The sequence below is a fragment of the Xiphophorus hellerii genome, chromosome 2 (assembly GCF_003331165.1).
Source record: "Xiphophorus hellerii strain 12219 chromosome 2, Xiphophorus_hellerii-4.1, whole genome shotgun sequence".
In the NCBI taxonomy this organism is placed as follows: Eukaryota; Metazoa; Chordata; class Actinopteri; order Cyprinodontiformes; family Poeciliidae; genus Xiphophorus; species Xiphophorus hellerii.
Window position 1 is genome coordinate 15,917,247 of NC_045673.1, and position 209,564 is coordinate 16,126,810.

At 38.3% G+C, this 209,564-nt stretch overlaps 9 protein-coding genes across 12 annotated transcripts; 4 read left to right on the forward strand and 5 right to left on the reverse strand.

Moving 5' to 3' along the window:
• Positions 1-57,943: 57,943 nt before the first annotated feature.
• Positions 57,944-61,708, reverse strand: ascl1b (achaete-scute family bHLH transcription factor 1b). The gene is given in 2 exon segments (XM_032577534.1): positions 57,944-59,214; positions 59,216-61,708. Coding segments are annotated over 2 exon segments (603 nt in total). The 5' UTR covers positions 59,309-61,708; the 3' UTR covers positions 57,944-58,704.
• A 6,772-nt stretch (positions 61,709-68,480) lies between these two features.
• Positions 68,481-71,995, forward strand: irf7 (interferon regulatory factor 7). Of its 2 annotated transcripts, none has more exons than XM_032551460.1 (10): positions 68,481-68,589; positions 68,839-68,992; positions 69,229-69,400; positions 69,484-69,584; positions 69,687-69,738; positions 69,835-69,939; positions 70,031-70,236; positions 70,778-70,979; positions 71,091-71,206; positions 71,285-71,995. In XM_032551460.1, exons 1-10 carry the CDS (start codon positions 68,582-68,584, stop codon positions 71,489-71,491), a joined length of 1,323 nt encoding a protein of 440 aa, XP_032407351.1. In that variant the 5' UTR covers positions 68,481-68,581; the 3' UTR covers positions 71,492-71,995. The 2 variants fall into 2 exon arrangements, with proteins under 2 accessions (XP_032407351.1, XP_032407360.1); XM_032551469.1 differs by having other exon boundaries at positions 70,034-70,236; positions 71,285-71,491.
• A 1,372-nt stretch (positions 71,996-73,367) lies between these two features.
• On the reverse strand, positions 73,368-89,670 carry phrf1 (PHD and ring finger domains 1). Its single transcript, XM_032585123.1, is given in 21 exon segments — positions 73,368-75,107; positions 75,223-75,351; positions 76,614-76,754; positions 78,547-78,623; positions 78,743-79,010; positions 79,012-79,915; positions 80,435-82,316; positions 83,890-84,047; positions 84,620-84,742; positions 84,917-85,110; positions 85,237-85,358; positions 85,502-85,634; positions 85,887-86,065; positions 86,898-86,989; positions 87,093-87,184; positions 87,186-87,227; positions 87,324-87,407; positions 87,503-87,699; positions 87,881-88,000; positions 88,103-88,192; positions 89,595-89,670. Coding segments are annotated over 20 exon segments (5,190 nt in total). The 5' UTR covers positions 88,191-88,192; positions 89,595-89,670; the 3' UTR covers positions 73,368-74,942.
• Positions 89,671-95,158: 5,488 nt separating this feature from the next.
• rassf7a (Ras association domain family member 7a) lies at positions 95,159-130,671 on the reverse strand. 3 transcript variants are annotated; one of them, XM_032588772.1, is made up of 7 exons: positions 130,533-130,667; positions 121,246-121,392; positions 102,967-103,161; positions 100,801-101,711; positions 97,961-98,108; positions 97,773-97,880; positions 95,159-95,463 (listed from the first exon to the last, which is right to left on the reverse strand). In XM_032588772.1, exons 3-7 carry the CDS (start codon positions 103,067-103,069, stop codon positions 95,432-95,434), a joined length of 1,302 nt encoding a protein of 433 aa, XP_032444663.1. In that variant the 5' UTR covers positions 103,070-103,161; positions 121,246-121,392; positions 130,533-130,667; the 3' UTR covers positions 95,159-95,431. The 3 variants fall into 3 exon arrangements, with proteins under 3 accessions (XP_032444663.1, XP_032444669.1, XP_032444677.1); XM_032588778.1 differs by lacking the exon at positions 121,246-121,392 and having other exon boundaries at positions 130,533-130,671; XM_032588786.1 differs by lacking the exons at positions 121,246-121,392; positions 130,533-130,667 and adding an exon at positions 108,011-108,157.
• A 7,796-nt stretch (positions 130,672-138,467) lies between these two features.
• lrrc56 (leucine rich repeat containing 56) lies at positions 138,468-150,378 on the reverse strand. The gene is given in 15 exon segments (XM_032578228.1): positions 138,468-139,350; positions 140,167-140,338; positions 140,340-140,497; positions 140,608-140,819; positions 141,850-141,956; positions 141,958-141,993; positions 142,151-142,218; positions 144,612-144,803; positions 144,905-145,073; positions 146,730-146,927; positions 147,734-147,830; positions 148,830-148,902; positions 149,300-149,387; positions 149,994-150,171; positions 150,299-150,378. Coding segments are annotated over 14 exon segments (1,887 nt in total). The 5' UTR covers positions 150,159-150,171; positions 150,299-150,378; the 3' UTR covers positions 138,468-139,198.
• Positions 150,379-150,851: 473 nt separating this feature from the next.
• Positions 150,852-171,533, forward strand: hrasb (HRas proto-oncogene, GTPase b). Its single transcript, XM_032585137.1, has 6 exons — positions 150,852-151,154; positions 162,786-162,924; positions 165,701-165,879; positions 167,269-167,428; positions 168,084-168,208; positions 168,898-171,533. Exons 2-5 carry the CDS (start codon positions 162,814-162,816, stop codon positions 168,201-168,203), a joined length of 570 nt encoding a protein of 189 aa, XP_032441028.1. The 5' UTR covers positions 150,852-151,154; positions 162,786-162,813; the 3' UTR covers positions 168,204-168,208; positions 168,898-171,533.
• Positions 171,534-174,267: 2,734 nt separating this feature from the next.
• Positions 174,268-175,622, forward strand: LOC116734032 (tumor susceptibility gene 101 protein). Its single transcript, XM_032585150.1, has 6 exons — positions 174,268-174,437; positions 174,530-174,614; positions 174,725-174,790; positions 174,930-175,093; positions 175,231-175,333; positions 175,488-175,622. Exons 1-6 carry the CDS (start codon positions 174,396-174,398, stop codon positions 175,586-175,588), a joined length of 561 nt encoding a protein of 186 aa, XP_032441041.1. The 5' UTR covers positions 174,268-174,395; the 3' UTR covers positions 175,589-175,622.
• A 1,775-nt stretch (positions 175,623-177,397) lies between these two features.
• On the forward strand, positions 177,398-183,985 carry tsg101a (tumor susceptibility 101a). The gene is made up of 10 exons (XM_032585161.1): positions 177,398-177,801; positions 178,588-178,675; positions 178,772-178,837; positions 179,034-179,197; positions 179,861-179,987; positions 180,561-180,618; positions 181,650-181,744; positions 183,025-183,227; positions 183,312-183,551; positions 183,640-183,985. The coding sequence occupies exons 1-10, from the start codon at positions 177,760-177,762 to the stop codon at positions 183,727-183,729; spliced, it is 1,173 nt and encodes a 390-aa protein (XP_032441052.1). The 5' UTR covers positions 177,398-177,759; the 3' UTR covers positions 183,730-183,985.
• A 1,303-nt stretch (positions 183,986-185,288) lies between these two features.
• ldha (lactate dehydrogenase A4) lies at positions 185,289-190,967 on the reverse strand. Its single transcript, XM_032585171.1, has 8 exons — positions 190,817-190,967; positions 189,417-189,542; positions 188,661-188,778; positions 188,412-188,585; positions 188,151-188,324; positions 187,182-187,299; positions 186,472-186,595; positions 185,289-186,381 (listed from the first exon to the last, which is right to left on the reverse strand). The coding sequence occupies exons 2-8, from the start codon at positions 189,540-189,542 to the stop codon at positions 186,217-186,219; spliced, it is 999 nt and encodes a 332-aa protein (XP_032441062.1). The 5' UTR covers positions 190,817-190,967; the 3' UTR covers positions 185,289-186,216.
• Positions 190,968-209,564: the final 18,597 nt, after the last annotated feature.

The following is a 209,564-nucleotide window of genomic DNA, read 5'->3' on the forward strand; positions in this document are numbered from 1 at the left end:
GCCTGTCTTGGATGTTTTTGGATGTTTAGCACATGTGTTTTTGAACATTTTATCCATTGTTTGCTTTGCTTTTAAATTGACAGTATCTATTCAGCTGTTTTTTCAACCATTTGACTTTAAATTTGTCTTCTGATGTATAACATTGAGGGTAAACATCTACTCCATGTGTCACGTTCAGTTTAGAATCAAACAGCGCTTAGCAGCCGCCTCAAATTTGCATTGTAATGATCCCTTATAACCTTCCATCTCATTTTGTCATTCCCACCCTAATATCCGCACCACATTGTGACACATCAGATAACATGATACCATCTTTGACTTCCCTGCCTGTTCCCTTTGCTTGGGTTTCCCATCACTTTATCTGAACATCACTTTATTCAAATCCTTTATTTCAGCCTGCTCATCCTTTTTCCCCCCTTCATCCAAGCACATAACTCATTTTCATCCCCTTAATACCCCCACCTCCATTTTCTAAAATTAACCAGTCTTCTCTGGACACTGCACTCTTCTTTACCTCATCTTAAACTCTGATGCTGGAGGCCCATGTTTGCTTAGCCTGAGCCCTTAACTACACAGACTTTAATTAAAAGCCTGCACACTTCTTGCTCTGCCTGTTGCACACTTTTTCTGTATGACAGCTGGTGCACAAGCAGGATGGGAATTGTGCTATAGTGCAAAGTATAGCCTATTGGTCAGCCATGCTTTATGAATGTCATGTTAAGTTACATTAGCGCAAAGAGCACTAAGCAACAATAAACCAAGATAAGGTCAGAATCACCAAGATAAAGACTATTTCTATCCTTCAAACTGCAGTAGGTAATTTTCATTAAAAAAAATGTTTTTTTGTTTTTTTCCCATATTTGTTAAAACTGTCACTATGCCATGACAGAATAATATGAAACAGATGATCTGTAAAAACTGACCTCCTCTGCCTTTTCCCTTTGGTCCTACTGTCATCTGCAGAAATATACCACTTAGACAGACAACCAATCAGAGCCAGAGGGAGAAAAGGAGATAATATAAAAGGTACAATAACCTGGTTGCAAAAGTGTGCACATTGATAGTTAAATTGATCTCCTTTTGGGTCTCTTCCAGCATTCAGTCTTTTTGACTTCCCACCTGCCATCAATTATAGTCCTGCCAATAAGGCTCAACTTTCCTAATTGGACTTTCCTGACATTAGCTCATTTTCACCTTTTATCTTAAAGCCACAGTTTTCAGATTGTTTAGAAAGGATTAAAATGATTTGGTTGTACAAATGGTATTAGATATCAGTTGGAAAAATTATTCCAAAAACCCACTCCACTATATATGCACCATATAGAACAGTCATGCATAATTAGAGAAGCTAATGAGCAACAGTGGTGTTACAGTACGTTTATTGAAGTAGATGTATAATGTTGTCTTGAACTTCAACTCCATGGCCATAAATAAACTGCAGCAGGTCCTGAAAGGTATTTATTTGCTTACTCAGGTGGGTCAATACTAGCCTCTCCGAGACGGTCACAATGTAGTAAGTCTGGGGGACAGGTTTAAAGGAGTTGAAGACTGATGCACAAACATTCCAAGGTACGGGATCAAGACAGCTCAAGATGTCTTCCACAGAACGGGAACCTTCTATTGGGTCAGGCTAAGGTTGAAAAGGTGCTGCAGAATGCCACATAGCTGGTTAACAGTTCTTCAGGACTCTGGGGCTGACACCATCCACATTTTATAGTCTAACCCTGACCTACTGACCATAATTTAAAGGTAAATTTGAAAACTATAGATCACCAAAACACCACCATTCCCACATTAGATGATAATGCATCTTTAGGTATGACTGAGGTTTTTACCATGGTACATGAAGTTATGAATATTTCTAGATACTAGTTGGTTTTGATTCTAAACCATTTGGTGACTTCTAGAAAACTGAAGATCAAGACTAATTGTATTCAGTAGCATATACATGCCTCCAAGAACACATTCAGATCAACAAACCAATGACTTCATGAGAGGAAGCTTAAAGTACAAGAACTGATGGCCAGAGTCCATAGCTAAATTCTGCAGAAAATGTTTGGGCCACCTGAAAAGGGACTGTGGACAAGAGATGACCTCACAACCTCATGGATGTGGAGAACAAATATTACAGTCAAGATACCGGATGCTGAACAGTTCCCTTCCTAGACTGAAAGCTAAATCAGAAGGGGTTTCCACAAAGTGCTATAGTTTAAGAGTCAGCAAACTTACTGCACTTATGTTACTGCACTTTTCTCTTTCATTTAACAGACTTGTTTGCTGCCAGATGAATTTTTACAGGATGAATGTCTCACTATATGTTGAAAACAAATTGAAATTATTTATTACGGTTCTGAAAACTTTTGAGAGCCACTTTATTAAATAAATTATTAATATGAATGTTGTTAATAGTCTGCATGGAGATATTCCAAAAAGATACAGTAAGGAGACAAATTTTTATCTCTTGAGAGGCTTCTGTTTTCTATCGTCAATGTCTTTAGCCTTCAGATGTGGTTCTAGTTTGATAAAGCTGTCCAATGTCCCATTAGGTTCTTGAAGTGACTGTGAAATTAATTTTTTCATGTGTTTTCTATTTAGAGTCTAGTTTAAAAAAGTAACTAAACTCAGCAAAGGCTGAAAATACATATAGTTCTGGGCACAGGACTGTTCTCCATTCACTTTCCTTATACTCACTCAGCTCTTTCAAGGCCCCTCTCTCATACATATACCAACACACACTCTAACTAGGCTGTCGAGCCATTGCTCCAGCGAGCTGGAGATAAGACCCAGGGTTTTCTCATGTAAATTGTGTGAGGTTGGAGAGGAAGGAGGGTGCATTGTAAGCATGGAGCAGCTCTAAGCGGCTCTGAGGAGCTCTGCTGAGGGTTTGGCCAGTACGACCCTTATCAGATGAAGAGCAGGCCTCCGAGGGAAGGAGGGGGTCGGCGAGGGACGAGGGCCGGGTAGAGTTGAGGGGGCCAACTGGAGAATAGAACAGCTGGCGGAGTCACGCGTGCAACCCCAAAAACACACAGAACCCAGACATGCTGAGCACGGTGGGAATCTCCTCGACTAAGAGATTCACGAAATACGGCCTCTTGTGTTATTATCAGCCGCCAGCCAGCAGGGCTGAGCACATAATCACACACAGCAGTGGCAGGAAGAGATGGACGTTTCACACAATCACAGTTACACATGCTCACAACAACACAAATGAAATTTCAGGTTTCATGCATGCTTTTCACATAATTGGGCTAACACATGGAAAAAGAAGAACTATGGTTACCTTGGGGCACTGATAACTTACATCAACTTTCAGAAACACACTATAAGCATCTTCTTCCTCCATCTGCTTTCAAATTCTTTTTTTTAATCTTTAAGCAGAAATCCAGGAATGAAACATCAACTTTTAACCTGTTAATCTGTTTTTGTTTCTACAAATATGTGTCCCTCTAAATTATCAGCATGCTATAGTAATTGTAAGTTAACATAAAAAAAAATACTTTTAACCTGATATCTGGTGGTATATTTTTTTACACTATCAATGAAGCAAAGTTGGAGAATGAAGTATGGATTTCCACCATCAGTAAGCAAAATCTAAGCTTTTTATCAAACAGACTAAAGAAAGAAGTTAATTCTGCTACATGTGAGTAGATGACATCTCAAGAAGCAAGAATGGAGATGTTCAGATGGCATGAATATAGAGGATGAGTAAATGTTATTGTACTTCAACATAGGTTCTGAAGATTTATAGTTGCAAGAGATTTGACCTTTATTTGCATGAGTTTTGACTTTTTCTCTCTCTGTATGCATACTATTTATACATTTATAGTTAGACAGACAAATACAACACCTAGTTGTATTTGTCTTTGTAACATTCCATCAAAATGATCATGTCATTAGATCAAGGGAATTATAATTTCTTTATATACATGTATTTATGCATATATATGCATAAGTCAGAGAAGCATTAGCAGCTGTAACAGTAACACTTCCCTGGCTAAGAATAGGCCAGGGTGTTGGCTCTTGTCCTCTCCATTCAGGCCAGTGTTAAACACACAAACTAGAATGCTAATGGGTAATCCCTGAGGACCAGCCACCTTTGTTCCAGCCTTAAGAGGATGTCTCTCTCTGGGCACTGGGTGACAGCCACCAGCCTGCCTGCTTTGGACAAACAGCATGCTGCTAGACACTGATCCCCAGGCCTCCATAGGGATGCCAGCAGGTTGCCAGCTCATGATAGGGATGATGGGCTGAAGATTGACGTCTGGGCTGGTTTTCTCTTTATGTTTTCTAATTTTGATGGAGCAGGAGGAGGTTTGGTATCTTTCTTAGAGGGAAAAAATGTGAAAGACTGACATTGGAGAGTTTTGTCATGCCGCAGGTGGTTGGTATGGGTCAGCAAAGGGCTCCAGTTAATATAATGGACTAACGCAGGAATGGGCAGAGGTTTCTACATTTGCAGCTGGACCTGCAGTTTTTTCAGTGACCTTAACAATAAGCAAAAGAAAACCAAACAAGATTTTAAAATACTGGATTACAAAATAAAAGAGTTGCAAATGCTTATTTTGCTGGCAACAGAAAGGGGTACACTTGACACTAAAATGTATTAGTGCAATAGCCTCTTAAGTAGCAAGACGTTCCCAAATAAAACCATGTCAGAAAAAGGAGAAGGAGGCTTTTTCATGCAAATTGATGAAATGTCAGAGCAGCATTAGCTCTGACATTTCCTAGAGTTATGTGAACCTTTCTCTGTTTCTCTATGGATTAGGACATTCCACACTGCAAGGTGGACAGTGGGAGAAGGAAGTGACACGGGCTTTCATTGATTTCCTGAGATGACATTCCAGAGTGCAAGGTGCAGTAAAAAGGCCAGTGAAGGAGTTGATTCTTCTGGGTATACTATTAAAACACAACAGCATATCTTTATATTTGTGATAAAAGAACACCTCATATGACAAGAATTCGGGAGACCATAGTTAGCTTTCAGAATTGATGACAACATCATCTGCCACATGTGTGGCATCACATGTTCTTGAGAAGAGAAAGCTACGTGATAAATATTTTAAAGAATTTATCCAGCTCTGGTCCTATACTGTCCGTGATGAAATATTGTGACTTCCTCCCAACTCTGCACCCTCATCTGTCTTTCTCACCCCCAGAGAACTGGGCTCGCCATACAGCAGCACCCACTTCTTTTACACACATCGTTTCATTAGTAGGGTAGCAGGCAATGCAACACGCAAGTATCCTTTCACTTCTATGATAAAACATCTTCCATATTACATATTTGGATGTAATTGCTAGATGTGTGCAGGTCTATATATCTATATTAAAGTGGAACTATGTGATCGACTACTTCATTGTTGTTTTCTTTTGTATCCTAAGCAGGTATGAGGATGTGGTAAATAATACCAACCAGAAGTAATTAATAATAAATCACCTCAGGCTCCTTCACTGCTACTTTTTTTTGTTGGACCCCTTTTACCCAATGTAACTGTCAGAAACAGAGCAGTATAAAAGCTATTGTAATTATTTGTTTTCAACTTACATTGTGTCATTTTATTGCATAATCAAGTAACTGTGCTAACTGCAGTTAATATTAAAATGCTAGATATAGCAAATATGACTTAAAATAAATTTTACTTCCCAATTTAATGGCTTCATATTGGGCCTCTGTCTCTTTAAAAATCTCTCCTTTTTACTCTGTGTTGCACATTGGTCAAATATAATCAGCGTGAATACAACATACTATTTTCAAACAACCACATTTTAGCAACAAATATAACTTACCACTTTTTAGACCTGCACCACAAGGGCTATTAAGATATGATTATCTCATTTAGTGTAAAGGTGTTTTGGCCTTTTGGAAAGCTTCTTTTTCTGTTATATCACTAACTGCTTGCAAAAAAGTTGGCTTAAAAACTATTTATTCAAACAGAAACGCAAACCAACTTCAATGTGGCTCCCATCATTCTCTGAATGATTTACCCCTAACCTGAGCCTCGAGGCCCACCCCACGCCTCGCACGTTCCTCTCAAACAGGCAGCACGACACTGGGCCCCTCTATACGGATCTACCCTGTGGGTCCCTCCCCGCTCAGCTCATACATGCCCTCTAGTAACATCCATCATATTTGCCCCCCCCAACCGTTCATCATGCTTCCACAAAGACAGCTAAACCAAAGAATAGAGAAGGGCAGAAAAAAGGGGAGAAGAATACAGCCGCTACCATGCAGAACAGTGCTGGCCACAAGGATCGCCTTTTGTTTTCAGCCATGCCGGTCTTTGCCTGGTTTCTTTTGCTAACACACCCTTTTCTACAAGGGAACAACAGCCTTGAGGCTGGGGGGGTGGAACTGGGGTGTGGTACTATCCAAAGCAGTATAGTGAAGGCCCCCTAGATGGCCCCTTGGTCACCAGCAGACCTTGTGTGTTGAGCTGTCAAACGGGGCCACCCTGTCCCTCCCCTTACGTCCAGCGGAACTCCCTCCACAGGGCAGTAAGAGCCCTGAACTGGTGACTTAGGGTCCAAGGCTCACAATGCTCTGCTAACCTGACCACTGAGACTCTGTGAAGTGGAACCATGTAACTCAGGTGAAGCAGGACCGAGAGCACATCTGCATTGGAAAGATGAATAAAACATGGGATTTATATAAGCTGACTTTAAGGACAATTGAAGTTTGAATTTTGGCCTGGCTATTTCCAAATGTACAGAAGGAAACAAAGGACCATTTTAGTAACGACAGAAGCTTTCTTTGCATTCATATCCCAGGAACTTTTTCCACATTTTCTGACATTACAACCATAAACATGTATTTTATTGGGATGTTAGTCAAACACAAAGTGGTGCATTATTGTGAAACTGAAGAAATATGAGACGGTGTCTTACATTGGGTTACCTTGTGTTTTTATTCAGCCCCTGCTAGGTTATAAAATTAATTCCAACCTTGTGATAACTTATGAAGCACTGTTAAATCTTTTATGAATGACAAAATAGCACGGTACATCCACCTAATTTAGTAACCCAGGCAAAGAGAGAATTTACAAAACTAACAGAAAAGATGCTCATAGTAATTCTGGAAGTGTTGCAGCGAGCCATAGCTCAGGTGGGAGAATCTGTTAAAAATGCATCTAATTGTGATGGACTTTACTTTATGGAAGAAAATAAAAGAAAGTAACTGTTGGGGGTGGAGGGAAACAAGACAAGTTCCACAAGCTTCCACAGTAAGCTTGTGGAAAAAGCTGCTCTGATCAATTCTTGCAAGACAACAAACAGAAAATTAGACATAGTTACCCAAACACAAACAAGAGCTGGACCTCCAGCTAGCAGCATCCTAAAGGAACCGTGACTGACCATGCTTCAGCTCCTTTCACTCCTGGGACAATAGTGTGCTGAGGCTGCATAAAGCCAGTTCAGTGTGTGCTTTTACTTTTACTTTTGTGTGTGTGAGAGAGTGTGTCTGTTTCAGACCCGAGCCTCGTCAGTCAAGTGCACAGATTGTGATTTTCCCAGGTGATCTGCACCATACGGAGCGCTGCAACTTCAAGCTCATTAAAGGCGATTCTGAGCCATTAGAATGCATTCAGCAGGGGTGTGCATTCCCCCAGACTGCTCTGTCAGGGCACAGAGCCATACCCAAAGGCCCCAGGGTGGAGACCTACTCTTAATGGGCCAAGGGAACACACCAGAAGGAGCTGATCCCTTTTCTTCAGACATCACTGGTTGCTGCGTTGATGGATAGGAAGGTGGGGTGGGTGGTGCTGAGTTTAGCGATATTTGGGATAACAGCTTGTTGCGTTCCCTTACTGGAGGAATTCAAAACTGCTGAATACAAACAAATGTCTGAATTGATTATATAGTTTATGTAACTTCAGGCATGGAAGTTGAACGTTATGAGAGCTGTAAAAATGTCCTAAGGCGAAAATTAAAAACATAATTTTTTTTATTATTGTTATCTAAATCTAAAACTTTAGGACAAAATAAGACTGTGGTAAAGACAGAGAAATAATTTTGTGAAGTTGCTAGACTTCAACTTTCTTGAAGTTTGGCAAGAAAATTTCAACTACTGAAGTATATGATAGTAAAGTCGTCTACATGCTTTCTAGTAAAATGAAATTTAATGTATACATGTTGGTTCATGTGTGCATACGAGAAAAAAGAAAAGAGAACCGACAGGACCAAGAAGTAATGGGAGCCACCTCCACCCCTGATGGTTATAAATGATTCATGTCAGGAAAGGGACCTCAGGCCATCTGTGATACTCACACAATTTTAAATGTGTTGGACAACCAAAATTCCCTATGATTGAGACTTTTTCAAAAGCAAGGATTTTAAAGAAGTGTCTGTCAGTGAAATCAGCCACTTTGACAAATCAGATATACTCTGTAAATGCATAAAAAAACCCTGAAGATTAGATATCTGATTTGTGACCATAATACTTTAAGAGGTAATACTACATTTGTAGTAATTACTACATTTGTACGGGATTGTATTCCAAGTGAAACAATTACATTATCTTGGTATTATTGGTTTAGTTATCATTATTATTTAACCAAAGCAGCCACACAAATTAAATCATGTGCATTTTTAAAGCTCATGTTTGTTAACATAAAGAGAACTTTGAACATAAAAGAGGATTGAGCAAAAATTTACAGATGAGAGAAAGTTTGAATTTAACCTTACCAGAATTAACTTTTGGGAAGGTTATATGAGTCTTGAATGATTTGGGACAAATCACATCATGAGACATTTTAAGAGCTCATTTTGCCAGATAACCAAAATAGCAAGGTAGTTGTTGAATTAGCTTATTTATTTTGCTGATATCTTACAAAACAAGACTCTTTGTACTTTATGCTTAAATAAGACCCACATTCAGTCTTATAGTGTTGATAAGAATACTGAACTGAACACAGAGGAAGACACTGTGACAGAACAGATTTCAAGCATGTAGTGAGTGAAATACACAACTGCACAGGAATTCTGCAAGAAGCAGGGTATGCAGTGCTGGTGCAATGCTTCACTGAAAAAAAAGGCACAGATTTACTGCTGAATAAGATGTTCTGCACGGTATGTAGGATGGGCCCAAACTTTTTCTAGGCCTCCTAAAAAACATGATGTATGTTCTCTTTAAGTCTATTAATCAGACGACTTGCCACCCTGTTCCCTCTGGTAAGGAGAGCAGGACTAGGCACAGCCTCCTCTCAGGGTGAGGACTAGAGGAAGGAGAGTCAAATATTTATAGAGCTGCACACCAGGATTCATTTCTCTTGCATGACATTCACCAATTCCTGCTTCATCGTATAGCACCTTGGGCAGCCATCTCCAGGTAGATGAATAGCTATGTGTCCGATCACATTTGAATTTATTTTAGCACTCTTAAAAGTCAAATGTAAACGTCAACAAGCTCCCACAGAAGATTGCATCATGAATCATGTTCATAGGAAGGAAATTAAAAGTCATAGTGACCTTTCGTGGAGCCACTAGAGACTACTACAATAAGGAGAAGCTCTGCTATTCCTCCAATAGTTTAATGTAGAGTGGTAGGAGTAGCCAGGTTAACTTGTGGCACGATGATGTGGTGCAGACTGAGATAAAACACAGCATGACAGGCTTGCCACCCCAGGCTCCGAACCAGAAGAGGAAGAAAGAAAGAAGGAGATGAGCTGTGCTATAATTGGAGAAGATGAAATGAGGGATAAGAACACATCAAAGTGCAACACTGTGGAAAAATAAACCAACGTCTCTGAAACAGCAGCCCTCTCCGTCCTATTCATTGCTGCATCTCCACAACGGGCAAACAAAAGGGCTGTAAAATACCACAGAGTTGTAAAATACAAAGAAAATAAAAGAAAAAAGGCCTGTAAAGGTGAAGGGTCAAAGTTGCTGCAGTTTGAACTTTTAACCTGCTGACCGGGATCTGCTACCCAATTAAAACAATACGCTCAGCACCTCCATAAGTGTAGCCCCGTGCACAGAGATACCTCCTGGTAGCTGTCTTTGAAAAACATCTCCTTCATCAATAATCATGTGTCTTATCCTCCCTCCTTCTGTATCTCTCCTCCCCCAAACCTCCTCCGTCGCGGGCGCTCTTTAGCTCAACTCAAGTGGGGCTGCCTCTTTGCCAACAAAAGACATCTTTCTCTCATCCTCCTTCTCCAAGGAGACACAGAAACAGATGAAGAGACAGAGGAGCAGCAGTTCATCTCTTTAATCCAGGGTAGACATGGACTCTTCAGCAGTGAGGTGGAGAAATCCACTGATTGGGAGCTTAAGATGCAAACCTTGCAAAACTTCTGTGGTCCCAGTTGGGCTTGTCTCATCAAGGTGGAACATCTTGCTTTATGAAACACACATACTAACAAAGAAAAAAAACACAAACCTCACAAAATGCCACAAATGCCAAGTTAAAATTTATCAATATAATATTTGTGGAAATAACTTCTTTGTAAAATGAAATCATCTAATTGTCCTGAGCAATAGTTAATGAGGTTTGCCCCATCACCCAGCTGAAAAAAGTTGACCAAATTTGTCCCTCTGTTATGAGAACAAAGATAAAAATATTCATGTTGAAAATTATGATGACCGTCATGGTGTAGAAACTAAAGTGGTGCTACCCATGAAAATTACAAACACTTCTGTTTGTCAATTTAGGGTAAGAAGATAGGTGTGAAGCTGCTTTGATACAACAGTTGAAAATAGAAAGTGTTGACTCTGTAAAGCAGCAGACTGCAGGCTACCACAAAGTAGCTCCAGCTCCAGCCTCAGCAGATAGCCCAACAATTGCTGCATTTTTTGTCTGAATGCTATTTTACTGTGAAATAGTGTAAGTTTTAATGAAGGCTATCACAACTAAATAATATCATAAGTCAGTTACTTAAATACACTAAAATGATAGCACATCTTTCATAAACCTAAACCTTAGTTCATGTATATAAACATATTTTTGTGTACTTACAGATGAGCAAATGCATTAGTGTGAGTCATAATGTGTGTCTGTGTCATTGTTTTTTTTTTTCGTTTTTTTTTTTTTGGCTTTCTTTTGCTGTGTGCGCCAAGTGCAGCGAGTGTGCGTCTGCATTCAGCCTCACCCTGTGGCTAATGAGTGGCGGACCACCTCTCCAGCAGGCCTCACGGTCCTTGGCTATGGCGCTAGAGCTGGCTGTTTTCTCATGGTAATCACACACTTTGTCCCAGGGTGGATAATCCTGCGCAGGCTTTGTCTGAGCCCCAGAGGAGAGCCCCACAAGGTCAACCTCGCCTCACAGACAGTCACAAAGACCCCGAAAGCAGCAGCAACAGCACCCTACTGCAGGCCTGTGCTCCTCAGCACACACCCCAACACGCGAACATGAACGGGACTGCATGCTTTCACACTAGCTGCTCATTAGTTAGCCTAGTTTCTGGTATCTTTGTAAGTACATTTTGATCACCTATGCAAAACCAAAGGACTATATTTTACTGATTTATAGTCAAATAATTTTCAGTCCTTTAGTTAAGAAAGTTAACTTAGACATTGCAAAGCAGCTAACATTCATTTTGCTTGTGATGTAACATCCAGGACAAAAAGGCATCAAATAAGATCAGCCTGTACATTATTACCTGTAATTTATGAGTTGTTTCCAGTTCAAAAAATGGATTATAAAATATATTGACTTTCTACATTAAAATTGACCCTTCAGCTATGACTGTTTTCCCACCTTTTCATAACATTTCACTTCAAAATGATTTGATCATGAATTTGTTGCCTCCAGCAACAAATTCATGACTTGGCGTGGCTTTAGAGAGAATCGGCTCAGGTTGAATATCTGGAGGGAGACAGTGAGATGATGGAGGATGTAGGGAAGGAGAGTAATAGACAGGCTCCCACAGGTATCCTTTACACTCCTCTCCCAGAATCACTAACCAGTGGACCTGGAAGAGTAGCAGCTACCCCTTCTGGAGCAATAAGATTGTTGATCCCTTTACACATAGTAAACATGACTGTCATAGTCAACGCTCAGAACAAACAGGCCTCTTTTAAATTCTTTTAAATTTCTGCAACTTTTTTTCTGGTTGCGAAACCAATGATTAACAAGGATGAGTGCAATGAGAATTAGAAAGAAGAGATTTCTGGGTTTCCTGGTAATCAGGGCCTGGTGTTTATTGTTCAGTACAGAGGAACTATCAGGGTCTGAGCCAAGATCTGATGTCTATTTGAAGGAATGAATGTGTCTCACTGGGTCATTAGCCAGGGGAATCGAGCACTGTGGAGCAGTGTGAAGAGGCAAAAGGAGGGTTTGTAATCCCCTACGACCAATGGGACACAGCCAAATGTCTGTCTGGGGACACACTAGGACATTTTTATTCCACAAACAAGTGAGATACACACATACACTCATGCACACACACCCCTGCATACATACATAAATACACAGACACAATTCTGGAGATCCAGTTCGGTAATCCTCATTGGGTATTCTGGTTGAGTTTTGCTGTGGACACCAAGTTGACAGACATAGCTGAGAAGTATAAGAGGAATGGAGGGAGAGGAGGAGGGAGAAAAGAGAGAGGAAAAGGCACAAAAAACGTCCCTCTCTTTTCCTCCCCCAGCAGTCATTGGTTGATGGCACAGGTTCTTTATTTCCTTTTTGCTAATTGGCCACCCAGGCGTCGCCTCTAGCATGTGCATGCCTCCATCCCTTGGTGCCCCACTTCCCCCATCCACCTTCCCACAGCAGCTATTCTTTGCTCACCTTGCCATTTAAATGGCACACAGGATGCGAGTGACCACAGCTGAAGGAAGTATTCCCTGGCGGTATGAATAAAATTGATAGTAAAATTGATGTCAATGTTGCAACTAAGGCTCATTTTGAATTCACAACCATCCAACAATTGGTAAACTGAGTCATGAATGCATCAAAGAATAATTAAGCTTATGTTTAAATAAATACATTGCTTGAATATTTATCTCCAGTCTTTATCCCATAAATAAATATATTAAAATGCAACCTTGCTGTCATTTTTCAAGATTTATTTGACATAAACATTGTTTGACATACACCAATCAGCTTATTACTGGCCAATACCAATGGCTTTTTGTTGTTATTGTCTTGTTTAGGATTAGGAATTTTCTACACATGTAAAAATTAAATTAATGAAATTTTAAAATAATAAATGCAAGAAACATCAACTGTAAAAGGAAAAGACTGCTCCTGGTCCCATAACAGAAACAGCCATTTTGAATCCAACAGAAATTGAAGGAAACAAGAAAGTTTTTTTGTTTTTAAAAGTAATTTGAAAAAACAATCATTCATTTAGTGATAGAAAAAGTGTGAGATTTTAGTACTGATGGATGGAACAATTAGATTGTGCCGTATTCAACTGACCAATCATGTGATTTGTGCATCACTAGTATTTTCTTTCTTAGAACTATTCAGTTCTTGATGGGCATTGAAAAATCACATTATTTCATTAACCCATTAGGAGTGTTGGAATCTGTTCACATCAATGACATGGCCTCACTGCCCTGGGCTGGTAAATGCAAAGGTCCTCACTAATTTCTTTAAGAAAAAAAAAGAAAAGACAAAGGGGGGAGAAGAAGATGACATGAGAGGAAAGTAATTTGATTGCTGCCAAGCTCCATATGGTTCAGTTGCTTTTAGGTTCACCCTTGCTGGCTGCTGGCAGACTGACCCCTTTCACTTTCAAAGCAATGACAAACTTCCCTATCCTCCCTTCATCCCACTTCTCAATATCATCCCTTCCCACCCCCCTCTAAAAACCACCCAAAATACCCTGAATCTGGTTAGAGGAATAATGGAAGAGGCAAACAATGAGGGCGAATGGGTGGGTGCTGGAAATAAGAAGGAGGGGGATGTCAAGTGACCCACAGAAAATATTATCAAACAAGACTGGAACTCTGAAGGGTTGACAATGAAGCGGCCTGCTCTTTTCTGTGCTACACCGCTGGTGAGGCAAGATAAGGGAATTCCTTAGTATAGCAGAAAGAGAAAAAAGGGGAGCCCTACGTTTGAAAGATTCAGTCCTCCAACCCAAACACTCCCCCCGTAGATTATAGCTTGCGTGTTTTAAAATAAAGCGGCACTTTGTTAGACAAGTTAGCCTTGTTGGTGTTGATCTGCACAGCCATTGTGAGCAACGGTTTTATGCAGTTCTGTGCAGATGACTGGAAGATTAGGAAAGCCTTGGTCTATGCAGGCCTTTAAAGTTGTGATACAGAGCTTTATCACAATTATTCAAATGGTAACACAATGGCCCCAACTGCTGCAGCTGTCTGAATTTATTGAGCTTTGAAATACAACAGAGTAAGCAACGGATTTAGCTGTTGGTCCCACATTTCTTATCAGAACCTCCGATGCACTCTGTTTGACTTACGCGCTCCAAACTAGGATGTCTGTGGTGTTTGAAAAGCCATTGCTATGGTAATCTGAAAGTCAAACAGTGGCCAAGATAGTAAAGTCGGCCTGGGGCCATATAAAGGGAAACTTTCAAGATGTGGAAAAGGCAGTATGTCAGAACCTTTCAATTTATTCTGACGTAGAGTAAAAACAGTCCACATGCAGCCCCAGGCTTTGCGGGAGCAGTTCTGCCCCGGTTTGAATAAGGTGAAGCAGTTCAGGTCCGACTGTGCCAGTTTAATGTCAAACTCACAGTGTCACCGTCACAACATTCAACGTGCCCTGAACACAGAAAACCTCAGTCTCTTCTTTTACATCACCAGGACTAAAAGTAAAAAAAGGCATAATTTCAACACCATAGCAAAAAGTTGTTCTCCTCTCCTCCAGAGATTGATTATGTGGACCTATCAAACCACCAGGAAACAACTAGCCAAATCTAACGCATAAATGTGCTTTGATCTAAACCATTCCTCCAGCTGTGGGTTTAGAGTTATTGTCCTGATGAAAGGGAACCTTCTGCTTCAGTCTCAAGTGTTTGTAGCTTGTAAGAGGGTTTCTTCCAGGATTGCTCTGTATTTACCTCCATCCATCTCCCCTTAAATACCCATCAGCTCTCTTGTCTCTGCTGTGAAGAAGCATCCCCACAGCATAACACTGCAACCAACATGTGGAAGGTGTGTTCAGGGGAAAGAGCACTATTGTTTGGCATATTGTTTTACATGAAGCTAGTTTTTTTTTGTTTGTTTGTTTTTGTCTGACCTTACAGGAGCATCATCTTCAATAAGCTTGGCACGTCACTAATATGGCTTATGGAAAATTGCAAAAGGGACAAGGGTTTTCTGCTCCACACTCCTTGATAAAGGCCAAAACTGTGAAGTGCATCATTATAAATTGTTCTGTCCACAGATAATCATATCTGAGTTGTGGGTTTCTAGAGCTCCTACAGAGTTGCCACCAGTCTCTGGTGGCAACCATGAAAAAAGTTGCAGAAAGCAGAATTTAAAAGAGGCCTGTTTGTTCTGAGCGTTGACAATTCTCATGGCCTGTCAGTTTGGGTAGCTAGCTGTATCTTGGTAGGTTTGCAGTTGTACCATACACTTTCCTTTTTTTTATTTTTATTTTTTATTATGGCTCAGAAGTTCAAAGGTATTGTTGAAAAAACTAACCCAGCTTGAAAGTTCTCAACTTTATCCCTGACCTGTATGGTGTGATCCTTGGCCATGAAGATTATTAGGTGACGTCCAGGTAAAATATGTGGATTTTTCTTTTATAATGAGAGTGTTAAAAAGTTCAAGGGACGTGAATACTTTATAAATAACTTCATAGAACATTTTAGCATCACTAATGACTGAACTTCTGCACCTTCATATTTAAGTCTTTAAAACACTAAGGTCAAATTCCAAAAGGTAGAGGGGAAATATTGAGAAAAAGCAACAGGGGAAGGGGGATAAAAAAAGAATAAAGAATTAAAATTTTTCTGATATTTTACATAATCTTTTACCTGCATCTCTACAGATACAAACTTATTAGCTGCACTGTCGCCAGATAAGAATAACATAATCCATCCATTCATTTTCTTACACACTTATCCCATTGGGGTTGGGAGGGATGCTGGCGCCTATCTCCAGCTGTCAACGGGCGAGAGGCGGGATATACCCTGGACAGGTCGCCAGTCCATCACAGGAATAACATAATTCCCTAAAAATATTAATCTATTACTATATCATTTTTTGTAGTTTTGCAGCAGCAATGAAACCTTTCATGCTCTTTACAACAGGCAGTTGAAACAGCACCTTATGAATAAAATCAGGCTTGCTTATCTCAGCGTTTGGGGCAGTAGGAGCTTTACATTGCCGCGGAGCTACTCAAACATGCACTATTTGCACAGTGTACAACTCCCCAGTTGCTGCGGATTAGGCAAACAATGCAGCTCCTCCATGGCAGCCCCCTCCACCAAAAAAAAGCCTCCACCCAAATTAGTCCTTCTTTGGCCAGTTATAAAGACCTGAGTATGAATGAGGGCCTGTGTTAGTCCAGGCAAGATAACAAACTCACAATCAGGGGGAGCTGCCAGAGTTGTATATTCCTCTCTGTCTTCTCTGATTTTCCTACAGAGAAAGTTTTTATGCCGATAAAAAATGAAGAGTCCTGATTGGTGGGTGAGCATAACTGATCCGGACAATTTGTACACCTGTCCAACAGTTAACGTTTATGATATGTGTCTATGTGTGCATGGAGCATGTCAAGACACAGTATATGTTTGAATACTTGAACATCTCTAACTGAGACAAACAGTCCTCTGGCCTCTTTAAGAAGCATCAGGGCTCCGAAGATTTTGAGATAATTTGTTTGTATAGTTTATAAACATTGACTCTGACTAAGCTGTACAAATAACGGACAGTTGGAGGGGGGAGTGGAGAGGGCGCTCTGTGGCATAACGCATGCACCGTTGGGGTGAGGTGCGGTTGAACCACAGTGACTTGATTTATGGAGTTCAGGTTGTATCTGCCATATGAGGGCGCAGATGCACCTGGAGCACATTCCTCACCGTCAAATAAAAGGCAAGACTGTCCTCCTTCAATCACTAAGTGGTGGAATAATATAACCATTTTACAACACCTGAATGTCAGAATGTTGTCACAAGAGAGCAACTTCAATGGCAGTCAACTTTTAAAAACAGCACATAGCTAAATTAGGACTCTAACAATTTTGTTTTTCTGTTTTGGTCCTTGTATGTTAGAAGAACCTAAAACATTAAAGTTAAGCAGATGGATGCCAAAATGCATTAGTTTAGCAGACTTCTATTAAACTCTGACAGATTAGAAGATAAATGGAATATGCAATCATTTCACCGCAGTACACAATAGAGTCAGCAAATAGGATTTGATGTACATGCTTTGCAATAGTATAATATCCTTTAACTTCTTCATAACTTTGTCTTATAACAGATATAAACTTTATTTATTTTATTGAGATGTTACTTTGATAGACCAAGATAAATTGACTGATTTATGATTTCCTGATTGTGTGTTGGATGGAAAATTATAAGTGGATACAAATCTGAAAAGTGTGCTGTGCATTCACCCTGTGCCTCCTTTGCTTAGATATCCCTAAAATAAATCCAGTCCAGCCAACTGCCTTGAAATGTTACCTAATAACATAATGTCAGTAGGGTTAATAAGCAAAATAATTGTGAACAAACAGCATGATCAAGACCAGGAATATACATGATAGGTAAGATATAAAGATTTGAAGCAGTTAAAAGCAGTGTTAGATTCTAAAACAATATCTGATGATTTGCCATTTCACAGACCCCTGTTCAATTCATAGTGCAATTATGGAAAGAGTTTGGGACAGCAAACCCACCAAGACATGGCCTGGCAAGGAGTCCATTCACTCAGAACCAGTCAAGAGATTCGTGCTAAATCTATAGGAGCTACGGGACAACCAGCATAGACACACTGCACAACTTGTCTTTACGAAAATGTGGAAAGGCTGCTGAATTGCTATTGCTAACCTTAAAGAAGGCCAGAAGAATTTGCCTCTGTAGTTTGCAACAAGCCACACAGGGGACTCAGCAAACTTAGAAGAAAGTGCTGAGATCAGATGAGACTACACTGGAACATTATGGCCTCAATGCAAAGTGGTATGTGTTGCATGAAGCCAGTCCTGAGCACACCATGCCCATCATGATAAATGGTGGTGGCAGCATCATGGTGTTACTTCAGCAGGACAAGCTGATTAGAGTTGACGAGATAGATAGAGAAGAAAGCTAGCAGTTCCTTGGAGAAACCCTGTAAAAAGACAGGGACATAGTGACATGGTTTTTACTGAAGCATGGTTTTATGCTAGAACTTCTAAGACCTACATCTAACTGAGAATGTTTGGCAAAACTCTGATGCTCTCCATCCAGTCTGATTGAACTTAAGCTATTTTTCATTGCAGAATTAAAAAATGTCAGTGAGCTGGTAGAGCCATACTACAAGACCCACAGTAAAAGTTTGCAGCAAAAGGTCTTGGTATAAAATAACTTGTTTTCCGATTTAGTCTAGTACTTAAAACGCTCACTGAAATAACCTTAACGCTTCTGGTTGTAATGTGACGAAATGTGAAAATGTTCTAGGGATGTTTAAACTTCTGCAAAGGAATGTATGTGTTGATCACAATCTCTCACTGGTATGAGTATGGATATCCAAGCACATAAGTGTATATCTCCATTTAAAGGAAACAAAGTGCAAAGAAAGACAGCAATACAAAAAAATTTTAATTAAAATCTGGAATGGGCTCTGAGTGTTTGTGATCTAAACAGCCCTCGAGCTGAAAGGAAGGATTAACATAGAGCATGGACAAGCCTGCAGCAACTGCACGCTCATTACTGCAGAATGGAAAGATAAGTTAGAGAAAGAAGGAGGAGGGAGAGGAGAAAAAAGAGCTGACAGGTGAAATGCAAAAGGTTGGTTTGAATAAAAACTCAAGATGTAGAAAACAAAAGTATGTGACAATACATTACATTAAACCAGAAATTGCAGTGATTTTTCAATAGCACTTAATTTTGATAAGAAAAAATAATATCTCTTAAAATGCAATATGATTCAAATATCACTTTATGTCTCAAGTTTGAAGTGCAAAAAAATATGAGAAATAAAGCATTGCAAACTAAATTAAAATTAAAAAACAAAGCTAAATTGAGGCATTAGTAAAACTGCCATTTATATTCCTATTCACTTTCAGTCTCAAGTTAGAAGTACGAAAAAGCTTCTTTTTTTTTTCAGGTCATTGATCACTCGGTACATGGAATGTTAGTTAAAATGTATTTTTGTGTAATGCATAATATGCCAGATTCTGTGCTGAAAATCACAGTCTTTTGCAAAGGGAACAAACACCTCACCTGTTAGCAACCACACACAAGTTTTCTGTACTGGTGAGGAAAGAAAAAAGTAAGATGAAGAGGTTAATCCAACTGCAAAATGCACAGCATGCTCTATGTCTACACAGCCACTTCCTGCTCCGCTTCTACCAATCACACATCCTAGAAGATTTGCAGAGTTTCAGTGAAAATTATTGAAGAAAACTTCTGTACAAAAGGAATTTTACTCTCATTGCTGTTTGTGGCATAATGTCCTTTGGTGTAAAATAGGAAATTGAGAAGAAATGTTAAGTAAATCAAGTCGTTGCAGGGATGAAATGAAACTCAGGGAACATGATCAAAAATAAATATATAAATATATATAAATAGACAAAAGTTTTTTATTAAGCAGGAAAGTCATTGGAGTAAAGTCATATCATACAAGCTAGTTTAAGGTCAAAGTTGTTCTGAACAAATAATGGAAAACCCAAAGGTTTGGTTAGAATAACCTTTTATCTCCAAAAAAGTTAATATTGACTCTCATTAGACAGACATGGTGGGCCAGAGACATCAATATGGCACGCCTCTTCCCAATCACTCCTGCTCAGTGATAGCTGTGAAGGCAAAGACATGCATGTGAAGCTCCTTATCTGTATTTATCTGGCGGCACATGAGCAGCTTCTGAATCCTACCACCGATAGTCTGGATGTGTGATTGTGAAAGCCCAGACAATCACCATGACAGAGGAGACAGATTCCCAGAGAACCTGTGAATCCAATTCAAACATGTGTATATGTGTGCGCTAGTCTTTATGTCTGTGTGTGTGCCAAAGCCTGTAGGATTTGGACCCAAATGAGTGCAGTGTTGGTGCATTAATGAGTTACAAACAACCCTCAAGTACAACAATAAGCCCACACATATTCACACTCCTAAAAAAAACACCTCGGCCCTAATGCACATCGTGGCACTGTCGCACCTCCTCCCTCCCCTCTGACATTTCAAGGCTGTGTTGGGAGCCAGAGGAGGAACTTCTTCATTTGGACTGTGAGACAATGTGGCAGGCTGGTTGGCTTTGTGCTCCTGACATCCCGCCAAGGCACAATATGGTCCCGTCAGGGATCAGTAGGAACACACAATGCCCATTACCCACGGGGCCAAGCGGACGGCCTTAGGGGCAGGGCCGGGATGGGCCAGTTTCCAGACTACAGGGTGTCTAGGCCACACTGGAAGAGAGAGATTGAAGCAGGGAAAAGGTCCAAAGAGAGATAGAGACAGAGAATTAAAGCTAAAAGACATGGGAAGAGATGAGATAAATGCAAAATATTTGTGATGAGAGACAAAAGAAAGGTTGAGGATGACGAATCCTGAAATGATAAGGTTATGAGAAAGAGTATCACTCAGAGTCTTGATAGCATATGAGACTAAAAGATTAAGAATACCAAAGAGAGGGCGATGAAGGGAAATAAAATGGAAGCAGGTTTTCTGCCAGTGATGGAGGCCGTTAAAAAAAAAAGACATTGTGCCTAGGGGGGTTTTCCAGGAGGAATGGAGGGGTGGGGGTTGTTTGGTTTATCTTGGAGCTGAACTTGGTTTCTTAATCACATCCAAAGTAATGACAGCCTTGAACAAACAGGCTTTGGGAATGGATGCGTTTTCTCCTTCACTGCTGCTCCTTTGACTGTTTGGCTCTTTGAGAGTATGGTGTGGGTGGACAGAAGCCAAAATAGGGGTGGACATCAGGGGGCAGAAGGCCAGAGGTGCTAACTAAGGGGGACAGAGGGCACCCACAAGGACAGACCGAAAGGGACGAGGAAGAGACATGGGTCAACGAGCCAGCTGAACTTAACCATCAGTCTCCCATGAGAATCTCTCCCGTCACTATTTTTCCACCTTTCAGAAACCACTAAACTGGTTAGCTGGACAAACAATCTGGAAGTCTAGAATCTTATCCTTAAATGTTCAGGAAGGGTGGGAAAGTGTAGCAAAAAGGCATGCCATGACCTTTCTGTTGAAACACTAGATTATCCTAAAGTCAACCAAACCTATTCAAATGCTACCTATGTTTTGCACATTGTTGCAATTCCACATAAAAGACCTGCAGGACACACAGGAGCTGAGCCATTCCTGCGGCTCCAGACCAAACGTTTGCTCTCACCTTAGTTAGGGGTCAGTACAAGTCTGATTAAATGGGTCAGTGCTCACCTATTTTCAGCCACTGCTGACAGGGAGATGCATTGGTAATCTGGGAGTACTTCCCTAGAAAGAAGTGGAGAAGATAAAACTGCTGTGCCTGTGAGTTTGCATGTGCCCATAGGAACTCTCTCTGCATATCTCCCAAAGGTACGTACTTCAGGTGTTAAAGGTTCCCTTATCTATATTGCATTCTAGCAGAAATGATGGGAATTTTAGTCCTACTGTGGTTTGTATTCCTTTAGAATTACCCTGGGCATATTGGGGGACTGTGCACCGAATCCCTTTTTTGACTTGGCCTGCTAAAATTGACAGATGGTTCTTCATCTTTCTTTTGCTGACTTGGATTAATTGTCTCTCAGTCTGCTTCCTGAAATGCCAACCCTTTTCTTCCCGTGTCTCTCTCGCACACACATAAATCTGGAACAAATAATCTCATGAAATTGGGATAGACAAAAGGGAACAAGGGCTTAGTTCACTGAGGGTCAGAGGGGAAAGGCACTTATGGAGAATTACGGAAATGTGGCGGTGCAAAATGTGCAAAATTTAACTAAGGATAAAATATTTTACAATACACACTGTGCAGGCAAAACAGCATCAGACTACTGTTGAATGTTTCCCATCAAACTCCCCTTGTTCCCAGGATGCTGCCACAGGTTTATTTAGATCTGGGGGACAAGTCCAAACTGCACAGCTTGCTTGAATGGAGGCTCACAACATGTGGCACACCCCACTCCCTCCTCACACACATAGACACACACATATTTACCATCTGGCCTGTTCCTCTCTGCAGTGTGAGTGTCCCACACAGCTCAAAGTGCACAGATGTGCAATCAAAATATTCCCATGGTCATGCACACATGGAGACTTTCCCTGTGTCATGGTAACAGTTCCAGTTTCTTCTGAGTAATTTGGATATGTAATTTCATTATAATGTACTAAGGCTGTTACACACAAAAAAATAAATAATAAAATTGTTCAATACAGGCTATGGCTTGCACGAGATATCAACAGTATGACAACCTTGAGTGTTACAAAGAACATAAGATAGTCGTTGTTGTTGCTGTGTTTATTTTTATTGCCGAGTGCTTTTACACGGACGTGCCGTCCGGTTAAACTGTAAATAAAGTAAAAAAACAAAACATCAATACTTAGTATTGCAGAATTCAATCAACACAAACTTAAACATAGATTTATTAGCTAGGCTTGACTAACCGGTTATAAGGCAGTTTATTCTTAGAACACTTCGTCATTTAATAAACATCGGCATTCAACTAGCAGTGCAGCAAACACAGCTAGCATCGGGCTAATTAGCACTAGCAAATTCAGCAAGCTCACGCTTAGAACAGATAACAAAAAACTCATCTCCCCACAGCTTACAGCATTAATAACTCACCACGTTGGGCAACACTCATGAACGCCAGTAGAATATGATTTTATTGTAGCTTCAGCTTGTTAGCTTCAGCTAACGGCAGACTCGGTGTATTACTGGCCCTGCCGTAAGTTTCTTCTCTTGTTTCACCTCCCCTCCACTACCAATGCAAAACAACTACAGAGCCCCCTAGCGGAATGGGAGGAGTGAATCCAACATTGAGTAAAAATAATGCTGTTTTGTGGCATCACATTTTACACACAATTATTTAAAACAAAAAAAAAATAGAGTATTTTAATTTTTCCAGTGTTTTTATTCAGTCTAAAATGTGGAAATTGTTATCAATGCAGTCAAAATATGATACAGCTAGTCTGGGAGAGGTCAAAACCAAAGTAGACTTTTACAACTACTCAAGTTTAAAAAAAAACTTGAGTAGTTGTAGAACTACTCAACCCTAACCCTAACCCTAACCCCAGCAGTTTATTCCAACACGATTTATGAACGTATAAACTAGTGTCATGTTTGTTTTGAGTTGTTATTTGCACAGATTATTTACACAGGAAGTGGGTGGGCAACCAATAGGTTTCTGAAACATGTACTTAGAACAGAACATGTACAGCTTTTTGGAAAAAAAAATGTCTGATGTGAAAATACAGTGGTATGAAAAACAGAGTATAGTCGTTTTTGTGTGCACTGTTTTATTTGTCTTTCTTTACACTACCTTGCCTTTTATTTACCCTTTGCTTACTTCTTTGCGTGTTTAGTTCTCAGTATATCTCTACTTTCTTGCTGTAACTATTCTCATCTGCTTCACTACTAATGCAAATATATTGAAAGTTTAAAAGTAAAAAAATAGCATTCCATATTTGCTAATGCCATTTGGGCGTTTGAGTTGTTTAAGATGTTAGAAGTCTGCTTTTGTCTTGACTGCTCTTGGACAAGCCATTAGCTTTGTCCTCAGATAGCAAACTAATCTGAATAATCATCAGATAATACCAAGAAACTTAGCTTCTGCAGGTTACTTATTGTCTTCTAAGAACTTTTTACAGAACGTCTCTTCAAAATCTCAGAGCTTGCTATGTCAGTGTTTTGTAATATTTTAAGCTCTTCAGTTCAGTTTGAACTGATGTTGACCTTATATACTATATGTAAGAAATTACACAAAAGTTTCCCACAATATACAAAACTTTTTCAACTACAGTGGGCAACAATTGTACCATTACTCAGAGGTATGGTTGTGAATTTGTCTTGGTCTTGGCAGCAATAACCTCAGCTAAAATTTCCTCACATCTCACTGTTCTCCAACAGGCGCTCAATGCCCATAAGCATGTTGACCTTTTGGGGTCAAAAATCATTGTTTCCTCTCCTTCCACTGTGTGGTCTCCGGTGTATAATTGACATTTAATAAAGGCCTCCGTTAGCACGGGGCCATAATGGCACTGAATAAAAGAATAGAGAGGGTGGAAAAGAATAAAACAGGGGGGAACAGGACAGATTTTGGGACACATGTTGACAATGAATGTTTGCGTGAAGAGTAAAATAAAAAGAAGACAGGGCAAGTGAGAGGGGGAAAGGCAGGGCAATCTTCAGAGATGGAGGACGCTAGGGGGGAGAGTAAGGGAATGAAGCCCAGAGGATGAGGGACTGTTGTCTAGCTGCCAAGCCCATCTGTCTACTTTCACATCATTTCAATCAACCACAGAGAGTGAGAGTACTTGCTGCAAGAGATAGAGAGAAAAACTGTATGGCCTTTCTTAGAAATAAAGGATGTGTTTAAAGGAGTGGCTCTTTTTTTCATATGTTTTAGACCAACTGAACTTGGCCCAGTTTCAAAGTCTGCACAAGGGGAAAACCAAGTTGAATCATAATGGTTCACAAAATGTGAAAAGTAAACAACTGTGTGGGCACAGTGCGGTTTGTGACTTAATGATGCTGCAGTAAAAAGAGTTTTGCCTCAGGCCATGACTGAAGTCTCAATGAAAAGCAAGTTTCAGAAGCCTGTTGTTTTCTGCAAGAGAACAACAAGCTTCAGACTACAACTTCAGAACAGAATTACAGTGTCCCTTATTCACCTATTATTTATTCGCTATACAAAAAAGTTACAAAGAAGAAGGTTGGCAATAAAAGGAGACAAGAGGTAGATCCACACTGTGTGTATGATGTTTTAAGGAATACAAGTGTAGACTTCTGATAATCTCTCACGGAAAGAGAAAACATTCCAATCTCATATGTGAACTACATGGTTTGACATCACTAGAGCCAATTAATCTTTTCTAAATTCTTATTTTTAAATTGGCTTCACAACTCCCCTATGAACAAATTTATTTTGTAACATTGTTTAAATTGCTATGCAGAAAAGAAGAAAACAGTCTTGATAATAAACTGTTTAGCATAATTCCAACAAACACTTCCTGTAACAGCTTCTGGGTCTGTCCCAAGATCTGTTCCACTGGGACGTTTATAAAAACCTGTCTGAAAAAGAGGGCAAGAGAACGCACACTTCCTAAACAGGACCTATGCTAAATATTGCTCTTTAATTGAAGAAACCTTTCTACTATAATTTAAAACAGTTTTTAGAAGTCTGCGAAGTCATAGGCTCTAGGCTTTAAAAGCATCACATAACAATAGCATTATTTATTATGTCTGCACCATATCACAACTGATTAAACCTCAAAGAAACAGCAGGAACGGGGCTGCCTTTGGGCAAAAGTAAATATAAGGGAGTCAACCTGGCATGTCATGAAATGCAACAAAACATAAGTAAGAATGCATGACAGGCAACATGTATCCCTGTGGTATAATTAGGCTACTTGATCACATCAGCCTGCAGGTTGGTTTCCCCTCACCGTAAAATATGCAAAGTGGCGCAGGAAGCCGCTTTCATAAAGAAAGCAGGTTCCCATATAATTAATTCAAGTCAGTTATTTCTTTTGTAATCTATAGCAATTAAAAAAGTCCCTCCTGAAGGAGGTTCCCAAAGTGGGTTCAGTAAACTACGGGAAGTCATAACTCAACAAGTGTGAGGTGCTGAGATCTTCTTCAGAAATGAAAGTGAAGAAAGAAAAAAAAATGATGAAAAAACATAAAACATAAAAAGTTAAAATGATAAAAACAGTAGTCACAAAATAATTTATTGGTTATTAAACCTGTGTGCATTGCTAGTATATTCTTGTTTTGTTGACACCTACGTATTACGATTTTTAGTTTCAAATCTCTCTTTCATTTAATATTTGGGTTGAAAGACAAAAAATTAGAATGCACTGACTGTAGTCTCACACCTGAAACTGATGAAAACTATTTTCAGCTTCCGCCATTTAATAGGTGCGTCTTCGTTTTTGCATTTTTGAAATTATGTTTATAGGCTTTGTTGAAATAACATATGAAAATGTTGATGTTTCAAATACCTATTTAGATCATTCTCAGAGACATTCCCAGAAATATTTAAATAATATGCTGGCTCTTTAACTGTTTTCAGCTTCTTGCATGTTTTTTTTTCTTTTTCTTTTCTTTTTTTTTTTTTTTGCTAATCTGTTTACACAAAATCTTTGATGCTGTCACAGACACAGTGCTGTACAAAAGTAGATTTCTATTGGACAGCAGTTTGCATAAATTAAGCTAAGATGTCCAGATCAAGAAATGGGGAAAGCAGCCCAAGACCATCAACCTACCACCTCTGTGTCTGATTGTTGGTATGGTGATTTTTCTAATAAGATCCTGTGTTAGTCTATGCAAAGTTTATTTCAAGAAAAAAAATATGTAAAATGTTTGAACAGAAAAATATTTTCATAATTCAATTCAGCAATTGCATGACTGAGACTGAGCAGACATTTTACTGAAGGTTTAGTCAAAAGCTCCTTTATGATTTCAGGATTTGAGATGTTCATTTTGTTTTATACAACAGCTGGATAGGGGTTTTATTATATTTCCTATTCATATGGTCAAACAGACATCTTGTCATTATTTTTGCCTCTTTCTTCTCTTCCTCCTTTAGTACCTGTAACCAGAGACTTGAAGCTGTTAACGGTCACAGTGTAGGGGTGTATGTGTGTGTGTAGGTGCGTGGGCGTGCGTGTGCATGTGTGAATGTTTGTTTGGAGACACGTGTTTCATATAAACAGACTTGGAGTGAAACGCCTGTCAACACCATCCCTTGTCCACAAAGAGAGGCAACCAGTGAATCATAACCACACTTTTTTTTTCAATTTGTGGTGTGAGAAAGAGAGAGAATTTGCATAATTTCTTGAAGACTAACAAGTACAATGTAAGGGTTTATTTCTGAGAATCAAGATTACAACAGCTACCAGCGGCTTTCACCTTTGCTAGATCCATCTGACAACATATTCTGCCTTTTCTGCTGTTTTTCTGTCTTTTGTGCTTCTCTTGGCGATTTGTTTCAAGAGAGATTTTTGGTGCTGCTGTGTTCATATACTTTGCAGAGTTGCATGTTAGGGCTTTGTGTATTCCTGACACAACTTTTAGGGTTTCATATGCGTAGTTAGAATGAAGGGTGGCAAACAAACATCTCCTTAACTAGAGGTTATCTGTCAGTCAGCAAGTCAAGGTTCAAAGATGCTACACTTAATGCTGTTTCATAAAATAGGAATAAGTTTTCAAAAGGTTTTAGTCAATATCAATATCAATATCAATGACTCTAATTCCTTGTAAAAGTAATCAGCATGCAGCATCATATTTTAAAGAAGTACATTATTTTAGCACTTTTAGGCTTTAATCATCTGACTACTGCCTTTGTGTGGGTCAGTTTTTGCTTCCACATAATAAAAACAATGCTAAATCAACTTAAGTAAACAGCTCATTTGAATCATTACATTGCCATTCAGTTTAGTAACACTGACAAAAATCCATATTTTCAAAAGATATCAACATAAACCACGTGATCACATGCATGAACACTGACTGCATATCAACTGTCTTCTTCCTGGGACTTTTAAACTTTTTAGCATACTGCTGAAATGACAGATAAAAATTCATCAACTCTATTAATAAGATGTTTTGATTTTTTGTTGTTTGGAATTTATTGTAACTAGTATTGTAATATAATCTATTCTTCAAAATATGACAGACATCCTTGATGTGATAAACATCATTGACTTTAAGCAGACATACAAAGGCATGGAGCTGTTTGACTCCTACCTTTTACTTTATATTTTGCACTGAATTCACAAAGCAGACTGCCCAAAATTGATGAAGCACTAACACAGCCTATCATGTCTCACATTGGGAGCTTATTTGAACTGTCAGGTCACAGTAGTTCTGTCTAAACACTAATTAACTAAGATCTCCAAAGTCCTGACAGGATATTGTTTAACACTTTGAAGACATCTCAATGGAAGAATTGCATTTCTAAATTATGGTTCTGAAAATGATAAAACTGAGTTATTAAAAGAATGAACAATCCTTTTAACCGTTTTATTTGTGAATAATAAACATTGAAATAATTAATGTTAATATGAATTACATATAGTGCACATGGATATACTGGTCTAATTTCTATTTGTCAATGTCAGTGTCATTTTATTCATAAAGGCATATTTAAAACTTAGAGTATTGGACTAAAGTGCCGTACTGTTTAAACTCAGAATTGACTTGCTTTAAAGCACACACCACTATTCCATCATGAAGCACTCAGGTTTTATTTTGAGCTGTTTTTTTTTTTTTTCCTTTACGTATCCCGAAAAGCTTTATTTCATGTTTTTGTTTCATACACGCTTTTAGTTGTCAGCGTTCTTTGCGTTTTAATTAGTCTTTACCTTCTTCTGCATTTTAACACCCTGATTTTCTACTCTCTTTGGTAGATCCTTCATATTCAGCAATGTAATTTGTTTGGTCACTCACAGAAATATTGTTTTTCTTGTCCAAATTTAGATTTGCTCAGAGTCTATTTGACTGAAAGCTTTGAATCTATTATGTTGCAATTGTATTTCAATACAAATACAACTTTCTAAGTGTAGCTAAGGAGTTATGGCTCCAACAATTTCTATTTTATTTGATATGATTCATATGACAAATGACGTGTCGCTCTAGTCAAAATATCCTCCTGACTACTTTCTGTTACACTTGGGTTGCGAGTCTTTGCATTTCAGTTAATGGCCGTAAGCTAAGAGGGAAGCGTTAGGTGTAGAAAGTTAAAAAGGTCAAAGATGTAAAGAAGACACCGTTGTTGCCAGTCACATTTTCACGCTGATACATGCTTCACCTTGGTGAAGGTTTAGTGAGATAATGGAGGAAAAAATGCCGGGGGGGCCAAAATATTTCCCTATAACTTCTCTTTTTCTTTTCCATATTTATCCTCCCACTCTTCTCATTTTACTTTTTAAGGTCAAGCTCAACCAAATTGCCATATTCTAATTAACTTGGAGAAAGCAAACTGAGTCCCATACCATCTTCACAAGGTCTTCTGCTTCTGCTGAAAATGTCATACACACCTTTCACACAAACACAGAACATGTCTCTTTCCTGAATGATTTGATGGGTCGACATTCCCATGGTATTTATATTTCCATTTTACTGTTTGAACAGATGAAAGTGACACCTTTTTTAAAACATTTCTTTCAGGGTGTTAAAGAAGGAAATAGCATCTTAAAATAGACCAACAGATGTACCTCACTTTAACTTAAACGGTAATAATAATCTTTTAGAAGCTTACTGCATGGATATATATCATATATACCGTATATACAAATACAAATATCAATGCATATACAAATATATACAGTATATACAGGGGTTGGACCAACCCCTGTATATAGTATATATGCATTGATATTTGTGCAGTTTTCACAGAAAACTGCACAAACAGCTACAAATTTCTAAGACTGTGAACAGGGTGGGGAGCCCAGTAGCATCAGAGACAGCCAGCAGCCATTTCTTGTGCTTGGTGGAGCTGTCAGAATGCATTGCATTGTCCCCTTTCTTTTTGGTAGAGTGGGGCATGTAGTTGTCCGTCAAAGAGCGGAAGGATGAAGCAAAGTAGGTGTCTTCATCCTTGAGGACAAATTTTCTCACATGTAGAAAAGGTAGACTTGCAAACACACAAACTCTGACAGGGTGGATCAGCAGAGTGGAATGCAAAGTGAGGCCTGGTGATGTGACCCATCTGCTGGTCCTGCTGATTCTTTCAAGAACCTGACACAAATAGAACAGATTAAACCGAATGGTATATGACATGTGACTTCACAGAGTAACTCCAGCCAAGGTAAAGTTATGAAGTTTGTTCTGAATTTAGTTTAGACACTGATAGTAAAAATTTAATGATTTTCCCAAGTTTGCCACCTTACTTTACTTTGACACTAATAAACATCCATACTTCCTTCGGGCTACTCTAACTCAGTGATGTGTGCAGAGACGAGAGCAGACCTGCCTGTCACATCCACAATTACAGCAGGAGAATGTAATTACTTGTCTATTTCAAATATTCAGAACTGTGCAAAAGCACACCAACTGTTTTGAATGAAACTTTACAGGAAGAGGACTTTCATGTAAAAATAGTTTCCCCTGACTTTTTGAAAGTTTTCATTTTCTTTGCACTTCAGCATAATTTTCACAATCCAACTAGATTATGAACCAATGTTATGTCTGCACAGAACCAATTTTAATGTGAGCCTTAAATCACTTTCTTAAGACTAGCTTGTCTTAAAGGCACAGTCCATTTCTTTAACTGAAGTTAAATAAAATACCAAAACTACCAGAATATGAGGAATAACAAGAAAGCCAAGTCCTGTATGCAATTTGACAAAAGCACAGACACTGTTGTTGATAGACAATGAGGGTACAGGCAACTCTTATAAATGTTTTTAAAAACTGGATTGTGGTTTTCTCGTAATATAATTAAATCTAGAATATGTATCTACAGAGCCGTTCAGGAACAGCCAGAAGAAAAAGACATTCAGAAGAATTGAACTGTTGAACTGAAATAGTTTTCAAGACTACCTGGCATAAAAGCAAATATAACTTTTATTATATTCATCAAAATCAAATCATCAAAATCAGTTTTATTTTTTCCTGGTTCTTTTTTTGGGTTGTTTTGAAATAATGCCAAGAAAAATAAGACATCAGCCATAGAAAACTGATTTGAATTTCACTCTATTCGGTTTAGATTTTCTGATATGGAAACTGGAAATGTTAAAGTCGTTGCTGAACTCTTGTTTAGTCATCAGTCTTAAATCATCAGTTATTGCGTGTCACAACAAAACAGGCTAGTGTCTGGCTGCTTTTTCGTGGTTGGTGAAAACATAAAACAATGGATGGCTGGCTTTGCAGTTGCAGCGTTGTGCGTGTGCTTGTGAGCTTCATTGGAAGAGACCAGGCGGTTGGCCCATACTTTGATCGTCTTCTGCCAACACCATGTCTGTTTGTTTACTGTACAACAAGATAAGAAAAAACCAAAACATAGTAAATGCCACTCATGCTCGGGTACTCATAAGTTTCATTGGAATGCTGCTGTGGTTCTCAGAAGGCAACTGGATCTCCATGGAGGAGGTGGATGTTGTTTGCTGCCATTGTAAACCATTAAACACAACCATTAACTAAAGCCTGAAAGATTTGTGCCATTCTGTTGTGTATACTACTACTTTTTTTAAAAGACAAAAATACAAAATTGTGAAGCATCAACCACACAAGCCAGTGTTGCATTATGAACAAGATTAAGTCAGTTATTTGATGAAACAAATCTACTTCTGACTTTGATGATTTTTGTCTCAGGAAAACTGGTGAGTGAAGCACACATTTGTACACTTCACAAATAAAGGCCTCTTGGTACCTTTAAAAAAGATGTGCAAAAAGCCTGAAAATAAATCCAACTTTTCTTGAAACAGCATAAAGTCACACTGAAAATTTTAGAAAAATTCAACGCCTGGTCTGCGTACATTTATTCAGACAGAGATATCGCTTAACTAAATGGTGTTGCTATATTGCTTTGTTGTACTGTAAGTTGTATAATTTGCAACTTAGTTGTATAGTTTGAATGAGTTTACTAAAACATCTTAATGCCCTCTTAAATCATTTCTTCTATAATAATCAACAAGAATCTGTGTGTAAACATGTTGCTGATATACAGAGCCTGAATGCAATGCACTTGCATAATTATCAAACATTCCTTGGGGTCAAACCAGTTTTCTGTGATACTGATACAGTTATATTCAAAAAATGAGAAGTCCCAATGTCAGATCAAATGTACCTTTTGAAAATAACCTATTTCATATACTTTTCTTTAAATTCACATTTCTGTAGTAAAAATTATTTTTGTCTGATGTAATAAGGAATAAAATGACATATTTCCACTAGCTGTAAAAAGAAATGCATCATAGTTAATAGAAACAAAAGGCTTTTAAAAATCAGTCTGTTTCAGTAATCTGTATGTGTGTTCACTTAGTCAATTGAGTTACTGAAATAAATTAACAATATTCTAATTGAATGAAAAGGACTGCCCAGTGATATTTTGTGCAAATTGAATTAGTTACAGACCAAGTACTGTGAAATAATCACACGTTTATGGCTGGAACCCTGGGTTTTGATCTCTGCTCCTTTCACCTGAATAGCAAAGTCACATCCAATTCTGCAATCAGCAGCTGCCTTTCACAGTTTGTGTGAAGCCACAAAAGCAGTAAAGTGTAGTCACTGAAACACAATCTAGGCTGTAGTTTTACTGCTGAAAATCACAGTTTTTAATCGCATTGTGGAAGTGCTTCTCCAACTTTTAACCCTACGGCATTGTGAAGGGTTATCTGCTCAGCCCTGTTTTACACAACAGTGGCTAATAGTAGAAAAGGAGCCTTAACAGGTGCATAAATTAAGAAATAATCTGTGTTAATTACACAGATTATTAAAGACAGGCTTAAACATAAATGTAAAGTACAAATTGCAAGAAAAAGTAATTTCTCACAACACACCCGTAGTTTTTATTTTTGATAGCATATTTCCTCATTTTCTCTGGTATATTTACAAAAAGTGTTGCAAGGCCACTGGAGCTTATACATATATATTAAATATATATTATATATATATGTGTGTGTGTGTGTGGGGGGGGGGGGGGGGGGGGGGGGGGGGGCGTGTGGGCGTGTGCGCGTGGGCGTGTGTATAAAAACTTTGTCAAAGTGGAGGAATCACAGAAATATTTATCCTGTTTAAAAGTTTAAGGAGGAGAAAAAGGGCCTTGGCACTAAACCCCTTAGTGAAGCAAGAGGAATGAAAAACTGCAATGTAAAAGGACCTATTAGTCTCAGAACATGGGCATTAGCATGATAGTAGACTTATCCTCAGGGCTGAAGGGGAGGGACGCTGTCTCCGTGCTTTCAGCTTCCAGAGAAAGCGGGGGTTCCTATACATAGACACACACATACACACAAGCTTGGGGAAATGCAAAGTGGGGGCCTACACAGGCACATGGGCAAACCCAGTAAACAAGGGGGAAAAGGAGGCGGGGAGGAGAAAGGGCGGGGCCCAGCAGTGAAGGAGAGCAATGTAGAGACTGAAGAATTAAACCTGTTCACAACAGACCAAGAAGAGGGAAACCATTAAAAGATGCAAGGAGCAATTTGTAATACTCCAAAGGATAACAATGCTCTGCAAGCTTACAAAAGAAGTTCATATCTTTTTTTTATATTTCTCTGTTTTCAGGCTTGTGAATTAACAAGTAAACAGTATGACTACTAAACTCTGTTTCAGCAAGAATTGGAAGCTTTGATTTTAAGAACTTTGAAAATTTGGAAGTTTTTTTCATGAGGTTATAGAAATAAAAAGAGAAAATTATGGAATCAAAGGATCCATAATCAGAAGGATTGTAAACAAGGGGCAGGGTTGACCTGTATAGAACAACTTGACCCACACTGGAAGTTTGCAATCCAGCATTCCTGTTCTAAATCCAAAAACTCAAAATTGAGCAACAGAAACACTTGTTCAATCATGTGTGGTCATACAAACATGCAAACACAAGAGTTGGGCATGTGGGTGGCAGATGAAGGGAGTTTTCTTAGTTTGGAGGCACTGTGGCCATTTATGCACAAAGCATTTGTTGATATAGTATAAAGATGGAAGTCACACAAGCAACTCATGCAGGGCGAGGGCAACAAATGTAGAGAATGAAGCTCATTGTATGGCGATTTGAAAGATGCTGAGCATGGTGCGGCGGTTGTGTAGGTGACGGGAGGGGGCTTCTAGAGCTGAACAACAGAGTTGAAAGTGCGCACTGGCATTGAAGTCTGCGGTGACTAAAACAATCAGCAGGCAGAGGCAGGAGGTTGAAGGCGCTACACTGGGGAAGACACCTCCAACGAGCCTCTGGAAATATGATAAATGGGCTGTTTAATGACAGCATTCAGAGGTTTTCGACATGGCAAGACATTGAAGGATTAGGCTATGGGAGTCAATATTAGTGTTGGTGGCATTAGGGAAAGCCTGTCTGGTTTAAACAGAGCCAGGAATAAAGCGCTTCCATCTGATGTCAATGTTTGAACAATGATTCTAATCATTTGCAAAGACATGAGGTCTGTGTTGGTTTGCCTAAGATCAGCCAACGCAGCATGACACTAGAAAGAAAGGGCTGCAGAAAGTCGAGGCAGAAGAGTTTTATGAATAGTGCCGTGAGCTAAAAATTGCTGTAAATATTATAACTGAACTAGATTTGAATTTAAAAACTGATTTACAAAAGCCAAAGAAAAATAGAATTTCTGGATTTCTTAAGCCTTTTATCATTTGTAATAAAAACACATTCTATTTTTTTTTTTTTGTTTGGAAGCTGGTCATCAGAAGTGACCCCTCCCAAACTGACCACTGTTCGCATGTTGAAAATCCAGCAGAGTTTCCACATTGACCAGACTTGATTGCACTGGGATGACCATACGGTGACTAGTTACTGGGGAAAGGTGATGCCAAGTGTTATCAATTAGATTAAGACTTAATATCCAGACTTTAAATCTGCTATTCTATGACAGCAATATACTTTGATATAAAATATTTCATTGTTTCTTTGATTGTATTTTAGTTTATGTATTTTCAGATAATGGATGGGACAGTGAAATATTCAAAGGTTGGCATATTATTCTAACAGTCTGCTTTGAACTTCTCCAACCTTATCCCTGACCCTTGTGGTGTGTGCTCCTTGTTCTTTTTGATTCAGCCGGACATTAAATTACACACAGGTAAACTGTATTAGTAGACTGTAACCAACACGGGAAGTTGATTACACTGGAATTCATCTAGAGGTGTCAGAATAAACGGGACTGTATAAAAAGACTCAAAATAGAAAAGTGTTTTCTTTCTATTTCACAGTTGTGCACAAGAATCTGTTAACCTGTCACAAAAAAATCCCATTAGGAATCCCTGAAGTTTGTGGTTGCAATGGGACAAGATGTGAAAAGATTCAAATAGAATTAAAACTTTGGCTTGTATTGTTTGACATTATTGTACATGCATCACACAGAAACTTATTCAATGGAACAAGTCAGAAGATTTTTATCCAAAAGTTAACACAAAATGTATTATATACTTCTAAACATTCCTGACCATCCTTAGTGGGGGTTTTTTTTGTTGTTGTTTTATTTATTTATTTTTTACATATAACATGTTTTCTTATCCTACAATGATGTTATTTTTTTCTGGAAATATCTGAGAAACATTGTTTATGTAACTGATGAGTCTACAAAGGCTGACATCAGCCATCAGAAGTAAATCAGAAACTAATAGAAAACAATAGAATCAAATTCAATAAAACACATGACTTAACACACACTGACAAGGACACGCAGTAACTTGTTTTGCAGGGGACTTTTCTTGCAAATAGTATATGTTTCAAATGTTTGTTTTAATCCATATTATTTTCAGGTGAGCTTGCCCAATTTTGTCACAGGAAATTCAAAACTTCCCCACTTCCAACTGGCACTAAAGTTTCCACTGCAGCTTGGCAAGGAAATGAGGCTAAATGGCACATTGTGACAGATAATAAGCAAATTTAAGTACAATCAAGATTTCACCAATACTAAATGGGAACTTCATGGAAAGTTCAACAGCTCTACAAGTGTTTGCATAAACTCAGACAATAGTGAGAAAGAACCATGGAACCTTACAGTTTTGTGAAGGGTTGTGGTATTGGTGTGTGTAGGCGTGTGTGTGGGGATGTGTGGGGGCGTGCGCAGGGTGTGTGTGTGTGTGTGTGTGTGCATGCATGTAGAGGTATCCCTATAAGACAGAGGGAATATGCTTGGCCCGCCTACAGCTGTGATGAATGGGTCTGAGGCTTTGTACCACAATGCCCCTCACTTCATTACTGTCACATGGAACAGATGGTGCCTTTCACCGTAGCATCACATGTACGTGCACGCACGCACACACACACATAAATACATCTCCTTTTTGGGGATGCCGTAGTTGCAGTGTGTGAGCACACACATACGGATGAAGGGTGGGGAGGGTTTCAAGCGGGCTTAATGAATTCTACACCACATGCAGCTTCTGTGCTCAGCTGAGGCCCAATTTACAGATCTGAAGAGCAACCAAATAAAAAATTAGATCACGGGAATGAAATGTTAAACAAACCAAAGAGGGGGTAATTGAATGAAGCCGGGAATAAACAGAGACCCGCGTTCCATCTTCCAAATGGAAAATTGTTTTTGTTTTTTGGGAGGCTTAATTTGCCTGTGCCACAAGACAGAGACGCCTAATGTTTGAGGAAAAACAATGATGTGTTTCTGTGTGAAGATTTGCGTGTGTGGGGGTGCGTGGGGGTGTGTATTTGTGCCTCAGGGACATACAGGGAAGATAAAAACAGGATGAAATTCAACTGGTGTTCAGAGCAAGATAAACACTCCCACTAAGATGGAAGAGTTGTCTATTTGTTTTTCTAATGACTAAAAACACAAATACTTAAACAATCACATAAAAAAAACAGCAAGGATATATTTTCTTTTCTCATTTTCAAAATCAAGGAGCTAAAATTTCTTTGGTTTGTTTTCCTCCTCCTCATTCAGACCCCAGTCTCCTGCTCATAGCCTCTGGTTGTGTGACATTTTTATGAAAGGGTATTGACTCTCTACCCACTATGGAGTTGCATGTTGTGTCAGAAAACTATTCATTCCTCTGGGACTTTTTCAAATGTATTCATGCTACAACTGAAAACTTCACTGGTATTTTATTTTTAGCACCAAATAGTAAATAATTTTAAAGCAAAAGAAAAATTACTTTCTCTCTTTGTATGCTTTATTTTCCTAATTCAAATGTGAAAAGTGTATTTTGTGCAGCATTCACAGAGATAATTTCTTTATATTAGTTTGTCCTTTTCAGAATTCTGCACAACTTTGTCTTAGTCTTTCCCAAAGGATGACACTAGATGCAGCATGATTACATGATTAAATGTGAACCAGTTTAAGAGGCATGAATGCATTTGCAAGCTACCATAAAAGATTTCTCTGTCACTTGTGACCGTTATTTTTCTTCCTCCACTCTGGTCACAAATTAACAAATCTCAACTCACTGAATTGCCCAGGAGTTTCCCGGGTAGAGATAATGGAGGCTGAGGCAAATCCCTTCAAGATCTTTTTTATCTTATTATCATGTCCGCTTTCCATTTTACTTCCAGTCTTCCTCGTGTGGCCTAAACAGTTTCACCTGTCTCAAAAAAGAGATGTCTGTGTGCAGGGGCAAAGTTCACAAAGAAACACACTAGGTTTTAAAGTCACACCTGCCTATAAAAATGGCCAATCCAAACACTATCTTAACTTTGCGATACACCCCCTCTCCACACACACACACACAAAAACTCAAACATTTTTATTCTGGTATCTAACTGAAAATCAGAACTGCTGATAGAGGAGCAGAGACCACACGCCATACACTGCCAGATCTGACCTCTATCTCCAAATAGAGTCCAGACAACATAGTATTATCTTGTTGGTTTAGCATTAAGCAAACTGTGGCAGCACACCGGGCCACTAGCTATTGGTTCCTCTTTTCCACTATCATATTTTTGTTTGCTATCTTGACCTTCTGCTATCTTTAAGGAGGCAATTAGGAAGGCATCTTTAAAATAAACGAATACATGAATATACTTAGATATATATATTTATATATAGGTATAAATAAATGTATACTTATGTTTATATGTATAAATATAAAGTAATATAGGAGGACAAGAGAGATAAATTGCTTTGGATTAATTATAGGAGAAGGGGCGGAATCAAATGTTTATTCTTTTTCAGAAACTAAATTGAATTCATGTTATTCTTTGCCTCTTAAATTTTTCTGCTTTATTTTTTTATTTGCATTATTATGACGACTTTTTTTTGTTTACAATGTTAAGAAAAAAACAATGCATAGTCAGACATTTATTACTGCTACCAGAATATCCAAATAAAGTAAGACAAGGAATGTGCATTGGGGTATTTTTGCAAGTGTCATAAGTTTCTGTACTCAAGTGAGGTCCATGAAAATAGCAGAGGAAGATAAAATTGGTTTTGAGAGAAGCTGAATTTTTGCATTAATATTCTCCCCTCTGGGAAGCAAAAAAGAAGTCAATTTAGATGGCTAATTTAATTTGGATTAGCAACATGCAGCAGTGTGAATTACTCAAACAATAGTTGGTAGGACAAGCATGTGCTTTCTTTATAATTAATGTTTTGTCTGGGTCCAGTTGGCGTCTTCCCACAAAATAACAAAAACCCCAAACCTGTGTTGTTCTTCCATCTGTAAGCAGTAAAGAATCTCTGCAAGAAAAGCAAACGCCATTCTTTTGTTGCCTATTGTGTTGAAATTGTCACAGGAACGGATCACCAGGAAGTTAATCAGACCTGATGTTCTGATGCCAAACCACAGAGACGCTCAGGATGGGAGTTTGATTGATCAGGAAACAAGTGGGGCAGATTCTCTCCTCCTGGCTTCCTCTGCAAAGACGAGCATCTGAATGGCAAACTTAGTTAATTTCCACACCCTGTGGCTTCATCCCTGTCAATCTTCGATAGAGTCTCTCTCTCCAATCTGTCAGAAAAGGGGGGGAGTAGGGTTGTGAGGATGCTACTGTTGTTATCGGTGTAGTTCTTAGTGTCTTTCACATCAGTGAACGTGGACCCCCCAGTAGGGGTGAAAGCACATCACACATTCCTGCGTCTACAAGGAGATTAGTTATCAATGCGGTCACACTGGATACCTCCAGGTCAAACAGAGACACGTGTGTGGTTCCACCACAACAGCACAGCAGCTTTTTCGCCAACTGGATTGGAGATAAAACATCTATCCCAGCAGTCAAAACCAGGCAATGCATCGTCTCAGCACATTACGTGATCATACCTGAAGGATCTTTAATAATGTCTGAGTTGGAGCCTGTTACAGCTTGAAGAGCAGAGTGTGCTTCTGGGCCACACTAGGGTGCAGAACATTCCCACTGCATTTACCCTCTCTGCAGGTTTAATGAGCCAACACAAAACATGGCCTCATACATACAATGCAAATGTCCTCATACTCCCCAGTTTGTTAGTTTTTTTCTTTCAATTTAGTAATGTGATAGCTGCAAAGTACAATGTGTTTCAAGGGGATTTTATGCAAAAGACTAATGCAAAGCAGTTTATAATATTGCAGATGAAAATAATTGCAGGGAAATTCTGGAAGAAACCCTGTTTTAGTTCTGCAGAAAACTTCAGACCGGAGCCTAGATTCACCTTCTACTAGTAGTTGGACATGCATGTCAGTTCACCAGGTAAAAACTAACTCCTTGTTTTATTCCTTGCTTTTCGGAGAGAGTCTGGACCTCAGCTATTGAAAAACAATTGCTTGTTGGAAGCATGGACTCAATTGGATGTGATTTTATCCAGTAACCAGTGTTTGACCATGACCTATGTAACGCACCAGTTCAAATGTGGAGGAAGCTACGTTATGAAGCTTACCAGAAATTGCCTGCGCTATAAACAACTGTCCACCACTGGAAAGTCAAACAAGATGGCTGTTAGTAAGACCTGCCGGCTTTAGGGCACAAATTTAAAAATCAGTAGAGTCAAGGAAACAGTAAATTGATATGTGACATATTTCTTTACTTCTTGCTCTGCCATTGCCAAACTACAACCATAAGCGGACAACAATTCAAATACAGTGCAGAAACTCAATGTCATCATTCACAATTCCTCCCTATGATTGCTGATTGGCCCGGATGAAATGCATCCTGGGAAATTGAGCTGAATGGGACAAATCCCAGAAGAAGCACTGAATAGATATGAGTGACCAGGATATGTGTCAGTACATGGCTGGTTCAGATAAAAGTAAATGTGCATGGTAGGATTAGGCCTGTCCCGATAAACAATAAATCAATTAATCACACGATAAATTGAAACTATCAACCTCATTTTAATTTTTGGCTTTATTGTTTCTTTGGGCCTTTTTCTCTTTCTGTTAATGACACTGAATGAAAAAGGCTCAACTCCGGTGCTCTCCACTGACCTCTCTCTTCCTCATTTCCTTAGTGTAATGCCCAGCACACACTAGTCAATCTTAGAGTTGTCGGCCGATTGTCGGCCCATTTTCAAAACCTGAGAGACCACACATTAGCCAACAGAAATCCTAGGTATAACGGTTCGATTGGGTTCGATCCTGCCATGTGGTGTCCAACAATGGGCACCAAATAATGGCTACAAGTCCAGTTAATTAATTTTAAAACCAGGCATTAATCAATGCTTTACTACAATCTACCTGCAATGCATGTGGCTAGTGTCAGTCCTGACTGAATGAAAATCATTATAACCTATTTATGTCACGTTAACGAAGAACAGCTGAAAAGTTACCAGGTTTATCAACTGCAGTAGCAATTTTGCTCCAACTCCTCCCCTTGTCATTTCTATGGATATTCCTCTCACAAAATGTTGAACAAACATTAATGTTGTTTCCACATATCATCTCCAATGTCCACCAGACTTCAGGTTGCGCCTTGTCAGCTGTTTGGGATTCCTCTCCGTGCTTTTCCCTCTGAAAGGACGGAGGGAATCCGCGCTTTCTGATTGGCTACCTGTCACATTCAACAGGCTGCGTTAACGCTCCCTGTCGGGGAAAACCCCTGATTTAGATTGGAGCGGCCACAACGATCTACCGTAACACACCACACACTACAGGATGATCGGTTACGAAATCTCAAGCGACAATCTTAGAATAGCCAATGTTCTGAAAATCGGGGCAAAAAATCATGTAGTGTGAACTATTGCATCAGGTAGTCGGATGTGCCCGTCTTCTCTATTTAAATCTAATTATTACTGAAGGGCAACATAATATACAGACTTCATAATCTGCACTCTTGGTTGAATGCAGTATTTATTTGCACTTTGGCTTTACTTTGTTTAGTTTTTATTCAAGTACATTTTTTGTTAATGGAGACTGAGAATCCATTTTGTTTTTGTTTTTGGTTGTTTTGTTTAATTTGTTTATCAGTTCCAGTGTTAAGTGTTCTTTTGAAAATAAAGTGTATCTATCTTTGGCAGGAAATCGCATGCATTATTACGTCATTTCCATTAAATAAGTGTAAAAAAGTCTTCAAACAATATTATCATTTATCGCAATAATTTTTGAGACAATTAATCGCTGAGCAAAATTTGTTATCGTGACAGGCCTAGGTAGGATACCCCAGTCCTATCCAGGACATACAACTAATGGAAAATATGTGCCACAACTTCAAGGTTGCTAGTTAAACACATTCTCCATCCAACCTCCCTGAGTTTGAGCTATTTTGCAAAGAAGAATGATCGAAATGTTCAGTTTTTATAAGTTCAAAGTTGCTTTCGGCTCTCTCCCGGCGCACCTGCAACCCGTTAGCTCATCAGCCCAGGTATTCTGTTCCAGTGTTCACCCTCATAGTACTGAAACCCCTCTTCTGCTCACACTCCTTGCTGGTTCCTTGCTGGTTTGTACGTATGCAGTACGTTTTCCAAGACATGTGGCGACACGTCTGCTTTTTTTCACGTGGTTCTGTCTCAGACTAAATGCTGATGATTAGGGCTACCAATAAAAACTACTTTGCTTCGCAGCTGTTTAATACAGATGTAACAGAAGAGAATTCATTTGATCATTACTTTATAATACAGCACCCTCCACATGTACTGGGACAAATACTATGGAAAAAATTCAAAGTTTATTCCCGTCATTGCCTATAATCCTTCGCCAAAATTGTTGTACACAACTTTTAATTTGTGTACAATTGGAAGGTAAAAAAAAAATCCACAGAAGAGGATACTACAATTATTGCTTATTGATTTAAGTAATATATATATATTTTTAATGGGTCATAAACCCTGTTATTTCCTCCATTCCCTCCCTGTTTTGCCTTCTGGCTTTTTCATTGTATTTATGGTTTTTGTTCTGCTCTGGCTCCCTGCTCTCCTTGTGGTTTTGTGTTGATCATTTTCATTAAATATTTTCATCACCTACTCCATGCCTCCGATGTTCTGCATTTGGGTCCACAGTCAACCTGCAACACATCATGCCACTGACCTAGAGAGTCAAATATATTAATCATGAAGAATTTTGAAAATCATGTACCTTTTCTTGTCTTCTGTATAGTTATGTTCTACTCTATGTTTGCATATCAGATAAAATCCCAGTAACATGAACTAACATTTATGGTTACGCTATGACAAAATGAGAAAAAAAATGAAAGGCACTGCATTTTAGAGTCTTTACCTCCAGCTAAGTTCCTTATTTTACAATAGGCTCCAGCATTAGCATATCAGTAAAATTTTCATTATCTGGGTCGATTTAAATATGTTGGTGTGCATGTGCTGTTAGGTAAATGCGTTGGCGTTCAGGCGCTGTTGGGTAGAGACACTGCCTGGCCTCTATCCAGGGAGCAGGAATGTGGGGTGATGGAGGAATAAAGAAAAATGCAGTTTCATCTTTTATTGCCCTGTGCAGACCCAGGAGTGGAATCACTTGTGTGCAGTAAAAACATGCTCGACACCTGCTGGCATGTTGACTTAAAACCTTTATCACTATCTGCTCTGTGAGCTTCTGCCTCTGATAAATGGGCTCATGTTGGAATTTCTCCCCTCCAACTAAAAGTCATGCAAAACGCAGGTGTGTTTGGGTGTGTGTTCTAGGTGGCAGGCATGCGTGTGTGTGTGTGTTTGACTTGTAGCAAGGATTGGGAAGAGCTTGTGCATTTAGTCACTCTGTGTTGACATGGTTAATGCTCCAGAAAGTGTAGGTGTTCAAAATTGATTCATGTGCATCGTCTACAACTGTGGAGACCATGAACCATGACAGGACATAAAGAGGTAAAGGCTGGAGTACAGTGGTTACCTAACAAGTAGTGATTAATGGTGAAAAAAAGCAGACGTGTCGCCACATGTCTTGGAAAACGTACTGCATACGTACAAAACAGTTTATGCTTACCACGGAGAATTATTTTAACTGAATGAAAGCGGTGAGTCACGTCTTTGTGTTCCTCTCTGCCTTTGTGACTTTCCGAGCAAAGACGGGCCATCCCCTTGCAGAGTAAAAGCCAGAAAAGAAAGAGCAATGTTCAAAGCTAAAAGAAGGCGGCCAGATATCTTTAGATCGATAACAATTGTGGATTTTTTTTAAGGGGTTCCTGGATGGGATGCTAATCTCTTACACACTTCAAAGTGTTAGGATTAGACTTTTTCTCTAAAGTTAATCCCAGGAATCAAATTACAAGATCTGCCTACAACCGAAGACCCTGAAGACAGCAGAGACAGCAACATTTTCACGTGGTTCTGTCTCAGACTAAATGCTGATGATGAGGGCTACCAATAAAAACTACTTTGCTTCGCAGCTGTTTAATACAGATGTAACAGAAGAGAATTCATTTGATCATTACTTTATAATACAGCACCCTCCACATGTACTGGGACAAATGCTATGGAAAAAATTCAAAGTTTATTCCCGTCATTGCCTATAATCCTTCGCCAAAATTGTTGTACACAACTTTTAATTTGTGTACAATTGGAAGGTAAAAAAAAAATCCACAGAAGAGGATACTACAATTATTGCTTATTGATTTAAGTAATATATATATATTTTTAATGGGTCATTTAACCATACTCAAATTATAGATTTTTTATTTTCAGCATGAGGTGGTACTACTGTACAAAATAAATATATTTTAAGAATGTTTACAATAAGTAAGTCAATAAGTGTGAAGACTGCTGTACATAAATATCTACTTGGCCTAATGTAAACCCATAAAGTGATTGTAAAGATGTACAACTGCAGATAACATTTCAACAACATTTGAGGAGTGAATGTGGTGGAGATGGGTTTTGCAGAGGACCCTGTGGTTCAAGGATGACTATGCAAAATCAGTTTGAATGGAAGCTATAAAGAGAGAGAGCTAAAACAAAATCTAATCTATTTTTTCTTCCCATGTTGACAGAACTATTGGCAAAAAAGAATTGTCTCAGGAATTATGCTATTGCTGTCCTTTGAGATAACTAAAGTTTGTCCATGCAAAAATCTTCAGTGCATTGTATTGTAGTTTTGTGATTGAGCAACATAAAGTGGTGCATAGTTGTTAACTGGAATTAAGAGTTATTTATGTTATTTAAACAAATAAAAATTTAGAAGAGCTGTGTGTATTTGCCCCATTTCCCCAGCTTTCACTCATTTCTATTGTCTCGCTCTGCCTTCTCCACACCTTAGTCCTACACCTAACCCTTAACCCCAAAGCAGCACTATCAAATACAAGGCCACACACACACATACACATATATATATAAAGTGGTCAGCAGATAGGAGCTGTCCCAGAACAATAGAGGTATGTCCCTTGTAGATGTTGCTGCTAGGATTTATAGAGGGCAGCAGCACAGCAGACCTACATGGACTGATAGTGGTTGACCTGTTAGAAGATATAAAATCAGATGAGGAGATACAGAGGATCATCTACAAACAAGGCCACACAGGATCAGACACATTTCGATCATGTTTGTGACCCCAAGTTAACCTATGTGTCTGTTTTACCCTTCTAGCTCAGTTCAAAGATCATTTCTGTTATTTTGAACACTGAGGACACAAACTGTTGAGTCGCTTCGTGTCAGTTAATAAGGATGAAATGGGATTACACAGACTTGCCTTTTTTTCTACAAGTCCTGTGCTGGACCTGGTCTTTGGGTCTCAGGTCTTTAAAGCCGTGCTGATGAGCTTGACTGGTCCTGTCACTTTATGGGCAGCAATAATCGCTCTTTAGGAGGCTGAGAGGCTGAAGTGAGCCCTAAGAACCCTCTCTGTCAGCTTTAACCTGCCAGTAGAAAGAAAAAGTCATAATTATGGTACTCGCAGGATTTAAATAAGGCTTTCTGTTCGGGCCCTGATAGGCACACACACACACATACACACACACTTCCACTTCAATAAAAAGGCACTAATCAATCAGGGGTTCCCTCTTCCACGGCTTCATTGAAGCCCTCGTCTGAAAGAAGGACTGACAGCCCTCAACCTCCCAGCATTGTCAGACTAGACTGATTAGGCTTCTGACTGGCTACCTCAGCCACCAGCCAGCAAAGCACCAAGGTTAAAGGGTCTCCATTTGAAATCGGCGAGCTCTGAAAAGTTGGGGACACCTGCTTTTTTAAAGTGATCCTTGTCTCTGAGGTTCTCTCCTCTTTTTTGTTATCTGCAATTTAAGGGCAGCACAGGGGAAAAGGAGGGGGGCAGTTGTTTGGGAGAGTGAAAAAAGGAGTGAGAGGGGTGCTCTCTGTGCATGTGTGATTTAGTGTAGGGGTGTCTGTGTGGTGTGTGTGGCTTAAGTTTTTGAAGGGGGAGCTTGGCTGTAGGCCCAAAACTGGAACAAAGAAGGGACACTCTTTACATGCATAGCCAGACAGGGTGAACTGGCCAGCAGAGTTGGTATCAAGGCAGGCAAAAAATAAATAAATAAATAAATAAAAAGTACCAAAACAGACTTTGTGATTGTAAAAACAGGGAACTGAGAGCAGCACTAAGATCAGCTACATCCACTCTGGAAAACATTTTTAGCTTTCTTGTTCGGTTGTAGTGAGAAACGCATTGGGTGGCATACTAGCACAAACTGCTAAGATTTTATTGTGCTTGCAATCAATATGGAGCTTGGAGGGGTGATGGGTAAACAGAAGCTATACCTTTGCAAACACTCCCAGGATGAACAAATATGGGCAATTTGAGTACCAAAGCAGCAGTGGAGCAGGTGGACAAAAAGGAGATAAGACTTGCAATTTTCTTTTTATATCAATTGGCTGAAGTAAAAATATATCCAGATGTTACAGAAATCTAAAGGCAATGCACAAAAGCTTTTAATTACTCATTTCTAGATAATTTGCTTTCAGTGAACCCTATTTGATTCAATTTTTTGAACAGTTCTTTAAGATTCCTGAAGATCTTTCATAGTTTTCTTTTGGACTCTTTATGCTCATTTTCTCTGTTTCTTCTACCAGATCCATTGCAGCATATTCAGCTGAATGTCTGTGCCCTAGGATAATTTACATATAACAACAAGACTTGGAAAATCGCCATCATCATAGTAAATGTACAAATGAAAGTCTGTTGCAAAATGAGAACTGTTTCCTTCACATTTGGAATACACCAAGATTTGCAAATCCTTAAGAAGATTATTACAGCTGGCAGGCTACAACCATATAACTTTTAGTGAAGTTGCACGGACAGTTACATCTCAGAAAATAGCAATAATAATAGCCCATTATTTCCTAATGATACAAATATATACCAACATATTCTGTCAGATTTTTTTAAATTTTAAAACAACCACAGAAGAGATAAGAGGGTTTGTTAGCTGCCTCTAGGGATTTATTCAGTATTGTGCAAAGTTATTGGGATATGGAATACGTCTACTAACAAGTTAGGTAAATGCTAATGAACGATGTCTCACAAAACCTCATTTAAACAAAATTGAGCCATCCGTTTAAAGAGGACAATTGGAAGTCAAGGAACAGATCTAGTAAAACTATCAACAAGACATGAACAGAATGTGAAAGCAATGTAAAAACATCGATGATCTGACTCAGGACTTTAGAGATGCATTGTCCTACTGTGAATTTTCAAATAAATCACATTTTTCAGCAACTAGCTTGTTGGCAATCTTTGTCTACAGGTTCAGAAACTGAAGGTTCATCATTTCAACTTTAATAAATAAAAGTTGAGAAGTTTTTTATATGAAAAAATCCTTCTAAAATAGTCACACGCAAGGCTGACAATTAGCAATAAAGAATTTCAAAGGAACGATTTCAAAGATTCCCTGGAAGTCTTAAGAAATGTTGCTGAAGACTACTTTGAAAGAGTTGGTGTTTTAAAAAATGAAAGGTGAGTGATTTTTCAAAAGTTTTCAGTAACATTGTATGTTGGAATGTTAACATAAAAAATAACATTTAAGTTTGTTTCACTGAAGCTGGCCACTGCAGCCAGGTGGCAGCTTTAACTTCCATGTGGGATTTTATAAAACAAGGCATCCTATTTTTATTCAACTTTCACCTCTAAAATCAGTTTACAAAACAACTCCGCAATGGTATTCCCCTTTAAAGACGAGGGCCTCTCCATCAATGAGGAACAATAGCATATTCTGACAAAACCTCAGAGGGCATTAAGCCACCCTGCCATCACCAGGTTGCCTTCCACACAGCCTCTGCTGGTGACTGGTAAATGCCACTTTCAATCTTTCTTTCTTTCTTTTCTTGCCTCCTTCCTTTTCACCACTGCTATTCCTTGCCTTCAATGGGTGTGTTAAGTATTGTGCATCTTAATGGGGGCGGTGAGTCAGTCAGGATAATCAAAAGCAGGCCAAGCCTTTGGCCAGATCAAAATAATTAACTGGAGAGGTCACAAGCTAATGAAATGAAACGAAGGGGTGAAAGGAATCCCTAAATGGTGCTCACTAATCCTCCATCTACCTTGTTTCAGGGAGGGGGCAGGACTCTATAGGCCTGACCATAACTGCTGATAATAGTGTGTGGGGAGCTGGGAGGCCTGGGGGGACCATGGATTTGTATGTCAATTCATAGCATCTTTGTGTGTGAATGTGCGTGTGTTAGACAGACTAAATATAATGTTGATCTACAGAAGGGTTTTGTTGTTTTGTTTTGTTTTCAAAGGATATAATATAAATACTATGTGCTTATGTGTTCATCTTGATGTATCTTTATTGTCAGTGATTTAATTTAATACAGGTATGTGTGTTTTATTTTAAAATCTGCTTTCTTTTTATTGTCTTTTTTTATTTTACTTTCAGTTTTCAGATTTTGGTCCACTAATATCAGATGTTCAGAAATGTAAACACAGAGCTGGGGAAACAGAGAGACAGAGAAGAGCAGCTCATGTTCCTAGCACTTACAAACATCTCCAAGGATACCAAGGGAGAGGTCAAATAACTCTTCAAATCAACAGCTCTCTTTCTTTTCTAATACATAAAATAAAGTTTGTATTTAGGGAAAATTAAGTTATTTGTAATATTTTTATCTTGCTATGTTGTTTGACTGTCCTTTAAACTGTTTTATGGTCATAAGGAGCCATTGTCTGAAATGTAAGCATTTTGGGGTGAAGGTTGTTTAAGCTGGGGACACACATTGCACATTAGCTAAGGCTATAAATGTTATAGTGTTTGGGATTTTCTTCTCGCATTTCACACTTGCCGTTGAGAAATAAAAAGCGGAAGAAAGAAAGACAAAAAAATAGAGAGAAAGAAAGAATCATTAAACCTTTAAATATTTGCAAAACTATATGATGATGATGAAAAAGTGACTGACATAATAACATTTGAGTGACATGGAGTCACACCTAGATTAATTTTAGGGTAAAACCTCAAACATACTCCTTTGTGAGACATCCTGGGGATATCATGTTACATCATTCCTTTGTTACATTTGTGGAAACATGGGAGCTTACAGAATACTGAAATAAACATATCTCAAAAGCAGACACTGCAGGAGCTAAAACACAAAATGGGCCATTCCTTTAATCTTGAATTGTATATATATATATATATATATATATATATATATATATATATATATATATATATATATATATATATATAATTATTTTATTTTTTTTGCTAAATTTGTTCTGTAAGGAAATTAGGATGTCCAGACCTCTCTTAATATACAAATATTAAAGGTTACTGATGTTTATTATAGATAAAATTAATTTTACAGTGACAAAGTAGACTTTCGTTTATGCTACATTGTGATTAGGGTCCAGTGCAGCTGTTGTCACCACATCTCTGGAATCAAACTGACCCATCAAAAGCTTTACGTAACAAACTTTAAACTTTGGCTTGCAGCTGCCTTACTTCCTCTGGTCCAATGCTATCAATTAACTGCTAGCGAATTGCACATGCAACAGTCTGCATACAGTTTCCAATTCACTATTTCAAGATATCATTCATTTTATTGATAGGGGTCCAAAATAATTTTTTTATATTAATGTTTAGGATTTTTGGAAGCTGAGGGAGTGGTCAGAGGGCCTTGGAATTCTCCTAAAACCTCTTGGCCCCTCAAATGGTGCCCCTGTAGTTAGATTAAAAAGAGTGCTAGAATATATCAAGGATTTAATAACAGCATAGTGCATCTATTAATCCAATATGACGAAAATCAAACAGTCAAAACATAATTGCATTTAGCAACAACCAACCACCTGTTCTTCATTACTTTTATCATCTTAATCCTCTGTGTGCTTTCATGTTTGTACTTAACGTCGTCACACACACAAGTCATTCATATCCAGGGGCAAGTGTACACTGTGCTTTTACACCATACAGAAGGTGAATCCATTGTGTCATGCTGAGATATTCAGAAGATGCATAAAGGAAAATATACAAGTGTCCTACTGTCTGTCTGAATCAGACAATAGCAGAGTGAGCCATGTGATCTAAAGCTGAGGGCAAGACGTGTCAGAGACTGATGAAGCCGTGTTTTGTCACTGCGAACAAGTTCTCCAGGGGCAGGCTGCAGCCTGTTGAGGACCCTGGGACATGACAGTGTGTTTGTCTGCACAGGGAGGGGACAGGACTTGTAAAGAAGAGAGTAAAAAAGTGTTTTACAAAGAAAGAGGTGCAACCTTTGACATCCAGACAATGATCGATTATGCACAGTAACCCACATGTACATAGAAACACTAAGACATGACCACAAATTGTTGAGTGAAGGAATGCACCTGATCTCAGGTGAGCCTATCGATGAAAGACTGTCCGGCATAAAGACAAAGATAGAACGTAAAAGTTGTGACACTGTAAGCACCCACATTTCGTGCTTCTAGTAAACAGAGGGATGCTATTTTTCTTTGATTTTTTTCAACACCTTATGTTTTCAATATGAACACAGAGCAGAACAGAGAGCTTATAGGAGAACTTCAAGGAGAAGATACTGACAGAGCTTCAGAAATCAACAAAATTACCACTAACTGGTGAAGTTTACATATCATAGTATTTATACACCAGGGACTTTTTCACATTTTGTAACATTACAATCGCAAACTTCAATGTATTTTCCTTGAAATTTCTTCTTCAACCTTTACTTAACCAAGATAAAACTCCTTCATATCAAAGATCTCTTTTACAAAGCGTCCTGATAACCAGGATATAGTTAAAACTTTTTGTGATATGCATTGCCTAAGCCTCCTGGAAGGACAGCACATATCCACAGCTGAAGGGGGAGAATTTGCAGCCAGAAAAACCTTATGTTGCATAAATACATTTCTCACTCATAAGGACAATCAAGTGCAACCAACCGCCTTTATAGTCCACTTCAATAGTGGACTCTGAGCATAATCTAATCTCATCGTACAGTGAAGGCCTCAGGTGTTTGTTGGAAAAGACTTGTGAACTAATAGCATAAAGTCAGACATAAAGTTATGAAGAAGTTTATAGAAGATTTAGAGAATAAAATAAGTCCTCAAACTTTGATCATCTCACAGACTACTGTTCAGTCCATTATGTGCAATGACACAACTGCATACCTTCCTAAACACGACTGTCCACTAAAACAAACAAGCCTGGATTAAGAGCATTAATCAGTGAAACACTAAAATGCTTTTCTACAAAGGTCTACAACCCGGGTACAAGAAACTGCATTCAGGAAAAAAAAAATACCTATATACTCCTAAAACCTGGCTTTCATGGAGGTGAGGCAACATTGCCGAACTATTAAGAGAAAGTTGTAATTTACAGAGTTGCATGTTACTGAATGCAAGGGACATAGCAAACATTCTTAGGAAGGTGATCTGGCCAGTTGAGAACAAGTGTCAACTTTTTAGCCTACATGCAAAACTTTTTCTGTGGTCCAGAACTGATTTACATACACACTCCTTATCTGATCTTTCCCAGGTCGAGGTATGTTGCAAAAGAAGAAAAAGAAGAACGAGCAAAATGTTCACCGTCAAGATGAATAAAGGTGGTTGAGATATAGCGCAGCTCTAATTACCACAAAGGTGGTCCTGCTGTTGACTCAGGGAGGCTGAAAGCAGAAACACACACACACACTTCTTTGCAGCTTTTTCTTTGGAAAAAAATTTGGGAAAACATTTGTGCATTTTCTTCCACTTTGTGATTATGCACTGCTTGCGCTATTGCATAAATTCCAATAAAATACATTATGTGACAAAATGTGGAAATGTTTATGGGGAGTGAAAATAAAAAGCATAACAATAAAAAGTGCTGAGGCAAAATCTAAGACTTTAACATGCAGTACCACTATCAACCACCAGAGGCCATAGACAACTTGCAGTACCAGGTCTTCTTTCCACAAATCTACACACTTGTCAGAACAAATTTGAATTTTATTCCTTTTTGTGTTCTCTGTACAGAAAATGCTGCACAATTCTGATGACCTATTTACCTCAGGTGTAAACTCGTACCTGCTTACAGGTGAAGTTTAATGACTTCAGAACATGTTTTACTCTTTCACAGAAGCTTGATGTTTGTCCTGCAGCGACAGAATTCAGATTGAGCCACTGTTAAATAATATTGCTTCTTTTATATGATGCACTATTCCTAACTAAATCCCCCCCATGAGGCCTTTCTTTACTCTATGTTCCCTAACAGCCTGAATGAGTCAAAAGGAGGGAAGAAAAAAAAAGCTCTACCTCTAAAAAGTTTTACACAAGTCACTGAGTCTGCAGGCTGCAGTCTCTCTGAACCATCATTACAGTCATTAGGCAAGAATAAGCTCTGTATCACAGGCGTCCACCAGCGTCCAGTTTAACCCAGCACAATTAGCACATCCGTTGGAGTAGAATTACCCTGTAAAATGAGAATGCTCTCGACAAAAGAGGCAGTGGAGTTGGAGCTGAAAAAAAGGGTAAGTGAGGAAAAGGGGGAGAGGAGAAATAAGGGAGCACAGGGAGAGATTAAAATTGTTTGAATTGAATCCACGCTCACCCCATTCATTTGGTATTCTGCTCAAATCAGGCCTTTTGTTCAGCCTGGCGTAAAGTAGTGTCAATCATCTCGACCCGGTTTTGTAGAATGGGGAAATTTATTATGAATTTGCTCCTGCAAATAATGAGGACTACCCCCTGCCTGCTCTCTCATTCTCCCCCAAGCTACCTCTCCTGACCCCCCTCCCAGCTCCTTGCCTCCACCCCCCATATCAATGCCACAGAATAGGCAATAGAAACTGAAGTTAGCAATCTCAGGGCCACTCGCACTCTGGACCCACATCAAAGTGACAGAGACGTCCAATCAGATTTGTCTTACAGGCATTACATGATGAATATGGTGCGGCCGTAGCACAAAAGCGCCTTTGTGTCTCCTCCAAGCAGAGACTATTCACAGCTCGCCACAGCCAGCCAGAGTGGAAGTAAATGGCCAAAAGGGCCCAAGCCAAAAAAAAGCACCCAAACTTGTGCAGCACAATAGGCCATGCAAATAACTGCCCCGCCACCTCCACCCAGCCACACATCCCCACCTCTTCCATCCTTCCATCCTTCAAGCCCAAGCTTGGTTCTTCTTCTACTGGGTCATCTGAAGTTTAAGGCCTATTCACTCACACAGAGAGGTGTCAGTTAAAAGTGCCTGGCTGCACGCATTTAGAATAGCTTTTTTCTTTCTTTCTTTCTTTTTTTGGTCTTCTGTTAAAAAGGAAAAGATTTCTTCTTTATGACAGACAGAAGAAAATCTCGAGTTGACTTTTTGTCAGAATGTTAAAGTGACTTGGCGGCTGTGTGCCGTGTACTGGTTTGCTAAAAGTCGGAGTTGGTGGAACGTTTCAGACACACTGGTGTGTGACCTGATTGCTTGCATTGCGGGAATTTCTGAAATAAAACCTCATGGAATAAATTTTGCTATGGAAAAGGTCTTTTGGAAAACAGATTCCACTTTTTCTTCTGACAGGTTGTGCACCAATTTAAATACCTATCCTAGAATTGTATAAAGGTACTCATATTTCATATTTGTGCAGTAGATGCACTGGTTAGAAGAATACACATATTTATTTATTTCATTTTGTCGTGATAACCACAAGCTTCAGTTTATTTTACCGTTTTTTATGTGATAAATCAGCACAATGTATCACATAGTTATTAAATGGAAGGGAATGATGCATGGTTTTCAAATGTATTCATAAATGATAATCTGAAAAGTGCGGCATGCATTTATTTTCAGGCACCTCAGTCACACCTTGCTCAGAATTCAGGAAGAGCATCTCTTGTGGTAAACTGCTAATAGCACTCACATGGATTTATTTCAACAACAGCTCACATCTGGCCCACCATTTGGTGCTCAGTGATCAACATGACTTGGTAGAGTCTGAGTTGTGTCTCCAGATGTTGTTTTATTCAGCTAGTCTTGCTCCAAATTTCTCCACATTTTTACTGCTGGGCTCCACTGTGTTCTTTCTTCTTCTGTTTGTTTCCCCACGTTTCTAACAAGCCTCTGAGGCCTTTACAAAACAGCTTATTTATACTGAAAATACACAACACATGGAATCTCAATTTACTACTTCTAAAAACAACTGGTTGGACAGGAATATTTTAGGGGTGTTAGATTAGAGTGTGCTGAATACTAAAGCAAAGCACAGTTTCCAATTTTTATTTGTAAAAATGATGTAAGACCATGTATCACTCTCCTTTGACTTCAGAATTATACTTGACCTTTGTTCAAGTAATATTGAATGCTTTTGAAAGGTATTCTATCTGCTTCACATCTCATCAAAATATATGAGTTTTATTAGAAAAGCTTCAAACATCAAACATAATCTATGTTTTCAAAACCCAGAAAGACCTGCAGACTCAAGCATACAACTATTATAAATTTTAATCATAAAAAAATATCATAGACAAATGAGGGAATGAGAGAGACAAGGCACAATCCTTGACTTCTTTATAAGAAGTTTCACGTAAGAGCAATTTACAGAGAGCAGATAGTCTAACAATTATGTTTTGGAACTTTGGGAGGAAGCCGGAGTACCTGGAGAGAACCCACGCTTGCAGAAGGAGAACAAGGACATTCTAACTTGTCTCTTATCCAGAGCTGCTGTGTATGTATGTGTTTTGAGAGGGGGCTCGGTGTAGAAGGTAAATGGGTGGTGGTGGGATAAATGAGACAGCTACATCAGTTCAGCATGCTCTCTGTCTGTGTTAAAGATAAACTCATGTGGAGATTCTGCTTAAACATTAACACTGCACTCAAGGCTGCACAGAACCTCATTTTTGCACAGAGTCTGGATCTGATTCACTTTCATGTTCCATCTTCAGTTTCTTTGTTTTAAAGTATAAACCAAAGACATTTATTATTTATCATATATGCTTGGATTGAAAATCTTTTTTTGCCCTGTCCTCCTAAAATAAAGAAAATGTATTTGTTCATTAGGGTTCATTTCTTCTGACCCCTCCACCCCCAATATGACAAAAAAAAGTGTTGTGTTTATATTTTTGTTCAATGCGGTTAAATCAGTTTCAAAGCCAATGATCAAAAATCATATTTTCAGATTTTTAATAAAAGAAAGTATGTTATCATTTATCACTATAACAAGTAAATATACTGGATACTGGAAGATTTGTCTCTCTATAAACAGAAGTTTTTAAAAAATTATTTTTAAAATGTCTAATCAAACTACGTACTGATTGAACATTACCAGTATATAGTTTTCTAAATTTATCACAAAGAAAAAATTCTGAAATGTGTGGGCATGAGTTTGTTTTCTGCTTCAACTCCATTCTAAATGTTTTGTTTTGTGGAAATTGCAGTTGATTGTTTTCTGAGATATGCCAAAAATCTTTTCTGTTTTTCATATTTCCAGAATCTAAACTTTGGCCAATGTTCTCTGTAAGATGCCCCAGAGCTCGGTCAGATTCGATAAAGTTTCTACAAACATTAATTTTCAAGTGTGAATGAGTGAATGGCCTTGTCAGTGCTTGGTGGCATTGCCCTTTATTTGACTCCCTCCACCACCTTGTCACCTCTGACTAGATTCAAAATCATTGCTGAAGAAAAACCTCCCACAGCATGATGCTGTCACCTCCATGTTTAGCTCTGGGGATGATGTGTTCAAGGTAATGTTCAGCTTTAGTTATCTTTTTGTGTGTGTGTGTGTCTTTTTTTTTTGTCTGTGATGGTGCCTGTAAAAATGTGGCTTTGTTTAAAGAAGAGCACCTACTGCAGGACTTCATCTTTTAATAATGGCTTGCTGTGCTACTTTGTGTTGGTCTAGCTCATGACTTAAACTGAAGTTTGTGCTTTTAATTTTGACTAAAGGAGAAAAACTTAAAGAAAAGAACACATTTACTTAAAGAAGGATTATTAAGTGAAGCACAACTCAATAAAAATGATCCAATATTTCAGAATATTTCAGGTCTTGGCAGAGATAAACAAATTTTGATGAAAAGGATATAGAAGAGGTTTTGGTAAGCATTTGTCACATGATTTTGCCTCAAACATTACCCCAAAGAACTCACAATGAAACCCATGGAAACCCATCTCACCATTCTGATAGCTGCAACAGATGACCAATCAGGACTCCTGTTTACTCATGCATCAGCCCTATTGCGCAAGAAAACAGTCATGAGCAGCTAGTGATTGATGTTGAGCTAAAATTAAAACGGCCCTTATATATTGTGGAGGTGAAAATGACCCATGCACAAGCTGACATGGATAAATCATTTCCCCCCTCAGCTCCTCAAGGGAAGAATAGAATATCCATCCAAACGGGACGAGGGACAAGCTCTTATTTTCGCTTGGTGCCGTGGCCTCTGCCTCACACTGGACCGCGTAAGAAACCGCATTTCGAGCCAACAATAGTGGACTAGCGGGGGTTCTTCTGCGCCTCGCATTGATTCGTCTTTTTGAGCCTCTCTGGCGTTAAAGGTTATAATGGAGAGGGTAATTAATGTCATCTATCACTTGTTTGATTCTGTCGCTGCTTCCACCTGACAGGCCTCACATGCGCGAGCCGTTAGCCAATAGGAGTGCGAGAGGCTTTGTCACTGAACGCAGGGCACGTGTCTCACACCTGCAGGCTGGCTGCGTTTGTCTTCCAGTCTGCTTAGGAGAGAAGAAGAAGAACCAGAGGAAACTTTTTTTTGTTTAAGTTTATAAAAAGTTTCATTGGACCCAAAACAGACACGATGTCTGGTTCCATCTTTTCCCTCAAAAAGATCTATATGGAAGCCCATTTCCGCCCCTTAAATAAAAATACAACTGGACGTGACGTTAAAGGTAATAAATATAAGATACATCATTATGATCTGATTTTCTTAAGTTATGTTTTCGAAATACAAATTTATATTTATAAGATACCAATTATTTTAGATTTCAAACTCACAAGACTCAAAGAAATAAATTTGACATTCAATGTTATAATTACGAGATGTAAAGTTACATTTAAAATTTGAACACATGATTTTGATTTTGAAATGAATCAGTATGAGTTGAAGTAAGAATTTTTAAATTAAAGGTCATCATTTTTACTTTTAAAATTATATATATAAGACTAGGAACTTGGAATTGGGAGATTTCAAGTCACAATTGTGACCCTTTACCTCACTAAATATGAGATTCAAAGTAAAATTAGTCACAATACGGGATTCAAAGTAACTATTCCGGGGTTGACTTGTGCACTCAATTACAACATTCAACTCATTTCAATTCCAAACTCATGTGTAAACTTTAGGAAACTTTTTACATTTAAAGTAACACTTTTGACTGCCACAATCATAATTATGACGTGCAAATTCCTAATTGTAGTTCCAGTCATATTTTGTCATTTCAAGGCTCATAACAGATATCCTCCATTATCATAACTCTGATTTTACAGTCTTCTGAGATTCTGAGTTAATGTTTTTCATAATCATGAGATTCATTTTAACATTGAAAGTTATTCCATCAGTTCCATCGTAATTTCACTTTGAGACCGAGATATTCAGTCAGAATTATAAGTCACAAATATTACACTATCAAAATTATGAGAAAGTTCAATTTATCTCAATTATCACTTTGAAAGTGGAGACTTGTCCATATCCAGGTGAAAGGAATCCTCTTTCATTCTATTTCTGCCTCCCCTGAATTAAGCTTCGGGTGTTTGTTTACCACAGAAGATCTTCCATAATTCGCATAATGAGGCGCAAAAGATACGCACAATGGCGCTCACAATGGGGTGTTGTGCTCCCCATTTTGGTAGGAGACGGGCTTCTTGATTGGCTTGTGTGCTCCATGAAAAACACAGTCGGGGATACAAGCAGCCTTACAACCCCAGGTTTTATTTAGATTGATCTCAATCGGGCAATAAGAATTTTGACCCGCCTTATTGTCTCGCTGACTTTCCCCGAGCTATATTTCAAAGTGTCTATATGCCCTTTGAGTGAAATGAATTGCAGCCCCCACCTTCGCCTCTCCATCCTCTCCCTCCGCCCCAGGCACTCTGAGCTATTATTGGTGTATGCAAAAGAAAACAATACGATGCATGAAACGTAATATTAATCTCCCCGCCTTGAATGCGGACAAAGCGCCGTGGAAGGTGCGCGTCAATAATGGTTATTGAGTGCTCACCCAGCTGCGCAATTTTCCCCGTGTGCACAACCAAGTCGGGAAAAGGTCACGCATGGGGCTTTGAATAGAGGAGAAGCTCCCTATAGTTTGCTCAATTACCGTCCAGCACACTTGTCTCCCCCTCTCTCTCCTTCACACACACACGCATACACACCCAAGATAAAGAGAATAACCAGCACACTGCAAAGACATAATATAAATAGGTTTAACTTTATTTTTTTTTTTTTTAAAAAACTTGTTTTACACAAAATATATCTGTTAAAATCGAATATTTACATTTTCGACTACGAGAAACAAGTGCACACATCAATAAAGGTTCTCTATCAAAAAGAAGAAAAACACTACAATCGGTCACAGGTAGTCATACGCGTCACACATGCCATACCTGACAGCTGCTTCTCAGGGCAACAACGCTGTCAGAAAAAGTGGCAGTAATAACATTTTTTTGTTTGGCTCATTGTACAAAAATAATGTCTCCGTGTTAAAACATTTTGTCCTATGTTACAGTGTTACCGAAATGTAAGCTACTACGTCATAACTGAAAAAAAGTCCGTTGACGCGTCATCTTCCAGGAGGGGGGAAAAAAAAGTGCAGCAGGTGAGGAAGGCAGTCCGTGTTTCCTGGAGGAATTTCAGCACCGTCTCTGCACTTATCCTGCTCCGTCGCAGCTTAATTGCACTTAATCAAACAGAGCGTCAACATTTTCACGCGTCAGTGTGAGTCCAGCTCCTCTCTTTCTTTCGGGGGAGGGAGAGAAGGGGAAGGTGGCCGCTATTTATCTGCGACAGGATGCTCCCTCTCTCACTTTCTCACTATTGCTTTGCTCCCTCAGAAGCTTCAAGGGATACAAATCACCTGCAAGCACAGCGCGCAGGCTGAAGAAAGCTGTGTCAGCACTTCTTGCGAGAAGTCCGATTCATGCCAAAAGAGTTTGATTGCGGCGCTGTCGGCGTCAGTATCTGTCAAACCAGGTTGTAAAGTCCAACAGTTCCTGCTCCTCTGAGCTCAGAGGCTCGTAGCCGCCTTCGTCTGACGAGTAGGTGGAGTGAGGCGACTCCGGGTCGGCGGAGTAGCTGTTGGAGAGCGTCGGGGACGGCAGCCCGCACTGGAACGCGGCTGAGACTGCGTCGTGCTCGTCGAGGAGCTGCTGCAGAGCCCTGATGTACTCCACCGCGGACCTGAGCGTCTCTACTTTGCTCATCTTCTTGTTAGCGGCGCCGTTCGGCACGTGCTGACGCAGCGTCTGGAAGCCCATGTTGACCTGCTTGACCCGGTTCCGCTCCCTCTCGTTCCGCCGGGCCACGGCCACGGGTTGCTGTTGTGGAATGGAGTAGCCGAGGCCGTTGAAGCTCAGGCGCCGCTTGCAGCGCAGAAGCTCCGGGGAGCTGGAGCGCTGTCTCTTCAGCACCTTGGTTTTGCTCTGGAAGGCGACTGTCGCGCTGGCGTTCGGGTGCGCTGCGGGTGCCCGCTGCGTCCTGGGCCGGTGCGTGCAGACTGATGGTGGCGCGTCCGAAGGTGAATGCTGTCTGCGTAGTGGTGATGGTCGCAGTTTCCATCTCGCTGACAGAGCTTCTAACGTGATGAATTCAGAGAGTAAGTGAGTGGGTTGGCAGTGTTCAGCTCTCGTGTCCTTCGCGTGGGGACCGTGTGGCTAACTCTCGTCCAACTCTCTCTTGACTGCTTACACTCCACGAGCCGATCTGACCCAAACTTTGGCAGCACTCCTCTTTTTCAACACGCGCCCCAGCACGCACCCCACCCACACCCCTCTTTTTGGGGAGACGCACGCTTTTCGTGGCGATGCCCCGCCCCCGCTGTGTGATTCTCCAGCAAGCCCGACTCCCCCTCGGGCCAGGCGCGTGGCTCAGGGAGCTCAATAAACAATCCCGAGCTTTCACTGCGCCGGGAGCACGCGCTGGGCTCATTTACATTCCAATGTCTTCAACTTGAAGGCCCATTGGTCGATTCAAACGGCCTGCAACCGTGCGAAAAGAAAGAAAGGGAGAAAAATAATACAGACAGAAAGAAGAAAAAGAGTGGGGAATAAAAGGAAAAAGTGCATAGTTCGGTTCTTTGAAATGCCTTTTGAATCCAACATTGTAACTCTGGCACGTCTTCAAATTATCAGTGCCTCCACCCCCACCACCTCCGCCGCCACCTCCTGAAGCTATTTACAATCGTAAATACCAAGGACGCTCACTGTCGTATCTAGGCGACAAATTTGCAAAGAGAAAATAAGTTGCAAGCGTGTCTCAAAAACGCAAAAAATAATAAGGTGACGAAGCTAGCATGAGGAGAAGCTCATCAAAACATCAAATTAACTGTATGTAGGTCAAATACAGCTGTGACCTCTCTACTCAAAGCAAGTCCAGCTGAATTCAAAAAAGCTGTAAAAAGGTTTTCGAAAAAACCCAGTTCTGAAGTCCGGTGATGTGGAATTTCAGCACCACATATCACTGGACAGTGGAAGGGCGAAAAAATCATCTGCAAGTTTTTCTCGCTTGACTTCAAAATGTGTCCATTCCCTAATTATTGTATGTTTTTGTTGTTGTTGTTGCTGTTGCTGTTGTTGGGTTTTTTTACTCTTCAAGCGTCGTCATACAACATCCAAGAAACCTGTTGTGTATGCTTAAAAGTCTCTGGCGCAAAAAATCACTGCAGGAAGTCAGCATGGAAGCGCAACAGCTCTACACTCAAAAAATAAAAATGTCTCTGACACCCTCTGGTGGATTGAAAGAGACATTACACATTATAACTCAATTCGAAGTGAAATGAATTCTAGACCCATGAATCTCAAAGGGTGGTGGTTTAACTGGACTAGAAACATATATACGAAATATTTCTACCTGTTGCTCGTTGTTATTTCGTCTCCCCAGGTCTATTAATGTCAGGTGTAAAAGTGAAACCAAGACAACAGTCACTGTTCAACTTCACAATCAACCACAATTTACTAAAACAACCAAATGGATAAAATCGGACCAACATCTCAATATGATCATCAGAACCCCCAAAGCCACAAAGAAGAAATTATCTTAGAAAAATGCAAAAATACAAAGCGCCAAGGTGGACAAGAAAAACAGTCACACACCAGCGATCTGACTAGTTGTTTTATCTCAATTATTTTTTTATCAAAGTACGTCAAGGCGGGTTTTTTGCTGTCTGATGCATTCTGGCGTACTGTGGTCTCTGCCTGTGTGCAAACAGCCCGTAATGACATGTTTGCACCCCAGAGACCATGCAGGTGCTACTAAGGTCAAGGGATGAATCTATCCGCTGTCCAAGCCATCCTCCCCATGTACTTTCCCAGGGTCTGAACAATAGATGTGCTTATTTCACATCTATTGTGACAACATGGAACATTTAGAACATTTCCCATATCTGAAGTTGATCAACTATCCATGTTTTTTTATCCTTTCAAACTGCTTCAAACTGGTTCCTGAGTCCACAACAAAGCTCCCCTGACCTCTCCTCTGACCCAGGACACTAAACAGCAGATTTTGATTGCAAAAATTACCACACGTTTCATATAAAATCTTCAAACTCATTTAAAACACACATGAGCAATTTCAATACTAAAACATTTATTACACTCAATATTTTCTGATTATTTTTTCTGCTTCTTTGGTTATAATGAACCAGAACGTTTTTCAGATGAATATATGACTTATACACTCTTCAGAATATAATCTAATATTAAAAACTCTACTACATAGACTAATTTTAATCAAAACGTGAGATTTTTATTTAAGAAAAAAATGTTCTACTGATTAAGTTATTTATTGATTAAACCATGAGTCTAAATCAAATTGAGGCCTATACTCAAAAAACTAATATTTCAATATGCGCTAAGTTAAATATCATTAAAACTAGCATAATTAAACTATTATTTCCAGCAACACACATATACATATACACACACATGTTTGCGTGGTTATCTTTGTGGGGACTTTCCATTGACTTCCATTCATTTCTACAGCCTAAACCTAGCCTTAGCTTTACCCTAATCATTATATATCTATCCCTAACCAAAACTCAATTCACACCTTAGTCCTAAATCTAACCCCTGAATGAAAAACAGTATCACCAGGCTTCGGTCCCCACAAGGAGCAGTGGGTCCCCACAACATAGTATGTGTCAGGAAAATGGTCCCCAGGAAGTATTACAAACAAACGCACATATACACAAAGGTATTAAAAAGCATTTTCAATGTTTCCTAGGAAAACATTAAGAAATCTCTGTGCTTTCAACTCTTTCAAAGCAATTGTAATAAAATGCTTGTTTGCCATATCTGTGGTATACCCTGTATATATCACGTGTTGAAGAAGTTTTCCCTTACCTTGTCACCACTAGGGGGCACTTAAGGAACTCTCTTGGTGTTGTTCTCTAAGATCGTATCTCTTCTGACATTTATTTGAATATTCTGATCATAAGAGAGACAAATGAAACTGAATACTGATATTCCTTTGCAAGTTAAATTTTAAATGACTATGACAAACCTTACAAATGTTATTAAGCTACCAGAAGGTGTGAATTTCTTAAGTTAAAATGTTAGTTTTACTTGTAATTGAATGTTTGCTTTTCACACCTGTTCTTCGCTGTGTCTTCTTGGAGCAACATTCCAGTGTCTTAAGAAATGGTTGATCCTACCTGTTTAAGCCGTAAACAGATAGGATCTGTGATGGTAAATATGCAACCATGTGACATATTTACAATAAGTACAGCTTAGTTTCACTTCTGTACAAAATAGACTCACGAAGCCTGCCAGGCTTGAAGGTACAGGTAAAGGTGTGTCTGTTTACAGGAATTAAGCGGGTTCTAAGAGGCAGTTATTGTTTTAGACTGAAGTCTTTGATGATTTGTGAAGAATGTGTTCACACACAGTTTCAGAGACTCACAGGCAGAGCGGAGATTGGCTGACTGAGATTGCGTGGCTCAGTGGGGAATCTGAACATGATAGATGAAGATAGAGCCAATATTAGAAGAGGAATGAATGAAGAATGAGTGTTTTAAAATTCCCTGCAAAAATCCCCTTAAAACTTACAACTGACTGCAGCTGCACAATGAAAGTTTGTCCTCTATGTACTAACTTCCGTGTTTGGTTTTGGCACCATGCAAGCCAGCTTATATCAACATACTTTTTAAAGGATTAGTTTATGGCACTAATTCACATCAAATGTTATCTAAGGGTACAAGCAGTTTCAGTTCATATTCAGATACAAAATCAAATCCTGTCAATAAATTCAAAATCATCAGCCCAATCCAAACATGGGCAGATTAAAATTGTGTTGCACAGATTACATTACACCCAAATTATAATATAATAAAGTTGGATTCAGTTGATCATTTAACACCAGCTGATATAAACTGTCTAATGAAGCTCAGCTAACTGTTCTGGATGAATCCATCATCCTGCGCAAGCATGTGGCCAGAGTGAAACCACTCTCACTGACTAGGAAGAGATGTCTAGGAAAATAAGGCTCAATATGAAGGACCATCTACCACGACTGGGATTACAGAAAGGGAGATAGAAAACCCCTCACAAAAGAACTGGTCCAATTGTACTTTCTATAGCAAAAGACAAAAAAATGGTGCAGAGTATGTTGCAAAAATAGCCTCGACCATTAAATGCACTCTAAACTCACTAGTTTTAGAACTAATTTTAAAATAAATGGCATCATAAAGGCCAAGGAACACAGCAGGGTGGTTAGGAATAAAGTTGTGGCGATATTTGAAGCTAATCTGGATTACAAAACAACTTGTATAGTTTTTATTCTCTCTTGAAGCAATGCTCAATCATCATCTAAAAATGGAGAGTAAGGCAGTTTGCCACAAGCCACACAGAGGACACAGAAAACTTGTAAAAGAATGTGCTCTGGTCAGATGAGCGCAAAGTTAAACTTTTTGACCTCCATCAGAAGGCAATGATGGTTTGATTGTACACACCATCATTGCCACAGTAAAACATAGTGGTGGTAGCATTATACTCTGGGATTCCTTTAATTCATCAGCACAAGAGAACCTGGTCAAACAGAATGGGACAATGGATGAAGTTAAAGAAAGAAAAACCCTGGAGGAAAACGTCTGTCCAGTCTCAAGTCTACAAAAGACTTGAGACTGGACAGATGTTAGACTTGAACATTAAAGTTCATGGTTTCCTTCCAAATGGAACCAGAGCTCTCTTTAAATAAAGTAAAACAGATATAATTTTCACAATTATGCTCAATCTGGCATTGGCATTTTTGGTTATAATGTGACAAAATGTAGACAAATTCAATACATTTGTATTCCACTGTGTTAACATTGTGTATGTAGGAAGAAATCTCCATGGAGAAATGCACAAACAGATCTGCAAGACAACTCTGCCGTAAGGTAGAACGAAAATGGCGTAAAACTCAACTTCACGTTCATTATGACATCTATAAAGAAAGACTACGTAACTATCACTTAACACTAAAACATGCAAGGGAGGCTTTCTTTGCAGATGTCATAAACAAAAACATTAACAATGCTTGAGCTTTATTTGCAACAGTTGACAGGCTCATAAACCCTCCTATGACGCTACCACCTGAATTTCAATCTAATGCCACCTACAACCAGTTTTCCAGCTTCTTTTCAGAGAAAATTCAAAAAAATCAGAGGATTAATCTGCACATCCACTGTAAAGCCAGTACCAATGCTGTGCCCTAACAAAACAAATACAGGAAAAATGACCCAATTTCAACTACTTAATTATAAAACCCTACAGGAAATTATAAGTCAACTAAGCTCAAGTTCCTGCCGTCTGGATGTTTTACCCACACATTTCTTTAAGAAAGTCCTGCCTGCTATTGCTACTGATCTGATCCAAATAGTAAACTCATCGCTCTAGTCAGGAGTTTTCCCCCAGGCTTTGAAAACAGCAGTAATCAAACCACTGATAAAAAAGAACAATCTGGACAAATCACTACTGCAGAATTACAGGCCGATCTCCAACCTCCCATTCATCAGCAAAGTTATTGAAAAAGCTGTGTGTAAACAATTAAATAGCTTCCTAATGATAACCAACCGCTTTGACTTCTTCCAGTCTGGTTTTCGTGCTCACCACAGCACAGAGACCGCCCTCGTAAAAGTGTTCAATGATATCCATATAAATACGGACTGTGGGAGAACCACAGTGCTGGTTCTGTTGGACCTCAGTGCAGCTTTTGACACTGTCGACCATGACATATTGCTGAATCGACTGGAGAGTTGGGTCGGACTCTCCGGTCCAGTGCTTAACTGGTTTGAATCTTACATAAAGAACAGGGATTTCTTTGTTTCAATTTATAAACTTCTCATCAAAAAGGTCAAAGGTCACATGTGGGGTACCCCAAGGTTAAATCCTAGGTCCCCTCTTATTCAATATTTATATTCTCCCACTAGCTCAGGTTATAACGGGAAATAATATTAGCTATCATAACTATGCAGATGATACTCAGCTCTACTTTACGATGTCACCAGGGGACTCTGAACCCATCCAATCACTGAACAGATGCTTAGAACAGATAAATGTGATGATGTGCCAAAACTTTCTCCAGCTGAACAGAAACAAAACTGAAGTTATTATTTTTGGACCTAAAGAGGAACAATCTAGAGTCAATGCACAGCTTCAGTTATTACTTCAGTTAAAACTAAAAACCAGCGATCAGGCCTGAAACCTGGGAGTAGTGATGGACTCTGACCTGAACCTCCAGAGCCACATAAAGACAGTTACAAAGTCGGCCTTCTATCACCTGAAGAACATTTCCAGGATTAAAGGACTAATGTCTCAGCCAGATCTAGAGAAACTCGTCCATGCGTTTATCTTCAGTCGCATTGATTATTGCAACAGCGTCTTCACAGGTCTGTCCAACAAATCAATCAAACAGCTGCAGCTGATCCAGAATGCTGCTGCTCGCGTTCTCACTAAAACCAGGAAGATAGAGCACATAACACCAGTTTTAAAGTCCCTACACTGGCTCCCTATAACTCAAAGAATAGACTTTAAAATACTGTTGTTAGTTTACAAATCACTGAACGGCTTTCACCACAATACATTAAAGACCTGCTGCTGTTGTATCAACCCTCCAGACCTCTCAGGTCTTCCGGTTCTGGTCTGCTCTGCATCCCCAGAACCAGAACCAAACGAGGAGAAGCAGCATTCAGCATCTATGCACCACAAATTTGGAGCAAACTTCCAGAAAACTGTAAAATAACTAAAACACTGACTTCCTTTAAATCTCGACTAAAAACCCACCTGTTTAGGATTGTATTTGAAACGTAATCAATTACAAATTTAATGATGGAACTTGACGTAATGTCATGTTTTGATTGTTGATTCTATCTTGCATTGTGTTTCTGTGTTTGATATGATGTAAAGCACTTTGAAATGCCTTGCTGCTGAAATGTGCTATGCAAATAAAATTTGATTTTGATTTTTTTTTTTAATGCATAATAAATTAGCATTATGTGGAAGCTGGATCTTATAACAATGCTCCACAACTCCACTGGGGGCTTTTCTCCGCTTGGAGGGGCTGTTTGAATAGCGTGCATATTATTTCCAGTGACCAGAAAAATGGAAGTGTTCCTTTATAGAGTTTGTATCGCTTCCCTATTCCTGACACATTTCTAGGCTATTTGTACGTCTGAGAACTCTAGTTCTTACACAGTGAGGTGGAAGTATCTTCTCTTAACGCGACTTGTGGTCGGGACGCAGTGATACATGATACATAGAGGAAGGTGTTTCCCCTCGGATGCAAAATAATAAGATGAAGTGGAGTCGCAGTGGTGACTTTCAGGACATAGGAACCTGACGTCTGACCTTTTCCTCATTTTTGTGCTTGAGTTGTGGAATATAGAGCAAAAAAGAAGCAGTACTATGCTGTGATGAAATTCTAATTCTAGAAAGAGGAAGTGGTGTCCAATTTGGATGAAGGAGCAAAACCAGTTGGTTTTTCATGCTGTTTGTCTAAAAACAACTCCCTCTCTCTGATTCAGTCCCATGACAAGTTCACACCTGCATGATTCAGATACTGAAAGTGTCAGGACCACATGAATGTTTAAATGAGTTGTCTGAATTCTGTAGAACTGGGTGGTTTCGTGGCACACCATTTAGCGAGGATTTAAAGGCACACCTGGTCTATAAAGGTAAAGTTTCTCCTTAAAGCTTTCACCTGAAACTTAATTTTTTTACTGAGGTGTCACAATCCTGCATCAAATCTGCCTTTAAATTAACATTACATAGTCCAGTTAAATGTTTTAACTTGGATTTTCACACGATTTTATTTAAGGAATCAAGTCTTATAGTTGAAACTCAAAACAAATACAGAACTCGGACCTCCAATCTTAAAAATTAAAACCCTGTAAAATCCTACTGTAATTCGAGATAAAGTAAATTCCAGTGGCGCTTTAATGGTTGAAAAAGACAAAGGACAAAGAGCATACACTGGGACGTGTGGTGATGAAAAAATAGATGACGCAAGGCAATCCCTTAACGTGACGAAACACGATCAGCAAGAAAACTTTCAGTTTCCTATGAAGCAGGGAGCTCGGGCTTTTCCGCATCCGGTGTGTACTGTCTCCACTTCTGAGCGGATGCCACTCCCTTAAAAGGGGGAGTTTATGGCAGGCCGTTTTAACATAAAATCGATTTCACCGCACTCACGTTCAAGATATGTGAAACTGGCTTATGAGTGACCATTAGTAAATTAAGATATCTCTAACTACATTCTGACTATTATAATTGACGTCAGATTTACTGTTGATTTGTATGGAGGCTTCAATTTACTTTTAGCTTTTCAAAGCCTTTGTAGTGGCGATTGTTTGTCAAACCAAACATCCAATAAAAAGTTTCATCAGCCACTATGAGGTACTGGGGTCCAGATTCTTCACGCAGGCACAAGAAGTTTAATGTCCAAAATTGTTGATTATCTTGGTTGCTTTTATTTTCCTTTTCAGAACGTTCAAACTTTCCTTTGTTCTCCTGTCTACTTCTGTTGCTCTGGTAAAAACCATGGGCCCCAAACCCAAATGCCTGCTGGTCCTTTACCAGACCCCTACACTTATAGAAAGTGGATTGATCCACCTCACTTCCTGTCTTTAGAAAACAAATAAATAAGAACAAATAATAAAAACAAAAGATAAATAGAATCGACAATTATTAACCTGCAAACAATACAAAAACTAGAAATGTAAGAATAAACTAACAAAATTCAAATGCATAAAGAAATAAAGAATAAATAGCTCCAACAGCCTTTTTAAGTGAATTGTGTTCTGTCGCAAGTGATTAAACAAGAAAATCTTTGCAAATTTCTGAAGCAGTCTTCAAGTGCATGAAGGCATTTTCTGACAACTTTATATGTAGGGCACCCAAAATTCTGCAGGCAACTGTTTGGACAGCTCAGTGGCAGCAAAGGGGTCGACCTTGCAATTGTTAAAAAAAATTATGTTGGAGATAAATTGTAATTAAAGATGTGTGACCGTGAAATGAGTGATGTCATTTGAGATATCGCGAAAGGAATTTTGACTTGTCAAAATGTAGTTGAAAATATTGTTAATCATTATACTCACTAGTCATAATATAAATGTAAATATCTTAACTTACTATTCAGGATAATCAAAATGTAGTTGTGTCTAGTCAAAATGCAGTTTTAGACATCTTGAATGTAATTATAGGCAGACAAAACCGATTTTATGTTAAAATGGCTTGCCATAGACAAACCCCCTGGTCCACATCACGTCACAGATGTGGGTGTATAAAACTTGCAAAACTACCGAGACAAACTAGTACAGCTGGTAGTACCGTACAGCAATATTAATATCTCTGCGGCACAATGCAAAGGTATGGTGAAACATCTGCTTTTCTGCTCTGGGCATTTGCTATTTTATATATTTTGAGCTGGTTTATTTATTGGGTATTTTGAACTTGTGATGTTTTCAGTGGAGTCGTTTGTTTTTTTTTTATGCACAGAGTTCATAATAAATGTACCTGCATTATTGCTTTCTCTGCATATTCTCTCACGTCTATGTGTTGGCGCCTTTTGTTAAGTTGCTTCTCTGAACAATACGGATCTGTCGTGTTTCCTCACAGTCCACCCAAGCCTCAGTTTGCCAGTTGGCTCATCGAGCAAGTGGAGACGGGCCAGTACATGGGGCTGTGCTACGTGGATCAAAACAAATTCAGAGTGCCGTGGAAGCACAACTCCAGGAAAGACTGCAACGATGAGGACAGTAAAATATTCCGGGTATGTTTCAGCAGCTTAAGTATTTTTGACAGACAGACAGACGTGTCTGTCTATATATATATATATATATATATATATACACAGACAGATCAGATAGGTATATGTATATAATTAATGTGTGTAAATTAACATATTTAGCCCAGCCTTTTAAGTCCAGACTTAAAAACCTGTTTTTATCTACAATGTCAAGAGTATTCCTGCTCTGTGTCTGATGCTTTGGATGTGTGTGTCCACAGGCCTGGGCAGTGGCGAGTGGGAAAATCAACGAGTTCCCCAATGACAAGGCCAGATGGAAAACCAACTTCCGCTGTGCTCTTAACAACCTGTCTCAGCGCTTCAAGATGATCACAGATAATTCCAAGAATCAAGACGACCCTCATAAAATCTATGAGATTATGAACACTGACAGTGAGTAGCCGTTTGACCTTAGCTGTGGAGAACCTTTGTTTAAGACAAAATTCAGCAGGATTGTCTTTTTTCTTTAACTGCAGGCAACTATGAAGGTATGCCAATGCAAGAATCCCAGGAGGAATCTGACATGACTCCAGATATATTCAGCCCAATCACGGAGTATTTTCCCACAGGAAATGAGGTGCAGGATTAACTGAAGTGAACTTTCACTTCAGTTAAGTTAAATATTCACAGACAGGCTGGTACTTAAATGGTAACCTTATATTTTCTTCTCCCCATTTAGCACAATCTGCATCAGGACTTCATGGCCCTGGATCTTGGCAACCAATCAGCAGGTAAAACTTATATGTAAAAGACAATATTACATTTGTCAGAGGTGTTTATGTTGAAGATTAAGTAAACAATCTTAAACGATCTTTCATTCTAAACAGAAGCGCAGTTGTGGACACGGCATAATAATCCTGTTCTCAGTTGTCTTACCGCAACTGAGAACCTTCCGCAATATTTACCAGCCGATCAGACGGCCTACAATCAAGGTATGCTTGATGAAAGAGACTAAAAAATGTTTATAATAGCATAAACATTTACAGTGTGACCCTTATTAATTTTATCTCTTCATATTCCAAGCAGTAAATGCTTCTCCGGTGATCAGTTCACCTCAGCCGTTCAGTCTGTGCGACCTGGAGATCTCCATCCATTACAGGAAGAAGGAAATGCTGAAGACGATGCTACACACTAACCGTCTTCAGCTCCACTACCACAGCGAGGACCCCAAGTTCAACGCCTCTTATCTCTGCTTTCCTTCCACTGAGGGCCTACTGGACCATAAACAGGTACATCTTTACATTCACTGACACAGCAGTCAATTTGCCATGATTTTATATCCACACTTTACTCTTTTATACCTACAAAGAAATAAGATTAGTCCAATGTTCTTCAAACCATTGTATAAGAGTTTTGATTTTGTTTTGCTAAGCATTGGTTTGAAATGAAGGCAGACTTTTTTTAAACAATCAAGACAAACTGAAAAGGAAATGTGTTCATTTGAAATTGGATGCCTCATTTGATGTGATTAGTTAAAAGAGAACATTTTCGTTGGCCAGCATCTGTAAATACTTTGTGTTGAGCTTATGCGTTTTAAAATGGTAAGAGACAAAGAAATCAAGGAAATTTCAAATACAAAAAAGATTCCTGGATTTGAAGGAACTCACAAAGAGCTCCAACTGCTGAAAAACCGCAAGAGCCAGGGTTTCTTTTTATCTGTGTTATGTGCATGGTTTTCTTCATTATCCATGAGGGAGGGCTAGAACATGCAGTGAGGTCAAACGTGATATAAAGAATTTGTTGTTCTGATTACGTCTTTTTGTGCCTCAGATTGAATACACCAACCGCATACTGAGCAGCATCCAGCGAGGCCTGCTCTTGGAGGTACATGAGACCGGTATCTATGCCAGGAGGCATGACAACTGCCACGTGTTTGTCAGCACCAGCGACCCCAACGTAGCTCATCCAAACCCCCAAAAATTGCCCAAAAACACAGTGGTGGAGCTCCTCAGTTTTGACAAATATGTTAATGGTTGGTCTGAACTTTCCATCCTTTTCGAATTTTGTAACGTTTCTCATTTCTGTTGGACTTCATTAAGTAAGCACTGACTTAAACCTGTCTTCTTCCCATGTGTGTTTTCAGAGCTTAAACATTTCAAGGAGAACAATGGCCGCTCTCCTGAATACACCATCAACATGTGCTTTGGAGAGAAGTTTCCAGAGGGAAAACCGCTGGAAAAGAAACTTGTCGTTGTGAAAGTAAGACTATACTGCTTATTCTGTTTGATCCTTCTCCAGTCAGTAAAGTGATTTAACATGCATCCTCTATGCCTACAGGTGGTGCCTCTAATTTGTCGATATTTTCATGACATGGCCCAGATGGATGGGGCTTCATCTCTTCACAGCGCCAACATCAGCCTGCAGATTTCACACAACAGCCTCTTTGACCTCATCAGCTCTGTGTTTTCTCTACCAGGAGCTGAAGAGCAACTAACCATTGGTGTGCCTTTCATCGATCAGACTGGAAACTTGATTTCTCACTGATTTCTAGTCAAAGTGATAACTGCTGAATAAGTTAAAGTGCAGTAAGTTAACTAGCTATTTATAATTAAGGCACGATTAAACACAGCTCATCTCCTTTTCATTTTTTGTTTGCACTATTGAAACACTGACACTTAAACCACTACAAAAGCAGAAAGTCTCCTTAGCTAGTGAACTGTTACAAAATAAACCTATACACAATTACTGTACATCTAAGATTCTCTTTTTACATATATGCTGATTTGTTTTTCAGTGTCCAATTTCAGAAAAATGTTGTATTGGTTTGTAGATAAGCTATAATCATGTCTGTTTTATTACCTCTGTAATAAATGTTTGTCTCTTAAGTGCTTGTAAATAGCAAATCATAAGCCTAACTCAATTCCAATACAGTTCTACTCCAAAGAGCATATAAACTATGTAAAATGTAAATATATTAGATTATTTTCTGTATTTAACTGAATATATTAACAGTTTTCAAATGGTAAAATAAAATAAACTGTCAAGAAACGTGGTTTTCTTTGTTACTGTACATAAAGTTCAGTCAAACTTTACAATAACGATTTTCAACTCTAAATGTCAAGTCTTGTCAATGCAACAAATTTTGAATCAAACATAAATGTGTGTATGTTTACAATGATTAAATGTTGAAATGGGCAATCTTAAAATAATCATAGAAATAACTTTCATGCCCAGAAAAAAACTGGGCAATGAAATGTGTACTTCACAAGGTGAAGTATGTGCAAGGTGTACTTGAAGTACACCTTCACCTTGTGAAGTACACACCTTCACCTTGTGTGTGAAGTACACACAAGGTACTTCACAAGTCATAAATTAAAATAAAAAAAACTAGTTGCATGCATTAAAAACTATAAAAGCCTTAAAGCACAATGAGTTGAACAGCCTGACAGCAGAAATAAAAGTTGATTTTCAAACCGTTAGTTGTTGCTTTCACACTTCTGTAATGCCTGCCAGAAGGCAGAAGTGAGAGCAAGTACTGTGAGTTCTGGTTCTGACTTTGTTTTTAGCTCTCTTTGTCTTTGTGACCCAGGTGACATAGACGTCCTGAAGTGAGGAGAGAGAAGTTCCAGAGAGTAATTGTTCAGTTAACTAATCAAGAATCATTCATCTTTGGGTGTCAAACATAATATCCCAGAATGAGTCTTTTACAAGGAGGCGAGATTGTGGACATAAAAAAAAGTTTATAGAAACTCTCAAAAAAACGACGTTCAAACTTTCAAAATTCAGTCAAGTGTTTTTTGTTTGTAGTGTAAGGTTCCTGCAGGATTTTGTGCCTCTGCTCCTGCATTTGGCAGGTCAGACACTTTTGTCTAGAGACTTGACCATCTCTGAAGTTGAGAGAGACTGAGGTGAGGAAAGCAACAGAGCAACAGGAAGACCTGTATCTGACCTAGTGAGGTCACTTTATTTTGTTCAGTTGTGATACTGGTTCAGTTCAGGTACTGATTCTGATAGATCAAAGGTGGCTCTGCGTCCCTGGTTCATATGCAATTTTTGGTCTTTTCCTTCATAGTTTAAATTGAATTTTAAGCTATCAAACTATATATATCACAGTAGTTGAATCTACACTTTACAATGGTGGTTGTGCCAGTAAATATGTGCAAACTGGATAAATATTAACCTTTATAAATTCATTTGCAAATGTAGATGTTTTTTAAGGGGCAGAAAGCCACTCTGCACCACAGAAGCATTTAGGATGCTCTACCTGTCGCTCTAAGAATGAGGAGCAAAATATGAAAAAAATATGAAGAAGTGTTGGCATCTTCTGATAGTACTGCTTCAGACCACAATAACATGACCAGCAGTATTAACATGGAATGCACTGTGAGCATAAACTTAACTTAAAATGACAAAAAATTGACAATTTTTTAAATTACACAGTTTTATTTGTGTCCCATTTGAAAATCACACAGCCTTTTCAATCTAGTTAACTGAACAGAAATCAAAAACATTCAGATAAGGAGGAGCACCTTTTCTTTTAGCATCTTCCATATTCCAGGTCCCTGGCTTTATGAAGCCTATATACACAGGTTGTAAAACCAAAGTCCAACAATCTAGCCAGTAAATCTTTACAGTAAGCAACTAATGAACAGTAGATCCAACAATTCAAAATGTGTTTTGCTGTGAATATTTTAAAAAGAAAAAGTAAAGTTAAGACTGAGACAAACTAAGTTTAGAACAAACACAGTAAGCCTGTATCTGCTGCAGAAGGGTTAAAACCTTAATGTTGCTAGCAAAAGGCATGTTTATTTCAGTTGCACCTCTAGTGACAAATATTTACAACATATGCGAAGGTGTATAAGCTGACCTCACCAACAAATACATCAATGCCAATAAACTTAGTCAATAATTAGTGAACACAGAGCATGAACAGCTACAAATGAAACAGCTATTAAAGAAAATACAAAACATGAAAGCAGTAGGCTTGGATAAAAAGTGGACAAACATTTAGAAAGAAATGGAAAGTTGAAATAGTTAAGCTGTTCTAACTATTACATCTATATTATGCCCTGTGAAAATGCTGTCAACTAGTTAAAAACTAAAATAAATAGACAAATTAAGTATTGTTTATTCAAAGAAATTGTTCAACTGATGACAAAAAAACTGACTCTAAGAGCTGATTTCCTATATTTCTGTTACGAACTGAAGCAAACCGTAGACCTGGTGTTACCCCCTTGGCCTCCAAACCCGCCAAAATAAAAAATGAACAAATGTTACAAACCTCGTATACAATTTTCCTTCATTCAACTACATTTAGTAGAGTTAGACATGGAAGACAACACCGGCTTCCAATTACAAAACTTAAATATCCTCTATTTTTTAAAAAAAAGCAAACATTCAAAGACTGGCAATTATTCACAACAGGTAAAACGGATGAAAGAATCCCTTAGGTATTTATATCAAAACTCAATTATTTACAACTGAATCTCAAATTCATTTGAGATTTAGGTAATCTTTTTTTTCTACAAAATTGCATATCAGTGTCTTTCCGTAATGTGACAAACGTCATGAATATGCATTAGCTGCATAATTTCACCACTTGAGGATAGACATTTAGTTTTGCCACTTATAAATAACTAATTTTCTTTATAGAAAACAATAACACCCATAGACAACATGAAGCCAAAAACACTCTGTATCCTCAGAGTGAAATGGCAGATAAAGGATAAGGTTACCTGATTTATATTTCTTGGGTTCCATTTTAATGTTTCTCAGCTGGACAACACAAAACAATCACTTTCGGTCAGAGACGACCCAAAATGAAGACACAAATGGGTAATTCAAGTCACTTTCAAAGAACGTAATACATACATTAAGCAAACATTTAAGAAACTATTCCATAACTGAGTGTTCATTTCAGTTTACTCTTTTGGGGTTGCTTGAGATATAGAACACAAAACTGGGGATGTGAGTGTCCATGAGTGTTTATGATTCCTTATGGACTGTCAGATAGTTTTGCTGGCTCACTCTGATCCTCAGGGACCTTTGCTGAATCGTCTCCTTTTTTATGTCTCCTTGCATGTTTGTATTTTTCCACATACGCCTTGATCAGATTTCCCACTTTCACTGGGTTGATTTCCCCACTTTTGCTGTGGCACACCTTGTGACCAGAAATAAAAGATCATCGTGTAAGAATCCCTTAAAAAACTAAAGTTAATTATATTGAATTACAAAGTATTTTTTCAAAAGGAGTTTTACATTTATTTTTGACTCACCTTTAGAACAGCTTTACGCAAAATCTCTTTGTACTCGTCTTTGTTGATGTCTCTCCTTTGGTAGAAAGGCTTGATGGCTAACTTCACTTCTTCAACAGCTCTCTCCTGCATGTGCAGCTTTTTGAGATACTGTTAGGAATAAATTATTGCTCATGTTACAATCTAATCCTCAGATGTTTTTATATTTATTTCAGTTTACTAGGCAGCTAATATCAGCTCCTTAAACTACTGATCACAATCTAGATCAGGGGTCTCAAACTCGCGGCCCGCGGGCCAACTGCGGCCCTCGGGACGATAGTTTGTGGCCCCCGCCTTAATATGAAAGTTTAATGTTAGTGCGGCCCGCTGAGTTTGATATAATTGGCACTTTTCAGTGTTGTGTGCGGAGCTGAACGAACTTACCAATCACGGTGGAGTATATTGCTCTCGGGGGCGGGACATCGGCCGGGCCTATTTGCATTTTCTATTTGTCATTATTTGCATGCGGTACATGCGCAATTTCCGCGGCCGCTCCCGCTTCACGTGCTTCAGCATCCAGTCTAGACCTGGAAGTCGCTGATCAGTGTAACGTAATTAAGGTGAGGCGCCATAACGCTTGGGTTGTGTTTAAGGGAGGAGAGGAGGCGGCAGATTCGTCAGGACGGTCAAAAACTCACAACCACACTGGTACTGGGAATTCCACAGTGTTGTCCTTTAATAAATACGCTCTTCACCAACCTTACAAAGCCCGGTTGAACGGCTGCTATATTATCAGACATGAAAATTGAGCAGCGTCCAAACAACCCGTAACATTACTAAAAAGTTAGGGAGCTAACATGTCCGTCTAGCATGTTTCTCCCACGCTCTCTACAGAGAAGCCGTGGCGCATACTTCTGACATCATTAGCAATACTAGAGTATCTTAAAGAGACACTACACAATTACGGCTGTTACAGCGCCTGACTACGGCCAAATATGGTAATAGGCAATCAGAAAGGTTCGGCTGAGGAGACCGTGTGTGTGAATGAGGCCGGGCCTCACCCAGACTCTACCTCCAGCGGCCCCCGGGTAAATTGAGTTTGAGACCCCTGATCTAGACGGTATTATTCAATTCTTTTACTCAGTGATGTGCCTGTTGTGCCAACGGGACACATCCAGCTCTGCAGTAACCCACATCAGGAAGTAGAAATTTCTTAACTTCCTTGTACAGTAAATTTTTTGCTCGTCTTTGCTAGCTGGGTCAGGTTGGTTTTTGCATTTTTTAATAGAAAACAAACTTAATAAAATTATGTTGAGAAAAAAAGTTACAAAGTAAATGTGCTTAACATGAACAAAAAATCTAAGTGAATAAAATAATGTATATCTCTTTAATAATCTTATTTGAGAGCTAAAATGAATAAATGTCATTTTCACCTTGTCTTTCCTTGACAAATCCCCTTCTTCTGCTTCTCTTTGCTCAGTGGTTGATAACTCCTCAGGGTTGAGGCCTTCCGAGCTGGAATTAGCAGTCAGTAAACCAGCAACACTTTTCTTTGAGGAGTCACACACAGTGCTCTGTAAAAGTATGAATTATTAATTTAACCTAATATGCAAAATCAAAAGGGAAAAGTCCTGCACAGTACCATTCAAAGTTATTCCCTCTTATGCATTCCTTCTGTGGGGTTTTTTGGCAGATCTAAATGTCTCAGACCAAATGTCTTTCAGCATCAGTCAATAATAATATGTACAAAATACAAAATGGCTTTCAACTATGATTTTATTTATAGAGACAAACTGCTTCCTAAACCCTCCTGCATTAGAGTGAAAAAGGATTCCTGCCAAACTAAACACAGGAACTCCTTATGTGGTTCAATTGCTTGGTGGAAATTAGTGCCATCAAGAGTTTCTTGTAGTATTGCTTTGCCCCATTGTTCTTTACACAACTGTTTGAATTCATCCAAAGGGGAGGATTTGAGCATGAATGGCCTGTTTACAGTCATCCCACAGGATGGGAGTTTAATCACAAGAAGCACCAGGAACACATGAATGAACTTTTGGAGGGAAATGACCGTGATCTCGTAGCTAGTTTGGGCCAACAATGAAATATTTGGGTTTATTTGAGTTAATCAAAATCATAACTTGGAGATTTTCCATTGCTGTAGCCGCAAACATCATTGGAGCAACGATGGCAGCCCACGGTCCTGTCAATATTCACGCCTACAATAGCGGGGAACAGACAGTAATGGAGACATTATGGTCATTACGGCTGCATTAGAACAATTCTGCAATGGGCCAAACTTCCTCCATAGCGCTGTAAAAGACTCATTGTCAGCTATCGCAAAATATTGATATCTGTTGTTGCTGCTAATGGTGGCTCAGCAAATTATTAGGTGTTGGTTCAAATCTCTCTCGCACAGAGAGAGATAAACCCACACATGTGGGTTTACTTTTTTTTTCCATTTAAAAACTGCATTAATCTTTACTTGTGTTGTCTTTCACTAATATTTAAATTGGTTTTATGTTCTGAAACAGTGTGTGACAGTGAAGTATGACAAATGTGCAAATAAATGGGAAATTAGAAAAGAGTCAAACATTTTTCACACCACTGTAGATGTTCTATAATCCATTTTGATATGATTGACACCCAAGACTATAGAAATTGTTTTAGAATCTTTTATAGACTGACAGATATTACTGACTTTGTTTCTTATCGCTGCTTGAATCTATTTACACTAGTGTGTATTGCTTGTGATGTTGGAAGTCATTTACGTCAAGTCAGACAGGTTCTATTTAAGGGATTTATGACTCTAAAGGTCTGGCAGTAATCATGTCTGAGTTTGGCTAAGGAGCATGAGTCAAACATGTTATTATTTACAGTTACTCCATGATTTAAGTAGTTTAACAACTTTATTATTATGGCCAGAAGGTTTGCAAGCAATTTTCACTTAATTGAACTTCACATTAATATTTGTTTTAAGATAATATACCTTTGCATTGCAGGATAATTTTTGCACATGTGGTCTGAATTTGCCGTTTCTATTATTATTTCCTAGTGTAAAGATATTGTGTATTTATACAAATTACTTATCATGCATGGGGACACAGTCTGATATACATTAACACACATCAAAACAAGATCACAACAGCAGTGTTTTCAATGAGTGGTGAAAGGTTTAGTGGAGACAAAGATCTAGTTTCGTTTCATCTGAAAATGCTTCAGAATCAGTTTCAATCATGTGACTTTTTCCAGAGACAGCCTTGAGGTACACACTGCCACCTGCATGTCAGAACTAAAATTACGTTGCACACACTTAAAGAAAATGCATGCTGAGAAGCAAACAAACACTATGAAACAGCTCTTTCTGACCTGAGTGGATGCCTGGACAGCCAAAGGGGGTTTGCGAGACCCTTCCTGCTTCAGCTTCAACTTATACAGCGCTAGCTCTGTGGAAGTAAAACAAACACAAGGCCAGAGATTGAAATGGAAAACAAATCTCTAAACTTTCACTCACATAAAAAATATGAATGAAAATGAAGTGAAACAATCTGATGACAAGACTTACTGCTTGGAGATTTCTCTGGCTGAGGTCCTTCTGGCTCCTGTATGTTCCAGGTGACACGCTTCACTTGAGTCTTGGACTTTGATCCCGCTGCAGCTGATGTCGGCTCCCCCTCTTCCTTCTCCTCCACGGCTTCTTTCTCCTCTTCAGCGCTTGCACCACTACCCTCTGCAGGCTCCGATTTGATGTGATCGAGATTGTCCAGCATTACATCCACATTAAAATCATCATCAGACTCTGAAGGTTCCGGTTTTGTAGGGTCCGCCACCCCCAGCTGTGTTTTGTTGTTTGTCAGACTCTAATGAGCTTAGCTGAAACTGACATACTGAGTCATGGAGAGGGTCTTCAGTGGACAGGGTAGGAGGTGAGGAGACAGGCGGAGAAGGGCAGTCCTGTGTGGGACTTGCCTCAGATTTGATTATGGTTGTTTCATACAACTCTGTCTTGTTCTGATCCTCCATTATCTCATCATCGCTCTGGGACACTGACAAGGAAGGTTTATCCTTTTCTTCACTTTTAATTTCTTTACCAATGGGACAATCTTCAAACATATCCACAGGTTGCGGTTTTTCTTTTTTGATTTCCTTTCTATTTTTTAATTCTACTGGGATTTCTTTAGCCTGGATATCTCTTCTTTCAAAGTTTTTGTCTTCATCTTTTACCTGAGAAACAAAAGAACAGGAAGGCAACTCTTGTTTTTTCACTCCAGCACATTTGTTCTTCTCTATGCTTCTTTGTGTAATTTCCTTCTCCTTTTTTCTTTCCTGTGGAAGATTTGTTCCTTTCGAGGATGAAACATGTGAAGCTGAAGTTTTGTCTGTACTTCTGGTCGATCCTTCCTCTTTCCTTCGGTCTCTTGAGCTGGTATTAGTCCTTTGTCTCCCATCTTTAGCTCTTGAATCCACTTTATCTCTGGATGAGACTGTTGCATGTTGCCTGGCACAATCTTTCCTCCTTTCCCTAGATCTAGACCGAGATCTTGAACGAGATAAGCAACGCTTACGATCCTTAGACCTCGATCTGGATCTAGACCGTGACTTGGACCTTGACTTGGAACGTGATCGACCATGTCTTCTGTCCTTGGACACTCTGCTTCTCTCTGTGCATTCATTTCGCTCCTTACCTTTATTCTTCTTCATCTTTGAGTGCTCTCTGCTGCTAGAGCTCGAACAAGATCTACAAAACAAAATGACAAAATCCCTATGTGATCTATAAGATTTAAAACACAAAAAGTGATCAAGCAAGCTGTCACCTGTGGCTTTCAAATATTACCTGTGCAATGTTAAAATGCCCGGTTTTTGTGATGTTAAAAATGGGAGCAAGATAAATCATACCATCAAATAATTGAGCACATTTGTGTTTCTTATTTCAATAAGGGGTAAATTTTTTTTGCAATCTGGATTTGATAATAATTAAAACCAACTTAACATGTATCTTATTACCTACGACTGAAGTAAAATCTAATTTCTGATTTTGTTTTTTTATTCTTAGCTGAATATGATTTTTTTCTCCTTCAAACAAATGTATTTTTAAGTTTATTTATAATAACTGTCATATATTACATGTGGAAAGTTTCAAAATTATTTATCATGTTGTACAATTTTTTTTTGCCTCACAAAAGTTTGACATTTTAACAGCAATATCTTCCCTTTTGACAGCCACTGTGCTCTACAGCTTGAACAGCTTTCCACTCACCTGGACCGCCTCTTTGTCTTGTCTTTGGACCGTGATCTGGACCGCCGTTTCTTCCTGTAAACTCTGTCTGGAGAGTTGGGCTGGGAGCTGTCAGAGGTTGAGTGTGCCCTCTTTCTTTCTCTTGACCTTGATCGTCTGGAGCTCCTGTCTTTCTCCCTACATTTTTCCCTTTCCTTCTTTTTGCCTTCCTTATCCGAGGCATGAAGGTCTTCTCTTCTGCCTCTGTCTGTCTCTGAGCTACTGGGATCCTTTGACGATTTAGAGGTTTGCTTTCTATGGCCCAAATCTCCCATCAGTGTACTGGAACAGGTTGGTGAATCATCTGATTTAGTCTCTTGCATCTGTTTCTTTACGATGGAACCCGAGCAGGAAGGTGATGAATCATTCCTGTAGTTGAGAAGAGATCTACTGGAAGTTCCGGCAGAAGGTCCACTTCTGAGGGGAGTATTTTCCTCCGCTTTTATGTGTTTAACATCCTGATAAGAAAGTGATGTGGTATCTGCACTCTCACCTTTTATCTCACTCTCACTTACAACCCTGTCATCAGAACTTTCATATTCATCTGAACTTGGTTCTTTTTTAATTACAGTATCAATGAATAACTTTTGCTTCTCCTGCTTAACTTCGGCTAAATCGGATTTCTTTTCAACTTTGATACAATCTTCCGGAAATATTATTTCTGGTGTTACAGTAAGCTGCGAACTCCTGGGTATTTCCTGCGAAAACTCTGTCTCCTCTGATTCAGTTTTCACCTGAATTGCATCCCAACGTCTTGGCACTGAACCCTTGTTGTTTCCTAAAGTAGAACGTTTCCCTCTGTTAGTGCCAAATTGAGAGCTGAAGTTCAGGCTTGTGGGCTCGGTTTCGTCGCTCGAGCTACTTGAATCAGATAGCGTGGGGTTAAAAGGATCGTAAATATTGTCTTGCTCCTTGGTGACTGTACAAGATGCCAGAAGTGTTTTCTTGTCTTTGTGCATTTGCTTCTTTTTTGCTTCCTCTTCTTTTTCCCTCCACTGTTCTTTTACGTTGCTTCCAGCTGAAGTGGATGACGTTATGCTGAGCCGCCTGGCGTGCCAGGAGTTCCCACTGGAATTGATGCGAAAACTTACAGCCGAAGATGAAGAAAATGGCGCATGCCGAGTCTGGCTTGCAGGAGTGGTGGAGGAAGAGGAAGCGAAGGAATTTGAGAATGCTGATGATGAGCCGGCTCTTTCCGGCCTGTTCTTATGGCCATCAGAGTGGCCCTTCTGCTTATCAACACTCTGTTGCCTTCCTTTGTCCCCAGAAAGGCTGTTCATGCCACTTTTAGGCAACCCAGAACCATCGCCAGCACCAGCAGAATTACTACTTCCTCTACTACTGTCAGAAATGCCACCATGACCTGTACTGTCATTTGTGACACTACTATTCTCTCTTTTTATCTTCGGTATGCGAGGAAGCACAGACACATCTACCCAAGTGGGTTTAACGGGAGCTTTCTTAGGTTGGGACAGTGACAGAGTTGTTCCTTTGTCCCTAAAGTTGGAAACCTGGATGGGCTGAGCAGATGAAGAAGGCATTTCTGTTAGGGCTCTCATGCCATTGGCTGCTACTGATCTGTTCGGATGAGGAGGCAAACTTGGATTCACTCCAGAGGTTAAGTCAGAATGTGGTCTCGATTGGTAGTGGTTGGCAGAGGAGGGCATGAAGGAGGGTAAATGAGATGAGCTTGGTGTCAACAGTCCATTCACAGAGGTAGGTGAGGATCCTGATGGATTCCCATTGTGGAGCAGAGGTGCAGAGTTGTCTCCTAAATTGTACGAACACCCTGGACTGTTGAGGGCGCTGGTATCACTTGAACTACTGGTGTTCCTGCTGCTTGGAACTGGTGTAGGTTGCATCACTGCAATAGAAAATATGTACAAAAAAAAACACATGGTTTATTTGAACTCAAGACGAGGTTTCTTTGTGATGATTGAAGACAAAATTTTACGTATTTTAGGCACATCATTAGACATTGTTATGTTTGAATAAATGTGATTAACTCCTCACCAATTTTGTGCAACAGGTAAGCACAAAGGCTGTGTAATAGTTCATGTTTTGAATAATCTAAATAACACATTTTTCTCTTTCCTCTAACCCACAAAAAGAAATCAAAATGTCAACAAAGAATTAAAACATATCAAAACACTAAACAGCTAATAGTTATGTTTTGACTGTGGCAATAAATAAAAGAAGGCTCTTATTTTAGATTGTCAAAAATAATAAGAGTGAACTAGAAATATAGGTAATTGCTCTCGTTTTAGTCAGGAGTGACATTCCAAAGAAGAAATAATCTGTTTCTGCTTTATCCCAGTAGCTCCAGGAAATACCGAACTGAAGCCAGCAAACAATCATTTTTATTCTGTCCACAGATCAATGATCTAGTTCAGGTAAAAAGAAACAAAATTTGTCAAATAGATAAATGAAACCCACAATCCAAAGAGCTGCACAAGATGATGACACCCAAGAACATAATAAACCACTTGCAGAATTCAGACATCATCAACATGAACAAAAAAGTAGCAACTAAAGCATAAAATTTAAAAATGACATGTCCAGTACTTTGTCAATTTTAGATCCAGCATTGATGCATTGATATCATCTGCATATAATAATAGGATTGCTGCCGATGTTGCAGAACGCTGAGTGGCAAATTTATAACGGGGGTTTTATTAACTATTTTCAATGGTCAATGTAGAACACATAGCCTGGCAGCTGGTTAGAGAAATAGAGGCAAGTGTTTCAGGACTTGTTTTAATCAGTTTGTTTGATTCTGGGGGTACTCAGTTTTAGGAAGACTTTAGGAAGACAGAGGATTCCATATACAGCAGAAAAGTTTAAAAAGTATGCCTCTGTATTTCTCCAATGATTTATGAAAACCTAATCTGAACTCTGAAAACAACATCTTAGTACTAAAATGTTAGCTTGTGTGTAGGCCTGACACAATAATCAATAAATCAATTAATTGCATGATTAAAACAAACTCAATAACTTCCATTTTTCTCTTTTTCTACCAAGAACTGAATGATAAAAGTCTTCAGTTTGGTGCTTTGGTCTCAACTAGCACTGAAGGACAATTTTGTTTAGAAAGACGTCAAAATTCATTTCATTTTTTATTTATTTATCTTGGATATTTAACATGTCTTCCAGGTCTAGCGTTAAATGTTCACTAGAATTTATAGAATTTTTATGTTCCCATGACCATTATATTACTTATAAATAGTCTTAAAACAACAATATTATCGTTTATCGCAATAACTTCTGGAGCAATTTATCATCGGGCAAAATTTGTTATCATGAATGGCCAACTTGTGTGGACAACAAAAGCTGTGAAAACCATTTTCAAATATGTTTTGATGAACATATTTTACAAAATAAACAGGTAGAGTGTATTTACATTTTGCTGTTTTTATAAATGTGCAAGCCACACTTACTTGGCTTTGAAGCTTTAAGAGAACCATCTCGACTAATGACGACATCAGAACTGTCCATCAGGAGGATGCTCTGTCCAGACAGGATGCTTCCGAGTAGATCAGGGACAGGAGCAGCTTCCACAACACCCGCCAAGTGAGGGACGTTCACACTTCTCCTACTAGAGCGCCACAAATAAGATTCAATTAGAAATTTGACACAGATAAATCCATATTGAAATCACCAACAGCCAAAAAATTGTAATAGTTACACAAATTTTTTAAAAACCTTAATTTTCCCATTCAAAATTTTTACCAGAAATGCTCTTACAGAAGTTTGTTTTTATCATCTACATAGTCGACAGTCATGAAATAACAAAACATTGTAGCTGGATTCTGATTTGATATTGTCGTTACAGCACTAGGCACCTGAAACTAAACCAGTTCCAGCCCAGGAAGCTTAGATTAGAATAAGATGAATCATTCTAAAACTCTGGTTTAAACTTAGGTCATGGATTAAAAATTAAAGTTAACAAAAAAAATTTGAAATGTCTTTATATTCATTTGTGGGTTTTGTCTTGTTAAGTTTGGTGTCCTACTGCCACCTACTGACAGGTTAAGCCAAAGGAGTACATTCACAACAAGCAAAAGAAAACACATCTCAAAAGGCATAAAAATGTGTTTTCCGAGGACTGCAGATTGCAGAGTTACCTCTAAAATTCAAAGTTACTAAAGACAAAAATCTGAGTGCTACCTGGAGAGGCCTGCAGTGACTGGACGAGCCACAGGCTGATGAGAGCGAAGAGCAGACCGAGAGATCCCTCGCCTTTTTGCCTCCAATAGCGACGTAACCTGGGCTTGCTCTTCAACCTCTTCACTGGTCAAACAAAGATCATACATCAAAATTATTATGGTATACGTGTTAAACGAAAATGCCTCATCACATGTGTGCTGTGGAACAACAAATCCTAGCTCAAGCTAAAATGCTACTGTGTCAAGTAAAGCAAACAGAAAGCATTTTACATGATCAAGCAGTACTATGTCTCCTTACTGGTCAACAAATGGATCCAGGTCAAATGGATCTCCATAGATGGAGAGTGATGCGGCTCCAATGTCGGCACGCATGCTACTCAAAGTGTTCTCTGACGGTCGGTATACTGTTGGAAGTGAAGAGCTCTTCTTATCCTTTACAATTCCTAGATTATTGGCAATACGGCTTCTTGGAGTGGCTACCTTTCTTTCAATCTGATGGAAAAAAAAAACATACATAACTTCAGAGAAAGACCTCACACATTGGCAACATGGCAAATAATTTTACTTATGCTTTATAAATGAAAAGAAACAAACCAATACGGATGTTGAAACACTTACAGCTTTTTTCCTAGATTTGCTCTTCCTTGCCCTTCGTTTTCTCCTTTTGACTCTTGTTTTTTCTGCTTGACAATTGTTCCCCTTAGAAGATGTCTTCTTTCTTCGCACCTTTCTACGTTTTCCTATCAAATCAAACAAGGTTCATCATTGAAAACAACCACTGACGACAACAAACTGTCCAACATCTTTTCTTCTTCAAACTTTGCCTACTTTGTCAACTTGATTGACCTTAAGACACTTGGAGAGCATTTACTGACTTACTTACCAGTTTTGCGTCTCCGACTCGATGGCGCCCGAGGAGTGATGTCCCGTACATACACAGCGGTGTTGAGTCCAGCAACCACAGCATTAATGGTTTCATCTAGCCAAGTCGACTGAATCAGATATGTTGGAGCCAACTACAAAAGGTGTGTTTGCATTACTCTGCTGGGATGCTTTCAAAGCCTGATATCGTGCAAAAACCAATTTCAGTACATGCACTAAACTTTAAATGTTTTAACTGAATCTTATCCAAACACAGAACTTACTAAGCTGGAGTTACCAGTTAGTTTCAACCAGATGATAGCACAGCAAGTGCATTAAAGTTTAACACCACACAAATGCTTTGCATGGGTTAGGATATTTGCCAAGACAAAAGCATCATGCCAAACCTGCGATGTGCGTGCCTGGGTTATGCGATGTCGGTTGACGTTGGCTCGAACTCTCTCACTCTGTTGCGTTCGGGCGATAGCCCTGGTGGGACCAGAGGTGTGAGTTCGAGACCTACTGGTGGCCGGACGGGGAGTAGAGAACAGGCTGTCTGTGTCACTGATCTCCTCAGCTGAACCTCCTAAAACACATTTTACAGAGACTGATGAACTCTCTTCAAGTTTATTCCTTTTTCTCAAACTCTTTGTTATGCTGTTCAACATACCAATGGAAAAACTACATGATGAAAAATCTGTTTCATTATAAATTATAATTATAATCAAATGTGGAAATTCTCTATATATAGATATCTGCTTTAAAGTTATATAAATGTCCTCTCCCCCAAAGTGCTATATCAATTTTACAGCATCTTTCACAATCAGCAAGTTTATTCCTACCTTGAATTGAAGTGTAAAATCAGAGAACCCACATTTTAAAATCTCCTGATATTTCAAACAAATCATGACACTAGGCTCATGGAATCACATATCCTCCACCAATTTCCACATATCCATCATTTTGGATACATCTTTACAAAATTGTTCTAATTCAACTACATTGGTGGATTCTCGAGTATGAACGTCCTTTTTAAGGTCTTGCCACAGCATGACTTGACTAGGTCCAGATCTAGATCAAAGTCCAGATCAGGCCTTTACCTTATCTGTCAAGGTCAGGTAATTACCCCAATTGTCATTACTCCAATATCAATTGAGGAAATTGTGGTCGGCCGTCCACTGCTGGGAAGGTTCACCACTTTTCCTTGTTTCCACCACTGGTGGATATTGGCTCTCACTGTGGTTCTCTGAAGCACCAAAAGCCTTAGAAATTACCTTGTAACTATTCCCAGACTGATAGATATCACTTACTTTATTCCTAATAAAGTAAAGAATTATGGAAGGTGTATGTATTTCCACAAACTGCTTTAATTGCTTTTTGCAAAATAAGTGACCTTGAAAGGTAACTTAAAGGCTTACTTGACTGGCGATTGTTGGCCTCACACTCAGGACAAAACCATTCCTCAACAGGAACAGAATCAAGAGGAGGCGTGAGGCACTCCATGTGATACCTAGGACACAAGTAAGGTTTCACTCTCGTAACAATTCATTTTTAAAAGGGGCAGATGAAAACCTGCTGAGAACACTCTATGCTTTGGTAAAACCTCATCTCACCCCGCATCACACCCATCGCAGAGCAAGAGTCGGTCCTCGTGGTCACTGCCCCCACACACCTCACAGTTGGTCTGCTCCAGGTCCAAGTCTATCCGTTTCCTCCTGACCTGCCTTCACAGGCTTCTGAACCGTGACCTGATCACACACTTTACAGAATTAGCCCACATGATACTAAAGGAAAATCTCAGTCATTTAACTTTTCAAAGTTTGTGTACAAGGAACCATACTCACAATTTTCTTTACTTTTCCTCCATAAGATTTCCTCAGATATATGTTGTCAAAGACAATGCGGTCCACAGGACATGAGTTTGCATTCTACATGGGGGAGTGAATTAATATTTATAATGTCATGTTCTTTAGCTGTGTTTTTTTTTTTTCCTATCTCTGAGTTGAAACCATTTCAGACTCACCTTAGTCCATTCTAGGATGCAGTCAAAACAGAAGTAGTGCTCACAGTTCTCTGGTGTTGCAACAGGTTGGCTACTGAATGAGTTCAGGCAGATGGGACACTTTTCTCTGTCCTCGTCTGAGCTCATCTCTGCAAAGTCAGCAGAACCTCCTCCAAAGGTTCCTTTCCCTGACTTAGCATCTTCCTCCTCTTCATTATCTAGAAAAAAAAACAAAAAACACCATTCCTTTTTTACAGCACAGCAAAAACTGTTTTCACAGAGGATACAACGGAATAACTTCAGCAGAAAGAAAACTCCTCAAAGAACACCCTGGGTGTGTATGCTGTGCCATAAAGCTCATCCATTTCCACAGAGAAGATCAAGCACTGTGTCCATTACCATCCTCTTCCTCACTATCTTCCTCCTCATCGTCTTCTCCATTTGCAGTATGTTCTTCTTCGTCATCACCACTATCAGAGTCTTCCTCTTCAGATTCCTCGTCGAGATCATCTGAGTCATCTATAATACACATAGAGATAATTCAATTAAAGACGTAACAATAGATATAAAATCTCAAGGAATATGAAATAGATTGAAGCTAAACTCATTTAAAGAAATCACCTGAGATGGCCCATAATGCAGCTCTTTTTCCTTTGCTGTGCGATGAACTGCGGTTAATCAGCTCATCTTGGCTGTCGTCTTCATCCATGGCTGACCATCAAAACAACAGCACAGAAACTTCTCTAAAATGAAAGAAATTATGTAAACTCACATGACTTTTTTCATTACTATGTTGATGCTAATTTGAGAAACTGACCCAATGCTACTTCGGAATTGGACAGTCAAGTGGTTTGAAGTGAGGTAGCTGGAGTTACACTCCATTTCAAGAGGAGAATCCACCAGCACATACACTTGATAACCCGCTCACATTCAGCTAGGGGAGCGGCATACACCCACCTCAGCTGTGTGGCTGATATAGTCATAGTGGGCTCATGTGGATGCTGAGATTAAAATGTTGTCTTTAGTTATTAAATTAATTCATGCAACTGGTTAAATGTTGTAAATTTCAGATATCGAACAGAATGTGAGCTCTAGCAGATTAAATAACAATTTTACACATCTTTCATATGATTGATGAATCATATCACTGACAGCGCAACCTTACTTAGAGCGACCCCTATCTAGGCCTGTCACAATAAACAATAAATCAACAAATGGCATGATAAATTGCAGCAAGCTCAATTTCTATTTGAATGCTTTATCATTTTCTCTTTCTACCAAAAACTGGAAAACAAAATTCTCCTGTCTGGCTTTTTGGTCACAACTACACCATGTGTATATTTTACATGTTATGTTTTATTTTTATGATTACACTGGGAAAAATCTAAGAATACTCCCACTGAGAGATAAATAAAAAAATATATATTCTTCTGTATTTACACAGGAAAGGTCACCAAAAGGAAAACAAAACGTCAAAAACGAAAGTTAAATTTTAATCTTAAATCGCCCTGCAAAAAGATCATGACATTTTCTTTTTTACTCTTTCATTTGACGTCTTTCCACCTATTTATGACATTTAAAAACAAAACTGTAGAAAGCTTTCAAAATCTGATTCCTCAGCCGTTCCTGTTTAACTTGTATTCCGCCTTCATCAGCCAGTCAAATATCGCTACCTTTTTCATTCTAAATATTATTGCCGAAGGTTACTACTTAACATTTAAGAGCTAACCAACAGCAGAATTATGCAAATGCTACATTTGTAAACAAAGAACAAAATTCATGACAAAATAGTATTTTTCAGCAGTTTTCACATAAAGTAAATATACAACGGAAATATGCATATTGATTTTTAATGCTTATCTCATGACAAAAAAGATGCCCAAATTTCATATCAGTCTTTTTTTCCAAGAAATGACGCTAGCTAGTAAAATTAGCTTCAGTGTAGCTTGTCAGCTAGCCTCGGAGTAGCTAAAATTAGCGAACATTAACCACTAGCCCGCTTACACTCTGTGCGAAAACCAGTCATTGTGTGGAGCGTTTTGCGTAACATTAAGCCTGCTTTCATACACCTATCATTTCACGCAGAAGCATTTGTTTATATTTTTAAACCTACCCTATTCAGTAGAGAAAGATATGTTCATATAGGTTTGAAGTCTCCACTGTTGGTGAGTGACACCACCGGCTGGCTAAGGACGGAAATTACCGAGTGAACTTCGACATATCGGATTCTTAAAGAGACCGTGCACGTTAAAAAAGATCCTCATTTTCTGAATCAACATAAGAGCTGCTGCATTCACGGTTCTACAACTGTTGGTTGAGTTAAGTGTTACAAAGTTCAAAACAAATTATGTGTGATTTAGTGAAGCTAAACAAAGCAAAGCACTGTAAATGATACCCAGAGAAAAAAACAATATGAACGTTTACTGTTACCTGAGCAGCAAAAAACCTCAAAATTACATAAATATGAAATACGTGTGCTTTTAGTCATTTTTGTTAATTTATGTGCACATATCTGCTAATAAAGTTTAATAATAAGTTTTAAGAAAATCCAATTAAGGAAGGTGAGTATTATAGGGCAAACTTTTCTCTGAACTTGTAACTGCAAATTGTGATTGGTATTCAATGAAGTTCATTAAACAAGGGAGCAAAGAAAACACAAACTCGGCAACAGAAAACCCTACTCTTATCTTTCATAAGTAGTTTCTTTAAACGTTCAGAAGTATATTTTACTATTATATGTACGTTAAATTTTGAATAGGCTCTCAAAAACCTGAGACTGCTGACACAAAATATCAATAGTTGAACCCCAACCTTAATTTTGGGAATAACCAACTTTTTTAGTCAGTCGTTGAACATACTTTTTTAAAAAGAGCGGAATAAATCGCCCTCTAGTGGCTTGAAAAATAATTACAAAAATCAACTGTTACATAACAAATCTCTATTCCTGGTTTGACATTGGGTCAATATATCTTAACAGAGATTGATAATAATAATAATAATAATAATAATAATAATAATAATAATAATAATAATAATAATAATAATAATAATAATAAGTAAAAGAAAGTTATTTAGAATAATTGCTTGAAACTTTACTCAGTTTCTACACGTCGTCTGTCAGATATCTTAACGTTGATATTGTGACGTTTAAGTGTAAATGACTGGAACGTTATTTTATTTGTACATTTCAAAACTATTATGATGTTGTACAATGTGTTAATGATGTTCCTGCGCTGGTTCCTTAAATAATTGAGTGTTCCCTGTCCTCCCTTCCTCTCCGTCATCATCATCAGATCAGACTGTCATGCAGCATCCTTGGTACGTGCACAGCCACACTCCGCTCATGGCAACACAGTACACACAGTAAGCCGAGTTCAACCACTCCACACCGGAGGGGTCGGACCGCTCTCAATCAAAACGGCTTTAAACCCACACAAACCAGCTCGAATGGCTGCTGCCGCCTAACAGGGTGTTTAATTACGGTCAAAGGAACCTTTATAGTAAAGAGCTGCTTCACTAATATGAAGCAGGGCAGGGGACCGTTAACAGAATAATGGTTTATTCCTGAAGTACGACGTGCAGAACTGAACGCGCCGCACCCCAACTACAACTCGAACAATCGAGTGAACGTGCTGTTCTTGAACATCCCGCCCATCGAGCTCCGGATATGTCAATTATTAACAAGAGGCGGGGCATGGGGCTGCGGCGCGGCCTCGGATTGGCTGAGCGGGATGCCAGTTTGCTGTACATTTGCATAACCAGGTCGGGTTGCAGATGCATGGGAGTGGGCAGAGCGGGGGTAATGCAAGTGAACTGAACTTCTGCGGCGGTGTAGGCTTTAGAATATGCCTAAATGCGGCCAACTTTAATCTTGCGCTGAGATTCCATTAATAATGAAAGGAAAAAAAATCATTTTGAAAATATGGATATTAAATATCACAACGATGGAGCAGGAATTAAACTTTTTTATTTTTACAAAAAAATATTCTAAAAGAAAACTTGGGATTGGTAAGTGCCGCTACATTTTTAATGAACATGCAGTCATAAATGTGATACGTTAATCACCGTGTGATTTTGTTATAAATGTCTTTATTTTGTGTTTACTATAACAATGTGTGAGAATGAAACTTTCTTTTTACCGTTTAGAAGCAGTATGATGTGAACTATATGTTAATGTCCTGACTGATCCATAGATCATGAACAGGAAGTCAAATCTCATTTCACTCTGATGATATCACTATTACATAGTTGAGAAGATAGAATTATTATTTTTTTAAATACAGACTTCTTTTGTTTTATCCAGTTGTATGACATTGCATACTAAAGCGATTATTTTTGACCAGTTGATTCATCAATGAATGATGACACAGTATTCATTTATGCTCTACAGAGTGTGTGAGGCGAAACACTGTCACTATAACCTCTGAGATCTAAAAGCAGGTAAGCCACTGACTAACGCACATTGTGCCAGTTGCCAGTTCCACTGTGCGTGTGACAGCGGCTAACCTGGTTTTGGGAATACCGCTCACTCCGTCTCGCCTTCAGACCAGCTCCAGCCAGACACCTATATGTACATGCTGTTCTTTATCATGTCCTGTGCGCTGCTGGGAAAGGCCTGATCCACTCGAATGCCCTCCCAGTGGTTTCCACTTGTACTGAAGCCACTTCCTCCTGCGTTGACATACCTTATTTAGGACCCAGGTGGCTGTTGCTTTGCCTTCCCAGATGACCTTTTGCCATCAGTTGTGGCTGTTGGCGAGTTTTGTTTCAGTTTCTTTTTCATAACTGTGGGATTGATCAGTTTTCTTCTCAGCAATGACAAGTTTGGGGTCTCTGGGTCTCCTGAAGGCGAGGTTATTGTTACGTCAGTGGAAGGTTTTGATACGAGTTTTAGCGATATGGGTTTTTGTCCAGGGCAGGGTGGAATATGAAGAGGACAATGCCGCTAAAATAGTTGCCATTGATGTTCAATTCTTGTCTTATGATTTTGTGGCAATAAAAGGGCTATGTAAGTATTTTTTTTTATGAATAAGGAATTTCTGGTATCATTTTTAGTACCAGAAATACAAAACATTTCTGGTACATAAAAAAGACTGTTTAGTCCAAAAATGGCTTCTTTTTTTTTTTTTTTTTTGCTCGCTCTGAACATTGATTCTATCAGGCCCAATTTGTGAAAACTTTACTTTTTTGAAAACATTTAAAAACATTGTTTTTAATACTTCCATGGCATGAGAACTTGCCTAATTTGAGACACAGTATAAATGCACAAATCTGGACTGAATCTACAGTAAGTACAGTTTCTTTAAAACAGACTTTGTGAGGGCAACACGAGGTGCAGCGGCACAGCGGGCCCATGTGAAGAAGCCGTCAGGCTTCAGCACATCCATGCGGGGTTCAACTCCTGACCTCAGGAGCTTCGCTGGAAGTTTTACTCTTCTTTTGCTTCCCCATCTTATCTGAATTCTCCCAATAAAGACCACTGATGATATTTATATTGATTCATGTAAAAGAGTATCGTTTTCACAAAATATATCTAAATCTCTTTAAACTTTATCAGTCAAGACCATCTAAGATCCAATCAATGTTCTTTAGCTCTTAATGCTCTAACAGTATAAACGTTTTTTGTGTTTGGTTGTGTGTGGGGTTGGGGAAGTAGGAGCTTGCCCAGGGTGCCATCCATGTTTGTTCCACAAAACCGCTAAAGTTGACTTCAGAATGTAGTTATTTTAATGACTTTTGTATTCATGTAAATAATATTCACCTAATTTCTGAGCAACGTCATATCGTTTGTGCATAAAGTGTATTTGTATGTGCATGAAGTGAGAAGTAAAGTTGTGACTTAAATCATTTGTTGCCTAATCGCTACTCAATTTGTCTTGTCATGTAGAGCATGTCTTCACAGGATTTTTTTTATTTTTTATTCCCTCCTCATCTGCACACGATGAGTCATTGTGACACAGAGGAAAAAGACAAGAGTGTGTCTCACCACTCTTGAACTTTAGCTGCCTGTCAACGTCATCCTAATATGGGACGTGCAGACGCTCACCCTCGTCTTCATTGAGAAGATTGTTCTTCCAGATGCTCAGCTTGATCAGTCTTCAGTGAGAACGAGATAACGCAAAATGCTATGCTAAACTCCCAACACACAGAACTCTGAAAAATCTTTAGAATCCAGTTTTGTATCATTATGGGAGTTTAGCTGTCTGGGTTCAATTTAACTGAGAAATGTTGAAAAGTTCCTCTTATTAATAAAGTAAAATTCTAATCTAATGCATTTATCTCTAGTATCCCTCAATATCAGCAATTTGAATGAGATAGTCCGTGGGGAATGATGAATTTAACAGTTTTGTAGTAAAACTAATATCTGTGTAATATTCTCCATGTCCACGAGAGGGCGTTAGTGTACCACACGGCTTTGGGCTTGTCCAGACAGTGGGAACAAAACAAGGATTTGAAGCTTATCTAACCTTACAAAGCCAGACAGTTCTAAATCTCCTCATTATAATCCAATTCTGCGTAGTGGATCAATGTATCAAAACTTTTGGTGTCATGTGCTGGAAACATTGAAATGGGCAGGGGGGGAATGATTTTAAGACAAGGATGAGAAGAAAGAAAGCTTGAAAAATGATGTACTTGCCCCGGGATGGCAGAGGAGGGTATTTTTAGAAGCCTACAGGGTATCAATCCGGGGTCAGCCAGAGCACACGGGGAGGCCTACGTCATTCAGAGTGTGACAGACAGCAAATTTGGTCTCCAGGGTAAACAAACGGCAACTGGGTGGAGGACTAACATGGAGAGCAGGACCTTAATGGATGTGTATTTACCATGAAGATTTATGATCACTGGAGATAAGCTGTATAGTAGGACAGATTTATTTGATTTTTAGTATACTTAGGATTATTATACAAATATAAAAACTGAATAGCGTATAGTTACAGATAGGATTTTTAGGGTATTTCGTCAGCTAAGAAATACCCTAAATAGGACACTGAAACTTGTGTCCATTTGACCTTGCAAAATAACTCAAGCTGAGACAGATTGGAAAGAGTACCTGTGCACAGATTCTCAACTCAATTCTGCTGTACTGCAGACATATTCTTATACATAATTAAATTGTTGTAGCTCTGGCTTTATATTGAGGGTCGCTGTCCTCATGGAAGGTGAAGCTCTGCCACAATGTCAAATCTTCTGCAGCTTCTAACAGTTTTCCTTCCAGGGTCATCCTTTATTCTGCTTAATGCGTCATCATATCATGTAGGAAAAAAAGTTACCTGACAAGAGCTCCTCCTTCTTCCTCATGTTTACTATGAAGTCTTTGTGGCAAACCTTAAACCAGACTTCCTATGGCTTTTGTTCAGACGTGATTTCCTCTTTACAACTCTTCTATACAAGACAGATTTCTGCATCATTAACAGTAATCCTGTCTCCTACCTAAATTGTGTCCCTCCACAGTTCCTCCAGAGTTACCAAGGGCCTACTGGCCTCATCTCAGAGTAAGAGTAATTTGTTCAGGGTTTTCTTAGTTTAAAAAAAAAACAGAAAAGAAATTAAGGCATAAGTGCACACTTGTAAGTCAATAGCTTACTGCAAGGATTTCAAATGCACAGTTTTCAAATAAAGTTTTCTATAATTTCATATAGAAGTTTTTGTTTTAAAAAAAATCACTCAACAAAAGGATATCTAAAACATGATTCACATTTTATTATTTAAATACACATTCATAGTAATAATCTCTATTGGTCAAAGGTTCCTAAATTATTTTACATTTCATACAGATACCTTGAAATGTTTACAGTAGCAAAATGTTGTAAATATATCTTTCTTATTTATATAAAGTACTTGTAAGGTAAATTAATAATGAATGGAAATGTTAGGAAGCAAAAGGGGTTAAACAAAAGGTGACGGTGACAGAAAAGTGAACAACTTTCCCTTGGCCCTGCTGTCCGTGTTTTATCTCCATGACGACTCTCGGGATGTCAGGACTGCAAGACACAAAAACAGGTGGGGGATGATGATACCTTTTTTTTTCCTTTTTAAGGGGATGGAGGAGGGTTGGTGAAACATTTTCAGCTAGAAAACATCCTTCCCTGCAGGCACACACACACCTCCAGGGAATACAGTCTGACACAGGATCGATTTCTGGGTTAATTAATTTGCCCACAGATTTGGGGTATTACTTGAGGTTTGCAGTCCAAAACATTAATTTGAACACAAGTGAATATAAAAAGTGTCTATTAAAAGAACTGATATAGGCATGTATCTCCTATCTCAAAGAAAAATAACACTGCATATGTGAAGGAAATGCACACAAGACACACACAACAGTTTGACCGATCAGGATATTAGGAGGATTTGTCCTAAAGTCCTAAATGCTTTGAAACAGTACATAAATCTGAATTATAGTGTATGAATTTCAATAGTATTGATTGAAACATTTTTATAATTGTTATTAGGGCACACAGTGCCTTGGAGAAGTATTCATACTCTTGGAACTTTTCCACATTTTGTCAGAGTACAACCACAAACTCCAAAAACAATGCAAAGTAGCACATAACTGCAGAGCAGAAGAAAAATGATTTTCATAAATACATAGCTGAAGATGTGGAGTGGATAGCATTCAGTCCTCTGCGTAAAATCATGTGCAGTTTGATAAGGTCTGGTCTTTCAATAGGCTTTTCAAACACGTGACTATGTGTATTCTAATATGTGCGTATGATTAAGACCGTTCCTGCGATGGACTGTCTACCCGTCCAGGGTGTACCCCGCCTCTCGTGGCTGGACAGCTGGAGATAGGCACCAGGACCCCTGCAGACCCCAATGGGATAAGAGTGTAAGAAAATGAATGGATGGCTGGATTAAGATCGTTGTCATGCTAGAAGGTGAACCTCCACAGTCCCTGATGTTCTCTTCAGCCTCTAATTCTTTTTTCTTTAGCTGGTATTCACTTCTATTCCTCATCTCATCAACTCTAATGCCTCGTTTCCACACAGCAGTACATCACAGGTCTGTGGAGTTCAATGCGCTATTTTGTCTGTTTCCAATATAAAGGTGACCCATAACACGCCATTCGTTGACTTTCTTTAGTTGTAGGACCATTTAGGACAGAGACACAGGCTCCTATGCTGGACCATAAAAAAGTGTTCAGAACTCAGCAGAAATGATCCATAAGTAATTTCCCTTTTCTTAATGAAAAAATAGCATCATCATTGAAGTTTGTGGTTGAAACCTGACAAAATGTGAAAAATTCAGGAGTACAAATCCATTTACAATGCACTGTACATTATTTACCTTTATTCTACAGCACAATGAGGTACATTGCAAGTTCTGAAAGGTCAAACTGTGGGTGTGAAGACAGCACAATTACCAGGCACATCCGTCCCAGAGGAAGGAACACAAGAAGCATCTCAACAAACGCAGCGCCTGTGGCTCTACGTCGGAAATGTATTTTTTTTTAAACAAGGATCTTGGTAAAAATAGACAATCCTTAAAAAAGTCTTCAGTAAGAGGTCCAAAAAGATATCAATACATTTCTCTGTAAGCACACAAGGCCCAATGCTTTACACAGGAGGAGAATTGTGAAAGGCTCTTGCTCTTTGAAAATCAAGCATCATCAAAGTACAAGGCATTGTGCAGATACATGCTCCCACATGTAAATTAATGGTACTCATAAAGAAAAGGTAAACTGAAATTATTTTGGCCCACATTTTTTTCCACATCAAAGTTAAAAACAAACCCACAATCAGAACGTCTGGCACAGTAATATGAAGTGCAATCTATAAGTTACATTGAGATACAGTGAAGAGCAGCTGCTGGGAGTTGATTTTTGACTTGAGGGAGGGGAAGGCCACTCGGAATTACAAAAGGAGAGGATTAGCAGCAAATCCCAAAATGCATTAAAGAATAACAGAAGCAGTTTTGGTTAGTCCAGAAGCAAATAGTGTGAAGGCAAGGAGGACATGGAAGTGCAGAGAAGATAAACCCTGGAGAATCTAAGCATAAAAGGATGAGAGAAACACTAAAAAAGGAAGGTGAAGGACTGCATTGAATGGAAAAGGCTACGGACAGAACTAAGAGAAAGCTGTTAAAGAGAAGCCTCTTATCCTGCAATGGTTGAGCAAAGGGAAGGTAAGAAGTGGAAGAGACCACCAGTGCACTGATGGTTTAAGAATCAAACACCGTTATTAAAAGCACCCGCTTTAAGCCCAAGAAAGCTGGAGTAGATATGAGGGCAAGGGGCTCTGGGACCAGGGGATGGAGACGTGGGAAGCAGCAGGGTCTCACACATACACACCCTCAGGGTTGAGACTGGACACTAGAGGGTTTTGCAGGTTCCGCGGATGTCCTAGAAACTGCTTGGCCGTCGGACGAGATGGAAATTCCACGGGAGTCGCACTGCGACCTGAAGGGGGAAAAAAAAGGAAAAATCTTCAGTAAATGGCCAACTTGCCATATATACAGAATGTGTGGCATCCATACTACCTGCTGCCAGTTCCAGCTGTTCAAGCTGTTCCTGCAGCTCTGTGCGTGAGTGGGTATGAGCCGGCACGACGCCTGTCTGCTGGATAAACTGCTGCAGATTACACTGCCTCAGCTCCTTATTCAGATCCTCCAGCTCATTCTGCTTAGCCTGAATGATGAAGGTGGAGAAAAATCAAATGTGACTGGGCTGTTATTGGCTGCATGTGTGTGTTAAGCGTAAAAATGTTTGTTTTTTTTCTGGGTCAGTTTGATTTCTTAACAATTATTAAAAAATAATGCTTCCAGCGTTTACCACAAGAGGGCAGCAGACTCTACACATCTAAACGAGTCACAGGTGCAGATTACTGCTTATCAGGTAATTATCAGTCCATTAAGCTGGAGCCATATAACTACCTAATTTTATCAGATTAACACAACATGACGCATATTTACACATCAATGCAATGTTTATCAACCAACGTTATTGAAAATATAAAGTTCTGAGCTTTTGTTGAATAACAACTTCATGCTTACAAAATGAACTTTAATGCACACAAGCAAGGTGTCAATCTACTTCAATTGACTAAAACAAAGTATGCATCTGCAGGGCATTTCTCCCTTCCACACTCACACGTGCTATCTGTGCGTGTGAGTGTGTGTGTTTGGATAATTGATGTTGGACTGAGAAAGCCTGCTGAGGCAGTTCACACCTGCAGGTCTGCCTCCATTAGCCCGATGATAGGAACGCTGTGCTCATCACGGGCAACATTTTAACGCTCTGCTGGCTGCCTCGACCCATTCCGCTGACTGATGAGTGACACAAGATCTTTTTCATCAAAATGGACTCAGCCTTCTCATACTGTTTTATGTTTAGAAGTGTTAACATTTTAAGGAAGTGAAGGCTTCCTATTTTCTCTGGCAATTACTGTACATAAGGCAATATGTTTTTTTTGTCCTACACATGCAGTGCTGTTTGCTAGTACAATATCTGATGTTTTAACAACCTATATAAAATAAAAAAACTAATCTTTGTACTCTATGTCAGGTACCTTTGTAAATCAGGGGTAGAGTGCTGTGACAGTCTATGACACACAGTTCCTCTTGGTCCTTTTAACTAAGCAGTAAATATGTCAGATTTTGCCTTGAAAGGCACTCAGACTAAAAAGTCAAATGAGCTTCCTAACCCTAACATAGTGGAAAAACTTCTGCTTCAAATTTCTGACAAAGACTCAACCTAACCATTCTCATTTCTGCTAAGCTATCATGAAGATGGAATTATTTTTTTCTTTAATCCTTTGACCACCATAAATTTTGTGAAAAGCACATACAGTCAGGGGAAAATAAGAATGAAACATCTCATGAAGGGATGGTCAATTATTGTATAATTTATTGTTATCTAAAAAAAATTGTATTGTAACAAGAAGTATGACTTATTGTAAAAATGATGAACTGTAATTGATGATGTTTAAGACTAAAAAACACACACTGTTTTTTCAGTGTTGGTTTCATGACAGCATCAATTAATGTCTTTATATTTTCAATTCAATTGTACTGAAGTAGCTTATTTGATAATATTTTTTGTAAGAGCAGTTTTTGTGAGGTTCTGATAAAATAAAAGCTATAACTAATCTATTTTTTAAACTATTACTTCACTATTACTATTACTTTTTAAATATCTTTTCACCGTACCACATAAGGTTCATATTGTTCCCTCCCAATAACATTTTTTCAGTAAATATGTTTCTAATGAGGCCAATAATCTAAATAATATGAACATACAGTTAAATTTTAAAATGCAATAAATTAAACTACGTTTTATAGGCAGGAATGTCACATGGAGTAACTTTTAAATGCACAAAAAAGGGAAGGTCCAACCTGGTTCAGTTATCTCACTGCAAAGTTTCTAACAGGACTAAACAATTTAAAAAATCATATGAGGACCACTGGCAGAAAAACCTGAAATTAGCAGGTACAATTTTTTAAATGATAACAATAAATAATTCAGTCACTGCAGCGACTATACAGACAGAATTTATGCACATTATCTGTGGAAAACTCCACTGCAGAAGCAAAAGCACCTCAAAATCTGATGCAGAAAATTTAGACAGGCTGACAAACTGCTCAGAGAATTTAGGAATTCTTTTTCCTGTGTGATTTCTCTTCGTTATTCATAAGTTCATTTAGAAATCAAAAAGATTTGTTGTTTCTGCTCTGAGGATTACATGGTTTGTAAACAACATCTGGTGGTAATTTTATGAAAAGAGGCTCAAATATTGACATGTTCAATACATATTTTCTATGCTGAATGAATACTGGGTTGGTTCTGGGCCTGGAGAAAGCTCAATTTTGCCTTTAAGCTGGGTTAGGCTTTTATTAGGATACCTGTGCCAATGACTCAAAGTCAACAAATAAGACATTACACAACAATGTGTCAAGGTTAAGTAAATCCAATGAAAGGGGTTTTTGTAATCCAAATAAATTCTTTTTAATCCAATTTTCTACAGACAGTACAACCAAAGGCACACAAATGTAAATATAGTGTAAACAACTTGAGTAATTATGAATTTGGAACATGAATTGAATTCAATGTGATACTTGCCAAACCAGTTTAGCTTGAGTATAAATAAAACACTTCAATGAACAGGAAGATAGTGAGTATCCCATAATCGTGTCGTGATACTGATAAAACGATCAGCTTTTGTTCAGAATTCATATTTCTCTTTTTTGTCTATTCACTGCTATATGTCTGGAGCATCATGCAGGCAGGAGAGGGATACAGATTGATGTGAGGCAAAATGGGGAATATCTTAACCCCTCTGAATTTATAGTCCTTTTTCCAAAACCATAACCTCTCTCCTTACCTGCAGCAGAGACTCTGCCTTCTCCAGGGCCTTGTCACCTTCTGACACCTGCTCCTCAAAGTCGATCCCTTTCCTCTCCTGGATCCATAGCTCTGTCTTCACAGCATCAAGTGACTCCTTGGCCCCGCTGGCTTTGCTTGCTGCCTGGCTCTCCCTCTGGATCTCTTGCTCCAGCTGGGCAGAGCGTACAGAGAAGTCATGCAGCCGCCGCCCACAGTCGTCCAGCTTAGCGTGCAGGTCCGTCAGCTTCCTTCTCATTTCTCGCTCTTTGTCCACCTCCACCTGAAGTTCCTCATCCCAGTACTGCTCGTGGGTGAGCTCAGCATGGTTCCTTCGCATTGTTTGCTCCAAAGCATCAATCTCTTCTTGCAGTTGAGATTCTGATACTGGTGAGGGGCTTGGAGAAGGATATGGACGATATGGTGACTCCTTCTCTAGGACCTCAAGCTGGCCCTCTATGGCTCTCAGTCTCTCTTGTTGTTGAAGGATCTTTTTAAACACTTCCTCCTTAGTAGGCCCAATAGGAGGTGAGGGAGAATGTGGAGATACAGGACTAGATGAGGGGGATGGTGAGACCCTTTGCTCTGATGAGTCCTTTGGAGACCTCTGAAATTGTTTGGGTTTGGTCTTTGGGGAAGTGGATGGCCCCAAGTTAAACGTTAGTGCTTTCTTAGGTTGGTTACGTTTCAGGGGCTCTGGCTCAGGATGTTTGGGCAGTTGAAGAGGAGACTGTCTTTCTTGTTTTGAACTAGGACCATCACTGCTGCTAGGGCCAGTACGCCGCAGGAAGAACTGAACCTCGTTGCCATGTTGGCCCAACTTGGCCAAAGACTCCAGGGGTCTCTCTGTAGCCAAAAGCTGCCTTTCAGTGTCCCTCAAACGTTGAATAAGAACATATCGACCAGTCTGACCTGGAAAACAGACAAAAAGACAGAGAGTTAAGGACAGAAGCATTATTATTTTACTAAAACCCTTTTATATTAGAGGAAGATATACTCTAGCTTCTTTTATCTTGTGTCAATTTTTGAGAAAGCCTAAAATTGCAAAGCTTAAGATCAGTCAGATTGGATGGAGTCTGTGAATGTGCAGTTCCAGAATGTTTTAAGTTAGATTACATTTGGACTCTGAAAAGATCATTTTATTGCATTGATATGCTTTGATCAACATCCAACGTGACAAAGTCAATCCTCCAGAGTCAGTGTCCTGCATGTTTTAGATGTGTCTCTGATCCAACACAGATAATTCAAATGGCTGAATTACTTCCTCAATAAGCCATTAAGCTCTACAGAAACCAGTTAATGAATTATTTATTTGATTATGTTGTGTTAAACGATGGAGACGTCTTAAGCATGCCGGACACAAGCCCTTGAGAGTTGAAGTTGGGTCACCTCTGATCTAATCCACTTTGTTGTAGTCCTGGTTGTACGTTTGGGTTGTTGTTCTGTAAGGTGAATCTCTGCCACAGTCACAAGTCTTTTGCAGTCTCTGAAAGATTTTCTTCCAGGATTCCTCTTGTATTTTTCTCCATCCACTAACTCTTACTATCCTGTCTCTCCTCAAAAAAATATTTCTAGTAGTCCATGGTAGTTGCTACTACCATGTTTCATCACGAGTAAGATGAGCTTAAGGTAGTGAGTTGCACTAGTTTTTGAGCATTATCTGATTCATACTGCATACAGTACACTGATAACAGTACACTGATATACAGTTATATCTCTATCAATGTGATTTGGAAAAATGTTGGATGTATACAACTCGCACAACAAGTGAAAAAAAATTCAGATAAAGTGAAGTTTCCACAAGGATCTGGAAATTAGGGCAAACACTCCCCAATGACTTGGCAACAAGCTCACTCACAGAAGGAGGAGAGTCTAAATGCGGAGTGATGCTGTTTAATGCTGCTGCAGCGTGTGGCTAGCATTAAGCCGGAGGACACAGGGATGGACACCCTGCTGAAATCCAAGATCCAGTTAAGGACTTGATTCAGGTCAGTGAAGAGAGATAAAAAGCAAGAAAAACAGGATGTCTTCTCCCTTACTTGTTACAACAATTTCATAATGCAGATTGCTAAGGGTTTTTAGACAAACTGTGAAAAAAGAGAAAAAAATATACAAATGCAATATGCTATTCTTGGAGGACAATAACTGTAGAGGCTGAAGTACTCACCAATGGCCTGTGCCAAAGCAATGACGACATCTTGGCAGGAAGTTTCTTGAGACAGGCCGCAGACCACGCGCACCACTCCATCCACCCACACTTTGAGCTCCATCTTGGACCAAGCAGGACACACTGAGCGGTTAGATTGTCCTCAAAGCAGATCAGCTCAGTTAGGCTTGTCACACTCTACCGATGCATGACCCTCTGCAAAATAATACACAGCAGAGAGAGAGAGGTGAGTTAGTGTGACTGATAATATCATATTGCAAGTTTATACACCAAACAGTACTGACGTCAAAATCTGACATGATGAACGAGATGAACATACAGTGGCTTGCAAAATTCATCCCCCTTAAACAACTAAGTCATCCATAATTTGGAAACTATATTTGGTAGTTAACATTCTTTACAAATACAAAGCAGAAAGTGTGGTGTGCATTTGTCCCATCAAGATTAAAAGTTTTCCAAACCACTTCACTGAAATGTTTGCTTCTTCTCGGAACATAGCACAGGATCAGACAGAGCCACTGTAGACACCAGTTTTCTAGTCCTGTTAATTTAGTTTAGGTCTGGACCTCCCACACATAAATATGCTTTCATTTGTTTTATTGTTTTGGCTTTGGCTACACATTGCCCTAGTCTCAAGTCTTCTCCAGTCTCTCAGGTTTTCTACCAGGATTCTCCTCTATTTAGCTTCATCCACCAACTCTTACCACCACCATGTTTCACCTTGGGGCTGATGGGAGTGTTCAAGATGATGCTTGTTTTCTGGCACACCGTGTTTAGGGCTGTTTCTCTAATTAATGCTTTCCTAGCTCTGTCTGTCATTTAACATTGAAGTCTATGTTTCCTATTTCTAGATGACAGATTCAGCTGTGTTTTGTGGAAAGCTGAAAGCTTAGAATGTGGTTTTACACACCTAGACACCTCAGTGAACTTCCAAACAACCTTATCCCGTACATGTACACTGTGTTTCACTGTTTGTTCATCAATGTTCTCTAATAAACCTCTGAAGCTATCACAAGACAGCTGTATGTATACTGAGATTAAATTACGCACAGGAGGACACTGTTTACTAAATAGGTGGCTTGGGAAAGCAGCTGGTTGGGCAAAACTATGAAGACTGGTGTCGAAGTAAAGGGGGAATGCTTATCTTTTCGCATTTTTCTTTTGAAAAATCTTAAAAATAATGAATCATTTACCTTTCACTTTACAATTACTTTGTGTTGGTTCATCACATAAAATCACCACAACAGTCAAGGGAGATGAATACTTTTGTGAGTCACTGTAGTTATAGGGTTGAAGACTGTTGGCAAAGTATTAGTAGAGTGAGGCCAGATTATGTTATGTCCGAGTGCTTTGTTAATAGACCTGACAGTAACTTGTAGACCTGTGAGCAAGAATGCTGACCTGTAGCCACTTTAAATGCTCTGTTGCCTGCCTCCAAAGATTTTATAATAGCTTGGTGCCAAGAGGAACTGACAGGAAGGGCACAGTCACTCATGGCTGTTTTGGATGTGTGTGTTGAGAGAAGAAAACCACAGAAAGACAAGAATGTGTATGTGCACGCTGGATTCAACTAGCCTCAGCAGGACCAGAGCTGGATTCAAACTAACTTTCCAGACCTGAGCAGAAGGTTTAACCTAAAGAAATGTCATTACACTGCCTCTGTCCCCTCTGTGGGTACTTTAATAGCAAAACTTCAAAACAAAACAACAAATCCTATGAGCGCATTTAAAAAGTGAAGTGCTGCAGGCATTTGTCTCCTGAACTTGGCATGGCAAATGATTTTTTTCTGTTCAGGTGGCTCAAAGAGAGCTCCTCAGCCAGTCAGACAGATGGTGTTCTCTTTATGTCTCCCTGGTTCTCAATGGGAGGTGTTTTACTTTGAACGCCACCATTATCTTGCCCTTCATTCAAAGCGTGGCTTTGCTCCACAGGCTGCTTATTGGGAGCAGCTCCGAAGGAATGCACTGACTTCATCTTCCAGCCGGAAGAATTCCTGATTTCTTTAACAAAAGCCCTTAACCCCACCCCTGCTCCACTGCTGACCTGGTTGCCCTGCGCCACCATTGCTCTCCACTGTTTAAATGCCAAACAAAAAGTCTCGTGGTGAGCAATAAACTATCTGATGTGGCAACATTGCACGGCACATCTCAATACGACAGCACAAACAGAACAAATAACAGTGTGACTCAAGAATTGAACCAGCAGAACGAGATCATTGGAAAACAAGAAGGCGACATTAGCGGGTGATCACACACCAAAGGAATTTATTTGAGGGATGTAGGGGAAGGCAATTTTATCTGGCAGGATATGTGATTTGAAAGAGGAGCGCTTATCAGATATCAAAACGTTAAAATTTCAACAGCACACGTCCACCATTTTCTTTGACAGAACAGAGTGTGAACTGCTGTAATATATAATTAACCCTATCTGCATGGCATAAAGTGGGTGTAGACAATCATTCACCTCAGTGGTGAGGCTTCTTGTAAGTTCAAGAAAACAAGACAGCAGGAGGGAAACATTTGTTTTTTTAAGCCATCTGCAGTAGAATCCTCAAGTCAAAACCCTGAGCTCATTTGTCATCTTTTTAAAACATACGTTTACCGAGTTTTAAACAAGCATTTGTATCGCTTCCTTTTATTTTTGTATGTTACAAAATAAACACACTTCAATGTAGATATCAGATCTGAATTTCATGTTCATCAAAGATTAGTTCATAACTGTGAAGTGGAATAAATTTGACACAAATAGATGTGGGCATGAGTCAATACTTTGCAGAACCACATTTTGCTTTAGGTACAGCTGGAAGTCTTTTGTAGAGTGATTCTACCAGCTTTGTGCATCTAGAAAATAAAATGTATATCCATTCTTTATTGTAAAATAGCTCAAGTTCAGTCAGATTGGGTGGACAATGTTTGTAAGCATCAATTTTTAAGCCATGTATTCTCACTCAGGTTAAGGTCTTGACTAGGTCATGCTAAGAAATGGATTTGCTATGATCTAAACCATCTACTGTAGCAAAAATGTACCTGTACCCAGGTAAGTATTTTTCAGCCAGGTTGCGGTACCAGGATTACCCGGCATTGATTCCATCTGATGAGCACATAGGTAAAGAAAGAAGTTTCAAATGTGCCATAATTTGTTGCAATTTTAAGCAATAGCACTGACATTAAATAATTATAAATTGCAAAAAGGGCCAACATCTCTGGACAATTAAATCGCTTTTAAAACAAGGGTATTATTTAAATATTTTAATACTATCAACCTAAGAAGCAGGTACTGTCACTTTACAACAAATCTCCCAGCTCAAATTGTTATTTTCCCACAATCCTTAGCTCTTGTACCTCTGGCTATTGAAATGTGATAATCTGCACTAACAGGAAACAAACAGGTCTGTGGGTCTCAGGTTGCTGTCTGTTCCTTTTGTCACAAGTAGAACGATACTGAGAACAACACGTCTGCCTGGCTGACACAGCTCCAGAGTCTTGTGTCAGTTCCCAATGAGATATAGGCAGAAGGGGAAGCTCTTCTATGCAATATCTGAAGAATAAAGTAGTACATTGGCCTAAATTACCTACAATAGTGACAGTGGCAGGGGTAGAGTCTGGAATAATGCAGAATCCAACGTTCAATCAAAATCTCTTCTGGTATTAAACTGTATTGTGTAATACTTGATGTCAAAGTTGACAAGAAGCTAAAACTGAACAAGCACATACTGTAGGTAGTTTGCACGTCGTGTGAGTCATAGCACACATGCTCACGCTTATCCAAACCATGAAAAGTTATTCAAAACTCACAGTGTGGAGTGACTCACATGGCAACAGTCAACACCTCCCACAACCATGCCCTAACCACAAGTTGCCCTGACCCTACAATTTCCAACGGGTAGAATACCCCCCTTCAGTCCCCACCCTGACTTTCACCCATGCCCCACCCATCCACACAACAGAAGACACAGTTTCAACTGAAACTCTTTATGCTGACCTCCCATAAATCTTCTAAAAGGGGGGGGTGTGGGGGAACTGGTAACCCACAACCATGAAACAATTTACAAGTCACACTCTCCTCAGAATCAGACAAAGAGAAGAGAGAAGAAAAATGACATGCTTGAGGAACTTGCCTGTTGAATCAACAAAAGAAAGCTGACAAGTTATGCTACTTGTGTGATGAAAGGGAGAGGAAGACAATCTAAGAACCTGAATAAAAATGCTGACAGATAAAAATAATGGGGAAAACTAAAAAAAAAAAGAAAAACATGATTGGAGCCATACGCCTTTCTCTCTTATTATCACTCATCTATCTATCTAGCTCGCTTTGTGTCTTTCATCAGCCTGACTGCGTTCAGTAAAAACTCCAGCAGCTGCTCTGTGATTCAACTCAAAGCAGAGCTTGGTGTTGTGGCCTTGCAGACACTTGAGGCATGACTCTGCTTGTCTCTGTGTCCCTCTAGGCACACCGAGGTGCTGTAAATTGATGGCCCTCAAAATATCTAGTCCCTTTTTACTAGATAGGTGAGTTATTAAAGCACACAGTTGTATTGGAATTCTGACAAAGAGTGAAGATGAATTAGCAAGATTTTTTTTTTTTACCATTTTCCACGCACATTTTATTGTCCACTTTGTGCTTGTTGATCACATAAAATATCCATAAAATTTGACGTGAGGCAATCAAAAGGAAAGAGATAAGAATTGGTCAATGTGACAAAACAGAAGAAGAAAACATGGAGAAAATCAAATAGCATGAAAACATTTTCACACGACTATATATGTCTATACAATTTGAAAAAAAGTACCCCACATCTTCATTGATTTGATTATTAGTTTATGTAAATATATCATAGCATGATAGTACAATACTGTTTATACTTAGCTGTCAGATTTATAGTAAGTAAATTGATGCCGGTTTCTTTAATCACAGTTAATGTGGAATAAGATCATAATTATATCATACAGCAAATATTTTCTGTCTTGATATGTAATTTTTATTAAAGACAAACATCTAGCACAAACAAGAACCTGTTAGAAAACAACAAATAAATCTTTCTCACCAACAGTTGCACCGTTGTATACATGTCAGCAAATGTGTGTTAATCCTGCATCTGGACATATCTTTACCTTTACCTTCCATTTCTAAGAAAAACACTAAGAAAAATGTGCCACGTTTATATGTTGTAGCCAGTAAGTGCCCTGCGGCTACAATGAGAGTCTGCTTACTGGGTGTGGAAAGTGGCGAAAAAACACCCAGCACTGCGTCCTGCTTGTGCTAGTGAAATGGTCAAAGGTTGGCTTGCATGTATTTAGGTTTGTATGTGCACATGTCATTTAGTCCTATCTTTACGAGAGGCTGTTCCAGCGCAGAGTGATTGTGGCGCTATCTCCGCAGCAACACAAGTGTGAGTAGAAATTGCAGGGAGTAAAGGGCAGAGTGTGCAACACACACTGACACAGATGGACACAAAAACACAACAAATCAAGCGCAGGCAAACAGCTATCCTTATCAAGATCTGCAGAGAAAATAAAGGCCTCACCCAGTCTGATTTCAGCTTCTATAATAAGATAGATGACTGATGTTAAGGAACAAAGGGCAGTGCTTAGAGAAGCTGTTGCCTCTGTGCCACTCGGTTCCATATTGGCAAAGACAATCACTCAAAGAGCCAGTAACACACTGGCACCAAACAGCGTGGGCTCATTTGTACTGCACAGACATTGTTGCTCTGGTTCTACACCAGGGAGTGAGCACTGTCTTTTGTGACTTCTGACATTGCTGGGTCATCTGTCATACCAACATTTACATCTATTCAGTGGTGAACTGTACCACTGATAAAACTGGTAAAAGGAAGAGCAGATATTTTTATTATCCTTCCTCGCCTCCTGTTTTGCATTCTTTACAGCACCTCTTTCTTCTCCACATGCCAATGCTTTGGTCCACAAGCAAGCATATTTTCATGTGGATTAGACCTCACAAGAGCAAAAATAAAATCACTCCTTATTTATCAGCAGTTTATGTAAAAAGTTGTTGTGCATAGACTTTTGCAGGAACAGTAACTGCATTTTTTTCAGAAACGGAAGCTAGCTAGAACAAAAAGAAAAGTCCCAATTTGTAAATATTTCCTGTTGCAAAAGAAGCTAATAAAAGCAGTCATGGCGTGCTACCCACCATCCTTAATAAGGTAGTACAGTTTTACACTTGGGAAGGTATAAGTTGCATGTCCGATAAATAGAAGACAGTGTTTAATCAATATTTCTGCTTAGTATAAAATTCAAAATATCAATAAATAAATGGTAAAGATATCAGAACTGCAAAAATGAATATTCTATTTAATTTTAGCAGCAATAGGATTACTTACTGTTTTTAAATCAGATATTGAATCATGTTTCAGACTTTACTTTTAAACTCTACTTTAATGCCATGACTCATTAATATTTTTAATCAAGGTTATCATAGCATAAGAATCTTAAACCGACCAAGGCCTCTACATCATATCTATAAGCTTAAGTGATTAAAAAAATTACAAATATTCAATTTAAAAACATCAGGTGTTCTCGGAAAAGTAAAACTTGCCTGCAGCTCTAAGCCGTACTAATCCCTGTACAAAACATACAGTTGTCCTTGGTACACTCTGAAGGCATCTGGGATAAAACTCACTTTATATAACACTGTCAAACTTCGCCAAACATTGTGTATTTAGCTCTAATGATTTTGTTTTCTTCCCAACATGTCGAATGAAACATTTTCTATTCTCCAGGAGCCTCCTTTTCCTCTCAAACACCTTAACTGCCAGACAGGAGGCCTCCACCACAGTGATCTGGCACGTGCAGGTGGGGAGCAGGGAGTGGTCCATTGGGCATGTGAGAAAAGTAGATACAAGATCTCTGGGCTTCTATTGGGTGGCATTAAAACTTAATAACTTTCCATGGTACGGCCAGGCTGCGGCACGCTCTTCAGACACTCTGCTTGTTAATTAAGACAGCATGGACGCTCTGCTTACACAACCTTCACTGAGGTTTCAATGCACCTGACGATTAAGGTGTTTTTCTTAATAGCATCTTTGTTTGGCAGTTACTTTTCAGAAGTAACTCCAATTGCTCGTCACTGGCAAGCTCTTTGAAAGTGTCCCCAGTGAGCTTATGTCTCTCCTCTATTGACATGCTAATGACTCAGCATGAATGAATCTGAAATGGCTCTTGTCATCTAAAATGCATACAGGGATCTTTTTGCCTGTACAGTACTCAGTCTTTTACATTATAATAAATCCCTCATCCAAGTGTGCAATCTCAATACAAGGATCAGAAGGGGTAAATGAATGCAGGGGGCACCTTAGCTGTTAAACTAATCTGAATGGGGCAGCTGTCAGTACCAGAGTCATATAGATCCAAAGTAACACCAAATGTGCATTAAAATAATTTACCATACATTAATAATCTGAGCAACTGCTGAGCAAATACATGATTATTAGACTGATGATGAGAGCTTAAGGGTTAAAGGAAAACTTTCCACTGAAGCAGGGCATTAGAGTCTGCTAATCAAATCTAGCTGTCACTACCACTGCAGTCAGAAAGTGCATAAGCACTCTGTGTGAATTTCCACTCATTATGAATGAGTAGCATTACTTTCATGGCTGGTAAGACTTAGTAAATCTTATTACCTTATCCTGAACCACAAGAGAGAAGGAAAGCAAGATTACCAATCTGACAACACTCTTCAGTTTAGAAGTAGATACAGAGGGAAGAAGAAATGTAACTAGCTCATTCCAGAAGATATTTAAAAATTAAATTAGAGAAAGCAAAAAAAAAAAAAAAAGTACAACAAGCTATTTAAGATAAATTGCATTTTCTGCAGAGGTAAGTCAATGTTTATTTTAGGTTGAGAGTGAAATCTTCACCATATAACAGGAAGGATAACAGTATAACAACAAGTTCATTTATTTCATTGTTTTAAATTTTCAACTGCTCTCTGTTACATAACATGCCTCATTTAGAAATGTTGAGTGCATTTTGAAAATCCCAAGAGTTGAAGAATGGGTCTACATTGCGTTGTTTATTAGTAATGAGGGTTACTCATGTGCTAGCCATACTTATGTGCTAGTCTGTGCTAAACTGTAAAAATAAGTGTGACATTGCTTATGCTTCTAATTCAAATTATTAAGTTACTTTTTACATCAGGAAGGCAGAAAAAAAACATTTAACTCTTGTTTATTACAGTTACTCAAGAGAAATCAGAATCGGTCATTCAAACTTTTTTTTTTTTTTAAAAACCCAACAAAGTTTAAAAATTACCCACAGCAGCTGTGATTATTACATCACTAATGAAAATATCATACAGTTTTGCTTATTTGTGATTGCTTTAAGTGGAGCGTGTTGCTATCATTAAGCTCTGATAATAAAATGTATCTGAAGAAACATTTGTAATTTATTAAAAGTTAATTATAGATAAACTACTGTGAGCGTATAGCCACAAGAGTTTACACAGTCCTGTGAACAATGAAGTACTACTTTATTATTCATCCTGTCAGGTAAAAGACTTCTATCTGGTTTGGCAGTCAGCATTCATTTCACCCCGGAAACTAAGAAAAGGCGAGCACATTACAGATGAGGAATTTGTTTGCGCTGACTCATGGATCCGCCCCCAGAGCCAGCGGCTAATGGTGAAAATGATAATAAAGGACCTGCATGTAGCCCAGAGAGAGCCCGGCTCAGGAAAAGAGGTTTGCTTGCCCTGCAGGGTGAGCCGTGCTTGTGCAGGAGTTTACATTGATGGGTGCGCTGAGGACGATGACTTTCAGACTGCTGATAGGCGCACATGTGTAATTATATACTCCTGGATCTGACTCAGCACTGCTTGCAAGGGAAGGAGGGCACCGCTAGTTTCCCAGCCAATCTCACACTTAATAAAGAACACATTCAAACATGCTGCACAGAGACTACATATACATATATGCACTGTGCAAACAAAGAGAGGAAGATATTCTATTAGTCATAGCCAAAATCATATGTTACAAGGGTTTAAGCACAGACCGCCAATGGTCTGACTTAAACTAAATGATGATGGATAGTTCTGGACTAGATCTGCTTGTAACTGAAAAAGAAATTCCTCATGTTTTCAAAGGGGAGCAATTTACACAGCACATCAGTCCAACATAGGAGTCTGAAATTCAACAGCGCATATTATACATAGGTCTGGTTGTAAAGTGATAACGATTCACCTCGACCTCCTCACCCATGTGTTACTGAGCAGTCACGACTACCACGGGCTCCAGTGTCACATCTCTGAAGCGGAACTCATTAGCAATTTAGAAGCTGTTTCCACATCTGCTTATTTCAATTATTCAATTTAGTTTTCTGTTTTCCTCTTTTTTCATTTTTTTCCCTTCAGGAAGGAAACACATCCATAAATTATAAACAAGGCAAAAACTAGACTTGTCTAGAAAAATCAAGGTTGACTTGCTAATGTAGAATTAAAGTTTAACTAACAACTAGTTCCCTCCATGTTATGCTGCTCAAACAGGTAGGGATTCATTTCAGTTATTCGTTTCACCAACACGACTTCCCTTTTAAACTGTTTGCCATAAAAATGTTGTGCACTCTGTGCACTAAAAATATTGAGCTCTGTGATAGATTCCTCAGAAATTCCTGACATGAACATCACATCTAATCCATTTTACTCAAACAATATAAAGTCACATTCCAGCAAATAACTAACATATAAGAAGAAAAATCTTTCAAATAAATCCTCCCAAAAATCTACAAGCCAAGAAATCCTAGTGTAGAGGATTATTTTGAAAGTATAACATGGCATAGGTACAGACAACAAAATTAATTCCATGACCTGTCCAAAGCTTGTAAACCTTACTTAATCCTGTGTCATTTTTTATTCTTGTTTATAATAAATATCCATACAAGTGGTTGGTGGATATTTACATTTCTAGAACTTATTCCTGACAATTAAATCTATTTCGGTAGTCACTTGTTTAGTATTAGTATGAAACTCCATTCAACCTATGATGTGATACGAAATTAAATGTCTCTAGATGATAGATAAAGGCAGACGGAAGACCTTTTTTAACTTAAGGTTAGTTAGTTATAAATCCAGGGGGGAAAAACAGGTGCACATTCTTCTGTGAGCTTATAAAGGTAATATTACAACAAAAACAACCATAAAAAAGGAAACACAGGGCTCTTGACAGAATTTATGTTTTCATGGCTGAAAGTGTGGAATCCCGCTCAGTTTCCTCCCAAGACATCAATCTGCCATCAAAATCATTTCACGAGTACTTCACAAACCACCACTATGACTAATCTAATCCATGCACTGCTAGTTTTTGATGCCAGTCAATCTTTGAAATGGAAAATAGGGTTCCATGAACACGACAATCTTTGAGCAAGTGTCCAAAAGCTTTGAGAGGCAGCCATCAGCTGCACAGTTCGGTGCCTCTGGTATGTAAAACATCCCTTCTTGCACCTTCCTAGTATTTACCTAGGGAGTTCCAACACACCTGGCCCTTGAAGAGTGGGATACAGGCAAACACAGCCATGTAGTTGAAGAGTTGGAATGTATACCTTTCAGTAACCTGTCACAGCTGAGCCTTGTAAAAACAAATCTTGTCGAGAATTGATAAGATCTTCAATTTTGTTACCAAAATGAGCCTCATCCCATAAAAATGCTACTTGTGAATGCTTAGATAAGAGCTGGGGGAGGTTTGAACAGATAACCTCAATGGTATTTATAACACATCATGAAACTAGGTGAAATAAGATCATACAGTCACATTCCAAATAAAAAACTCACTGTGCTTTAGAAATAGGGCCTGTTGCTTTATTTAAACTAAGTATAAAAAGCTTAAGAGGACCAGGAACTAAACACTTTTATGAGACGACAGTCAATCAGGAGATAAAATATTTTTGTGAAGTCTACATAAATATTTTGGAAGGATAGATGGATGTTAAGGTAACAATGTCAAGTGTAACATACAATACACAGAGAAATCACAAAGAACACTAAGTACATGGTTGACTAGTCGATATGGCGGAAAAACATATCACAATATAAGCATCTCATATCAGTCAATATTGATAAGTGTTGATTCTTTTTTTTTTTGTTTTAAATATCTGAAAAAGAAACTGTGTGTTAACTGTGGATAAAACTTGCAAAACTGGTTTTGCCAGTGTAAGGTGGAAAAACCTTAAACTGCTGATGTGTAAGTTACTCCGCAAGTTGTTGCTAAGTAGCCAAAGTTTGGGGAAACTTTAAACTGTTTGTTGCCCTGCAGATTGTTGCTAGGTAACCAACAAGTGAGTTAGTTAGTTGATGCCACCAATCGTTATTAGCTGGAAGTGAGAGGTTGAGTGGCTAAAGCCTTTCCTCTGCCTACATCTCCCAGAATAATGTGTGGTTCTATTGAGTATTCTATAAGATATATTATCTATTGATATTGATCACGTGTCTATTGCGATATATGTATGGTTATTGATTTGTTCTCCAGCCTTAGGTTGACAACTGGTCACATAATTTTTTACTTCCTTAGTTCGTTGTACATATTCTATTTAATTACTTTACTTCACTACTATTAGTTTTATTATTTTAAAACTTAATACAAAACTGTCTTAAACATCTTTTAGCCGGAATAAAAGAAAAGAAAAAAAGAACAGTATGTATATGGATGTACAGCTACTTTAGGCAAAAGATGAAAAAGATCATATATACAGTTGTAACTAAAAGAAAATTAGGAACCAAAACAAACATCTGATGAAACCTTTTCAACCAGCCTTAACTGTACTCTCTTAAAACACAAAGTAAAGGGTGGGGTGTTTGTGTCTCATGTGGTTCACGAGGCTTGGGTGGGCCTCTCAATAGGGTCTGATTTATAGCTTGATGGGTGGGTGTCATGCACGTCTCTGTCTCCCTGTCATTACTCCAAAGAGTAACGATCATAGCTATCAGAGCTGCAGGTTGGAGGATGTCCGGAGAGTTGAGTAAGGAGAAGGTGGGAGGGCACGGTGCAGATTTATGGCACCCTCTGAGCATCTTAGAAACTAAGATAGTATATCTGTGTGAGAATGTGCCCTCAGCTCTGTAAAGCTGTCTTTCATAACGCTCACACATAATCACCGAGGCAACTTGGGCATGGATACCAAGCGCGTACGTGCTGATGAGAATGCTGTTGCTGAGTTAACATGAGAGAGATAAGTTGGCTGCCCCCTGGGAATGAGAATGAGGGGAGACGGGAGAGGCTGGACGAGCCAGCATAAAGACAAGTGTTTGCTTGAAGAGAGACTATTTAGCCAGCCACCAGACTGACTCTAAATAAGACATATCAAAAAGAAACTGACCATGTTTCATCCACACTTTCCCCAGAGAACTCAGAAAACCTGCGTACTGGGAAAGAGCCCAAGTCTGAATTACGCCCCATTTAAAACCACAAAGATGAGGGTAATCTGACACTGAGAAGAAGTCTTATCTGTTTTTCATCTTTATGGATGAAAAACAGTGTCCGATGTGCTTTCTGCGTCTCAGACTAAGTAGTCTAAACTGTACACATAAAAAAGATAAGTGTGTATGTGCATGCAAACTTATAAAGGACTTGTAACATATTTTTGAGAGGTTCATGTTTCTATCCTTTGTATAACACCTTTAATGTCCCTGGAATATTTAGTCCAACTTTTATGTAATTTTTAAATCTGATCTCTTGTCTTTTTCTCCGAGATTTATAGGAGTTAATTCATATATTTCCTTTGGATTTTGAATTTCAGGAACAACCAATCTGCCATTTTGGAAATATTTCAGGTAGCAAAAATATCGCTACCTTAATATTGTATGAAAAATAAAGGAGCATCTGAGTAAATAATCTACCTAATATAAGCCTGTTAGACTCTCAGTGTTAATCTTCAGACAACTGAACTGCAATAATGCAATTACCAAAGGTTGTTGTTCTGTTTCAGACAAAATAGAATATATTATACATTTCCCCAAAATTACTCCAAGATTGTGATAATTTACGTAAGTTTATTAAGTCATGAGAAATTTATACCAACTGGTTCACTTATCTTAAGACTGCCTAGTCAAACTCAAATTTGGGATTTGACTATAAAGACAAACAGCAGCACCACTGAAGTCAGGTCCCTCTTACTACTTTAAATCTAGTATATTAAGCTAAACTGAAGAAAACAAATTAAAGTTGATGTCAAAACATAGAACATCAATGGATAGACTGAGCCAGACAGATAATATTAAGTTCTCTCAGTTTTAACTCATGCTATCACAGTTTTAACAATCTAATATCATACTGTTTACCTCTTGCATGATCAACTAAAATATGATAAACCCTTCAGATCCTGTCTCAGGTATTAGTTCATTTTTTTCCATGACTTTTTAAGAACACCACTTTCAGATTACATTTATGTAGAGCTCTGTACGGCTGAGTTTCCTTCTTTTAATGACTGTCAGAGCTCCCAAAGCTGCCAAAGCAAAACTGTTATCATAAAATCTATTTTATTATGTTACTGATGTTATGAATATGTAAATTTCAGAGAGAAAAAATAGAACTTCTTTCTGCTTATTAATGTACATTTTTGTAACTATAAGATCAGAGCGCACTCGCTTTGTCTGTAAGCTACTTGATCAAACACATCTACTTTCACTGACAGCTTCGCTGTCAAGCCTTTCAGCATGAGTGATGGGTCTGTCAAATCCATCTGCCCGTTTCTTTACTACCAGCTGATTGAGTGTCTCTGCCCTCTGAGTCAGACCTTTTTTTTGTGCGTCTTTCCTTCTGCTGTCTTGACCAACTCCCGCCCCTTTGCGGTCCTGTCCGCGTCTTTTTGGCTGAGGTGTCATGTTATTTACAACCCAGAGACCTCTGTGTGCTGAGAACCAACACAATATGGCTGCCCAGAGCAACCTGCTGCTCACACACAGACACACATTTCCTCTGAGATACCAACTCAGAGTCACATGAGCATCCTGGGAGGCTGAGATGTTTACCTTCACAACAAAAACTATACGTGAGCAATTAGGAGTCAAGGAAAGAGGAACAAACAGAGAAAGGTGTTCAAAAGCCTGAGCTAGGAGCAAGTCAGTGGTCACAAAAAGTTAGAAAACACCAGAATAAGTGAAGGAAAAGACTCTGATGATGTCACGGAGAGTACAATTGAAGGCCAGGAGAAGTTCACACTGACAGAACATGACAGTATTCACTCAGGTGAACTTTACGGTTAGCTGGGTTTGACTGGGAACATGGCTCCAGGTGGAAACACTCAACATGACAATTCCAACGGTAGCTGCTTTTTCCTGTGACCTTTGACATGAATATGCAGAAAGAATGAGGGAAGATTCAAGCTATGGATACAGTGCCTTGCAAATGTATTCATATCCCTTAAGAATGTTATAAACGCAAACTTCAGTGGACTTTTATTATATATATATATATATGTTTCTGATATCTGCCTATCAGAAACATATGCATGCTGCACTTAAAAAACAGATCTGTAAAAGTGCAGCATACATGTTTCTGAAAGGCAGATATGAATAAAAATCCATGCCATGTGTTTAGCTTCTTAAAAATGGCTGAAAACAAGCTATCACTTTCCTTACTTATTCAGCACTTTGTCCTGATCTATCAAATTCTCACCAAAATCTGTTTGCGGTTGCAAAATTACAAAATGGGAAAAAGATTGCGATGTATGAATACTTTTGCAATGCACCAGAAGTATGGCACTCTATGATCTTTAGTTATCTTAATATCACTCCTCAAAAAAGCATGAAAGAAAACAGAAACACAAGAACAATGCCAAACACTACACCACAAATGAAAAAAAAAGGACAGCTGGGATAAGTCTAATGCACTAGTTTGCTTACTTTTACAAATTTCAGTGCATACACAAGAGACGTTTTCAGGTGTGAATGTCTGAAGATCTGAAAACCTAACTGCGGTGAAATGCCTACACTAAATCCCCTCCTTCCTCGCAGTAATTACAGACTCCCTGGTGACAAACTACAGGTCTGTTATGTTTGTTTTCGCCTTCTTGGATAAAACAGGTGAAGAAAGGCCTGTTTGTGCTGGGCTGAATGCCAGTCTTTTACTGGTTCTGCTAGCTACCCAATTTTTATCTTGATGCAACAAAAACTCTGAGGGAAATGCCCCAAAAGAATTGTCCCAATTTTAAAAGAATTGCAGGCCGGATATAATTTCATAATCTTTGTATCCCTGAGTATTTGTAACCCTGCAAAGTACAACATCCCACACAAGAGGGATTTTCAAATCTAGAGGGTCAAAGTTTGCAACTGTACACTTGGTTAGGATGATTTATTTAGAGAAGTGCCAAAGATTTGATGTATTGGAAATTGGGTTGACTTTGGGTTGAAAGAGGAGGCAGGGTGTGAGGGATGAGAATGTGATGCAAGGAGGACTGGATCAATCTTTTATCACTGCAGTGTGCTTTCATCCCTAATGGATCCGGCATGAGCAGAGCACAGCGCTGCTTTCCATCACATTGCACAGGCAGGGGAAGGACACGGGGAAAGTAGGAAAGCAAGAAGGTACAGGAGAAAAGCGGTGCAAGGCACCTTCCAAAAAATTATCGCAAACTTCTTCTTCTGCAGTCTGGCTATACTGTCCTCGATTATACTCGCACCAGAGATCGTCTGCAGGAGGAGGGAAACACGGCTGATAAGAACGGCAAAAATTAAGCCACTTCTCAGCTTCAAGAGTAATTCAGAAAGTTTCTATCAAGACTCCCAAAAGATAGCTTGCTGAGCTCAGGCAGACCTGCTTTCTCTGCCATCCGAGCTGAGTGACAGACAGAGCCGCTGACAGAGATAGAGACTGCTTTGGACAAGGAGGGAGTCCATCTGTGTATTCAAGCATTAAAAATAACACAGCAAAGAACAAGGTACGAGCTCTGTCAGAGGACATTCTGCTCTCTCCATGCTAAACAGCCTCATTCATGCGATGGGAAATAACAAGTATCAAACCAGTGAGGGGGACATAAAGGGAGGGAAGCAGAGAGAAAAGACATGCAAACTAAACAAGACTTGGGGGTAAAAAAAGAATTTAAAAGTTTTATGATGTATTCCAGCCACTGACAACTTCACAGTTATCACCCTGCTGGTTTACCGCTTTAGGTGAAGTGTTCGTGTTGATGCTAAAAAAGGAGAGGGTGATACATAATAATGTTTCTGCTTTTTTAAAGAAGCAGGAACACATAATGAGGATATTGCTGCCTAATAAAATGAATTTGTGTGGTACTCCGTGGCAGTCTAGATACTTTTAGTGATCAATGGCCAGGAATAGTACATTTGGACAAGTGACTAAAAAAAACAAACAATGCCCCGAAAAAGCTACCTGGTAATGGAATCCGGTTGGTTTTACCTTGATCAGTCCTGAATAAAAAAAGAAGAAAAACTAAACTAACTCCAAAACTAAAGTCATAGGAGATTATTTCTACAGGCTATTCAGGCTACGACAGCAAGACTTACAGTAGATAACAGGAAGGCTGAACACATGACAAAAAAGTTGCTGTTTAATCTTTTTGAGCTTTCAGCCTCTCTCTTGGAACATGTTGGATGTGGAAATGTTGGAAGACTTTTTGAAATCGCTAATGCTAACTGATGTAATTACACCAATAACTGATAAAAGCTGCAAGCTGCATGAAAGGTTAACATGTCCACTCTATTATAATGTGGCTTTTGCTTTTAAAGTAATTGTAAAACTTGTCCTACAGTGACTTACCCAAGGGGAGTAACATCACTTTGACTCCTAATATACATTAATATTCAATAAATTAGAATATATGTTTTGATGAGACTCATTTGTTAGATTAACCATTATTTTTTAAAAAGCTTTAAGAAGGTTTTAAACTTGTCATTAAGCCCAAATTTCTGTGCAAAATTGTTTTTGTTGCTCTAATATAGTATTATAATCTTAAATCTCTGTTTGTAATTAGTCTATATAGTGATTAACATAGTGACCCGAGTTACTAACATGAAAGAAACATTTCAATATTACAGTTAATTCAATATGACTTACTAACGAATTACATCTTACAGCAGGAAAACAAAAAATTAATAATAATAAATTGTTCAAAATTTAGCATAAAATTTATAATTAATAATAATAATAATAATGTGTTTAAACATAATCGCTTATGTGTTTTTTAAATGCCCATGAAGTTCTACAGGAAAAATCAAAATGCCCAGACATAAATGGGTTTTTTTTTAAAATAATTATTTTTAAAAGATTTTGGAAATTTGGTTCTTTGAGGTTCTTATTGGTGCGTCTCTGCTGTAGAAGAAAAAAGGCTCAAACTTAGACTTGTTTTGTATTAAAAAAAATCTGGAACAATTTATTCTATTTTGTAAATTGAAAATTGAAATATACTTATTAAAATTAAATGAGTAAAATAAAACTGAACTGAAGTAACACTTTAGTTATTTCATGTTTTAGTTATTTCACTTCATACTATCATTAATAATCTCTTTGAAAACAAGTTAATTGCAAGAACCACACTGTGATAGCATGAGGTACATTTATTAAGTTCCTACTGTTGGTCAGGGAAAAAATAATCACCCCCTTGTGGGGGGGGGGGGTAGCACTCGGTGGGGTTTCAATCGATGGCCTTGATTGGATAACAAGTGCAGCCTGCTAATGAGCTCCACTGACTGACACATAGCATGCTAGGAATTTATAAACAAGATCTTAAGCCATGCATAAAGACAAGCCAATGTTTAAACAGGCTGTATTGAAGTGATTTGGTGCATTGGATTAGCATGTTGTTGGCATTTAGGATGTGTTGCCTAAAACAGCACAAACCTGCCAGTGCACTCTCTCCATCTCTTCAATAAATTAATCTTTAAGCCCTTATCTCTTTTTGTGTACTGTAGTTCTAGCTTAGTTTTTGTTAGTAGAAAATAGACTTACGAACAGTCCTTGTACACAGAGTAAATTCAAAAATGAGCAAAAATAATAATAAAATAAGATTTACAAAGAGTGAATATTCAACCCAAACAGGTTTGAGTTCTTTTGTTGCACAGAGGAGTACTTGGGTGGCGGGTCTAGCTTCAACAGGTGCGTACATGCAAAGACATGGTTCGACTCAGCGAACATACGACACAAACCCAATTTTGTCTCTCTGCTCATCACAAAAATACTAAGTTAGATTTATGAATCTTAGTAACACCTCTGCCTCTGCATTTTATATGCTGAGTTCAGAGAAAGTTCTTGACATAAAGATTCAAACAGCTCACGCCAAGAAACGGTCAAATAATCTCTTGAGAAACCCTTACACTCACCTTCTTGTTCTTGCTTCTTGGTGTTTTAAACTTCCAGTCTTCTTTTATTTTCTCCTTCCTTCCAGCTCTGTCGGGGAAATCCTAACCTTCTCACCAGCCAGTGGTGCCGGCTGTTCAGCTAGTGTGCGAGGAAGCCTGCGAGTGAGTCTGCGAGGAAGCATGCGAGTCCAGCAGAGGTCAGTTAGATGTGAATTTAAAGAGTGTCACCACTTTTCCGCTCTGTCCTCCTTGCCTTTTTATTGCTGTCTGCCTCAGGAATGCACTTCTGCTGGATGTCCTCACCACAGGCGAGATCTGAGTGTGTGCTCCAGTTCTCTCTCTGTCTGCACTGCTCCTCCTCCCTCTGTCTCTCTCACCCACACAGAAACACACCCTCCCCGTCACTCTTCTCTTTCTCTCCACCCTCTTTCTATGTGCTCTGACAGATCAGATACTTCCACTTCTTCCAGGTATCTGAAAGAACAGTTTCTTCCTCACCAAAACCAATTACCATATCTATCCATTTTTTTAAATTATTCAACATTTTCCATTCAGATGGAAATCTGCTCATAGAAAAATACCCACAGAAACTAGAAACTCCTTGCATATATTTACATATCTGCCTCTAATGTTTGTACGGTCAATAACCTTGAGGCATCTGACATCGAAGTTCTGCCCTCCAGTTACACAATCAGCTGATAATACAAATGAGTCTGTCAGGTGATTCTCTCTTCCTTTTCCTGGAATGAGGTCATAGTACGACAGACCAGGTGGAACAGGAGAGAGAGTGTGCAACTATTAGCATTTGAACTGGACAACGCCCTGAGAACAAAAAGGACAGTTTAGCTGCTGCACTTAAACCTGACCACTCGAGTGCAGGGAGCAGAACATTAAAATATTGCTAGTGCAAAAAAAAAAAAAAAACAAGTACAAAGTGTTCAACAATAAATTCAAAGAAATTCCTGAACTGTGACCCTGTGATGGCTGCCCCATCACATACGCGAACACACATGCAGAGCTGAGAAATGCGTGACCAATGTTCCAGGTAGCTTGTGCAGGAAGCCCCGCATGGAGAGACAGACCCTGCTATTTATTAACAACTTTCATTTTCCAGGGCAAGTTTAACTGCATTAACTGTGCAGCTTTATTCACAGTTAATGTAATTCACTTTACTTTATAAGAGATTTTTTTTTTTTAAAACCCACAAAGTTTCTTCCAATCTTACAATCAAAGGTGCACTCTTAGTCACTTTAGTTAAATGACTCCAAAACTTGTTACTAAAACTATTTTACATGGGAACTGGCAAAGGAGTGAGAACCTTCAAATAAAATCTTCAAAAACTTTTATTTATTATTGCTACAAATTGAGCTGATTTTAGCCAACACCAGCTATTGTTGTTGAAACAAACCGTAAGAGACAGGTTTAATAGCTATTACATGCTTTATTAAACAGTTCCAGCTCAACAAATAGAGATTTTTCAAAAGCAACCCTGATGAATAAATTATTTCAGTATAGTTAATAAATAATAAGCAGTTAGATAACAAGTAAAGCGATGTATGTATTCTACCTTAACAAAAGCTTGTGATAAAGGAATAACACTTTGTTCATGCTAGTCATTTTGGTCCTTCACAATTTTGCACTTTTGGAGCTTTGGTCTTTTCAAATCCATCTTTTATATATAGGTAAAGAGCTGTCAATCTATAAGATGTTTTTTAACAATCATGCATCAGTTGACTGCCTTGTGATGTTTTGGACAAGCTTTGAAACCCATAATTTAAAGGACAAGTCTATAATCTACTTATCATCTAACTTGATGCATGAATATATTTAAATCATGGTGGCATTAATGTTTTGGACAACTCTTAGGGATATGGTTTTGTACATGATAAACAAAAAGTTAGATTCTTTATGCAGAAAAGAGTGATGCCATTTACCCTTTAAGGCAAGAGCTTGGTGTCTGCTTTATTAATGTCTTAAATATTATGAGGTCTTCATTTCTGTTCCGTCAAAGGCAACTTTATTTTCTTCTCCAGAAATGTATTTCTTTGTAAAATTACACATAACTATTGGACCTGAGTTTATTTTTGCATCAATAAAGATGTGACTTATGACCAAAAATAAACAAATGGAGAATCTTCTACGAGATCTGTAACATCAGTTGGATTAAGACAAATGAATTTGCTCTGAGAGATCCTTTTAGGTTAACATCAAACTGGTTCTTTTATTTATTTACTCTGTTTCTATGGTGAAGTCAAACAAATAAGAGAAGACAAAATTAACAGCCTGTCACATATTAACATATGAGTAACAAGTACTTGGAAAATTTATACCAAAGAAATTATTATTTATTATTGTTATTTTCGAATTATACTGTAAAACTATACACTGTGTTTCTGGATTCAAAATACAATAATTAAGCACCAGAGGGCCATTAAGACTAATTAGTCATTCTCCCTTTTCTTCACCTCTATCAGATGTCAGATTTTATTTTCAGCAAACTAATGAGCCCAAGCAGTCACAGCACCTGATAACCAGTGTGCACATTGCACAAAGCAGAAGTTTTCCAAAAATAGATGGCTGGCATTAATTGCATTAATTAGACGAGCTAAATCATCCAAACAAAAGTCCACACCAAAGACTGCAGCAGCTTTTAGCAAGGCTGAGTCAGAGGCCCATTGAGAGCCAGTTCACAGTTACGTGAACTGCTTCACTGTTCTGTCTATAAAGCAAAGCTTTTGGCACGTATAAGAGCTGTGTTGTCAGACAAATCCCTTAAACAACTCTCTCAAATCGTATGGGAAGGAAGAACCTCCTGAGACAGGGTTTAAGTACCAAAGGCCATTGTGAGAAAACTCTAAGGTGCCAAGCAGAAGTGACATTTTAACAGCAGGTATTGGGGAAGTAACTACACTTCACAGGCCCTGACAGGCTTATATGATTGTCCTACATCACATTCAGTTCATTTAAAGTTGAGGGAGGGGTATTATGATCCAGTGGATTATCAGTCCAAAGCCTCCCAGATTTTGCTGACACCTTCCAGGCATTCCTCAGGGCACCTCCCACTGCTGTGCCCCCCACTCACCAAACCCTCCCTTGTAAAACTCCACATATCTTCTCTCTTTTCTGTGGGACTGAAACACAAACCCTTTTCTTCCCCTCCTCCAACTCTCCCTCTGCATTCAGGATAGAAGCTAAAGAGAACAATGAAAATAATTTAAGCCTAAACTTCTTTATAATATATTCAATTTCACAAAAACGAAATCTACAATCTGTTTTTACCAAAACAGCTTAAAGTTCTGTTTTAATTCAAATATAAAGTAAATATGTCAGAAGTGCCTAAATGTCGTGAGCCAAGGTTAACTGAGTCCAAATTGATGAAATAGATGGCTCTGAGGCAGAGAAATAGTCTCCTTGAGAATGGGAGTGCTGAGTGGAACAAAGATGACTCAATTTCTAATTGTTCAAGGCTTTCACTAAGAACAATCTTCAGCAGGTGGGTAACAGGGACTAAAAGGCTAGAACAAGAGACTATAAGGCTAGAACAGTGGACAAAATATACATTTGAAACAGCAGCACTATTCAGAAAAGCATTTCAAAATCGTAAACTTTTGTTGACACTGGTTTTCAAGCGGCAAAAGGTCGTGCCAAACAAGCCTAAATAAAGCACTGATGTCTCATTATGGTCAGACCAGGGTTGTTGCTTCAGACGTTTAGCTGTGTTGTATATCATGATGATGATAGGATGGTGTTTGCCAGCTAAGGTAATTGCCGTGTTAGGATGTAATTATAGCAAAACATAAATTAAGACCTGACTGAGTTCTGTTTTCCTCTCAGAAACCTGGCTCAAGAGAAAATTCATGGTTTGACAGCAAACCACCATTATTTTAGTGGAAATGGTAGAGTGACTATGCATAGTTCTAAGAAATTCTGGATATTTCTTGAACTTTTTTACATTTTGAACATTAGAAAACATGTCTTACATCACTCTTTCCATTTCTTTATCTAAACCCATGCTTTTTCCATCCACCTTGTGGATGTTAAAGTCACTTTCTGTGAGAATTCACGGTCTCTTGAGATAACGTGGCACCATTAGTGTCACACTGTGCTGTTGCTATCTGTAAATGGAAATAGGATAAAAAGAGCTTAAGCAGAAAGCTGGGACTATGAGAGAGACCTAAACTTTTCGGTCAATGATGGGATGCTGATGGCAGGTCAAAGAGTCTCGTTCACTTCTTCATCTCCTCTTTTTTGTGAAAGAGGTGCCCTTTCTCCAAGAACAAAACTGAAGTAGAGTCATTAAGACTGTCCTGAGCATCTTGGGACATGTCCCGTGTCCAAAACAGGCTTTCTTAGAAAGATGGAGGAGGATAAATATACAATCTTTGTCTGAACAAACTAGTGTATGTCCACTGAGAGACAAATGAAACAAAGAGAAAAAAATGACTTAGGACCTGCCAGATGGGTAAGAACCAATAAATAAATGACGATCTCAAGAACAAAAACTAGAGAAGTAGGGCTCTGCATGGAAAGAAAACCTTGCTTTATTAAGAGAAGAGCAATCATGAGGGTGGGGGTCAAAGGTGAGAAGTGAAAAAAAGATCTATACAAGCCCACCCTGGACACACAGTCACTGACACCCTGCCGATCCAAAATTAACCAGTTCTGCTTTGTTGCTCAACATATTTCCGTAGAGACTTCCAAGTATCCTCAATGTTTACTGTTGTCCTTCCGCTTTCTAATGCAGTTTACCGTACTAATCTGTTCCTTGTCTGTGCTGAATGTCTATGGGACAGAACAATCCATCCAATGTAAACACCTGCAGGAACTACAACCTTTAAAAGCTTTCACTGTAGCAGGCCTGTCATCTCTTTCCTTCAGTGGCTTTACTGGATCAAAGCAAAGCTGTCTTTTGTACTTACAATCATGCACTCTAAGCACACACACAAAAACAGGAGAAATGAGGGCTTGCACACACAAACGCATGGTGATGCTGGCACATAATAGAGATGGATCTCTTTAATCATGGCATTCTAATAACAGGCATTTTAGTTGAAAGTGCTGGATGAATGCATAACCGATTTGCCAAAGTTTCAAGTAAAGGCACTAGAAGATGGGTTGAATTTTAACTAGGCCGGTGAGACTGCCATTACCGTCTCTATTCAGGTTCAAGTGTGCTTGAGTGTGTGCTTGAGGGGGTATGCGCATGAGACTGAATTAATGACGTGTGTGTTTGTCGACGGATATGCCGGATTATTAATCAGCGCTTAGACAAAGGCCATATGTGTGCAAGTCAGAGAATCTCTCCCACATGTCTCTTGCATATTCTGCTCCACGCTGGTATAAAACACAACCAGCAAGAATGTTAGGATTGTCGGGTCAGCAGCACTGACATCATGGCAGTCAGTCAGAGGCAAGGCCCCAGCGCCAGTTCCACCTGGTTGAATCAGTAATACAATACTAAGCTGTAGATCAATGACACAAGCTCCAACCCAACTTCCTGCTCACCCTGACTCTTTAAGCATTTAATATAAACTTAACGCAAACTGAAAATTCATATAATTAAATCATAAGCTTTGTTCTCTCCAAACCCTACATCTTAACTGAAACTATCTTAAAATATAAAACCAAAGCTGCACTTCATTTTCAATAATTTCTTGTACAATTATTATATAAAGTAGGGAAGGCTCAAAAATTACATTTTAAAGCAGAACTTCACTAAAATGCAAAGCCTTAAAATGTGCACAAAATATACCCCAACCTTTCTGTATGGTAAATATCCAAGCCACCCAATGGTAAAATAGGTTGTAAGGGTAGACAGTATGGCCAGTATTTCAACAAATAACGAGAGCTGACAATATCTGAGTTTTAGAGTCATTTACTGACATAGTCAATACTACCCTGGATTAGCAAGATTCTGGTATGGATTCTGAAAAATATTAATCAATTCAGACAGGCTTCTAGCTTGAAGAATACAATGCCAACAGAGGAAGAGTTCTTGCTAAGAGCAGTCCAGCATGAGTCTGAATCATCAGAGTCATAAGCCAATATGGATGGTAGAGTAAAGCTGCAGCTGAATCAATTGGTGATAAGGCTAATGATTATCTCCACAACATGAAACTATTTAAGGTTTTCAGTTTGAGGCTTTTCATTTGATTGTTTTCCATGCATGTTCGTCAATGTACATGTCGTATTCTTCTGGTGTCTCCTCAGTTATTGTGACACAGGAGAACAACAGTCATACAGCTGACATACAAATCCATGGTGGAGCACAATAGTCATACAAAGAAGTACTACTTTGTCTCCAAGTCCCCTGTGTGGTTACATAGATACAGAAAAGTAGCATAGACTTTCTGTCCAAATATGAAATTAGTGCTGTAAAGTAAAAGGTAAAAAACAAATTACTTATGGTCTTCCATTGATCTCTCAACGTTATTGCAGGTTGTTATATTTGATCAAATCAACTAACTATTCCTGACTTTTATCAGTGGAGAATTGCCTGGCTATTTACTTGTCAGTCTTGTCGGTGGAGTAAAGCGCCAAGAGACTGATGATAGCTTGTGTCCAGCTTTTAAGTTCAAAGAAGTCTGCAGGTCATCTGATAAAGTGCACCTGAAGGTGGTGTAGGGAGTCAGTTTCTATAGTTGCCAAGGTAACCAAACATAGTAACAGCCACCTGGTTTTTTGGAACAAGACTGGGAGCTCAAAGATACCACTTCAGGAGGGTAACTGTGCCAGAAAATCCTCTTAAAGCAACACAGTTCCAAAACAGAAGCCTCATTGTGTCCATGTCATGATGAGTGGAGCAGGGATCATGGCCAGCTGTTGAATCTTTCATAAATAAATAAATGAATACACTGTTCAGATCTCATTTAAGACAAAATTACTTCAGCCAATTTCATTTCTGGATTTCTTAGTGTAGATTTAGTGATTGGTTGAACATTTTTTTAACAAGTGCTGAAAGCTAACCAAACTCATTTGCTGGAAACTTTATGTTTGCAACAGACTGAAAATTTTATGAAAAGCGTCAATATATCTGTAAAAAAAATTCAAGTGAATCAATTGTAGAGTCAAATTTATTACATTTAGTCAAGAAATTATGGAAATATGTGTCAATAAATTTGAGGGATTGGCTGCTGCTCTTTCCAGCATTTGAATTCAACTTGTCACAGATAACTTGTTTAAAAATAACATTGATTTCTTCTAGACAAGAAACTTAGTTAATGACATAAAATGATAAAACCTTGACAAGATGTTGACTAAGATTTATTTTGTTCCATTTGTACAAAGAGGACAAATGTAACAAAACATCTATTTATTGTCTGTACCCACTTTTTCCTTGTTAGTTTCGCTGAGGAGCTGTTTCCTATCTCCAGAAATTACTGGGCGAGAGGCAAGTATACACCCTGGACCAGTCACCGGTACAACAGAGGACATCTCAGAAACTCAAAGGAAAAACAACCATGCACGAACCTGTTCACTCCCAAGAGCAATTTAGAAACCATTTCAGTTAGCACGCATGATTTCAGACTGTGGGAGAAAAGCCAGAGCACACATAGAAAACCTATGAGTGCATTGAGAGAAAAACGTCTTGGTCAGAACTTGAACCCACGAACTTCTTGCTGCAAGGCCACAGTCCTAACACCATGCATCCTCTTTCAGAGTTTCAAGTTGGAAAGATTACTTGTAAGCCAGTTTGAGGACAGGAATTCCAAATAGGAAATTTGTAGCTCAACCCCAGGTCAAATTCAATATGGATGCTGCACATAACAAACACTGAACGTTGCAAAGGTTCACTATTTATTTGCACCTCTGCCCACATATTCTTACAGTCCTAATCTGTAAAAATGATTCCTAACTCTTTAAATGAAAACTGTATGTTGTTTTTGGCTTTCATTGCTATCCTGATCATAATAGCAAATCCCACCAGTGAGTGCAACAGGGTTAGGGTTAATATAAATATGTAATATTTACATTAATCCAAGCAGTTCCATGCAATATTGATATTGAGATAACACCAACTATGCTATAAATGGTCCAGCCCTAAGGCCCATTATAAAAATATATATTAGGTTGGATATGCTCACTGTTGCTCATTGTGTTGTGCACATATTAAATCCCATTTCACAATTTCCCCAGTATGATAGTCCTATCTGTATTTAGCACTCATGCAAGGAAATTAACATTTCTCAGTCTTTCTATATTCAAAGGGAATAGTGAATAATCCTGATTTTTTTTTTTTGTCTACATATTTTAAAAGAAAGGCTTGAGATTAGGGTATTTTCTACAAAAGAAGGGCTTTGACTTTGCCTGTAATAACTCCTTTGACATAATTTGATGTTTCAAATTTGAAATCACTACTGGTTACCCTTAACCAGCACTTGAATAGTAAAATCAGCATTGTATTGCAGTATGCCAACAGGTGCAACAGGTGCGTAAATGGAAAGTTTTATGTAATGTGCAATTTTCTTTTGGTGTTTGTCAACTTCCCATTTACAAAATACATTGAAAGGTGTGCCCTATGAAAATGTTTTGTTTGCAACAACACTTTGTTTTGTGTATTTTAATCTATTACATTTGGTGGAATCGCTTTAAATAAAAACAAATATCAACAACAGCGAGGATGTTTAAGCTTCTTGAAATGGTGTCTTTGACATTTTGTCTACTCTCTGTCACTTTGAATCCATGCCACTAGGTATCTAGTGTCTACTAATGACACCACCGTGGAAGAACAATGAGACAAACAAAACTCAGAAAACACATTAAAAGACAATTTGACTATTTTCTAAATTAAATTGTAGCTCTATTAAAAATAAATAACTATATTACTTTATCGGTATATGCTTGTTCTAATTAAACCGCTTGATGGTAAATTAGCGGCTTTTTTTATCTAGAGAGGCTTATGGGAAATAACAAAGCAGGAATGTTTCAGAACAACAAAACAACAATAACACACAAAACTGACTCCACAACAATTATAATGTATCAATACTTTCTAAATTATCTTCTCATGTGTCAAACTATAGAATATCTCCATATGCTCTGCCACGAGAAAACAATCTACGTTTCCACAAAACAAGGTCCGCGTCATGACAATTAAATGATGTGGTAACAATGACTACAGAAGGAAAGACGGTTTAACTATAAAAGGCTGAAATTGCTGTTCTGTTTAAAAGCACTAACTCTAATTTGTTGTAGTTTTGACACTGAAAACAACTTCAGCCACATGTTCAGTAAGAGAAGTACAAAAAAAAAAAAAAGAAAGAAAAAGTTCAAAAATAACTGCAGCAAAACACATTTGTTTAACTCACCTCCTGCAGTCTAATAGTCTTTACAAGCGCCTGTCCGATGAGAATACGGGAAGAGTAAGAGGAGGAAGAGCGAGCCAGGCTGTCTGTGTTGTTCTCACATGCTACCTGATCCACCACCACAGGCTGCAGTGTCAGGGCGACTGGCTCAGAGCAATGCAGAGGGGAGGGGGGCAGCTGCAGAGAAAAGCAAAGCGGTGCCGCCATTCCCTCCCGTCACCCTGGAAACCAACGCTCTTTCAAAGAAAACCGGCCAATGGCGAACACCGGCAATTGTGTTTTGGGACAAAAAGTCACATGACTGCCCGAATACCATTCTCTTCGTGCTTTTGAAGAGAAAGAAAGATAAAAATGAAAAATAAAAAAATAAGTGAGGGCTTGGTGCGCTTCAAAAGGGAAAGATAAAAATGGAAGGGAAACCATTTTAATTTTATCATTCCGTTTTCGCATATTAATGTAAAACTTTAGTGTTTTTACTATTTTGTGATAAATCCCCGCCCTTATTTGAATCAGAAGGCTTGGTATTTCTAGAGATTGCCAGATTTAAATATATCAATTCTTTAATTTTTCAAAATAATACCGTTCCAATATATATTTAAAAGACAATAACATTTGAAATTCATTGTTAGCTTTCCTGTGTCAAAGAATAAACAGAACGTGGGGCTACATTACTATTTCAACAATGATACTGAATAAACACGAGTGTGTGTGTTTCCTAATAAAATGCAATCTTCATCTGGCCGGTAGACATGTGATAAGAATCTTATTATATGACAATCTCGTGAGAAAATACTAAAAAGTCATTATTCAATAATAATTTTATCTACTTGATCTACTTTCTGTACTTTAAGCAAAGGTAAAACTGTTTTTCTTCACCATAAAATGAATGGATAACTACACAAAATTAAACCTTTTGTTATTCTCTGTAGGTTAAAATAGCCAAAATGAGCTGATGTCAACTCACTGAGCAGTTCGGCAATCTGCTCATGAAAGCAGCTCTCTATTTAAAAAAACATTTATTTGTGAAATAAGCAAACTACCTTTTTGAATAAAGCTCAGGTGGCTTTGAACTACCTTTCAATATTACCATTGTTAGAAAAAACAATGCTTTCAGAGTGAGTCAGGTTGTGTTTTCTGTGACTGTCAATTATATATAATCACTTGGAACAGCACCCTGAGATCCAGTGTGAACAAATGAGGGGTAGAAAAAGGTACATTCTTTGCTGGAAAGCTGATGCTGAAGCTGACCTTAGACCAAAAAGCTTCATATTTGATAAACCTAAAGCAAAGCAGGGTCAAAAAAGGCCAATGGACACAAATCACCCAGTGATGCAGAAATACAATCTCAGCAGAAAACTAAAGGCAGAGAATACAATCATTTCTGATCTTCTTTTCTCTTTAAGTTTCACCTTCTAAGATGTTTGTTTTTAGCTTGGTATTAAATCTTATCTTCAAAGTTAACATATTTGGTTTTACTTGCATTCCGACAAAAATGAATGTTGGGGGGGAAAAAAAATTAAGTTGCACAAAACGTTTCCACCACACTGGAGAAGGAGTTCTCTGCTGCTACTATTTTAATTTCTTTTTAAGTTTGTTGAATAGACAGATATATAAACATATACTGGACAATGAAATCCTTACAAAGTACAGTTACTTGAGCTTTACAGTTGAGTCTGACATGTGCCTGGGGTACTTATATAGTATAAACTTTCTCATGTAAATTCCCGTCATAACTAAGAGACAGTGCAGTCTTCAAGCTTTAGGGGCTGGTTTCATTGCTCAGGCTGAAATCACACGTCTCACTTTCTTGGCAATATACTCAGCACTTGAACACAATGATTTTTCTTGTAATACATTGCCTCAGAGCTAGTAAATTACCCTTCCTCACCAGTGGTGGCCAGGTCTGCTTTTCAGAAAAAGCAATTAGAAGAAAGAGGGGATCCGTATTTCAGTAAATGTGACAAGAACAGTACATAACGTGTTACCAGTAGATGAAGCTCCAATCTCTGCCACTTTCCTTTTTCTTTTTTAAAGGTGATTCAGAAAAAACACCTAAGGATCAACAATCCTACATACGCCTGCCACTGGATAATAGGTATGTTTTGGCTCCAGGCTTACAGATAATTCTTGGGATACCCTTCAACCTGGAGATTGGGTCTGCTTCCAAGACGAGACCAAACAAAGTTTCATAACTAACTATATGCCTGTTCACAAAACATGGGCTGCCAATTTATTTCTCTTAAAACAGCAAAGCACTAATAAACGAAAAAGGAAACTCAAGGGTGATTGTGTGGTATACTTGCACTTCAATGAAGCCAAGTCAAAACACAGCATTTAAATTTAATCACTAGGCTAGATGCTGCATAAGTATAGTTCCCTTTTATGACAGTCTAGCACATTTGCGAGACGCAAAGAAACCAGGTATTTACTAACACTGTGTAAGAAACATATAATCAGTTTTCTTTTTCACTTTCTAATTTTGTTGTTGGTTTAGGCTGATAAAGAATACTGAAATCATTTCTTTTTCTTAAGTGCCAAAATTTAAAATTTATTTTATTGAAATTAAGAAGTTTATAGCATATGCACCTTCGAAAAGTTTGTGATATGATCTACTATGATGATGCATCACACTCCATTCACTTCCACAGACTTTTTTCAAAATTTAATACGTATAATTTCAACCACTATTTACTGCATCTGGCTTCTTCTTGTGCAGAATTATGATGCATGTCTCACGGCAATGGTGTAAAAGTCAGATGAAATGTGAGGAGACTCTGAGAAACATCAGCTACGTATCTGATTTAGTGCCACATATGGAAATGACACAAAATTGGATTTTTATTTGAGCGAAAAAAAATTGGAACTGGGCCATTCAGACAGCCACAAAAAAGACAGTGATGGGTTATAGGTAAAATAATTCAGATTTGGAGCACATGTCCCTGATGTATGAAGGTAGCAAAAAAGGGAACAACCAAATCAATGTTTTCAAGTCGCAAAGTTGATATTTGAAAGACCATGTGCAAGCAAGGATGTTTTCTAACTTAACACAGTTTGGAGTCAACCTGACATTGACTTAGTTCTGTCTGGATGAATGGGACAAATTCCTGTAAACTATTATAAGGATTCATAGATGTTTGACTCAAGTCACAAGGTTTGGCATTTCTACCAAATACCAATGAAATGCATGTAAACATCTGAATTTGAAAAGAAAAAAAAAATCATTGTTACATTTAGCAAATATGTTTGGTAATCCTGACAGAAGAAACATAAATTTAGTCAGACTTACCGTAATCTAATATCAATAAATGTGTCTTTTTATACAGTATATGTAATATCTGGTTTCAACTTTATGTGTACTCATGAAAGTCAATACGTCAGGGGCAGTGATGGGCTAGGAAAGTAAGAGATATTTAACATATACCAAATAAAGAATTTGTTTTCTAACTGATATAATAAAAATCTTCTTTATTTTCAAGTGGCTGAATTACGGAAGAGGATTAGGGCCACCGAAAAAAAAAAAAAAGAATTCTAAGTTTAAACTCAGAATTCTAACTTTCTGACTTTAATCTCAGAATTCTGAATTTAATCTCATAGTTCTGACTTTAAAGTCAGAATTCTTTTTTTTGATTGTTTGTTTTTTTCGGTGGCCCTAATCCTCTTTCGTACTGAATAAATAGGTCAAAGCAAAAGGTATTTGTTCTGTGGATGGTACAATGATGCAGTAAAACTCTTTATGGCTTTTCTCTTTTGATTCCAGTCTTATGACAAAAGCTGTGCTGCTTTCTGAGAGGACACATTGTAGTTTTCATGCTGTGCAAGTACTAAATCTATCTCAAACTTCAGTGTCACTTATCCAGTCAAATTATTTTTTTCCAGTCATGTTAGACCTCATTGCCTAAGAACAATCCTGCCATGACCTTTTAAAAAATGTTAACATTTTTAACTTAAGATGTATAAATGCAAAATAAATAAATACATAAATAGCTAAAGTTACGGAGGAGAACAACAATAATTTGTTATGGTGTCAAGAAAAATAAAAAAGGAACCCATAGGGTGAAATTAAGGAAGTTGGACAGAAAAGGTAAAAATCGACAGAAGAAGTTCAGTAAAACATGAATAGGAGGAAACAAATAAGTTCCCCCAACAGATAAGACATGCTATAAAGCTCTTTTGTTAGTGTTTACAGTAACAATTAAAAAGAGATATAAAGGGTAAAGTATATATTCTAGCATTATTTTCACAGTAAAAGTAACTATTTTATGTTTTGAACACATTCTTAGGGGAATGCACCTATTTATTTATTTACAAAACCTTGCTTTTTGTTCAATAAATAGTGACGGGGTGGCATCAGTGATGATAAAACATGCCAACTTGTGTGTTTATCTCAAAATTTCTTTTACAGGACTTGCCCTGGGAGCACCCTGTTTCCATGGCAAACAGCAAATACTCTACTGCCTTTGTATTGACAATGTTTTGATCTACTTAATGATAAAATGCTTGTCCAGTGCATTACCGGTACGTGATGTAAGTAGCTGACAGATGTTATGGCGTTCTGACATAATCTCATTCTAAAATATGAAAACAATCAACCTGGCTGGAAGGTTGTGTGAGATGACAGTAGATTGCACTGCAGTTTGCGTTCCACTTGGATCGCTTTTGAAATTCCCCTGTCCTGACTAAATTCGATTTTATCTGAGGTTGTGCCAGCTGACATTTCTCCCACAGGCCATGAGGTGGCAAATATTGCACGTGTTTAAAGCACATGAGTAGTAAAGTTACATTTACCTGAATAACTCAAAAAATACTTTTAGGAGTTTTATTGCGTTGAACTTTACTTTAACTTGTGTTATATTTTTATGAAGTATCATGCTTGCTTGAGTACAACTTTACTCTATTTTCTTGTGCTTACTTTCATTCTGTCTGGGTTATTAAAACGTGTACAGGCTGATGTGGGTTTATAAACATGTGCAATGTAAATAACATTATTTGGGTTCAGATATCCAATTTCTGCCCCACTCCAAAGGATTTTGCCTCACTCGCTTGAAAAGAAGATAACTCCTTGTTCTCCTTGCCACTCTCTTCAACTGAGACAAATAACCCTGAAAGAAAATCATACTTCATTTTTTCCAGTATCTTGATTAAGTATAGTCAAAGAATCATTCAAATTTGTTTCACACATTGTTTCTGATCTGTTGGTATCCAGCATGAGATTTACATCTTCAACTCATATTTTACTGCTTTGAAATGTTGCATGATTGCATGATTGCATGAAAACGTTGGCATTTGACCTTAAATATAACTGTACTCTGAGTTGGTGGTAGATAATTAACATCACCACAAGAGTTGTTCCTTAAAACTTGTGCAGCAAAAGCTGTACAAATGTTGGTTTAGCATGGAGATGGATGATGTGATCAGACAGGAAGAAGAATTCAAGTGAGTGTACAGCAGTAAATTACACTGTATTTATACCTTTCATTTGCTATTAAGTACTCCATGTCGCCACTTGATTGTAAAGATGTCAACAGAAAATGAGTTACAAGGCTTAAATTCCTCACGGAGAATGGAATTTTTCTTCCGGCAGAATCTTGCAGTAATGCACAAACACCTTTTCCTGGGCCTGTCTGAACTCACACTAAAAGTATTTTCAGTTGTAACGCTCGAGTGAAAAAAGAAGGAATTATTGCAAGTCAAAACAAAATAATGATAATATAATTGGACTAGGATGAGTTCGTCTCTCCTAATTGTTCACACCCATCCCCTTGGCTGCAGTTACAAGAATGTGTAGCATTATTATTGTTTTGAGGAATACAACTAGACCTTCACTAAACATGAAGATTATTGATTCCGCTTAATGTCATTTGGTAATTACATTTGGTAATCAGTACATGCTGACATATTGTCTTTCTTTGAAAATAATAGTTGCCATAAGGGGAGCTTTGTTCCTGTTGTACAAAACATTATCTATCCATTCCTCCATCTTTTTCCACTTGTCCGAGATTAGGTTGTGGGGCAAAAAGGTCAAGGAAGGAATCCCAAAGATTCCTCTCCACAGTGACACTCTGTAACTCATCCTCAGAGATTCCAGTCCAAAACACATATAAAGTCCCTCCAACGGGTTCTGGGTCTTCCCCTTCATCTCTTATAGTATGACCAGACCATCTAAACTTATGCCTTTTGATGCAGTTGTCTTTAAGTTCCCTTAAGATGATGGAGCTCCTTGCCCTGTTTCTTAAAGCTGAGTCCTGTCACTCTTCTGTGGAATCCAATTTCAGCCACTTGTACCCAAGATCTTGTTCTTTTAATCATGATCTGAAATGTATGACCATAACTGCAGGTGGGTCAGACTGAGAGCAATTCTACAGTCTCACTGATGGTAGACCTTTCCCCAAAGACCTAACTCCGTGGATTGGAGTTTTGCCTTAGGGGAGCAAATTGAGATTCCAACATGCTGAGCCTTGGCTGCTGGGGATCTGTCCAAAGAAGCTTAGGGAGACTCAATCAATGTGGACCCACCACCTGCAGAAACATTGAGCTTCGGGTGTACAAGCTCCCACTAGTGTAACCTCCCAGGCCCACTGAAAGTGGGGAAAAGTGCATGCTGTTAAGTTTTATCTGTCACAGTTACCAAATAAAATTAGCCACTCACTTCAGTGCCACCTTTGTTTTTCTTTGTATCAGATGAATGAGGAAATCAATTTTTTCAATCACCTTTTATTCAGCCAGAAAACAGCCATTTCTGGTTTGTCTCATTATCTCTAATAACTGGAGTTTTGCAAAGCTTCTCTAGGATCAGACGTGTGAATAATACCTGTCAGAGAAATTAGAAGATTATTTGAACTGGGTAAGGTGAAGAGCACTGCTAGTTTCATTCCATTCTTCTCTATCTATGTGTTGAGATGTGATCCCAAGACTTAAAACACCTGAAAGGATCTAAGGGAGTTCAGTAATCCTCATTATGAAGAAACTGGATGACCCAATCATAGGAGATGGTACAATTATTGAAATTCTTCGAAGATAGAAAAACAGATTACATAACCACCGTGTACCAGTTCTGTACCCATGGGCATGTTTGCACAGTTAATGCATTCCTATAAGCATGCCATTATCTCTTAATCCGACATGAAAACTTATGCATGAAAGACCATAATATGCTGAGTGCTTATGATGTCTGTGTCTTGGTTTGCAAATGCTCATTTCACATACTCTGGGCAAGCTTAGTAATATCAACTTTCCGGTTAAAGCAGTTCCCCTGAAATGAAACTAGACATAATGATGTTTGTGACATCTTCGAAACAAACTTGTCTCAACATTATATACCCTCGGGTAAAGCAAAGATATTGAATGTGTCTTGTCCTCATCTAGCTGGTGGTTTTCAGTGAGTTCTTGCGACACATTAGTCTCGGATTGTCCTTCATAGTTGAGCAGAGAGGTGATTTCCAATTACTATAGGAAAACAGTGTGCAATAAGTCACAATAACAAGATCTGAACTTCAACTGAATTTCATTTGTTCCACTCCATTGCTTATCATGATTCAGTACACTTTCTTTTTCCCTTTAAATTTCATTAGTGTGTGTTTAAAATAAGTTCTTGCAAACGTTTATGATACATTAGACTCATTTTGACTAATCTGATGGGGTGAAAAGATAGAAAAAAAGGACTTGAGTTTTACAGTTTATTTCATGGCTTTTCAAAAGGTTGTGAAAGCAATGTTGTTTTTAAAAAAGTGTACAGCTTGTGCCCTCTAGAGGCTGTATCAGATTCTTACATCAGTTAGATTTGCCACAATCGCTCCTATAATTCGAAATGACATATTTGGGGAAAAAATTTCTTCAAGTTTTGCTTTATAGTTACACTTTCATGTGTAACTGAATAGATTCATTTACTACTTTAACTGAGTAAAATATGATGGTTTTGAGGAAAAAAAACAGTTCTTAAAGTTGAAGTTTATAACAAACCTTTAATTGTGCTTATTTTCCAACAACAATAGCTTCCCTCAACATGGGTATCCTGAAAGCACTCAAAATCGTTTGATAAATAAATTATTTCGAACACATCAAGGGTACAGATCTTAAAACATAAAGATTCCCTGCTTTCTCAAAACATGATCTAAAAAATTATAATCAATGGATCAAATAGAGGGATGTGTCCCATTCTGGGATATTTCACATGAGGGTTACCTTTTTTGGGGGGGTCTGTGTGTGTTTCTTTAGGTCCTCTTTCCCCAGTTCCTCTGGCTGTGACCCAAAAACCAGGGTCAACACCACCTCCAAACTTATGTCTGAATTCCTACAATACTTCCCAAAGGAAGAGTGGAAAAAAGAGAGAACTGCTGGATAAGTATGAAGGTCTATTGATGAGATTTATGCCTGTATTTAGTGTGAAACTACAATTAAATATCCATAACAGCCCTGAATGTGGTTTTATGGAGATACCAAATACAATATAGAAACAACTGTAAAACATTGGGCATCTGTATAAGTGATTCTCCGACATTGGTTTACACTTAGATGCAAGATTGTGCCATATTTTTTGGTCTGTTTCCTCAGCGCCTCTAACCTGTGGTTTTGTGCACTGCGAGCAACTAGAAATTAACCAGAGCTGAATAAAGAATGTACAAACTGAACAGAAATGACAAGGCCTAATGCCTAGAAGGCAGGCCGGCCTGGTGTCAGTCCAGGTCTGAGCTCCCTCTGGACGGTTGGAGTAGATGGTGCTGGGGATGTTTCTGCAGAACTGCTCTAGCAGTGTGAGGGCGGGATATCACTGGTCTCTGGAGGATTTTTGACATCTTTTGCTTGGAGGTCAAAGGTAGACTGGGACCTGTCCATAACCGCACTGAAAGATAATACAAGTAAAAGTTCTAATCATAAGAAAAAAAAATTCTGGTCTAAAAAAAAATATATATATGTAAAATTGAAACATTTATGATTCACAAATCTTTTTGTCTTGTTAACTATATTGACAATTAATTTGCTAAAGACACATATTTTAAAAATATGCTTTTTAACTGGCACTTGTTGTAATTACACCTCCTCAACTGAAGACCTAAAAGATGTGATTTTGTATTTGACAAGTTGCAAAATCTCATTTCTGGACAAAGAAATGAAAGATGATCAAATATTCACTGGTGTTAAATAAGCACAGCATCAGTACAAAAACACATATCTGCGCATTATTTATTTGAAAGACAGCTTGTATTTTATTTTTGGAACAAAAGTCAACTTTGACATTTTTTTAATATATAAGTAAAACACACTTAAAATCTAATATGATTAAGATTAATTTTAAATAAATGGAATACCTAAAACGGAAGAAACATTTAAAGCACAAAACTATGAAAAAATAAACTAAGGAAAACTAAGGAAAAAATAAAAGATATAGACAGATTTTTTGGAATCTGAATAGTAATTTCAAAGAAATCTGAGCTGATGACCAATGGTAGGGATTCATGTAATGATTTTGAACACCTAATAAAGTTGATGCCAATTGAAAAACAATTCTCCATTTGCAATAGTGTCTGGATGTTCACAGTTAATAAAGTTTTCAACAGATGCAAATTAAATAAATGGTATCCTTGTTTAAATTGGAGTTTAACAATTTAAACAAAACAATATAAAAATCAGCCTAAAAAATAACTGTTATTATTGTCATACCTTGAAATCACTGGTCCTTCACATGGATAACTTTTCAGAGGTGGATGGGGTGAGTAAGTGGCCCTTGCCAAATGTCTCTTGGACGTCAGTTCTGTTTCTGTTGCAGCTGACGTTGTTTGAGGGGCCAAGTCTTTTCTGCCGAGCTGCTCTGGATGGGGACAGGGAGAGACGAAGCTTACGGGCACGAATGCCTGGCAGCTTCGTGTTCATGGGAGCTGCAGTGACATGAACAGGAGGAGAAGGACAAGGTGTGGTGACTGTAGACAGGGATAGTGGGACCATGTTGGGGAAAGATGTTTCTTGTTGATTCAGGTCTGACAACAATAAGAAAGAAAAATCCTTTTTAACTGTTACAGTTTGAGTAATCACGTACAGAAATGTAAAAAGTAGTTACTTTAGTTGCTTTATGGATTCAATATTTCACCTGGGGAGAGAGACTGAAATGATGAGTCTGGTGAGCCGGTAGCTAAGCCGTCACAGAGTTTGTCTTCTTCTTGATCTTCGTCACTGCTGTCGCTCTTCATACCACCAAAGTCTTCTTCTTCCTCCTCCTCCTCACTTTTGTGCTCTTTTTCATCAGAATGGTGAATAACCAGGACCCGTGGCAATCGCTCTTTCTCTATAATTGCTAGATGTCTGGAAAACAAGTTAGAAAAAATACAGCAGTAGTTCCCAAATGTTTCATGATCTCTTCCACAAAATAACATGATCAGTGAGCACAGCTACAATTAGTTGAGGTATGCAATGGGGATGCATGATATAATAAGAAATAATGTAATTGTAATATGATATAATATTTCAATGACAAATAAATCCACATTTAACACCCCTTTCTTTTTCATGTCAACTTGCCTTTTACAGAAACCATTTACAGACACAGATAGTGTTCATTTTAACGTGTATAACCTCAACAGATTCACATTGATGAGCCCAATTGTTTTGTTCTATGATATTTACAGAAAAAGATCCATTTTATGAGGAATGTCTTGAAAAGGATTTTGTGTCTCCAGATCTCATAATAATACAAATCTCATTCCTTTTTTTTAAAAGTATCTTGCAATAAACGGGCTCCCAGATTAAGAAAAATAATTTACCGTTCAGACATTTATTCCAGATTTCATACTGATAAATGGTAAATGGGTTTTACTTGTACAGCACTTTATCAAGTCCAGAGGAGCCCAAAGTGCTTCACATTACATTCAGCCATTCACACAGTGACTACACTGTAGTCACAGTTGTTCTGGGGCAGTCTGACAGAAGTAAAGCTGCCATGCACTGGTATCACCGGACCTTCTGACCGCCACCAGCAGGCAAGGCAGGTGAAATTGCAGGATGAAATCCTATCACAATCACTCCATAAGATAAGATAACTAATATATTTTGAGCCAAGTGAGAAAATATTTACATCTCAGTGTATTTATAAGCACAGGTAGTTCCTACCCCTGGGTTTCCAAGTGTGCCCTGAAAGATCTCTGTTTTCTTCTTCTTTAGCGCTTTCTCTACCTCATGGATAAAACACCCTCCCCTTGTAAAGATATGGTTAAAGGCTAAAAATGTGATTCAACCACATCTGAAATGAGACGTGAGCCAAAGACTAACACAAAAAGGCTTTTACAATATTAAGCTAAGAGCATAAATAAAAGTGAGGTTTGCAATCAATTTTTACTTGCTGTGTTGTTCCCTCCAGGCCCGCAGCTCTGCAAACACATTGACACGCTCTTCAGGATCAGGCTCCTTTAGGTCATACGTGTGTTCTGGCACATAGATGGGAAGGTTCGCAAGGGATCAAAGAGGATCTGGTTGGTGCCGTCTAAGAGACAGTAGAGAGAGATAACAGGTTGTTTTTTTTTTTACTGTGAGCTTACTTTTTGTACTGTATCAGACCAGTAGCAATTTTCATCTCTATTGTTTTGATCAGTGATTGAGTGTATTGATTTGGGGAGTCAGATAGATGCATTGTTTCTCACGTTCAGCTTTTCTCTCCTTGCTCGAACAGCCTGCACAGGATTCCCACAAAACAGGATCTTGCCAGCTCCTCCACCAACCAGCAGATGAGAGAGAGACAGCAGGAAATTACAAATGCATCTTGCAAGGTGATACAACGAGAGCCTCTTGGTGGCACTGTTAGGCCAGGGTGGCTGCTGTTTGGATTGTTTACTGTTCATGCGTTTCAGAACAGAACATTGAATGCTACCCTATCAACGCAGCTGCATTAAAGCTTTTACACTCCGACATTCAGTTCAAGTTGAGCTGCTCTGGTTTTAAGTACCTGGGCGTCAGTATAACCAGGTCATTAAGCTCTCTTTTTGCTGCTAACTTTTTGCCTTTAATTGCTAAAATTAAATTGGACCTCCGAAGATGGAATAGTTTACCTCTTTCACTTATAGGTAGAATCAATGCAATTAAAATGAATGTTTTACCTAAATTTTTTTTTTTTTTTTTTTTTTTTTTTTTTTTTTATTCATTTCATTCAATACAAATAAAAAAAAATTTTTAATACAAGGAAAAAAATAAATAAAATAATTTAAAAAAATGAAATGAAAGGTAGCAGAAAGAAGAAAATAATCTTATAATATCTGCCCCTTTTTCTCAACTATGGATCAAAACAACAAAAAACAAACAAACAAGAGAAAAAAAAAAAACTAAAAAATTTTTTTTGATTTGTCTTACGTGACAAAAAAGAAAACAAAGGAAGACCAAAAAAACAAGGTCAATCATCAATCTCAACTGAACAATACTATACTTTGACTTTAAATTCTTATTTTTGTTCAATAGTCTTCCACTGTTTCTGCCGAAACATTTCTTTAAAATGTTGGATTAAGTTATTTCTGGCTTCCTATGGTGTGGTAAATCACCCAGAATCCGCAAATCCACTCTTCATAGATGCAAATTCAACGGTGGTTTGTCACTTCCAAACTTCCTGCTGTATTATTGGGCGGCCCATATCCACAAAATTTCATTTTGGTTTGGATCCTTGAACTTCCCATGGTGCAAGTTGGAAGCACAATCATGCTCTCGATCCTCACTAATTGCTCTTCTCACTTCTCCCATTACATCCAACCCCTCTGGCTTTACTGAACAACCCAGTAGTTCGCTCTGTCTTAAAAATTTGGTGCCAGTTTAGGAGGCATTTCAAACTTAACTCAGCATCTACACTTGCTCCTTTAATGAGGAACCACTTGTTTCAACCAGCACTCACAGATCCCGCCTTTTTGTCATGGGATAATAAAGGGCTGTCTTGTTTCAAGGATTTTTACAAAGAAGGTATTTTTCGCAGCTTTACAGACCTTGCATCAGAATTTAATCTCCCCCCTTCCCATCTATTCCGGTACTTTCAAATCAGACACTGCTGCCAGGGCTCTGTTTCCCGGTTTTCCCTCTAGGCCACCAAACCTGTACTGGGAGCTGTTCCTGAGTTGGGATCCTCTTCAAAGGTCATATATCTCTAAAGTTTATAATGAAATTCTGTCTTTTAATTCTTCACCCATTACTAAGATTAAGGCTGCTTGGGAACTCGAACTTGGTCTAAATTTGGGAGAGGATTGGTGGAATAATGCCCTTAAAAAAATTCATTCAAGCTCAATCTGTGCTCGACTTTCTCTTATCCAGTTTAAAGTTCTCTTCAGGGTTCATCTCTCTAAAAATCGATTGTCGCAATTTTTCTCCGTTTCTGACATTTGTGAGAAATGTCGTGCGCCTACCTGTAATCTAACTCACATGTTTTATTCCTGTTCATCACTTCATAGTTTTTAGGCAGACCTACTTTGTTACTATGTCAAAGATACTCTCATTGGATATTAAACCTTCTCCCCATGTTGCCATATTTGGGCTTCCAGTTAACTACAAACAGTTCACTTCCAATCAATTGGACGTCTTAGCATTTACTTCCTTATTGGCAAGACGCCGTCTTCTTTTCCACTGGAAATTAACTAAACCACCCTCTAGCAATCAGTGGCTAAAAGACACCATGTCCTTTCTAAAACTGGAGAGAATTAGATATTCAGTGAAAGGCAACTCAGCCAGATTTTATAACTTATGGTGCCCTTTCATGACATTCTTTCACTCTCTTCAGTCTCTTCCCCCGGATTGAATGCTACACCCCATCCCACCCCTTTTTTTTTTTTTTTTTTTTTTTTTTACTAGGTTTGTTCTTGTGTCTTGTTCTCGTATGAAAAAGAAAAATACTCATAGGAGGTAAATTGTATGCCTTTTGTCAGTTAGGTACTTTCTACCTCTTCTATTTCTGTAACCTGTTCGTTTCTATCGATGCCATAAAGAAGATGTATATCACGGCATACTTTGTTAAGAGTAAAGATTTTGCCTGTAATGTCTCTTTCCCTTCTAATAAAAATATTAAATAAAAAAAAAAGAACAGAACATATCACTAAAACTAAATGCATGTCAGGATTAACCAATGCTGAGCCACACCGTGCGTAAGGGCGCTGGTTTCTGCTTCTACTGATGCTACATCAGAGTCTGAAGACGTTGGTCTTGATCCTGGAGAGGAAAGAACTTTGTGCCCGGTCGCCACTATGGGCCTCATGTTTGCAGACGACGTAGGTCTGACACCCGAAGGACCAGTAATGTGTGCACAATAACGTAGATGGCTTGCTATCTTTTCTACAAATTGAGAAGTTAGATGTCAATTAAACAGAGACATTTGCAATCAAATATATTGCATAAAGATGTGCATTCAAACATTTATTTTATTTTATTTTTACCAGCAGTCTTGAAAGAGTTGGACTCTTGAAAAGACATTCCTAGAATGTCCCAGTCTTCCTGCATGGTGCTGCAGCAGGTCAACTTGTCCTCCTCCACCTTCACATCATCTAGGTAACGCAACTGAGGGACCAACTCCCTCACTGCTGCTCTGTAATTATACTCTTCAGCCTAAGCAAAGGAGAGAAAACAATGACGAGGAGAGACGATGTAAATGTAGGGGACACATCTGTGTTTCACCTCAAAATTTATTAAGAGGAAAATATTTAAAGATCGACACATAATTATGTCTCCCAAGGGTCCAGTCAAAGTTTAAATCTATGTCCAGTATCATTTCCTTTCTGGCTCACAATTTTTCAATGACATTGTGTTGGTCTGACACATAAAATCCCCAAATAGACAGATCAGTGGCTATTATTTATGTGCAGTCATAGTTAATTAATTAGTATATAAGTTCCAATGAGGCTCTTTTGTCAGACTAAAAGTACCTGTTGCAAATAAGAAGCTTTAAGCAGGTATCAAATATAGTTTTAACTAGGCCCACTTTTCTCCATTAAAACGGTTTCTGTTTTTTGGTCTGATGAATATTTTTGAACATTTCCTGCGTTTAGTCTAAAAGTATCTGAATCTAATGTCTGGAACAGGTTATTACTAGATGGAAATGATGTACTGCACTCAATGTTGATTTGCAAAGGCACACCCTTGCAAATTCATTGCACAGTGAATTTCTTAGCTACCGAGAAATCAAACTGGGGCTCGTCACTCCTGGCTTTCACTAAATCCCACAGATGCTGTGAATAAAAAAAGAAAGAGAGACCGGCAAGGATAAAACCAAAAAGAAAGAGGGAAGAGAAAGATCATCTAACAGAGAGGAAGTGAGCGGATGTGTGCATTTGTGTGTGTTGGAAAGAGAGACAGAGAGAGAAGTGTTGATTTGGGGGGAGAGAGAGCAAACCCAAGAATCCCACAATTACTACAAAGCACATGCCTAATGCATATTCAGCTCAGCATCTCCACTCATTGCCCTAGTTTCCTAATTAATGCTCCACTGGTGGGTGTAAATAAACACATTCACAAAGGTCCAAAAAACTCACAGCTAAATGCGGCTTGGTATCATGCATCCAGGAAAATAACAGAGGCATAGAGAGTTGATTTATCTACTTGACATTTAGAGTGTATTGCCCTGTTTACAGTGAGATTTTGTTCTGCAACATCACAACAAACCTGTTGTTTGCTATGATGCATCTCTGTAAAACGCTGTCAGCTATTCAACTGTTAAGTTTTGGGTTTTGATATATTTTGTGTGGCCAGAAGCAGATCGCCACAAATACTTTCATGTGCCAGCACACCGACAGCCTGCGAGCACAGGAGACACTGGTGGATGATCACAGGCACGAGCTGCATTTGCAAGCAGGCTTTTACAACACCAACTGAATACAACACTTCCTGTTTAGGAGCTCTGCCCAGCTCCTTGCACAAGACTTATTCAACTCCAACCGTTCACAGGCTTCTTTTAGATTTTGCCAGACTACTGCCACTTTGATAACTTCACCCTCTTGGGGGAAATTTAACTTGAGAAATCCTAAAATACAGTAAACATACTGCAGAGTACATTTTCAAATGTACATCGTCAAGTGGTTGATGCACAAAACAAAGCATTTGGACTTTTGGTCCTTTACATGTTACTGATTCTAGCGAAAAGCAACAAACAATATTACAATGTAGATGATAAGCCAGGACAATTCTTGTCATATGGAAAAATGCAAAGTTAAATATATACAGACTGATTTAGTTGCATGCTAAAAAATACCAAAAGAAATTCCCTACCTGAGGGGAAGCAGGGTTAGGGCGTTTGCTCACAGGGTTCCCCTCCAGGGTGAGAGTTTGGAGATTGGGACACAAACCCAAATACTGAATCTGGATAAGGTCGTCCACACAGTTCCCTTCCAAATCTAAAAGCTGCAGGTTCTCCAGCATGGGAACCTGACTTAGGTCGGACACATTGTTATAGGGTAGGTAGAGCTCCTGAAGCAGGAACAAGGATCACAGAAAGTGAACACACAGAAACACACAGAAAGAAACACATTGAGCAAGTTTAAATATAGAACCTTGGAAATATGTAAAAAAATATATATATTCACATCTCATGAAAGTTTTTACATTTGTGTCACATTACAACAATTTCAATGTATTTTATTAGAATTTTATGTGATAGACCAACACAAAGTAGAGCAAAATCCTGAAGTTAAGCAAAAAAGGTTGAATAGTAGTTAATATTTTCTGCAAATTCTAATTTGAAAACTGTGCCATTTATTCAACCCTCCGGAGTTAACACTTTGTAAAACCACCATTCACGGCAATTCAATGCAACTACAAATGAAGGTCTTTTGGGCGGTCTCTCTCCACCAGTTCTGCATATCTAGAGATTTTCCTCATTCTTCTCTTCAAAACAGCTGAAGCTCAGTCAGAGTTGATGGAGAGCATCTGGGAACTTCTGTCTTCAAGTCTTCTCAGAGGATCCTCAACTGGATTTAGACCAGGAATCCTCAAATCCAGGCCTCGAGGGCCGGTGTCCTGCAGGATTTAGATGTGTCCCTGCCTCATCATACCTGAGTCACATACAGTTTGTTATCTCTCACAAACCTCTGCTGTTTTCTGCAAATTTTACTTTGAGTTGTTCTATCACATTGAAGGTTTTTTTTGTTGTTGTGGTTGTAACTGAAGAGAAGTTCCTGCGGTACAGATACTTTTGCAAGGATCTTTACTAACAACGATAAATGCTGATCACAGTATTAGTTTTTAAGCAATCTCCTATGACTGTTATAATCTACCTTAAGAGAATCAAAAGTAGAAATGCCGCTTAAGTCTTGAAGGCAACAGTGAGACATCCACAGCACCTGCAGGTGGGACAGGGTGGTTCCCAGGTCTCTAGAGAGACAGAGCAGCACAAAGTAGAGGGACAGGCAGCGTAAGGAGATGATACTGCTGTCAATAATGAGAAAGGCCAGCTAAGTTTCATTTTAGAAATTGAAACAATTTTTTTTCCATTGGAAATTCTATTTTGCTTTTCTTCTACGAATCTACCCCTATTGTACATTTTAAAAGAAGTCAGCTTTAAAATATATCTAACCCTGGATCATGCTCTCTGCTACAGCTCCCTTAGCCGTGAGCAGGAAGCGCTATCAGAGGCAGCACGTGTCCAACTGGCTCTGCTCCACTGGTCTCAGGGTGGAGCAGACAAATCTTTAACTTTTTGTTTGCTCTTTTTTAATCTTCCAGACATTTCTCAAATTATAACCAGAGATTTCAATGGCCCAGATGTGGCCTTCTGATGTGGCAGGACAATCTAAAAAAAAAAAAAGTGGACGATATTTTCCGTCCTTTTCTTTGAGTGTGAAATGAATACATTTGAAATGTGATACGAAACAAAACCCCCTCTATTGTGTCATTGTGAAACAGGTGGTGAAGCTTAAACACGTGTATCGGTAGTATCTCCAAGATTGCAGGAAACAGCACACCTCTGGTAGTCTGGTTTACAAGCTGCAAACTGCACATCCTGTATTGTGGGAGAAATGGTGGAAATGTCGGAGTAAAGCACAACAGATTATAACAGCTGCACAACAGCGCAGCATTCCAGTGAACACCAATCTTCTAGATGCATTGTCTAACTCAGAGGACCATTTCTCATAGCTCAATAAGTGAAGCTTAGCAGTGAATCCCCAATCATTTCCCCCTTCTCTTGATTAAGTCATAGATGTTTTAAGAGAAATATATAAATGTGAAAAAGTCAAGCAGCGGGTTTTACTTTTGGCTAAAGGGTGAAATCCTTCTTGAATAGTATGGAAGCTGTAATGATGATTTACTGTAATTAATTTCCCTCACATACTAAGCAAAGAAAGAAGATAACATCAGTGTTTTAGTACCTACCTCAATGACATGATGAAGCTGTTGTTCATTTTCAGCTGCTCTAATCTGGGCAAGTAAGCACCTGCAAGAAAAACTGATAAGCAAAGCCATATTTCTATCACTTTTAATGACAGATGTATGTTGTATTTCAATACAGAAATTTCCCTCATTTTCAGTTCATATCTTCAAAAGTTTAGTCCTCCCCAATCCCTATGTTAAAGGAAACATGACTAAAATATGAACCTTGTGAACTGTACATACAGTTTCCATCAATCATGAACTCATGATGAAATCTAGGATTTTTGAGAGAACAAAGATGAATCGCAGTAAACATTCTCCTTTTCAGTTATCACTGTAGACATCTAAATCTGCCTGATGGTAACTGTCTTTTTCTAAAGCAAACAGCTAGAACAAGTAAGAGGCGCTGTTGTTTCCAAAAAGGTTTGATTGAAAGGCCTATAATACGGCTTGAACTGTAAGTTATTTCTCACCAAAGTCACCCAGTGTATTTTCTTGGGTGTCTACGCAGATCTCCAGATGGTTCACAAGAGAGAGGTCATGAGTACCGCACAACAGTTTCTGTAGAGGGACAAAAATAGTAGACATGCCATACCATAACAATGCAGCTAAATTATATGTCTCCAAAATCTTAATTCTCTAAATGGTACCATAAATGTGGTGTGAAGGTTTTTTTGTCTGGCCACATCAACTTTAAACACCACCAACAGTTCTCTCATAATAGTGCCTTGCAATAAGTATTCACACCCCTTGAACTTTCTCACATTTGTCAGATTAAAGCCACAAACTGAACTGTACTGTGGGAAGATTTTATGTGATAAACCAGCACAAAATATTGTATAAAAGTGAAGTTCCAGAAAATGATGCATGGTTTTTAAAAACATTTTTAACAAAAAATAAAAAAAGAAATGTGCATTTCAGCAACTTGTCAGAGATTCAATTTCAGAATTGTACTTTGCATTGGTCTATGACATGAAATCCTTGTAATGTATGTGACAAAATAGGGACAAGTTCAAAGGGTATCAATATCTTTGCAAGGCACTGTAATTCTATGCAGCAAATCCTTAAAAGAAGATGTGTTTTATAGACTGCACACGAGTAACATGAATGTTTGTCCATTAAGATGTAAAATGATTGATTTTAAGGTGTTTTTGACAGACAGCGTACCAATCTTTTTGGAGAAAGGTATGGTTCCACTGCTTTGTCTGGGTCTTGATTCGGTTTACAGGCAGGAGTTGGGTTGATGCTCCCTGGACCGCTCAGCTCAGTCACTTGAACCCGTGCTGTAACAGGCCGGACCTCCAGGACCACAGAGTCATGACACACACTCATTTCTCACGACAATCTGAAGAAGAAAGAAGCCATGAACAATAATTATGAAGCTAACGTTTATGAAAGACTTTTCTAACAGTTAGCTGTAAACAAAGTAACAGTGCACTGTACGTAAATTATATCAAGTTAGATATTTTTACCTGACGCAAGGAGTAGTCTTGTCAATACAGTTTACAGATCATCTAAACAGACAAAAGTTTACTTGGCAACCGGGGTCAACTTCCTGGATACGAACCCGTGGCTCATTGGGATATGTAGTTCCCGATCGCCATATGAAATGTTCAGGCTACCAGTCGGGGAAACAGAAAAGTGCTCACTATTAAGTTAAATATTTATTAAAATGTATTGTATTTTAAAATGTGAGCATAGCAAACGTTATGCATCCTGAAAATGTGACAGTTTTAGATTACCATAAATATTTGACTGTATGCTTTCTAGTTACAACTGTATATGTTTGCGAGTTCGGTTACAGGCCATTCTATGGTTGCTTTGAGAGGACAAAAATGGAACCTTCATCGCTCATTTTGGATCAAAATAGGCATTCGTTGCCTTTAAAACTCAAATACCTATTTGTAAACTTGAATTTATTTTTGTAGTACTTGGGCGTTTTCATGGAGTGGCCATATTTCTTACAGCCCCTGAACGCATCTGTAACAGACCAGTAACCGGGGCGGTTCTATGTTTGATAGAGCTGGGCGTGGGCTCTGTGCTCCTCATCTCCTTTGCTCCGCTCTCACTGTGGAAGCACATTGTTCTACGCGGGCTCATCATACTGAGAACCAGTGATTCTTTTTTCCTGCGTATTAACCTACCGAAAGATAAGTCAACTGCCACATTGGCAAATAGAGGATATTGATAAGGCGAAGAGACGCTTGGACAGATCTCAGGAACATTTTGTTTTTTTCATCTAACTGTGGCAACGGAATTGAAAGATTTCTTTCTTCCTCTGCGACTGACGAAACATCGCTTTTGTCGGTAATTAGACCTCTGCTCGTTGTGAGTATATACTTCACATTCCTAGGTTAGAAAAATGGCTCGAGAGGGGATTTTTTCCCCCCTTGTATGTGTCGTCTTTTTTACACGCTTTCGGTGTTTTGCACACCGCATAAGATTGTGGTCACAGTTAAAACGTGTTAGCTAGCTATCATACAATTTTTTTTTATTTTTTTTTTTACGATCCTAAGCCTTTTCTACACAGCTCATAACTGATATTTTTCTTTTATTTGTGCCTGAATGATTAGACGCCGGGTTGTGTCGAGTTTTGCTAAACAGTCACAAAATAGTTGTGGTGTTAGAACTTGGAAATGAAGTGATATGATGGTCACTGGGTCTCCCCTTTTATCCGACGCTGAAGGAGAAAGTGGAGGCTATTTACATCTAGAAAAAAAAGTGAACGTTCTTTTTTTGTAAATGTTCAGTAATGTTGAGAGAATCTTTAGTGTTTGCTGATATTGGCAACACAGACAAATAGGGTGACGCCCCATCTCACTCCGTAAGAATTGAACGTATCACTGCGGAAGTCAAATGTTTCTACAAGGAATTCATAGAAACGGCATGCAACAATCTATTTTCTGAAAATGTGTTAGAACCAAAGTTGGGGAAAAAAATGCAAATGGATCGATCAGTAATGTCTTTTCAGCAGTCGTAATAAGTATGGTTTTGAAATGCAGTTGAACTCTTTTTTTTTCTTCCAAATCACACGAAGATAGGTGGGTAAAATAAAAATGTAAACTTAGTGTTTTTAAAAGATTGAATTTGGGATTAATCTATATATTTTAATATCTATTCTATCCTGTCAAAAGATATGAGTCAAAAATTGCTTAATTAATTAAAAAAAAAAAGGTTTTTAGATGTCATTCTGAAACATTCAACTCCTTATGAATGATCTACATAATAATTTGAATAAATGTCATCTAACTGACTTGAAACAGTGTCTTTATTCAGTTTGAAGGTCATATTGCATAATGTAGAATACAATTTCACCATTTAAAAAGCAGTGATAGAGTATTCTGAGTATGGCAGACAAACACATTCAGTTTCTGGACCAGACTTATGGGGACAGTCTGTTGCCCTAGGAAAGCTTATTAGTCCATGTAGACGAAGTATAATTGTGTGGATAATCAATGTACAACTATTTAGGGGGGAAATATAGACTGACCTTTGCTACATTTGGAGTGATTTACTGTTGAAAGCAAACATGCAAATAATTTTTTTTTTTGAAGAGGGGAGAAAAGCTATTTTTATGTGAACAAGATTTTAAAACCTTGAAGCTGATGTGTACTTAACTACTGATCTCTTACAATTTGCTTGCTTTCAATATTATTTTGCCCAGCTTGTGTAATCATGTATCAAATTGGTTGACTTTTAGTATAAAGGTACTTGAATATATAAATTAACAATATGGGTGTGTTTTTTTTTCAGTACTTTTTTTTTTTCATTTGACTTGTCTCAAGGCAAATCAAACTTTGATATTCAGCAACAAGTCACTGCAGAAAATGTAGAAAATACAAATTAGGGACAGAATTGTACATCAGAAAAATAGCATCACCACAAGGAAACATGATGATGGCAGCATCCTGATCAATTTTTCTTTTCTTTTATCTATTCTGCCTGGAAACAAAAACCAATTCAGTTGACATACTTCTTCAGATAAAACAACATGGATATTTGAAATTACGATATTGATTGGTTCAAAAAATTGCGAGTGATTTGCGAATGTTCTCACCCATAAATCAGTTATCATAGAAATTTCTCAAAACTGCAAACACAAAGGTTTTTTCAGGGTCTCAGCCAGTAGTTGAATCTCTACTCAAGTGACTAGAGCAAAATCCACAAACTTTCCAGAAGTAAAATATCCAATACAGTACTATTGAAAACTACTTTTAGCTGCAACAATAAAAACGAAGCTGAAATACAAAATGTATCCAATCACAGTAATTATGGCAGTATCAGCATGAACACTACAGCCGTTGCAATGGACTATTTGGGTGCATTGTTTGTTATGGTATTATATTTCAAGTGTTATGCATCCAAGCTCTGTAATCAAGTAATATATTTGGATAGCTGGAGTGACTTTCTCTGCCCTTGATGCACCTGACTAATATAGATTTTTGCATCTGAGACGCTAAAGCTTTTGGTTGACAAAATCCCAAAAGAGTGATGAAGAGAAGATGTGGTTTACTCCAAACCATTGCCCTCATTGCCACATTCAGCAACAATAACACAATTATGAGGGTTTTTTATATATTATATATAGTTTTTTATATTGTATATTGTGTTATATATTGTACTGCCTTAATGTGAACATAAGGTAGTCATAAAGTCGTTTATATTGGGTTGCTTCTAAATTTCTACAGTTTTCCTTGAAAGCCAAGGAAGGAGCCAGCTGGAAAAAGTCCAGGGATAAAGGTGTGAATATAATTTGCTGTCCTGTGCTGGGCACAGATGTGGCCTTGATATTACCAAACTGCGTTCCAAAAGAAGTGAGAGTTTTCCGAGTTATAATTTTTTAACAAAAAAACCCAAAACCTTGTCAAACAATCAATGTAAGCTTACTTCCTTTTTCAAATGTGCAGATTTGAAGCTCTGGAGTTATTTTAAGCCCAGTCATACCACAGATGTTATATATATTGTCTGCCTTCTGCTGTAGATTAGTAATTCTGAAAAAGTGCAATTCTTCTGAAATATGACTGATAATTAGTGAAACCCTGTGTAGGTTTCTGTTTCTCTAAAACATCTGGGTTCAGGATTCACCAAGTCCTCCAGCTGCAAGAAGAAGAAGAAAAAAAGAAAACAGCAAAACATCCCAAAACCTCAAAGTTTTGGGATGTTTGGGGTATGATAAGCCTCGAACTGGCTGGGTTTTGTGTCTGTGTGTGATATGAGGAGGGGGTCAGCTAGCCTTTTCATCTCTAGCCTGCCGCCTGTGTTGTCCCACCCTGCCTGACAAGCTGAAAGGATGACCCAGTAGGGAAAAGGTCACTTGGACTTGAGGGCCTTTCAAGAGCAGAGGGTTTTGGCCTGTACACACTCACACATGTAGGTGTGATCTTGAATAAGAAAATGAAAATTCAGCTTCTCTGCTCATCTCTTTAAATGAGCCGATAAGAGTTCTGCTTTCTCGTTCTAACATGCTCCTGAAACTCATACTGTATCTTCGTATGCTTTTATTATGTTTTGCTCAGAAAGGCGACTTGTCATTTCTTATTTGCTGGTCAGCACTTGTTTCAGTCCTGTTAAGGATGATGATGATGATGATGTCATTGGAGAACAGCGGGAGGGTGTGGCGTACTGTCGAGGTTTTAGTCCGGCTCTTGGAGTCTCACTATCTGACTGATACTTCCCAGGAGAGAGGTCTCCTTACCATCATTGCGCCATTAAAAATCTATTATCTCTGCAGTGGTTCTGCTTGTATGGATTCTATAACCAATTAAGCACTTTAATGGAGGGAATGTATGTTTATAGAGGATATAACGGATTCAGTTGTCTTGCTTCTTGTGCATTGAATAGATCGTGGTGATGTTGAGGTTTGTGTAAACTAAAATTTTTTTATTTTTTTTTCTTTCTGACCTATTGGTTGATATTTACACTTTTTCATTCTGCCAGTGGTATCTTACACATTTTCTCTTTCCCATGTTGACCCTTCATGTGTGTGGTAGTTGTGCTCTTGGCATGCAGTGAGTACCCTCCCACCGACCCGTTGCTTCTCCGTGCTTGCACCCTCCGTAAGCTGTCATGTAAGGTTATCCTCTTAGTCCAGGCGATGCTCTAAGGTTTCAAAACGAAATGTTAATTTCCCATGCTGGAGGTGGTGTGCTATAAATACCTTTAAACTCATAGATGCTGGGGTAGTGTTCCCTCATCAGATGGGGAGCGTCTCGGCAAAGGTTTTTTGGGACTTTAGAACAGAAATGGACGCCACTTGGCATGTTTGGTAGCTGCAGCGACGGAGTTACTCTTTCTCAGTGTACTATTGCTTCTTTAGTGTTGCACCTGAGCTGCACGGTTGTGTCAACTACATCACTTTATCTTTTCGTAGTCTTGTAGGGTGTAACTAATGATTATTTTAGTTAATGATTATTCTGATATTTGATTAGTTGGATAGAAAATTGGCACATTCTGTCAGATTTTTTTTATTTAACCACTTAAAACGCTTTTTTTAGTATAATATTATAAATGCATTAAAAGGTGCACATACCACATAATTCAATTTGTTTTTTTAAATAAGACAACACACATTTTGTTTAAAATGCAATAACAGCATTCCTTTAGCGTACACTTTATCATTTGTAGCAAAATATGCATCTGCAACAAAAAAACAACTACTCTACGTATAGATATAGAAGAGGTCAAATATCACTAAAAAGGTTAATACTTCACACTATGCATATCACATTTATTGCTTCATGAAGGAAAGAAAAACAGTAGAGATGTTGGACTGCAACTTTATCAATCTGTGTTCACATCAAAGACTGCAACTACTGTGCTAATGATGCTGAAATTAGCAAAGACAATGATGAAATTAAAGGTTTGTAAACTTCAAAATTTCCAGCATCTCTAACAAAGAGCTCAACTGCTTTCTCCTTCTGTGTGGACGAGGTTTCTGCAAACACAGACGACTGTGCTTTCATGCCTCCTTTCCATCTGCACGAAGACCAGCTCGGTTTAAGCCCCCAGTGACAACAAGTGGCTTCAGGAACCAGACAGCATCCATCAATGATTCATTTTGCTCTTCATCTCCATATGTATGTGTGGATTATTAATCAGATGCTCCCATGGCCTAGTTTGTGGGAAGATGGCATGAGTGTCTGCTTTGCTTCCTCTAGTCTCTGAGAAGCAGACGCAGGCAGGTTGAATTAGCATCTTAAGGCTCTAGATTTTGATCATTTGTTGAGTTCTAGCTAATGCCACAAACTAGTATTGCTGTGTGAAATTTTAGCTTTCTCTGTACTCTGTTCTCTTTTTAAAATAGAAAATAAAAATATTTTTAATTTTATATTCTATTATAAGCATGAACAATAGAGGGGAAAAATGTACGTTTTAATCCATGAGATGGGGAAAAAAAACCCATTTTGGTCACAATAGTGGTCTGTGTTTGTTAAACCAGATGCCCTTCCCTATTGGTCAGATTTTTGGTGAATTGGGTTTGGTCATAACTGGACAAGGCCACAGGATTGCACATTTTAGAGCTTCGGAAATATTCCAACACTTAAACGCTTAGTTCGACATTTAGCACATATGAGCAGCAGCATAGCAACAAAATACAAATATATTTGATTCTCTCAATTCAGAGAGTACACATACTGTAGCTTATTAGTAGCTTATTAGTTTAAGATACAGATTTAATTAATTTAATTTATTTAATTGTAGAGATGTGTTGGGTCTTGATAACCCAGAAAACCTCCATCTAAACTCAAATTGTTGTATTTCTACGGATATGTAAAAATGGACTTGCACAAATATGACCCTTATGGAAAATTGATGGGCTCTGATGGGCTAATGCTGAAATTACAAATATCTGAGCACAATGAACAAATATGTGTCTCAAGGAAAGGAGTGGAATATTTTGTTAAAAAATTCAGGCTTATATAACAGGAGTGCATCTACAGTACCTTGCAATGGGCTTGAAGAGGGAAGAGTGTATTAAATAAAATACAACCAAACCTAAGGAAACAAGTGAAACTCTGCTTAAATGAAAAAGGTAAAAAATATATCCAATATCTTCTATTCTTGTACACATCTCAATTTCCACTTAAATCAGTTGATGATGCAAGCTGAAGATTTGTCAGTGGTGTTGCCCTCAAACCAGTTAGTGAAAAATCATAACATACAACTTGCGTCTGATTTATTTTTATTCAATTAATTACATCATTGTCACATTTTAAATGTATGAAAATTGAAATCATACAGTTTAGTAATGTAGTTTTTGCTTAAAGGCACTTGGTCAATTGGCTGGACTTTCATCGTCCTTTATGCCCAATCTTGATCTTTGTGACTAAGATGCCAAAACTCAGGGAAAGTTGTGTGGTGATGATCAGAAAAAAATACCGAATGCCGGTCCATCTTTGAATATTAGGAATATTATTGAAAATGACATTGCTTGCAAGAATCCTATTCAAAAAGTAAAACTCAAATAGTTTAAGTACACGTTGATATATTTCAGCTGTTTATTAATTTGATGATTAGAAAACCCAAAATTCTGTTTTTCAGCTAGTTTAATTATTGCATGTGACCAGTAACATATGTATCCCATAACATAAAAGAAATGTTGGGTAACTGCTGACATAACAGTTGTCCAGTAGACGCTTTCCACACTGGAGGCGAAGCCGTTTAGGCCAAAGAAGCTGTCCTTTCATGTAGGGTTTTGTGTGCAGGCATTTTCGTGAAAAGTTTAGTGGAAGATAAAAGTATGGTATGAAAAGATGCATAAGCATAAATAACCACAGTGTTGAGAGCATTGTGAAGCCAAACTCGTTCAAAAGTTTGGGTGAGATTCACATAACTTAGGCTATGGCTTTAGTCTGTGCTTCAACAGCTCTTATACACAGATGTATGTAGGATAGGAGTGACAACTTGGCCATCACAATATATCACTAATTTATTGTTATAGTAGTATCACTCTAAACAGCATGTGTATTGTGAAGAAGTGCCTGAGCTGCAGTAAGTGTTGGCTAATTTTTTAAGTGCCATGCATTCAGGCTGTCTGTGTCTGCAATATATTTGGTGACAGCTTGTTATTTAATGCAGCATAAAAATGTAAGTGGACGAGTCATTAAGATGCTGCAACTCAGCTGTTTTATTGCCAAAACAGCAATGTCAGCCAGAAAAAACTTATTAAATAAAATGTGTTGAGATGGAAACATTTAATGTATTTTTTTTTTCTCAAGTAGCTGCATAGATACAGTGTCATATGTTTATGAACCCAAAGCAGGAACACATTAGTGCTGTTTATTTATTTGTTTATTTACCACAAATCATATCATTATCACACCACTTCATCAAATTTATCACATTTGCTAATATTGGGCAGCCTTAGCCACAGCTGTCACATTCATCGTTTTTTAGAATTTTATACTTCTTGTTGGTTTTTTATGTAGATTGTTTTTCAATTATTATTGACAATGCAGGATTTCGAGCTATGTTTTCCCTTTCTACTAAATTCTTTAATATCTGTAATTTTCATGCAACTTCTTGCACTTGCTTCTAACAATAAATTAATGTTTATTGAATAATTCTTTTTGCCTAGTAGGGGAAAACATTAATGATGGCATTATATGTAGTATTATGACTTTTGGACCTCACAAGGAAGTGGGGTTGTGGATATTTGCTCTGCCTTACACTGAAAGCCATGTTTCAAAATGGTATGTGGTCCAATTCAACAGATTCTGTCTGCCACTCAGTATTGCAAAACAAATCAAGTTACACGAACCTAAAAGTGACGGAGTATAAAAATCCACAGTGGAGTTTTCTGTTACTGTTCAACTTGTTTAGGTTTTCAGATGTTAAAGTTGTCATAAAAATGTGATTGTATCAAGCAGCCATCCCAAATTCTGGTGAGCTTGGTTTGCTCATCATACATACTGAGTAATTTAGTTCTCCACACACACAGAAAAACTGATTAATAGTTGACATATATAGTGCTTGTAAATAATCTACTAACAGGAGCTGAATCATTGATCATGCTGGTTAGGTGAAAATTACTGAAGTGGTCAGGTTATTTGATCAGATTAAGTCAAGTGTGGTCTGTTACAAACAGATTAAGTTGAAAAGACTAGGGACAATTGAAGTTGAATGTGTAATACAACTGGCTATGTACTGTATGTAACCGTATTTATCAATTACCTTTTCTTTTGCTAATAAGCTAGTAAGTAAATTTTTTTTCACTTTAAAAATGTGATTGTTTCAGCTGGTATTTTTTTAATATAAATAAAATAATTTTTAAAACTCAATAAATTGAAAACTATGTTAAAAGACTTTATTGTATATTATTAAAGTGCAAACTTGTGTCCTTTCAACTAGTTACATGCAGACATGGACCAGTGTGATATTCTCATGGATATCATACCGTAATTGCTTTTATTCAAAACAGAAAAGCATCAGTTATACCTTATGTTGCTCAAATAAAACACATTAATTAAAGAAGTTTGATACAGGTATTTTTTTTATACACATAAAGTAGAAGAACAAAATACTCTAAACACAGGAAAGTGTTTAGAGTTCGTATTCCTGTTCGAGTGCTGTTCGTATTCCTACGAACAGCAGTGCATAGCAGATGTGGTGAAGGAACATTACTCAACAAATAACATAATAGAAAATTGTAGCTTATTTTATTGTTTTTTTTTTTTTTTTTAAACCTTGATGACAACATTGTACTTTTGATACTTGCTACTGTAGTTGATTTTACAGTCCACAATGAAGTTAAAAGGTTTCTAGGTGTTTTTACAGAAGGAGCATTACGTGCTACATGTTCCACCCAGGTTTGTATATTGGGGATGTTATGCTGGAACATAAAGTGTATCATTGTGATTAAATGAGAGCAGTTAATGCCCATTTTCAGTATGGAGCCCTGCTTTCCTGTCAATCATTAACATCATTCTGGTCGTTCTGTTGGCTAATATTAGTCTGCCCACATAGCACAGTGGCACAGTTTATATGCAAATAACTACAGCCTTTTTGCTCTGAGGTTCTAATAATACAACACCACACCCAAAGACAACACCAAATGTGACAAGCTGTCAGTTGTTTTTTGTTTTCCACTTGATTTGCCACATGAAGGCAGTTTTTGTAATTATTCGCTTTCTTTTTATTTCTCCGACATGTTGCTCTGTTTCAGAGAATTGCTGCGCTTCTTTCTGAAAACTACACTCCAGGGACGACGTTGGTGTATTTCTGCTCTTACTAAGGAACTGAATTTTAGCTAAAGTCATTGGTGAGCAAAGAGTTTGTCTAATGGACAGAACAGTGAAGTTTCAAATGGCAGAAGACTTTTCTTTGCCCACGCAAGGTTCAATGGCATATGTGACCCTTGCCTGTAATAGTACCTTAATGCACTGGATACACACTGTAACAGGTGGTGTGGGTTAATGATTTTCTTTTTCAAACCTTTCACAAAACATTAGGCAAGGAAACCTTATATGCATATTAGTCCCAGCTAGCTTTTTCATTTTTATTTCTTTGAGTGTTTCATCAAAACAGCAAGAAATGAGAGAAACATACCACTTAGGATGAAGGATTAAGGTGCGACGTAGATATTGATATTTTTTTTAAAATATGCATTGAAAAGACATTTACAAATGTCACACATTTAAAACTATGATTAAATATCAATCAGTCAAATTTGCCAAACAGGAAATCTGACACAAACACACAATTAATATACATATAACATGATTAACATAAGATTTGTGTTTTATTACAAAATTGAAGTTTGAAAGTGCACAAATATGTCCTGCCACATCGAAAATGAAAATATGAAGTTCTTCAGAACCATAACGTCTTGACGTCAATAGAAATCCCCGTATTTTCCTAATTGACGTAATGAGAGGTGACATCATGATGGCATCAGCCTGATGTTAATCGAGTGCCACAGGCATGAGTCATGAACCTGTTTCTGACAAAATCCTCATCTGAGGATTTAAATCTCTTTTTCTTTTTTTTTAATGGGCCCATGAATCAGTTAGGGTTTTTTTTTTCTTTTTTGTGGAGGGGGGTAAAGGTGAGGTTGAGATTGGGTCATTCTCAGGTTATAGGTTTAGAAACCTTTTTGTGATTTTTCCATAAACTGAGTCACACTCTGCTTCAGAACATTGTGTAAAACATCCATATGTCTACTCTTTCCACTTGCTGACACCTGGAATTTTACAGGTGAGCAGTGCAGCAGTTTGTTGACGTCATTGAATCTGTGTGACTATCTCTTCTTTCTATTAGCTTTTGTTTTCTATAAAGAGAAATACACCAATGGTATGATTTAAACTATAAATAAACAAACTCTAGGTTTGCTAATAAACATCTTTCCTACTTTATGCCATTCAACCAGAAGCAAGGAAATTCTTAAACCCCTTTACTACAAGTCAATGAATCCATGAGAACACCGTTGTCCTTATGACAGTTAAGGGTTTTTTAAAGCTCTTGTCTTTTTAGATAAAACCAGGATTTTTCATGTATGTCAGTATTTGAGTTTTAAATTCTCCCAGTTATTGGAGAAGTGTTTCAATTTGATTTGGTTTTGAAGTCCATCCAGCTATTTTGGCTGCAAAGTGACAGTTTGTCAATGATTTTTTTTTTCTTTTTTCCTTTTTTATTGCACTGGGTAGACTTACAACTTTATTTAATTTTATTAAACTGAAGAATTTAGATGTGGTCCTTTTATATTTTTTGTATACGTCGGCCAATCTTAAATGTACCATCTAGCAGAGGAACAGACCCTCAGCTTGATCTGCCACCACCATTCCTGACAGTTGTTACAATGATCTTGTATCTGAAAGTCACACATTTACTCCTCCAAACATTCTTCTTGTAATTGTGGTCAAATACCTTGACCCTTGACTTCTAAAGTTTTCTCCAGAGGGCATTTGGCTTCTCTTTGTGGAGAGGAGCAAATTTCAGTCAAGATGGGTGGCATCCATTTTTAGAGCAGGTGCCTGTCTTGTCTGTTACCTCTGAGTCCATGGGTATGTTAAACTTATACCACTGCTAAAGGAACAATGGTGTTGAGGCTGTTTCTGGTTCTTCATGTCAAAGCCGACTTTGGAATTGGTAAAGTGGGCTAACTCTTAGCCTCTGGAATGTCCACTGACCTCAAGTCTTTAAAAATGTCTGAACTATGCATAAATGCCAGTTCTGTGCCAGAAAACCAATTAATCAAATAAACTTCACCTTTTCCGATGAGGGGGGGAAAAAAAGAAAAAGTGTTCAAAGATCGAGAATGGATTCTGTCCAAAGAATATTGTTTTTTGCAAAACTATTCAACTATGTATGGAACATTTAGCCAAATAGTGACAGGTGTGTGCTTATTTAAGAGTATGCATTATTTCAACCATTCATGGATTTAAGGGGAAAAAAATTTAAACCACACTCCCCCTTAACATCCCATAATTTGTATTTCTGCTGATGTTGAGCTATGGAGAAAATTTGAGGTAAAAACAAGTAAAGATTCTGTTTCATGGAATTTGTGTCTTGCTGGATCCTTGGTATTTGTCTGTGGCCTCTGTCTATCAAGGTTAAAAGGCAGATTTTAGTAATCTGAAGCCCGAGTGATGAGGATCCGTCTGCCAGTGTCATTGTGTTCTTCCTTCTTTTCTCTTTCCTTCGCTGCTCCCACTCTCATGCTCTCTCTTTACTGTGGTCAAGGATGGGAACACTGAGTACCGTCAGCACATTTTTCACATTCCCCTTTTGAGGGGTTCGACTTCAAGCCCCCACTGAAAACCTACTCAAACACATGCAAAATGCCACTTTTTCTCGCTAATGGGCAGTAAGGCTGTCATCGGATGTTTTATCTGTACCTCATGTCATGAATGACCTAATGACTAGAAAACTTTTCACAGCTTGGTTCTTAATTTAAACATTCTTTTTTTAGTCTTTTCCTAGCATGTTCATTTTTAACGCCCTCTTTCTTCTCTCCGTCAGCGTCGTGTTGTGGACGGCAGCGGCAAACATGACGGAGTATAAGCTGGTGGTGGTGGGAGCTGGAGGTGTGGGCAAGAGTGCGCTCACCATCCAGCTCATCCAGAACCACTTTGTGGATGAATATGACCCTACTATAGAGGTATGGCTGCATGTTCTATTATTCCTGTGAATGTCACCCAGAGCTTGAAGTGGCACTGAGTAGATCATAATGCTAAAAAAATATTAATTATTCCCTCTTGAACTGTTGTGCTTTTGTATTAGTCCTGGATTTATTCAACATTGGATGATTTATCTCTAGTTTTAGAATCTACCTTTATACTTTGGATATTAGGCATAGAGGCTCGAATCAGATTTTCTTTGGTTCTTTGGTTCTTACTGCCTGAAAACCCTCAGGTCACTCAGGATCTTCGTCTGGTATGTTGTTAAATGCAGTCTAAGCTGTGGAAATGCTTTGACATGACATTTTAGCGGCTTAGATGGCAGAAGCATAGAGTATACTGTGAACCTCGCTGACATGAAGGCTTGATCTGAGCCATGTTTCTCTCACTAAATGCATTGGATCTTCTGTCGATTCTCCAAAATGTTCAGACTTTGAAGAAGTTTGCTTGACCCTTATATTTTACATCATCATGGATCTCATATAGAGAAAAAGGTTGCAATGCTTGTATCAAGAAGGCAGCCAGGGAGAATATTTTCCTCCTCTCTTTTCTCTTTTTCTATCAGTCTCCCCTCTCTCCCTCACTTTCTCACCACGCCTGCCTCTGGCCAGACAATGTCCTTTTTGTGTATTTGCATTCCTGGCCCCTATGCTCGAACAAACAAAGGGAGAGCACTCCATGTTTTTTTGTGTGACTGCATGTTGGAAGGCTAAACATTGGCTCTGATACTCTGCTCCTCTGATCCCCTCATTTTTCATGTGATCTGAAAATGGGCCAAGATTTAATGGGAAGTAGAGATTGATTCCCGATGACCGAAATCTAACCATGTTCATCGTTCTACTGGACATCCTTCCTCACCCTCAGTGACCCAACAGCAAGACATGTCAGCTGGAATATGCAGCAGCCTACATCAGATCCCCCTTTAACTATTTGTTTGTAATTCACATATTTAGACAATGTTTCTATTTATTATCATTTAATTTTCTTCCAGTTGCGATACAGTGTATTATAAGTGGACTGAACTTATATAGCGCTTTACACTAGAGTCACATTCACCCAGTTGCACTCACAAACACACACACATTTATACACCGCAATTTGGGGTTAAGTGCCTTGCCCAGAGGCACATCGACATGTGGCTGGAATCGAACCTACAACCTTCCGATCGCAAGACGACTACTCTACCATAGAGCCACAGTCGCCCTATTATTATAGATAAGTATTTTTTTTTAAATCACTAAATAACTTTAATATGGACTTCTTGAAAAAATGCTAACTAGGCTTTGGCATTTTTTCTATGAGCTTGTGGGAAAAATAATGTACATTCATGAAGGTCTTGGAAGCTAACAGGTTAGTCAGGTGTATGCTGTATAAATCTCCCTCATCAGCTGATTTGGTGAATCAGCTAAACATGATTCCTTAGGGTTCATTTTCAGCAACAACTAGAAGCCCTTGGAGGCAGAGAGGATCAGAAAACATGGTCTTTGATGTTGTAGCACAGCAGACAGAATCTAAAGGTTTACTCTGTTTTTTGAAAACACTAAAGCACACTGGAATATTACAGCCTATGTAGTGGATTGATAACACTGCCAGGCACAGTTTATGTAACTGTTTATGGCCGTTGTTTGGCTGGAAAAAGAGGTACCAAGTGTCTGTTGTGAAATTGTAGCCCTTTGACACAAACACTTTCATTTTGAGTTGACTTAAGTTGCTAAAGTCATCAAATGTCTGAATAGCTTACTAGCCATTCACTGCCACACATATCTATTTTTGAAAAATCTCACAAAATTATGAGTTTAGTAATTTCTCAGAAGTCAAAAGGAAAAGGATTTCATGGTCTAAGATGATGAATAAACTTCACCAACACTAGATAGAAGCTTTAGTAAAACACGGAACGCCTTCCTCGAGGTCCGACTGATTACTTTTTAAACTTGGACTGAGTCTCTGGTGATCCAGTTCCAGCATCCATCTCTCTGGTTGGATGAGTCCAATGTCAACACAACAGGTGATTAATCTCTCTGTGGAAACTCCCAAGGCTGGCTGGTGGTTCTGTTCCTTCCAGCATAGACACTGGATGTTTGGATAGTCACAATGTTGTGTTACGACAGAACTGGTTTGCTAATAGAAGGAATAAACAGAAACCTGTAATCTTACAACATTTTCAGTCTAACTTCACACAGGTTAATTACTAAGTCTATGTACAAAATGGACAAACAACATTTGACACAGCCATACTAAAGGAACAGGTGATCAGCTAATTTCCTGATTTTTGTGGTGGTGGAACTTTTTTTTTTATTGACAAAATAAAATTAACCTTTATGAATCTCTTTGTTCAATGTCTTCAAAGATTAACTTTCACATTCTGTTAGGCACTCTGATAACAATACTCAATCATCCTCATATTTTGAACATACCAGTCTGCCACCTGAGTTATTAAATTTGACTAAATCTGTAATGGTGATCTGAAAAAAGACGTTTCTGTTTAAATGCACACATTCGATGTGTGTCTTCTTAATCATAACAGCAGTTAAGCATTTTAATGTGTGTGTGTTGCAGAAAGCTAAAGGTAGCAGTGTGATGGTTCTGCTTTTGATGTTGCAGTTCCTAAACTCCAAAGACTCTCTAATGTTTGAGATGACTCCCCTCACTGTCCTCTTCAGGGCCCTCTTATCTGCCAAATTTCTGTTGGAGTACTATTCTGTTTTTTGTTTGTTATTTTGCATAAATTAAAACATTTGAGTGTCTCCTTTTCTGAAGGACTCCTACCGGAAGCAAGTGGTGATCGACGGGGAGACATGCTTGCTGGATATCCTGGACACTGCAGGTCAGGAGGAGTACAGCGCCATGAGGGATCAGTATATGAGAACAGGAGAGGGCTTCCTCTGCGTTTTTGCAATCAACAACACCAAGTCTTTTGAGGACATTCACCAGTACAGGTGTGTTGAAGACATCCGGATATATATATATGTATATATATATACATATATATACATTATATTGTTAGTATATCTGATACACCTACATGTGTCTAAATGTATATATGAATATGTTACAAGGGCTCCTATGGGGTCTGGATTCAGAGGGCTCTGTGTCAATGTGTGAGTGTGCCAGCTCTCTGCAGTAGTAGGGTGATGTCATGCTGTAGCGTTTAACACAAGCTAAAGAACGCTTAGCCCCCAACAGGAGGCTTACAGTGTGATGCCAATGAAATTGATCCTGACTCAATTAGAGGAGCAGGCAGAGGTAACGCTCCCAAGGACGGGGAAGGAGAAAGCCAGCGGGAAGTGGGGAATTTCTGCTGGAGATGACAGGGCTCTTTATCTTCGTCAAATTTAGTCTTTCTCATCACATTAGACTGTAATTTCAGAGCTCTGTTGAAAGTAGAGTGTGTTAGAGAACGCATAGAATCGGTTCTAGAATAGATTTAGGAAAAGTTTGAGCTTTTGAGCTATTAAAGTAGCCCTTGTCTGTTTTTATAGGCAACAGTCGAGTTTTTACTCGAGTCCTACTGGTAGCACATGACGGTGCATTAAAATAGCAGTGCTGACTGTTTGCTGGAGAGGATCATATATGTGAGGTTATAGTGTTAGGATGAAAATGGACTGAGCTGACAGTGGCAGAAGCTTCCTGCTGTACATGAGTTGATCTGATGTGACCCACTGCTCTCACTCAGTCGCCCCCCCAGCCCCCAGGCTGCACAACGTTTGGCACTTGCTGCTGTAGTGATGAGGTAATGCTGTTTGCCGCCTGCCTGTTGTCTATCCCTCCACCTCCCCCCTCCTCTGTTTCTCCCCACCGTCCTCCTTCGGCAGTGCAGCACAGCCCAGCATAGACCTGCCATGGCTCTACCTCTGGGTCCTAAAGTTCCCTGGGTGATAGGTTGCTTCTCCTGTGGAGGTGCCGGGCTGTGCTTGTTTATGGAATCAGGAGGATCCCATAGACGTAGACATGCTATTGTGGATTACTACTACAAGGACTGCACAATATGTCACAAGTGTATCATTAGCATTTATTGTGTGCAATATTAACATCACCACAGACTGTTTGGAATGTAATAATTGGTGGCATTTTGTATTCAAAATTTTAGGAATTCATGCTTTGCATATCAACAATGCTTTCGTTTTCACCATTAACAGATGCAACACTATGCAGGGTACAGAAAATATGGATTTTTTTTTTTTTTTTCACAGCTGATATTGTAATCACGTGATTTCCCAGCATTGTCTGTCCCTAATTAATCCTTAGATTACCAGTACAAAGGGATAGGGAGAGACAGTTTTTTTTGTAAAATGTAATCTCAAATTCTGCAATCTTTCAATTCCCAGAGAACAGATCAAGCGTGTGAAAGACTCTGATGATGTACCCATGGTGCTTGTGGGAAACAAATGTGACCTCCCAGCACGCACAGTGGACACAAGGCAAGCCCAGGAGCTTGCTCGCTCCTACGGCATCCCTTACATTGAGACCTCAGCGAAGACACGACAAGTAGGTGTTCAAAATGTGTTTTCTATTTTTCTGTTTTGCTAAAGTAATTCAAGCTTTCAATGATATGTATTTTTTTCCATCTCCGCAAAGCTTAAAGTCATAATTAGTATTATGTATTAATTGGGCAAATATCCATTTGCATTATGCATTAAAATCAAGTTCATTACAGCCTGCAGCTCTCTAATTTGGTCTCAGCATTTTACTTTTCACATATTCAAGCACACAAAGCAGGTGCACGGCCTGTGGTGTGATGTAATTTTTGTAGCCGAGAACATTTTTATTATGCCGCAGGCAGTGAGTCATGGCTAGCTTACCTTGGCCTAAAGTAGAGCTACATCATTTATAAAGCCTTTTTAGGTTCAGTTGCAGCAAAGCTCCCACTGTCTGTGACTCACTGTCACACATTATTTTCTAGGTACTTATACACTTCTACATTCCGACTAGAACCTGTTGATTCTTTGTCACTCACATTTTCTACCCAAAGATTTAGCATAGATCAAAGTTTTGCTATAAAGTGGTGAAGGGGTTGCCATGGTAGTTTTATCAGGTCATGTGCACACCTGCTGCTAGTTATAAAAGATACATAAGTGGTCCCTTGGTTTTCTCATGGTAGGAGCCTCCATTTTTCTGTAACCCTGTTTGTGTGTGCTTGCAGGGAGTGGAGGATGCGTTCTACACACTGGTGAGGGAAATAAGACAGCACAAGCTGAGGAAGCTGAACCCACCTGATGAAAGCGGCCAGGACTGTATGAGTTGCAGATGTGTGGTATCGTGATGCAGGTAAAACATTATGAACTCAGTAACTGTCCCTCCATTGGTCCGGTAAAAGGTTTGCATACACCATGGGCATGAATGTCATGGAAACTGTGTTTTTTCTTTCTGTTTTTTTTAATGATTCATATTAAAATATCCATCCCTTAATCTTGTGCAGAGTTGTGGGGGTTAGTGTCTATCTCCTGCAGTCAGCGAGCAAGAGCCAGAGTGCTCCCTGGGTAATTAACCCAATACTCAAACTCCATATAATCAAGGCCTCATTCAGGATTCAGCACATAATTGTGTCATTACAGTAATTCTCTAATAATACAACAAACATTGTTTTTAGAGCAGAGCTTAACTTCTCTAGTTTATCTGTGATTTTCCCTCTAATCCACATGTGGTCAGAATTACACACACCCAATTTGGTTCAGTGTCCCTCCACAAGTTTCAGAGGATCTATGCTAAATATGAAATCCAGCACAATATGCTAGGAAGGTAAATTGCTGTTCAAGAGTGAAAAGCAAAAAAGAAATTTTCAATTGCATCATTTAAATTCCAAAATGACCATAACATTCATACCCATGTTGTGTGTGTATATAAACCGTTCAGCGGCCCTGCATGTGACTGCTGGAAGTCATTTTAATACAGAATTCTGTTAGTTTTTCCAGAAATGCTAACATTTCAGTGCTGTCTTCTGTTGTTTTATGTTTCAGCTCTCCATTACATGTTGAGGAGAAATGCTGCAGCATAAAGTTTAAAAGTGATGGCTAAAACAACCTAAAGATGACACATGAACTTTAACTAAAGGATGATGACTGAAATGAAAGCTCATAAAGGAAACCAACACGGCTGACTGAACCATAGACTCTTATGAAAAAGAGGATTTTTTTGGACTGTTGCCTGAGTGGCTAGCTGAACTGGATCGGTCCCATCTCCTAATTTCTTATCCTTTTTTTTGTTTTGATCTGCATCGACCTGTGAGCAACACCACTAACGACTTGGAACAAGCTGTGTTGCTCCACGTTTCTCTTGCTAACTTATTATTTTCAGTCTCGACACTGGTTGTGAAGAGGGGGTGTTTCCTACTCCCTCCCTCTTGCCTTGAAACCTAATCCCCCTCTCCCTACAGAGCCTCTGGAAGTACTGACTGACTTTCATTTGGGAAAACAACTGGAAAGAACTTTTACTTTTTATTGTCACACTGCATAAATAATCAGCCTCCACGCACTCACTCTACCTGTGCTGGGTTTCCTTGGGCGGCTCCTGTTATTGGACTGTTCTACTGGAGAGAAAAAAACCAACTTTTTTTTGTACTAATTAGTGTAAACTGTAAAGGAAAAGTGTGGATTTTTGTTGTGATTGGTAGATTTGAAAGCCACTGGAACAGTGCTTATTTCACACGCCACCTGCTTTGATATTTTTATTGACCTCTCTTTGAAATGGTAGTAGGTTCTTTTGGGATAGATGTGTTGAAGGGAGATTACTGAAATGGGTTGATTTCAAGGATGCAGCTGCATTCACTAATTACAAATGTCTCTTTGTGAAATGTCTTTGCAAAATAATAATTGTGACGGCTAGCGTACGTACGTTCTGGTGCAATAGAACTCCACCCTCCCAACTGCAAGTGTTGGAAATACACCTCCATAGACTTCTTCTCTATTTCAGTTTGGTTTCACAAGGAAAGTTGCGGTGCGTGCAAAACGTGCAAGTTGATGTTTTGTTTTTTTTCCACATTTCATTTCAGTAACTAGTGTTTACAGCTCTTACTCATGAATGATTCCTATTCTCAGACTGCAAGATTTGCTTCTTTAAATCATAAAGGCTCAGGAACCAAGGTCCAGGAAGGGCTCATCTAACTTGTCCTGGCAGCCAAAGTAAGGTGTGTCAGAAGTTGGTGTTGCAGACTGTTGTAGCGCACAAGTCCTGCCTCAGAGTCCGTCAGTTTTTTGGGGGTTTTTTTTTTGCCACAAACACACACACCGTTTTATCCTCAAGTTCTTCTTTCTCTGCCACCTACAGCTCTTTTAAGAGAGCGACAGCAAGTCAGGTGCTTATTTTATGAAACCATATTTACTGTACATGTGGGACTAATGTGTGAAACAAATGATGGATGGTGGGTTACAGGAGTGTGCTGCTTGGACTTTTTTTTTAATGCTTTTAGGCTTGTGCTCTCTGTAACTAATTCGTTTTCTGCCTAAATGAGACTTATGTGTTAATTTTGCCTTATCTTTTATCTAGTCTTTACCTCATGCTTAGCAGCAAGCTCTACCAGAGGTGATGTTTGCTATTTTCTTTGTTGATTGATCTGAAAATATATGATTGTGTTAAACAAAATCACGGAAAAAAAAAAACACTACAGGTTATTATGTTTTGCTCTTCTGTAATAGCATCTTTCTGGATTGGATATGTACTTGTTAAAACCATGACATACAGTATATGTCAAATGAGAAATGAGCTGGTATTAAACCTGTTGCCAAAATGGAACTACTTTATAAAAAAAAAAATACATTCAAAGAAAATGTACCGGATTGATTTATCAAATGTGGAAATATCTTGACCACTAGCAGGTTTTGAAATTTGCTTCACTTGTGGATCTTGGGCATATTTTCAGCTTTCAGTGAATGATTTCAAATTTTACTTGGCTGCAATTTATATTATGTCTGGTCTTAGCTGATTGTTGTACAGTCAAAACCAGAAATATTGACCAGTCTGGTTATCACGTGGATTCTGGTGGCCAGTTTGTTTTTAATTACTTGTTCATTTCTCCTCCAGAGAAAAGACACAAACTGTGAATGTGCTTGGGTCTTTTAGATTTGGTTTTGAAAGACACTTTGTGTTAAGATTATGGAAATGATGTAGGGGATTATCATTGACCCCACCTTGGGCCGTGTTGTTTAATTAGGGGGTGGAAAAACTGGAGTTTGTAACATGGAGTTACAGTTGTGGTGAACCCCCCTCACCTTTTATTTTTTACAACAGTTCACCTATAGTATAATCATAGTCTCACAAATCTATGCACACAACCCCTCCCACCCCCCATCGCATTAGAAAAAGCAGCAGCATGTTGTTGCAAAACTCGGCCACCAAATCACCTACATCATACTGACTTGTTTAAAATCTTGGCAAGCATGACAAAGACTGTATGGACCATTGAGATGGGGCAGGTGATGGTTTGCACAAATGTAATGAGCTCAAGGGCTCATTTTCTCCCCTTGCAAACCGTGGAATAGAGGCGTGAAAGAATTTTGTGAAAATGTCAGCTGTGTAGCTATTTAAAATGTATTTACTCTTTTAAAAAATGTGGCAAATGTATTGCAGGACAAGAATAAAGATGTCAAGATGAATCTTTCCCACTTTTCATTTTCTTTTTTCTGCTGCCATCTACGGGCCGATGCGTGTATTGCGTGAAATGAATAAATTAAAGGCTGTGGCCTATACTCATCCCACCAAACTATAAATGGCCTATATAGATATAGATTTGTTTACTGGTCATAGCATTGTGAAAAATGCATGTGAAGAACACTACAAATCCATTCAATAGATTAGAATATTATTGAAAGGTCCATTATTTTAAGAATTTTATCACTGTGAAACATACTCACATAGATGGCCTTTATTTCTGGCAATATTGAGGATTTTCTGCAGACAGTTAATGAAAGCATGACATTTAAAATTAGAATATTACATCAGACCAATTTTAAAAAGAAAGATTTGTTATAAAAAGTGTGCCCTTAATAACAAGCACATGTAATATCTGCTTAAATGTAAATTCTTAAAAGATACTTTTAAAAGAATGTCAGACAGACCAAACTCAAAGAGCTTTTCTAGTTCTGACTCAAGCGCTTTTCTCTAAATCCACATTCGTCTAGTTACACTTACAAACATGCACACATTCATTTATAGATACACAGATTGTTGGGCAACTTAGGTTAAGTTGCATTACTTGTTATTCACAACCTGATCTCTAAAGTTCCCGCATGATTATTTTATTTGCTTTGGGCTGCCTGTGGTTGAGACGAGACATGTTATTTAGCAATACTATCGTTTCACAATTCGGTTCTGTATTCTAAAGAGAGGATCCACAACAATGTCTGGACTACAGAATACTAAAGATCCAGCAGTGTCCCAGGCTCAGAGTGGTATTCTTGGGCAGACAGAATACCCGTAGGAGCCAAAACTAATGGAACCTAGTGACGAAACTGTTACAACCCCCCACAAGACCAATAAGGGTCAAGTCTGGCACTGGGTGTAACACAGAAAAAAAAGGCAACCTAAACAGTTGGTGTCAATACCAAAAATATAGTTTAATTTACAGTTTAAGTAAAATGTCACTCACAGTAGACAAACACAGGAAAGCTTTAAACTTCAGGGTCTCCAAGGCCAAAACAACAAACATAACATCCCACTCTTAATTGTAAAATAGAAACACCTTCTAGAAGAGAACTGAAAAAGAAAGTACAATACCTGAACTCCCTGACTAACCAAAAACAGGAGAAAACAGTTAAACAAAATGGCAGAGAACCCCTACCAGCTTCCACTGTGAAGAGAAATAAAACTTAAGTTATACACTTGCTGCTTCACAAGAATGCTCACAGCAAAACCATACAAAGTCTCCACAAACAATCAGTTCACTGACAAGATCACATCAGATCAAGGCCCAAGGAGAAAAGGGATCTGACATCTCCGGTTGAAGCTCTTTATGGGGTGGCTGACGAGCTCCAACACATTGCACCTGTGGCAGCCAGGTAAAGCTGAAACACAAAGAAAGAGCTCTCTCATGAAGAGAGCCCCTAGAGGTCAGTGACCGTAACAGAAACCCAACTGGGTTCAGAGAAAGCATAAATAGCTTTTCTGTGATCACATAGGTTCTGTGTAGAAATCAGACAGAAAGTTTGACAAGGGTCACATTGGGATACCCAGAAATCTAGGTCAGAGCATCTCTATAACTGCTGGTTTTGTTTTCATCAAACGTATCCAAGGACGGTGATCCAATGACAGGCCTGGCTGTGGGCTCTTTCAGCAATATAGAGCCCTGACAAAAGGCAAAAAAAAAAAGATTCAGGACCGGTTTGAGAACCAAAACAACAATGTCATATGTTGGATGCTAAACAAACACATCCAATCAATGAGGTGCCAACTTGCAACTCACAAACATGCATGACATTAGGGCAGCTTTCTGCTATCATTAAGCTATTCGCTACTTGTTTTTCAGATATATTGGTTAAACTAAAAAACCTGTGAATTTATTTGAAAATATATAAATCATGTGAGGTGACTTAAAACATGACTTAAAAAGGTTTGCTGCTAACATCATGGTAACAGATACTAAGGCACACCCTCAGAGTTCTATTAGTCTATTAACTGGCTAGGGCTGTTTTTGGAACAAGAAGAGAATCAGCACAGTATTAGGCAGGTCATCATACTATTATGCCTGATTATGACTGCAAAATGTGATAATATAGTGAAGCACAGTGGGTCAAGAGCATATAAATAGCTACAGTTAAAATAAAGAGTTTTAGTCACATGTACAATCTGCATAAATGTTCTTAAACTCACACATCATAGATGTTGTTTTTAATATAAACTTAAAACCTAAAGAGAGAGTTCATTTTAAGTGCATATTCCCTTATCAGCAAATCTTAAAGGAAGCTATAATGTTGACCTGAAAATAGGTCATCTTTGTTATTGTGTTTTATTTTATTGCTCAACCTCAACTGGAGACAATGTTTATACAACAATATTACTCTGGTAAGTTTTTTTGGGAAAGATCATCTTAGTTGTAAGTAAAATTTGTTGTAGGCTTATAATTGGAAAGGTTGTTCAGGTAGCAGCATTTTATTGCTATCTCTAGTTATAGCTGACTGTTATGTTGCAAACTTAACAATAGTGCTGAATTACTTACCTGAGATTATTTTCTTTAAAAAGTGTTGAAAAACAGGCAAAATCGTTCATGATTGCTGCGTTGCAAAATTGATCTAAAAAGAAAAACAGATTTTCTTGTTTTTCAAAGCCATGTGATACGTATCATTCTTTGTACGTACATCAAGTCATTTGCATGTTTGTGGGTCTGTTCACTTCCTGGTTGTCCAGGGTTATAAAAGACAGGAGATTGTCCTCACGGTAGTCGGGTTGAAAGTTGATTGCAAAGAGAGGGGCTTTCTCATTCCTTTGTTCTTTTTTAAGTGTTTTCGAAGAGAAATCTAATTTTATCATGTTATTCGATGAGGAAATGATAAGGAAAATGCTCCCTAGGGTAAGTTCTTTTTCAATTTAACTAATAGCCATGAGAATTTTTTTTTTTCAGTTTTAAAACCATATCTTGGCTCTGTTGTGTTTATTTTAAAGGCATATCTGCGAAAATATGTGGCCCATCAAATTTACGTCTCCATGTCTTACTTCAAAAACCTCGTGCCTGTGATGGATGAGTACGGTATGCGACAAAATAACGACTCAAATTTTTTGTCAGTCTTAACACTGTGAATCCATACAACAGAAGAAATTATTATTTCAGATATCTGATATTTGGTTTACTGTGTACAGTTTACAAAGACGGAGCCACAAAAAGCTTGATGAACCTAACAGGAACCATTCCGGTGGGGTTTTCAGGTAACTGAGTTTGTACTTTGAACCATGTATAACAGATAACCTCATTATTATTGCTTGACTAACAGTGAAAGACCATAAAGCAGTGCTCTTTTCTGTTGCCTGAGATATATGTATAACCTTTTCTCTGTTTTTATTAAAGGCAAGACCTACAACATCCCCATATGTGTTTGGATTGAGCCAAACTACCCCAATTCCCCACCGATGTGTTATGTGAAGCCTACACGTGAAATGATTATTGTCAAAGGAAAGTACATATCCAGTGATGGTGAGGTCACAATACCTTACTTGAAAGATTGGAAGAAGGTAAAAAAAAAAAAAAAAAGAAGCTATTTTTAATTGACTGAAACATGACTTTTATTAAACAAATCTATATTTTTAGGTTATTGTTTGTGGTTAGTGACATTCACACTTCACCAATATGTTTTTCTTTCCTCTACCAGGGTAAATGTGATTTACCTAGCCTACTGCAGGTGATGGCTATCATGTTTGGAGAGGTTCCTCCATTAGCAATGCGTTCCTATCCAGAACCTGAGCAAGCCTCATGTAAGTAAGACTCCAACAGGGTTCAAAACAATAGCTTTGAGTCAAATACCAGCTATCTCACCGATTCTGGCACTGGAAAACATTGATCTTTTCACTTTGAAATTATAACTGAGTGTTTGACTTGTTATTTATTGTAAACTGTTGTTTTATTTAGGTTGGCTGCAGTTCCACAAAGAAGCAGATGGGAGATATTGCATATCTATACCCAGAGGAGATGGCCAACCTTTCCAGCATGAAAATGAAACCAGTTGTTAGTCTTTTTGTATATATTTGTACAATTTGTGTAAAATTTTTTTTTAAAAATTAGGTTTTACTCTATGAAAAGATAGGCTTAAAACGCATGTGTCACCCACTAACTGAAAATCCAAACCAAAACAGCACAATGTACAATTTGTCTGCTAAAAGTTTACGTATAAACATTAAGACAGTCTTTAACTAGGTCTTGTGGAAATGACTTGTCTGTCGGTGTCCTAGTTTCTTCTATCCACCATTTTCACACTGCCTTGAATTACTTTACAACTAGCCTATAAAAAACCTTGTTTGCACTGACTGGGGATTTTACATGGACCTTTAAACAGAGAAGTCACATACAACCAAATACAGCTCATGTATGTAAATATTCTTATTTTAATTTCAAAAATGTTTTGAGAGAATAAAAAAAATAGAACTGCTCAAGCTGAGCAGGCACAAAGTCTTTGATGAAACGGTTGCTTTAAGTTTTTTTTTTTTTTTTTTCATCTTTAATAATCAAGTTACTTTGCTTGAACTGTTTGGAACTTTTAACCACAACTTTTCAAAGACATAATAAGGAATATTTCTTTTCTTGGTGTAAATAAAATGCTTTAATAAAGAAATCACTGTTGTTTTGGATATACATGTGTGTCAGATAAGAAGGGACGTGGTTCAATGAAGAATTGTTACTTGAGACAAAATATTAAAAACAGAAGAAAAAGGGAGATTTGTTAAAAAAAAAAACAGTCAGAGAATTTATGGAACAGTTTCATTTTCCATTATTTCAAAGATGAAATAATGGAAAACAATAACAACATTTATTGTGAAAATGCCTGATAAAACTCTGGTTCTGCTTTAACAACATGAAATACAAATACTTCATTTTCTGGTCTTTTAATTTTTGATCAGGTTGGTATATCAACAACAACAAAACACATCTAGAGGAGAAATATCCAAAGAAAGGTTGTGTTAGCTTTGTTGCCTAGGTAACCTCAAACTTGATTAATTTTGATTTTTAAACTTGAAAAACACTTTAAATGGAAAAGTGTATAAATATTGCCAAGTTAAAATATGGGTTCTACCAAGGAGGGTGGAATGAATAAATGATCATAAGGTGCATCGGAGGTGCTTCGGTTTAAGGGTGTTTACCCTTAACTCAGTTATCACAGTTTTCTTTTAGTTTCCAAGAATGAACTCAATATTTTTCACTGAATTCATGAAATGTAATCAGACTTGTAAAGCGCTTTTCAGGACCCTCAAACACACTTTACAATAAAATATGTTATTTCAATTCACTCACACATTCACACGCTGATGATGGCAAGCTAGTGGATTAGGATACATCATATTAACAGTGGAAGATATCCTGAAATTATCACCTTTTTAACAGGAATTTAGACTATGCTCATTTAATAATTCTGAAAACTATTTATTTTAGGTAGCATGGACAAAAACAAGGTATGGCATTTCTTATTATTTGTGCTTTTTTTTATATATGAAATGCACATTTTTATTTTTGTTATTTTTATTACTGCAAATATTTTCTTTGTGAGAAATGTTACCACTTACAACCCTATATTTTGACCAGCATGTTACTTGGATTTTGAAATTCAGATTTTTTTTTGCTTTTGCTGATCATTTATTTACAGTCAACTAAATTTCATTTCATTTTATGAATGAAAATCATTTTTATTTTATTTCATTTTCTTTTAATTCTAGCAACTTAATAGGTATTTTTACATAGTCATAATTTAGAGTGAAAATTTTGTATTGAAGTTGACCTACAGCATACAGCAAGCTAATTACTGGAAAAAAGACGTCACCATTAACGACAACACCTTACGTCATAGACCGGAAATAGTTGAGAAGACACCCGGACATTTCTTTTGTACACCGTCGGAATCTAGTTTTGTATAATTTTCTAGAACTCCCAATTTGCTGTTTTAGCTTTTTATTAGGTGGTCTATTATTAAGCTGTAACTCAGAGATATTGCTTAAACTTACCTGGAATATTTTTAAGGAAACGCGAGGGCTGTCTGTAGTCGTCTCTGGGCTAGGCTACTATTAGCCTAGCATTTAACTCTTGCTAGCTAATAACTTCAGTTTATGTTGCTTGTCAGAGCAGCTGGGATAAAATATCAACTGTTCAGACTCAAATTATTATTAAGAGCGATTTAAATACACGTTCAAGAAATATGGCGGTTGTCAACGAAAGCGCTCTGAAGAAAATGCTGAAGGTAGGCTTTGCTCTCAACGGCTATGGGTTACGTTAGCTAGATATGATCATGACTTAATGTAAATAGGCTAATATTCCGCAGAATTACGGTCCAGGAAACAGCCTTTTTGTTACAATGTAAGGTTTTGCTTTACATGTACAATGATGTGATCCATTTTGTCGAGATACCTCACGCTAATGCGAGTTGTACTTTTAAAAATATATTTAGCCGCACGTTATACGTCAACTGCAATTTTCATATTGTGACATGATCATATTCTTTATTTGTTAATATCCCACCTTACAGAATGAACTTTGGTACCTTTAATAATGAAAAAAAGTCACTAAGTAACGCTTGAGGAAAATCTGCAATGTTGAACTAATCCACCATAGTTCGCTTGATGTTTCATAGCTTTGATAAAGGTGTTAATAACTTTAATGCAGTGTATTGTTTTACCATCAGAAGATGTACAAATAATCTCTCATTTTGATCATTGCATAAATGTTTCAGCTTCGTCATGAGTGTCTTCTAGTTTTATGTAGAGGTAAAACAAAAATATGAATCACAATTTTAAATTGGTATGTATAAATCTTAATCTACAGTTTTTCTGTAGTTTTCACAATGAGTTGTATTTTATATGCTATTGAACAAAAGAAAAGATATGCAGATATTGTCTTTTATCAGCCATCAGCAAAGCAACATGATAATTCTTAGGCTCAATTTTGTCAATGGTCAAAAATTTTAACTGAACTAAGCTAAACTCGTATTCCTCACGTTCATTTCGCTGGCTTTCTTTTTGTTGTTCAGCAATATAAATACAGAGATCTGACTGTTCGGGAGATTACCAATGTCATCTCCCAATACAAGGACCTGAAGCCGGTTATGGATGCTTATGGTAAACTAATTTATACCTACTTCTCTATTTTTGTCATATTGGTCTATTTTTTTCCCTGCATGCTCATATGAGGATTTGCATCTTCTTGTGTTCTAGTGTTTAATGACGGTTCGTCGAGAGACCTAATGAGCTTGACTGGGACTGTCCCTGTGAGTTATAGAGGTAAAATAATTGTTCTCTCTTGATAATAATAAAAAACACTGCAAAAGAATATCTAGCATAATTGTACATTAAGTTTACATAACATTCCACCTGCAATTGATAAACAGCACAAAGTCACTGGTTATAGGGGAGAGGACAATATCCACTGAACTAACCCCATTAATTTAATGGTACACTTTGTTTTACTTTTCTTTAGGCAATGTCTACAACATCCCAGTGTGTTTGTGGCTGCTGGACACATATCCATATAACCCACCTATATGTTTTGTAAAACCAACCAGTACCATGATGATTAAGACGGGCAAACACATTGATGCCAATGGCAAAATTTACCTCCCTTATCTACATGAGTGGAAACATGTAAGTATGGTGTTAACGGTCAATATAATAAAACAATTAGAATTATATTTTTTAGATATCTGTAGTTCTGGCTCTGTTTGTGCCTGACCAGAAGAGGCGTGTGTGAAAGCTTTGAGAATATTTAGGGCTGAATGCCTCAAACCACATAACATATTAGTAGCTAGTAGGGCTGTGTGATATGACTTAAAAGTAAAATCTACTACATTTTTATGCCAAATGTGAATCCAGGGTCAATCAATTTTATTTTAAAAAGGAATAAGACATTATTGAAAATATTTTCAATATTTTATGTCAATAGTCTCCTCTGGGAGTTGGCCTGAATTCAAAGTCAAAATCATAAATTGTATTTATTATAAACATTACAAAACGTAAAACATGTTTACAAAACAATATGGATAGGCCCTGGATGGGCCGATATCACTGCACATGCTCTCCTGCCACACTGGAGACTGAAATTACAAGCACCACTTCTGCCACAGTTTGAAATCAGGAATTTCAAACTTGCCAGCCAGGCCCTGCAGTGCAAAAAGCCCCGTTCTGAACCACTTTATTGTAGTATTTTTTATTTTTTACCACCACCACAGCGAGATTAGAAAGAAAACTAAAATAAAATTCTAACTTGTTTTTGTCCTAGTTCGTAAAACAAATCTGTGTGCTTTACAGCCTCAGTCAGACCTGTATGGCCTGATTCAGGTGATGATTGTCGTGTTTGGAGAGGAGCCGCCTGTGTTTTCCCGTCCCACCACACAACCCCCCTTCCCAAGCTTTCAAGCAGCTGGACCCCCGAACTGTAAGTGAACTAACGTTTCATCTTAGTAACTATCAGTATAACTAAACGTTTTTCTAATATTTTTGACATATCAACTATGTCAATGACAGTATAATTTATTTTTGATACATTTTGTTATAAGAAGGAATACTTTTTGGGACCACATAGTAAATATTCCTTATGGTAACAAAGATGAAATAATATGCCCTATTTAGAGGATACATGCTATTAAATACATCACTTATTTAATTAAGTCTGTTTTAAGAAAGTTGTAAGAATATTGTTCAAGTACTATTCAAAGTCCAAAACGTTGTACATAGTTTTATAATTTACAGCTGGTAATAGGTTATTTTTAGCAGTGGCTCTAATTAAGTTAGCTTTGTATCAAAATTTCTAGTCATCTTTTTTCTTTCTCTTTTCTACCATCATATTTCACACAATGCATTTATTACCTTGAGCACCAGGGGGTGCTCACATACCATGGTAGCTCATCAGGACTCAAGCTAAATCTTCCCTGAAGTTACAGGGTTTTAACTATTTAATCCTCAAAAATATATTTTTTAATTACTCTGAAATACCTTTTGTCTTCCTCAGCTTCTTATATGCCTGGAATGCCTGCAGTCTCACCCTATGGGCCAAATCCCAATCCAGGGTAAGATATTTCTACATTGTCAAAACCTGCATAATGTGTTTTCTAACAAGCAAGTGCCATGCCACTTTGTGTTGTTTTTATTCATATGATTGTCAGACAGGTGTTTTTATTATTGATTACTTTTGTGCCTTTATATATAAATATCCACAACAAAGGCCTGCACTTCAGGAAATGTAAGATGTGAAGTCAATAGAAATTATAATTTGCTCTTTTTTTGTTTGTTTATTATTTGCCTCATACTGTAATGACATAGACACAGTTTTAACAATTAGGTAAAAACCTGGAAAAAATGTAGGATTTTTTAAATGAAAGTTACATACTGCAGCTTTAAGGCCCATCATATATTTGCATAGGATTTCTATCAAGTATCTCGAAATACTGGCTTGAATTTTAACTTGTAACCAATACATACTTCTAGATAAATACTCACATGAAGACCTAATAAGACGAGGGTTCAAGTTTACACAGGGACAGTGGAGCTCATCTTGGGTAAACGTGGTCCAACATCTCCCTGGTTACCCAGTCCTGAAGGAGCAGGACTCTGGTCCAAGTGACCCAGTGATCTGGTTTAACTTGGTCAAGGGTTCTTATGGTTACCAAGTTCTGGATCAAGAGAGTTCAGCCCAAGTGTACTTAGGGTTAATGGATTAATTATTTTGTTAACTTAGCCTATGCTCACCCTAATTACTCATTTCTGGTTCAGGGAGATTTTGATCCGAGTTGATCTTTTTCTGTTGACTTTATTCTTGGTAACCTAGATCAAAAGTTACTCTGGATCTCTGGTTCCTCAATAAGGGAGTTTGGAGCACTGTTAACTGATTAGTCATTATGTTAAACAGAAATTACCTTATTTTTATCTTAGAAGGACACAGTAGAGCATTATTCTGGCAAAATAGTTAAGAATAAAACATGTGAGATAAAATTAAAATAAAGCAAGGTAGAGTTTGCTTCTAGTGTTTTTATGTTTAAAGTTTTGTTTTTAAATGGAAATACATAAAGAACTGTCATTTTAATAATGCAACTCTTTTCAGAGGTTACCCGGCTTACCAATACCCTCCTGGGAACTCTTATCCAGCCACAGCTGGACCTGGACACTATCCAACTCAGACTCCAGTCTCCACAGTGGGTATGTTTTTGATGTAGCCTTTTTATGCTTCTGTTAGATGTCTTCTTATACGTGCATCTAGATAGCTTGAGCAGAGTTTTTCCGAAGTTTGTGCTAATATTGGGAAAAATATGCAGATTCACAGACCAGTAATCATTTGCACCTCATCTGGTTCTTCTTAATTTACTTTAAAACACAGCATCTCAAGTCCTGGAATATCTTAATTTTATCCATAAAGTTCCTTAAATCTCCATGTTCCTCATCCAACCCTAAATGAAGACCCTTGACCTTTTTACTTACACTCTTTCACCCTCCTGGTGACTTCAGTGGTATGCTTAGTTGCTTCTGAAAGGCCACAGCTGTAACTGGAGTGGAGTGTATTAAAGGCCAAAGTGCTGGATGGTCTCTCCCTGCCCCCCCACAAATCGTCTCACCACACACTGAGAATATCTTAAACAAAGACTGTTCTACAGTGGTGAATGCTGCTCCATCAGCAGCATGCAGGAAGAACTTTAGGCGGCTCCTTTAGTGATGGAAGAAGCTGGTTTTGCCTGCCATAAAAGTCAGCTGACATTAATGGTACTGACTTCAGACATAAGTGTCTCTTAGTTTTAGCGAAATCTGTTACATTTACAATGTATAGCCTGACATTGTTTATTTCTAAACTAGTCTGTCCAAGTATTGTTAATATAGTAATAGATAAGATACAAAATATATAAATATTATACTAATAATAGTGTTAAATATACATTCTTTTAGTCTTATTAAAACACTACAATAACTAACCAATTTCAAAGTGGAGAGGTCCAAGCTTAACATTCTGGTATGGTGCAGTTATGTTTTACCACATTGTTTAGCACAGCTCAGCACCACAATACATTAAAGATCTGCTGTTATTGTATCAACCTTCCAGACCTCTCAGGTCTTCTGGTTCTGGTTCTGCTCTGCATCCCCAGAACCAGAACCAAACGAGGAGAAGCAGCTTTCAGCATCTATGCACCACAAATTTGGAACAAACTTCCAGAAAACTGTAAAACAGCTGAAACACTGACTTCTTTTAAATCTCAACTAAAAACCCACCTGTTTAGAATTGTATTTGAAATGTAATCAATTACAAATTTATTGATGGAACTTGACTTAATGCTGTGTTTTGATTATTGATTCTATATTGCATTGTGTTTCTGTGTTTGTAATGATGTAAAGCACGTTGAAATGCCTTGCTGCTGAAATGTGCTATACAAATAAAATTTGATTGATTGATTGATTGTATCACAGAGCATTTTCAATCTGTGTTTCCTAAGGGCCAACCAGGGACGGCACCATTGGCGAAGACACCATTCGCGCATCTCTGATTTCAGCCGTAAGTGACAAACTTCGCTGGAGGATGAAGGAAGAGATGGACAGAGCTCAGGCAGAGCTGGATGCCCTGAAGCGAACAGAGGAAGATCTGAAGAAAGGGCATCAGAAGCTGGAGGAGATGATCTCCAGACTTGACCAGGAAGTGGTAAGATCCTTTATCTGTTGTAGTTCTTCTATTTTATTCCTTCTTTAATGTTTTATTGTCCTCCAATTTTGTTGCTTCCAACAGACTGATGTTGACAGGAACATTGAACTGCTGAAGAAAAAGGATGAGGAATTAACCGAAGCCTTGGAGAAAATGGAGAACCAATCAGAGAACAATGATATAGATGATGTCATTGTGCCCACAGCTCCTCTGTACAAGCAGATTCTGAATCTGTATGCAGAAGAAAATGCAATTGAAGATACAATCTTCTACCTGGGAGAGGCCCTGCGCAGAGGTGTCATAGATCTGGAGGTTTTCCTCAAGGTAGCTCAGTGAAGAACATCCCTGCTATCTGCTGACTTGAGTTCTCTGTAGTAGTTTCCACATTCACTCTTGTTTTCTTCTGTTGCAGCATGTACGCCTTCTGTCCAGGAAACAGTTCCAGCTTCGAGCTCTAATGCAGAAAGCTCGTAAGACTGCTGGACTAAGTGACCTGTACTGACCCACAATGACCGCTCGGAAACATGCGTATATTCACACTCCTACTCTTCTTCCTGCTGTTTATTTCCTTTCTACAGTCTTCTTGTATACCAACCAGCTGCCTCTTTTTAACAAAAAACGAGAAAAAGCATTTATGAAGAATTCTGTAATGTCTGAATGTGGCCTCTTTTATATTTGGCACCAGTGTTAGGTCACAAACTCAATCCAGATGATCAGCAATTACTTTGATTTCATAAAAAACTGGTACCGTTTGTGAATTTCATTGTGTGGTTGATTTAGGACGCTGTTTGACACACATGAGCGATTGGTGTAATATGAGTTCAAGCCTGTGTGTACAGTGCATGCAGCTTCTACGACAGTAATGTTGATGCTGCAGTTGACATTGGTTTCCACTAAGGCTGGTGATTTGTATACAGCATCCTGCACTCCATCCATTAATAAATTTTGTCATTTTGGTGAACTAGATATTTTGTCTGGTTAGCATCGATAATATTAGGGACAGATTGCTTGAACAGGTTTTGGAGTTCTGTTCCTTTCCTCACACGAATATGTTTTTAAACCAGAAACACCCACAGAGGGTCCCCTAAATGACATGGGTTAGGCCACAAGTTGTGGGTCATGTTTTGTAATCTTGGAATCATAGGGATAATTTTTACACAGTGAAAATCATAACCTACACGGACTTTCTGTCACATATGGGTCAGTTACTGAGCTTCAGTTTTAGCTACACACTGTCTGATCCTCTACATTTTCCCCTTCTGATAGTACAAAGGTTTTAGATTATGTCTCACAAATCCAGGCTTGCACATCAGTTTGAGTGCATTGAAAAGTCTTTTAAGTTAAGTAGTTGTTTCACTTTGTACAGCCTTAGCATTTGTAATATTAAGGTATTACTTCTCTCTTTATGTTTACTTTTTGGTTGCTATCCACTTACGCTCAGACCTGCTGAGAGCATTTGGTTTTCACTAAAAGGTTGTGAATAACATTGAGGGCTAAAGGGTACAAAAAGAACTATTAAACTAATCAATATATTATGTTATGTAAAGTTTTGTCTTTTAAATTAGCCTTTTACTAAATGCACTTTGAATTGTATCATAGAATCTTATTTTTCTTGTTTTCAATTCAACCATAGACCACCTGTTCTTTTATATCTGTAGATTTATGTAAAGCATTAAAAATTAAAGTTGATTTAATGAATTGTCTGAATTTATTATGCAGTAATATTTATAAACCCACAAGACTTTTGGAAGTCAGTACTTATTCATAAATAAAGAAGGAACATGAAAAGTACTGGAAAGCGGTAGTTATGGAAAACAAGCATAAGACATGCTTGTGGTCTTCCTTTAAACAGCCACAAAACCTTTTTACCCTAATAGGAAGGTCCAGTGCTTTGAGTTTGTGCTAGTTGGGTCTAGGTTTGGCATCACTGATTTTGTGACTTTAAATGACATGAATGGACAAAGGGAACCTAATCCCATTTATCAGCATCCTTTAACATTTACTAAATATGCCATGTAGTGATGCTCTACCAGCTGGAAATAAATAAAAGACAGACATCTGTTACTATTCTGGCAGGTTTACTTGATGTTACAGCAAATAAAAATATCCAGCTGCCATGACAGAAAGTTTCTCTTCAAGTGATACAGTATATCTGAATGCAGCAGCATTTAATCTATTTTTTTAATAATATAATCTATATTTAGAGTTGAATATAAAACCTCTGGGCATTTCTGTGGGCAAACTGTCTCAGAACTGTAGCTCTTTTTTTTTAAACCTAATCTAAAGGTAAATATGCTGGTTGACTAGTCTCCACTGGCTCTCTGGGTAAATTAGCTCTGTTCCACCAGTAATCTCACCTACATCTCAGTGCACTTGTGGTTAGGTTTGCTTCAGTGGACTGCAGTTTTTGAAATAATAAAGGTACTTTGGTATCACAGGATTTTGGCCCAGTGATAATATGTGGCAGTGTTGTCATGACTGTAAGTTGGTAATGGTCACTCCTTATAGAGAATGGAATGTCTCTGTTACACTTACAAAGCAGAGATTACCAAGTGGAAAAATTGACTAGTTACAACCACAGAATTAACAAATACAGTGCACAGAGAACGCAGCAAAAAACAGCAACCAACAGTACACAAATTACAGCCAACTAAAATGCAACGGTCTGAAGTTCTTTTAGTAGAGAGTAGTAAACAGATATCCACTCTACTCAAAACAGATTGACCTTAAATACAGGGGGTAAACGTTTCTTGGCCACAGATGGACGAGGACAGGTGGGGGGGGTTGGAAAAGCAAAATGATATCAGTGTACGAGCATATAAGTGTTACACCTATCTTTGAATGGCATAGCTTTAGACACTTTGACTTTTATTATACTCAGAAGTCTTGTTGCTCTGGGAAAGATATGAGAGGTAAGATAGGAGGGGATCAACCGCAGCGTATTTGCTGGGATTTTTCAGGAGTGTTTAAGGTTTTAAAGGAGAGCTCTTCACAGAGTGAGCTCCTTCTGCACGCCCCAAAGGGTCTCGGCGCTCTTCACCAGCTGCGTCTCCTCCTCAGGTTTCAGCGTCATGTGAATGACATCGGTCAGGCCACTGTTACCCAGAACACACGGGATGCTCAGGAAAACCTCATCCTTCACACCATGTATTCCCTATCCAAGGGAAAGTAGAAGGAATCAGCTGTTAGGAGAACAATTCCATTTTACTGACAATTGAAAGGAACTTCTTGGTTTCGTTCATACCTGGACAAGTGTGGACACAGGGTGAACTTTGTGCAGGTTCTTCATAATGCTCTCCACTAAATCAGCCACAGACATGCCAATAGCCCAGGAGGTGTAGCCCTTCAGCTTGATGACCTCATAGGCTCTGCAATGTTCAGATACGAAGATCATTATGACACAACTTCAAACATCCTGAACTGATCGAGATTCAGGTACTCTGTCATCTTCTACCTTTTTCTCATGGAAAATAAATCCCTGCAGAAACCCAGTTTTGAAAATTCAGGATTACTAGTACCACATGCTGGCTGGTCTTTCCCAATTGGTACCTCTTGTTGAGAAACATTGGGAAAATTGACCCTTCTTTGTTCCAAGACTCGAGTCTTTTAATACATCTGATACCTTGACATTTATGATAAGGTAACCTATTGTGTTCTACATGGCTACTCCAAGATAAGTCACATTCGGTGTTTGACAAAATAATGGCACAATGTCAAATGGAGCAATAGAGTAAACGTCTGCATCATGGACCAGCCAGAAAAGTGGCACTGCAAAGTCATGAAACACAATATAGATTGTTGGGCCTTCATAGTTTGGTTAAATTGATTTATTAACTACTTTTAATTTAAAAGTTTAAGCTGGCACCAATCTTTACCATTACGTTATTTAAAAGCTCTAAAAACAATTTAAATCCAATCAATAACAGTCTGTGAGTAGGACTGCATCACACTTACCCATCAACCACCTTCTTATGCACGTCCTTCCAGTTCTCGCTGTCACCATCTGCACCCATCTTTGGGTTGAGACTTTGCAGAGAAACTCCAGCAATATTCACACCACTCCACACAGCCACTGTGGAAGCAACATTTAGACTGTTATATTCTGGCAGATATGTCCTAAAACACAAGTAAAATATATAAAGACAAAAGGGTCAGTGCTCCTTAAACTGTCTCACACAGTCTAAAACTACAATTACAAGCTTGAATGTAACTTATTGTGGCCTTTTCAGAAAGGATAATATTTTTTGTGCAAATGAAAACATGAGTGCGTGTTACATCTTTGTTCACATCCCTCTCCTCCCATTTCTGATATCCCAATTAAATCCAGTGCCTTTGCCTTCACAAGTCACCCTAATTCGTAATCAGGTCTACTGGAGGGTAATTTAAGATTGATCTAACTACAGCTGTTCTTCAAAGGCCTCGTGATTCTCATGGACAGAGTTGATGGAAAAATGGATGAAGGTAAATACAGAGGAATTCTGGAAGAAAGGCTCAGTCAAAGTACAAACCTAAATGCAATTGAGTAATAAGACTTGAAAAATTGCACATACACTCTTCATTCAATATGACTGATCTTGAGTTGTTTTCTTGAAAAATCTCAGTCTTAACCTGGAAATCTGGTAGAGATACTCCAAAATACATGAAGCTGTAATGCACAGTTTTCAAATTTGCATTTCTTCTAAACTGTGAAAACCATGTGTCCCTTTCCTTCCACTTTACAATTATGTGCACAGTTTTGTTTCGACAACACAAGATCCCATCACACTGATTGTTGATGTCATAAGCTGTTAAAATGTAAAATAGTTAAATGGGTGCTGTTGTTAGTGTGTATGTCAATGTCTGAACTCAAGATAGATATATAAAAAAAATAAAAACTACAGAGGAAACTTAGAAGATGATTTATTTTTAGAAAGACTTCCATACCACTGGAATCTCCATGCTCTCCAATAATCCAGCCGTGGCAGCTTGCAGGGTGGAGGTGGAACTTCTCTCCCATGAGGTGGCGGAATCGGGCGCTGTCCAGGTTAGTGCCAGAGCCAATGACGCGGTGACGTGGGAAACCACTCAGCTTCCATGCCACGTAGGTCAGGATGTCGACTGCAAAAGTACAAAATACATGATGAGCACATAAGCCAGTATTTTTCCAGAGAGGATACACCTAATCTCACTGATCATCTGACTAACCTGGGTTTGAGACCACCAGCAGGATGCAGTTGGGACTGTATTTCACAATGTTGGGGATGATGAATTTAAAAATGTTAACGTTACGCTGCACCAGATTAAGGCGGCTCTCGCCCTCCTGCTGGCGGGCCCCGGCAGTCACCACCACCACCTTGGAGTTGGCGGTCACACTGTAGTCTGGCAAAATGACAGAAAGAGCATTATGTGGTTTGTTGTTTAGAGCTCTCCTGGCAGACTTAATATATTTCTCACCTTTGTCGGCCACAATCTTGTGCGTCTTGAGGAAGAGGGCTCCGTGCTGGAGGTCCATGGCTTCACCCTTCAACTTGTCCTCCATTACGTCAACCAGGGCCAGCTCATCACACAGATCCTGAGTTTACACATGCGGGTCAAACTTTTGTTCTGTCACAGCTGCAAAAAGCTTGCTCAAATTGACCAATTTGTGATAGTATCATTGTTTGTGTGTTGTTCATAAACTTCAGACATTTTTCCACTATCTAGATACGTTACAGTCTCAATCCTCACTGTAATCTAATTTTAGCTTTCTTCTTGTACACTCTACCAGCTTCAAAGACCATGCAATCAATAGTTCTCCTGTCGACTGTTTCCTCTACCTAAGCTGTGGATGTCTGCAGCTTTACAGTACTTAAAATACACATGTATTTACTATTATCAAAACAAAGGGGACTAAATAAAAATGCACACCACACTTTTCAGATTTTCAAATTACATTGAATAGACAATGGATGACTAATGACAGGCTTTTTCTGTCGTCCACTTAATTATTCTCCTCATTGTATGCTCTGTTGCAAAAAATACAGATGAAATGAAATACCTCTGCAGCTGCAATGTCACAAAATGTACCACACTGGTTCTAGTTTTCAGCCTGCACCAATTTATGACAGTAGTATTTTCTTTACAGTGCAAGCTGCTACTTTCTTGGTGCGTTTTCACGCTCTGTGTTTGCAAAACTCCTATAAAACGTCATCTGGAGCTGCTCATACACACCTTGAGCAGTATGCTGATGGCGGATGCCATGCCCACCATGCCGACTCCGACCACTGTCACCTTGTTCCTGCAGCCAATAGGCTCCTCCTTCATCACATGGCTGATGAGCTTTTCCTGAGTGGACATCTGTGGAAATAAATTACACATAGGGAAGGAAGTTGGCAGATGAAAGGCAGCTGAAGCAGAGTATGAGGCTTTTACCCGTGGAGTTACACCACAGAATACGTGACTTATTTCACATCCCCCTCCCCAGCAGGCTGAGTGAAACCAGGATTTCACTATTAGGTCATCACTACCAAAAGTGTGCCATTTCTGTAAGCACAAACCCTCTCGTGTCTCATCCCCATACTATGATACAGGTGGGGCTCTTCAGAACCTCTGTTCTCCTCAGTGATAGCCAATGCCCAGGGAATTCACTGCAGCAGGGACCATCCCCTCCCCACGTCACACACGGCTTCTTGCTTCCTGGTTGGGCAGGCATGGCTGAGTGTTCCCGCTAGCAGATGTTTACGTCACTGCCATGACAAGGCTGGTTTTCCGCTGTAGTGTGGAGGCAAGCACGTAGTGGGGGGTCCTGGCAGGCTCACCCCCTGCTAAGGGTTTTTAGTTTCTAGGTGTTGTGATTCTTCACATTATTGGACACTGCAATAAGCATCATGGATGTATTTTAATTATTATTCTATCACTGTATCCTCAAATGAGAGGTCTTGCCCCTCATGAGGAGACTCTTTGGGGTTACAGGATTACTCTGCATGTGCTATACAGGGTGGAGGTCAGAATGGCTCAAATTTCCTCTGCAGCGGGCAGCATTTAAATGAAAATTAGTTAGAATGTAAAAAATTAGGAGAAAATGACAACAAATGTTTTATCGTGAATAAATATTTTATATATGTTTCATCAAGTCCTTTTAAGCATCACAGTTACAGACATGTCTCTCTCCTCATGCTGCTTGATGATTAGCACATGTTGAACTCTTCAGGTTTTCATACAAATCGAAGCAACTGTGACGCTCCGTCTTCATTGTAATGGAGAAAATTCATATCCAGGAGCAATTTTAGTTCAGCTTTTCTTTTTAGAAGAATCAGTCTAGTATGACCAAGAATCATGTCAGGACGCTGGTCACCTCTATGTGAACATAGAGGTCGTACCCACTGCGTAAACCACAACAAATGGCTGCAGCCATTGAGACACCGCAAAACCACTATATCGTCTTATAGTGGTTTAATTTGAAGGCGAAGCACCGGGAAATAGTGGAGCTACGGCATCAGCAAAGTGACGCCCAAACCTTCTGATCATCAGGTTGTTTCAAAAATGCAACAAATGATACCCAAAGAGGCAGTGAATAATAAATAATATGTTTCTCTGCATCGTTGGTAAATGTTAAAACACAGATGCCTTACCTTTACGGTTTAAGTTAATCAGGTGAGAACACGAGGTGGAATGTCACGGCTCCTTCTCTCTTTCCGCACAAGTGCAGCTGCTCTTATGGAAAGGCTGTGAGTATTTAAAGGCAGCCACCGTTTGGGGGCGGTGGCATGCGCGCTGATGATGATGATTAAGAGGACGTCGGGTGGGATGATGATGCTGCGGCCGTCTGGCGTGTGGAGAGTCACGTTTGCTGCAGGATGAGCCACAGATCGGATCAATTATGGAAAGATGGTCGTTTTGAAAAGAAAGAAAAAAAAATCATTTACAATTTTATCATAATTTGATTCATGAAAAGGGTAAAATTGAAAAGAAAAAAGCAAAATACACCGTTCTCACGTAGCCTATGTATGTGGTGGAAACACTGAGCTGGTGAACACGACGCGAATTTCCTGCCACGAGTTTATGACTCATTCTGCTCAGCCGCTTGGGTATGGGTAAAATTTCTTAATAATAAATGGGTGTATTTTAGCTATACAGAAAAAAAAATACTGTTATAATGTCTTTAAATTGCATGTGAAGTAACATTTATTCAGAGTTGATATGAAACCAATTTAAGCATGTTTTGATTGCCTTTTTGGTAAGAACAGCATTCTTGCGCCATCTTGTGTCCACTCAGAATTAATGCAAGACAATGTTGCATTTTTCTGTAGCCTCTTCAGTGTACATACAACTTTACATCTCAAAAGAAAGTCAGCCAGAGTAATACCATATTTGATGTTGTATTTATTTATATATATATAACTTTAAAAATACGTGAAATTTGGAGCAGAGGATAGTGATTTCACATAATTCAGCTCAACACTGCTCCAAAAAACAAACAAAAAATAGAAAAAAATGTTGCCTGAACAAAATAGGCTGCTCCAAATTTCACATATTTTTAAAGTTGGGATGATAATACATGCAGCTACTATTTTTAACAGCAAATTATAAAACATCCACGTTCTGGATTCAATGATTTTCCTCCTTCAATAAAACAAATGAACAGTCTCCAAAGACTGACCTTACATGTCATGAACTCTGGGACTTTGGTCTTGGGTTTTGCATTACTTTGTGATTTGTCAGTCTTTTCATATTCAGTTCAGGTTTAAGATTCCTTGCAGTTTTTTTTCTCAAATACATAAATATGTGTTTTCTTCTGTTTGTTCTTTGTTAGCTCTTGGTTCACATTCTATAACATTCAAGTCTGTGTATTGTTTGCTTGTGTCAGCGTCTGTGTTCCAGATCTATTTCATAGCTGCCCTCAGTGTCTCAGCTGCCTGCACTCCCAAGCTGTTCTCCCATCTGTCTGGCATTCCAGTAATCAAGCTGCCCAGTCTAAGTACTACTTGGTTTTCCCATTCTGTTAGTTTTCTCCTTTAATGCCACAAGCCTGTGTCCTTGTGGTTCTGTCATACTGCATTAGTTTGGATTTGCCACTAGAATTTAGTTTTTGTACATTTTTTTGTTATTATTTTACAGTAAACTGTTTTATTTTTCACCTGTTTGGCTCCTCCCTGCTGTGTTTTATTGTTTTATGGCACAATATATTTCTTGTACTGTAGTTAGGGTTGTGTAATATTATTCCCTTTTATGTGTGTTGGGAATAGTTTTATGTATGTTAGTTATAAATTATGTTGATACTGCTTAAATTTTCTGAATATTTAATTTATTAATTGATTAGTCATGTCAGGTAGGCTTGTACTGTATTGATTTGTATTATACTGAAGAATATAGTATCCCCATGTGTATTTGGTGTAATTTTGATGCAACAAAAAAACATTCTAGCAACATTATAATTTACTACAGTGTTCTGTTGTCTTGAGTTATCGTTAATTTTTTTCTAATAGGATTCCCAAAAGTTGGATTTTTTAAATTTATTCTTTTTAACAAAATGTTTTTTTAGTATTTTGATTCTGATTTGAATGTGACTTGAGGTTATTTTTCATTCTGTTATGTTCTAAAGATAACATAGCAAACTGATTAATTGGCAGGTCTTTGATGTATGCGTGGATTTTAGATATTACCAAATTGTTGTCTGGAGTGGAATTGTTTTTCAAAGTGTTTTTTAATATTTTTGAAAAAATTCAGTCTTTATATATAAAGTAAACAAACTGGACAAGTCAAAGAGCTGCAGATAAAGGCCACTTCAAATGATTACATGAAAGTCTGGCTATATGAAAGCAAAACTGTTCATTATTTGAAATTTAATGTGAAAAAAGCATGTTCAGTAGTAAATGTTCTTTCTTGAAAATGCAACATATCCTATGACATTTCAATATATGATCAGTATTTTTTCAGTTTGCCCTGAAATGTGAATATAAGATTTATCTATTAGTCATTTTTCCCTATAAAAACACTTGCCTGTAGAATAATTGATGGAACCTGGTTCCGTCAATTAATCTATTAAATGATGGAACCAATTAATAATAGCTTGCTTCCATCTTCACATAGAAGAAATACGTCTTCACATATGTAAAGGTACATGTGAAGACAAATATGTCTTCACATGTGAAGATATACTGTATTTCTGAAAGATAATAAAAAATGCTCAGTCCAAATGAAAAGTTAATGACTGATGCATTCATGATGTTAAGTTCTTTATCTGTTTCAATTTCAAACCAATTTCTTACAGGTTTCGCCACATTTGCTATTTCCATAACAAAAAAGCCGCCTTTTAGAAGTCCTTGTTTTTAGTTATCATCAGCCGCTGTCTCAGTACAAGTTCTCCAGCAGGGGGTGCTGTTATACAGGAAACTGTATGGCTTCCAGTAACCATGAAACATGAGGTCTCCAGTATTGTGGAAACAGACAGTGTAGGATAACGGCATCCTTTTTTACAATTCAAGATAAAATTACAAAAGCAGATTTTGTAATTGCCAAAATCATGTGGCAAACACATGGACTATACTTTATTTTTTAAAATGTGTTTACGGTTTCAATAAAATGGCTAATTACCCCCTTCAAGATGTATTTTTACAGATTAGGTAGTACTTAAAGTTCTCAGGAAAAATGTTCTGATTCTGCAGTTGAAAGAATATCTCTAGGGCATGCTCTTAGATTAAACCTCATCTGGTTTCTTTCGGCAAGATCTAAAAGTCTCCTCAGCAATAAAGAAAGACTTAGGTGCTGTGGTGTCAGCATAAGGTGCAGCAGAAGATAGATGAAGTTTCATTAGACCTGTTTGGGATCAAACTCTGTGTCCTGCTGTTTAATGTTCTCATTTAGTCCACTGAGATTCACCCAAACAGCTTCTTGTTGCCCTTACTGTTGTTTGGCTTGTCTTTGTCTCCAGTTTGCTTCCAGTGTAGTCTCTGGAGTGTGTGCCAACACAATCACTGCGAACAGCCCAGTGGAATAAAGAAACATCAGTTTGCCATGTTAGCTCACCTTCTTACACCACAGGGGTCAGTTTCCAACATGTTGTTATTGCACAGGGCATTGGGACCGAGGGGTTTCCTGCTTTGAGTGATACCTGTTTCAAGCTGCCATGGTAATAGAGAGCAATCTAATCACCTTGTTGCAGCCACCTCTTCCTCTCGCAGCCCGTGTTTAGAAATAGAACTGTGGCAGAGGAACAAGGCCTCATCAATCACCAAGGGATTCTCCTGGGATGAAAATCATGCTCGCAACTCTGACAGAACACCATCCAGCTCGCTGAACTGTCCTCATTTTCCTGCTCAAACAGAAACAACCTGAACACGAGTAACTTAACTGGCATCATGCCAGATTTTTGTCGTGTCTTATGCTCTGATCTGTGTTTTTATTTTAGCACTTCACAAACATTTTCCTTCTTTTCCTATCTTAAAAAAATCACTTGAAGCTCATGTTTTTCCCCTTTTCTCCTCTCTTTTCTTGGAACATCGTTCCGTGGACACCTTCTGTTGAAGACTGATAACATCCCTGATGGAGTTCCTTTATTAGCCACCCACAAGCAGATTAACCAGAGCAATAATACACCAATCAACAGCAATTACACACTGTTAAGCCCAGGGAGATCTCTACAGGATCCTGTATTTGTATGATGATTGGAAGCATTTTAGTACAGCAAAAAATGATGTGTGTCTGTGTATGCGTTTACATGTGTCACACAAGTACATTCAATTAGGACTACTTAGGTTTGTGCCAAAGTCTTAATCTTCTCATAATACAGACTATCATGCTCTGAAGTGAGATGAGTTGAGATATTCAAAAGGAAAACTTCGAGTTGAGTGTAAACATGATTGCGACGGCTGTGAGCCAGATTAACAAAATCTGGTATAAAACCCATTTCCCGTCATTACAGCACATTAAAAAACTTGCATGAAGTGTTGGCATTTGCTACATTTTTGCACATCAAATCTAAAACAGCCAACTGGCATTCCTACTGAGCAGCTACATGATAATGAAAACGAGGGGAATCATAGTTTTCCCGCCTGCAGGCATTCATACACCAGCCAAGTGTGATTTCAAGAACAGCTGTATGAATTTACCCTCTCCCCTCCCATATTGCTTTTGCATCCACAAATCCTTGTGTACATGGATGAATACACAAATGAGCGTAGATAATACAAAAAAACAAAACACCGGACCAACAGCTTCTTCTGAGATACATGCTGGAGCAGCAAGAGGGTTCACGAACTGATTGGGTTGCTTTTATTTTTGTCATTTTCCCAGTGAACTAGTATAACTTCATTTTGATTAAATCATTTGGCTCTTTAAAGAGTGTTGTTGAGTGGAGGACAAAATATATTATATTTTTCGGAATCAAAACTTTTCAATAAATCATAAAAAATGAGAACGGTATTAATAGCCATAATGACCAGATGTGAATTTCTGACCATCTATCCCTGCCTGGAGATACAGTATATCATCCCATGTCGTCCAAACATTAATCCTGCAGTAGAAAATAAAACTCAAATTCAGCATTTCAATTGGCCACAAAATTAAATACCTTTTCTTTTTCGTTCCCAGCTCTAATTACTTTAGAGGATTTATGTCCCTAACATGGTTATTTGTTTAAGGGCAGTGCATGCTCATGTATATTGCATTGCTGTATGTAGCCTCGCCATTTTTTTCCATGTCAGTAGAGGAGCAACCAGAGGCTTCTGTCTCCCAGCCCAGTGACCTTAACGCCAGTGATTGATATGGGAGGAGTGTTGTGCCCAGTGAACGCATCGTCTGCACATTGCACATGTGCGTGTCGGTGTGCCGACCTGTGCCCACGGATGTGTGTGTATGAAAGGGTAAGGTTAATTGAAGTTGTTAGAGTGAAAATTATTCCCTCAGGGGACGTAGCAGGTGGAGACAGTGTGTGGGGTGCAGCAATGGGTGTAGGAAAAGAGAGAGTGAGATCAGGGAAGACCGAGGACAGCGAAGCGTACAGCGAAGGGTGGAAGGTTGATCTACGGGATTGTTTCTGCCGTCCTGTGCTTAGAGGTAGTGATACACGAGGGCAAAAAGATGAAATGGTTCATGTAAAGGTCACGTATGTCTGTCTAACCCTCTATGTGAATCCTAAGATCTTCCATCTTTTGTCTTTAATCTCCTTGTCTCTTTTTCTTCCTGTTAAATATGAACAAACTGGGTTTTTCTTAAAAAGTTTACACAGCAAAACTAAACTAAATCCACACATTCCCTCCTCTTACTGTCTACCTCATCACCTTCCTATCTCTCGTTCTGTCTATCCCATAGCCTGCTGTGGTCTCTCTTCTCTGCTCCCGTGCTGGCCTTCATTTCACAGATGACAGGTTGGCTGACTGTAATCCAACAGATGCCGGGGCGGGGAGGCCTGACCAACTGTTTTAACTCCAATCAGCTTTTATTGCTCTCCAGAGGAACCTCATATAACCCCCTGCCAGCCTGACATTTCAGAGAGAAGCGGAGGCTACAGAAGGAGAAAAGAACCTAGAGTGTATACATACATATATGTAACTCTATGAATGTGTGTGTGTGTGTGTGTGTGTGGTTTAAGGTAGGGGGGTGATGGAGAAAAAGGGTGACAGTCAATTCTTGCTGTGCCTGGTGTGGAGCCGAGCCGCTGGCTTCAATCAACTGAGACACATGTTTTTGTGTGTGTGTGTGTGTGTGTGAGGCAGAGAGAGTCCGTTGTCAGCAGGGATGGAGATGTCGCCGGTAATTCATCTGCCAGTGCTGCCCGCTCCCAACAGCTTGAGCCACCCCTGCACGGTCCACGTCTGTCGCCTCCCTCCTCTTCTCCATCCATCTCACTTGCTGCTCCCCACATCCATCCACGACCCTCAACCTCACGCCATCCCTCCCACTGAGACAGAGACAAAGAGCACTAAGAGTGACCATACACAAGCGCAATTTTGAAGCTGTTGTCATTACTGTAAACTTTCTCCAAATGGTCTCCAGTCTTTTGTTATGTTTAGGCCTTTTTATGTTGGAGTTTTTCCCTAAAAGTTAAACTGTGAAGGCAGGTTTCGCTTTTACAAAGTTAATTTATTTCAGTCAATCAAATCAAAAAGTGAAACATATATTCACATCGAGTGGTATTTTTTAAGTTTTATTTACATTAATTTTGATAGCTACGAATTTCAACTATATGTCAACTGAAAATCATTCGTTTTTTAAAGAGCCAAGCAATGATGGGAAAGATTGCTGACTTGACAGATGTTCTGCTGACTATCTTTGAAACTGTTCAAAACAAGTGTAAACCACAAAGGTAACCTCCAAACATGCTGGATGTTCACCGGATGCTGTACGCAAGCATAGTAATTGAAAGTTGAGTGGAAGAAAAAAGGGCACACAAGAACAATGTCAGCCTTGAGAGTATTGTAGCAAAGCTCATTAAAGACTCTGGGAGAGATTCACCAGTTAGTGTTTCCAGGACCTCCACACAGAGACATTCTCTGGGCAAAGACAACAACTGTTGCATTTCTTGTGATTAGCTACTCTTCAACCTTTTTGTAAAATGCTAATTCTCTTTTAAAAAATCCACTACTACGCAAAATTCACATTTTGCATGTTTCAGTATTAGCATATAGATATCTCCTGCTTCTAGAAACAGTGAAAAAAAATTGAGGGAATAAGTAAATGCTCTGCTGGTGTCTACAAAATGACCTGTTTCCAAATTGTTGAGTCACAATTTATTTATTTGGTTATTTATTTATTTTACCTAGTAATCCCAGGCCAAGCCCAGCCCCTCACCTGGCCACCCAAGTTGAGCTCCACCCACCTCATTACAGGAGACGCCAAGTTTATTCTGCTGGATATGCAGTGTAATGACTGCTGGAAATTGAAAATATTTTGCTGTCGGCTGCAATATAGAGCATTTGTCCATTCATTCTCTCCCAGTCACATAGAACAGAGCTGCGTGGCTTCATTTTATTTTTGTTTGTGATGTCCTTGACGCCAAAGAAAGTTTTTGCACAAGCCATTTTAGGAAAACTAGCAACACATTCGGCAGGATTTACCAAAAGACTTGGACTGAAGGAAGGTTCTGTCACTGTTCATCACAAATCTGCAGATGATGGCGATGTAAGTACATAATTATATCTTGTGTGTTTTTCTGCATGCCCATGATTTGTTTGTCAGTTAGCATATGCTAAGGCTGAACGATAGCCTCTGCTAGTCCTGTGTCTGACGTCACATTACTCACAATATTTACTGTCGGAACTGAAAATAGTCTGCATTGAGAAGATGGGCTGTTTGTGAAAACACGACCGACACTCGCACAGCACCGACATTGTCAGATTTTTTTCTTTCTTTTTTGCTTGTTCAAAGAAAAAAAAAGCAAGCATCCACAATATATATTAAGCTCATTTGCATAATCGTGACGTAGCCCTTAAACAGTGCATTCCTTAATAAGATCAAAACTGGCAGAACTGATGGGGTGAAATCTCAATATCTGAAAATAATTTTGTGTATTAAATGTAATGACCATATTTTGTGTAGCCCACAGACCTATCCTATAGCTTGTTCAAGGAAGCATAATAGTACAATTTTAAATTCAAAACTTTTATTAAAAAAAATTAATGGATTCAACCTGCTACTGAGGAAAAGCAAAAACTCATCCTTTACAAGAACGACTGCAACTATGATTGTTTTTAGATATTTACTTTCCATGTGAAGTTCATTGCTGTTTGGGGCTCACCACTGGCCTGGTGGGCCTTAGCAGTGGCTTACTTTGCCTTGCCTTTGCCTTAGGCTAGCTATGGAAGATGACTAAACAGTGTGCTGCCCTGTTGGTAAAGGAGGTGTGCAAACTATTAATAGCTGCTATATTAATAACTGTGCCACTTGTTAACTATTTTTTTCGTAACTTGTAATCAACATGTATATAAATTAAAGACAGGATTTTAAAGCCATTTTACAGTGTGAGATTTTGCTGCTGCTGCAACATCAAATAAATCTATTGAAAGGTTTTTTTTAGCAGATCGTTACTAAAGAATGCCAATAAATGTGACTAGAAATGTAGGCATTTTATGAAAAACGGATCTAGTGACAAATAAAAAAAATACAGATGTTTTGATGCAGTGATTCTATCAGTTTTATTGGCTAAGTCTCATGTAAATCCTCCAAGAAACTGTGAGTTGTTTGATAAATTCTACTTCTTATTCCTTGATGCCCTGCTGATGGAGTTGGTGTGGTGATGAGCACAGTTTTTCACAATGGGAAGTTTTCTGGAAAGAATCTTGGCTAAGTTTATGGATGGGTTTCCTAATCTCATTAGATGCATTTATCTAGGTGCTCTGATTCTATCCCATTGTCAGCAAACTTGTACGTTTGATTAATTGGAGACCCCAAAATAACCCTAGGTATGAATGTACAGTAAATGTTTGTGTGTCATAACCTTGAAGATGAGCTGGAACCTTGTCAAGGGTGCAACTCGCCTCTCGTGACATATAGGAAATTCTCCTTCTCTGCTGCATGTACACACAGACAGCAGATGGATGAATTTCTTAAGTCTGTGTAGAATGGGACATCTTCAACTCGGCAGGCAATTAAGATCAATATTAATAATAAATTTTTTTACTGGCGCTGCCATAAAAAAAGCAATATGACTTTGGCCATGAACAGGATGTTTATTCAGCCCTTACTAACAACTACCTTGCAAATTTTAAAAAATGTGCTTGTTTATACAAAGAGAAAATACATTTTACAGCCATTTTTGTTTTGTAATACTTATGCAACAAAACCTGCACAAAAAGGTAAGGAAGTTTACTGTTCCCTGATATATATTTCATGTTGCTTTTTTTTGTTTTGTTTTGTTTTTACAATGTTTGACCGTAACATTCAGATGTCATGGAAAATTTAAAGCCGATCACCTTATAATCGTTGTATTCTATCTTCAGCTAACATAATGCAACTTTCTATGTGAAAGTTTGAGGTTTAAAACAAATAGATTGGTGCTAAACCTGGCAGAGCAGAATGGAAATCGCTGCCAACATCATTACATTGTGACGCTGCTGGGGAATAAGTTGTAGCACCACTGTAGTCAGCAGGCTGCTCATCAGAAACCAGTACCAGCTGCCTTTTCCTGAAGCTGTTTTCCTAGATGGGTCCTGGGAAACATTTTGAATCAGCTCTCAAAATTCTTCTTCTCTACTTTCCTGTTCATTCTTTGGTTAATATTTTTATGATACTTGCAAATTCTACCATTTTTCTTTTAATATCTTTGAACTAATTCTTCTCCAATTATCTACTTAAAACTTATCTTAAATTATTGAATTTAAATGTAACCAAAAAAAAAGCAGTTCACTGTCTCATGCATCACCCCACTTCTTTGATATGTGCGTGCTGGTAATTATTCCTCAAAAATAGGACAGAAAACTCATGGGGGACCATGAAGGGAGTTGACTGTGGAAAGGTTAGTGGTTGCGCTTGGGGAGTGATGAATAATCAGGTGTCACGCCACCACAATGTACATGATACATGATGTAGTTTATGTGTTCGCTTTAAATAAGCCCATTAGATCATGTAGCTGGCACATATGCTGTAATCAGGTTTTAAAGGCAGTGGTGACATTGCCAGGAGCAGATTCCAAATTGGCAGGAGACGAAAGCTTGTTCCAGTGTGTAACTGAGTCCTTTTCAAGGGTACAATGGCAATGTACAACAGGGAAAAGGTTACCTGTGCAACCAATTCTAAAACAAATGCTCTTAATAGCACAAAATGAAGTTAATTCTGCATAACAAGTGAAAAGTATTCATACCCATTTCACTTTTCACTTTTTGTTTCATTACAACCACACACCTCATGTATATTTTGTTGGGATTTTATGTGATAAACCAACACAAAATGGTTGATAGTTGTGAATTTTAAGAACAACGAGGCATAGTTCTTTAGAATTATTAGAATTAAAAATCCCAAAAGTTATGTTCTTAACACTTCCTGAAAGTGTTAGCTTTTGGTGCGATTGCATCTGCAACACTTTTGAGTTGTGTCTATACCTACTACACAATAATAAACTGACATTTTGTCCAGTCTTCTTTCCAAAAGATGCTAGGCTCATTAAATGTAAGGCATCCATTTCAAATCTTACCACTGATTCTTAATCAGATTTAGTTTCTGAACATTGACTGGGTCATCCTAGCACATTAATCTGCTTGAAACCCCCATTGAATCCCTGGTTGTGTATTTAGGGTTGATGTCTAACTGGAACCTTTATCTAAAGCAGGGGTCCTCCAACTCCAGTTCTAGAGAGCCACTGCCCTTCAACTTTTAAGAACATCCTGACTCCAACACAGGTGATTCAGTTGGCTGAATCCCCAGCATGCCATCGAGTTTGGCAGATGCCTGGTAACGAGCCAGGTATGTTGGAGCAGGGAGAGTCTAAATGCCCCAGGTCAGAAGGTCTCGAGGACTGGAACTGGAGTCCCTAGTCTAAAGGGTTTTGCAGGCATCAAACAGGCTGATCAGGAACATCAAATTAACGGGAGAAGGACACAAATGCACAACATATTTTTTTTCCCATATGTTCATTCACATCAAATCTTGATTTAATACATTGAAGACTGTGGTTGAAAACTATATGCCGTAAATGTCAAGGGGTCTGAACAATCTGTAAATACTCTTATTCTTTCAAATGAAGAAATGGCACATTTGTGGAAGCCTAAGCAGAAACATGTAATGAACACCTGGTGATTATTGCTAATCACAGCAGCCTTTATCGCTGATTTCTCCTAATAAACCCTGGCGCGCTTCACAGCGAGGGGATTGTTATATTCCCGATGTCCATATGTGTTGTGTTTCTCTAAGCTCAAACTTGATAATGAGTGAACAGGCCAATAGGGACCATGCATGCTGACTGAGTGATCAGTGAATTTATCACAGCTAAATGCAGTTGTTTTAGTCCTTCGCTCTACGCTCCCATTAAATGTCCATGTGATTAGTGAGGCGCACACAGCAAACCTAATTATCCAGTGCCACAGCCAAACCCTTTACATGATTACCAACAGTGTGCTCCTTATACTGCAATTAAGGTTCTTCGTAATTGCAAAAAGGCTATGATTAAAGAGGAACTGCTTGATTTGAATGAGTGTGTATGTGGGTATTGTGGATGTAGAAGAATCTTGGTGGATGCGTCTGTGGATATTAAGTAATAAACATGTTTTGTGTTTTTATCAGCACTAATTCATAGCACCTTTGTGAATCCTCTTCTAGCATTAACCGTAATAGAATCCAAGTTATTGGATTTCCACCGGTTTTCTTGAGCATGTTTTGCTGCATGGGGGATGAAGTGCCAGGGTTTTTCAGCACTTAAAAGCTTCAGCGCGCAGAGGAGAAACAGAAGCAAACTGGGTCAAATGACTGTGGTTGGGATTTCACAATGAGGAGTTGTGTGATGCAAGAAATTCTGAAGCTAGATTTTTTTTTCCTGGCATTGCCCGATGTTCTGTCTGACAAGACTGAATGATAGTTCACGCCGTCTTAAATATGAGAGAGAATTTATTGTTTTATGAATGTTGTGAAGCGGTGAAAGAAGTCCCTGTTGGCAGTTTTTAGGAGTGTGAGAATGTGGTTTTCACCAGTCAGCAGGGGGCAGTGCAGCTGCAGAGGAGTGTCCCTGCAGCTGCGTGTGCAAGTGTGCACTCCCTGTGCATGGGAGGGGGAAAGAGAGGCTTACTCCCTGCAGTGAATTTTTCCTCTACAGCCTCACTTATGGGCATGTCAGTATACAGCTACCATTCAGTAGTGACATTTAAAATGAACACCAGCTGGCCACTGATCATGCTACATGAACATGGGGGATGAAGTCCACTTCTGTGTCTTGATGATAGTTTGTTCCAGCACTTACACATTAACATGCATGTGGACATGAGAGAGTAAATGTCTCATTTTTCAAAATTCTCTAAAACATATATGAGTTCATAAGCATCTTTGTAAATGGTTCAATTAAAGTTTTCATGTGTTGCTCCTTTTAGTTTTACCTTTGGAGCGGTATCTGTTGACACTATGTAGGTTTGGTTACCCTTCACCTTTTATCCTGCCTGAACCTCAGCAGGAAAACCTGTATTTACTCCTGCATTATCCTGCACATCACGGATGAACATGATAGCATATACATATGTGTTATGGCCTGAGGGAAAGGATTTTGTGAGAAAACAAAAATCCTGAAATATTATCTACCCTGCATTCTTACCTTGTGGCCCCCTTAAGATGTTTTGGTTTATAATGAAAGGACCTCTTATCTGTGTAACAACGGCATGCTGTGATTGGGTAGGTCATGTTGCTCTGCTATATTTTCTGTTACATTTTAGAGTGAAAGCACATCTTTTGTTTTGTTTTAGTTTCTCAACATCTTTGCTTTCTGATATTGTAAATCTGAAAAGCCAACAAGTAATAATATTACTGATTTGCAGTTTTTTGTTATATGAATACAACAAACCAAAATATAGCATATGACATATAACATATGAACTAACTGATTTAAGTTAAAAAGGAAATGGCATGGCAACAGTATTACCTACTTTTGCAGAAATGATAAAATATACCAGCAAAAAAACTGTTTGGACATAGAGTGACACTGGTATCTGAAAAAGTTGAGTAGTTACTCAGGCTATCTGCTGCTATAGCCAGTCTGTTGTTGGATTTCTTACCTCTCACAGAATTTCCACTTTAGCTTCATAGTAAACTATAGCGCTTGTGATGTTCACGAACAAACTGAATCTATTGTCCTGCTCTTTAGCACACATCATTGGAAGCCGAATTACAGTTACAAGCTGTTTCTTTTCTTTGCAGTTTTACAGAAATGTGCATGCTAGCTCTTCCTTCACAATTCCACTGAGTGAGATGGAGAACAGGCGCAAGGGGAGGTGCGCAGCAGAATACACATACTCCTTGGATATGCCAATATTGCAGGATATCATCCAAGTTGTCAACACTGCCTTCAAGAAACTGGTTAAGTTACTTTATGACACAAAGTTTGTAGGTAATAGGTTACATTTGTGTTACCTGAGGATGATTTCTTAAAAATAAGTAAGTGTAAAAGGATACAGTTTTTGAATGACTGTTCATATAAATTAATCTACAATACCTGTACAAGCCTTCTTCAGAAGCAGTGGTGCTTATTTGTTCAACTGAAAATATTTCCAACCATTTGCAGCTCTCTTCTTTGTAATAGGATGAAAAGTATAGCAGCCTGCGTCCAGTCAGCTGACAAGTCATCTAATGTAGTGCAAAGGGTAGGAGCTGCAAAAAAAGAGTAGAAAAATAATTTCACTCTAACATTTTTTCTCTAGCATCTAAATAAAGGGAGATGATTAAGTCACAGGTATGGCAGAATGTTTTTGCATATTTGAAACTGCAAATCCCCCTGAAACAAACGCTCGTTCCCATTTCATTCCTTCTCCCTTATGCTGTTCTCTTGTATTTGTAAATATTTGCAGACGAACACTGGTAGTCTCCTCTGTATATTGATGACAAGCTACTTTGTCAAACACTAGGGCTGCCCAGTTCAGCCAGTAGCTTCCAGCAAACTGCTTGCCAGCAATAACCCATTTGTACAACTCTGAAGGGCTTTGAGTTCACCTGTGGTGAATGTTGCTGTATGTGTAACAATTGCTGCAGCTCAGGAAAAAAAAATGCAGCACTACAAGATGAATGGTTTATGTGCAGAAATTTAATGTAATAATGTGTTTGTGACTCTTTGTTGAACTGGTTAGACTCTGAAATAAACCTCTACATCCCATGGCAGTGGTTAAGCTCATAATTTTGTGCCACTCACCAGATACAAGGCAGTGAAAAAGTATTTGCTCTCTTATGGGTTGTCCGTGTTTTAGCCTTTTTGTCCAGATCAGAATGTCTTATATTGAAAATGCATTTTCAATATAAGATAAAAAAAACCCAACTAAACACACACATAAAAAAAAACTCAGAGTAAATACAGTTTTCAAATTGTGATTTTATTATTAAGAGTAAAGAGAAAATTCCTTATAGAGAGCCTGTCTGACAACAGCATGTAGGATAACAATTCTCAAAAACCTGAACATCATGCCCCAATCTAAAGAAATGTAAGAACAGGAGAAACTTTGGGTCCATTGCAATCAGAGGTATAATTGACAAATGGGGGGAAACTTGGAATAGCCTTTCAAAGCATTATTCCATATCAATAACTCGTCCAGGAGCTCACAGAAGAACGTAGAACAATATCTAAAGCACTGCTGGCCTCGGTTGCCTCTGTGGAAGTCAATATTCATGATTCAACTGGACAAACGTAATCGATGAGAGAGTTTCTTGGTAAAAACCATTGCTGACCAAACAGAACACAAAGCCACAACTTACATATGTCGAAAGCATCTCGATGATCCAGAAATTCTCTGTAGGCTGACTAGACAAAAGTGGAACGTTTTGGAAAGTGTCGATCCTGTCATATTATGATGTAAAGCTAGCACAGCATTTCAGCAAAGGAACACCGTACAGACAGTGAAAAACGATGATGCTGGTGTGATGGGCTGCGCCGACTATGCTGCTACTGGATCTGGATGAATTCTCATAAATTTTGTTCTACAGCTGAAAATCTTGATGAAAAATCTCTCTTTTTGAGAGCTTAGGCCGACATTATAGTCACAGGTCCTCAGAGCAGCTCATAAAAACAAAATTAAGGCTTAGCTGTGGCCTTATCAAAGTCAGGATAAAACCTTAACTGGGCCCTTTATGCTGAAGTCCTTCCAGTGCGGTTGAATTGAAACAATTTTGGAAAAATGACTGTGGTAAAATTCCTTTACCAATGGTGGTAAAACTTTACTTATATTTTGGTGAAAATATTTTCTCTCATGGGGCCAGGTGAGTTTGTACAGTTTGTCTTCTTAATAAATAAAACCATCATTTACAAACTGGACTTTGTTTACTTTGTTATTGCCTGATATTTAACGTTGACTAATGATCTGAAATATTTATGACAGGAAAAAGGACGTATGAAATGTGAAAACATTTTTTTTACAGCAGTGCTTGCTGATGTAAACCTCACTGTGTCAACATCTTCCTCTGTTTTTTTCCTTCTGGTGAGTCTCTTTTTCATTTCTTTGTTTCAAGCAAACACAGAAAGGTGAAATGATCTGAAATGCAAACAATTATTCATTGTATAGACCGCTCACAGATTAAATCCCTTTTCAATATTTACACAATGTTTTTATTGCAAAATTGTTGAATCTGATCATTGGTAGAAAAATATGACATATGTATTAATTTACCTTCCACTGTAGCTGACACTGTACTGCTTACTACAAACAACTGCTTGGTAATTTCTACCCTGCTTAATATTTAATAAACGTCCAGAAGACAAAAGGCATTTTTGTATTTTACTCTTGTTTAAATTTAGCAGTTTTATGTCCACATTGGTAAACAAGCATAAATACATATTTAAAAGCAAATCCGCACACACAGTTTAGTCTTCCCATTCATTTGCTTAGGAGGCAGCCTTAGGATGTAGGAGGCCACGAAGCAGAGGAGACGGATTGATAAGAAGCGTTGGGGTAACAGAGAAGGTGATTAAAAGCTCAGGCTGCAGATGTTTCTGGAACACTTCAAAGTGTAACACCTGCCAGCGCCAGTGCTGAGCGTGATGCATTATTGAGATGGTGCCCACCTGGCACCTGGCTCTGACATCACACGCCCTGTCCACCTGGCTCGGCGGCATGCACAGGAGTGGCATTTTGGGTCACACTTACAGAAAGCTGGCTCTCGGTGCGATGAAGGGCATCTGGGGGATACAGCGCACATTCCTAGGGCAGACCTCAAAGGCACTAAACTGGGGCATGTAAACTTAGTGTCACGCAAGAAAGTGAAGAGTGTGGGGAAAAGCTTTTCTAGTTGGGAACATGTTCTTGCTTGAATGCATTATTTATAAAACAAATGGAGTTTTAATTTTTTATTTGAGTTGTGTCTGCTTGTTTCAGCTAAATATAGAGAGATTATATGTAGGGGAAGAATCAGGAAGATTAAGTGTAATGAGCAAAGCAAACTGGGAAAGTTTGGAGTTCATATCTCATTTCTTTATTTAAATTCTGAAATCTTCAAAATTATGCAGGAAAATATTTCTTTAGATTATGTATTCTATTGTTTTGTCTTTTTAGCCTAGCATCAAAAAGAAATTAGGACTTTTAAAAATCTTTATGCGTCATATTTTATGCGTGAAGAGGTCAGCAAATAGTTATTTACATGACATACAAACAGGATGCAATGTAAAATATGACAAAGGAAAACAGAAAAGAAAACTAAATATGGGCTAAACCTGGGAAACAAAGAGATGCATAAGAACAAAGGAAAAGCTAAATGCTAATTCACCACAGCAAAAAAAAAAAAAAAAAAAAATTACCAGTACATGTAAATGGTAAAATAATCCAAAATCTGTATTAATTCTAACTGAAAATGCAATAAAACTACAAATAAAATTCTGTTAACGTTAAATTAAGAATTGATATTGTTATTTACTAAAAATGAATTAAAGGCAAACAAAAGAGATAAGTCCTATGTTTGCTTTTTAAAATTTCAATAGTCCTCAAGGTCTTCGGGAAGTTGTTCCACATGCAAGAGCTGAGATAGGAAAAGTTAGTCTTTTTGTGATTCTTTCTTTATTTGAGCATTATACAAAGACTTTACGAAAGACTGATTCAGATCTGACCTGGATTCCTTGTACAACAAAAGTAAATCTGATAAGTATGTGGAACTGTTAGGAAAATTGTATTAGTAATTATCAAATATTTGTTGTAGCATGTAGCTTTGTAGTTACATTTTAGATAATGTTTCTGTGTGTTAAATAACTTTGATTCTATCCTGAGACTTCCCTGGGAAATAGAGGTGACAGCTACTCTTAGCAGCTGTTGCCTTGCAGGACTTCCTACAAGACAGAGGTGTTAATTGCTCCCAGCAGAGTTTTACATGCCTGACAATAAACTCTGCTCTGTGCTTCTTTGTGATACAAAGCCGTTGCTTTGAAGCTATGCAACGTGTCTGGAGAAAGAAAGATTTAGAGTATAGATAACATGTGTCTAGATTAGTGAATGTTATTTAGCGCTGCAACCATGTTTTGACTCCACCCTTTTAGAGTTGCAGCGCCCCGTGTGGCAGGGTTTCCTAAAGATCAATAAAAGAGAGGAACAGACAGATGTGTTGCAGAGTGGTTGGAGATTTGTGACTAAAAGCACCGCGGATCATGGCAGATTTTGAAAGTCATTTGAGGCACTCTTCAAATGACTTTTAAAAATCAATTCAGTTCTAAAATGAACAGACTTCAAAAGTAGAGCGAACTCTCATATGCTCTTTGTCAGTATTTGACTTTTGTGGAGGTTCTTTCTTTTTAGGAAAAGAAAGTGTTGGTGTTAAAATGTTCTGCATGTGTTAAAAGTGCATGTTAAAGTCTCTCCATTGTACTGAGAAAGAAACAGTCAAACTTTAGGATTGTGTTTCAGTTGATAAAATATACTCTTTGTAATAATTTTAATGTGAGATCAGAAAGTCAGAATAAACCACAACACAATAAATACAACGCAGATTTCTAATTTGATCTGAAAAGTTAATTCTCTGAATTTTATTTTTACTGTCATTTTATTTTTCTGAAGGTCATTTCACATTATTAAACTTTTAAATCAACTGAATGAAAACAATTCCCAAACTCCAAGGATATTTTATTAAGTTTTTCTTAAAGATCTTATTTTTACACACGTAGGAAGTTTATTTAATCTGGCACATATCTGACTCTTAAATTATTGACATTCTGTCTCCTTTTAAACACATGTAGCAAAATATGCACTTTTTTGTTAAAGGTGCAGTTTGTAACTTTTATAAAGAATATATATTTTTTACATATTTGTTAAAACTGACAGAATGTTATGAGAAAGGTAATCTGTGAAAAAGAGTAATCTCCCCCACCTCCTCCATGAGCTAACTACTGCTGTCTGAAGAAACGTGCCGCTGCTGACCAAAAACAACAGACCAGAACCAGGAGGAAGGTCTTAGCGCTGTCAATCAATGTTGCTCAATGTGCTAATGGTGGAGAAACAATGTACTGTTACAGAAAAACTGTTTATCCGCCGTCATTGGCGGTCATGCTAGCTAGTCTGAACATTTTTTTTCACGGATTATCTGTCTCATACCATACAGCCACAACATAGCAAGTATATGTAAAAGTATATTTTTCATAAAAGTTGCATACTGCAGCTTTAAGTACAAGAACATAGAGAAAGTTTAGAAGCAGCAAAATTCTAAAGAGAAATGTAAACACAAAACCATTGATCAAGATCAAAGCTTAAAAAAGACTGACTCCGAAATGAAAGAATACACACACACACACACACCCCC

Coding starts and splice junctions, on each gene's coding strand:
- irf7 (XM_032551460.1), top strand. Junction 69,401..69,483: donor TGAGATTATGAACACTGACA/GTGAGTAGCCGT, acceptor CTTTAACTGCAG/GCAACTATGAAGGTATGCCA. Junction 69,585..69,686: donor ATTTTCCCACAGGAAATGAG/GTGCAGGATTAA, acceptor CTCCCCATTTAG/CACAATCTGCATCAGGACTT.
- rassf7a (XM_032588778.1), bottom strand. CDS start 103,069: ATGGAGCTCAAAGTGTGGGTGGATGGAGTGGTGCGCGTGGTCTGCGGC. Junction 101,712..102,966: donor TGCTTTGGCACAGGCCATTG/GTGAGTACTTCA, acceptor TCTGTTTTCCAG/GTCAGACTGGTCGATATGTT. Junction 97,881..97,960: donor ACAGCTGGAACTGGCAGCAG/GTAGTATGGATG, acceptor TTCCCCCTTCAG/GTCGCAGTGCGACTCCCGTG.
- hrasb (XM_032585137.1), top strand. CDS start 162,814: ATGACGGAGTATAAGCTGGTGGTGGTGGGAGCTGGAGGTGTGGGCAAG. Junction 162,925..165,700: donor AATATGACCCTACTATAGAG/GTATGGCTGCAT, acceptor CCTTTTCTGAAG/GACTCCTACCGGAAGCAAGT. Junction 165,880..167,268: donor GAGGACATTCACCAGTACAG/GTGTGTTGAAGA, acceptor TTCAATTCCCAG/AGAACAGATCAAGCGTGTGA.
- LOC116734032 (XM_032585150.1), top strand. CDS start 174,396: ATGTTATTCGATGAGGAAATGATAAGGAAAATGCTCCCTAGG. Junction 174,438..174,529: donor TAAGGAAAATGCTCCCTAGG/GTAAGTTCTTTT, acceptor TTTATTTTAAAG/GCATATCTGCGAAAATATGT. Junction 174,615..174,724: donor GCCTGTGATGGATGAGTACG/GTATGCGACAAA, acceptor TACTGTGTACAG/TTTACAAAGACGGAGCCACA.
- tsg101a (XM_032585161.1), top strand. CDS start 177,760: ATGGCGGTTGTCAACGAAAGCGCTCTGAAGAAAATGCTGAAG. Junction 179,198..179,860: donor ATCTACATGAGTGGAAACAT/GTAAGTATGGTG, acceptor TGTGCTTTACAG/CCTCAGTCAGACCTGTATGG. Junction 183,552..183,639: donor ATCTGGAGGTTTTCCTCAAG/GTAGCTCAGTGA, acceptor CTTCTGTTGCAG/CATGTACGCCTTCTGTCCAG.
- ldha (XM_032585171.1), bottom strand. CDS start 189,542: ATGTCCACTCAGGAAAAGCTCATCAGCCATGTGATGAAGGAGGAGCCT. Junction 188,586..188,660: donor CAAGATTGTGGCCGACAAAG/GTGAGAAATATA, acceptor TCATTTTGCCAG/ACTACAGTGTGACCGCCAAC. Junction 186,382..186,471: donor CTGTGTCCACACTTGTCCAG/GTATGAACGAAA, acceptor TCCCTTGGATAG/GGAATACATGGTGTGAAGGA.